General features: G+C 43.3%; 5 protein-coding genes across 5 annotated transcripts; 4 read left to right on the forward strand and 1 right to left on the reverse strand.

Moving 5' to 3' along the window:
- Positions 1 to 50,392: 50,392 nt before the first annotated feature.
- Positions 50,393 to 74,362, forward strand: LOC135879481 (radial spoke head protein 6 homolog A-like). Its single transcript, XM_065405474.1, has 6 exons — positions 50,393 to 51,216; positions 51,768 to 52,002; positions 53,771 to 54,526; positions 57,562 to 57,703; positions 73,448 to 73,565; positions 74,128 to 74,362. Exons 1-6 carry the CDS (start codon positions 50,393 to 50,395, stop codon positions 74,360 to 74,362), a joined length of 2,310 nt encoding a protein of 769 aa, XP_065261546.1.
- A 6,129-nt stretch (positions 74,363 to 80,491) lies between these two features.
- On the forward strand, positions 80,492 to 163,268 carry CENPE (centromere protein E). The gene is made up of 46 exons (XM_065405362.1): positions 80,492 to 80,547; positions 81,945 to 82,039; positions 84,330 to 84,419; positions 84,500 to 84,618; positions 86,405 to 86,524; positions 91,723 to 91,804; positions 91,997 to 92,064; positions 92,153 to 92,221; positions 93,805 to 93,856; positions 95,471 to 95,558; positions 95,838 to 95,964; positions 98,087 to 98,206; positions 106,505 to 106,663; positions 107,318 to 107,462; positions 108,605 to 108,702; positions 109,016 to 109,072; positions 109,155 to 109,322; positions 111,051 to 111,125; positions 111,372 to 111,494; positions 112,842 to 112,976; positions 113,788 to 113,965; positions 114,539 to 114,693; positions 116,738 to 117,052; positions 118,676 to 118,987; positions 119,190 to 119,348; positions 119,841 to 120,053; positions 122,839 to 122,997; positions 124,325 to 124,546; positions 126,230 to 126,388; positions 128,902 to 129,123; positions 130,321 to 130,470; positions 130,749 to 130,970; positions 134,027 to 134,176; positions 134,453 to 134,674; positions 140,259 to 140,459; positions 140,550 to 140,696; positions 151,777 to 151,989; positions 153,399 to 153,608; positions 154,352 to 154,561; positions 156,535 to 156,756; positions 157,607 to 157,810; positions 159,234 to 159,346; positions 159,839 to 159,936; positions 160,913 to 161,075; positions 161,584 to 161,843; positions 163,171 to 163,268. Exons 1-46 carry the CDS (start codon positions 80,492 to 80,494, stop codon positions 163,266 to 163,268), a joined length of 7,023 nt encoding a protein of 2,340 aa, XP_065261434.1.
- A 4,915-nt stretch (positions 163,269 to 168,183) lies between these two features.
- Positions 168,184 to 185,150, forward strand: BDH2 (3-hydroxybutyrate dehydrogenase 2). The gene is made up of 10 exons (XM_065405356.1): positions 168,184 to 168,208; positions 171,103 to 171,182; positions 172,975 to 173,053; positions 175,645 to 175,741; positions 176,653 to 176,761; positions 177,920 to 177,980; positions 179,495 to 179,608; positions 182,513 to 182,571; positions 183,462 to 183,554; positions 184,962 to 185,150. Exons 2-10 carry the CDS (start codon positions 171,111 to 171,113, stop codon positions 185,013 to 185,015), a joined length of 738 nt encoding a protein of 245 aa, XP_065261428.1. The 5' UTR covers positions 168,184 to 168,208; positions 171,103 to 171,110; the 3' UTR covers positions 185,016 to 185,150.
- Positions 185,151 to 192,941: 7,791 nt separating this feature from the next.
- SLC9B2 (solute carrier family 9 member B2) lies at positions 192,942 to 212,310 on the forward strand. Its single transcript, XM_065405411.1, has 11 exons — positions 192,942 to 193,034; positions 193,721 to 193,901; positions 196,709 to 196,879; positions 200,672 to 200,814; positions 202,142 to 202,269; positions 202,986 to 203,161; positions 205,710 to 205,816; positions 207,234 to 207,383; positions 208,487 to 208,595; positions 209,347 to 209,483; positions 212,071 to 212,310. The coding sequence occupies exons 1-11, from the start codon at positions 192,942 to 192,944 to the stop codon at positions 212,308 to 212,310; spliced, it is 1,635 nt and encodes a 544-aa protein (XP_065261483.1).
- Positions 212,311 to 222,416: 10,106 nt separating this feature from the next.
- On the reverse strand, positions 222,417 to 237,205 carry CISD2 (CDGSH iron sulfur domain 2). The gene is made up of 3 exons (XM_065405001.1): positions 236,979 to 237,205; positions 225,421 to 225,635; positions 222,417 to 222,837 (listed from the first exon to the last, which is right to left on the reverse strand). Exons 1-3 carry the CDS (start codon positions 237,079 to 237,081, stop codon positions 222,748 to 222,750), a joined length of 408 nt encoding a protein of 135 aa, XP_065261073.1. The 5' UTR covers positions 237,082 to 237,205; the 3' UTR covers positions 222,417 to 222,747.
- Positions 237,206 to 248,388: the final 11,183 nt, after the last annotated feature.

A 248,388-nucleotide genomic window follows, 5' to 3' on the forward strand; every position in this document is an offset into this window, starting at 1 on the left:
CCCCAGACTTCCAGTCTAGGAAGCTAAACCATTTAAAGGTACAGTTCCCAACACCACAAGCTATGGAGCAGCTCACAGAAGTTAAAGTAATATAGCAAAATCAGTTGTTTACATTACTCTTCTAATTCCCAAAGCATTGGCTATCAGCTGTTTCCCATTTCTCTGAACTTTGCATTTATTGTTTCAGGTTTCTATTCAGTTTTCCATTCTCATCTATATTTGATGCATATATTGCAAATTACACATAATAGTATCAATGCAGTGAAATCTTCAGTTAAGGCCACTCCCACTAGGCAACTCCCTATTGTGTGCAGCCATACGAAAGTATCCCAGGTTTCCCAAGAACATTTTGTTTGCCTTGTAGTTAAAGATCAGCTGTACTCTGGGCAGCCAGTTTTTGCTGGCTCCTTGAGTGGTTGCTTTGACAAGTTTTATTGTAGCATAAAAGCACAAAAGGTAATGCTTATACAAGTTCTGTTTATAGAATAAATCACTACTTCATAAATTTAAGAATAGCAGCAGTGACACAAAACCAAATCATTATCTGTACAGAACCAAACCTGAAAGGAAACCTAGATTGTTGTCCACACACTAGCAAGCATTGCAATTGTATTTCTGGAGATAACATTAACTCAAATTATTCATAAGGTCAAGGGACCCAACTATAATGATATCAATAACAGTTTGTTCAGGATATAGGTTACAGAAAGATCGGCATCAATGCCTTAAAAGCAACTGCTTTTAATGTTACTACCTTTGATTCATGTGCAACGCCTGCTTTAAAGTGTAAGTGATTGAACATATTCGATGGTATCACAGATAAAGCACTTGGTATTAGTTCTGAGCAGTTAGAAATCTCAGAGCTTTGTTCTTTTATATTAAATAAGAATTTGGCCTTAGTAAGGACTGCTGGATCAAGCCCTATGCAGCATGTGGGCATGGGTCACTTGCCAGGATTATCTGGGTATATTTCATTTAATGATTTCCCTGCCATTGTGGGGGCTTTGAGCACTGGTACACTTCAGTCCTCCTGTTCCCTGCCTGTGACACATAATTGTATTCTCCTCTAGACTGTAATACTTTGGTATTTCGGTTGCTGGGATTAGTGTGCAGGTGCTGGATGATGTTGGTATTTGTGATATACAGGAGGTCAGACTAGATGATCGAGTGGTCCCTTCTGGCCTTCAACTCTGAGTCTGTTCCCAAGTTTATTGTCTACTCCTTCTCCCTCTACAAGATACCAGTGGTCTGGGGCTACTGCCATATATAACTGATGTCACATATGGCATGAATGCTTAGCAGCTGAGAATCTTCTCCCATTCGTGCACCAAGGAATTAATATTACTTTGGTACATTTTTTATTCTAAATAGAGGCCAAAACAATTAGAATGATAAACAACCATTCACATAATAATCCATCAGCCACAGTGCTTTATGACTTGCAGCAGAAAAGTATCTCTTACTTGATGCCAAGGAAACTGGCAAGCTCAATGCAACATCTATTTTTGACAGCAAGGGCTGGAATGCTATTGGAAAGTAAATCAGATTTATAGCATAAATTAAACTGTTAGGCTCTTCTATGAAAAGTGAAATACCCACTTAAATTTCACTGATCAGCAAAATACTGCTATTGATTGGCCCACCTGCCCGGACCATCATCTGTGAGTCAAAGGGGAGGTTTTCCTTTTTTTAAAACCTGATTACATGGCAAATCAAAAAAAAGGACATTTGCAGACTACCACAAGGGGATAATGAGATCTGTGGGTGCTTCTGCCTAAAGTCAGGAAACATGACGGGTTTCCTTCAAGGAGATGCATCTACAGCAAATAGCAGTAATGCCTGAATTTGTTTACTGTAACTAAGGCTATGTTTATGTCACAGGTCACAGAAGGGAAGCCGTGACTTCCAGTGACCTCCCTGACATTTTCTGCTTCAGCCCCTGGGTCTGCAGGACTGGAGCTGGCAGCCAGTGGAGGCCCGGCAGGGTTCCAGTGACAGGCGACAGCCTCTTCAGGGTCCCTCCTCAGGGTTCCAGCAACTGGGGACAGTCTTGCGGGGAGGAGGGGAGAACCCTGCAGCTTCCAGCCACCATGGTGGCAGGGGAAACCATGGAGCCACAGCAGCAAAAGTCAGACAGGTCACGGCTTCTGTGAATTTTTGTTTATTGCCCATGACCTGTCCATGACTTTTACTAAAAATAACCATGACAAAATCTTACACAAATGTTATAGTTAAGGCTATCTGTACAGTTGTGTATCTTGTCCGGCTCATGGAATTTGAGACTATTTTGACTGGTGCAAAAATAAATTTTTCTACCAAGTGACACATGAGCACAGTGTAATGAATTTGCGCTGCAGACGAGAGATACCATTACCATATAAATCACTCACAGGGAAAGCCGGGCCAAGAACCTTTCACTTTCAGCTTCAAAAGCATAAACCTCTACTAAGTATGATAAAGGAGAGCGCTTAGCTGGTGGAGGAGCAGGTCTCATTCTTCTGTGGTACAGCGGCTAGAAAGCAACATTCCTCATTCACAAAAGCCAGTTCATTAGAACAGAACTAGTTTTTCATATTGTCCCATAGGTATTGAAAGCCACAATATCACCAGAGCAGCATAAATAGCTGCCATTTTGGATACACATTGCCTAAGGCACAAGTCCCTGCAGCGCCTTCAAAGCTGTGTTTTCACTTTATTTCCAGTGGCATATTTGAATGCTATTTGTGCCCAAATACACTGTAAGCTTAAAAGTTCAGCTGAGCAAGTAACTCATAAGAAATCATTTCTTAATAATTTCACCTCTTGCTGTTGATGAGATGTCCACAAGATAGTGGTTTCTTCAGAACAGTGCATTGTGTTGCGATTTGCAATTCAATGCCATAGCTTTGTCTAGTTGTGATTGATGAAATAAGTCTCACATGTTTCTGTTCCCATATTGGATGAATGTAACTCATCAGATTTCTGATGTGAAAACTTGCAGAATACTATTTTAAAATTCAAATGTGCAAGATTAAAGTTCACTTCCACGAGTAGTCATGTTTGCAAAAGGTAACAAATATACTCGAAGAAAAGAGAGATTAAGTCTGAAATACACTCATTAAAAATTCGAATGAATATTCATGGAAAATCTTTGCATTTTTTGCCCATTTTTTTAACTATGTTTGGGCACTTGCTGCCAATAAGAAGTGAATCCAAGGGAGTGATCAGATTTGCATCTCCAATGAAACCCGTATTTCATCATCAATTTGTTGATTTTTGGGTACGATCCGCAAAGGGACTTAGGCAGTGCAATGCAGAGCATTATGGCATCTAATTTTAGGCACCTAGAAAACCACAGGAACAACACTACAACCCCCAAAGTTGAGTTAGGTGCCTAGGCTCCCTATACAATGAATGGGGAGAGAGATGCCTAAGAATGCAATTGAGTCACAAAAGCCAACACACGTGTGAGATGCCAACCAGAGGGATGGTATGCTAAGCTCTGTCCCTCTCTCAGGGATAGGTACCTAAGTTCAAGCTGCAAGGAGGCAACTAGCACTGCTTAGCAATTCAAAAAGAGAAACCAGCTGCCTGGAGTCAGGTAGCTTTAGGTGCCTACGCCACTTCTTAAGGGAATGAGTTAGGCACCTGCCTTGCTCCATACAAAATGGCCTGTGGCAGTAACTACCTTATAACTTTTAGCCTACTGGTTAGAGCACTCACTTGAGATGTGGGAGACCCAGGTTCAATTCCCTTCTCTCTGCCTGAGGGGAAGAAAGGATTTGCACTAGTAGATCTGACAATCTGTGGAGCTGAAAGCTTCTGGGAAGGAAGGGGAAACTGGGCCATGTTCCCTCTCATCCCCTGCCACCACTTTTTATCCCCAATTGTTTAAGCACAAGCAACATAAAGGTGGCCTTTGCATGATGGTTATTACTGGGCAGGAGATGTTCCTCAGAACTTCCTTCAGTACACTTTACTGTCTCACCAGTATAAATGTTATCAATACATTTACCATTACAAAGTTAAAAGAACAGAGCAGCACATCCCTGCTAATGGATGGTGTGCGTGGGGGCCTGGGATGGACCACACTGATGATGCCACACTCAGGGCAGGCTGTAAGAAATAGGACAGACCATCCCCAAAAACTGGTGGTTTGTTTTATAATTAGATTCACCAAGCCAGTAACAAAAGATCTTCTGTAGTACCACACTGGTTAACCAGAAGCCAAACACAGCCCCCTTTAGGCAGTCCAGCCATTGGCTCCCATCTAGACAACCAAGTTTAAAATAGTGAGAGGTCATTGAAAACCCATTTCACCTTATGTGAGTTTCTTTCTAATCCCAGAGGATCAGACACATATCCCCAGGTCAATGTAAATCTCAGATCTTACCCAAATATCACAGTCAGCCAATCCTTAGTAAACTAGCTAAAGATTTAATAATAAAAGAAAAAAGTTATGGTTAATAGATCATATACATACAAATGATTGCAAAGTCCTTATATCAGGTTTGTAGCAGTGGTGGAACAGACTGCTGGCTTGTAAAGTCTCTCTGGTAACTTCCAAAAGATTGGAAGGTCCTCAGTCCATAGATCAAGTCGTAAATCCACAGTCCAGAGAATTAGAGAAGGAAAGAGGCAAAATGAAGCTATCTCAGGGGTTTTTATATCCTCTGCTATGTTACTATCCCAAACAAAGCCCCTGTTTGTGGAAAGTTACTGGCCCAAGATGGAGTCCAGTGTCACATGAGCATATCACATGTCCTTACTTTTTGCTGAATCACAGGGGGTGGCCATTGGCTTCTTGCAGTCTGAGGCATCCTCCGAAAGACCTACTCGGTGGGATGAGTTTCTTCAATGGCCCATTGCGAAAGCTGTGTCCGATGGGTCATCAACACATAGCTGTATAGCCCTGATGTAAATCCATCTGGTGGGTGTCACCCAGAAATACAACACAGGTTTAAGATACAAGTACATAGTCAATATTCATAACTTCAAATACAAAGATGATGCATGGATTTAACCAGGAGAATCATACTTGATAGATTGTAACTTTTCCATTGATACTTTACATGATACAGTTTGTACAAGATTTATGGTAATTGTATAACAGTGGTAAGATCAACTATATAAATGGTCACCTTTAATCATACAACATCACAGATGGTGCAGAAGATACATCTCCCTCATTGTGTACATTGAACACTGCAGAGCGATACGGTGTCTCCTGTGACACAGTCCTTCCTGGTGGTTTGCTGGGAGTGGTGTGGTTCTGCACAGCCTACACAAGGCTTTGGGCAAAGGGTACAAGCTAGCAGCTAGCCTATTGACTTTCCCCATCAGAGTAAAACTGAATTCTTTAATTACAGCAACCCACTACTATGAGCTTTCTGTCCTTAACTATCCCTCTACCTCTTACCAATCTGTAAATGAGTTGACTAATATTTATCCAAGGTGTAGAGCCAGTCTGCTTAATTGACAAGAGAATCTTATCTACTCTTTCCAGGAATGTAATTATATAATTGTCTGTTAATGAGGCTGACAGATTTTATAATGTCAATGATTCATGATACATTCAGTCAGCTAGCAAGTATACTGTACACAGGAGTATGGCAATGTTAGAATATTTTTTATACGCTGGTAGGTAGATAAAGTGTCAGAGCTTGACATAAAATTAAATAAATGTATCTTTTCCTTTCAGAATGGCCAAGCTGAAAGGACCATGACTACACTTACGCGCTGCACACTTTTTAAATCTGGAATCGGATTTGTCCTTCCAGCCTGAGGATTACTGCTGAAAAGGAAGCTCCTTTTCCTACTAGCAAGTGGATGGGGCTCCCATGTTAGTCAAACACACAGTTAGGCAACATGCATATTCAGGTGCCTTTTTGTGAATAGCCAGGTGCATACACTCAACTCCTCTGCAAGTTTAGCAGTTAAATTGAGGCTGGCTGAAAAATTGGTCTTAAGACAGCACATAAAAAATAGAATTAGTCTGCTATAGATTCTGTAACAAAACAAACATTCTCTGGTGTAACTATTGTCTTGTTACCGTTGTTGCTAGGAACTTATCTAGTGCACATAGGTGCTGGAATGAAGGATGCTGGGGTGTGGCTGCTCCCCCTGGCTTGAGGTGGTTTCCATTATATACAGGGTTTACAGTTTGGTTCAATGGCTCTCAGCACCCCCACTATACAAATTGTTCCAGAACCCCTGCCAGTACATTCAAGGAAAGCTGCACTGCCAGTAGTTTTAAGACAACAAATACCTTGAGGTGGGCTAATCGGGTCTGTGTTGTTTCCATTAACCACGTTTTAGGTTTCTGTGTTTCACCCACTTCTTGTTTAACTTATTTCATGGTTATAAACACAGAAGAAATTATAGGCCATCTTAACAAAGAAGGTGAAATAGGTCTATTGATGCCAATCTTCGATCAACGGAAATGGTATGAAACTTAAAAACTATTATTAGATATTAGGTACCACCTGCTAGCAGGTAAGAAGGCAATAAGAATAACTTGCCATTAAGAAGTATTAGTCCGATGTGTTACTGTGTTCTCCTGCACAGGAGGAGAGAGATTCATATACAGGACATTGCCCCCATACTTAAAGTTATTGGGGACAAGCCAGGCTATTTCTGAATTTATCTTAAATTGACCTATCAAAAGTGTAATGAAAGAGATGGAGAATCCTGCTGTTTGTTTTAATTAGGATTGATTGTTGAATAGATAAATAAGGGACGATGGAGCTGTTAATTGGCCATTAAGTTGGGATACATAAAATAGGTTGTCTGTGAATGGGGTGAAAAGAAGCAGGTGGAGAGTAAATAGTTGTGAGGCTGAAAGATTGGCTGAGCTGAGAGTTCAGTGAGCTGTTTTACAGTCTGTCTGTGCCTCTGAGCTGAATAGCAGGTAGATTACTATCAGAAAGCTAATGCCTTCATTTCATTTTTCCGTGGCATATACCCATTACTTTATTAAACTTAGATTTGAATGTTTGACTAGTATAGCAAATGTATAAATAGATTATTTTCATCAGTACTAAATTACATTGTTTAGTGAGGCGTGGTTATCTTGGCCTACTCTACAATAACCATTTTGACACCACCTAACTTTTAGGTTCTAGCATTTCAGGTCCAATAACACCTGACATTGTAAAGAAGAAAGCAATTCAAAACTGCTGAAGACGTTCAATAGCAAATGTAAGGGGACTGTTGCCCCCTTACTAACATTCAGTGGGGGTGTTTTGATTGGCTTGCTCCCAGTACTAAAAGGGGAAGGGTCGATGGCAAATCAGGAGCCTGAGACTGACAGTCCCCAGGAACAATGGGGAGAGGCCAATGCTCCAGATCAGCCTGATTGACAGGGCAGGCAGGCTAATCAGAGGGTCAGGAGGCGAGGGAGGTCCCGTCCTCCGTGTGAGCTGGAATTGCCTGGGTCAGACTGAGTGGGGCCGAGCTAAGGAGAAAGCAGGGGCCCAAGCTGAGCTGGAGAGCAGAACCGTGCCAGATCCAGAGGGGCCAGAGGCGCAGCCACAGAGCCAGAGACAAAGCCCAGGGAGAGCAGATCCTGAGCTGGGAGCAGAGCTGCAGCCCCAAAGCCAGAGCACAGCCAGGACAGAGAGGGGCCTGAGCTAAGTTGCTGGGAGCAGAGCTGCAGCCCCAAAGCAGAGTTACAGAAGCAGCCTGCAGAGAAGACCTGCCCTGGGAGGAGAGCTGCAGCAACCAGAGCCAGAGGGGCCAGAGAAGCAGCCCAGGGAGCTGGAGGCAGAGCAGCAGCAGCAGCCGTGCTGAGGCAGAGTGGAGCTGGAGCTGGGGCTGGAGCAGTCCGGAGCTGGGTGCGGTGAGCAGCTGGGGAGAGTGAGGGGGACCCTGGCAGTGGGCCCAGCGCAGGGAGATACCTCAACCAAGAGGCCTTGCAGGCCAGACTTGGAGGGGGATCGTAACCCTGACAGGGCGGGGGCGACGCTGGGAAGAAGGGTCCTGCCACCTAGAGCCTGAGAGCGTGTGGCCACCGCCAGAGCAAGTGTCCAACCCACAGCGTCCCTGCAGCACAGCCAGGGCCTGAGAAGGAGGCCCGGGACCTACAAGGAACAGACTGTGAACTGCCCTGACGTTCCAGAGACACTGCTTGTGATATTCCCTGCCTCAGAGCAGGGTGATGTGTTTCCTTTAACCTTTTCCATTTTTCCTTATTCTTTTTTAAAAGTAATTGTTAATTAAATAACTTGTATTTGCTTTAAATTGTATAAAATGATCAGGGGGTCAGGGAGGTGCCCAGTGCAAAGAGAGTACCCCGGAGTGGGGACACCCTAGCCCCTGTCCTAGGTGACCACAGCAGGGTTGGGGGTCAAGCCCCCCAGGAATCCTGGGCCCAGCCTTGTCGGGGTTTACGAGGACTCTGCCAGACAGGAGAGTGGAAGGGGAGTCCTCAAGGGCAGGAAGGCCTCTGGGTAAAGGAAGTGGGAGCGAGGACTCGGATCCTTTCGTTAGCCCACTTCACCGGGGTAGTGCAGAAGCCAGGAAAGTTCCCCACAATAGCGGGACCATTCCCCCGCTTACATAATTGGCGTCACGAACAGGATCCTATCCACAGGGTCCATCCCATTGGTTTTCTGGTTAAGTTCTAGTAGCACGGTCCGGGCCTGGTTGAGCACCCTACCATGGCTGGAATTGAAGAACTACGAACCCAGTTTGCTGAACTTCAGCGCAGATTATCAGACCAAGCGGAGGCATTACAGCAAGCTAGAACTGAACAGAGAGAAGCCTTATCGCTGGCCAAGGCAGTAATAGACCAACAGACAGCAGAAGCTAAGAAACCCCCTACTATTTATGTCCCACGGGAGCGGAAGGTCACGGAGTTTGGTGGCTTCCCGACTAGACCAGGAGACATTACAGTAGAGGAGTGGGTCAAGTCTGTGAAGGCGGCTCTGCGTGTGCTAAGAGTACCTGAAGAAGATCATGTGGACTTCATAGAGGAGCACCTCAAGGGCCAGGCCAAGGCCACAGTAAAGTTCATGGCAGTGGCAGACAAGAAAGATGTGGAAAAGGTATTTGAACTCCTCCTAAAAGTGTATGGAGACAAGGTACCTATTGGAACCCGACTAAAGGAGTTTTTTGAGAAAAAGCAGGAGCCTGGTGAAACTGTCCGGGCATACGCATATGACCTCCAGGAGAGAATGAGCAAAGTGGAGCGGCGAGACCCTCAGCGAGTTCCAGACCCAGATACGGTTCTGAAAGAGCAGTTGGTGCTGGGGCTCCGTGATGACTCCCTCCGACGTGAAATAAAAAGGAGGTTTAAAGAAGAGCCCAGTAAGAAGTTCCATGAACTCATGCAGGCTGCCATTATGTGGTCAGAAGAAGAGGAAGTTCCTGTGGCAGAGGCGGCCAAGCCTAACCCCCACACACGAAGTGGGGGCCTAGTGAATGCAGCTGCTGGGGAAAAGGTCCTGCCTCAAACAGAGCTAACATTGGAAAGCTTAAGTGAAGCTGTCCAAAAACTGGCGGTCCAACAGGGGGAGATGCTGAAAGTGATGACCGAGTTGATGAAAGAAAAAAATCCCATTAGTATGCCAAAGTATCCAAGGGCACCGGGATCCCGAAGAGCCCCACTGAAGGACGAGCTGGGAAGATACATTTGTTACACTTGTGAAAGGCCAGGACATACTAGCCGAGAATGTCCACTGAGAAGGAGAACAGAGTCCCAGGCATTCGAAACCAATGGGGCACCAGGAGCAAATGGTCCATCTACAGTAGAAGGCCAAGCAGTGGCAGAAGGATTCCTAGGCCTGTCCTTCGTGGAAAATCCCTCTGCATACAGTGTTGAGAGGAACGTGGGCAGTGCCAGCATATCTAGCGACTTCTGTAAGCGAGCATTTGGAGACTGTCTAACTGCTGAAGTATGTATAGCAGGGGTGAAGACCAGATGTTTGTTAGATACTGGCTCAGAAGTCACCACCATTACTGAGTCACATTTTCAAAAATATCTGAAGGACAAGGACCTGACCATGCACAGCACACGGTTTGTACGTCTAACAGCTGTTAATGGACTGGCAATCCCAGTGGTGGGGTGCCTTGAAGCAGACATAGAGTATATGGGCCAGACACTGCCAGGAAAATGCATCTTCATCCTGAAAGACAAAGCCTCAAAAGGGAGCCATATAGGAGAAGGAGTCCCAGGGATTCTAGGGATGAACATCATTAGTGAGCTGAAGGAGCTACTCTTACCAGGAAAAGGGACCAGGAGGATGAACTGTCACGAGCACTCTACGAAGAATGCTGTGCTGAGTAAAGTACTGGCTCGAGAGGAGAGGCAGAGTCTTTCCCTGAGCCCCACAAGGCATATGGGAAATGTTAAAGTGGGCAGAGAACGGAAGACCGTTATTCCTCCTTGGAGAGGGAAGCTCCTTGACGAACACCGCTGTGTACCAGGAAATGAGCTGCAGGTGACGAGGGAAAAGGGAGGATGAGTTACCTTTCTTCAAGAAAGATGTGATGGGAGACTGCCAGTTCCAGTTCAAGCGGCACGCCAAGGGCTGATTCCTGCACATGTGGCTAACATAAGGGCGTTGCCAGAGAAGCATCAAGAAATCTTTTCTAAGAATGAGGTGACCAATTATGATGACCAGGTCAAAGGTCACAATGACAGGCTGAAGACAGCCTGGAAAGTTGCTCTCAGTACAACTAAAGACACAGCCCAAAGTAGGAAAAGGACTTATGTTAGCAAGTCCAGTGGGGCTCTCATCAGGCCTGGTGACCGTGTACTAGTTCGTAACCATAGACACCGGGGGCGTAATAAAATACAGGACAAATGGGAGTCAAATCCCCACATTGTAGTCGCTCACAACAATCCCGAGCTACCAGTTTACACCATCCGGCCTGAACGAGGGGGTCCTGAGAGAGTAGTACATAGGGACCAGTTGAAACATTGCACTCTTAGTCCAGATAGGGACCATAGGAGGCGTAGATCAGTACACCCCGAGGAGGCTGAAACCAATTGGGAAATGGTTCTAGTCCCACAAACCGAATACAGAGGGGGACAGAGTGGGGCAAACCCAAACCCTAACGAGAATGGCCAGATCCTTCAAACTGACCCAGTATTACCTGAGGATAGGGAAATAGAAAATATGGGTAACGAACCACCAGTCTTAAGAAGGTCGCAGAGGGCTAATAAGGGTGTACTTCCTGTTAGACTTAGAGATAATTATGTTATTGGTTCTATGTAGTGTTTTAATGAATATTGTTATGTATGGTATTAAGAAGTAGATGTGAAATGTTAAATATGTTAAATGTTCTTTTGATAATTGTTAATGGGCTGTTGATATAAAATGATGTGGGTATATGTTGTTACTATGGGGCCCGGATGTACCGGTGTGAATATTGTGGATGTGGCAGTATTTTAGCAAGGGGGAATGTAAGGGGACTGTTGCCCCCTTACTAACATTCAGTGGGGGTGTTTTGATTGGCTTGCTCCCAGTACTAAAAGGGGAAGGGTCGATGGCAAATCAGGAGCCTGAGACTGACAGTCCCCAGGAACAATGGGGAGAGGCCAATGCTCCAGATCAGCCTGATTGACAGGGCGGGCAGGCTAATCAGAGGGTCAGGAGGCGAGGGAGGTCCCGTCCTCCGTGTGAGCTGGAATTGCCTGGGTCAGACTGAGTGGGGCCGAGCTAAGGAGAAAGCAGGGGCCCAAGCTGAGCTGGAGAGCAGAACCGTGCCAGATCCAGAGGGGCCAGAGGCGCAGCCACAGAGCCAGAGACAAAGCCCAGGGAGAGCAGATCCTGAGCTGGGAGCAGAGCTGCAGCCCCAAAGCCAGAGCACAGCCAGGACAGAGAGGGGCCTGAGCTAAGTTGCTGGGAGCAGAGCTGCAGCCCCAAAGCAGAGTTACAGAAGCAGCCTGCAGAGCAGACCTGCCCTGGGAGGAGAGCTGCAGCAACCAGAGCCAGAGGGGCCAGAGAAGCAGCCCAGGGAGCTGGAGGCAGAGCAGCAGCAGCAGCCGTGCTGAGGCAGAGTGGAGCTGGAGCTGGGGCTGGAGCAGTCCGGAGCCGGGTGCGGTGAGCAGCTGGGGAGAGTGAGGGGGACCCTGGCAGTGGGCCCAGCGCAGGGAAATACCTCAGCCAAGAGGCCTTGCAGGCCAGACTTGGAGGGGGATCGTAACCCAGACAGGACGGGGGCGACGCTGGGAAGAAGGGTCCTGCCACCTAGAGCCTGAGAGCGTGTGGCCACCGCCAGAGCAAGTGTCCAACCCACAGCGTCCCTGCAGCACAGCCAGGGCCTGAGAAGGAGGCCCGGGACCTACAAGGAACAGACTGTGAACTGCCCTGACGTTCCAGAGACACTGCTTGTGATATTCCCTGCCTCAGAGCAGGGTGATGTGTTTCCTTTAACCTTTTCCATTTTTCCTTATTCTTTTTTAAAAGTAATTGTTAATTAAATAACTTGTATTTGCTTTAAATTGTATAAAATGATCAGGGGGTCAGGGAGGTGCCCAGTGCAAAAAGAGTACCCCGGAGTGGGGACACCCTAGCCCCTGTCCTAGGTGACCACAGCAGGGTTGGGGGTCAAGCCCCCCAGGAATCCTGGGCCCAGCCTTGTCGGGGTTTACGAGGACTCTGCCAGACAGGAGAGTGGAAGGGGAGTCCTCAAGGGCAGGAAGGCCTCTGGGTAAAGGAAGTGGGAGCGAGGACTCGGATCCTTTCGTTAGCCCACTTCACCGGGGTAGTGCAGAAGCCAGGAAAGTTCCCCACAATAGCGGGACCATTCCCCCGCTTACACAAATATTGTGTTGCTAGTCCCAGTAGGGCATCATGTGACAGCTTTTTTTTTTTTTTTTTACTTCAATACCTGACCTTCTACTGCAACATATTCATGATTTCAGACTACGAACAGGGCTAAGGGTTTGCATTTCTTTTCTTTTCTTTGTTTTACTGTTAGAACCACAACTCTATTTTAATCAAATAAGTTTGGGGACCAAACAAGAGTCCCGAGTGAACTAAATTTCACAGCACACAAAGCAGCTTACATGATTGCAGACAATTTGGCTGGCAGATTCTTTTTCAGTTAACACCTAGAAGCGAGGTAGCAGAGATGGATTAAAAAAATATATTCATCCCCCAAGATTACTCTTCATTAGTTTAAGGGAAAAGAAAACATTTGCCCCCACCCTGCATTGTATTGGGGTTTTGTGAGAAGTCTGCTACTTTCTAGTTGGCAGAGTTTGTGGTGGTGTTTTTAAAGGACATTCCATTCTACTCGGTGATTCCTCTGCTAAGTAACAAAGGGTCCTGTGGCACCTTTAAGACTAACAGAAGTATTGGGAGCATAAGCTTTCGTGGGTAAGAACCTCACTTCTTCAGATGCAAGTAATGGAAATCTCCAGAGGCAGGTATAAATCAGTATGGAGATAACGAGGTTAGTTCAATCAGGGAGGGTGAGGTGCTCTGCTAGCAGTTGAGGTGTGAACACCAAGGGAGGAGAAACTGCTTCTGTAGTTGGATAGCCATTCACAGTCTTTGTTTAATCCTGATCTGATGGTGTCAAATTTGCAAATGAACTGGAGCTCAGCAGTTTCTCTTTGGAGTCTGGTCCTGAAGTTTTTTTGCTGTAAGATGGTTACCTTTACATCTGCTATTGTGTGGCCAGGGAGGCTGAAGTGTTCTCCTACAGGTTTTTGTATATTGCCATTCCTGATATCTGACTTGTGTCCATTTATCCACTTGTGTAGTGACTGTCCAGTTTGGCCAATGTACATAGCAGAGGGGCATTGCTGGCACATGATGGCATATATAACATTGGTGGACGTGCAGGTGAATGAGCCGGTGATGCTGTAGCTGATCTGGTTAGGTCCTGTGATGGTGTTGCTGGTGTAGATATGTGGGCAGAGTTGGCATCGAGGTTTGTTGCATGGGTTGGTTCCTGAGTTAGAGTTGTTATGGTGCGGTGTGTGACTGCTGGTGAGAATATGCTTAAGGTTGGCGGGTTCTCTGTGGGCGAGGACTGGCCTGCCTCCCAAGGTCTGTGAAAGTGAGGGATCATTATCCAGGATGGGTTGTAGATCATTGATGATGCGTTGGAGAGGTTTAAGCTGAGGACTGTAGGTGATGGCCAGTGGAGTTCTGTTGGTTTCTTTTTTGGGCCTGTCTTGTAGCAGGAGGCTTCTGGGTACACGTTTGGCTCTGTTGATTTGTTTCTTTATTTCCTTGTGTGGGTATCGTAGTTTTGAGAATGCTTGGTGAAGATCTTGTAGGTGTTGGTCTCTGTCTGAGGGGTTGGAGCAGATGCGGTTGTACCTCAGTGCTTGGCTGTAGACGATGGATCGTGTGGTGTGTCCGGGGTGGAAGCTGGAGGCATGAAGGTAGGCATAGCGGTCGGTGGGTTTTCGGTATAGGGTGGTGTTAACGTGGCCATCGCTTATTTGTACTATGGTGTCTAGGAAGTGTACCTCCCGTGTAGATTGGTCCAGGCTGAGGTTGATGGTGGGGTGGAAGCTGTTGAAATCATGGTGGAATTCTTCCAGGGTCTCCTTCCCATGGGTCCAGATGATGAAGATGTCATCCATGTAGCGTAGGTAGAGAAGGGGCGTGAGTGGACGAGAGCTGAGGAAGCGTTGTTCCAGGTCAGCCATAAAAATGTTGGCATATTGTGGGGCCATGCGGGTGCCACTCTCTTTTTGCCCCAGCACCCCCACGAACATGATACAGTTCTGCGGTGATCTGGAAGCCTACTTTCGCCGCCTCCGACTCAAAGAATACTTTCAAGATAACACTGAACAGCGCACTGATACACAGATACCCTCCCACCAACAACACAGGAAGAAGAACTCCACATGGACTCCTCCTGAGGGTCGAAATGACCGTCTAGACCTCTACATAGAATGCTTCCGCCGACGTGCACAGGCAGAAATTGTGGAAAAACAACATCGCTTGCCTCATAACCTAAGTCGTGCAGAACGCAATGCCATCCACAGCCTCAGAAACCACCCTGACATTATCATCAAAGAGGCTGATAAAGGAGGTGCTTTTGTCATCATGAACAGGTCTGACTACCAGAAGGAGGCTGCCAGACAACTCTCCAATACCAAATTCTACAGGCCACTTTCCTCAGATCCCACTGAGGAATACACTAAGAAACTGCACCATCTACTCAGGACACTCCCTACACTAACACAGGAACAAATCAACATACCCTTAGAGCCCCAACCGGGGTTATTCTATCTACTACCCAAGATCCACAAACCTGGAAATCCTGGATGCCCCATCATCTCGGGCATTGGCACTCTCACTGAAGGACTGTCTGGATATGTGGACTCCCTACTCAGACCCTACGCCACCAGCACTCCCAGCTATCTCCGTGACACCACAGATTTCCTGAGAAAACTACAATGCATTGGTGACCTCCCAGAAAACACCATCCTAGCCACCATGGATGTAGAGGCTCTCTACACAAACATCCCACACACAGATGGAATACAAGCTGTCAGGAACAGTATCCCTGATGATGACACAGCACAACTTATTGCTGAGCTCTGTGACTTTATCCTCACGCACAATTATTTCAAATTTGGTGTATATATACCTCCAGACCAGTGGCACCGCTATGGGCACCTGCATGGCCCCACAATATGCCAACATTTTTATGGCTGACCTGGAACAACGCTTCCTCAGCTCTCTAGTCTTAAAGGTGCCACAGGACCCTCTGTTGCTTTTTACAGATTCAGACTAACACGGCTACCCCTCTGATACTCTGCTAAGTATACTCTCAATATCCTGCTAAAGAAATATTAACAAAACCTAGGTTCAAACCAAATCAAAATCAAGGGAGACATCACAAAAATTGTTTCTGTACCAGCCTATGAGAGGATGATCATAGATCTTGAATATTCAGGGTTTATGCAGATGGGGTGAATGTCACCCTAATGATTAGATACTGACAAATTGCTTTAAATGTTTTTAGGGTCCGTTCCACCTTGCATTAAAATCAGTGGAGCAAATAAGACAGAGGGTGGTTGGTTTTCCTTAAGTATTTAGTTTTTTTCTAGTAATTCAGGGGAGAGGATATTCAATTTCTGTAATAATACTTTGTGGTTAACAATTATCACAGTGGACTGTATATTAATCACATCTTGTTTAGGAGGATTGTTAGGTTTTTTATGTCTGAGACTTGAGTTCAAAAAGAGCAAGGAATAAATTGTTTGTTTAATTCTAATGTAATAATCTTATAATACTTAGCTCTTAGCTCTTCTGTCCCCAAAATCTCTTACAAGCATTAATTAATCCTCAATAGTAATTAATGATAACAAGTGAGACAATAATTATTTGCATTTATGTAAGAAGTTGTACCCAAGGAACTCAAGCTGCTTTTAAAAACTACCTATAAATATCCCCATTTTACATATGGTGAAACTGAGGATGTTCAAGGCCAACATTTTAAAACCGGGGGCCCCAATCCACAAAAAGGCTCAGCTGCCTAACTCTCCACTTTAGGTGCCTCTGAGATCCTTGAAACCCCTACTGGGCTGTCACCTAACTCTGTAAGCACCTAAAATCCCTTGGCATCTAAGGGCATGGCTACACTTGCACATATAGAGCACTGTGAGTTAAACCAGCCCTCGGAGAGCGCAGTAGGGAAAGCGCTGTAGTGTGTTCACACTGTCAGATTCAAGCGCACTGGCGTGGCCACATTAGCAGCTCTTGCAACGCCACAGAGAGCAGTGCACTGTGGTAGCTATCCCAGCATGCAAGTAGCTGCAACGTGCTTTTCAAATGGGGGGGAGGGGTTGGAGTGTGACAGGGAGTGTGTTGTGTGTATGTGGGGGGAGAGAGAGTGGGTTTTTGGGGGGTTGAGAGCATGTCAGCATGCTGTCTTGTAAGTTCAGACAGCAGCAGACCCCTCTTCCCCCCGCCTCTCTCTCTCACACACAGCATTCCACAGTAATGGTTGCTTTGTCCTGGAGCAGATAAGCATGCTGCTGTCAGAAACGGAGCTTTGAAAGGGCATATCCGCATTCCTACAGCAGAGTTCAAAACAATGACAAGAGTGACCACTTGACTTAAGGGGATTATGGGACATTTCCGGAGGCCGATCAAAGCGCAGTAATGCAACACCTCGTTCACACTGACGCTGGGGCGTTTCAGCCGAGGCGCAGCAAACGTTATGCTTCTCATGGAGGTGGATTACCAGCTGCAGAATCCAGGTGCTCTAAGTGCCTTGCCAGTGTGGACAGGTTGGGAGTTAGGGCGCCTGGGGCTGCTTTAATGTGCTCTAACTTGCAAGTGTAGCCAAGCCCTAAGCTGTCACTGTAAAGGTCCCTTAAGCACCAGAGTTTTTGCCTTTTGGTGTGCACACTGCTGCCTCAGACAGGAGCCTGGAGACCTATCTCACACCTTTTCCCCAACAGGATCCTCAAACCAGGTGGAGATAGGTGTTCCTCCACCTATCTTGCCTGTGGGGCTAATGCGGTAGGCACAAGCCTACCATAGCGGGATGCATATAAAATCCTGGCAGGAGAGGAGGAGGACAAGGAGGTGCTGGTGGTGGTGCTGCCGCCAGACACCCCCATAATTTTTAGGCCAGTGGTTAAAGCACTCACCTAGGATCTGGGAGACCTGTCTTCCTTTCCCTGCTTTGTCAGATAGGGAGAAAGGAGAGTGCCCTAACCACTGGGCTCTGGTATATTCGAATAAGGTCTCTCAGTGTCACCTGTTTGAAGCTTTAGATAAGACTTAAATAGTCACTGGGCTAGAGAGAGAGAGAGAGAGATGACTCTCTAGTCTGATGGTTAGGGCACCCACTTGGGAGGTAGGAGTCCCAGTGTCCAGTCCCCCTGACAGGGCTGGTGCTTCCAGTAGGCGACCCTAGGTGGTCGCCTAGGGCGGCAGAATGTGGGGGGCGGCATTTCGGCGGCGATTCCTCTGGGCGGGAAGAAAAGTGGCCGCGGAAATGCCACCGAGAACCAGGGCCGCCCAGAGAGGCTTCTTCCGCTCCGGGTCTTGAACGGAAATTCGGCGGCGGGTCCTTCACTCGCTCCGGGACCCGCCACCAAAGTGCCCCGAAGACCCGGAGCAGAAGGACCCCCGCCGCCGAGAATGCAGCTTCAGAGGAGGAGCGCTGCCGCCTAGAGCGGCAAAAACCCTGGCGCCACTCCTGCCCCCTGATCTACCTCCCCCTCTGGCATTTCTTGCAAGGAACAGCTTGGGGAACTAACCCCAGGAGAGGATTTATGGTTGTGGATCTCAAGCAGAACATGGCACCTCCTTCCAGTTGGGATTTAAGAGCCAAAGGCTACATCTACACTGCAATAAAAGACCTGTTAAATTAGAAGCCTGTTATATTATAAGCCTGTTATCCTGACCTCTGTCCCAGGCAAGATAATGGGCAAGTTGATACAGGACTTAATTGATAGTAAATTAAAGGAAGGTAATGTAATTAATGGAAACAACATGTGTTTAGGAAAATAAATGCCCTCAAACTAACTGAATATCTCTTTTTCTTTATGAGATTACAAGTTTGGTTGGTAAAGATAATAGTGTTGATGTGATAGACTAAGATTTCCGTAAGGCATTTAACTTGGTACCGCATGACGTTTTGATTTTAAAAATAACATGACACACATTACATGAATTAAAAACTGTCTGATAGGTCGTATGTAATTGTAAACAGGGAATCGTAATTAAGTGGGTCTGTGTTTCCAGTGTAGCCCTGCAGGGATCAGTTCTTGAGCCATATGCTTATTCAACATTTTTATCAATGACCTAGAAGAAAACATAAAATCATCACCAATAAACTTTGTAGATGACAAAAACTGGAAGAGTGGTAAATAATGAAGAGGATAGGTCAATGATTCAGATTGATCTGGATCACTTGGTAAACTGGCGCAAGCAAACCAGGTGTTTTTTTAATACAGCTAAATGTATACATCTAGGAACAAAAAATGTGGGCCATCCTTACAGAATGGGGGACTCTGTCCTGGGAAGCAGTGACTGAAAAAGATTTGGGGGGTTATGGTAGATAATCAGCTGAACAGGAGGTCCCAACGTGATGCTGTGGCCAAAAGAACTAAATGCTTTCCTGGGATACATAAACAGGGGAATCTCAAGTAGGAGCAGACAGGTTATTTTATCTTTGTATTTGGAACTGCAGTCATTGCTGGAATAGTTGGTCTAGTTCTGGTCTACTATTCAAGAAGGCTGTTGATAAATTGGAGAGGGTTCAGAGAAGGGCCTCGAGAATGAATAAAGGATTAGAAAACATGTCTTATAGTGATAGACTCAGTGCTCAATCTATTTAGTTTAACAAAGAGAAGGTAAAGGCATGACTTAAGTCTATAAATATCTACATGGGGAACAAAGATTTTAATAATTGGCTCTTCCATCTAGCAGAGAAAGGTGTAACACGATCCAATGGCTGAAAGTCAAAGCTAGATACAATTTACCAAGGATCATGACAATTTTTAAATCAAAAGTGGGTGGTTTTTCTAAAAGTAATGCTCTAAGAATTATGTTGGGGAAATTCTATGGCCTGTGTTGTACGGGAGGTCAGACTAGATGGTCATAAGGGTCCCTTTTGGCCTTGGAATCTATGATCAGCATCTGCTATTGCCTAACTTAGGTGGCTTTCCACACAGTATGTTGACTTTTGTTGATCCTGTTCTTGAGTTCCTGTCTTTCTCCAATGTATTGTACAAGGAGCCTGAACACCTAATTCAGGCTTTGTGGATTCCAGATATTTTTCTGGGCACTTATAAATTAGGTGTTACAAGACTGAGCATTGCAGTGCTGAAGTTCCTTTGTGGATCAGGTTAGATACATAACTTTTAGGCAACTAACTCCATTTTAAGGTGCCTGTATGAGCCTGATTGTCAGAGGTGCTGAGCAACTACATCTCCTACTGAAGTCAATATAGACTTAGGTGATTTTGGTCTTGTCAGAACTCTGTGCAGGATTTTCATATCCATGCTTATGGCAAATATGGACAATGTTCAACCTGTACTGAATGCTGTGTGTATATATAGTCACATATCTTTTCTACTATTTCTCCTGTGAAGTTTGGCCACTGAAGAATCCACTTTCTAGCCATTTCTTAATTGGCTGTAACATAGACCATAATTAAGACTAGTATTTTGTGAAAATACATAATCCTCTGTGGTATGCTGCCAATTTTGTGTAGGGGCTTACACAAAAATGTCTCATTTTAGCCTGTGATAAACCTCATGTATCCCAGGCATGGAAAAGAGGCATGAGGAACATGAAATACTCATTTGTTTCCCCCATTTTTACAAAATTGCTTTCTTGTAGCTGTAACAGAGGAAGAAGGCAACATTACTTGGCAAATGAACTCAAGTAAAGGCATTTATGGAAAAGTTTATATATACCTCTAAGATATAGAGTACTGTGTATTGATAGTTTAGCGCAGTGTGCAGCTTGTGCACCTTGAAAAATAAGGAAGAAGGTAATTAAGACCTTGTAGGTGAGGTGTCTGGGACTATCCTCCCTTAAGACCATCTTTAAAAAAAAATCTGACACTTGATTAAACAAAAATTAGAGAAGCACATTTTTTAAGGAACCTCCTGGATAAATCATCTCTTTCTGGAAAGATTGAGCAGTATTCCTAGATCCACCAAAAGCAATGGAAATTACCCCAATCTTCCATTCAATTTAGTGTCATAATTCTAGCAAGGAGCCCCCATCCCTGATTATCCTCATATGAAACTGCAGACATCAGTGACTTCTTGTGGACATTTTGAACATAACATGAAAGAACAGGCACACTGCAAATAAACAAATTACGGCTTTAAATTTGCTGTCAGAGAAACCCCTGAATAAAATAGGAGGTGAAGAAATAAAGCCAAGAGGTTGAAAAATCTTGAAACAGAGAGAATAATACATTCAAATATAATTCATTATTAGCTTGGCTAATCAAATGCCTTTTATTTTTCTTTCATTGAATTTTCCAAAAGCTCAAGAGTTGTGAGTAATATGGATATCAGTTCATAAGTTATTTACTATGTAAAGGAACTATACAGGTGCTACTAGGTAGCTATTAACCTTTTACATGGTTTAACTGAAGAAAACATTCCTGAAGCTTCAGTTTATTACCCCAGACATGTAGAATATATTCACACAGCACCTGTACGTGGGATGCTGACCTAGTCATCTTCTCAACAATACAACAGAGAATACCAGAAAACATTTCATTAAATTATATCAATAATATTGAATTCTAAGGTGTAATGTTTTTAAATCTTTGAATCTTGCATTGCATATTTCAGGAAAAACTGAGATCCTCCTGCAAAATGCTGGACCTTTTTAATATGAAGTTAAAGTAAATGAGAGTTAAAGGCACTCTCAACAATCAGGCAATGCTCAGCACCTTGCCGGGTCACTATCTAAGGTGCCACCTGAAATGTTGGAGGCTAGGAAAAGAGAGAGCTTTAGAAGTTTCAAAGTTTGATCAGAAATAGTATTTTAAGCGTGTGAAGTCAGTCCTGTATAATAATCCCTCTGAAATGGGAAGAAAAATCCAAAGTGAAAAAGAACCATGTACCGATGATATTGTATGGTCTTTAATTTCTCTAAGAGAAATCATGATCACTAACATACACTGACTAAAGATAGGTTCAGTAATCAAGCAAAGCCTGAGAGCCTGAATGATTGCTAGTCCCACTGTGCTCAATCTTTGGGTTGCACATGCACACTGACTTTAAAATGAGACCGCTAGAGACTTAAATTCCTCCTAGAAGAAAGATAAATTAGAAGCATATTATTTAGTATCACAGAAATGCTGTACATTGGTCTCCAAGGCAAATTCTTGCTATCAGAGCCTACATTTATGTTTCCCTAATTTCAACAGGGAAGTTTCATGAAGCAATAGAATCATCCTTTCCCTACTACAAGGAGTACTGGAAGTGGAGTAGTAATTTCTACCCATTAAGCCTGATATAGCTTCAGTCAATGGTCAATTCTCTTTCCCCATCCTTTGCACTACTCAAGTGGTGCAAAGGACTTGGAATCTTGTCATAACTGGCCAGCTGGGGAGGAAGTGGTGGATATTTCTCAGATGGTGTAAAGTCAGAATATCCAGCTCCTGTTGCAACTGCTGCACCCCCTTCCCCTTTAGGAGTGGGCAGGAACAAAGCACAGCCATGCTTTGCCAATTCTTAGCTGGCATCTAATCCTTGAGGGACAATCACCGGTTGATGTAAATTAGAATAGCCTTTAGGCTTCTTTAATTTCTGCCAGACCAAGGGCCAGCACAGAAGGGCCCACAGAACTGGGGAACCCTAACTGTCTCCTGTATGCTTCCCCCATCCCCTCCCATTAATCTCCATACAGAAAATAACTCTTTTATATTTACAAATAAATGTATTAATACATTTAGCAAAATCACACACACTCTAACTCAGTAAGGTAGATAGAGATAATACAGAAAGTACATTTGAACATACATACTCATACCATCCCCTGCAAGACAACCTGAAATGTTGGCCATTATCTTCCTCATCACCATCACCTTCCTCATCTTCACCAGTGGCCATCATTCTGGTCTTTCCCAAGGGCTACATCTCTCTCTCTCTTCCTGCCCACAGGCTGGGATGCCACTTTTATAATATGTTATGCTGACGTTACCATGTCTAATGCATATTCAGTAGGGGTTTCTCCCCTCTCCCTTATTTGTATTTCCTCTCCTTACCAATGTTAAGGTGTCCTTCTTCTATAGGTTAGTGAATTTATGATTTCACCCCATTATCCTATACGTCAGTCCGTTGCCATGGCACTCTTGCAGTTGGATGTTTCATCCAGAACCTTCCAGAAACTGGTTAGTTCATGTTTCTGTGATTGGCTGATGTCATTATGGACAAAATTCCCAGTTCCCCAAAACTTATGGGTTACCTAAATTTATCTAGACCAAAGTTTGTAGGCCTCATACCTCATGCTAACTGCTAAAGCCAATATCTTACAGGATACAAGCCTGTAGGTTCCTTGCATTACTGCTGAATATAATAAAGCAGAATATAATACAAAGCAGATAATTTAAAAGAGGTAAGCTGGCCTACTGGGCTACAAAGGAACTGCTTCAAGACAAATTGGAATGGAGAAGAAAGACTTGAAGAGTGATCCCATATAGGTGGGATTAAGGCTAGAAGAAGGAGGAGGAGGAAGAGACTCCATTCAGTGGTGACCCTGCTCTGCATCTAAAGTGTATCCTCCCTTGGACTATTCATACAATGTGCTGTGCCTGCAGTTTCCTCTCTTTTCTAACACATCAACAGCAAAAACGGCTTGACTTCCCTCAAGTGTTAATCAGACTCTGTCAGGTTAGCAGATGGCCTAACACCTGTTGACATTTTTGGAACCTTTTCTGCTCATCTCAGAATGTTCTTGTTTCCCCAGTTTGAAATCACAAGAAAAAACAAAGAGGAGTGAGGAAGAGGAAGAAAACAGAATAAAGCCTCACTGCTCTTGGGGAGTGAGTAGTGTGAGGTATAAGATAATGAGCCAGTTTCTCAGATGGCATAAATTTGTATAACTCCATTAATTTTCATGGCCTATGCTGATTTATACTTGCTAAGAATCTGGCCTTATAATTAAAAAGAAGATTGTCTCCATTTGGACAAGGGCAGCATTATGAATTTCCCATGAAATGAAACTTTTCTCCCCATATAAAACCTGCCAATAGTATCTAAATAATGGGTTTGGATTAAATGTGGATCTCTCAAGTAGCAATCCTATTGCTCAAAGTGGTACTATTTCTGTGACACAAGCAAGGTAGCAACTTCAGTTCCAATTCTGCTTTAATTCAGGTTCAACTAGCAGAAGAATTTCATTGTTAACATTAGAACACAATGTTCAGTGTTTAAACAGTAAAGTTCTGGGGTTTTATTTTTATTACATCATAAACCAAGACAGAAATTGGTTTGTGATCTGACTAGAGTTTCATGTGGCTACCATGCTGAAAAGATATTTTTTTCAGGAATATAATTCCTGCCAACTGGAGACTCAGATGTTCATTTGAAACAAAAGTTTGTGTAAAATATACTTTACAGTTCATAGATATCAAGAAATGTAACCTTTAGACTACCACACAGAAAAAATAATGTGCAGACGTCATTAAAGGCAAAAAAAATAATAGCCTAGGGCCAATTCTGTCCTCGTGTTCTGATGTCACATAAGAAGCATTTCTTGGTATCTGTGAGCTGTGCAATATATTTGAAATGTAAGCCTATGTTTAAAGTGATCATTTGTCTGAACTTTCTCTCAGTGAGAGCCACATTTCCGAAGAGTAAGGTCACTTGTGGTGCCACAGCACTCTGAAAACCCAGTCTGATTTCTTAAATGTCATTTACAAATTTAGATTTGATTCACTTAGACCATATTTAGAAACAGAACCTAAAAAAATAGCACTGAGTAAAAAATTCACAAACTTTTTCTACCAGGATTTTATTTCTAGCATGGAAGGGCTTGGTTCAAATTACAGAAGAAGGAAGTAGGAGGGGGAAAGGGGAAGATCTTTTTAAGCCTAATTCAGACTCTTCTAAGCAGCCCCAGCTCCACTGAAGTAAGGTATATAAACATCAGTAGAGTTAATGTAGTCCTCTTCAACCAGGAGTCCACACTCCATACTTTCCCCCATCACCTCTGTGCAAGGCATTTCCCGCTCAAGTCACCACTCCCCACTCAAAACCCACCATGGCCAGGCCTACCATTGGGACAGGTGTCTAACCACTGTTGTGCATGTCCTCATAGGTGACAAAGGATATCCCCACCAGCCATGGTTCCTCACACCCATCAAGAATCCCTCAACCCAGACAGAAGAGCACTGCAACTGTGTATATGCCGCCACACAATCAGTGATAGAGAGAACCTTTGGAATCTTAAGGATATGGTGCAGGTGTCTCCATGCCGCTGGTGGCACATTACAGTAGAGCCCCAGAAAGGTGTGTAAGATTCCTGGTGTGCTGCATTTAGTATAATATTGCTATTCCCATGGGAATCCTTTTCCTTGGGGGCTACACACAGAACAGGGCAGGGGGAGGAGGAAGTAGAGAAGGAAGAGGAGGAGCATCAGCAGGCTGTGGCTGCAGAGGAGGGGCGACACAGGCATCCACAATGGGCATGTGCACAGAGCCAAATGTCCTTTGTCAACATAGGAAGGAGAATCTGGGAGCAACTCCTGCAAGAGGTGGTCTAGACCATCACCCGGTACTTGTACATTTATAACAAATCTTAGCAAAAAGGAGAGACAAACTCCAAGGTGTGTGCCACAATGTGCTCTCATGAATGCAATGCAATTTTGTGTTTTGTTTTTGTTTGTGTGCGTGTTACAGAATTACAAAAGGTACATAAAAATCAACAAAGCAGGGTCACAACAATAAACATAATACATACAACAATATAAAAGAGAATTCAAACAATACAAGGTTACAAAAAGCTCTGCATTAGAATGCCAAATGGTCACATAGTCTGAGTAAAAAGCATAGTGCTCCCAAATTAAAAAGGTAAAAGTTGTTTGCATAGAGCTAAAATGCTGCAGTTGATGCTGTTGGATAAAATGGCATAGATTCTCCACTCAGAGGCTAATTGAAAACGATAAAAAAGGGCTCAGATAAAACAGTAAAACAAGGCTTTAATGGTAACTATAAAATAATTCTCATAAAGTTAAAATAATGCTAAGAATAATGGTGAAAGAAAGCTCAGAAAAAGAGTAAAAGCGGAACAATGTTAATGGTGCACGTTTTAAAAATGTTGTACAAATAGATATAGCGGGCAAAGCTATCACAGTGTAACGCTGTGGGAAGTGGAGCTATCAGTGAAGGAGGAGTTAAAACCAGAAACCCACCTGTCAGGGTTCCCTCCCCACTCTGAACTCTGGGTACATGAAAGACCCCCCGCATGAAAGACCCCCTAAGCTTATTTCTACCAGCTTAGGTTAAAAACTTCCCCAAGGCACAAATCTTTTCCTTGTCCTTGGACAGTATTGCTGCCACCACCAAGTGATTTAGACAAAGATTCATGAAAAGGACCACTTGGAGTTCCTAATTCCCCAAAATATCCCCCCAAGCCCCTTCACTCCCTTTCCTGGGGAGGCTTGAGAAGGGAAGGTGGGATGGATGGTGTAGGAGGAGAGTGGAAGGTGGGTGTGCAGGGGCTAATGGGAAATGGAATGATAATGCTGCTTTGTGGCTGTGGTCCCTCTCTGGACAGTGGGACACATGACACCATATTGCATCACTTACATAATATGTCACACACATTCTAGATGTTCTGATTAATGTCTCATGGCTCTTACATAATTTTGCTGAATAATGAACTCCATTTTACAAGACTTACCTATTTCACAGTTCAGGCCACAACACTGCAGAAGCTTTAACAAGAACTTTCCCAATATCTCTATTAAGCATGAAGACTCTTCTTCCATTAATAGCTTTTTTCCGTTTTTATCATATTCAATACTAGACATCAGATAGGTGAAGACAGACCCAATGGCGGTCAGTAGATTCATTACTGGCTTTGCCTGTTCAAGGCTAGTGCTTGGATCACAAAATTACTAACTATACTGATAGGGTTAAAATCTGGCTAAATGTACAAAGCAATAGGAATTAAATTCATTCCTGTAGAGAGGGGCAGCACAAGGCCTATGTACCACCAAAGTCTCTCTTGAGTCCTATATTTTGGGTTTAAGTGGAATTTGAGTGGTGCATAGACCTTGTGCTGGCCCTCTGAATCAGGCTGAATTTCACCCTGTCTGTCTAATGGACACAGGACTTACAAAGTCAGTGGATGCTAATAAAAGTTCCAGGAAGCTTAACATAAAATAGATGTTAACATCACTATAGAAAGAGGAATGTTAACAGGATCTCTTGGGAGTGAGGGGGAAGAAATACGGCTGATCTCCCAAATGGTATATAAGTTAAACCAGATAATTAGCTGGAGATTCCACAGCCAGGGAAACCTTTTAAATACCAATGACATGAATGAATTAAATCATTACACTAATGTTTTCTCTACTCCTTCCTAAGCAGCAGCCATTGCAGCACCACACGGCAATCTTGAGTTGAATGATTTAATATGCTTCCAGTGTCATCCCTCATGATTTATAGAAGCTATTGTTAGTTGCAGGGTTGGGAGATTAGTAATGGTATATAGTTTGGGCATGCTAAGCATGCTGACATCTTTTCCTATTCATGTAGTTAAGTTTCAACCTATAAACATCCTATTTTGGTGGCAATAGATTTTAAGGCATAAGCCCAGATTCTCTATTGCTTTGCATCTTGTGTAATTATTTATGCCTGTGCAAAAGTGGATATGAAACTACCATTCTGGTTTTTGATAGTTACACCCATGTATGGGATATAACTAATATGAGATTGTTTCATGCTGACTGATAAGAACTGAGAATTCTGAGCTAAATCCTCAACTACTCTAAGTTATTGATGCATCATTGACTCCTGCAGAACTTCACTGATTAACATCAGATAAGGAAATGTCAATCAGGAGAAGGCTATGTTAACTTGGTGAGGCATAATGCAATATCTGATCAACTGAAGATACATTGTTTGGACTGAGATTCTTCAAAGATAAATCTCAAAGACATCATCAAATATTAAGGCATTTTGGCTTTTTCCCTCTTAGTGTGCGTCCAGCAATAATTTTGTGTTACAGGTGAGTGATGGCTTTAACTGATTATCTTCATTAGTGCACTGATGCTTAAGAAAGAATGCTTGCACCAACATTCCAGGATCTTCCATCTTCTCACTTATTATTGCTGAAGCTATATCTGAGAAACTGAATTTTGAAATAGGTGTCTCCTATTAATTTGAAAAAACAAATCATGTCATGGGCTAAGCAGCACTGAAAGTTTAAGAGGGGTAGCATTTAATAGATGGCAGTGAGTTACATATGACAGGGGTTCTCAACATTTTTCTTTCTGAGCCCACCCCCCAACATGCTATAAAAACTCAGAGGCCCACCTGTGCCACAACAACTGGTTTTCTGCTTATAAAAGCCAGGGCACACATTAGTGGGTAGCAAGCAGGGAAATTGCCCAGGGCCCCATGCCACAGGGACCCACAAAGCTAAGTTACTTAGGCTTTGGCTTTAGCCCTGGATGGCGGGGTTCGGGGCCCTGGGCTTCAGCCCCATTTGGCTTTCTCCCCTAGGCCCCAGCAAGTGTAATGCTGGCCCTGCTTGGCGGACTCCCTGAAACCTGCTCACAGCCCCCCAGGGGGCCCCGGACCCCTTGTTGAGAACCACTGATATATGATATAGCTCTTATGTATTTGTTGCTGGACAAATCAACTGTACTATCAGAACTATAGTCAATGGGTTCCTACATCTGAGTTGTACCATTGTATTCAGTCTGTTAAAAGATGGGGGAGGAGGTCCAATTCTCCATTACACTGTTTCTATTTTTGATGCAGAAATGGGAGTAGAGAATGGGGCAGGAACACCTTTAAAGCACCTTCTTGACTGACCATATGTTTTTGCTTTTATGGAAAACATAAGAAACTGTTGATAAAGATGGAACTATACAAACACAGAGCTCAGAGTAAATTAAGGTATGAACAGGGCTTCTATTTAAAAAAAAATGAAAAGAAAACTTTGGTATAGATTGAAGAAATGTGAGTGCTCTTTTTCAGAAGGAAGTTGCTTATTGGAGGCCTAGTCTACACATAGAATGGTGTTATATCCATTGGAAGTGAAGACATGAGACATTAAGGAGGAAGATTTTTAAAGGCCCCTATGGGAGTTGGGCACCTTGCTGACTTTCACAGAAATGTAGGGCTAGAAAGGACCTTGAGAGGTCAACTCCAGCCCCCCGTGCCAAGGCAGGACCAAGTATACCAGACCATCCCTGACATGTGTTTGTCTAACCTATTCGTCAAAACCTCCACTGATGGGGATTTCATAACCTCCCTCGGAAGCCTGTTCCAGCACTTAACTATCCTTATAGTTAGAAACATTTTCCTAATATCTAACCTAAGTCTCCCTTGCTACAAATTAAGTAATTACTTCTTGTCCCACCTTCGGTGGACCTGGCGAATAATTGTTCACCACCCCCTGTATAGCAGCCTTTAACATATTTGAAGACTTAGATGGTCTCCACTCCCCCTCCATATTTTTTTATCAAGACTACACGTGCCTACTTTTAAAAAAATCTTTCCTCATAGGTCAGGTTTTCTAAACCTTTTATCATTTGTTACTCTTCTCTGGACTCTTTCTAACTTGTCCATATTTTTCCTAAAGTGTTGCACCCAGAACTGGATATAGTACTCCAGGCCTCACGAGTGCTGAGTAGAGCAGGACAGTTACCTCCCATGTCTTACATATGACACTTCTGTTAATATTGCCCAGAATATCAGCCTTTTTTGCAACTGCATCACATTGTTGTCTCTCATTCTATTGTGATCCACTTTAACCCCCAGATCCTTTTCAGCAGTACTACCGCCTAGCCACTTTCCCCCCCCCCCCATTTTGTAATTGTGCATTTAATTTTTCCTTCCTGAGTATAGTACTTTGCACTTGTCTTTATTTAATTTCATCTTGTCGATTTCAGACCAAGTCTCCAATTTGTCAGGATCATTTTTGAATTCTAATCCTGTCCATATGCTGGATCAGGAAGAAAGCCCTGCATCTGTTTAATATGCAGGCTTTTATCCAAAGTCCCCTCTTTGTCTGTTGGTCTCTAGAGAATCCAGTTTGAACTAGTATTTGCATCTCTCTCCAGGGGCTTCAAAGGCTGATGACAAAGGAAGTACATTAGCATCCCACCTCCCTACTAGAAAATGTACATACAATGTCACAACACCACATACATAATTGCATTTTTAATACAATGTACCCCCAATGTATTAACCCTAATTCAATAAGAGTAAATTTAATTCCATAAGGTTTGTTCAGGATATTATGAATCAGTTACAGCATCCTCCCAGTTTGACAGCAAACTATTGATAATTACTCCTTAAGTATGCATCCGAAGAAGTGGGTTGTAGCCCACGAAAGCTTATGCTCTAATAAATTTGTTAGTCTCTAAGGTGCCACAAGTACTCCTGTTATTTTTGCGGATACAGACTAACACGGCTGCTACTCTGAAACCTGTCCTTAAGTATGGTCTTTCAACCAACTGTGCATCCACCTTATAGTAATTTCATCTAGACCACATTTTCCTAATTTGCTTATGAGAATGCCATGTGTGACTGTGTCAAAAGCCTTACTAAAATGAAGATATTCTAAGTCTACATCTTCCCTCTCCCCATCCACTAGCCAATATCCCTGTCAAAGAAGGAAATTAGGTTGGTTGGCAATTGTTCTTGACAAATTCATGTTCACTATTCCTTATAACCCTATTTGTCAGGCTCTGGGTTCTAGGCAGTCATCCCTGGTGGTTGGAGCAAGCCGTAGAGTCAGGACCAGGCCGAGGTCAGCACTGAATCCAGGGAACAGGCTTTGGGTCAGGACAGAGGTCAGAGTCCATAGACAAGCCAAATCAGGGATCATAGTTGGAATCTGGATGCGGGCTGAAAGTCTAAGCTGGGTGGGAGTCAGTCCATGGGTCAGCAGGCAGATGCAGGGCTGGAGCAAAGTCAGAGTAGGACTCGCACAAGGCTGAAGTGGGCTGGAACAAAGCTCGGGCAGGAACCAGATCAAGGGCAAGCTGGAAACCTAGGGAGTCTAACACTGCAAGACATCAGGGTTCCTGGCCAATTAGTGGTGTTGCACAGACTAACTTGTAGCTCTGGAGGGGGTCAGTGAAATACCTGTGCCTGGGGGTCCTCTAACATAGGGCCTGCCTAGGGATAGGTGCTGCAGCACCTCTGAGGGCTGAATAGGGTGACCATGTTCCCATTTTATAGGGACAGTCCCAATATTCAGGGCTTTTTTTTATATAGGCGCCTATTACCCCCCAACCCATGTCCCAATTTTTCACACTTTCTATCTGGTCACCCTAGGGCTGAGTCAATACAGGCTGTGTTGGAGGGATGAGTCATGGCAATTGAGTTAGCAGCCACAGTCTGGCTCTGGGTATGCCTTGCACTATTATCCTCTAGCTGCTTACAAATTGTTTATTAATTTGTTCCCGTATCTTTCCAGGTATCAGACTGACTGGTTTTATAATTCCATGACTTCTCTCTGTTTCCCTTTTTAAAGATAGGTACAATGTTTGTCCTTTTCCAATCCTCTGGGACCTCACCCATCCTCCAGGAGTTCTCAAAGATAATAACTAATGGTTCCAAGATTGCTTGAGGTAGCTTCCTAAGTACCTTAGGATGTATTTCATCACGCCTTGCTGACATGAATATATCTAAATTATCTAAATACTCTTTAACCTGTTCTTTCCCTATTTTGGCTTGCACTTCTTCCCCCACAATATTGATTGTGTTTAATTATCTGGTCAATATCAACCTTTTTAGTGAAGACTGAAGCAAAATAATCATTGAACACCTCAGCTTTCTTGATGTCATCAGTTATTAGAACAACAAGGAGTCTAGTGGCACCTTAAAGACTAACAGATTTATTTGGGCATAAGCTTTCGTGGGTAAAAACCTCACTTCTTCAGAAGCTATGCATCTGAAGAAATGAGGTTTTTACCCACGAAAGCTTATGCCCAAATAAATCTGTTAGTCTTTAAGGTGCCACCAGACTCCTTGTTGTTTTTGTAGATACAGACTAACACGGCTACCCCCTGATACTTGACATCAGTTATTAGCTCTCCTTCCCTGCTAAGTAGAGGACCTACACTTTCCTTCATCTTTCTCTTGCTCCTAAAGTATTTAAAGAACCTCTTTTTATTGCCTTTTAGGCCCCTTTCTATATGTAACTCATTTTGTGCCTTAGCCTTTCTGATTTTGTTCCTATGTGTTTGTGCTAAGGATCTGCACAAAAGGATAGCAATTTGTTCATGTTTCCACTTTTTGTAGGATTCCTTTTTTAATATCAGTGGGAGTTGGATGCCTGCCTTTTGCCTTTGAAAATCTTCCCCTCAGAAAATGGTTGAACCCCCAAATGCTTCATAAACTAATGGAGATAAAGCTAGATTTCTCTTCTGTTTATTGTTTCCCACTCACACCGTGAGATTCATAAAATGGCTGCTATTCCCATTATGTCCTTCAGTGATTATCTCAAACATTGTGCAATTAAATTATAAATTCTGTAGATGACTCTAGACAGAATATAAATGTACTGCACTCAGAGGCACTTCAAATTCTCACAATAAACAAGGCAACTACTACAAAACAATGACGACATCTTCTCCTTCATATTATAACATAATGGAAATTATATATGTGCCTGGATTTGCCATTTTGATCTCCTAATTACTTTGACAGTGTCTTTCACAGTTAAGGACACATGTCACCATCAGTATCATTGTACACTATTTCAACTCTAAATTCCTATACCTAAATGTTTGTTTTTTTTGGGTTTTTTTTGAAAAAAGTAATGTTTGAAGTAAATTTTCTCATGTATGTTGTTGGCATGAAGGTGAATGTGTATGGAAAGCAAGAAGAAAATTTGGCCATTTTGGAGATATCTAAGCATGAGAAGCAATACTTTTCAACTGTTCAGAAATGTTTCAAAACTCTGTGCTCAGCAAGTGCTTCATCCAAAGCCCACTGAAGTCAACAGAAAAACTCACATTGACTACAATGGATTTTGGACAAGAGCCATAATGCAAAAACGGTACTTTAAAGAAAAATTTATACTTGACGTGATTTTGGACCTAATCTTTCAACACCTCCGTGCATAAAAGCCTGGAGTCATCATGGACCTAATTTAATCATGTGAGTAGGCCCAGTGAAGTCAAAGAGACTATTCACTTGCTTAAAATTGGCATGTTCTTATGTACATTGATGAATTAGTGCCAAAACTCCTAATAATTTCAATAGTCCTCGGTGAGAACAAATACAATCTACATGTCTGAAGGAATTTCATTTTGGAATAACAGTTTATAAATGTTTGTCAGACAGCGTCTTGTGCCTGCCCATTAGGATTTTTTCTTGTAATTTTAAATCATAAATATGTTGGGTTTGATTCTTCACTCCTTACATAGATACTTACCACACTGAAAAGTGGGTGTAAAACACTACCCTCTCAAATGGTAGCATTGCACCCCCGTTTTACACAGGTGTAATTGACTACATGAGATGCATGGGAGTGGAGAATCAGGCCCATTTTGTCTACAAAGATAAGTCTTCAAACAATAAAGACATCTTGAGGATAACAAAAATTGATTGAAATTTATAATAATTTCAAATAGTTGAATTTGCTCAATATATAGTGGGTTTGAGATAATTGCCTGAGCTCTATTATAAAGAATCTATTCAATCAGTGTCAGAACTACTCTCAAAAGACTCATCTCTCTCATTCTTTAATTTTGGAAGCTGAAATGTTTTCCTCCACCTCATAATTTTTTTTAAAAAACAACAACTTGTATTAATCTAAGTTTATCGGAAGAGAACAGAAGCAAACAACCAAGAGCAGAAACACTTCTTTACATTAATCATCTGCAATTTTAGATATACAGAAAGACAATAAACATATATTAAGAGATTAAAAGATAACACCACCCAATCAAGGGAGAGGGGAGTTCATGCCATGGTTCTCTAGCACCACTTTTAGTTGGGATCTAGGGAGTGTTTAATGAGGAAGAGCCCAGAATCCAGCAGCCATTTCTTTTAAATTAACAATGTGTGGAAATCCAATGCTCTGTATATACTTATGTCACAGATATGACTATCTAGAGCATCACACACTGAAATACAAAGTAAACCGGTTCAGTTGGGAAAAGCTATACACAATTAGTCTGTTTCATACAAACACCTCCAGCCATCAATCCTTGATAATCCCTGAGCCTCTTTATGTCATGCACATTTCCTTAACATACTTATTTGGACGTTCAGTCATTAGACCACACATGCACTTCAAATTCTCACACTCTAGATCTGTACACTGCAGAAGGTACTGCTCACTGCACAGCATGCAAAATTTGAAAGTGCTGGGATCTAGCACACGGACTAGCAGACAATACACTTTCCAATGCTATTAAAAGTAATGGGTGGATGAGATTTTTATGATGACATGGGACAGCCCCAGACTATATGAAATTTGAATTGCATGTGTTTTGAATTATGTACAATTGCAGAATCAACTTATGCCATAACCTTTTTTTTTTCATGTTCTCTTTAAAACAACAACAAAACACCACCAGCAGCAAAAGGCAAGAAAATTATATAGAAAAACTTGTTAGTGGAAAATTATAGTATTTCATACTTGCAAAAATTAGAAAACTCTAAGTCATGCTGTCCACAGCAATTATATTAAACACATTATGCACATAATGGCAGAAAACATATAAACTACCTGCAGTAATACAAATGCTATATACTCAATAACCAAGTTCTGGTTGCTATAGGAATAATGAAAGTAATGTCCTTCATTTTGTGTGAAATGTCAACCATAGTATGGTAATACTTTGTTTTGACATACAATTTGAACCAGACCTTTGCACACAATTTGGGTTTTGCCTACATTGTTCTTTAACACAAAAATGATGCAATATTTTTACCAATTAAAATGAAATTGGCCCTGATTTGCCAGTCTATATCAAGTCTCTGTAACAGCACATCTATATTTATTTATCCTGACTGTTTCTCCAAGACACGCAATGACTCTTCTCTATCATGATGCAGCTGGATGCAAATTAAGTTTTTATATACATTTAAACAGAAAGTGATGCTCACCTTAACTATAGCAGAACTGGCACTCCACTTTAATACAGTGCTACATTTGCTTTGTTGCCTAACCTGATATATGGGGGAAACACTGGTGAAATGGTAAAGAGCCTGATACTACTACCACTGAAATATGTGGCAAAACTTCCATTGACTTCAATAAGAACAAAAGCCAGTGTTAGCTCTCTAAAATGTGATTAATAATCTCTTCTCAGCAGCAGATGTGCTTCCTATCAGCCCCCTACAAAGGGAGAGCTCCTCCCAGCTTTCTAATAACACTACTTCATAGGAATGAGGTTTTTGACTGCTAGCAGCAATCTATCTTCCTAAGGCCACTGGAGGACTACTATTTGCCTCAGTCACTTGAGTTAAGTTCATGTAACCTAAAATAGAGAAGAAAGTCAATCCATTTGAAAAGAAGAAGAAATACTGGAACAGTGACACTGATGAGTTGTTAATACCTTTCTGATTAGCTGTGATTAACAAAAAAAAAATTCCATGCCAGGTTTTAAACTGCTCTTGCTCCAGTATCTTCTCTTTATATGATGTACATCTAACATTCACAGAGAAATATTTGCTTCTGTATATACAGCTACTGACCTAGACATGTGAAAGGAAAACATTAATAAGAATTATATAATCAGAGAAAAATTTGAGTCACAGGAAAATCATCCCTCAAAATGACAATGAAACACATTTTGATGCACCAGGCAACATTTTTGAAAAGATGTTACTGGTAAAAGTCACAGCCGTGCACATAATTGGGCATAGAACTTAGATGTACCTGTTAAAGTTTTCATTGGGTGACCCTTAATGAAGGCCAGAAGAAAGAAATCTTACCTGTTTCTGGACAGGGAGAAGAAAGTGAAAAACTAGGTTTCTGTGTACAGCATTCACATTGATTTTGGAAGGTTAGAAAGTGGTAAATGAAAAGAGAGCCTGCATTTCTAAAGCAGCTTTCACCCCAAAGTGCTTTACCAACAGATAGATCAATATCTGTGTACACAGACATGTACTATAAAGGGATTACTTTACCCAGCTCTGAAATACAGCCTCCTCTGGAGTGAAACACAGCAACTATTTTAACAGAGTACAACACCACGACACAGCAGCTTAAAGTTAGACATTAAGAATATTTTTTTTGGTTGAAACTACAGAATAATATAGCTATGCAGACTATAATTAACATAGTAGCTGGCCAGAACTTTAGGGTTAACACCCCCACTCTTACAATGTGTGTCATGGATAAGAACAGATTTAAAAATTTTATTAAGATGATGTTAAAAAAAAATAGTGAACAGAGTTTGAGCATAGAAGTTTCTGGTTATCAGGGAATAACATACAGATTATCGAGGGTGCAAAGTTTGGTTTAAAATCAGGTGGCATGAGGAATACATAATCTGCAATATCCCCGATTGGGGGTAAAAGGTTGATGGGTCAAAGTACAGACATTGAGATATGAGGGTATGAAGTTCATAGAGTGGTTGTGTTCAGGTGTGGAGTATAATGACTGGATATGATGATGAGGATGGATTGACCCTCATTTGGTGAGATTTAATGTTTAGGGAGTTTATGGTTCCAGTTCATATGATCCAACGGAGAAGGTCACTTGGTCCCTTTCTCGTAGTGGGAGAACGATGTCACTCTGGCTCACGCCTCCTGGTACTTTCGGTGGCCAGTGACGTGCTCGATGTAGATGTCCCTGGACCATCGGATGGTGTCTGAGACCATGAGGCGCCGCATGAGACGTGCGTAGCATCGACCGATCCCGCAGGTCCACAGCACACGCTCGTTGCAGCGGTCCCAGGCGCCCAGGGCTCCGACAATCAGGGCGTCCATCTGCACCTCATAGCCCTTCGCTCTCAGGGTGTCAGCCAGGGGGGCGTACTTTTCCAGCTTACGAGCTCGGGCTTCGCAAAATGCCGGAGTCCTGTTCTCAAAGGAGACCGTGACATCGACGAGGATGATCTTTTTCTGGGCCTCGTCGGTGACGACCACGTCAGGTCATAGCTGGCTGTCGGTACCGGCGATGGTGCAGTTCACGGAGATCTCCCCCAGGCGTGGCGCGATGGCTTTCACCAGGCGGTTCTGGATGGCGTTGTGGCGCAGCTGCCAGGCTCTGGAGTGGGGCAGGGTCTCGTTGGGATAGCCGCACTTCCTGCAACGCTTGTCTCGGTTCCCGTGGCGGACGGCTCCGTTGAGCGGGACGCAGTTGAGCCGGGCACGGTGGATGAACCGCCAGTCGGCGAAACGGGTGAAGCCGCCCCCGGCGAGGAAGTGGTTGCTGGCATCCCACTTGCTGGTCTACTCAAAGGCTTTACCCTGGTCCGGTTTACGCTTTAGGGTTTCCACGTACAGCGAGCGGATGGCGGCCTTCAGAGTCCTCTCCAGCAAGCCCCTGGCCGTCAGGGTGACGATGGTGTTGTCGTCGGACCTGATCTGTGGCACCCGGATTCCCAGCTCCTGGCGCTCCTCGCACCACTCCCAGCGGCAGCCGATGAGCTTTCCCAGGCGACGCGTGGCGTTGCGAGTGCAGGACCACAGTGAAGCGATGTCACGCCCATCCCGTCCGAATTCCCCATCCAGGGAGCCGCTCAGGAAGGTGGCGATGTCTTGGTTCGAGGGGGCTCTGCCAATCCGCTTCTCTGTCGCATCACGCAGGGCGTTCACCGCAATGTTCCTCACCGTGGCGTTGGGACATGTTATAATGAGAACCAATTGTCAAGACCTTAGTTTTACATTATCCAAAACGTAAAGAGTAAAATTTTCTAAGGCACATAAACGACATAGGAGCCTAAGTTCCATTTTCAAAAGTGACTTAAGATATGTCCACACTGGAGATGGATGTGTAATTTCCAGCTGGTGTAGACATACCCATGCTAGCTCTGATCAAGCTAATACTAAAAATAGAAGTGTAGCTATGGCAGCATGAGCAGCTGGGAGGACCAGCCACCCCATTTGAACCCTAGATACATACCCTGAGCAGCTAGTCCATCCTTCTAGCCCGCAATTCTATTTCTAGTGCACTAGCTCAACCAGAGCTAGGGCCTGTATGTCTACCCAAGCTGGAAATTATACCTCCAGATCCAGTGTAGATATACCCTTATGCATTTAAACCCACATCCATGCTTTCTGGAATGGCTGACGACTGTGAGTGCCAACCTCAGGGTCAAGAAGCAGGGCAAAAACCCTAAACTGGTTGTATGTCTATAATTAGATTTCACCAACCCAGTAAAAAGTGTGAACTCCTAAAGCACTATAACAGTCTTACGGAGTCACAGACAATCCCCTTGGCATTCCAGTCCATCTTGCCACCCAGGAAAGCTGGATTTTGTGAGAGATCACAACAATATTCAGGGTACTCCCAGACCCAAAGGACCAATCACTTAGTGTAGGTCAATTATATTCAGATCTCAACCAAAGACAACACTTGTAGCCAATCCTGTAGCAAACTAACTAAAGGTTTATTAACTAGGAAAAAGGAATTGGGTTATTTACAAGGTTAAAGCAGGTAAATATACACAGATAAATGAGGTACAGTCTTAAGTTTTAAAAGATGACAGTAGTTGCTATAATATGTATGCTTTATAAGTCCCTCACTTATGCTTAGAAATCCTCACCCCTCAGAGTTCAAGCAGCAGAGGAATAAAGTTTCTTCCGGTCCAGCATTTTTATTCCCTTCCTCCAGAGGGAAAACTGATAGAACAAATGTTGGTGCCTGACTCCTCTTCATGTGAGCAGTGATGGCAATCAACCAAGTTTTTGTCCTTTGATGTTACACAATGGCTCCCTTGGTTTCAGTGGACCCTCTTGTCTGCAGGCCCAGCACTTTACACTAATTAATGGTTCTTTCCTCTTTGTCGAGGAACACAATTATAGAGGTTTACAATAAAAACATTTGTTATCATTCTGTGATATGGGGTACAGATAAGACAGACTAAGGGCAAGTCTACACTTAAAAAAAATAGTTCCACCAGCATACAGCCACTGCAGTAATTAAATTGTGTTTGCGTATCCACACTATGCTCCTTGTGTGGGAAGTGTGCATCCTCACTAGCAGCGTTTGCATCGATGCAGAGAGCAGTGTACCATGGGTAGCTATGCTACTATCTAGTGCAGGGTGTTCTGGGAAGGTTTTGCAATGCCTCATGAGGCCAAAATGAGTCATGCAGGGGTGACTGGGGGCATGATTTCAGTGTCCCATAATGCAGAGTTCTGCATCCCATAATTTAATCAGCATCCCATAATGTTTTGCGCCTCTTCTCAAAATTCCTGTGAACCCACACATCCCTCCTCACTCTCTGTCATCTGTGTCAGAAGGATGGCTCCTACACTATTGTGATGAGTGTTGAGAGCACAGGGCACCTGATCCTGTAGTATTTTCAGAGCTGCCAGAGGAGCTGTGGGGAACATGCCAGGTCCTTGGAGGCTAGGTTGCTGTGGAACATAGAAACAATTCAAAGTTGTTGGCAACATTCACAGAGCAGCTGCAGATGGTGGAGCACCGGTTCTGGGCCTGAGAAATTAGTACTGACTGGTGGGATTGCATTGTCATACAGGTTTGGGATTGTAAGGGGTCGGACTCACCCCGCGGCGCCTCCTGCTGGTCGGCTGGGGAATCAGCTCAATCCAGCCCGGAGCGCCCTCTGCAGGCCAGTGATCCACCTTGTCGTCTGCACTGGCCCCCATGTCCCTCCCAGGACCCCGGTGCCCCTTGCTCTGGGTGCTGCCCCCTCACAGTACCCACACACACTGGGTCTCCCCTCCCAGGGGAACCCCCACCCTCTAACCCCATCTCACCTCAGAATAAGGCTACTGCCAGTCACCATCTAGCCCCACTCCCTGGGGCAGACTGTAGTATCAGCCACTCATCACTGGCAGGGTTGGGTTTGGACCTGCTGCCTTGGCCTACACCTGGGTTGCCCTCTGCAACCCCCAGTACCCCTTAGCCTAATGCTAGGCCGCAGCCTGGGGCTTTCTAGGCTGGAGCTCCCCAGCCTTTCCCCAGCCCTGCTCCACTCAGGTATCCTGTCTCTACTCCCTGCAGCCAGGCCCTTCTCTCTCAGAGTGCAGAGAGAGACTCTGAGCTCCTGGCTCCCAGCCTCTTTATACAGGCCAGCTGGGCTCTGATTGGGGCATGGCCCAGCTGCAGCTACTTCCCCAATCAGCCCAGTAGCTGCTTCTCCCTGCAACATCCTTCTCCCAGGGCTGTTCCAAACCCCTCAGGGTAGGAGCGGGTATCCACCCCGCTACAGGGATGACGAGCAGTGGGGTGGGTGCTGAGCTTTCAGATACACAAGGCCACATTCTTGGATCTGCGTGCAGAACTTGCTCCAGCCCTTCAGTACAGTGAGACCAAAATGAGATCTGCACTAACAGTGGAGAAGTGGGTGGTGATTGCTCCATGGAAACTTGCAACACCGGATTGCTTACCAATCAGTCGGGAATCAATTTGGAGTTGGGAAATCCACCGTAGGGGCTGTTATGATGCAAGTGTCCAGGACCATTAGTCACATCCTGCGACAAAGGACTGTGACTCTGGGCAACATGTAGGAGATACTGGATGGTTTTGCAGCAATGGGATTCCCTAACTGTGGTGCAGCGAGAGATGGCACATACATCCCTATTTTTGCAACAGACCGCCTTGCCACAGAGTATATCAACAGAAAAGGCTACTTTTTATGGTAATACAAACACTGGTGGATCACTGGGGATGCTTTACTGACATCAACGTGGGCTGGTATGGGACGGTGTAGGATGCGTGCATCTTTAAGAACACAGGACTGTTCAAAAAGTTGCAAGAAAGGACTTTCTTTCCACACTGGCGGATTACTATTCGGGATGCTGAAATGCCAAAAGTGATCCTGGGAGACCCAGCTTACCCCTTACTCCCATGGCTCATGAAGCCATATACAGGTGACCTTGACAGCACCAAGGAGCACTTCAACTACAGGCTCAGCAGATGCAGAATGATCGTTGAATGTGCCTTTGGTCATTTGAAAGGTCACTGGCTCTGTCCGCTTATGAGTTTGGACCTCAGTGGAAAAAAAATCCCAATAGTTACAGCTGCCTGCTGTGTCCTGCGTATCTGTGAGGCAAAGGGGGAGAAAGTTTCTGCCGGGCTGTCTGCTGATTTTGAACAGCCAGATACCAAGTCTATAAGAAGAGCTCAATGTGGAGCCCATTTGGCTCAGGGAGGCTTTGAAAGACCATTTCAATTGTGAGCCATAGTAATATATGTTGCTGTAGTATGCTCTACCTGGCATAGCTCTAAGTGTAGACACTTACATAGGTTGACGTAAACTGGCTTGCGTTGATCTAACTCTGCAATGCAGACCAGGCCTTAAAAGAAGGGGAAACAGGAAAATTGAAATGGAGGCTGTAGGGTACACATCTTAATTGGATTAAGATGTACTGATCAGCAGTAGTAAACATCATGAAGTAAGACTTCTCTCTTTACTGTTCCCTCTGCGCTCTCTCTCATGGACTATTCCATGTATTTCAATAAGATCAGTTACATGTATTATGTTAAGTTTCCACTCGCTTGAACATATTCAAATGAGGTTACTCACTGGGATATGTTTAGTCACAAATTTTCATGTCATCTCCATGAGACAAAGATTCTAAAACATTCAAAAAACAACACTGAGGTACAGCTCTGGAGGGGTGATGGAACTGTGAATATCCCACCAACAGAACTGCATCTATGTGACATTGTCATTTTCATGACTGACATGCAAATTTGCATGAGTTTCACAATGAATTGAGAAACTTTGGGTCAAATTCTGACACCAGTTTTACACCAGTATAACCAAGAGCAGAAGTTGGCTTTGAATACGTGCTGCCTCAATAATATTTAAAACCATTTCCATCCATAGATTTTACAACCCTTGCTCACATGGAGTAGTGCTCAATTGTGTGAGTAGTCCTAATGAAGCTAGCATGAGATTGGAGTCCATCGTTTACATGGTAACTTACTAAATAGAGAAAGAATCATAGAACTTTGAAATGGGACAAATCTGTTAAAGTGACTAGTTCATGCCCCTGTCAATGCAGACTTGTTCAAAACTCAGTGATAAAACAGTAGGAAGACCCTGTGGACTTCTGGTTCCAGCCTGTAACATTTCATATCATCCACAGCTGTAAACTGGAAAATAGTAATAAATCAGATTTCAGTGAGAGATCAGCTTGGGTCTAGTGCCAAAGATTAGAGATAGTTACAATCTACTACAGGGCCGTAGCAACAAAGAACGTGGCCCCCTCCGAACGGTGGCCCCCTCAGGACATATGTCCGGGCGGGGCCCCTTACAATGCAGAAACTGGAATGCGGTATTTATTTTGCCACTTTTAGGGGCCCCCTTCCTTGCGGGGCCCCCTCCGGTCGGAGGGTACGGAGGGCGCTTGCTACGCCTCTGATCTACTAACACAGAAATCATCAAAATAATTTATAGATCTCAACCTAGTGGGTATAGCCAGCAGATGTTTTTTAGAAAGGTGGCTCCTCTGGGATGGGAAATGATAACAAAGATTTTATTTACTGATCCACTAACTGACATGTAATATTGCTGAACAGTGTTCATTAGAGCCAGGCCCTGCAGCAACAACTGTAGAGGTTTCCTCAACTCATCTGTACCAGCAAATGAAGCCACTCTAAGTGACCTACATAATTAAAAAGTCAGAAGTGTGGAAAATTTGTAATAATAATATCATGATGAAAATGTATTAAATGACACTAGTTTTCTCTTGCTTTCTTGAACATGATTGAAAAAGTTAAAACAATTGCCCCTCCTTGAACAGCTGCTTCACAGAAAGTAACAAATGGATACAGATAACTAAATTTCATAATTTTTTATAAGTGAAAATGAATTATAAAACAAAAAATCAAGTTCTTCCATCATTTAAGAAACATGGGTATCAAGTGAAAACTTAGCTAACCTACAACAAATCAAAAGTATCACAGTGCCCTCTGCCATTGCTGTATAAATCCTGCAAATATGTCTTTTGCAAAGTAATGACTGCACATTACACTATTCAATGCTTTTTTCTTTGCTATTCACCATATGTGAATGAGATGCAGGTTCAGCATCAATACTAAAACTCCGTAAGGTGAAACTCAGTTTTAAAAAAACAACTCTGAAGAAAATAGGATTCAAGAAAATATTTATGGAAAATTGAATCGAATGAAATGGACCATGAAAGATTCTACGTTCATCAAAGCAGAAAAGTTTTTTTGTGATATAGTAAAATCTGTAGGGATAATGTGAACATGAAGCCAGCATTAAATGTTTAAAATTCTTTTAATAACTGCTTTGGCTAATAAAGGATATGGAAATAGATTATCTTTGTTTCAGTCACAGTGCCTCCCTTCACTCAATGAGTAATTCTCTCACTATAACTTTAAAATTTTACAGCACTTTACAATGCCTAACCTGGGAATGATTCTTGAGTATTTTTTGAAGAATATCCATAAAATAAACTACACTCAATAAAAGTTTCATTCATTCATCCATAGATGATTGAAAAGTTTAATTCCTTATTTTAAAATTCTGGGGCGTGGTTTATTTTTTTATTTATTGAATGTAGTAGACTTACAGGGCATTCTGCAGGCAGACGTCTCCATATATGTACTACTGTTCTTCTCTCCTGAGTGACATGTGACTTTCATTGATGGTAAGAGTAATGGATCAACTAAAATCCCTAGTGAACCACTTTAAAGAGTTATCGCCAAAGTTTGTTCTAGGGATATTCCAAAACTGCAGTTGCTCATGGCACTTTTTTGCCTATGTCACCCTTAGCAGCTAAGGAGATGGGGTTGTTTTCCCTCACCCCCTCCACTTGCTTGTTACATCCACTTACTGTGGCTGTCTTTAGGCCCAAATCCTGCAAATATTAGGCAAACGTAACTTTACTCACATGAGTAGTCCTATTGACATTAATAAGACTACTCACATGAGTAAAGTTATGCACATGCTTAAATGTCCACAAGGTCAGGGCCTTGGATCGTAAGATCACTGGAGCAAGGATAATTTCTTCCGTATGTTTTACAGTACCTAGAACAATGGCCTCTGTCTACTTGGGATTTCTGGATACTACTGTAATATTAATAATACATATAAAATAATGAAAAGGCTATAATTAATTTACAGTACTTTCATTATATGCTATGTCACCTGGTCCCTATTCACTAAATCATTTCAATGCATGCTTAAAGTCAAGCACGTGTTTATGTCCCATTGACTTTAGTGGGATTTGAAAACATGTTAAGTTCTTTGTTGAAATGGGCTCATAATCGGTAAGAGTTTGATCCTGCACCTATGGAAGTCTAAACAAAGCTTTTATTGACTTCCATGGTACAGGATCAAACACTACACAGTCCACAACATATGTAATCACATAAGTCATATATATCTTACCATCTTTAAGTAAATTTTTCATATTTTATAGTTGTAGGAGGGGAAAAGAGCATGGCTAAAAAGAAAGTTGTATATCTTGTCTAGACCCTTTTAGACCATTATCATGACTGACTCTGACTGAGATTCTGTAATGAGGAACTAGCTCATTTTTGCATTATAGTGACATTTACTTGGTACCGAAGAAATTATTTCTGTGACACGAACTCTGCATGCAGTTAGCACTGTATCACACAACACACTAGAGGGCTTCAAAAGCATATTGCACTTATTATTTTCCTATAATAAAAATGATTTTGATTATTAGATTTGCAGAACTAAACAGTCTCTCCCTCTCTATTGTGACAGCATTAGCCTTTTGCCCCTCTGCAGGGAAAGTCTAAAGCTAAGATGCAATTGCTCACACTAAGGCATAATAATAACAGCATGTTGGAGTCATATAAACAAGTCATTTGCATGGGTACACCACCAATCTGGTATAAAGTAGATCAGTTTTTAATTCAGGATCATATAAAGTTTTTATAGCCAGCTGATTCTCAGAAAACAATCTTTTCCTCCTCCAAAAAGAACACACTCAGTTGGTGTCTGATAGCAAGAGTATGATAAATCACCAGTGAAGGATGATTGAATCTGCTTGGAAGATTAAACTGCATTTTCTGCTGTACCTACTGAGAACAATGAGGGAAAATTAATGTCACACATTCCTTATTAAATCAAAGTCAAGCAGTTGATGATTTATTCTTGTGATGTCTTCATCAGAGAGCTAAAATATATTTGTATCATAAACGTTCAAGACACAAAATGTTTTAACACGATCACCGGCATTATGGATCATGATTGATAGGCGATATATAGTGCTTGAAGATCTCACCAGAAAACCAAACAAGTAAGTGAGAACTCTGTTCCTTGGGCAGCTAAACAAAAATAGGTATTCCAGTTAGGTATGTAGCACAGAGTTTTCATACTATCAAATATATTAACATTTTCATACATCCAAAAGTGAAAAATATGTGAAGTGCCTATACGTGGCAGATATTACTGTGGACCAATATACACAAATAATAGCCCAATTTTCAACCATAAAGAATGTCCAAACTGCACATCTAGATGCTCATAACAGCTCCTACAATCATAAATTCCCCTTCTTACTCAACTAAGTGCCCATTCAGCTTGAAAAGGGACAATTTGGGTGTCTTACTACTTGTCCATGTTTAAAAATTCAGCATGGAGTTTTAGAGATACAGTAGCATTTCTAGACTACAGGCTTTGTCTACGATAGGTTTCTTTGCACTACTATAAATCCCTACTGTAAACACTCTCTACTGGAGTAAAAAATAACTTACACCAGTATATCTTACTCCAGTTTGAGTTACACCAATGTAAATGTGGAGAGAATCAGACCTAATGGCATTACTTCCTAATTTAAATCAGTGTGACTGAGAACAGAATTTGGCCACATAAGTGGCAGTGATTCCAATATGAAAAATTGTACTTGTACTTATGTATTTATCACAGAACTTTGAACATTTCATCTGCGTTCTACCCATTAATCCATATCCAGCTGAACTATTTCTAATGTACCAAATCTCTCAACCCCCTCATATTGCTATCTTTGTAAAAGGCAATAAATAAATGAATAAATAAAATCACCTTGCCAGAAAAAATCACCTTCTTTACCTGCAAAATGTTGAATTCCTCCATCACTAATGTGTAAGTCCCTTTGTTTTCAGTTTAAACCGATTTTTATGGCAAAAATCCTGGGTTTTACAAAAAATATTATTCAGTTTTTTCCGATTTTCACCTTATTTTTGTCTCATTCAAATATATTTAAAAAGTACTTACTTTATTAGGAAAATACAATATGTTGCATGAGATATATGTATTATGATAATATATTAGTCTGCATGTATATGCAAAGCTGCCTGTTGAAGTAAGGCTATATGTATTAGTCTAGAAAATACACACAACAAACAAACAGGCATGCACACAAACTCTGAAGTGCATGCACATCTGAATGTACTGATGAATCTCACACCCACCACATACACATTTCAAGCTGTTAGCAGATAACGCTTTAAAGATCTGACATACTAAAATGGGAAGAAAATAAAAATCTGTATCAAAATGTTTCAGAACACAAGGAGGTATTTGAAAGTTAAAAAAAAACAGGAGAAAAGGATGAAGTTGATTGTATGTGCTGCAAATGGTGTGGCACAATTATTAAATGTAAATATTTATAGGCTAATAGTTCTAAGTCTAAACAGTAAACTGTTTATTCAAATGAAAAGTTTTATTTGGTGATTAGCGATATATTGTTTAATTAAACTCAGAGATGGCATTGTGTTTTGAGTTCTGTTTTAGTTTTGCAGCAAACCACATTGAATTCCATTCATCAAAGCATTAATCTACTGAATACTTTTTCCCCATCCTTCCGTCCACCAAAATAACCCCAAATATTTACCCAGAAAAATATTAATAGTTTTTCCACCAATTTTCACCCGTTTTTGTTGTAGAAATAAACACTGATAAATTCCTGGTAAAAATTAAATAAAATAAAAACCAAAAACAAAGGGCTGCTATCCTGGATCAGTAACAAGTATAAGATCAGATAAATCACAATCCCTTCAGGGCTAAATTATTGGAGTAGATCCCCTTAATAAAACATAACATTTTATAATCTCCTACTAATCAGTTAAATATTGTTATTTATTATCATTATTTTAATTCCAGTAAGCCCAGAGTCTCCATCCCAGGTCAGACCTCATTATGCTAGACACTGTACAAAGAGGGTCCCTGCCCCCAAAGAGTTTACTTTTGAATATTTGTTTCTAAATGTTTTGAAGGCCATGTTGGCTTTGGATGGATGGGGTAAGAACAAGTGATGGAAGATTACTTGATAGTGGGAAACTAGCTGGATCCCTTAACTATTCATTTCCAAACATTGCAACACTTGGGCTTTTTAAAAAGGTGTATGCTTTTAAAAAGGAAAGTTTCATATTCCTTTTTGGGTATTAGCTGGACTCAACTGAAAAAGAAATGGTGGGTTTTAGTGGGGAGGCAGATCTCTCTTTTTGGTATTACAAATTTCCCGGGGATTTATTTTAAGTGAACACCCAAATTTTAAATTGGGTCGGTATATAAGGTGTGTAGGACAGCTCTGCTCTGCCAGATCTTACAAGGCCCTCCCAAGCAAGGCTCTCCTCCTACAGATGATAACATCTGTATGTGGTATGTGTAGTGGGAATTTTTACCTGAGTGTGTTATGGGGGTAGTAGTGGACAATGAAAGGCAAAGGAAAATGACACCTGTTCATATATAGCAGGGGTGGGCAAACTATGGCCCACGGGCCACATCCGGCCCGCGGGACCGTCCTGCCCGGCCCCCGAGCTCCTGGCCCAGGAGGCTCGCCCCTGGCCCCTCCCCTGCTGTCTCCCCTCCCCCACAGCCTCAGCTCGCTCGCTCCGCCACCGGCACAATGCTCTGGGCGGCAGGGCTGTGAGGTCCTGGGGCAGCGCAGCTGCAGAGCCCGGCCTGACCCAGTGCTTTGTGCTGTGTGGTGGCAGCAGCAGTGTGGCCTGGCTGCAGCCGGGCGGCGCGACTGTAGCGCCGGGTGCTCCAGGCAGCGCGGTAAGGAGGCACGGAGTAGGGGGAGTTGGATAGAGGGCAGGGGAGTTTGGGATGGTGGTCAGGGGGCAGGGGTGTGGATAGGGGTTGGGGGGGTGTCAAGGCTCCTTCCCCACTCTGAACTTTAGGGTACAGATGTGGGGGCCTGCATGAAAACTTCTAAGCTTAACTACCAGCTTAGATCTGGTCCGCTGCCACCACTCCCAATGGGCTAACTCCCTTCCCTGGGTAACCTTGAGAGACTCTTCCACCAACTCCCTGGTGAACACAGATCCAACCCCTTGGATCTTAAAACAAGGAGAAATTAACCATCCCCCCTCCTTTCTCCCACCAACTCCTGGTGGATCCAGATCCAATCCCCTTGGATCTAAAAACAAGGAAAAATCAATCAGGTTATTAAAAAAGGCTTTTAATGAAAGAAAAAGGTCAAAATCATCTCTGTAAAATCAGGATGGAAAATAACTTTACAGGGTAATCAAACTTAAAGAGCCCAGAGGAACCCCCTCTAGCCTTAGGTTCAAAGTTACAGCAAACAGAGGTAAACACCCTAGCAAAAGGTACATTTACAAGTTGAGAAAACAAAGATAAAACTAACACGCCTTGCCTGGCTGTACTTACAAGTTTGAAATATGAGAGACTTGTTCAGAAAGATTTGGAGAGCATGGATTGATGTCTGGTCCCTCTTAGTCCCAAGAGCGAACTCCCCACAAAACAAAGAGCACAAACAAAAACCTTCCCCCCCACCAAGATTTGAAAGTATCTTGTCCCCTTATTGGTCCTTTGGGTCAGGTGTCAGCCAGGTTACCTGAGCTTCTTAACCCTTTACAGGTAAAAGGATTTTGGAGTCTCTGGCCAGGAGGGATTTTATAGTATTGTACACAGGAGGGCTGTTACCCTTCCCTTTATAGTTATGACAGGGGGGATGGGGCAGGGGTCCTGGGGGGGCAGTCAGGAAGGAAGGGAGGTTGGATGGGGCGGCAGGGGGCAGTCAGGAGCAGGGGTTCCGGAGGCAGTCAGGGGACAGGGAGAACAGGTGGTTTGATGGGGCAGTCAGGAATGAGAGGAGGGGTTGGATGGGGCAGGAGTCCCGGGGGGGGGAGATAGGAGGGGGAGCCGGGCCATGACCCCCGCCCCTAACTGGCCCTCCATACAATTTCCGAAACCTGATGCGGCCCTCAGGCCAAAAAGTTTGCCCACCCCGATATATAGTAAACTGGCAAAGTGCTCCTAGTGTGGACACAGTAATACAGGCAAAACTGTGCTTTTGCTTGTATAATTTATTTCCCTCCCACCCCCATCAGCAAAATAAGTTATACCCAGCAAACATGCAGTTTTGCCAGTATAACTACATCTGCACTAGGTGTGTGAGGCAGGGATCAATCCTCTTCACACCCCTGATCGACATAGCTATGCCTGCAAAAGTTTGTAATATAGACCTGGTCTGCCTCTTTAACCATTCGGGAGCGTTTGCTTGAAACACCCTCCCTGCCACCTCTTTGGGAAATGCTGGTGTAGAACTTCAAAATATTATTCTTCCTGTCCTTTGTACATACATTGATGAGCAGTGAAATAGTTAACAATGTTGACATTTAATGTATCATATTGGTATCTTCATTAGCACTATTAAAATGAATGGTGCAGTTTAAGTCTCTGCTAGAGATTCAGGGCTTTTTACATGAGAATCTTGTACTAGTTTAATTTAAGGTGTGCTTTTAAATCAGTTTACTTACACTGGTGCAGATCCCCTTTGGACACACTTATTTTGGTTTAAACAAGTCTTTTTCCCCCCGGTTTATCTTAAATTCAATTAGGGGTCAATTTAAGATAAACCTAAATAAGCCACTTCAAAAATGAAATATCTGAACAGGCATTTGCATCAGTTTAAATCAATTTAAAACTCAATTTAAGTAAAACTTGTGCAACTTTGTCATGTAGCCCAGGCCTTTTTTTTAAATGAAATTTGAGGCTCTGAGGACAAACTGAGAGGTCATTTCACGTCCTGAGGCTAGTCCTTTGTAACCCTCAGGAGGGCACAACCCACACTTTAGGAACCACTGTGCTAGGCAACTTGACAGGGATCAAGTGTGGAAGGGGTACAGCACAAGAGCAGGGGAGTGGAGTGATCAAAGTGCTGCTTGGCCACAGCTCCACAAACTCAGATTGTATGGACATGTCCCTATATACGCATTATTAGGCTGTAAACTTTTCAGGGCTAGCCCACCCCTTATTTTTGCCTTGTATTATCAAGACCGCCCCTCCCCAAAGATGCTCAGTACATCTCGAAAAACAAAATAGAAACACAAGACCACACCCCCTAGCGAGCCCAGCATGGGTGAAACCCGCAAAGAAGCGTGGGGGACTCGATTTAGCGCTGGGATTCCCCGCCCCTGTCATTACGCTCTCTCTGACAGCCAGCCTACCAGGCTCGCTCTGGAGCCCGGTCTCGTGCCTAGTAGGGTCACGTGCTGCACGTGCGCCCAATCAAGTCAGCCTGGCAACTGAGTCGCGTTTACCTTGGCAACGCCCCGCCCGCGCCTCCTCTCTGGGGCTGGAAGCTGTTGCTTGGAGACAGGAGAAGCCGGGAGTCTAGGAGGCGGCGGCGGGGCTCGGCGGGACCCTGGTGCTGAGGGACCGATAGCCCCAACCGGCAGCCAGTGCCATGGCGGATCCCTCCGGAGAACCCCCGCCTGAGGCTCAGGTGTCCCCCCCCTCAGGGCAGAGCTCCGAGCAGCTAGACCAGGGGCCCGGCCAGGAGTCCCCACCTGTCCAGGGGCCGTACCAGCCCACTCAGCCCGGCCAGGGCCCTCCACCCGGCCAGGGCCTCTACCAGCCCACCCAGCCCGGCCAGGGGACTCCACCTGCCCAAGGGCCGCACCAGCCCACCCAGGGGCCCCCACCTGCCCAAGGGCCCTACCAGCCCACCCAGCCTGGTCAGGCCCCCCCACCTGGCCAAGGCCCCTACCAACCCTCCCAAACAGGACAATCTCCTTATGAACCTCGACAAGCCCCTTATCAACCTCACCAACCAGGCCAGGATACCACACCAGGTCAAGCTCCCTATCAGCCTCACCAACCAGGACAATCTGCCTATGAAGCGCATCAAGTGGGACAAGGGCCTTATCAGCCCTTATCACAAGATCCTAGACAAAGCATATATCAGCCACATGCACCAGGACAAGAACCCTACCAACCACAAGACCCGAGACGAAGCATATATCAGCCACATGCCCCGGGACGAGACCCCTATCAGCCACAGGAACCAAGAGGAAGCCTTTATCAGCAACAAGAACCTATGCTTGGTCCTTATCAGCCTTTTGTACCTGGACATGGCCCTTATCAACCACACGACCCAGGCTATGGGCTCTATCAGCCAGGATACAGCCCATATGAGGATGAAATACCTGATCCTGAACCTAGAGCACTGGCAATCCAGAATGCAAAGGCCTATCTAATGAAGAGCAGCACAAAGTCTGGCTTGAATTTGTGAGTGTGAAAAGAGGGGAATAACATGGGTAGGGGAAGGAGATATGCGTGGAGGGGAAGGTAGCGTGAGTGGAGAGGACAAAGAGGTAAGCAGGTATAGGAGGGAAGGGGAAGCGGAAGCATGCAGGGAGAATCAAGGACATAAGGGTTAATCCTTTTGTAGTAGTTATAGGTTCTGAGCAGCACTCAGGATCAGACCTACCAAAAGGAATTTAGAGGGATTAAAGGGAGTTTTAAATCCAGCTTCAAACTGTGAGTGAGGAAATGGTGGGAAAAGCTATAAATGGAAGATGAACATGTTATTAGACATACTACAAACAAGCTATTCCTTATGAATATTACCAGGTATATATTTCAGGCTTAATTTCCATAACACTCAGCTGACATTTTCAATATTAGAGCTAATTACTGTAGTGACGGCCCTGGAGCTCAGGAGTTATCCCAGGACATATGCCTTTAACTTTGACATGAGAAACCAACTCTGCTGATAATTTGATATAGTAGGGCAGTAATATTCTTCCTTGGGTTTTCATTCTCTTTTGATTTGACAGATATGATCATCTTGCTCAAATGCTGACCCAGATTTTGGATGAACGCCCTATAAATGCAGTAGACATCATTGAGAATATCAGTAAGGATGTGAAATGGGCTCAGTTCCAGAAAAAAATGGACACCCTCCGTGATGAGCATGAAATGCTTCCAACATTTGAGCTGGCAGAGAAATATAAGGCTCTGTTCCTCAAGGGGACAGGAGAGGGAGGAGATCAAGAGCCAGAAGAGGAAATAGTGAGTGACTGTTGTAGAAACAGAGATTAAAGATGGAAAAGGCTTGAGGTTATCTTGCCCATCCCCTGGCAAGTTAGGATTTTTCCCTACAGTATATTCCAATCTTCACTGCTTTGCCCCTCGCAATCTTAAATGATCCCTTCAGTGGGGCTTCCACCTCTTGTCCCTCTAGAAATGAGGGATGAAAAAGAAGAGTTACAGCATTCTCTTTTCCTTACATAAACTAGACTGACTAATTTTTTTGGCCTAAAATGAAATTCATATTGGGATGCATGGGGAACAGGGCTAAGGGCAGTGTGTTCAGCCACTACTGCAGGACAAAGGATGGAGAATTTTTAACTCCCTTTTATTCCAGTTGCAGTTTTGGTCAGTGTCCCAGCTAGAAAAAAGGTATGGTGACATTTGGCTTAAAGAACTGAAGTGTCGAACTGAAAAGGTATTTTTCATATAAAAGCAGCCAGGTACTTTTTGTGTCCCCTTACTTCTAATATGCTGAATGTTAAGTTCTGAAATGGTTTTAAGAGAGCTCTGTGGTGAAAGGTAGAACCACTAGGTGGTGAAAGGTAGAACCACTAGGTGGAGAAAGCAAATACCAGTTGTTTGGAGTTGACCTTCAGATCAAGTCAACATTATATGTACAAGTAAATCATTGCAACTGAACATTAAACATAGAAAGACATTAAGCCATCTTGTCCATGCTGTACCAGTCATCTTCAGGTCAGTGATAGCCAAGAACAAAGTGGTAACATGTCTTTGTAAGAAAAAGTGATGTATTTTGAAGAAGAAATTGCATTTTTCATATCCTCAACCTAATTGGCTGATACTTAAAAGCTTGACAGTGTCAGAGAAATTCCACATAAACCAATAGTCACTCCACCAAACTATTCACCCTATAGTATACAACTTCCAGTCTTACTTTTTTTGCTCCTCTATCTGATGTAAGTGGCTGGGAATGAGTCTCCAAATGGTAAAGGGGTAACGATGGCAAGACATAGGGAGACTTTTGAGAAAGGCTTGTTGTTGCCTAACTGTGTTCCCATTGAAGCCAATGGAAGGTTTACCACTGATTTCAATGTGAGCAGAAGTACTCCAATGCTGAATGATTTTGAAAATACCACATGTAATATAGTCAAGCTTAAATAATGCATGCTTAGAATACCTCTATATCCAGGTATCCAAAAGAGTGACTAATATTTGGGAGGGATTGCTGGCTATATATGGAATTTCTCTGGTTCTTTCAGGTTTTTGAAATCCAACCAAATTAGCTAAGTATGTAAAACGATTATTCTGTTCTTCCAAAATGCACCTGTCATGCACATGAGGAAATGCAGCCTCACTGTCCCTGGTCATCGGTAGCCTCCCAACCAGATAGTGGCATTGATATACTAGTATATGTGTGCCAGCACTGAGATCCCTTATATAGATTGCTCATACTGTCCACCTGTAACTAGTCTGACCCTGAATGTTTTGAAGTAGTTAAGAGAGCACTGGGAGTTTGGAATCTTGGATTCTTTTCCAGACTCTGCTACCTGAAAGCTGCATATTGTTTAAGCTCTCTGCCTTGATTTCTCCTTCTGTAAAATGATATATTATTACCTTCCTCAGGGGATGTTGTGAGGCTTAGTTAATTAATGTTTATAAAGCACTTTGAATGGATAAAAGACAATATATAAATGCTAAGTATTATTTTTAGTGGGTAATATACTTAACCTTTTAAAAATATTTTTTATTTATACCTCAGCTTTAACTTCGGCAATTTCTTCCCTAGACAGATAGCCCTCTACCCAATGTGATGGAGACAGCCTTCTATTTTGAACAGGCTGGAGTCGGCTTGAGCATGGATGAAAACTACCACATATTCCTTGCCCTCAAGCAGCTCGTCAGCATGCAGCCAATCCAGACATGTCGCTTCTGGGGCAAGATCTTGGGCTTGGAGATGAACTATATTGTGGCTGAAGTAGAGTACCGTGAGGGGGAAGAGGAGGAGGAGACAGAGGAGGAAGAAGTGATTGAGGAGGGGGGAAAAGAGGGGAGTGAGGACAAAGATGAAGAAGAAGATGAGGAGAAAGAAGATGAGCCACCAAAGTCCACTTATAAGTCCCCACCAGTGGTCCCAAAAGAAGAAAACCGGACTGGCACCAATAAGTTTATCTATTTTGTCTGTAATGAGCCAGGCAAACCCTGGGTGAAGTTACCTCCAGTGACACCAGTGCAAATTGTGGCTGCCAGGAAAATCAAGAAGTTCTTCACTGGAAGGCTGGATGCTCCTATTGTGAGCTATCCACCTTTCCCAGGGAATGAGGCCAATTACCTGCGTGCTCAGATTGCCCGGATCTCAGCAGGGACCCAGATCAGCCCACTGGGGTTCTACCAGTTTGGAGAGGAGGAAGGAGATGAAGAGGAGGAGGGGGGAGCAGGAAGAGACACATATGAAGAAAATCCTGACTTTGAGACCATTAGTGTGATGGAACTTGTGGATTCCCTTTCCAACTGGGTGCATCATGTACAGAATATTCTAATGCAGGTAATGCTCTATGTAATCAGTATTGATCTTGGATACCAATTACATGGTTACCAATGGTGTCTCAGAAAGTAAATGAAAATCTTCTTCTGCATAGGGTGAACTGTTCACCTCATTTGGGGCTGAGCTAGAATTGTCTGCTATGGCATATTGGCAGCAACTTTCTAGGTTGTTGTTTTTTATTGCGGGGGGAGGCGGCAGTTGCATGCCTTCCTCAGGATAAATGTGCAGGAATAACCTGTTGGGATAAGGGAGTATGTCCCTCAATAATCAATTTCCTGTAATTATATGTGGTTGAGCATTGGTGGACTTTGATCCTTTCTGGCTGGTTTCTGTTTCTCCAAAGGCCAGAGACAGTTTATTTCCTGACTTGGCAATGACTAGGTATGCTTGACTAGCTAGAGTGCTAATACCAATGTAGGCTGTTCATAACTGTACATAAAGGGCACACTTTCCAATATTTTCTCCAGTTGAATTTTTGTTGTTTACACTGTAAGTAATGCCATTACAGAAGCTTGACAATAACACTTAACTCTGTTATTGTGGTCCCTTTGTTTCTTCTGAAGGAAAAGCTGTGTGTGATATGTCATTTATTTCCTTGTTAAAAGTTAGCAGCATTAATGATGTCAACACAGGTCTGGGAAGAGTATTTGTTAACTTGATCTTTCTTTGCTGGGTGACTGACTGCCCTCTAGCAGCACAACAGTAATATTGTAGAGTCACACATTGAGTATTGGGGAATATTTTGTTTTTTTTATTTCTTAGCAACAGTATGATGGCTTTAAATATAAAATCAATAGATATTTAGAATCTAAGGACATTTTGAATTGTTCCTTCTAGCTGTTGGCCAGACGTAACAAGTAACCTATACAAAATGATGGACAGATTCATATATTCCAAGGCCAGAAGGGACTGTTCTGATCATCTAGTCAGACCCCCTGTATAACACAGATCATAGAACTTCCCAAAGTAATTCTTAGAGCATACCTTTTAGAAAAACATCCAATCTTGATTTTAAAAAAATTCCCCGTGATAGAGAATCCACCATGACCTTTGGTAAATTTTTCCAATGGATAATTACCTTCACTGATAATAATTTACACCTTATTTCCAGGCTGAAGTAGTCTAGCTTCAACTTTCCGCCACTGCATTGTGTGATACCATTGCTATATTGAAGAACCCATTATCAAATATTTGTTGCCCATGTAGTACTTATAGACTGATAAAGTCACCCCTTAACTTTCTATTTGTTCAGCTAAATTGAGCTCCTTAAGTCTACCACTATAAGGCATGTTTTCTAATCCTTAATCATTCTTGTGGTTCTTCTTTGAACCCGCTCCAATTTATCAACATCATTCTTGAACTGTGGACACCAGAACTAGACACAGTATTTCAGCAGCGGTCACACCAGTGTCAAATACAGAGGTAAAACAACCTCTCTACTTTTGCTTGAGATTCCTCTGTTTATGCATCCAAGGTTTACATTAGCCCTTTTGGTGACAGTGTCACACTGGGAGCTTTTCTTCATCTGATTATCCACCATGACCCCCAAATCTTTTTCAGAGTTCAGGATAGTTTCTCTCATCCTGTAAGTATATATTCCTTTTTCCTAGATGTATAAATTTACATTTAATCATATTAAAATGGATATTGTTTGCTTGCTCCCAGCTCACCAAGCAATCTGGATTGCTCTTATCAGTGACCTGTCCTCTTCATTATTTGCCATTTCCCCCAATTTTTGTGTCACATGCAAACTTTATCTATGATGATTTTATATTTTCTTCCAGGTCATTGATAAAAATGTTAAATGGTGTAGGGCCAAGAACCAATCCCTGCAGGCCCCTGCTTGATGATGATTCCCTGTTTACAATTACATTTTGTGACCTGTCAGTAAGCCAAAATTTTAATTCATTTAATGTGTGCCATATTCATTTTGTATCATACAACTTTTTAATCAAAATGTCATGCAGTACCAAGCCAAACTCCTTACATTAATGTATTACATCAACACTATTACCTTTATTAACCAAACTTGTAATCTTTTCAAAAAACATATCAAGTTAGTTTGACAGGATCTATTTTTCATAATCCTATGTTGATTGGCATTAATTACATTACCCTCTTGAATTCTTTATTAATCAAGTTCCACTTTATTAATCAATTCTGCCACTTGTATTCACAGTGGAATAGTACCATCACAGTTGTCAGTATCAGCAACAAGGCCAAGGATTCAATGGACCCAGGACAGAACCATCCTCTCATCCATAGAAAGTGATCCCTTCTGGTCAGGACTGAGGCACTCTGGCAAAACAGTATGGAGATACAGACATCATTGCTGCCTATGCTGTCTCTGCTCTGTGAGGCCTGGATTGTAATTTGGACTATGTGCCTGCACAGGGGAGGATGGAGAAGTATGACTTCTCTTTACACACTTGTGCAGGCTACTTGGACCTTAGGTCTAGAAATACAGGAGTAAGTGGGTGCAATGTGCCTGCTTACTTCATGCCCCTATACAGGGAGGGATGGGTAATACAGCACAGGGGTATAGGCCAGCAGCAAATTATTACCCCTTCACTGGAGGAAGAAGCAGGGGGCGAATTGTGCCTCAGAGGTGTGTCTTTGAGGCACGGTGCCTCCTAAAGAAGCCCCTGGGGTGGTGAAGCCCTTGCTGGGCTCTGCCTACCAACACCATCTAGCTATGAATTAATATAGGATTTTAGTCTTTTGGTTTAAGTCCAAAATCTTTCACAAACACTAAGTGCATCTTTTTAAAAAATTGAGAACTCTAAAGCAGATTGAAATCTGATAACTGAGATATAAGGCAATGAATTCTGAAGCAGCTAATTGAATAAGGGATGCCTGGAGAACTCTGCCAAGTATAATTGTATATCATCTATTTATCTATTTTTCTTTTTATATGCCACCCATCACCATAATTTATGGCACCTTAGTTCTTCTGAACTGAATGTTTTAACTCACATCACAGTATTTCAAAGATTGCTGCACCTGCTTTATAACTCTTGGTACGTCGGTTGTAGGGCCGCTGTTCCTGGATTAACCCCTCTCAAAAGTCAGAGGAAGAAGAAGAAGAAGGTGAGGAGGAAGAAAAAGCAGAAGAGCCAGATGAACCACAGCCAGAAGTGGGACCCCCTCTTCTGACTCCACTCTCTGAAGATGCAGGTAAAGCCACTCAGACTTCTTTGAATAATTGATCTTTTTTTACAGTGAACATCCATCTGGAGTTTTTAGCAGCTATCTAATAAACATTCTAGAGTTTTGGGTCCCCAAGGCAGCATGGGAGGTAGCTTGGGATTGTGAGATAATCACATTAACTGTATGTTTCTGCTAACATGATCAACAGGGAAATAGTTAACAATGTTGATATTTAAACTGTCACCTTTAGGTTTCAGAGTTAACAACTCCACTAGAGTCATAGAGTTTAAGGCCGGAAGGGATCACTAGCCTTCCCTCCTTTATATCACAGGGCACCAACCCCACATACTAAACCCAACATCTGAAATGCGACCAACATATTATAACCTACAGGAGACTAGACTATTATGTGCCACAGGCAGACACTAGGAGGGACCAATGGCAGGAAAATAATTAAGTGAGATATATCCAGATAATCCTGGCAAGTGACCCACACACACATGCTGGCAAAAAACTCCCAAGGTCATGGTCAATCCGATCTGGTAGAAAATTTGTTCCTGACCCCACATATGGCAATCAGCTGGACCCTGAGCATGTGAGCAAGAACCCGCCAGCCCAGCACCTGAGAGAGAGAATGCTCAGTGCCACCCTACCCAATGTCACATTTCCAGCTGTGGCCATCCCTGATACTTCAGAGAAAGGAGATAAAAAACCCTCTCAAAATACACTGGGTGGGAGAATCCCTTTTGACTAGGTCTGTCGAGCGATTAAAAAAATTAATTGGAATTAATCGCACTGTTAAACAATAATAGAATACCATTTATTTAAATATTTTTGGATATTTCCTACATTTTCAAATATATTGCTTTCAATTACAACACAGAATGCAAAGTGTACAGTGCTCATATTATTTTATTTTGATTACAAATATTTGCACTGTAAAAATACAAAAGAAATTGTATTTTTCAATTCACCTAATACAAGTACTGCAGTGCAATCTCTTTATCATGAAAGTTGAACTTACCAATGTAGAATTATGTAAAACAATACTGGATTCAAAAATAAAACAATGTAAAATTTTAGAGCCTGCAAGTCCACTCAGTTCTACTTCTTGTTCAGCCAATCGCTCAGACAAACAAGTTTGTTTACATTTCTAGGACATAATGCTGCCCGCTTCATGTTTACAATATCACCTGAAAGTGAGAACAGACTTTTGCATGGCACTGTTGTAGCCGGCATCACAAGATATTTACATGCCAGATGCGATAAAGATTCATATGTCCCTTCATGCTTCAACCACCATTCCAGAGGACATGTGTCCTTGCTGATGATGGGTTCTGCTCGATAACAATCCAAAGCGGTGCAGACTGACGCATGTTCATTTTTATTATCTGAGTCAGATGCCACCAGCAAAAGGTTGATTTTGTTTTTTGGTAGTTCGGGTTCTGTAGTTTCCACATTGGAGTGTTGCTCTTTTAAGACTTCGGAAAGTATGCTCCACACCTCGTCCCTCTCAGATTTTGAAAGGCACTTTAGATTCTTAAACCTTGGGTTGGATGCTGTAGCTCTCAAATCTCACATTGATACCTTCTTTGCATTTTGTGACATCTGCAGTGAAAGAGTTCATTTTAAGAAATGAACAAGAAATGAAATGTTCATTTTAAGAAATGAACAACATGTGCTGGGTTATCATCCAAGACTGCTATAACATGAAATATATGGCAGAATGCAGGTAAAACAGTGCAGGATACATACAATTCTCTCCCAAGGAGTTCAGACACAAATTTAATTAATGCATTATTTTTTTAACAAGCATAATCAGCGTGGAAGCATGTCCTCTGGAATGATGGCCGAAGCATGAAGGGGCATACGAATGTTTAGCATATCTGGCATGTAAATTACCTTGCAATGCCAGCTACAAAAGTGCCATGCAAATGCCTCACTTTCTGGTGACATTGTAAATAAGAGGGCAGCATTATCTCCTGTAAATGTAAACAAACTTGTTTGTCTTAGTGATTGGCTGAACAAGAAATAGGACTGAGTGGACTTGTAGGCTCTGAAATTTTACATGGTTTTGTTTTTGAGTGCAGTTATGTAACAAAAATAATCTACATTTGTCAATTGCACTTTCACGACAAAGAGATTGCACTACAGCACTTGTATGAGGTGAACTGAAAAATACTATTTCTTTTGTTTATCATTTTTACAGTACAAATATTTGTAATAAAAAATAATATAACTTTGATTTCAACTACAACACAGAATACAATATATATGAAAATGTAGAAAAAAGTCCAAAATATTTAATACATTTTAATTGGTATTCTGTTGTTTAACAGTGTGATTTAAAATTGCAATTAATCACAATTTTTTAAATTCTGATTAATTTTTTGAGTTAATCATGTGAGTTAACTGCAATTAATCAACAGCCCTACTTTTGACCTTTATCACCACTTCCTGGTGTGCTCTTTTCAGGGGTCTCTTCTGCTTCTGACTGGCCCCCCTTAGTTTGCCCCCAGTCAGGGCAGTTCTTGGACCCTCACCTCCAACTGAGTCTAGCAGTCTGCTTCAGTCTCTTGGCTGTGTTTGTGGAGGCAGCCTGGTGCAGGGGCATTACCCCTCTGCTGCCCCAGGGCCCTTTTCCTCCTCTTCCTTCTCTGTACTCTCCCCTTTATAGCCATCCTTGTTTCTTCTATGAGCTGCAGCTGTGGGTGCCTGCCTCCATGATTGGCAGCCATGGCATGCTTGCCTGTAAACCTGAGAGGCTCTCCTCCCCCTTCTGTCTATGCTTAGTGTGGGGTTCGTATATCCCATTTCACTCCTGCTTTAGGAACAAAAGACATAAACTGAAAGTGAGTCCCAGGGCTCTGAGCCCTATTCCCTACCATTACATGCAACCCTGTTATACAACTGCATTCATAAATTTGTCCAGCCCTCTCTTAAAGCTAATTAAATTGTTTGCCCCCACAACTCCTATTCAGAAGTTGTTCCAGAATCTCACACCTCTGATGGCTAGAAATCTTATAATTTCCTGCCTGAATTTGTCTATGGCTAGTTTATATCCATTTCTTCTTGTGCCAGCATTGTCCTTTAGCTTAAATGGATCTTCACCCTTCCTGGTATTTACCCCCCCCTAATTTATTTGCAGAGAGCAATCATTATCCCCTCTCAGCCTTGTTTAACCTAGACTTAAAATCCAAGCTCTTCCAGTCTCATAAAATTGGCCCTCAATTCCCCTGATCATTCTAGTAGCTCTTCTCTGCACTTGTTCCAGTTTACATTCGGCTTTCTTGAACATGGGTCATCAGAACTGTAAACAGTTTTCCAAGTGAGGTCTTACCATTGCCTTGTACAATGCCATTAATACTTTTTTATCTATACAGGAAATACCTTGCCTAATATATTCTAGGATCGCATTTGTGTTTCTCACAGCCGCATTAACTCATAGTCATCCTGTGAATGGCCCACACACCCAGGTCTCTCTCCTCCTCTGAGCCCCCAGCTTAAAGCAGAAATCCTTATTATTAGACCATACGTGCATGATCTTACACCTTATATTATTGAATTTCATCCCATTTCTGTTACACTAGTCTTCAAGGTCATCCAGATCTTCCTGTATAATATTCTGATCCTCCTCTGTATTGACAATGCTTCCCAACTTTGTATCATGAGAAAATTTCATTAGCACACTCCTACTTTTTGTGCCAAGATCATTAATAAAAATATTGAATAAGATTGGTCCAAAGACCGATCCTTGAGGAACTCTGCTAGTAACCTCCCTCCAATCCAGTAATTCACTTTGCATCACAACACGTTGCCTTCTTCCCTTTAGCTAATTCCTTATCCAATTTACAATGCTTTACTGATTCCCCCTCTTCCCTAATTTAACCAATAATTTCCCATATGGTACTGTGTCAAATGTTTTACTGAAGTATATTAGATCTACTGCACTTCCCTTATCTAAAAAAATGTTTTTTGTTGTTTTCTGAAAGAAGGAAATCAAGATAGTCTGGAATGATTTACCCTTGGTAAACCCATTGTAAACCCCGGGGGTGCAGCCTGGGACTATAGGACCACTGTACCCCCTTAGCTGTCCCTTCCTTGAGCAATGCAAGTTTATTAATTGGCTCACCACTTCATCAATGGAAAATGGATATACACCAGACTTTGTAAACCTGAGCAGAATTACCAAATACTTCAGGCAAACTCACTGGTAAAGATAAACAGTAAAAAAAGTTTGATTACAAAAGATAGATTTTAAGTTATTATAAGTGATTGGCAAAAAGTCAGAGTTAGTTACCAAAAGAAAAGAAAATATAAGCACGCAGTCTAAACTCTCAACCCTATTAGACTGGGCAACACCTATATTAAGCAGTTTTTCTCACCCCACTGGATATTTCAGTACATCGTACACAGGTTTTACCCTTGAAACCTGGGCCAATCTCCTTTGTTTGAGTTTTCAGTCTTCTGAGCATCCTTGTTGCTTGCAGCACAGGTCGGGGAAGGAGAAAAGGCCAAACATGGGGCCCCTGTGTTCTGTTTTATACCCTTAGTCCATGTGCTTGGAGAAACAAGTCCAGGCATATCTGGTGGGCATTGCTGAGTCACCAGACAAGGTTGAGCAATTCCCCTGGTATGGCCTTAAGCAGGTGAGTCTTTGATTTGTAGCTCCCTTGCTAGACAATGGCTGTTGATGGTTGTTCGACACCCACCCGGGCATTGGTTATCCCCCTGGTTATTGTCTTTGGGGAGCTAGTATCTGGACGCTTCCCAACTTACAGCATGTTTTAGTGACAACCATACAACACAATCTCATAACTTCATATGCACTAATGATATACATATTGTGACAAAGTTCCTCCTCTATCTTGGTGAGTCCTGCGCTTATTGGCGGATTTTCTTGCCTCAGAGATTCACCATGTGGGTTGGGGAACAGCCCAGAGACCTTCCCCTCTGGAAGAACCCACAGTCCAGGTCAATTGGGAGGTTTGGGGGGAACCCGGGCCCGCCCTCTACTCCGGGTTCCAGCCCAGGGCCCTGTGGACTGCAGCTGTCTATAGTGCCTCCTGTAACAGCTGCAGGACAGCTACAACTCCCTGGGCTACTTCCCCATGGCCTCCTCCAAACACCTTCCTTAGTCTCACCACAGGACCTTCCTCCTGGTGTCTGATAAGGCTTGTGCTCCTCAGTCCTCAAGCAGCACACCCTCTCACTCTCAGCTCCTTACGCCTCTTGCTCCCAGCTCCTCACATTCGCACCACAAACTGAAGTGAGCTCCTTTTTAAAACCCAGGTGCCCTGATTAGCCTGCCTTAATTGATTCTAGAAGCTTCTTCTTAATTGGCTCCAGGTGTCCTAATTAGCCTGCCTGCCTTAACTGGTTCTAGCAGGTTCCTGATTACTCTAGTACAGCCCCTGCTTTGGTCACTCAGGGAACAGAAAACTACTCATCCAGTGACCAGTATATTTGCCCTCTACCAGACTCCTGTACCCCACTGGTCTGGGTCTGTCACATATCCCTCCCCCCTGCTCAACGCCAAGGGGTTGGGCAGCTTGGGACGCCAGACAGTGCACACGTGACAAGCCATCGGCATTGCCATGACGGCTCCCTGCTCTGTGTTGCACATGGAACTGGAAAGGGATAAGAACCATCTGGTCACCCTTGTGTTCTTCTCCTTGTTCCGCTGCATCCATTGAAGAGGGGCATGGTCGGTCACGAGGACAAATCTGCGCCCGAGCAGGTAGTAGCGCAATGTTTCCATGGCCCATTTTACAGCGAGGCATTCTCTCTCCACCACTGCATATTTTTGTTCCTTTGGAAGGAGTTTCCGACTGAGGTATAGAATTGGGTGTTCCTCCTCCCCGACTATCTGTGATAGAATGGCCCCCAACCCTACTTCCAATGCATCCGTCTGCAGGATAAACTCCTTGGTGAAATCAGGGGCTATCAGTACGGGGTTATTGCAGAGGGCAGTCCGTAGGTCTGTGAATGCTTCCTCTGCTGCGTCAGACCATCTCACCAGATCAGGTCCACGGGCTTTCACTAGGTCTGTCAGGGGGCTTGCCCTTGTGGCAAAGTGGGGGATAAATCGTCGGTAATACCCCACCACACCTAGGAACGCCCGGACTTGTTTCTTGCGACTTGGTCGGGGCCAATTTTGGATGGCTTCTAACTTGTTCACTTGGGGTTTTACCAGACCTTTTCCCACAACGTAGCCAAGATATTTGGCCTCTGTAAACCCTACTGCGCACTTGGCAGGGTTTGCTGTAAGGCCAGCTCGCCTGAAGGTATCGAGGACTGCCTCCACCTTCTCCAGGTGGGTTTCCCAGTCTGGGGTATGAATGACCACATCGTCCAAGTAGGCAGCAGCATAACTGTTATGCGGGAGTAATAGCTTGTCCATGAGGCGCTGGAAGGTAGCTGGGGCCCCATGTAGTCCAAAAGGGAGGACAGTATATTGAAAAAGACCCTCTGGTGTAGAGAACGCAGTCTTTTCCTTTGCGTCTTCCGCAAGGGGAATCTGCCAGTACCCCTTTGTCAAATCTAGGGTAGTCAAGTACCGGGCATTACCCAGACGGTCCACTAGCTCATCTATGCAAGGTATGGGGTACGCGTCGAACTGGGATACTTCGTTTAGTCGCCGGAAGTCGTTGCAAAATCTTGCGGTGCCATGAGGTTTGGGCACCAGCACGATTGGACTGGACCACTGACTGTGGGATTCTTCGATGATCCCCAACTCCAGCATTTTTTTTACTTCTGCTTTTATTTCCTCCCTTTTTGCCGCTGGCACCCGATAGGGCCTCATTGTTACTCTGGCCCCAGGGTTCGTGACGATGTGGTGATATGTCTCGGTTGTTCGACCCGGTTTTGTCGAGAACACATCTTAGTTCCTGAAGATCTCCTCAGACACCCCATTCTTCTGGTCTGGTGTTAAATCGGGAGACACTCTCACCTTTTTGGAAGGCTTGTTTTCCTGGGTTAGGTCTTTTTGGACCGTTGTGTATGCCTCTCGTGCATGCCAGGGTTTCAGAAGGTTAACGTGATAAATCTGTTCTTGTTTTCTGCGTCCTGGCTGCCGCACCTTGTAGGTTACTTCCCCCACGGGTTCAACCACCTCATAGGGCCCCTGCCATTGGGCCAGAAGCTTGCTTTCTGCCGTGGGTACCAACACCATAACCCGATCCCCTGGTTGGAACTGTCGCACTTTTGCCTGGCTATTGTAATGGGTTCGCTGGGCCTCCTGTGCCTTCTCCAAATGTTCCCGTACAATAGGGGTAACCCGGGCTATCTGATCTCGCATCTGCATTACATGCTCTATTATATTTCTCCCCTCATTGGGTTCCTCTTCCCAGAACATTCTCCAAATGTTCCCGTACAATAGGGGTAACCCGGGCTATCTGGTCTCGCATCTGCATTACATGCTCTATTATATTTCTCCCCTCATTGGGTTCCTCTTCCCAGATCTCTTTGGCAATATCTAGTATGCCACGGGGGTGACGCCCGTATAATAACTCGAAGGGGGAAAACCCAGTTGAGGCCTGTGGTACCTCCCGGATAGCAAACATAAGGTAGGGTAGTAGGGTGTCCCAATCCTTCCCGTCCCGACTTACCACCTTCCTTATCATAGCCTTGAGGGTTCGGTTAAACCTTTCTACCAACCCATCAGTCTGCGGATGGTAGACCGAAGTTCTCAGGGTATGTATATGGAGCAGCGTACAGAGGTGCTTCATTAGCTTCGACATAAATGGGGTTCCTTGGTCGGTTAATATCTCCTTCGGTAGCCCCATTCGGGCAAAGATCCCCACCAGCTCTTTGGCTATAGTTTTAGAGGCCGTGTTCCGCAGGGGGACGGCTTCTGGGTAGCGAGTAGCATAGTCCAAAACAACAAATATATATTGGTGGCCCCGAGCTGTCTTCTCCAGGGGTCCCACTAGGTCCATGGCTATTCGCTCGAAGGGGACCTCTATGATGGGAAGGGGTACTAAAGGTGCCCTCAAGTGGGGATGGGGACTGTGCAGCTGACACTCCGGGCAGGAGGCACAGTACCTCCGCACTTCTTCATGTACTCCGGGCCAGAAGAACCGTTGTAGGACTCGTGCCAGGGTCTTCTCTACCCCCAAATGCCCCCCAAAAAGATGACTATGAGCAAGACTTAATACAGCGTTCTGATGTTTTTGAGGTACTAGGATCTGCTGTACCTTCTGCCCCTGTACTGGTGCAACCCGGTATAAAAGATCCTTCTTCATTATGAAGTAGGGTCCTGGTTCCTGGGTTTTCCCTTCCACGGGGACCCCATCTATTTCAGTCACCTCCTTCCTAATGTTGTCATACCTTGGGTCTTCTGCCTGGTCCCGTCCAAAATTTCCTCTCCCGGGGCTAATCTGCCCAAGATCTAGGGGCCCAGTCTCTGTTGCCTCTACTGGTTCAGAAGCATTAGGGTGGGGGTCAGACTCAGGTGCTTCTCCCTCTTGCGTGGCCTCCTTTTCAGCTGCGCGGGTCCGCCTACCTACAAGAGCGACCCTCTGGCTTTGGGTCAGTATTCGGGTTCCCAAGGCCTTAGCTGCCCTTCTTTCCCTTTTTGTCTTTCTACCCTGTCTGGGCGTGGAGAACAAATCTGGGGATATTTCAGAGAAGATTGGGGGTTGACAGTCTGCTGTGGATGCCTCATCAATTTTAGGGTCCCCATCTTTCTCCAATCCCGCTACTGGGAGTAAGTTTCCAAACCCTGGGAAGTCCCTCCCTATGAGCACCGGGTATGGGAGTTTAGGGACTACACCTGCTGCTACCTCAGTAGTGTTCCCTTGGATCTCGATTTTTACTGGGATGGTGGGATAGTAACTAACTGTCCCATGGACACATGTTATCCCCGTACGTTTAGCCTGCAGCAGCTGACTACGCTTCACGAGCTTCCCTGAGATAAGCGTGATAGCACTCCCCGAATCAACCAGTGCCGTGGTCCCTACCCCATTTAGTTTCACTGGTCTGGTATACATATGTGGGGTTAGTGAGACCCCCACAAGGTGGATTAGGGAGCATGGATCTGCCCAGTTCCCCAGGTTACACTGCATAGGCTCCTCAGCATTGGGACACTGTGCAGCTATGTGTCCCCACTCCCCACAGGCATAACATCTGTATGGAGCCCTAGGTGTTCCCCGGTCTCTTGGTTTGGGCAGTCTAACATCACGATCCTCTTCTCCCTCAGTGCTCCAACTCTTTGTGGCCTCTGATGGGCCTTCAGCCTCTCTCTTTTTCCACCTGGGCCCTCCTGGTGGCCCAGTCACCCGAACTTTAGGGCTTGGTGCTGCTAGTTTAACCCGGGGTGCCTCTTCCTTAACTGGTCGGGTAAGCTCCCTCGCTGTCCTTCACCTCTCTACCAGGGCGACAACCTCGTCATAGGTGGAGGGTTCGTTCTGGCTTACCCAGGCACGAAGGTCTGGTGGTAGTCCCCTCATGTATCGGTCGATGACCAGAACCACTAGTATCTCTTCCGGACTCCGGGACTCTGTTTGCAACCACTTTCGTGCGAGATGGATGAGGTCATACAATTGGGACCGCGGGGTTTTGTCTTCCTGGTACCTCCAACCGTGATACTGCTGGGCCCGCACTGCTGTCGTTACCCCAGATCTGGCCAGGATCTCTGCTTTCAGCTGGTGGTAGTCTGCCGCAGCCTCTTCAGGCAGATCATGGTAGGCCTTCTGGGCCTCCCCACGCAGGAATGGGGCAAGGATGCCAGATCACTGATCTCGAGGCCAGGCCTCCCGTAGGCTGTCCTCTCAAAGGCCAGAAGGTATGCCTCTACATCATCCTCCCATGTCATTTTCTGTAGCCAATGGCTGGCCGTATGAGCCGCGTCCCATCATGGCCGCGATTCAGCTCTGTAAGGGACTTTACCTGGTTTACCAGTTCCCGCAACATAGCTCGGTCTTGAGCAGCCTGGTGCATCAGCAGGCGATTAGTCTCTTGCTGCAGCCGCACTGCCTCCTGTTGGGCGGCTGCCTGGACACGGGTAGCCTCCTGCTGGGCCACCGTAGCATGTATCAGTGCCCGCACTACGTCATCCATTGTGGTGGGGGGAAAAAATAAACCCTCTCCCTTTTTTTTTTTGTTTTGTTTTTTAAATCACCCTCCTTCTTCCGCCACGCTGTGCACCCCAAGATCCCACTCCTGACACCAGTGTGACAAAGTTCCTCCTCTATCTTGGTGGGTCCTGTGCTTATTGGCGGATTTTCTTGCCTCAGAGATTCACCATGTGGGTTGGGGAACAGCCCAGAGACCTTCCCCTCTGGAAGAACCCACAGTCCAGGTCAATTGGGAGGTTTGGGGGGAACCCGGGCCCGCCCTCTACTCCGGGTTCCAGCCCAGGGCCCTGTGGACTGCAGCTGTCTATAGTGCCTCCTGTAACAGCTGCAGGACAGCTACAACTCCCTGGGCTACTTCCCCATGGCCTCCTCCAAACACCTTCCTTATTCTCACCACAGGACCTTCCTCCTGGTGTCTGATAACGCTTGTGCTCCTCAGTCCTCCAGCAGCACACCCTCTCACTCTCAGCTCCTTGCGCCTCTTGCTCCCAGCTCCTCACACTCGCACCACAAACTGAAGTGAGCTCCTTTTTAAAACCCAGGTGCCCTGATTAGCCTGCCTTAATTGATTCTAGAAGCTTCTTCTTAATTGGCTCCAGGTGTCCTAATTAGCCTGCCTGCCTTAACTGGTTCTAGCAGGTTCCTGATTACTCTAGTGCAGCCCCTGCTCTGGTCACTCAGGGAACAGAAACCCTGTCTGATCTGGGACTAATAGATCACTCTCCTGTAGCCCTCTGGCCTGGAGGGAGGGAGGTAGGGGGCTGCTCCTCCTCTTTCTCTGCTACCTGCTTGTTGGCTGGCTGCTAGACCCACCCACACCCTTGGTTGCTGCTGCTCCAGCTACAGCCCCTTGGGGGGGGCCTGCTGGCCCACTCCCCAGAGGAGGGGAGGGAGAGACCCCAGCCATTGCTCCTGCTGCTGGGGATGCCACCACCACCTCCACCTGAGAAGGGTCCTTCCTGCTGGCCACCAGACTGCCACCTGGAGCTGCTGCGTTTGCTGCTGGGGAGCTGCTGGAGCCCTGAGGAGAAGAAGAGGACCATCTGCCAGTGGGGGAGCGCGTAGGAATTCCACAGACCACCGTGGAGGGGGCCCTCCCGGACTGAGTAACTTTTGAACTGTGCTCTTGTGGTGGGGATCTAGACTGTGTTTGTGGGGACACAGGGGATGTGGCGTGGAGCCTGCCCCCTGGTCCATCTGTGTCCCCCCCTGACCCCCACTACCACCATCATCGTTGCCCCCTCCACCACCCCCACTGGCTACTTACCATCTACCTTGAGCTCCTGCCTCTGGGATTTCAGCTGCTCACCTAGGCTTGCTACGCCCTGTTGCCACCATTGGGCCTGATACAGCAGCCAGCTTCCAAAGACTTTCTTTTTGTTACAAGCGCACGTGGGTGCACGTACCCCCCCCCCTTTTGGACTGACCCCCTCCCCCCTGCAGCAAGCCCCCAGCTTTGCCCCTGCTGCCTACCCATTTGCCCCTTGCTGCCTTTTTCCCCTCCCCCTTGCCCCAGCCCCTCGCTAGCTCCAGTTTGTTTGCCTGCCCCGCCCTTTCCCTTTGCAGCCTTTCTTTGTTTGACCCGCCCCAGCCTCTGAAGCTAGCCCCGTGGTTCCCCTGCCCCATTCCCAGCCTGGTTGTTCCCTTCTCCCTGCGTCCCCTTACCCTGATTAGCCCCTCCCCTCGTGTGCCCATGTCCCCTCCCATGCGCTTGTGCCCCTCCCCATTTTAGTTTGATCCTGTTTCACTGCACCCCCCTATGCTGTTATATCCCCTCTTCCTTGGTGCAACTAGAGGAGCCGGAAACCCTCTCCGAATCAGTGACTGACCCCTAGCCCTTGATAGCCCCCCCATCCAGCCCACCCCCTTTTTTTGGCACCCTCCTCCCCTGCCTACAGCCTAGCGGGGAAGAGTGGTTGACCTGCTTCCCCCTTCCCTACCCCCCCTCCAGTGTTTGTTCTCCCCCGTCCTCATTATGGCAGGGGACGAGGCGAGTGGGACCCCTCGGGCAGACCCTGCTGCCCCTCTTCCACCCGCCCCACCATCGTCCCCCCTAGCCTCTACCTCAACCGCCGCTGCCGAGCCACCTGCTACCACCCCTGCTGGAACACCGGCAACAGCGGGTAACAAGGTGACCTCCGCTGCTGCCACGTCCCTCGCCCCCTCTGACTCTGGGGGAGTCCCCCCAGCCAGCAGGAAGGGCCAGGGCACAAAGAAGGGTAAAGGCCCCGCTAAAAAAACCAGGTCCTCCATGGCAGGGGGTGCCCCCACTGCCACGGCACCGCAACCGGCCGTGGCGTCCCTCCCTGTTGTTCCCTCCACCAGCTCTGTGGGTGTCCCTCCCCCGGTCCCCAGGGCATACGCCCAGGTGGCGGCGGCCCCCCCACCTGCCGCTACGTCATCTCCCCCATCCACCGCCTCTGCTACCATCTATAGCGGCCGGGGCCCCTTCCCCACCTTGACTAGGAAGCACGGCATCCGTTGCCTCCTGGTACCCGCCTCGCCCCACGTAGAGACCTACGTGCAGGTGTTGGCGAGGGTGGTGGGGCCCACGGCCATTGTGGTGGCCTCCAAGATGTACGGAAAGGTCGTCTTCTTCCTAGCATCAGAGGCCGCCGCCCAGGAGGCAGTGGAGAAGGGCCTGGCGGTGGGGGGCGTGTACGTCCCCCTGGAGCCGCTAGAAGACCTGGGCGCCCGACTGGTCCTGACTTCTGTCCCTCCCTTTCTTCCAAATGCCGCCCTGTTACCCGCCCTCTCTACCCTGGGAAGGCCGATCTCTGTGGTCAGCCCTCTCCCATTGGGCTGCAAAGACCCCGCCCTCCGTCATGTCCTCTCATTCTGCCGGCAGATACAGTTACAACTGCCGCCGGCGGCACGTGACGGTGAGGCACTCGAGGGGTCCTTCTTGGTCCCCTACCAGGGGGCCCGCTACCGGGTGCATTATTCAACGGGGGAGGCCCGGTGCTACCTCTGCCGGGCGATGGGACACGTCCGGAGGGACTGCCCCTTGGCCCGGCACGGAGGGACATCCGGGAACCCCGAGCCCCGGCAGGGCGCCGGCCCCGTCATCGCCGGCGCCCCTAGCTGCCTGGCACCCGAAGCCGCCCCTCCTCCTTTCCGGCCCACCAATGCTCCCGCTCGGGCCCAAGGGGTATCTCCCCCAGTGCGCCTAGACGAGCGGGAGGGCCCCGCCTCTGCCTCCCGCGATCTGGCGGGGCCTGTGGAGGAGGGTGAGGTAGGGATACCGCCGGGCATAGAAGAGGGCATGCCCCAGGGAGAATCCTCCCTCCTACATGCTACCCCACCATTACCTCCCCGAGTCCCTAAGCCTTCGCCCTTGCTCCCTGACTCAACACCTGTTAGCCAGCCCCCAGATAATGCCATGGAGGGCTGGTCCTTAGTACAGGGGAAGCGGGGCAAGCGGAAGGCTCGAGCGCCGCTCCTCCCATCTGATGCAGTAGCCCCCCCGGAAAACCAGGAAGGGGGGCACTGATGCTGAGCCTTCCGCTTTGCCCCCGGGTGGATTTTGTCCACCATTGCCGGCTGGGGAAGACGTGGCAACATCAGAGGATAGCACTGCCCCTCCTCCAGAGTCCTTTCCTATGAAAGCCCCTGATGGAGCCCCTCTCACCCCCTTACAATCTGAAGCCCCTGCATGCACCAAGGCGAGCGTCGCTTCGGGTGCAGGCGGGGAGAGCCCTGGGGTGGTGGATGGCGATCTCCCCTCCATTTATGAGGAGATCGAGGCCCTGGGTCTGACCGCGGTTACCCAGGGGGAGGACGACCCTCTGCCAGCGGGCCTCGATCTGAGCGACCTCGCCTCGGCCCCCCTTTCCCCATGTTCCGTCCCCTTACCCACTGCTTCCGCTCCCGCCTCCGAGGAGCCCCTGGACTCTTCCACCAACCCGGCTGCAGATGGCACCCCGCTAGCGGCCGCCGAGCCTCTTGAGGCGACGGCCAGTGCCATGCAACCGGGACCCGAGTCGCCAGGGGACTCCCTCATGGCTGAGGGGCAGCCGACCTCCTTTCCGGGTGGGGGCCCCATCGTTGATTCTCCACCTATGGATGCCGTGGCCTTACCATCTGCCTTGGAGCACGAGTCCGGCATCGCCGAGGGCCCACCTCCCTCCCCGCAAATCCCTGAGCCCATTTGTGGGGTGTTACCCCCCACACCCAGTGGCCTGGCTGCTGGGACCCCCGATCCCAATATCGCCCCTTCCCCTGTCCCTATTCCTGATTCCAGCCCTACCCCTGACACCGACCCCGTCCCTGTCCCCTCCACTTCCCGTGATGCTTTTGCCGCCCCTGGGGCTGTCTCCTTCTATATCCCAGAGGATGACCCCCAAGGAGCGGCCTTTGTTTTTCCCTGTCATGACCCACCAGGGGCTGCTATTTTCCCTCCGCCGCCCCCCATTGAGCCAGAATCTGAGGCGGGCCACGTGGCGTCGACCCATCGGATGCCACGTCGAGGGTCTGCCCCCTGCTTGCCCGTCTCGGTGGGCCACAGGGCTGTGACAGGGGCCCCACTGGGGGAAAGCCATAGATCAGTGACCCCACCCCCCCCATACGCTGAGAGAGGAGCTACGGGAGTTCCTTGAGGACGTCCGTGGCTCCCGCAACAAGGTACAGCTTGCACTCCAGCGATGGGGGGATTTTCATCAGATCCTCCGGGCCGCGAGGGCCCTCATGGGGGAGGGTAAGAGAACCGGGAGGCAGGCCGCGGCGCGGGCGAGCGATGTGCTGGCCGTGGCTTCCCGCCGCCCCCATTGGCCCGGGACGGCGAACTGCGGCCAGTGGGGGCCGCGATCGGTCGAACCTGCCGCGTCAGCAGGTAAATAAAACTGGCCCGGCCCGCCAGGGTGCTTACCCTGGCGAGCCGCATGCCAAACGTTGCCGACCCCTGCTCTATAGACTCCCTACTTACTCTTAATAACCTTTTTGAGGTGGTTCTTCATCAAGTTGACTCTGAAGCCTTTCCCTACAAGTTTTTCCCCTTGCTTGGGGTGCAAACTTCAGATAGTTTTTGTAAAGTTAATTTGAAGAAATTCCAAGCTTCCTCCACATTGAGGAAAGGGGGAATTTCACCTCTCAGAGCTACTGTCTCAGGTTCTCTGCAGGTTCAGGAAGACAACACTGTATCAGTTATATTGAGTTGATGTTTTCGTCATTATCTTATGCTCGAAAAAAATTACATAAAAGTTTAGATCCTAGAGAACAATACTTCAGCAAGTCATGGACAATGGTACAATCACTCCATTCTTAGATTAAGGTCATATCTTTGTATTATTGGGATCTGGGTCTCCCAAATTTATCAGTATGTGGTCCACAGTGTTCTTTGCCTGGGGAACTGGTATTTAATTAAGTACCACTGAATTTCAGGAGCTGTGTGTGTAACCTTCTTTTCTCCTGTTCTTCTTACTACACCCTTGAATTAATAACTCTGTGACTATCAACCAGTGACTCCACACCAGACTTTAGATTACAAGGCTTACACAATATTTAAAGTTCTTGCTCCTTGTCTATCAACTCCTTTAACATCCATTTTAAAATCCCTTTTTAGGATACATCAATTGCTTGGGTTTTGAGAACAACTGTATAGAGACAAAATCCTGTCCTGTACCTAACTACCAAATATTTCATAGATGTTTATAAGTCAGATCATTCACGTGTGTGTTGTTGGTTTTTTTGGCAGAAATTCAGAACATCCCTCCTTGGACATCTCAGTTATCCACAAACCTGGTCCCTCAATATGCCATTGCAGTCCTTCAGTCCAACCTGTGGCCTGGAGCATACTCCTATGCTATCGGCAAGTAGGTAGCTCTTACTTATATAGCTAGACTGGTTAACCTTGGTATCTTAAAGTATTCACTCCTATTCCATCTTAAACTGGTTAATCACAGAAACCTATTTAATTCATTCAGTTGAAATGTTTTGTTTTGGTGATTTTTAATCCACTGACTTCACCCACTACTAAAATGTAGCCACCTCGGGAGTTGATCATGGAGGCCATTTAACAGTGCACAGCAATAATAACAATAATTTAGGGCAAGAAGTGAAGAATACCATCTTCACTGACACTGTAGTGGAAATCAGATTTATAGAATGTAATTATCCGATTAGTATTTGGCCAAGACTTCAGGCTTAACACCCCTATTCTTGCAAAAAAGTGCCATGGGATCTTTAATAGCCACATGACACATTCATCATTATTTACATTAGTTAAGTGCAGATGCCATTATTGAATATGCTAGCTATAGAAAATATGTCCCATATTGGGTTTTGTTCAGTGAAGTGGGGAAGCCTAAGAATAGGCAGAGCCCTAAGGGTTTTTTTTTGCCAGGAAGTTGTGTGATCTTGCTTTTTTCCCCTCAGGAAATTTGATAATATCTATCTGGGCTGGGGTCACAAATACAGTCCAGATAACTACACACCCTCGATGCCCCCACCGGTGCAGACAGAGTACCCTAGTGGGCCAGAAATCACTGAAATGAATGACCCTACTGTGGAAGAGGAGCAGGCACTCAAGGCTGCACAGGAAGAAGCTTTGGCTGCAGCTGAGGAAATGGATGAGATGGAGGAAGAAGAAGATGAAGATGAGGATGATTAAAATGCTACAAGAATCAGATTTGTATAAAAGTTTTTCTAAAAAATAATAGCTTTAATACATTTAGTATAATAACCAAGCCAATCTAAAAATAAATGTTTATTTAAAATAGATGCCTTTGTTTTTTCTGCTCTTGTAGACTCTCCTATTTTGAATAAATATGTTGACGTTAGAAAAATGTCTTCACTAATGATATTAAGGCTGGCAGCATGGACTCTGTGGCAGAGCATATAGTTGAGGATTCAAAGGGATTAAATTGCTGCCTTGTTAATAATCCCATGTTTAAAGTGGTAGTGGAAACCTTTGCCATTTTCTGTTAGAAAGCTCTCACCTAGATTGGTATTTTCAATCCACTTCCTAATAGACAATTCTCATCCTCATATTCTACCACCCTGCCAGTCCTGGTAACAGTCCCGTCAGAGGGACTATGGACTGAATGGGCATGGGGATGGAACTGCTCTCACAGGAAGGCAAAGTGCCTCCAGGTCAGAATTAAAGTACTCCTTTTCTAGTACACTAAGCAAACTCAGTCTCCTTCATGTGTCTCCAAGCTAGCCTTCCATCACTACCATCCACCCTGCTCTCATGCCTCTCCTTATAGGCTTTGATGTAGCCTGCACTTAAATACCAATATAAATTATAATATCAAAGTAAAGAAGGGAAAACCCCCCCACAAAAATGGAACTAATAAGACGGGTGCAAACTCAAAAAGCAATCATCCTGGTTTTGGTGCTACATCTAGTTCTTCTCTTACACTTTTATCTAAGTTAGTTTGTAAGCCATTTGGGACAAGTATCTTGTGATATTACATGTGTGAAAAGTACCATGTACACTAATGACATTCTATAAATAACAGCTATTAATATAAAATGGGGGTGGGTTTGGAGGGGAAACCATATAGTTTCCTAGAATAATTAATATAGCAAAGTCTCACTTTTTTGAGAAATTTAGAAATGTCATTGTGAGCTTCTTGCATCCCCATAACTCATAGATCTGTCCCTGTAAAAAATGTGTTGAGTGACGTATATTGAGAAACATTCTAAATATTCCTTTAAAAGTCATATGCGGCAAAAAAGTATGTGTGTGAATCAGTCAAAATGAATCTGACATAAGTATGAGGAGTGAAAAATAAAGGGCCAGATCATCAGCTGGTATATATCAGCATAGCACTGTTGAAGTCAATAGGAGTATACCAATTTACACCATCTGGGGATCTGGCCTAATTAGCCAGAAGACAGCAGCAGAAACACAGGGCCTGATTCACTATTGCCCTGCATTTTATATAATCATTTACACCAGTGCAAAGTGAGTGTAAAACACGACTATTCTGATTTGGTAATGATTTCATTCACTATAATAGAATCAGAAGGGACCTCGAGAGGTCATCTAGTTCAGTCCCCTGCACTCATGGCAGGACTAAGTATTATCTAGACCATTTCTGCAGGGCCGGCTCCAGGCACCAGCTTGGGGCGGCCACTCCGGGGAGGGGCGGCACGTCCAGCTATTCGGCGGCAATTCGGCGGACGGTCCCTCACTCCGGCTCAGAGCAAAGGACCTCCCGCCGAATTGCCGCTGCAGATCGCGATCGCGGCTTTTTTTTTTTTTTTTTTTGGCTGCTTGGGGCGGCCAAAACCCTGGATCCGGCCCTGCATTCCTGACAGGTGTTTGTCTAACCTGCTCTTAAAGATCGCCAGTGATGGAGATTCCACAACCTTCCCATGCAATTTATTCCAGTGCTTAATCACTCTGATAGTTAGGAAGTTTTTCCTAATGTCCAACCTAAACCTTTCTTGCTGCAATTTAAGCTGATTGCTTCTTGTCCTATCCTCAGAGGTTAAGAAAAACAATTTTTCTCCCTCCTTGTAACAATCTTTTACGTACTTGAAAAATGTTATCATGTTCTCTCTTGGTCTTCTCTTTTCCAGACTAAACAAACCCAATTTTTTCAATCTTCCCTCAGAGGTCATGTTTTCTAGACCTTTAATCATTTTTGACAGGTTTCAGAGTGGTAGCCGTGTTAGGCTGTATCAGCAAAAACAATGAGGAGTCCTTGTGGCACCTTAGAGATTAACACATTTATTTGGGCATAAGCTTTCGTGGGTTTTAGCCCACAAAAGCTTATGCCCAAATAAATGTATTAGTCTCTAAGGTGCCACGAGGACTCCTCGTTGTTTTTAATCATTGTTGTCACTCTTCTCTGGACTCTCTCCAATTTGTCCACATCTTTCCTGAAATGTGACATCCAGAACTGGACACAATAGTCCAGTTGAGGCCTAATCAGCGCGGAGTTGAGCGGAAGAATTAACTTCTTGTTTCTTGCTTACAATACTCCTGCTAATACATCCCAGAATGACGTTCGCTTTTTTTTGCAACAGTGTTACACCGTTGACTCATATTTAGCTTATGATCCACTATGACCCCCAGATACCTTTCCACAGTACTCCTTCCTAGGCAGTCATTTCCCATTTTGTATGTGTGCAACTGATTGTTCCTTCCTAAGTGGAGTATTTTGCATTTGTCCTTATTGAATTTCATCCTATTTACTTCAGACCATTTCTCCAGTTTGTCCAGATCATTCCAAAGCACTTGCAACTTCTCCCAGCTTGGCATCGTCTGCAAACTTTATAAGTGTACTTTCTATACCATTATCTAAATCACTGATGAAGATATTGAATAGAACTGGACCCAGAACTGATCCCTGCGGATTGGGTGTCAATCACTACACAAGGTGCAGGCTCACAAAGAGTCCATCTACTCTTGTTCCTAGAGTGCTGAAAATAAAAAAAAAGGTTGTGAAATACTGACTTTGTAAAAACTTTACATTTACTTTGTATTCCCAGATATGTGGGACGGACGGACTGTTGAGAGTCAGCACTGAGAGAAAGAACTCTTTGTTGTTCTTTTCAGTTGGTGGCTGCCGTGGGAATTTTGTCACTGACTTCAGTGGGGGGCAGGATTGGACTTTTGGAGCCAAATATTTCAAGGGGCTGAGCACTCACTGATGGTGTGTTCAGCAACCCAGTGCTTGATCCACATTTGTAATAGCTATTTATCTTGATCTATGCATATACTTACAACAGTTTCAGAAAAGCTCTAATAAATTGCATACATCCCATTTTTATTAACATGTTTCTTTATGAAAAATGGATCATAGAAGCTGATTAGGGTCTCATGTCAAACTCCGGAGAACACTATTCAGAGACAATTTTGCTGATGTATCATGTTTTCTGTTTTTTCACACCACATTTTCATTAGGGACAATATTCTGAAAAATCTTTGTTGTGTGAGATGTACTGGCATTTTCTTGCAGCTTATTCCTCTGTTAAAGGGAACACTGTCAACCTGAATTTTCAAAAGTGACTACGTTCAAAATAAGCAGTTTTAGGGCTGCACCTACATTAGAAACATTAGGACCAGTAATTCACTACCAGATCATCTACATCTGTATATCTACATCTGTAATTCACTACCAGATCATTTACATCTGTATTATACATATGTCATTGAAAGGATACACTTAGAGGCCTGTCCTGCATTAGGACCTGTAAACCAGTAGCAGCAAAAGTATTCTGGTGTTTGTATGCCGGTATCGTCTAGTACTGGAGGTGATAAAAATACCTGAGCTCTGTTGACCTGAATGGCTTTCAGGATCAAATATTAAATCTGTAACATCATAATAACTGGACAGTTAATTACTAAAGGCTTACTGTCTATCACAAAATTACTGCAAAAGAATTTAGGGCTCAATTCTGCTCCTAGTGCAATCAATGGCAAAACTCACATCAAATAAATGTTTAGGGCCCTACCAAATTTGCGGTCCATTTTGGTCAATTTCATGGCCATAGGATTTTTAAAATAGTAAATTTCATGATTTCAGCTATTTAAATCTGAAATTTCATGGTGTTGTAATTGTAGAGGTCCTGACCCAAAAAGGAGTTTGCAGGGGGGGAGGGGTTCAGAAGGTTATTGTAGGGTGGGTTACAGTACTGCTACCCTTACTTCTGTGCTGCTGCTAGCAGCAGGCTGCCTTCAGAGCTGGCAGCTGGAGAGCGGTGGCTGCTAACTGGGAGCCCAACTCTAACGGGAGAGCCACCGCCAGCACCAGCACAGAGTAAGCATGGCATGGTATGGTATTGCTACCCTTACTTCTGTGCTGCTGCTGGCGAGGTGCTGCCTTCAGAGCTGGGCGCCTGGCCAACAGCCACCACTCTCCAGCCATCCAGTTCTGAAGGCAGCACAGAAGTGGCAATACCACAACCCCCATAAAATAACCTTGTGGACTCCTCCCTCCCCCCCCTCCCTCTGCGCAACTCCCTTTTGGGTCAGGACCCCCAATTTGAGAAACACTGGTCTCCCCCATGAAATCTGTATAGTATAGGGTAAAAGCACACAAAAGACCAAATTTCACAGGGGGAGACCAGATTTCACAGTCAGTAGTGCATTTTTCATGGCCATGAATTTGGTAGGGCCCTATAAACGATGTAGGGTCAGTGCCAGGTTTACAATGGCGCCATGGAGCCGGGCCCATGCTCAGAAGGGGCCCCAGCCTGCTCTGCTTGCACTGCGCCCTGATACCCCACCAGCCTGCTGGCTCCCCCCACCCTGTCCACCACTTGCTCCTCTTGCCCTGCCCGCCGAGGGCTCCTCTTCACCCCCTGGCCCCACCCACTGGCTTCTCTCTGCCCCCTGGCCAGACCCCAGTGAACCTCTGGCTCCGGGCAGTCTCTGCTTCCCACTACCTGTGGGGCCCCACCTGTCTCCCTGGAGCTGAGCCGTCTGGGACTGGTGCAGAATCCTGGCCAGTCTCAGCCAGTCAGGGGGAACAGTATGGGGGGCTTGGCTGGGCCCCTCCAGGCAAGTGGGTCCTGAGGGAGGCTGGCTGGGGCAGGCCCTGGCCTGGCTGATCGCACTACTCCCGAGGGGCCAGAGCGATTCCCTGCCTCAGGACCTGCACTGGCAGCTCAGCCGGCAGACACGCCTCCCAGCAGGGCCAGTGAATGCTGCAGGGAGGCAGGGCATAGAGGAGGGTGTGTCTGGAGGGCCTGGGATGGGGGTGCTGGGCTGTGAGGGGGGGATCTGTGTGTGCTGGGGTACTAAGGAGTGGGAGTTCTGTGTGGGGTGCTGTGCAGTTGTGGTGGGGCTGCGGGCGGGGGGCGCTGGGCAGGGATGTTGTTGTGCAGGGCGCTGTGTATTTGTGGCACGGTCGGTGGGAAGGGGCGCTGGGTATAGGGGGTCCAGGGGAGCTATGGCCATAGGGAATCAGAGGGCTGTTCCAGTGTTGGGGGGGGGGGCTCTGTGGCGTAGCATGGGCCCACCCCCGAGGGGAAGGGGCATGCTGGCAGCACAGGACTGGGCAGGCCACTGTGTGTCTGGCTACTGCCGGTTTGTAAATAGTGCCCTCACACTGGGCACTATGCTATGCCCCTGGCCAGCCGCTCACTCCAGGGACTGACCCCCCTGCACCATACTCCACTGCCCCCGGGGGGCCCACAAATATGTTGGGCGCCGGGCCCACAAAAGGTTAATCTGGCTCTGGGGGGCAGACCTTCCATAACCTCTCAGGCGAACCTGTGCTGGTGCCCGTGCAGATAGAGGTGCTGCAGGTGTGTGGTGTCCATGAGACAACAAAGTCTAGGCAAAGACTATTATTTCACTAACTTGAGCTAACAGTGAAATGCAGAGAAATGTCATAAAACACACGCCGCGAGCAGAACCCTATGCAGTCACCGAGTACAATTCAGTAAGTCCCGGCTGTGGGAGGGGTGGGGAGAAAGGATGCGGCTTTGCACGATGAGTAGCTGGAGTTTCTCGAGCTACAGCCTTTCCTGGGCTGTAAGAACATCGCTGTTTCACCCCCATGGAACGTTCCTGCCCTTTAAACCCCACAAAGGGACTGTCTAAACGGGGCTTGTACCAGCCGCCTCCCCGTGAGGTCACTTGACAGTGGTACAGTCCGGATACCGGAAGTGCCTGTCAGGGAAGGACCAATAGGAAACTAGGCCGAGAGGAATTCAAATGCTGGCGGCAGTTGGAGACGTAGGAGGTAGCTGGTGGACACGGTTGGGCTTGTGGAGCCTAGGAGGGCAGCAGTTTGTTCCAACAGCTCTCCACGGCGTGACGCACAGCGGGGCCATGGCGGAGGAGGGAGCCGTGACTGTCTGCGTGCGGATGCGGCCGCTCATCGCCAGGTGACTGCGGGGACCCGGAGCCCTTTCCCCGGGCTCAGTCCTGCCCCGCGACCCCGCCTTGCCCCGCTCTGCAGCTGCCCGGCGTCCGCCCCTCTGGGGACCCTTCGATCCCCCGGGAAGGGGTGTCCGGCCCTGCCCAGAACTGCCCCCGGCGGGGCCCTCCCAGCCTCCGCTCGCCCGCAGCGGCGGAGAAGCTGCGCTCAGCAGGGCCAGGGAGCCGGTGAGGATCGGGCCCTGCGGGCCGCGTACGCCCCGGGCAGGGGGGTTGTGCGCCCGTGTCAAGAGCTCAGTGCCGTGGCAGAGCCGGTGTTAGCGCTGTGGCATTGAGCAAAAGCTCCCGTAAACGAAGGGGGGCGGGGGTAGTTACAGCTGGGGACGGGGTCTGTTGTTCGGGCCTCTCGGCAGATTCAGGCCGTTGCCACTTTGCTGACCTCTGGCTCACGTTTTGAAGAGTAGCTTTTGCAACTAGAAGGGGTGAAGACTTGTCAGCTGAGCTGCTACGAGCCAGACCTTTCCTAGCAGTTTACCTGCTGGTTTAATTGGCGCCTCACTTGGGCATTGCCCCAGATAATAGGGAGCCCTCATTTTAGTTTCGCTCACTGAGAGTCTGGTATACTCTTCAAGCCTTCTGTAAAAAGGAGGTGTGAATAGATCTGGTGCCTCTTATGTGTTGGGGGAAGAAAATGATGAGATAAGGCAGGATTTGGAGACTCACTATGATGCTTGGATGAGAAGTGGGAGAGACAAAACCTAGGTAAAGAGGCAAAGAAAGCAATGTGCCATAAAGCTGGAAAAGGATGTCCGGGTCGGTAGGGAGAGGAGAAAATGAGGAAGCAGACACTGACCGCAAAGCAGGAAGAAGAGATGAAAAGAGGGCAAAGTAGAATAAAGAAGATGAGACCCAAAGTATGGCAGGCATAATAAAACTTCTAACAAAGGTATGAAATAGAAAGTTGATATGGTGAATTACAGAGCATGGCTGTCTTATTCCTTAAGTGGTTAGAACTATTTTTGGCTAGTGGACTGATTGGATAAACTTCACTTTGCTTCACCTCTGAGTTTGGTCTTTTGTTTCATTTATTGAGAGAAGAGTCTGAATTGCAGCAACTTATTCATGGTATAAGCTTGGGTGCTGGCAAACAGGCTCATAGATGCACAATGAGTCAAATGTGGAACTTGTGTGTTCTTGACTGGCTGAAGTAGGTAGGTGGCAATGATTTATGCCTCTAATCTTCTATTGGTGAAAATCTGTTCAGTTAAGCTGAATATTACTTATCTAGCACTAAGGGAATTTCTTCTTTACAAGAGAAAAATATATATATGTACAAAATGAAGTTAACATTATTTCTGTTCTGATCTCTAATAAGATTAATAAAACATCTCTTGTTCCTTTTTAGAGAAAATGAAACATCTGGAGATAAAGTACAGCTTCATTGGAAAAGTGAAAATTGTACAATTTTACAAGTGGATGGTACAAGAACTTTTAACTATGGTAAGACCTTAAGGAACATCTATCTATTTAGGCGCATATATGGCCCTCATCAACTGTAGTATCTGAGCTCCTCACAATCCTTAATTTAATTTTGTCCTCAACACCCCTGTGACTGACTGGACAGGATGTGCAGTATAGCATACTTCTCAAGGTTGCTTGAAGACCGCAAACCATAGAGGAAGTTTGCAGGCCAGTGACTCTCATGTGTTGTATTTACTGTTCATTATGATGTGACTTGACGATGCTCTGTTCTATGAGAATAGTAAAACCCCTGTGTTGGGAAGTATAATTGCCATGTTAGAGATGGAGAACTGTGGCATGGGCTAGAGTAATGTCTGGTCTACTCTATAGAGTCTTGCCAGCATATCTGTGTCTGCTAGCAATGTGTGTGGGGAGGAATCACACCCCTTAGAGCTGACATAGCTGTTCCTGTTGATGCGGCTATACTGACAAGAGTGCTTCTGTCAGCTTAGCTAATGTCATTCAGGGAGGTGGTGTGGCTGTGCCCTAAGATTTGCCCAAGGAAGTCTGGCATAATCAAGAGCTGTATCAGATCTTTAAGTCTGACTTAAATGACTTCCCTTCCTTCCTTGCTTGCTTCAGATCACAGTAGATTGTTCAGGGTTGAATCACAGAAACCTCCCTGAGAGCTGCCACCTGATGTGCCAAGACTACTTCTATCCCTGTTTTCCCTGCCAGCTCAGGACTCCAGCACCCTGTCTTGCTGAGCCAGACACTCCAGTCTGCTCCAACAAAGACCCAGGGTCTGAATTACTCGCCCCAAAGCTGCTTCAGATCACAGTAGATTGTTCAGGGTTGAATCACAGAAACCTCCCTGAGAGCTGCCACCTGATGTGCCAAGACTACTTCTATCCCTGTTTTCCCTGCCAGCTCAGGACTCCAGCACCCTGTCTTGCTGAGCCAGACACTCCAGTCTGCTCCAACAAAGACCCAGGGTCTGAATTACTCGCCCCAAAGCTGCAGGTTTACCTGAAAACATCTCACAGAAGTGTGCTTGTCTTTAGCACTCAGATGCCCAACTCTCAATGGGGTCTAAACCCAAATAAATCCATTTTACCCTATATAAAGCTTATGTAGGGTAAAGTCATAAATTGTTCGCCCTCTATAACACTGATAGAGATATGCATAGTTGTTTGCTTCCCCCAGGTATTAATACATACTCTGAGTTAATTTAATAAGTAAAAAGTGATTTTTTATTAAATACAGAAAGTAGGATTTAAGTGGTTCCAAGCAGTAACAGACAGAACAAAGTAAGTCACAAAGCAAAATAAAATAAAATGCACAAATCTATGTCCAATCAAACTAAATACAGATAAGATCCTCACCAGTTCCAGAATACTCCCTTTTACAGACTAATCTCCTTTTAGCCTGGGTCCAGCAATCACTCACACCCCCTGTAGTTACTGTCCTTTGTTCCAGTTTCCTTCAAGTATCCCAGGGGGTAGAGAGGCTCCTTCTTTAGCCAGCTGAAGACAAAATGGAGGGGTCTCTCTTGGGTTTAAATAGACTTTCTCTTGTGGGTGGAGACCCCCCTCCTCACTCCTATGCAAATCCAGCTCCCAGATGGAGTTCTGGAGTCACCTGGGCAAGTCACATGTCCATGCATGACTCAGTCTTTACAGGCAGAAGCCATTGTCCACATGGTATCTTGTATGTCTCCAGGAAGACTTCTTATGTGGATTGGAGCATTCCAAGATGCATTGTTCCCCAAGTGCTTCCTGATCAGGTACTTAACCTTGCGAATTCCTTCCTAAAGAAGCTGACCAAATGCCTCACAAAGCTTACTTAGAAATCAAGCAAGTCATACAGACAATATTCTTAACCTCAAGTACAAAATGATATATGTGTACAAATAGGATGAATAGATATAGTAGACCATAACCTTTACAGAGATCTGTTACATGGCACAGGCAGCACAAAACATATTCCAGTTATGCCATAGTCCCATAAAACCTTATGGGAGGTACCTCCCATAGATAACCTAGTAATTATCATGGTTATACTATTTAACTGTTTATAGCATATTTTCAACTCTATATCCAAGTTTCCTGCACTTTACCTATTACGTTGTTATATTCTCTTTTGCTTCAGTTTGGTTTTAGGCAATCAGTTAATCTTGCATAAAATATTTTGGCATCCTGCAAAAGAGTTGGTTTTGGGGCATCAAGGTCTCAGTCCTATTGGATGAAAAGCTGCCAAAATTGAGTGTGAGGGAAGTTCATTTTTATCAACTCATTGTGCAGCTTTTAAAAATAAATTTCTTTTTAAGATTGCGTCTTTCATTCGAATGACAGCACCCAACAAGTATATGAAGGTGTAGCTGTTCCAATTATAAAGTCTGCTGTCCAAGGATATAATGGTAAGTTTCATATTGTTTTTACACTTATATTTGTAGAATGTTTTGGGTAGTGGTCAGTTAACATTTGTTCCTCTTTTTAGGCACTGTTTTTGCCTATGGGCAGACTGCCTCAGGAAAAACGTATACAATGATGGGGAGTGACAAGTCTATGGGCATTATACCTAAAGCAGTTCAGGATGTCTTCAAAATTATTTGTGCAGTAAGTAATACAGCTAAATTATTGTCACTTGGATCCTATACAAAAATATTAGGAAGGGGCCTTGGTAACAGGGGACTTCAAACGGAAACAAATTACATGTGATGGCATGTGTGGCAGTACTTTGCTGTGATACATATCCTTGCATGAAATTTGGGAAAGCCCTCCCCTGGCACTAGTAGCAGGGATGCGATCCATGCAGATCCCCAAGCCAGCTCTCTATTTCAATATCTATTTCCCATTGAACCTTGATTAAAACTTTAGATAAAATATCAAGTTCAGTATCTGGTCGTTACGAAGACTGGGTCTCATATGCATTGGATTAGTACACTCTAAACACACCTCTCTAAAGATCTTTTTTTTTTTTCTAAAAGATGAAAAATGAACAGTGGAAGAAATACTTAGCGGAATCACAAACTACAGAGCTTTGCATAAGAAGTTCAGAGACTCATAGATTTGAAGGCATTAGTGTCGTCTGGTCTGACTTGCAGAATACAGGCCACAAGTGTGCTGGAGAGAGGGTTTGTGAGGAGGTGCAATGACTAAATAGTGAAAGCTGGAGGCGTACTTCCTGTGCAGTGCAACAGCAATTAGAATACCTTAGGGTGGGCTTGCATTGGAAAAGCATGCCAAGAAAAAAAAACTTACCACACCGCTTAAAAGTGCCATGTGTGTTTCATGCCCTCAAGCTAATGGGGGATGGCCATGGTTATCAGTAACTCAGATGTGCAACACTGGCAGCCCCCCTTGTACTCAAGAAGCAGTACTGTTTGCTTCATAGGCATGTGCATCCAGACCTATAGCCTGCAGGCCGACAACTGCACCTGTGTGGAGCCCCATTGAAGTCAGTGGGGCCTGGGCACAACAAGCTGTATGGATTGGGCCTCAGTGTAATGCAAGATATTCCCAGTGCCATTTATGGATTGTGGGAGGGGTCATTAATAAATAATGGTTTAGTCTATGAATTTGACAGCATAAGAGCACCCATGTTATGAGAAGTCAGAGGAAGATATAAACTAAAAAACTAGTTCCCAAAACATGATGCTTGCTTGTGGTCTGAAAAGCTAGTAGGTTACATGGTACAGGATGCTACTTCCTCTCTCATTGCAAAGAGCCTTAGAAAAGATAAAACTGATCATGGGTACCAGAGGCACCAGTGGGACTTAATCTGTTAGCCATCAGCTGGAGATGAATGTCTGGGCGGGAGCAGGGAAAAGGGAAGATGGCTGCTGGAAAGTACATTCGGTCAAACAGAGGAAGAAGAGGACAAGATGGCTGGAGAGAAGGCAACCAAATAACAGGGAAGTAGATGTGGAGAAGAGAGCCACTCAACAGGGGATTAGGTTTAGAAGAAAGAGCAGGAGAAGGTAGTCTAGCAGCAGGGAAACATGTACAGAGGGGAGAACTAATACCCAGCTCTTAAATAGTGTTTTTCCTCAGTAGGTCTCAAAGCACTTTACAAAGAAGGCTAGTATCATTATTCCCATCTTACAGATAATGAAGGGCAAAAATAGAGTACCAGATCTTTTTTTCAAAAAGGGGTGAAATACCCATTGCATTAAAGATAGGTAAAACTACACAAATTTCTCTAACTACTTTTCCTTGCAAGTAATTATGGGACTATGTACCAGAAGGGAGATGGTGTGCATTTGCAAAGAGGAAAGGAAAAGTCAAGCTATTTAAAGATGTAGTCCAAGACGATGGAAAAAGCTGAGCATCCTTTCATTAAAGCACTTTTTTGTTCTCCCCTCCAACTTCTGATCTGATGACACTTCTCTTTAATCTTTAGAATCCAGATAGGGAGTTTCTGTTGAGAGTTTCCTATATGGAAATATACAATGAAACCATAACAGACTTACTCTGCGACAGCAGGAAAAACAAACCTCTAGGAATTCGAGAGGATGTTAATGTAAGTAAATCAAGGTGACATAAGATACTTTATTTGGTCTTACTGTTGAATTTGTTTACAAATTGATGCAACAAACCACCTCTGTGGGCATGGATTCAAATCATGAGATGCTGATCTAAATGGAGTCCATGGCTGAATGTCTGCCAGATTGTGTAGTCGTGTAATCTTGACTGAGCTAGATTAGACTAGAAGGATGCTGCAGGGCTGGATTTAGGTGCCCTAGCAGAGGGATGGTTCTTTGAGGTTCCTGTGGATATTCTCATTTGGGTTGCACTGGCTACAGTGCAACTCAGATGGTGGAATCTTCTAACAATGCCTGTTAGAGCGCTCACAGGCCACTTATACTCCACCCCTGAGCCTTCCTGAACATTTTATGTGTGAGTGTTAAGGGAGGTGTGACATCATCTGCTGCCTCAGTTCCTTCCAACTGTAGCAGCAGATACATGTGAACCTCTCTGGATCTGGAACCCTCTAAATAATCTTAGTGCCTTTTTAAGAGATACTTGAAGTTAGTCTTCATTCTGGCTTCCAGTTTAATGGCCAATCCAAAGGTGAAGAGACCTGGTTTTAAATACTCCTGAGGGAATTCTGCACCAAAAAATTAAATTCTGCACACTATATTTTAAAATTCTGCAAATGTTATTTGTCAGTAAATAAATGTGGCTCCAGCATGGCAATGGGGAGCACAGGCCACTGGCTTCATTGAGGTTGGAGAGCACCCTGAAGCCCCCATTCCCCTGGTACAGAGACTCGGCAGTGAGGATGCACCTGATCCTGACACACTGCGAGGGCTGGGCCTGCCCCGGGGCCCTGTCCCTCTGCACCAGGTGTGGGTGGGCAGGATCCAAGTGTGGAGGGACTTAATGTGGGGGGGATCCAGGTGTGGGATGAGAGGTTTCTGTGCGGAGCGATCTGGGTGCGGGTGGCAATGGGACTCTTCGGGGGATCCAGGTGAAAGTGGTTGGGTCTCAGGTGGGGGGAGGGAGGGAGGCTGGAGGAGGACTCAGTGGGTGGGGGTTGGGTGCTGGGGGGAGTAGGAGTTGATGGGGGTGAGGGTCCAGGTGCAGCTGGTTGTGGATCAGTGGGGGGGGGGGGGCACTGGGTGTGGCTACAGTTGTTTGGGGGGTTTTGTGTTTGTTTCTTTTCCCCCGGCATCATTACCCTGATAGCGGAAGTTTGCTGTGCAGATTTTTGCAGTCAGGTCACGTACAGGAACAATGATTCTCTCTAGCTAAAGAGGAAAGCTGCTGCAAATTACCCTTCTCTACTCCCAAGAAGTAGAAAAGCTTGGATGAGCTCTCTCATTTTTGTATAGAGACCTCCTTATGCACCATCAGGTTCAACAGCACTAGATAATAGATGGAATTCAGTTCTAATTTAGCTCATGAAGCCTCCATTTGAACCTATGGCTGACTGTTTACTATTCCATTTATCTATTAAAATTAAGGCTGTCAATTAATTGCAGTTTTAATCACACTGTTAAACAATAATAGAATAACAATTGAAATTTAAATATTTGAAAATGTAGAAAAACATCCAAAAATATATTGACTTCAATTACAACACAGAATACAAAGTGTACAGTGCTCACTTTATATTTATTACAAATATTTGCACTTTAAAAATGATACACAAAGTATTTTGCACTACAGTACTTATGAGGTGAATTGAAATCTCTTTATTGTGAAAGTGTAACTTACAAATGCAGATTTTTGTTGTTGTTACATAACTGCACTCAAAAACAAAATAGTGTAAAACTTTAGAGCCTACAAGTCCACTCAGTCCTACTTATTGTTCAGCCACCCGCTAAGACAAATAACTTATCTCACGGGAGATAATGCTGCCCGCTTCTTATTTACAATGTCACCTGAAAGTGAGAACAGGTGTTCCCATGGCACTTTTGTAGCCAGCATTGTAAGGTATTTATGTGCCAGATATGCTAAACATTCATATGCTAGGACATGCTTCCATACTTATGATGCGCATTAATAAAATAATGCATTAAATACATTTGTGACAAATTTTTTCCCCCTCTCCCCCCCCCCACCCCCCAAGTTCAATGTCTCCTGCTCTGTGTTTTACCCACATTCTGCCATATATTTCATGTTACAGCAGTCTTGGATGATGACCTAGCACACATTGTTCATTTTAAGAATACTTTCACTGCAGATTTGACAAAATGCAAAGATACCAATGTGAGATTTCTAAAGATAGCAACAGCACATGACCCAAGGTTTAAGAATCTTAAAAGAGCAACTCCGATGTGGAAACTACAGAACCCGAACCACCAAAAGAGAAAATCAACCTTCTGCTGGTGGCATCTGACTCATGATGATGAATATGACTCTGTGTCTGTCCAAACTGCTTTGGATTGTTATCGAGTAGAACCCATCATCAGCCTGGACGCATGTCCTCTGGAATGGTAGTCGAAGCATGAAGGGATATATCAATTTTTAGCACACCTGGCATGTAAATATCTTACAACGCAGGCTACAACAGTGCCATGTGAACACCTGTTCTCACTTTCAGGTGACATTGTAAACAAAGAGGCAGCATTATCTCCTGCAAATGTAAACAAACTTGTTTGTCTGAGTGGTTGGCTGAGCAAGAAATGGGACTTGTAGGCCCTAAAGTTTTTATATTTTATTTTTGAGTGCAGTTATTTTTTTTGTACGTAATTCTCCAACTAAGTTTAATTTTCCTGACAAAGAGATTGCGCTACAGTACTTGTATTAGGTAAATTGAAATACTATTTCTTTTGTTTTTTACAGTGCAAATATTTGTAATAAAAAATAAATATGAAGTGAGCACTGTACACTTTATATTCTGTGTTGTAATTGAAATCAATATATTTGAAAATGTAGAAAACATCCACAAATATTTAAATAAATGGTATTCTATTATTACTTAACAGCGCGATTAAGCGCGATTTGTTTTTTTAGTTGCTTGACGGCCCTAATTAAAACTGCTTTCTTAATTGCTATAACATCAACCAGAGGAATGAGTCACGTGCCCTAATGGCAGATTTGCGTTCAGTGTATTTCACAAAGACAAAGTGGAGTTTTTCACCCTAACCCTAGAGTCTTACCCAAAGTAGTAGTAGTAGGTGGTGTGTTGTGTGGTGGTTTTTTTTTTTTTTTTTTTTTCCCACCTTAAGCAAACTATAAAATTGTGCATTATTTTCCCTCGACCACCCATCAATAAGGGTGAATGAAAGTTACACGCTCTCAACACGAAGGGTTTGCTTACACAGAGACTGTCTATGGCGAGCTGGTGCCTAAATCGACAGCACTCTAGCCTGCTGCACGCTAACTGGCCATGAAGACCCTGCTCCTGTACACTAAAAGTCATATGGCGTGCTTTGCTGTGCTGTAACAGCGGTATGTCAAAGCACACTATAGAACTTGTAGTGTACAGAGCAGGGTCTTTATGGCTAGTTAGTGTACAGCAGGCTAGAGTGTTGTAGATTTAAGCACCTCCTGGCTGCACGCTAAGGCTCCCTACAGAGAAGCCCTAAGAGGACCCTAGTGTACTATCTAAACAGGGCTAAGGAATTTCACAGGTCTCCCATCTTCTTTTTTTAGGATCACCTTTATGATTGTTTAATCCACTAAGGTAATGGTTGTGAAGTGATAGGCAGACAATGTATAGAAGAAAGTTATAAACTAGATGTCATTTTGGTCCTTGCTATGATTAAGTCATATTCTACTATGTCTATCTCCATTGCATGCTTTAAACATGTTCCATTCACAGCAACCTGTTAGACTGCCACTTTGAGCTCTGTATATATACTTACAAAACACAATGCTTTAGAATCTTGGGTCCAGAACAAATGCCGTTTGATAGGGCAGTACTTCAACCCTTATTCAAGTAGGACCCTGAGTTCTACCCTCAGCTGATGAAGTATTGCTTGCCAATCTGACCCGTGAGTGGGGAATATGCAGAAGACTCTGAAAGAAGAAATTAAAGTTACTTACTTATAGCAGAGTCCAAGATGGATTCTGCCTATTCACATGCCTCACCTACCTTCTCCTTTTCCTCGGGTTCTTTTGAGCTCATGATTTTGAAGAGGTGGTGGAAGGAACTGAGATGGCATGTAGGGCCATGCCCCCTTTGATATTTGCCCTTGGAAGGCTGAGGGAAAAGTAGGATAGGTATGTGAATGCGGTAACTGGTACTGCTAGAAGAAGGTTCCACCATCTGAGCTGCACTTGCTGGCACAGCCCATGAGTATGAATATACAAAATCCCTTTTGAAGAGGGCAAGTTAGAAGTAAGCAAGCTTCATGTTGTGCCTAGAACTACTGCAAAGCTGTAATCAGTCTTGTTATTTTCTCTTTTCCTAAGCAGCGGAATGCTATGTAGTCTCTTAAACAAAACATATAATCTTGAGCAGTGTGGGAGCTTTTTTGAGGGGGAGGGGGCTTTGAGTGTCTAAAACACTTCTACAAAATCTGACTAACTTCACACCTTAATATATTGTTAAGGTTGCAAAAATGCATCTGCATTCAGCACAAAAAACCTACATAATTTCCTCAGAGTTGCTTTAACACACTTCACTATCATAATACATTCAAAAGGGATACACCATCCACCAGTTTTACATATACATTGCATAACTATCAAATTAGAGTTGTGGCTAATACTGCGTGAGCAGTATTAGCATTAATGTAGACATCCTGTTGCTGTCTTCAATTTCACTATGCTAAAGTTTTGCTCATTCTCCTTGTTAATGAGTACCATTTGTTACATTAACTGCTTTAGCAAAGCTGGTGGAATGGGAGTGGTCTGCTAATCTGTGTGGGGCACAAAATGTAGATCCTTCATGAATAGTGCCTTTGAAATTTTTATTTCTCAAACCTCTAAAAAGTACACATTCCCTTGAAAGATCTAAAATCCAGAGGACCTTTCCCTGACAAATCAAATACATTTTAAAATAAATCATATTTTTGGATCTCAAATGTTTGACAGTGTCTCCTTAAAATTACAGTTGAAATATATCAGCATAAAAATTTGCACTGGCAGTGTTCTGACTTTATTCCCTGTGTGTTTGGAAGACAAATTTGTCTTTCTTCAGACTGCTGTGTGGCTTTCATTAATAAATTCAACTGAAACCAGTGCATAATACAGTACACACATCTATTTCTCATTTATTTTAGAGTTGGGTGAAATTTGTCTTTAATTCTGTTTCTCTTGCAGAGAAACATCTACGTGGAAGATCTGATCGAAGAGGTGGTTGTTAATCCAGAGCAAGTCATGGAATGGCTCAGGAAAGGAGAAAGTAGGATGATTAGCCTCTCCATTGTTGATGCAATTTTAAAACACATGACTACTCCTAAATTTAATATATGGCTAAAACTAGAATCTCATAAAAGCTATTATTTTAGTTTCTCAGTTAGACTACCTTTGCTTACAATCTTAATATTGTCTGACGCATATGGGATTTTGGATAACAAATACTTTATTTTGACAGAAAAACGACACTATGGAGAAACAAAAATGAATGAACACAGCAGCCGTTCTCACACCATTTTCAGAATGGTAGGTGTCTGTATAGTAATTTTTTTTTTTTTTGTTATTTATTAACTGAAAAGATGTGCAATAATCTTATGAGGCTTTCTTCTTTTAGATTATAGAAAGTAGGGAAAATGACCCTGCCAACACGAACTGTGATGGAGCAGTAATGGTATCTCATCTGGTAAGTTATGTTTGAAAAAGGTTGTCCGGTACTAGGTAGGCATTAATGTGGAAAATTACAATTTTAAAAAGAGCTAAAATATTGGACACCACTAAAATGAAATCCTAAAATCAGAGATTCTCTCCCAACATATTGAGAATGAAACGCTCTGAATGGAAAAACTTGTGTGAAGGAGAAATATTGAACTGTTTTAAGACTATATAACAATATATATGTAAAAGTCTACTAGATATTGTGCAGAGGCTGTGATGCAAAGTGTCCCCGAAGGTAGTTTACCCACTGCTTGGGATTTCCTTAGGGGGAGGGAAAAACCCCTAAGGGGCTTAGAACTCCTACATAACCCCTTCTGGCTGCAGGGACAGAAAGAGGTATGACATGGGGAAAAAGGGGAAATCTGGTTGAACACCACAGTTGCCATAATTCTTCATAAGAACCTCTGTCAGTTGGTGCAAGATAGAGCAGCTTTCAGGAGCCAGGTGGCCTCAGGACTAGAGGAACATAATGGTGGCTTGCAGCCACTCTTGCTGACAGATTCAGTAGCTGCTGGCTGTGATCTCTTTTCCTCTTGGTTTGATGGATTGATATTAGCAGTATGGCAGGGATTCAAAGGGGGGAATGAATGTTTGGTCTATAGGTCTGTATTTGGGACTCTGGGAACTAGATTCTGTGCGCAATTCCTATTTAAATCCTCTCTGACATCTTGACAAACTACTGCCTACTCTCTACTTTCTGGTGAACTGGTTAACAGGGAGGTAGTCACTAGTCATTTCTAATTTCTCCAGTATCAAACTTCTTTGACTATTTGCATCTTGATCAGACTAATCTTATCAGTAGTGGGCTATCTTCTTTCAAAGCACTGGGTCTGTCAGCAGCCTTTGATACGTGATGATTATTGGTGGCTGGGTTGTACTCTTTGGAGTTCGGTCAAGTATATCCTCAGTTTTTGAGCTCTCTCCTGAAAGCGGAGGCCTATAAAGGTGATGGCTGGTTGCTAGGCATCAACCAAATCACCATCAAATGATACTGCAAGCTCATAATCCCTGTTACCTACCAGTTGCACCACATACAGGTATAAGGGATTATGAAAAAATATTGGTATTTTGGTACTTGACTTTTTCCATTGACCTCTTAGATTGGATGGGGGGAGAACAGTTGGTGTAGGCTCAATTAGGATGAGGATGATGGTAATGCTTATTTATTAATGGAAGCTGAGGACCTGGCAGATTGTTTATGCACTTCTGTTATTCAGGGTGAAGAGGGGGAGACGACTGCTTGTGAGACAAACTTGTGTTTAATGGGAATTTATATGTATATTGAAGAGTACATACTTTAACAATTGCAATGCAAGTTTACTAATAGTGATCGCAATATTGGTAATGGAGTCTATATTGATATTTTAAAGCCATTTTCGCCATGCAACTTAGAAAAATACTGGCCTCACTGTGTAGTTAGTATATTACTATAGAAATGTCAAAGGCTTAACTGAACTTGGATTGAAATTCTTAGCATAGATTTGCGTTGACAGCATTTTAAACTGACTTACCTGCATACTGTGCCTCATGAAATCTTTAATGAATTTGCAGAACTTGGTAGATCTGGCAGGCAGTGAAAGAGCTAGCCAAACAGGATCAGAAGGTAGGTACAGGGGTGGCATGTTTCTATAATTTTTGGTGGTGCCCAGAATGGATCCAAGTCCTCTCACTCCCCCCTCACCCCCACACAAACCTGCCTAAGCCTCTGGGAGACAGTTTGGGTGCGGAACGGGATTTGGGGTATAGGCTCTGGGAGGAAGTTTGGATGCGGGTTCTGGGATGGAGTTTGGGTGCTAAGTGCAGGCTCTGGGCTGGAGATGCAGACTCTGGGAGAGTGGGTGCAGGCTCTAGGAGGGAGTTGATGGCCGCAAGACCAGCGGGGGGCCGGCCCGCCGCTGGCCTTGCGGGTTTTTTGCCATGTGCAGCAGCCACCTCAGCCTGTTTGGCACCGCTCCCTTGTAGTGGGCAGCAGCCGGCGAGGGAGCGCAGCGCAGAATTGCAGGGGGCAGCTGCCTGTTGCCCAGGGTAGGCAGAGACGCTCCAGCGGAGGTGCGCGGGGGGTGGCAGGCAGGGTCCGGGGATGCTCCAGGGGAGAGACCTGGTCGCGAACATTGGTGGAACTGGGCCCTGAATTCGGTAGGGCCCGGGCACCCCGAGCCTATATAACTCACCGCCCCTGAGTAGATAACTAGTTCTAAATCTGTAATGGAGTTTGCTTTTGTGCCCATCTCCCTAGTATTTAGATGCTGGCTAACATTCTAACAATTGAGCGATATTATACCATTGAAGAAATTATCTGTCTACGAAGTGCTGGGTTCTAAATTTAAATAGATCCATTCAGGAAAAAGAAGCTAAGCGCGTTGTAGACTATTCAGTGTGAAATTCTGCTCACTATGAAGTTGCAATTAAACTAAAATCTTTATAAAGCTTAAGAATGGTATAAAGACTATTATAATTGTTACAGTGCTATAACTAACATAATAGTACTCCTTTCCCTGGAATGTTGGGTGCAATCCTAGCTGGCCAGTTGAATGTAAGAGAAATAGAAGGATTCAGAGGAGCAAATATTTTGGGTTTATTTAATTTAGAGTGGAGATGTGATAAAGGCGTACAAAATAATGAATGGTATAGACAAGGTAAACAGTAGTGCCCCTCTCACAATTCAAGAACAAGGGGTTATTCAAAGAAATTAAAAGGCAAACCCATTTAAAATGTAATACTTCTTTTGTTTTTACGTAACATATAACTAACCTGTGGGATTTATCACTACAACCAAAAGCTCACTCATAATGATTATGCATAATGAGAGTATTCACAGTTTGATTAGGCAGGATTCAAATTTTAGCATGGATACAAACCTTAAGGGCATCAGCCAACCACTACTAGGGTCACAAAGAAATGTTTCCTCCTATGAGAAGCTCATTCCTTAATTGTCCACTCAGGCAGTAGGGTGGGGTGTGGTAGGCTAGTTGGTTGCTTGTTGTGGGTATTTTTGTTGTTTAATTGGGGGGGGGGGTGTATATACACTCCTAAAACATCTAGTACTGACTGCTGTCAGAGAGAATACTGAACTAAATGGACAACTAGTCTGATCTGTTGTAGCAATTCCTAGGTACCTAAGACTGCTTAACCTTCTCTGAATAGTTACTCTGACTATTATATAGGATAAAAGTGGACTTTTGTGAATAAAAGCAAAGTGTTTCTATGTAATATCTAGGTGTTCGACTCAAAGAAGGATGTAACATAAACCGGAGTCTGTTCATCTTGGGTCAAGTAATCAAGAAACTCTGTGATGACCCATCTGGGTAAGCATTTATAGTATCTCTTCTGGAAATGAGTAGATGTAACTCTCTACACAGTTGATTAGTTAGCAAGCCTTGAAATCCATTCGCATTCTTAATGTTGATTTGTCCTTATTTCCTTACATCAGACATGTATAACTTGAAGAGAACTGCCATTTCATACAAGATGTTGTTAGGTCAATCTGTTATCTTTTGCAACTAATATCATTATATTCACCAGTACAAGAACACTAATCTTGGCTTCATGGTTTGTTTGGTGTTTTCTCTTCCCCTCCACAACAGTTTCATAAATTATAGAGACAGCAAGTTGACACGAATTCTCCAGAACTCCTTGGGAGGAAATGCTAAGACAGTTATAATTTGCACAATTACGCCAGTTTCGTTTGATGAAACTCTTAGCACCCTTCAGGTAAAATTATTCTGTTCCTTTATTTTTTCCAAGCGTTAATATGTTTTAGCTAACTGGGTCAGAAACACAAGTTTCTCAGCTTCCATACTTTAACAAAATTGATTGCTTGATCTTTCTTGAGGCCTCCTGTGGACTTGAGAGCCATTGAAGTGCATTGTTTGATACTTTGAGCCTTTACCCAGGCACCTTCTGACATATGTTGTATGGACTTTGCTTCTTTTGACAGGCAGACTTTTCATTTCTCCTTGTTTACTCCATCTGCATAATCTATACAGTCTCCACTTTCTCATAAATTCCCCTTTTCAGAGACTTCATTGTTACTGGCATGCAGTTATAATTTTGTGTGTATAATCACACATTATACACACAACCTATGCTACCAAACATTATTAAGATTGCAAAGCCAAACAGTCAAAAGTTAGGAAATGCCAGATTTAAGGTTGCCTGTAATTTCCCCCCACCCCCATTTGTATAGACCTATCGTATGGTGACAGATCCCATTCCTAGAAAGGTCATGTGACGTAAAGCCACAAGCAGACAAGGGATCAGGCCCAATATATGAAATCTAGTCAACAATTTAAAAAAAAAAAAAAGCTGACAACTTCAAATTGTTGGTGTCCCTTTGAACATTGCTATTGGAATAATTTCCACTTCTGATTTTTTGGGGGGGTTAAATTTAGTCTTTCTTTTTTTTTTTTTTTTTTTTTTTTCCCCCCTTTCATGCCATCTGATTTTTTCCAAAATTAAGGCACACTTGAAAGTTGGGACTACAGAGCAGCAGAAAATAAGTACATGGTTCTGTAGTGAGATAGGAAAACCAAAACTCAACCAAATATGAACTTCTTGCTGTGTATGTACAGTAACTCCTCACTTAACGTTGTAGTTATTTTCCTGAAAAATGCGACTTTAAGTGAAACGATGTTAAGTGAATCCAATTTCCCCATAAGAATTAATGTAAATGGGGGGGGGGGGGGGGGCTAGGTTCCAGGGAAATTTTTTTTTTTTGCCGTACAGTACTATAGTTGGGAGGTGCCCCCGCCTTACCCCACACAGGCACAGCCGACTGGCACTGGAGACAATGAGGCAGGCAAGGAGTTTGAAGGTGCTGTAGGCTAGGAGAAGCACGTTGCGCAGCAGCAGCAGCTTCCCCTACTCTGCAAGCACCAGGGGCGGGGGGCTCAACCCTCGGCCCTACCACTCCACCCCTTCCCCCAAGCCCCTACCCTTAACCTGCCTCTTTATCCCCCCATTTCCCCCTTTACTCCGCATGCCGTGTCCTCGCTCCTCCTCCCTCCCTCCCTCCCCTGCCTCCTGCCCGCGGCATTCAGGAAGCAGGAGGGAGGGGGCGTAGGGAAGCTGATAGAGGGGCTGCCAGCTGTGTACAAAGCAGGCAGCCAAACGACATTATAGCGAAGCATTGCACAACTTTAAATGGAGCATGTTCTGTAATTGAGCAGGGACATAAGATCAAAACAATGTTAAGCGACAGGACGTTAAGTGGGGAGTTATTGTACAAAAGATAATCTAAGATAGCTGAATTTAACGAGCAACTGCTTCAGGAATCATGATATGTAAAGTTCAAACTTAAGGTCAGGCACTCTGAGCTATGTGCAAAATGTTTTGGCTTTTTTTTTTTTTAATTTATTTTTAATTGGAAAAGTGCTTTAGGTCTGAACCTACACCCTTACTTGAATGAGTTGTCCCAGTGAAGTTAATAGAACTACTCAATTTTTATTTATCTGTAGGGTTGGGTTTGTTGTATTTCTTATGCTCTCCAAAATCAAATTTGGCTGGATAACCTCTTTGTTTCATCTTTGGGCTGATACCAGCAATGGAAGCTTTCAGCCCCGCTCCTTCCTTCCCACACATCCATCTCCCCTCCCCCCCCCCGAAAAAAAAAAAAAAAGAACAAGTTATGAGTAAGTGAAAATAACAAGGTGTAATGTTGAATTTCAGCCTTAACTAATTTGGTGCTTGCTACTCAAATAGTAAATATTCATTTTGCCTTCTAGTCATCCTGTTATGACTTTTCACTCTGATAGAGAACTATAAAGATTTATTTACTTATTCTGTAACTTCTGCTAATGGGAAGCTTCACTGTCTTGTATGGTCATTTTTCCAGTTTGCCAATACAGCCAAAAGAATGAGGAATACTCCAAAAGTCAACGAAGTCCTGGATGATGATGCCCTCCTGAAACGATATCGCAAGGAAATAGTGGACTTGAAACGGCAGCTGGAAGAAGTATGTCAGAACATATTAAGCTAATCATATAGCATTTAATATAGGAAGGCCAAAAAATGCCAAATAAAAGGCAACTAAACTTGAAGATAAACTGCACTTGCTTTTAAAATACTTTGGACCATATCTCACTTCTCAACTTCACACACTTCCACTTGTTGTGTAAAGTGGTATAACAACACAGCTCATGGTAGCTATGGGTATGTCATTACTTCCATAGATCCATATGTGAAACTTCACAGATTCAGTGCAATTAACCTAACTAGATCCCATGTGCCCATAGGTGTAGGGATAGATGCATGCAGACCCCACTTCTAGGTTCTGTGTTTTTCTCATTTAGCTACCACACTTCTAGAGGCAATCAAAGGATTTTCTTCCTTTTGCATTTGAAGAATTGCTAACCTAGAATTTCGTAACCTACTATTATAAAAACTCCCAAGATTACTGTAACTGAGATTAGAAATTTTCCTGTGTTTTCAGTGTATGTCATGTATAGTCAGGAGACATGGAACCAAGTGTGCCGGGGGGGGCGGCAGCAGCAGCATGAATGTCTGAAAATTTTCAAATAATAATATCACTTCTCATACTCAGCAAATCCACTAATGCAACCCCATAATCTCTGGCTGATGGATTTCCTGATATGAGAAGGCAGAATAGACATTCCCTTGACAAATTGAGGTTACAGCAAACTTTCTTCAACCGGCTTTACTCCTACAGTGTTTCTGCTGTACAGCAATCAGTCAATTCCCATTCTGTTTTGTACACATAATACAAGACATGAGGACTGTAAGGCCACACTTTTATAGGAAAGCTCAGATATAATTGTAGTACCTAAAACTGTTTATAATGACTATATTTCAAGTTGATAGTGTCACTCTTAAGGATTCAGATCTTATCAGAAGGCCTTGTTCCAGTCTTACCCTGAAAAGCCATATAGAATGGAAGTTTACTCTCAGATCCTGAACATGCCTTGAGAGGTTGAGAAAGAGCACAATAATTAGCTCCACCCTGGTACTTCCTTTTTAAAATAAAGACTCAGCTATGCAAAGAAGTAATCTTAAAGAAAATCATTAGTTATTTTAAGATCCAAAATGTAAATCAAAGCATTAAAAACTATACATGGAATAATAACAACATGCTATGTCTCAAAGCCTATAAAATCTATGCAGAATTTTTAGGGGAAAACAGAAGCTTGTGGTCATGCAGGAAACTTTCTACCTAAGTCATCTGTTTTAAGAGACCCAAATTTTAAATCTCTACCCATAGACCTGTAAAAGCGTACAAACGTCTTGCCCGCTCTCTGATAAGATGGTCAATTACTTTTTATTCTAAAGTTTGAGGAAACAGTCCTATTTTTCTGCATGGCTGTGATAGTTAGAGCAGTCATGGTATTGCCATGACACTAGTTCTCAGAGAAGAATTCTCCTGAAATGCCACTTGAAACTGTACACGCTTATTTTTATCGAGCTGGAGTGATCTGGAACGTTTCTCTGGATATCTGACGTTTTAATCATGAGTATGTCTTTCGGAAACATCTAGTTTAAAGTCTTGTATTTAGTGTCGTGTCATGTCTAGAATTTGGGGGAATTTATGTTTCTTCTCTGAGTGCTGTCCCTGTGGGTGCTCCACTTTAATCGTGATTAATCGTGCGATTAAAAAAATTAATCTCACTGTTTAATACTCGAATACCATTTATTTAAATATTTTTGGATGTTTTCTACATTTTCAAATACATTGATTTCAATTACAACACAGAATATAAAGTGTTCAATGCTCACTTTATAATTATGTTTGATTACAAGTATTTGCATTGTAAAAAAACAAAAGAAAGTCTTTCACCTAATACAAGTACTGTACTGCAATCTCTTTATCATGAAAGTTGAATTTACAAATGTAGAATTATGTACAAGAAACCTGCATTCAAAAATAAAACTATGTAAAATTTTAGAGCCTACAAGTCCACTCTGTCCTACTTCTTGTTCAGCCAAATGCTCAGACAAACAAATTTGTTTACATTTGCAGGGATAATGTTGCCTGCTTCTTGTTTACAATGTCACCTGAAAGTGAGAACAGGCATTCTCATGGCACTGTTGTAGCCAGCGTTGCAAGATATTTATGTGCCAGATGTGCTAAAGCATGAAGGGGCATACAAATGTTTAGCATATCTGGCCCTTTAAATACCTTGCAATGCCAGCTACAAAAGTGCCATGCAAATGCTTGTTCTCACATTCTGGTGACATTGTAAACAAGAAGTGGTCAGCTTCTTGGGGGAGGGATAGCTCAGTGGTTTGAGCATTGGCCTGCTAAACCCAGGGTTGTGAGTTCAATCCTTGAGGGGGCCACCTAGGGGTCTGGGGCAAAATCAGTACTTGTCCTGCTAGTGAAGGCAGGGGGCTGGACTCGATGACCTTTCAAGATCCCTTCCAGTTCTAGGAGATAGGATATCTCCATTAATTTAATTTAAAAGCATTATCTCCAGCATTATCTCCTGCAAATGTAAACAAAGTTGTTTGTCTGAGTGATTGGCTGAACAAGAAGTAGGACTGTGTGGACTTGTGGGCACTGAAGTTTTACATAGTTTTGTTTTTGAGTGCAGTTATGTAACAAACAAAATCTACATTTGTAAATTGCTCTTTCATGACAGAGATTGCACTACAATACTTGTATGAGGTGAACTGAAAAATAGTATTTATTTTGTTTATCATTTTTACAGTGCAAATATTTGTAATAAAAAATACACACTGATTTCAATTACAACACAGAATACAATATATATGAAAATGTAGAAAAACATCCGAAATATTTAATAAATTTCAATTGGTATTGTTTAACAGTGTGATTAAAACTGCGATTAATAGCAATTAATTTTTCTGAGTTAATCGCATGAGCTAACTGCGATTAATCGACAGCCCTAGTTTAAATAACTCTAGTTATAGTTAGCATTACTGTTAATTTTATTTAAAAAAAATAATAATTTTCTTTAGTTACCCTCCATCCTGGGAACGGTTAACCGTTAAGATGCCTGGCTCCTCAAGCTTCAAGCACTGCGGTTCCTGCCGCAAAGCAATGCCCGTTTTGGACGGGCACTCGTGCGTACAATGTCTGGGTGAGCTGCATATTCCCCAAAAATGCACCCACTGCAGCAATTTGAAAGCCAGAGCCCAATGTGACCAGGATCTCAGGCTAAAAATGATTTTGATGGAGAAATCCCTCCAACCTGAATCGGACACGCGGACTGCCTCTCCGGGCGCTCCTCCAACAGAAAAAGGAGATGTACCCTCCAAAAGACAGAGGAAGAGGGCTCAGACGTCTCTGCAGAGAGCACCGCAAAAACAGCGGTGGTCTCCTGCCAGGTCGCAACCCCCATTGCCGACATATGCTCAGGTGAGCACCTATGGCACTCTGGGTACCTCCAGCACCGCCGAGGCCCGAGCGAAGGAGACAGTCAAGGCACAGACAAAGACATGCCTCCTCCACAGCACCGAGTTCACCCGTAAGGCACTCTGCACCAAGTGTCTCCTCAGGCACCATGGCTCCGCCCCCAGCACCGACAGCACAGGCAGCTCCGGTGGAGAAAACCAAGTCGGCACTGACCAAACATGCAACACGGTTGGCACCAGTGCTGGCATGGATGAGAGTGGACCCTGCGGCACCCAAGGTTCCGACATCAGCACCGACACAGTCTCTGCTGCACCAGAGAGACCTGATGATATTGTCAGCACCGACCTCCCCAATACTCGGTACCAAGGCTCCCCCGGGGCAATGGAGGAGATCCCAGCTCTCATGAAATGGCACTTGTCTAGTGAAGATGATGATGAGGTGCAGGAACAAGGCACTTTCTCACCGGACCATTCCTCACCAAAAGAATGCCAACCACCGTGGAGCCATATGGGGCCAAGATACCATTACAACCAGATGGCTCAACCATGGTGCACACCGCTGTGGATGTACGTGCCAGTGGCTTTCCCCATGCAATGGGCACATTGGGAACCCTGGGCAACTTACCGGGGTCCACGCTCCAGGCCACCCATGGTTCATAGAGGCGAACTACGGTCCAACCCAGCATCTCCCACCCTACAGCGGCTCAGGAAGTTGGGGATGACACGGAAACGGGCACAGAACAGGAGACTACATCTCCTGCACACAATTCTTCCACCTCCCTAGGTGAGGCGATTATGCCACCACTGCCTGCTTCGGTAGGCGATTTCAGACAGTTCCAGGAACTGTTTAAATGGGTTGCCCAAAGCCAGGACATCCCATTGGAGGAAGTGCAGACAAACCAGCACAAGCTGGTAAAATATTACAGCCATCATCTGCCTCCAAGATCGCTCTCCCCATCAATGATGCCATCTTGGAATCAGTAGAGACATTCTGGCAGACACTGGTCTCAATTCCGCCAACATGCAAAAGGTTGGATAAAAAGTATTGTGTCCCTGCAAAAGGTGCAGACTTGCACATTGCCCATCCACCTCCAAACTTCTTGGTAGTTGATGCCACTAACCAATGCGGCAAGCAAACCCAGTTTAGATTGACACCACAGGCTCGACCTGTTCGGGTGCAAAGTTTATTCTACAGGCACATTACAATTTAGAGTCGCCAACTATTCCGCCTTGTTGGCAAAATAGGATTATGATAACTATGGGAAATGTAGCTTGTTCACAGCAGAGTTCCCCGAGGAGAAACAGTCACAATTTCAGGCCATTGTAAACGAGGGTCAACTAACTCATAGCCAAAACAGCCCTCCAAGCATCCCTAGACATCGTGGACACGGCAGCCAGTGCCACAGCCTTAGTGATCCTGGTTGCAGGCCTCTGGCATCTGTAGAGAACTACAAACAAAAGTAGAAGACCTACCTTTTGATCGAGAAAAGCTGTTCTCAAATAAAACTGATGAGGTGCTCCACTCAGTGAAGAACTCTCGGGCCACTCTCTGCACTCTGGGGATTTATACCCCACCTGCAAAGAGAAGAAGGTACCAACCTTATCAGAGACCCAGAGACTCCTCCAATAATCGACAGCAACAATGGCCTTACGATAATCAACAGCAACGCTCACAGCATCGGAGAGCACTTCAATCCCAAGCGCCAACTTCCCATTCGGCTCTTCCAAAACCACAATTTTTAAGTTTTGGTCGAAGGTTTGAACGACCTCCCTCACCAGGCAGCACCTATACGCAATCCATTCCCATGTTTTGGTCATCGCCTTTGCCCATTCTGTCACATCTGGGCCTCAATAACATCGGGCCAATGGGTTTTAGAAATAATCCGTTCGGGATATACCATCCCGACCACCTACCCTACCCCCTTCTCCATTCCTCTTCAGGGACCCATCTCATGGCACCTGTTACGACAAGAAGTCGATCATCTTCTACAACGAGATGTCCTGGAACGAGTGCCTTCACAATACAAAGGGAAGGGATTTTACTCCGGGCACGTCTTCACTACCCGCCGGATTGGCGGGTAGCAATCGGTCTATCGGGGATCGACTTATCGCATCTAGTGAAGACGCGATAAAATCGATCCCCGATGGCTCTGCCGTCGACTCCGGAAATCCACCGCGGCAAGAGGCGGTAGTGGAGTCGACGGCGGTGCGGCAGCGGTCGACTTGCCGCCGTCCTCACAGCCAGGTAAGTCGACCTAAAATACGCCACTTCAGCTACGCTATTCACGTAGCTGAAGTTGCGTATCTTAGGTCGACCCCCCGCTGTAGTGTAGACCTAGCCTCCCATTATTTCTTGACCCAGAAGAAGAATGGGGGAGGGAGACCTATCTTGGACCGCAGAAAGCTCAACAAGTTCATACGCTCCCAAAAGTTCAAAATGGTCACACTCGGCACGATACTTCTAGCGCTGCAACAGGGGGACTAGTTTTCAGCCCTTGACCTCAGCGATGCTTATTTCCTTATCACCATTCATCCCGCTCACAGAAAATACCAGTGATTCACAGTAGGACATGAACACTTCCAGTAGAGTACTACCATTCGGCTTATCTACTGCTCTAAGAGTTTTCTCCAAACCCTACCGGTAGTTGCGGCATATTTACACAAACAGGGAATAGTGATCTTCCCTTACCTGGATGATTGCCTTCTCAAAGGACCAACTCAACATGAAACAATGGACACAGTCAAAACCACTATCTCACTATTCAGGGATCTAGGGCTCCAAATAAATGAATGAAAATCCACTCTAATCCCAGTCCAACAACTGGACTTCATTGGGGCACACCTCGACGCCATAGAAGCCAAGGCATCCCTGCTCCAGACCAGATTCACAACTCTGACAAACTTTATCTCAGAGGTCTGAGTCAGCCCTCAAATACCTGCTCATACTGTCCTGCAACTGCTGGAACACATGGCAGCCACAACATTTGTGGTGTGACACGCAAGCCTACATAGACGCTACCTACAGGGCTGGTTAAGAACGATATACATACCCAGCAAGCACAGCCTACACAAACAACTTGCAGTACCACTCAGCGTCCTTGACTCTCTACACTGGTGGACAAGACCAGAAAATGTTTGTATGGGCATCCTGTTCCAACAAGAACCTCCATCAATTGTGATCACCACAAATGCCTAGCTGATAGGATGGGGCGCCCATATGCATCAACACACGGTTCAAGGCAAATGGTCTCCTGCGGAGACTCAGTTACACATCAATCTACTAGAGCTACGTTCAGTCCGCAATGCCTGCAGGCATTTCCTACCTCATATAAAGAACTAATCTATTCGCATTGACAGACAACATTGCATGCATGTTTTACATCAACTGCCAAGGAGGCACTTGTTGATACTCGCTATGCACCGAAGCTATGGAACTGATGCATAGAACACAACATAAACATTTCGGCTTCCTGGCTATTAGAATGCGACGGCGGACACGCTCAGCATGTAATTCTCCCGAGACAACGAATGGGAGATGAATGGGGGAATTTTGAGATCCATTTTCTGCTGGTGGGGCACTCCGCTCATCGACTTGTTTGCATCCCCAACGAACCGCAAATGTGCAATGTTCTGCTCGAGAGCAGGACTTGGACCCCGATCACTGGGGGACACTTTTCTCATCAAATTGGATGCACAACTAATGTATGCGTTCCCACCGATTCCACTGATATCACGTGTGATACACAAGATATGAACAGACAGGGCCATGGTTATCCTCATAGTCTCGACATGGCCTAGACAAGATTGGTACGCTTACCTGATGTGCATGGCGATGTGCCCCTCGAGCTCTCCCTCGTTGTCCGGAACTGCTGTCTCAGCACAACGCTCGCACTCTTCACCCAAATCCAGAGATAGTCCTCCTACATGGTTCCATCATGATGAACTAGCCTGCTCAGAACAAGTTAAACACTATTACCGAGCGCTCAAAAGGAGACGCAATATCCACTCAGAGGTTGTCTAAATGGATCTCCACATGCCTTCAAAATTGCTATCATATTCGGAACACAGATCATCCTGTGCACATCAGAGGGCATTCTACTATCCATTTCAACCTCAATAGTGTTCCTACATAATGTTCCAATACTAGAGATTTGTAAGGTGGGCACTTGGGCCTCCGGCCACACATTTACTGAGTGCTATGCAATCACTCATGACTCCAGGGCTGATGCCATAGTGGGCCTAACCGTATTCACCTCAATGACTCAAACGAACCAGAAGTCCCTCCTGCCTTCTGAGGGGCACTGCTCTAGAGTCACCTAAAGTGGAGCACCCACAGGGACAGCACTTGAAGAAGAGAAGGTTACTCACCTTGTGCAGTAACTGAGGTTCTTCAAGATGATTGTCCCTGTGGGTGCTCCACTACCCACCCTCCTCCCCTCTGCTTTGGAGTTTGCAGTTGGGACTCTGCAGTAGGGAAGGAACTGGAGGGCTCGGGTCATGCGTGCACTAGGCGCAGCACCAACAGCACTGTGAGACGCCTACTGTGCACGCGTGACCCGCATGGACACTGCTATCGTAAATCTCTGATCAGTGCTGGAACGCACTGACACCTAAAGTGGAGCATCCACAGGGACACACATCTCAAAGAACCTCAGTTACTGCACAAGGTGAGTAACCTTCTCTTCTTTGCTAGGAAACACTGGGGTTTCCCTGTTCAACTCTCATAAATATTAGATTTTAAAAAGTTAACTACAAGCTAGATTATTCCATCAAGAAAACTGACAACGTATATGGAAAGCTGCTCCAAGTTAGAGTTTAAAAAAAAAAAAAAAAGGCTTGTATGTTATGTATCTATATAAAAGTAGTTGTTACTTGAAGGAAACAACAAAGCTGACACTTTTTTTTTTTTTTTTAATGGTAGGTTTCTTCAAAGACTCATCTCCACGCGATGGAGAAAGACCAACTAGCCCAGCTGTTAGAAGAAAAAAACTCTCTTCAGAAAATACAAGAAAATAGGATACTCAATCTAACTGAAATGCTTGTCACCTCCTCCTCGTTTACATCCCAGAAAGATCTTAAAGTAAGACTGAGTAATTATTCAGGGTCACACAGGACACCTGGGAAATCTTGACCTATAACTGGAGAAGGTGTTTTGTGCGTTTTTCCTTAGATCTGTGAAATATAATGAAGAGTGGTCCTTTCTGTAAAGCTTATGAAATGACTAATCTTTAGACTTTTGGTTGACACTTCAGTACAGTGTCAGGCTATTTAGCTGGTGTTGCAGTAAACTAGCTATAATAAGATGCACAAGATGGCCTAGTGAGTAAAGCATAGGACTGGGATTCAGAAGAGCTGAGTTCTAGTCTTCACTTGGCGGCCTCTATCATAAGAATTTATCCGAATCTAGGTGAATTACACAATCTCTTCCTGAGTTACCCAGTCTGAAATGAGGATAATTTTTTAAGTAACAGGATTGTTGTGAGGTTCAATCCATTGTCTGTAAAGTTCTTTGATAACTGGTACAAGAAGTAGTTTTGTGGAAAACAAACTGCTTAGCTGAACCTCAATTTTGGAAAAAACTGCAATACAAACAAAATCACCCCTTTAGTTATCTGCTTATACTGTTAGGGGAACAACGAGGGGTAAAATGAAGGAAAAGTTACCTTTATTATTAATGCTTCACTTGACTGTTATTATTCTAACATGACTTCATTTGTGTATTCTCCCCTTTCAGGCCAAAAGAAAAAGAAGAGTTACTTGGGCCCCTGGGAAAATAAATCAAGGGGACATCAGCTATTTCGCAAATTTTGAAAAGCTAAAGCCAACTGATGCCAAAAAAATGAAAACATTGGCAGAGAAGCTTCCAGAGATGGAGGATTGTGAGTACATGTTTGGGGAGAAGACACTAACAAGGAAACTTGATTTAGAAGGTGCTCACTGGTTATCCAAATGAAGACGTTGAGATGGGGAGAGAGCTCTCCAATATAAATGGAGCTTGGAGTAAAAGAATTTACTCTTAGCATAGCAGCTGTACTGGATGATACAGAGCAAATGAATTAAAATAGAGATACTGCACATGAATAATAACGAACTAGAAGACTTGCTTCTAGGTTTCCTGACAAAGGGGTAAAAACAGCACTCCAGTGGGGCAAATAAAAGGTAAAAGTAACCGGTGATGTTCACGTACTTGGCTCAAGGAAATTCCTTAGCCCTGTCTCAGACTTTCAGTTGCTGTCTATTTCAGAAAAAGGGCAAAAGCCTAGACCCATGGTGTCTCCCCAAGAAAATGCACCCAAAAATGGTCCATTTTAAGATTAGCTATATATTTCGGGTACTGACAAATCATTCTTTACAACAAAGGGTCCCTGTCAAAATTGCTGAGTTCTTTTTTTTTTTTTTTTTTTTTTTTTTTTTTTCAAAAAATCTAAACCTCTCAGCAGGAATAGGTGAATCCATTGTCAACATAATCAGAACCACAGTGGTCAAAAACCCACAAGCCTCATTAGAAGGGCAGAGGTTCACCCCTTTCTTCCAGAAGGCCCGAGCTGGGGATAAGGGGTATACAGGAGTACTTGGACAAAGTTGTTGTTCACTGGAACTTGTTCCCTCCTGCTTCCCCACTCCCCCCAAAACCCCTTCTAGGATGAGCACACCATTTTAAAATTATATAATTCTTTTCCCCCTTGGGTTTCCTCTAAAGGCAATATTTTTCCTTACCTATAATTCTTATCACTTCATAACAGAGAATCCATTGGATTTTCCTCTCCTTTTGTTAATATTTGTTAGCTTACAGGATGTTGGGTATTGAAGACTGAACTGTGTGGCATAGTTCCAGGCCATTTATAGAAGGACCACATAGGAGCAAAAAATTCTATCCAGTTAGCAGTATTTGCAGATATGGCTACACAGTATTTGATTATGAACTGATAGAATCCTTTTTGTGAGAAAACAAATTTTACCATCATGGACAAGTTGCTGTGTTTTGTTTTGTTTTTAAATGCACATATCTTTCTTTTTTTAGCTATGTTTTCAGAGTATTCTGAATATGATTATCTGTGTCTGCCTACCCCTGATGCAGTCTCAGAAAGCGAATGGAATTCTGGAGCTAATATGAACTGGGTAACTTTCAAGATTGATAATTTAATACAAGATCATACACAACTGAGGGAATTTATTTTTATAATTTTTTCAGTCTGCAATCTGATCTGGCCAAGCTGATCTCTTTTACAAGATCAATTATGCTTCCTATATCTCTAAACATTATACTAACAAATGTTGTTGTCGTCATAATGTGGTTGTTAAAAATAAATACATCTTAATTTGAGGGTTTATTTTATTTATTTCAACTCTGGCTACTCATACAGTACTAATTTTTTTAAACTAAGTCACTCAATCTTGTAAAATGGCTAACAGAAAGCATTTCTTTTTCTAGAGTCAAAAAGACTTTGCAGATTCTGTCCAACTCTGTGAAACACTAGCACTAGAAAAGGTAGGTCAGCTCAGTGTCCTAATAGAAATCAGCTTAAAATGCAAGTAAACCCTCTTATAACACATCACTCCTCCTTTTTAAGGATATTGCTAGAAATGAGGTGAATGTCCTGCAAGCTAACTTTGACAACCTAGTATTAGAAAATGAACAGCTGAAATTGGAGATACGTGAATTGAAGGAGAAACTGAAGGAAAAGGTAGAAACAGATGAATTTGAGGAACTGGAAAAACAAACCCAAAAAGACCATGAGGTAAGATGTTAAAATCAAAGTTACAGCCTGGTAAGATTTCTCTGAAAAATGAGGTGAAGTCTGTTTTCAGAAGTGTGTAATATAAGACCTTATTCCAAATGACATCATATTGATTACCAAGGATCATGACACAAAATTACAAACTATGTTCAGACTAGTTGAGGGATTGTGGAATTTCAACTCTAGGTCATGGAGAAAAATTTGCTCCAGTTTTCTGACCTCATTATGCAGGCAAGTTCAGGGTTGCACTCCTTAACTGAATTTCAGCTAAATAAGCTGTTTGTAATTTGGATAATGTCGACAGTAAAAATTGAATTTACTAATCTGCACTTCACATTATTTTGGATTTTTGTCAAGAGTGCTGTTGTCATTAAAGTTAGTAAACAGTGCTTTCTAAACGATAATTTAATAAAGTTAAATATTTAACTCAAACATCTTGAACAGAAGATCTTGCTTTAGTGCATTTCTAAATGCACGACTTGTATAGGTCTGACTTATAACTATTCAAGTCTTGTTTTGTGAATTAAATATCACTGTGAGACTCAGCAGTAATATCTGTAGGACATGGAAATGCTTGCTTTTGCTGCATGATACTATGTCAGCAAAGAAACCTAAGACAAATACTTCTATGTACTGGGAAATTATGTAGTATAGAACAGTGTTTCTCAAAGTCGGGCCGCTTGTTCAGGGAAAGCCCCTGGCGGTCCGGGCCGGTTTGTTTACCTGCCGTGAATTAGAAGTCAGCATCTTCTACACCAGTGTTTCTCAAAGCCAGTCCGCCGCTTGTTCAGGGAAAGCCTCTCTCGGCCCGCGCCGCTTCCCGCAGCCCCCATTGGCCTGGAGTGGCAAACTGCGGCCAGTGGGAGCCGCAATCAGCCGAACCTGCAGATGAGGGAGGTAAACAAACCGGCCTGGACCGCCAGGGGCTTTCCCTGAACAAGCGGCGGACTGGCTTTGAGAAACACTGGTGTAGAAGATGCTGACTTCTAATTCACGGCAAATATGAAAATATAAAATCACTTATGTTAAAGGTCAAAAGTAAATCTTGCTTGATTCTTGCCAGCTGACTACAGCTGACTGCTAATAAAAGCATCTTTTGACAGTTGTAAAACGCGCTCTGAGGATTTTATTTCTTGATTTATTGAGGTGCACAATTTGTGGTTGGAAGGAGGGAGTGAAGATTGAGCTGCTCGTTGACAGTAAACTGAGGTTGCTATAAAAACTGCATTTTCCCTAAAAGTTGCTGAAATAGCTTTTACTAAAAGTGTGAACCAATGTTGTAACGATGGGTTTTATTGAGGAGACAGTCTCCATATCTAAACCTTTCCCTGCAGTCTTGGGAACCCAAACTCAATAGCAACTGAGCTTATAAAAAAATTACTTAATCTTAAGGATTGAATTTCACTTCTTAAGTTTTTCCTGCATGAATCACTTATTTTGCATCACACTGCATCCTGTGTTTGGGCTATGGCAGGTTGAGGTATGCTGAAATCCTTGTTAAACTATTGGGAAGCTGAAGTAAAGGGCTGTGACTTCATGCAACTTTTCTTTCTGCCTTAAAGTGGATGTAATGACTTGTTTCATAACTATAGTAAATAACATATTGTCTTGCCAAACCCTGGGGAAAATTTAAGGTAGATCTTGCTTATTTTCATGGTGATGGCAACTAAAATTAATGGATGGGTGCTTTCTAATATCCTCTGCAATTTTGCTTCAATTGCTCCACAGATACAACTAATACATGAAATTACCAACTTACAGAATATAGTTAAAAATGCTGAAGTGTACAATGAAGATCTGGAGGTGAGCTTGGCTGATGGTCTTGCATGTAACACAACTGGATGACTGTATAGAATGAAATACATAATTTTGTATATATCAGATCTTAACCTTCTAACTTTTTTAGTAGATAAAATAATTGGGTTCTGAGCAGTTTTGCTTATGTGTGTTTTATAATTGTTTTTTGTTAGTGAAGTTACCTGTAAAACCAAATTGTATACTTAAATTGTTCACCTGCTTATGCTGCTTTTCTCTAATTCTTTTTTTCAGACTGAATTAAAATCAAAATTGGAACAGCTTAAAGAAAAAGAAAATCAAGTAAAGGATTTGCAGAAATATGTGGAAGAACTACAGAAGGCAGGCATGGGGAAGAAAGATGTGTCTTTTTCAATGGTAAACTTGAGTTCTCCTCTGATTTTTAGAGCTAATTTGGTTATAATAGGAGAGACTGAACTCCTTCCAGAGGGGAAAAATGACAAAAGCTTAGAAATCTACTATACAAGAGCTGATTATTATGCTGACTACTTATTACTCATCAACACATATGAATTTTTGCTGGGCAAAAACAGTAACTCCTCACTTAACGTTGTAGTTATGTTCCTGAAAAATGCGACTTTAAGTGAAACGATGTTAAGCGAATCCAATTTCCCCATAAGAATTAATGTAAATGAGGGGGTTAAGTTCCAGGGAAATTTTTTCTCCAGACAAAAGACTATATTTTTTATAGATAGATATACACACACACACACACACACACACACACACACACACACACACACACTATAAGTTTTAAACAAACAATTTAATACTGGTACACAGTGATGATGATTGTGAAGCTTGGTTGAGGTGGAGGAGTCGGGGGGGAGGGGGGAGGGATATTTCCCTTACTGCTGAATGATGAACTAGCAATTGGCTGAGCCCTCTAGGGTTAACTCTCTCACTCTATAAGGCAGCAGGAATGGAGGGAGATATGCACCTTTCACCTTTAAGTACACTGCCTTGTTAATTAGATCAGCTTGCTGAGACCACAGCTGCTGCAAGCTCCCTCCCTCCTGAGCCCTGGTGTGTGCCCCCTGCTCTATGGAAGATGGGGTAAGTGGGGTGCAGGAGGGAAGGGGACACCCTGATATTAGCCCCCCTCTTCCTTGCCTCCCCCTTGTTCAGAAAGCAGGAGTCTCGGGGAGCAGCTCCAAGGCAGAGGGCAGGAGCAGCACATGGCAGTGGGGGGAGGGACAGCTGCAATTGCTAGCCTGCTGGGCAGCTACTGCACAGGGAACTTAGGGGAGTGGGGAGCTGATAGGGGGGCTGCCGGTCCACCATGGTTCCAAGCCCCCACCAGCTAGCTGCAACGGGCTGCTCTTCCTGCAAGCAATAGACAAAGCAGGCGGCTGCCAAACGACGTTAGAAGGGAGCATTGCACAACTTTAAACGAGCATGTTCCCTAATTGATCAGCAGCGTAACAACGTTAACCGGGATGACTTTAAGTGAGGAGTTACTGTACAATTCATACTGCATATATCAGTAAATGTATCTAAGAAAGATTACTAGATAAACTGCTATGTGTTCTATTTTTCGCAGGAAAAATTTCCTGCTACTATGGCACTTAAACACAACAAGTTCGCTAGGACTCTTAAAACCAGTATGATACTTATTTGGCTACGTGGGAATCCTAACAAGATCATAGTTGCTTTATCATAGTTTCTGGTTATTTGTGTTTAATATCTGTCTCATTCTTACAGGGAGACTCTGATAAACTACTTGATGAAATTCAACAAATGAGTAAGTCTCTCGTTGATACTGAAACTGTAGCCCTGGATGCCAAGAAAGAATCTGCATTTCTCAGGAGTGAAAATCTTGAGCTAAAAGAGAAAATGGCAAGTAACTTATTATTTCAGCATAAGTGACATGCTTCTGGCTGTATAAGAAACTGTTATAGAGGCTCTCCTTGTTTCAGAGAGACTAGTCAAGGAACAAATCTGGAAAGACAAGACTCAGGGGAAGTTACTAGTTAATCTCCCTTGTACTTGTTTTTTATAATTGTGGGGCTCCTGGATAGTAGGACTTCAGGAAGAATTTGACTAAGGAGGGTAGAGGCCTGGCACACTGCGGCTGGATGGGTGTTCCATGCTTGGGAGCAGCATGAAAGAAAGCAAAAGAACAGGAATGGGAGATGGAAGCAAGGGGGGCATTGAGGCTGGTGTTATTGGTGGAGCAAAAGGGGGGGAATATAAGAAGGTGAAGGCAGAGGTGTGAGATTTGAAAGTGAGGATAAGGACAAGATACTATAAGGGGCAGGATAAACAAATGGAGTGACTTTATAGGGGAGTGAAGTGGTCTGGGCCTGAAAGATCAATTTGTTCAGAATGCTACAAATTTGTGGGGACTGACACAGGTATCAAGCTGGAGAGGAGGCTACAGTAATCCAGATGGAAGGCAAGCATTAGTACCTAGTACATAAAGAAAGACCTGATATTTGTTAAGAGTTGATGAAGAAGCAACAAAACTTTAATGACCAGCTAGATATGTGGGGAGAAGTTAAAGATAATACTGGACAATTCTGAGAGATCAGGAAGATGGTAGTATTGTCAACAGCAGTGGCGAAAGGAGCTTTGCTTACTATTTAATGCCTAGTTTAATTTGTCACAGTACTTCTGTGACTAGAATAATCTTTCTCTTTTCATACAGAATGAGCTCTTAAATGGTTACAAGCAAATGGAAAAGGATGTTCAATTGTATCAAAGTCAATTAGAAGCAGGAAAAGTGAACTACAAAAAAATGCAAGTTGACTTACAGAGAGAGCTACAATCTGCCTTTCAAGAAAACACAAAGCTAACCTCGCTCTTGGAGGGTAAAGTTCCAAAAGGTACTGTTACAGAAAGGCTATTCTGAATGACTTAGTAGATCTCCCCACTTCGTAGTGTTTTGACATAGTAACCTATACAAGTGTACATTAATAGTTTGGGGGGGTTTGAGAGGGGAGGGGAAGGTATAGAGCAATAGCTATTGAGCTTTACTTCATTCAAGTATTTAGAAGCTTCATTGTTCACCAGCTTGGGATCACTGTTTTTTCTGATACACATCAACTGCTTAAAACATTCCTATGTTCAGCTTTTCCCACACGCTTCATGTGACAGGATTTTTGTGTTACATACTGCAATAAACAGTGAAGCTAAAGTTTTTTTTATATTTGGAAGAAGTTGTCTTACAATAATCTGGGATTGATCCAAACAACTAGTGATAAAATAACTAATTGGCAGCCTGACCTCCTCCTTCATTGTCAACAAGTCTCATTTTAATCAGTCCAAAAAGTAAATCTGTTTAAAACCTGGTAATGTTCTCTCAACCAATGTGTGCATCTTCTGCCTATTAAACAATCAATGTGGATCTCTTCCCCCTTCTTTGGAGCTTTTTATTAATTAAATCTTTCAAACTCTAGATTTGTTGTCTCTTGTGGAATTGGAAAGAAAGATAGCCGATTTAAAAAATGAATTGGATAAAGTGTTAGAAGAGAACACAGTTTTACGAAAGGAAGTAGATACATCATCAGAATTCAGATCTCTACCTGATAAAGTTGAGATGCTACAGAAACAGGTAAAAATTCAAAACCTCTTGCTCTAATAATATGCTGAGATTATGAAGGCCTTACACTAACTCGACAGTATCTGTCTGTATGTAATCTCCCAGACAGAAAAATGGGGTTGGGGGAATGGGGGCATGCATATAGTCCATGACATGAAGGGAGAATGGGGGACCCAGGTATGGGGGAAAACCAGGGCATACAGACCCACCTGTGGGAGGGGAGCTTTGGGGAAGGAGGGGACATATAGAGCCCATGGTGAGGAGTGGGGGAATGGGAAGAAGTGGAAAAAAGTGTGCACAGACCTGCTGACATCGGGGGGACTCTGGGTATGGGAAGAACGGAGAATGGTGGGGGGGTAACAAAACCCCTGGAAGGAGGAGATTGTGGGGAGTTGCAGAGAGTTCCTGAAATGGAGCGAGATAGAAGGCAGCACACAGGCTTGTGGGGTGGAATTGAGGGATGCAAGGAGGCTCTGTGGTGTGCAACAAGCTCATCCTATGGAAGCTATGAAGTGTGTGACACTATACAGACACACACACCCCTTAAGAACTTAAAGTAACAGGTCATCTGTGCATGCATGCTGCTGCTTAAGTGGTCTGCATATATGTTAAAAATATTAAGGTTGTTCTGACTGCCTTAGTGTATGCATTGGTGACTAGTATATGAAACTTTCTAGGGAGGCTCTTAAGCTTAAGACAAGCCTTCCTTTTTTCAGATGTTTTCTTACTATTTTATACTGAATTTTAGAGGCTTGGTATATTGGTGGAAGGTTACTGGATAGCCATTCATACTGTCAAAAATATCCCAAACCTTGATTAGAACAAAGGTAGATCAACCAAATTGATAACTTTTTGGTTTTGGGGGGGGGATGTTACATTTATTTAATATTTATATTTCAAAACTTAAATGTGAAGTCATCCAGTTTTTTCCAAGTTCTAAAACACATTTTAGTGACTTGTCAGTAATCCATAAAACCATTGGACTGCCCAATCCGACTTAGGTCAGGGTTGAGGTGGGATTTGGAGCTTTGGCTTAGTACCCTAAACTTAGACATGCCATTCATGACCCTGAACAGGATTCCACTGTCTTAGATGGGAATGAAAGGACTTCTTTATCTTCAAACACTTACAAGTCCTTAGAAAAGCCATGTAAAGATAAATTCCTTGAGCTATATTTAAGGGAAGGTTAGGCAATTGAAACCTGCCCAGCGACTTTCATGCCAGGAACTGGATTTATTTTCTCCTGGATGATGTCTTAGAAATGGTTGCACCAAAGACACCACTAACAAGGTTAGACATAGTTATGATATTTGGTTTGGTATTGGTTGAATCATCTAGTTAACTGCTTCTTTGCTGCGTTAGTGAGAAGGTTTTAATCTTTGATGTCAGGCATCTTTTTATCACCTTTTGAATGTTGTGTGCATTTGCATTTCTTTCAGTTTATAAGTAGAGTATACATGCAGCAGCCAAACATGCATGAAAACTGACTACATATATAATTCATTTTGTTTTAAGGTTTTGATATAATATACAACAAATGCCTTGGTTAAGTTTACATGCCAAAATATGCACTTAAAAATATCCAAGGCACATTTCCTCCATAGAATCCTGATCACAAACACCCACCCCATTAAGTCTTCTAACTTTAATAGCACAGTGATTACCAAAAAGTCCTCCAAATTAGAGAATAACAATAGGCTATTGTACCTATAAAATCTCTTTAACAGAATATTTATAGAGGACTCCCTAATTAGGAATATCCACCTAAATTTCTGAGACAGACATGTCTTAAAGATATTTAAAATATATATCTGGGGGCAGCCCAAGGAATTTTTAAGCGGTTAGAGAAGGGAGTTGAAAGAAGCAGGTTTTAGACCCCATTCTTGTATGCATTCTCTTTCTTTTTTTAGTTTTGGCTGTTGCCTGGGCAAAATGTAGTTTCATAACCATTTACTGATCTGATACAGCTTTCATCAGCCTATTTTCATTTCTTGCCTTTGCATATGGGGATGTAGCTACTGTAGTACATGCACTAATATTCCAGTTTCCTTGGCAGATATTTGAAAAATCAGAGGAACTGTGTTTATTAACATCAGAAAGAGAGAAACTGCTCTCTGAAGTGTCTGATAAGGAGGCTAGACTTCAAGGCATGACTGAAGAAATCAGAATATCAAAAGAAGACCTAGCCAGTACCCAACTGAAGTATGTACAGGCTGATCAGGAGTACCTAGAGCTCAAAGGCCACCATGAAGAACTTGAGCAAAAGTGGTTGGCTGCATCTGGAGAAAGTGAGCAAATGAAACACCAAGTAGAACATCTATCTGACGAAGCCCAAAAGCTTAAAACAATTGTGGACAATGTGAGACTAGAGGTTAGTGCCTTCCATCTTTGTATGGAATAGTCACAGAACAACTCACTCATAGTAAAGTCCTCCTTGAGAAACTCTTAAACTGAAGTTGCACAAATATACCTGTAATAGCTTCCATAATCAGTGATGGAAGATTCTATAATAATTGGGTATTTCACAAAGGCCTTTACTGCATCTTACCTGCTGGTACTGGCTATTTTTGAAGGCTAAAATTGGATAAAACAGATGTATTAATCTGAAAAGTATTTTCTTACTAGCTGAAGGCCTACCATATAGTATATTGTGATCAATAGACAGGGTGTTTTGGTTTGAAATATATGGAGTTTTTTCTTTTGTTTACCTAAGAACAACTTAGATTTTTCTCCTAAACACTCTATACAGTTTGGGTTTGTTTTTGTTTTGTAAATGGATCACCAGGCTTGTATACCTTTTCTCCCTTCCCCAAACAAATTCTGCAGATATCAGGGGAATAGGGTAAAACTTTTTGCCTTTCCTCTCCCTCACATTTGGATTTGTACACAGCATGAGAGGCAGCAAATGAACTTGGTAAAGCTTTACTGCTACAGCCTATTACTTTACTAAACTCCTCACCTCTTTATACAAACAATTTTGCAAGGGTTTGATCCACACAGGATTAGCCATTGGAGCCACCTGACTGATAAACCAGCCCATCTAAATAAGGTCATGAAAAGATAAGTGTGCAATAGTGCAGCTTACCAATGCCAGTGCATGGGTGCTCACATGAATGTGTAGTAGCACCATGATTTTAGCACTATGGCAGTATTTCATGATGAATGGATTTTTTTAACTACATATTAAACACTCTGTAAGCCCTCACTACAAAGCAGTCTGTTAGTCAATATTCCGTTGAAGTTAATGGGAAGAACTGTGCCGTAGAACTATGATGTCACACAGATTCTTGAGCGGCAGAGACTAAACATCTGCTTCCTCTTTCATATATCATTCTCTTCTTCCCATCCCATCCCACAGTCCTTCCTTTAAAATATTTTCATCTTTAACCTGGTTGTGTGGACAGGCCATCTTGCAATATGCTGAGCAGTTATCCCCCATCCTCCCTGGCTCCGCCCTGATTCCCACTAAAGTTGATAAGAGTGGAGCCAGCTTAGCGCCTCTAACTGCTACACGGTTGATTTTTTGTTCAGTTAAAAAAAATAGAAACTGAGGTCTCAAACTTGAGAATTAGTACATGCTTTAGTGTCCTCTATGGCTAAAATCCATAATCCTATTATACTGCTAAAAGTATGCAATGATAGAAAGGGGGAATTTGGCCAAAAGAATGGTCAGTGGCATAAAGATATATATAAATGCAATTTCTACGTAGCCTTAAAAAGCTCAACAGATTAATGTATCCATACATCATGCTCTAAATCTTGGACTTCTGGCACTGAAACTGATGCATGAGGTCATATATAGGAATGCACTTTTTTAGATTGGGCAAGAATGTAATCCAGGAAGTAGGATGGACAGGATGCAATTGTCAGTTAATGAAAGCTGTGCTTTCTATTAAAAGGCAAATACATACAGGGTTGGGGAAGAATGTTTGAACACAGTATTTGACTCTCCATTATAACCTTTAATATGCTTGGACTTCCTTACAAACTAAAGCTCTCCAGCAAGATCCAAGAATTGCAAGAAAAGACTGCTGAGCAGGAACAACTTCTTGGTGTGAAAGAAGAGCTCAGTCAAGCTCAGCAGAGGTTGAGTGAAATGGAGCAACTAAAAGAGAAATCAAAAACTAATGAATCTAGAATGGAGGCCGAGAGGATGGAGAAACTGGCAATTGCTCAGAAACTCCATGAAAGTCAAGAAGAGATCAAAATTCTAATCCAGGAAAGAGATGACCTAAAGCAAAAACAAGAAACCCTTCAAAGTGAGACAGACCAGCTCAAGGAGGATATACAGGAGACAATTGCAACGGTAAGAAACTCATGTTAATCAAAATGAATAATTGTGAAGCAGTGGGGAATGCTATAGAAATGCCTAGAAATAGTATTGAAAGATAAGGAATGGTGGAGGATAAGATGGAAAAGGAACCTGTAATAAAACCTCTTCCAACAGAATAGTTACTGATGTGACATGAGTTCATTTTGACATGTATAATTCTCCTCCTGTACTAAAGAACATCCTGGCACAGGAAGAACTGAGAAATGCGCAAAGCTCTCTCAAGCAGTACCAGAAGACTGTTGAGGAGTTGGAGAAAGATATTTCAGAGAAAAGATCTGAGATTCTGAATGTTCAAGATACTCTAGGAGAAACTGTTGGTGAGCTAGAGCTCAAGGTAAGATGTCAAATCAAATTTGAAAATAACACTGTCAATTCACATCTTGGTTTAAAATTTTACATTTGTGAAAATAGGTCGCCAATGCCTATCTTGCACAATCTCCTCATCTTAACCATTGTCCTTGAAACCTTCTAGTCAGTAACTAGGATCAAGAAGGGAACTCCCTCTAGGAGCTGTACCTCTACCATTTGCTCCTCTGGCTCTTCCCATATTCTTCAAATCATCAGGTCTTCAAACAAGATGTTGTTGTTGTTGTAGTTGTAGTAGTAGTAGTAGTAGGACATCTGTTAGCTAAATTGTGGTAAGGCTGTGGAAGGTGATTGAGCAAGTGAGGTGTAAAAGAAGGGTGGTCCGGGTCTTTTTATCATTCGTTGGGGTCAAATTCCTGCCTTGGTATTAAATAGCAGAGTGAATAAATGTCATTCATGTTTAATTTTTTCTCTAAGTCTTTGAATGAATGCTATCCTGTTGGATACCTTGTCTTTTTAGATATTGCAGCTGACTGAAGAGCTAAAACAAGTCACTTTACAGAGAGACCAACTCCTTGAAGAAAAAGTTAATATTAAGCACCCGGAAGAAAGTGATCAACTTCCTTTGCTACAAGAACAAATCTTGTCTCTTACCCAAGAAAAGACTGTATTGCTGCAAAAGTTGGAAAGGCTGCAAGTGGAAAAGAAACAGTGTGAGGAATGCACTTCACCGGTAACTATTGAGAAGTCTGATTTCCTAATAACTATTTTCCAAATTTAGCCAGCATTTGATATTATTTAATCTCTTATTTGAAGAGTAATAACAGCATTCAAAACACAAGACCTTTTTCTCCTTCTAAAGGAGTTAACTGTTCTCCAAGTAATTGTGCACATATACATTCCAGTATAAGTGTACATGTGCTCAATTCCATCAATTTTGCCAGCAGTTTCCACTAGGCAACGGATGTGCCTCTTCTCTGCTCATGTGCTGAGGCAAGGGCATAAAAGGGACATGTCTGCTACCTCCCTCTGTTTTTTCTCACTGCTCATGGTGAGAGTTGGTGCGCCCGGTAACTATTGGCTTTGGTTCACCAGCTTTCAGTTAATCTTGTTTTTTGTGTATAGTTAGTTCAATAGTAAAAGTTAGTTTAGGTAGTCTTGTGGGTTTGGTATGGAAAAAATCCCCAGTCTTTAAGCAGCATGCCCATGCGTGTGGCCTTTGTCACAGATAGGCACAGAAGCTGCTTAATTTGTCTGGGTGAGGAGCATGTGAGGGAGATGGACCTTATTTGTACCTCCTTCCCTATCAGAATTGAAAAACCGAGGGATTTCCACCTCAAAGTTCCTCTTATGAAGTGGGCAACTTATCCCTCTTCAGAACTGGACCCTGATCATGAGAAGACTAACTCAAGAATGCCCCTGCAGCTGCTCTGGATTCAAAGCACAAATCTGGAGACGAGTGCTGCTTTTTGTCCTCTTCAGTGACCTCAAAGTGTCCCAAACATCCTTCCAGCTCTGACAGGCAATTGAAATCCCAGCCTTCACTTCATAAGAAGGCTTCCAGCAAGTCCCTTGGTGCAGTATCAAAGCCTCTCTCTCATAGGCATAGGAACTCACTAGTTCCACCTGGGGCAATACCATACACTTTGCCTCCTTCGGGGGCTGTTGAGACTGGTGTCTTCAGCTTTTACGAGTCCCTCTTAAGCACTCCTGATTGAGATGCTGTCAGCACAGCTGGCAATGTCATTTAACACCTACTTATCTCAGTGCCTCTGACTCCACAGTCCTTACTGAATGCCATGGATCTTCTGTGCCTTACCTTACTGGACTCTCCACTGTTACACCTGCAATGGCAGCTGCAATGCGTTTGGCACTGGCAGCACCGTCAGTGCCCTCAACATTTGTAGGAACAGTTCAGTCCTTTATGCTGGCACTGCCAGCTCCGATCTCCTCTCTGACATTCCAGCCACCTTGTTCATTGGTTTTGTCGGAAGCTTCTAAAGTACATCCACCTTCACAGGCTTCAATGCTCGAGCTACAATTTCAAAGCACTTTTGGCAATATACAACTGAAGATTTTCCCTTTGAAGGTTCTTATCTCAGAAAACAGAAGACACCATGCGCACCTTAAAATCTCCCAAGTGACTCCATCCATTGGGGGTCTGCACCCCAGCAACAAAGAGGAAACAGTTTGGACCTCAACCTTACTTCAGATCTTCCTTTCAGCAGAGGTCACAGGACACTTCCAAGAGACGTCTAGGCCTCCTTGATGTCACCAGTCAGTATCCTCTTCAGCAGGCAATTCTCACTAGACATTTTTTGACTATGAAGCAATAATTTTGACTGCTCAGTTGAGGACAGTACCCTGACCATATCTCTTTTCTCCCTTTAGGGAGCCCCTATCCCTCTTTGAAAGTTCTTGGAAAGATAGTCAGACAGGTGGCTGCTCAGCACAGTAATGGAGGGGCATGTTATCCAATTCACCTCCCTCCACTTTCCCAACCCACCTCTGTGACCCAACTCATAAGAACATATTGCTTCACAAAGTTTGGTCTCTGAAACCAAGAGCAACAGAGGAGGTCCCCAGCCAGCTCATGGGGAAAAGATTGTATTCTGGGTACTTCTTGGATCCCAAAAGACTGGTGGGTTTTTTTGCCCTGTTCTAGACCTTAGAAAACTAAACTGTTTCATCAATAAATCGATTCTTGTCGCTCATCTTCTCTACAGTAAAGTATAAGTGGATGTCAATGAGATGCCATCTATATCATAGCCATCTCTGGGAGATGTAAATGTGGATACAGTATTGCCAGAAATGCAAACCGGCCAACCTGTTTTTAAAAATTGTAATTTTAGATTCTTCCGTTACGAAACAGTTGTCATAATAGAAAAACTTACCTGGTTTATGAATAAATGTCTTGACTCCATTAAGAAAAATAAATGGCAATAAAGATTTAATATCTTTAAGAGATTCAAAATGTTGACTCTGGCATTGTCACATTCAGTGCCATAAATGAAAGTTAAATAGTCCATCCAATATGCAAATATTGTAGTCTTCGACCTCTCCAAATAAGTTGTTAAAGAATTGCTTTGACTTTTCTTTTCGAATTAAAAAAAAATAAAACAAATCCAACAGCTGCAACAAAAGTCTACTCAGCAGGAACAAATAATTGGCTTGAAGGAAGAGTAGAGGCTGCATGAAATGGAGGAATTGAAAACCAATGAATCTAGAAAAGAGTTTTCAGAGCGCTCAAACTTCATGATTGTCAGGAAACAAAAACTGTAGCACAGGAAAGAGATGATCTGAAAACACAAGAGACTCTCCAAATAGAGAGGGACCAGCTCAGAGAGACTATCCAGGAACCAATTACAATAGTAAGAAATGTAGTCCAATTTTAAAATTGTATTAAAAGAATTAAAGTATCTTTATGAACATTGACATAGTACTTTTTTTTTTTTTTTTTAAGAGAACACTTAATGTTCACTTTCAACTAATCTTTTTTTCATGTCTTTTGCTTAAAGAATGCAGAGATTCAGGAAGAACTGAAAAATGCTTATAGCTCTCTCAAACAGCATCAGGAAACTATCGAGGAGTTGAAAGGAAATATTTCAGAGAAGGAAACTCAGCTCTCCAAAGTTCAAGAGACGCTAGGGAAAACAATTAATGATCTTAAGCAGAAGGTAAGATGTAACTTATCATATTAAAAATTTGTTTAACACTGCCTTCTGTGTTCTCTGCAGACTTGTATTTAGCAAATTTATGATCTGTGGAATCCTAATTTCAGTTTGTAACTTCACTAAAATATGTCTTTGCCCAACATGGTACTTTGGGTACTTCTGAAAAATGTAAAGGGCAGTGAAAACCTAATATAGCTAACTTCACAGCTACAAATTGAATAGGAATTGTAGTAAATAAGTGTAACTAACAATTTTGGGGTGAAATTGTGGCTCCATATGAGTCAATGTTAAAACTCCCATGGACTTCGCTAAGGGCCCGGATTTCACCCTTTAATATGTATGACAAGGCTTAGATTTTTTTTTTTCTTAAACTATATGGAGGAAATCTTTTGATGTAGTTCTGGATCAAATGCCTACATATTAGTAAACATTGTTTAAACTATTTTAAAAAGTCCTTTTTGAGCCTCAAACGCTTAGGCTATCATAGAAAATCTCAAGTTTCTAGGAGCTTTTTTAATTCTGATGCATACATCTATTGTGGTAATATGCCTGACAGTAGCGTGTAAAACTATAAACAGGCTTGGATGGATTAGATATTTATCAGTAAATGTCAGTAAACATCTATTTCACACACAAATCAACAAAAAAAGTCAATCAAAATTTACAGCTAAGCAAAGTAAGACGAATGCTGCTTGAGAACTTATTACTTTGATTTAAGGATATTTACTTTGTATATTTTGACGTGATGTTGGCAACTTGTTTTTAATGGTTATAAAGAGTTAGCTTTTTGAATCTCGACGTCTGTCATTAAATAACTGTCTGATCCTCCGCACTATTGTCTGATGCATATCCCACAATTTCCTGAAACTATGAACATTTAAATCAGTAAAAATTGAAAAAATGCTTAAAATAAACTTCTGTCAATATAAAAAATAAAAATTGAATTTTTCTAAGCCTAACTATAAACCACTTTCATTGGCCATAAAATTGAACTGTTGATTTTTCACCCATAAACTACTCAAATAAATCCTATTGAAAACTTTTATTAGGCTGTGATGAAATCTGTCAAATGTTGCTTTGTTTTACTATCAAAGTTTAATAAAGAAATATCTCATTTAATATGGTATAAAAAACACTATTGGTAACAAACCAGTGAACTTATCGGTAAATCATTCCTATGAAGTGTGCACCAAACATGGATTTTTCATAACAAAATCGGTATATTAGGTCGAAAAAAAGCTTTTCTCACTTAAAGTAATCACAGAATTTAATGAAGCTTTTTTGTGTGTTATACCCTTGATGATCATTCCAATTCTTGTTTTCCTTTTAGGTCATTCAGCTATCTGAAAACCTGACTCTTGTTTCCTGTGAACATGACAAACTACTAGCGGAAAAAGAACGTATTGAACAAACAATGAATGAACGTATATGTCCACAGCTGCAGGAGATCTCTTCAGTTACTCAAGAGAGAGATGAGTTTCAGCAAAGTCTAGCATGTGTTAGAGCAGAAAGAGACCAGTTAAAGATGGACATAGAGGAAAACAAAGAGAGGGTACGTATCAAACCTCTCTTTGGGACTTAAATTTACTTGCAAATGTTCAGAGTGGTTTAAACTGCTTTACAGTTGAATTCCTGAAACTGACTCTTGGCCAGGATCACTCCCCCAATTACCATAGGTTGTGTTTTGCAGTCACCAGAGGGCAATCCAGATTTGATTCTGGCACCAGTGTTTAGGCACATTCTTCTACCTGTTAACAAATGTTCTTACAACTGTAGAAGTACACACTTAGTTTCTATAACAGCATATAACAGTGATTCTGCATTTAACTTTGAATACAACTGTGTAGAATAATCCATGTTTAATGGTAACAGGAGATTTGAGCTCCTGGATAATTCAGTCCAGGTTGAGTTGGATTAGGGGAGAGGTTAGTCCCAGGAAGGAAACCAATTGGCAACACATTTTCCCCCCCTCTAATATTAGAAGTAAAACAATGCCATGATCTCTCAAAGCACAGCATATGTACGCAGCAGATACTGAAGTTGATGCTTTGTTTTATCTGTGATTGTGTTGTACCTGGCTTAATCAATCCTACCTTGTCTGGAAGCAGGTATTAGTGAAAGGCTTCACCTTGCAAGTGATGAAAATCAGATTCTGAAGTTAATGGAAGCAAAATAACAAGCTATTTTCTATAAGTTCACTAAACTCTGGTCAGAAATAATAAGTTTTAGGGAAACTTACTGAAGACTGAACTGGAATCACTGATTTTAACAGGATTGGGGAATTGGAGTAGCCCGAATATTTCAGTAGGGTAGCAGAGTAGAACTCCTGATGGATATTAATGGCTTCAAGCTTTAAAGTGCTGAGATACTTTTGTACACACAACAGGTGCAAGCGCACAGACCCGAGTAATCAAATTATTCTTCCATTCAGATGTTGATCTTAATAGAACAGCAACTGTAAGTACATACATACCTGTTCCATGAAGTGTATTGGTGCGAGACTCTTTGCTACTTACCCAGCGTTAGAACATTGAGCTTGAGAAAATTCTTGCTGTGGTCACGGAGCATGGACTCAGCGATCTCTTCTGATTATATTCAGAAAACCATCTGAAAGGCAACCTCCTAGTACCCAAATTTACTAGTTTGTCTTAACTGTACATCCATATTCTTATTTGCCTTTTGAAGTTGGCAATGATTACATTTCCAGAAAGAGAGCCACCGTATCCTTCTGGAATCCTTAGAGGTGGGAGGTATTGATAGAGGATAAACTGAATTTTCATGGCTTTCAGATAGCAGACTTAATGGGTATGTTCTCTTTTAGAACCCTTGAGCAGTTGTGCTTACACCTTTTTTATAGTTCCAATTTGATAGAATACAGCGAAGTCTCTTATTAAGTATCATGTAGTGCAGGGGTCGGCAACCTTTCAGAAGTGGTGTGCCAAGTCTTCATTTATTCACTCTAATTTAAGGTTTCGCGTGCCAGTAATACATTTTAACGTTTTTAGAAGGTCTCTTTCTATAAGTCTATAATATATAACTAAACTATTTTATGTAAAATAAATAAGGTTTTTAAAATGTTTAAGAAGCTTCATTTAAAATTAAATTAAAATGCAGAGCCCTCTGGACTGGTGGCCAGGACCAGGCAGTGTGAGTGCCACTGAAAATCAGCTTGCATGCCACCTTCGGCACGCGTGCCATAGGTTGCCTACCCCTGATGTAATGTCTTGTGTTTCAGTCTTTGAAAATTCAGGCAGAAATGGAAAATCTACAGGAGGAGCTGAAATGTCAGAAAGAGCAGGTTGATGCCCAGAAGAATGTGATGATAGAGAGAGAAAAGGAGTTGTTGAAGACAGAAGAAAAACTAACAGAAGAAACAACACAACTTAAAGAGAAGGTAAGTACTGTAGCAAGACAGCAAGGACTACTGCCTACCTTTCCTTTCCAGGATAAAGAACACTTACACAACGTACTGGACAAGTAGCTTTTTGGTTATCTTTGCTAGTACTAATAACTTCTTATGGGTGAAGTTCAAAAGTCTTTGGCATGTTTTCAGGACAATGGGAGCTGGCTGGATGCTGAGCACTCCTGAATATCTGCCTCACAACTGTCTTCATCCTGATACCTTGGATCCTCTTCCTGCTGCTCCTATAGGAAGATCCAAATCCTGAGCTTGCTGTCAGTCTGTCATGAAAGTGATTGAGATGTCACCCACAGATGACATGAACTATCGGAACTTGGTTAAGAAGCACAAAAATGAAAATTTTCATTTTTATGCTTCTTAGCCCTATATAAAAATATAAATAACTCTGTTGCTTACAAGAAGTTCCAGAGAGAGGACAAAAATTATGTCTAACATTAAACCAGACAAAAGAATGGCCCTAATCCCAGGGAAAATATCTTCCTGGTGTTTAAGGACTCCCATCCTGTGTCATCTAGTAGTTTCTATACTGACTACATCCTCAAAGATAACACTAAGATTGAACAAAAGCATAACAAAACTGTAAATTATAGTGCAGGCAATCAGATGCTGGTGCATCAGTGGTCATGCTCACAAAGATGCATCCATTCCTTCAAACAGGAACTTTTTTTCCAAAGGACCTTGTAGAACAAGAGATAGGAAGTACTTAGTACTCATTCTTTTTAAAGGTAAAAATGTCATGGTACTGTGAGTTAAAAGTGACTGCCTTTTCTCTAAGTAAGGACATTCTATCAGTAGTGAAGTAAACCTACTTGGCAGCTTCCTACGTGGAGTCTGTATCCTTCAGCAAGGGTGATATCTTCTGGTTAGCTCGTCAGTGGCCAGCTGTTGTTAGGACAATGGACAGAAGAGAAACACTCCAAAAGAGATCAGTTCAGTACAAGACAGTTGAACATGAACTTGGGTATCTGACTCTTTTTCTCCTTCCTTTCAATTCTGAAACTTCATTCCTTCAGAATATGCGGTGGTGTTAAATCCTGGAACCAACATGGTTACTAGAGAGAAAAGGTGGGTGAGGTGGTTACCTGAACAATTTTGGGACCCTCCCCTTTTCCCAGGTCCAGTGGCCCTCTGTGAGTTAGTGGGACCTTTTCCCAGTGAAAGCGCCTTCACACAGTAATACCCTTAATCTATATTTATTAGCAATTAATCAACAGAATACACATGCCAAGCATTCCAATGATCACCACTCCATAAAGCAGATTGAGTTCTCCTGATGGCCAGTCAGGATCGAATTGTCTGGGGCTCCGGCTTCTGCACAGTGTGGTGTCATGCAGTGTATCCAAGTTCTAGCAGCTTGTTCTTGAGCTGTCTCCCAGAGTTAAATTCCAACTAGCTTTTCTTCTGGTTCTTGTATATAGTTAAAATGAGTGTTTCTTTTATTTGTAACTTAACCAATTATTTTACTCAAAACGTAGCTATGCAAAAAAAATTAATCAATCATTTTACATAATATGACTATACAGAGGGTCACATGCCTAGGACCTGCCTACTCATATATCTTTTGCATTTTTCAAAGTTTGTTAAAACATCTCAAGGTCTGCTTATTTTTATGACTTGGTGGTGGGATGCACTCTCAGGGTAGGAATGCTTAATCAGCAGTAGATCGTGACTCCCTGCTCTTTCAAAATATTCTCTCTAATTTCTCAAAATAACCCCTAATGGGCTATTTCTCTAGCAACAGCAAAACCTCATAATTTGTACTTATCCTCAAAAGCAACTTCTACCAAGAAACTCTCTCAGACACCAGTAAAAAAAAATTTCTGAAACTCAAGATTTTTTTTTTTTTTTTTTTTTTACTGTATCTATCCCTGTTAGTAATGCTGCAGCTGGCATTTTGTTTTATCTGTCTAAGACAAAGCCACATTTTCCTGACTATAGATTTTTTTTTTTTCTAGTTTATGGTGGCTGAGCATACAAGATGACTCGGGGGTCATGTCAAGTCCTAGTCTGTCCCAACAAAGAAATATCTTTTATTGGACTGACTTCTGAACCTGAAGGACCTGAAGAATAGCTCTGTATAAGCTCAAAAGCTTGTCTGTCTCTGTCTCTCTCTCTCTCTCTCTCTCTCCAACAGAAGTCAGTCCAATAAAAGATTACCTCACCAACCTTGTGTCTCCCTCAGAATATGGCAAAGACATTAAGTCAAAGAAAAATTTCTTGCCCACTGTGTGTAAATGTTTTTGTTGGGCTATCAATTTTAGTTACATTTCAAAAGGTAACCTGCTGTGGCAACTCAGTTATGTGTTTATAAAGAAAAAGAGAGGTAAAATTTTATTTTTAGACTTTTTGACTGAATGCTTACATCTGTTCACCATGCTGTTTCCTGTAACTTTTACCGGAATGGTAAACTTTGGGGGGTACTATTTATATGAACATTTGTAAACCAAACAAAATTACAATATGTATGCCTTGTATGTTTTTAATAGATAGAAAAGTTGAATGAAGAATTAAACCTAGTCTCTGGTGAAAGGAATCAATTGCTGAGTGAACTGAGAGAAAAGACAGAGGGCAAGAATGAACGTATTCAGCAACTGGAGGAACAGAGTTCCTCATTAACAGAGGAAAGAGACAAACTCCAGCACATGCTGGAGACTGTTAGAGCAGAGAAGAACAAACTCGAGGTGGACCTTCACGGAAGCATTGAGAAGGTACAGCAAGTGTCAAGTAAAGTGTAAAAATATTTAAAAGTGTTGTGTTTCATTCTTGCAGCCCTCCCGATAGGCTTAGAGGCATCTAACACCAATACCCATGTTAATAGTAATTGTGCTTTTAAGAACTCAATAGTTAGAGATGCTTTCATCTTTATCTAGGACTCAAAGCCTGAGTGAAAGGATTGGTGGTAACTTAAATGTGTGGTAGGCTTAAGGTATGTAAAATTGTGGAAAATCCATTATAGTGAGACATAGACTGGAAAATACACTGATACACTAAGGTTTGTGTTGAAATGATGTTTATGAACACCTCTGTGGCTGCACAGCTTCTCTCCTTATTCATGACCAACAGGTAATGCTTCTTATCTATGCAATTCACCCAGGGTGAAAACAGGAATGATTCTGCAAATCTTTAACATGATAGTAAAATGTTGACCAAAAAGATACAAGAGTTCCTTACATCAGTTATTTCCTGGTAGTGGACATCCCTAGCCAATTGTCTCTAGCAATTGGGATTGCTGGTTCTGTGCATCAGTGTCCTATGAATGAGACTCATCAGGATGTGTCTCCAGAATCTTCTTTTGAGGACATGCATTCACTTGCCAGATGCAATGCAAAACTGGGTGACACACCCGAATTTTGCATTTAAAAGTGTCTCTGTGGGCAGGTATAAATAACTAACATACTGACAGCCAATCCAATTGTCACTCCATTCCCTTCCAACTTACTATCGAAGCAAGTCTCACAGGATGGGGAGCATGCCTGGAAGACTAACTTACGAAAACTCAAGTACACATCCTTTTAGATCGCTTTAACTGCTCTCAGATGTGTGTATGAACACAAACATATACATGACCATAATTGGATAAGTAACCTCTTACCTATCATCCTTTCTAGTCTACGCATACTCTTTTCCAGTCACTATCCTTGTCCTCACTTGCCTTGCAAAATTGGCTAGGATTGTATTTGCGAGATGAGTCAATGTCCTTTTGGAATTCCTAGAGGAATTTAGCATGGAAAGCGTCAGCTGAGAATAAACTGAATTTTCAGGGTTTCCAAACAGCAGACTTAATGAGTACGCTGACTTTTCTCTTTCAGAACCCCTAAAATAACCAAAATTGTTTCTTTGTGGTTTGATATTGATAGACTACAAGGAAGTCTCTTAAAGATCATCATGTAATTCTTGTGTTTCAGTCTGTAAAAATTCAGGCAGAAATAGAAAATCTACATGAGGAGCTGAAAAAGCAGGTTGATACCCAGAAGAACTTGATGGTAGAGAGAGAAAAGGAGTTGTTGAAGACTGAAGAAAAACTAACAGAAGAAACAACACAACTAAAAGAGAAGGCAAGTGTGATACCAAGAAAGCAAGGACTGCTGCCTAGCTTTCCTTTCCAGGATAAATGTTCTTTATCCAATAAGTTACTTCCTATAATTTACTAGAGATAAAACTCCTGTTCACTCTACCTATTGTTAGATGTTATGACTGAATGCTTGCCTGAATTTGTTCACAGTGCCATTTCCTGTAGCTTATTAGAGTGGTAAATTTGGGGGATACTGTAACTTTGTTTGGTTTTTACAAACTTTCATACAAAGAGTATGTATTCTTTTTTATGTTTTTATAGATAAAAATGTTGAATGAAGAATTAAACCTAGTTTCTGGTGAAAGGAATCAATTGCTGAGTGAACTGAGAGAAAAGACAGAGGGCGAGAATGAACGTATTCAGCAACTGGAGGAACAGAGTTCCTCATTAACAGAGGAAAGAGACAAACTCCAGCACATGCTGGAGACTGTTAGAGCAGAGAAGAACAAACTCGAGGTGGACCTTCACGGAAGCATTGAGAAGGTACAGCAAGTGTCAAGTAAAGTGTAAAAATATTTAAAAGTGTTGTGTTTCATTCTTGCAGCCCTCCCGATAGGCTTAGAGGCATCTGACACCAATACTCATGTTAATAGTAATTGTGCTTTTAAGAACTCAATAGTTAGAGATGCTTTCATTTTAATCTAGGGCTCAAAGCCTGAGTGAAAGGATTGGTGGTAACTTAAATGTGTGGTAGGCTTAAGGTATGTGGAACGTCCATTACAATGAGAAAACTTGAAGTTTATACACTGATACGGTAAGGTTTGTGTTGAAATGATGTTTATGAACACTTCTGCGGCTGCACGGCTTCTCTCCTTATTCATGACTAACAGATAATGCTTCTTATCTATGCAATTCACCCAGGGTGAAAACAGGCATGATTCTGCAAATCTTTAGCATGGTAGTAAAATTTTGACCAAAAAGATCCAATCGTTCATTACATCAGTTATTTCCTGGTAGTAGACTTCCATAGCCAATTGTCTCTAGCAATTGGGATTGCGGGTGCTCTGCATCCATATCCTGTGAGTGGAACTCATCAGGGTGAGTCTCCAGAATGTTCTTTTGAGGATATGCACTCACTTGCCAGATGCAATGCAAAACTAGGTGTCACACCCAAATTTTGCGTCCAAATATTTCTTTGTGGGCAGGTATAAACAACTAACATACTGATAGCCAATCCAATTGTCACTCTATTCCCTTCCAACTTACTATCGAAGCAATTCTCACAGGATGGGGAGCATGCCTGGAAGACTAACTTACAAAAGCTCAAGTACATATCCTTTTAGATCGCTTTAACTGCTCTCAGATGTTTGTATGAACAAAAACATAGACATGACCATATGAGGTCAGACCAATGGCCAGTAGAGGTCAGTATGCCATTTGACAGTGGCCAATACCTACTGCTTCAGAAGAAGCTACAAGAAATGATGATGTAGGGAGCAATTATGGAATAACTTGCCTTTAGGACATGTTTGCTCCTACATCCTGTTGGAGATTAGTTTATCATCTCGAAGCATGAGCAGTTTATCTTCTGTCCAAAATCAGGGTGTAACCACAGTTCAAAGCCTCTTGCTAGAAATGGAAATAATTTACAGGGTAAAGACAAATGTACTGCCTTTCAAGACAGTTCACATAAAGGATACAGAAAAGAGAGCTGAATTCCTCCACTGGCCTAGAAGGCACTTGTTTGGGCTTGATAGATAGTCAAGAAACATCCATTGCACCTGCAAAAAAGATCAGATCTCTAGAAGCAGGGACCCTTTCTTCATCTGGGTCTGTACCACCTAGTGTTAATAAAATGGGAAGTTGAGCACAAGAATTTCGTTAGCCTTGGCTCACTGCTGCTTTGTGCTACCTAGACAGAACTCAATCAGGAAACTTCGTTCATTGAACTGGTCGAATTTTGTTTTTTGGCTAAGGAGAAACAAATCTTTGTTTGTACGGTGCCTAGCTCAGTGGGAGCCTGGCCTGTATATGTTGTTGTTATCAAATAAATAAAGTTCTGGTGATCTCAGCTACACTAGTTTATCTGAGATGGTTGATTGAAGTCCCACAACCAAGAACTATAGAAGGTCGGTAACAGGCCCTAGCAGTGTTCGTTTAGGTAGGCACATCAGACTCCCCGTATGGGTAAAATGTCAAGATGATGGATTAGATAAGTGTATGGCTAGCCTCTCTAGTCACTATTACCTCCTAAAGGTATGGTGTAGAATAAGTTCTATCTGTATCAGAACCACACTGCTGTTGTCGTGAGGAAAAGGTCATAGCTCCAGAAACCTTTTGACCCAAAGTAAATTCTTCTTTCCACAATTCCTATGAAATACTTCTCCCATTCTGTTCCAGTCCTTTGCACCCCTTTGGAAGTTTGTGGCATAAGAGGGCCTTCTTAGAGCTCCAAAAATATATATCAAACCTATTGAGTGCATGTGCCAATTGTAGCACGTTGATCTCATTCTATCCAAAATGCCAGGGCCATGACACTGCTGCAGATGAGAAATTAAAACCCTACACCAGTTGGTATGGATCTGTAAGCATCTGGAAGAACATACCTGGAATCAGGACTCCCTATATGGAGTCCCTAGTGGCATTTTGGAAGTAGGGGGTGTCGGAGCATGGTCCGAGGAAGACTTTGCAAAGTGCACTTCCATTCCTTTGTAGAGGCATCCTTTGGTAGGAAGGGGCTACTGGATTCATTCACAAATTATTTCTAAAATTACAAAGCTTTTGCTATGTATGTGGGGCACTTCTATTTCTACCTGTTACTCTACCATAATGCCTGTTAACCTTCCCACACCATTTCTGGGAATCACTGCTTGCTACTTCCCATTAGTGATGAATAAAGAGAAGTTGTGCAGCAGAATGAGAAATTTCTTATATGATTTTGTTCTGCTAGCAGCTTCTCTCCTTCAACCCAACTGGGTGGTCTGGCAAATGACCGGAGTACAGTTTGTAACAAATTCCTTTTAGAAAAATATTTCAGACTTAAACATATAGATGCCATAAGGTTAGTTAATTTAATTTCAAGGTGTTGCCTTACAAATGCTGGTGAGTGAGTTGAAGGCCAAGGCTTAATCCTAGAGCTTCCAGTAACAATGCTGGACTTCCTTCAAATTCCATGTGTAAGAGGTACTATAGTAATGAATTTAGAGAAGTGACTAACAAAATTATCAAGAATTTTTTTTATCTCTTCTGATACTTACAGAGAACAATTGGATAAGCAACCTCTTACCTATCATCCTTCCTAGTCTACTCATACTCTTTTCCAGTCACTATCCTTGTCCTCACTTGCCTTGCAAAATTGGCTAGGATTGTATTTGCGAGATGAGTCAATGTCCTTTTGGAATTCCTAGAGGAATTTAGCATGGGAAGTGTCAGCTGAGAATAAACTGAATTTTCAGGGTTTCCAAACAGCAGACTTAATGAGTACGCTGACTTTTCTCTTTCAGAACCACTAAAATGACCAAAATTGTTTCTTTGTGGTTTGATATTGATAGACTACAAGGAAGTCTCTTAAAGATTATCATGTAATTCTTGTGTTTCAGTCTGTAAAAATTCAGGCAGAAATAGAAAATCTACATGAGGAGCTGAAAAAGCAGGTTGATACCCAGAAGAACTTGATGGTAGAGAGAGAAAAGGAGTTGTTGAAGACTGAAGAAAAACTAACAGAAGAAACAACACAACTAAAAGAGAAGGCAAGTGTGATACCAAGAAAGCAAGGACTGCTGCCTAGCTTTCCTTTCCAGGATAAAGAACACTTATCCAATAAGTTACTTCTTATAATTTACTAGAGATAAAACTCCTGTTCACTCTACCTATTGTTAGATGTTATGACTGAATGCTTGCCTGAATTTGTTCAGTGCCATTTCCTGTAGCTTATTAGAGTGGTAAATTTGGGGGATACTGTAACTTTGTTTGGTTTTTACAAACTTTCATACAAAGAGTATGTATTCTTTTTTATGTTTTTATAGATAAAAATGTTGAATGAAGAATTAAACCTAGTCTCTGGTGAAAGGAATCAATTGCTGAGCGAACTGAGAGAAAAGACAGAGGGTGAGAATGAACATATTCAGCAACTGGAGGAACAGAGTTCCTTATTAAAAGCGGAAAGAGACAAACTCCAGCACATGCTGGAGACTGTTAGAGCAGAGAAGAACAAACTCGAGGTGGACCTTCACGGAAGCATTGAGAAGGTACAGCAAGTGTTGAGTAAATTGTAAAAATATTTGTAAATGTGTAGTGTTTGATTCTTGTAGCCCTCCTGATAGGCCTAGAGGCATCTGACACCAATACCCATGTTAATAGTAATTGTGCTTTTAAGAACACAATAGTTAGAGATGCTTTCATCTTTATCTAGGGCTCAATGCCTGAGTGAAAGGATTGGTGGTAACTTAAATGTGTGGTAGGCTTGAGGTATGTGGAAATGTCGAGCGTCCATTACAATGAGACATAAACTTGAAGTTTATACACTAATACGGTAAGCTGTGTTGAAATGTGCTTATAAATAATCTTTCGGAAATACTTTGAGGCTGTATTTTCAGGTAGTCACTTAAGTTGCAGAATAGGGCAATATACAGAAGTTAAATTGATTTTAAAACATCCAGTGGGTTTTATATTCACTTCATTTCTTTTCATTAAGTGAGTTTAGTGTTTATAAGTGGCAGATGTGTAGCACTAGGAGCTAAAGCACTCTCTTTCATCTACAAAACACATACTGGCCAGGCAGAAGTTTCCCATCACTGTTGTGGAGAGACCATCCTTTAAGATGAGGCTATTTCAGTTTCCATGGCCAAACATTCATTGCAGGCCCTCTGCTGAGATGGCCAATTAGAATAGTTATAGACTCAAGGAGCCCATCTATTAAGCTTAACAAAGAGGAGATTAAAGGGTGAATCAATTAGTTTATAAGTACCTACATATGGAAAAATATTTAATAATGGCCTCTTCAGTCTAGCAATGAAAGGTGTGACATGATCTAATGGCTGGAAGCTGAAGGTAGACAAAATTTAGATTGGAAATAATGCATTACTTTTTTGACAGTGAGATTGATTGATTTATTGGAACAATTTATGGGTCATGGTGGATTCTCTATCACTCCCAAATTTTAAATCAGGATATTTTTCTAAAATATATACTTGGACTTATTTTGGAAGTTTTGTTATGGGCTGTGCTAGACAGGAGGTCAGACGAAATTATCACAATGGTCCCTTCTGGCCTTAATCTATGAATACAAATTGTGTGGATACTATCTGTTCCGAATTAGGGTCAGACCATGGGATAGGTGTTCAGTAATAACTTCAGCTCATTAATGACATCACCTTGATTTCTGTCAATAATAGCAGGCATGCTGGAATCCTGTTTAGTCTTCTGAGGTGTCCAGTCCTCCTAATGCAGTCTATTTTAAGAGTCAGTTGTGCTGTATTAATGACCCATTATGTAGATACTTATTTGCAATGTGTCGGAGGTTTAATTATAATACTGCATTATAAATTTGGAGAGAACACATGATCAATAGGATTAATATGTGACTCAAATCCAGGAACTTCAGGGTGGTACTGATTTATTGTAGGGCCTTGGGCAACTTGCCTTGTCCTACTGCCATACATTACCCATCTGGAAAATGGTGATTAGTACTTCACCATATCCCTGGGATACAAGTCAGTCTTGTTTGTAGAACATTTAGCACTTGTATAATTCTTTACATTGTCAAAATATTACTTACAACTGTTTTCCATTGGCTTTTTGTTAGTTGAAGATTAAATTAAATCAAAACTAAATTCTTCTTCCACTCTAAAATGGCAGACCAGCCTAGGAAAGCATGCCTGCAGAGAGTCACTGCAGACCCTCAAATCTTATTTGCCAGACTGCTTAGAGTCCCATATTCCAGCACTTCACTGCAAGTAACCTACCTTTCTTTCTTGGTCCAAAATCCCCTCAAAAGTCTGACACACTTTATATACTCTTCACACACTTATATTTAACTCAGTCATACCAAGCAGTACAAGAAATCAGTATTTGTTTATCACCTACAGTGCAAAAGGTAAAGCCATTGGTAAGCTTTGATTGGCAGATGGATTGGGTTTGTATAGCATAAGCCTACAAAGCATCAGGAAACAATGGGCCGCAAAGGCTACTGTACAAAGGACATGTAATTCAGACTTAGTGGAAATGATGCAAGGCCACAGTTTGGTTGTCAGGTGCTACAAGGACAACCTTCAAACATCTGAGGTGCCTCCTCAGGTGCAGGGTTCTCTAATCAGTAAATCCCTCAAGTAAATCCCTCATGGCTCTTGAGGGATCACTTCCTAGGTCTTCTTTATACCTCCTTCCCCTTCTCTCCCCCCCCCAATCACTACACCCCATGCTGGAAGACTAGTGGAGTTAATATGAGTGAAAAATTCTTACTTGCTAACTTCTTGTAAAATGTCTCTACCAATCTGTCCTGTCCAATGCCAGTTAACTGTCTCAATAAAGGCTTCAAGTTAAGCTAATTCCTTTTTTCTCTGCGTGGTGTTGATACGTTGGGGGATGGGGAATCACATTTTGAGACCTGACCTCATACTAGAAACGGACTGAAGTTTCCAACTTTTTTCCTCTGGTTTAAGAATCTTATACAGCTTTGGAATCACTTGTCAGGTTGGTAGGACTAATGTCTCCAGTGTCAACTTTCAAACATTTGAGCTGCACTCAGTAGGTGAGGAGAGGACAATCTATCAGGGAGGAGTAGGGGAGACATTATTAGAAATAAGGATGCTTGCAGGTAAGAACTGTTCTATTCCAAAGCACAAGTATACAGTAACTCCTCGCTTAACGTTGTAGTTATGTTCCTGAAAAATGCTACTTTAAGCGAAATGATGTTAAGTGAATCAAATTTCCCCATAAGAGTTAATGTAAATACGGGGGGTTAGGTTCCGGGGGGGAAATTTCGCCAGACAAAAGACTCTTTCTTTCTTTCTTTCTTTCTTTCTTTCTTTCTTTCTTTCTTTCTACACGCACACACATACATAGTATAAGTTTTAAACAAACAATTTAGTACTGTACACAGCAATGATGATTGGTTGAGGTGGTGGAGTCAGAGGGTGGGATATTTCCCAGGGAATGCCTTACTGCTAAATGATGAACTAGCATTCGGCTGAGCTCTCAAGGGTTAACACGTTGTTAATGTAGCCTCACACTCTACAAGGCAGCACAAATTGAGGGAGGGGAGACAGCATGGCAGAGAGAGACACACTCTGTGTGTGTGTGTGTGTGTGTGTGTGTGTGTGTGTGTGAGAGAGAGAGAGATGCGCATTGCCCCTTTAAGTACGCTGACCCCACTCTAAGTACACTGCCTTTTTAAGTAGATCAGCAAGTTGAGACAGCATCTGCTGCCAGCAAGCTCCCTCCATTCTGAGCCCTGTCGTGTCCCTCCCCTGCTCTGTGGAGATATGGTGTTTCCGCTCTCGTCCCCCCGTTCCTTTACCCCAACATTAGCACCCCTCTTCCCTCTCCCACCCCCCCACCCCCCACTTGCACAGCAAGCAGGAGGCTCCCGTGAGCAGTTCCAAGGCAGAGGGCAGGAGCAGCACGTGGCAGTGGGAGGAGGGACAGCTGAACTGCCCGGCAATTGATAGCCTGCTGGGTGGCTGCTCCAGCCACTTAGGGGAGCTGAGAGCTGATAAGGGGGCTGCTGGTCCACCCTGGTTCCAAGCCCCCACCAGCTACCTCCAACGGGCTGCTCTTTCTGCAAGCGGTGGACAAAGCAGGCGGCTTCAAACAACGTTATAAGGGAGCATTGTGCAACTTTAAATGAGCATGTTCTCCAATTGATCAGCAACATAACGAAACAATGTTAACCGGGATAACTTTAAGTGAGGAGTTACTGTACTTCCTTGTGAAGGCAAAAATATACCAATGTTAATGGCAGGTCAATACATTTTTGTATAGCTCTGTTTTTACCCATTCAAATTTTAGAAGGCAGTGTGAAGAAAATGTGATTTTTGTTTTTCCTGCTTCAGGCATTTCAAAAATCTATTAATCACGTTGTCACAGTGCCTCAGTGGGTCACAGCTGAGAGTGCCAGATTCAGGACAAACTGCTGAGAAATAGGGCAGACTCACCCGAAACTGATGGTTATTTTATCATAAGTTTATTTCAAGCCTGTAACAAAAGTAAACTTCTGTCTCATCACACTGGTTAAGAAGAAGTCAGAAAGGCAGTCTCCTTAGGCATCTCAGCCCTTGTCTTGTTACCCTAACCACTGGATTTTATGATGAGTGGTTACTGAAAGCCAGTTTTATCTAATATAATCTCAAGAGATGAACCACTTGGCCAGGTCAGTATACAACTCAGTTCTTGCCCAATAATCATGCTGCCGCCAATCCTTTAGTAACTAAAATGTAAAGGTTTTATTAATAAAAGAAAATGAGAGTTTAAATAATAGATCATATACATTCAATAATTGCAATATCCTTACATCAGATTTGTAGCAGTGATGTTAGACTGCTGACTTGTAAAGTTTCTCTGGCAACTTCCAAAAGATTGGAAGGTCCTCAGTCCAATGTTGTAAATCCACAGTCCAGAGAATCAGGGCAGGAAAGAGGCAAAATGGAGTTATTCCAGTGGTCATTTATACCCTTTGCCATGTGCCTGGAAACTTTCTGTTTCAAACAAAGCTCACAGCCCAGTCTGTAGAAAGTTACTGGCACAAGGTGGAGTCCAGGGTCACATGAGTATATCACATGTCCTTGCAAAGCTTGATGACTCAGGGGGTAGCCATTGGCCCTTTGGAGGCTGAGCAAAAGTTTCTTCTATGGGCAAAATGAGTTTCTTCTATGGCCCATTGAGAGCAAAGTGTCTTTGATGGGCCATGAAACTTGAATAGTCCATTCACAATGTGCTGACTAGACTGGATATAAACTACCTTGTGGGTGTTACCTCCAGGAAAAAAAGACAGTTATGATACAGGTACATAGCCAATATTCATACTTCAGATACAGTGATAACTGGATTTAAACAGGATCATATTTAGCAAGTCGTAACTTTTCCATTAACACCTTATATGACACACTTTGTACAAGATTTGTTGCAGTTGTCTAACAGTGGTAGCATCAATGATATACATGGTCTCATTTCAATCATATAGCATCACACAGGTACTCTATGGGAGGATGAAAAAGCCAGGAGTCAAAGCAACACTTGTATAGCTTATCCATTCACTTTTTTGCCTCTTCACTTCCATTTTGACCTGTAACATTCAAGCTATTCAACTTGTGCTGTCTCCTCAGGTGACACAAAACTCACAGAATAGTTTTAAATTTGTAGTGACTTCATTCAATGGAATATCTGGTGTAGATAGGCCAATAAAACCAACTATAAACATCGATACCATCACCTATCCCTCCTTCTCCTTTCTTATTTCCTTTCATTATTTGTTCTGAGTTTGCAGTAGATGAAGATCCACTACACTGAAGGTTGGTTGGTTTTTTAACCTCCTCTTCACTGGTGACCCAAGTCAAGATTTAAGTCTAGGTCTCCAAAGGGGAAATGCTAACCCACAAAATTGATATAATTACTTTAGCTCCAATTCTTAAAACACTTTGAGAAGGAGAAGGTTTAATTCTGAAATGTCTTTTGTTTCTAATTATCTTTAAATCCTACCTGGAAAGGAGCAACTTAAAAGGTGGTGTTGGATGGGTGTTTGTATGCGGTATTTGACAAAATTGAGTGAATACTCTAATACTGAAAGTATACATAATTGTACCAATTCATAGTAATGTTGTTTAACTGTTTCTGTAGGTCAACCAGTTAACTGAGGCATTAAACAGTGTTTCACATGAAAGACACCAGTTAGTGGCTGAAAGAACTAATCACTATCTCCAACTTCAAGAACAGATTTCATCAATTAATCAAGAGAAAGATGAGCTCCAACAAATACTTGAGAGTGTAAAGTCTGAGAGAGACCTGCTCAAGACTGAACTGCAAAAAAATATTGACATGGTTTGTGTCCCAAATACTATTAGATACTAATAGAAGTCATATTATTGTAAAATTAGAGTTTTACTTAATACTTGTGCATGTATTTTTCAGTGCACTGAAACAAATGCAAAACTTAAATGTGCTCTAGATGAATTGAAACAGAAGAATCTGAATGATGTGACAGTTCAGGCAAACCAACCAGATGACACAAAACTGAGACATGCAGATAACATGAATGCAAAAGCCTTGGAAGTAAAGGTAAATATTAGCTACATAGGTAACTGATGTGTGAAACTGTAGAACTGTTCATTCCCTGGTACAATTCTAGAGCAGTATCTTTGTCTGTCTACAACATAATTAAGGTTAAAATTTTGTCACTTTTATTTTTAGTGAAAGTCACAGACAGGTCATGGACAATAAACAGAAATTCACAGGAGCCCATGACCTGTCTGACTTTACTAAAAATAACCAGAGGGTAGGGATCGGAGGGGCAATATGGCCACAGAGGGGGAAAAGGTATACGTGGCCCTGACTGCAGCCAGGGACAGTTGAAGCCAGAAGTCACAGAGGTCCAGTAAAGTTACTGAATCTGCGACTAAATTGTGTCCTTAAACCTAATGTATAATTCTTCAAGTGTTTGCACATGTCCATTCCAATGTAAGTATGTGCATGCCTGAGTACAGTTGCTGGAATTATTTCCCCTAGTGATATCTGTCGGGTAAGCGCCAGTGCCGTCTGGTGCTGCACGCTCATAGCGCCGATATAAAGGGCCCTGCCGATCTACTCCCATCCGTTCCTTCTTACTGCCAGTGATAGTTGCTGGAACTCCTCATTGCTCAGGAAATTTTCTCCTAGTGACTCTTCTGTTTCTTTAGTGTAAATAGTTATCGTAGTTTAGTTTTGGATGCCCCCATGCTTAGTGGCGTCATCCACATCCCAGTGCCGGGGCATGCCTTGGTCACCGGGTTGCAAGTTCTGTGCTTCCTGTGGTAAGTCTGTGCCTTTTAGTGACCCGCACTCGAGTTGTCTCAAGTGCTTGGGGGAATCTCAGAGGAAAGACTGTTGCCAAATCTGCAGGAACTTCAAACTCCGCACCTAAAAGGACCAAGAAGCAAAACTGAAGGTCCTCCTCATGGGGGCAACCTTAAGACCTTCCTCAGAGCCATACTCTGACTTGGCGTGGGTCAGGAATCACTGCACAGATCTTCTTCGGTGCCTAAGAAGCAGCACTGTAAACGCCAAGAGAAGAGCCGATTGCTGGTTCCGAAGGTGAGCAGATGGGGACCAGGAGAGAGCCAGACTTCCTCCATGGCACTGCAACATCAGATGCCTTCAGCTCCAGTGCCACTGCAAGCCCCACTGACACCAGCACAGGAGCCGCCTCCTCCAGGCAGACAGCATTCTGGCCAGTTTGCAGTACCTTTGACTCCAGAAGCATTTGCAGCAGCCAGGGACCTACTTTCCCTACTGGTACCAGCATCCCCAGATTGTCAGGATTTGGCACCACTGGTGACACTGAGTGGCAAAGAGTTGTCGCCAGGATTTCACCCGGTACTGCGACTGCCATCTAGAGGAAAACTCCTGTTGGCAGCCTCATCAGGATCTTCCCTTCAACATTAACTGCCAGCACTAAAGGGAATGGCACCTCCTTGGTCTCTACACCGCAGTTCATCCTCTTCATCAGACTCTGAAGTGGGATCTTACCTCCCTCCCCTCCCCTCCCCCCGTCACCACAGCTGCCCGTGATGCTCCCTAGGCCATTCCTATGGGACCACAGCCCCAAGTACAGCGGTGGCTCCAAACATTTGGCCACCGGGTCATGGGGACTAGCACCTACGTAATGGCTGTTTTGGAACCATTGGTGGTTCACCTGCCACAGGGCACCAACCCCGGCCTCGTCCTACGTTCTCTTATTAGACCTCCATTTGAACCAACGGCAACATGCTCCTATGTTCACTTAGCTATAAAATAGCACTTCTTATTGCATCTCTGCCCAACAGATCAGAGAAATTGGAGCCCTTATGGCATACCCTCCATACATAATTTTTCATAAAGACAAGTTACGCCATGCCCACATCCCAAAGTACCATCCTCTTGCCATCTTAATCAACCCGTTCACCTTCTTTGCTTCTTTCCAAAGCCTCACAGCAACCAACAGGAGGCAGCATTGCACACCTGGACCTCAGATGAGCATTAGCTTTATACCTGAACAGAACACATGCCATCACCCAGCAGGCTAGAGAAGAAGCCGGCTCTGGCCGTGCAGTATTGCAGTCAGCTTGTCCTTGAACTCCAAACTCACCTCCTGTACAACTGCTTGGGAGTCACCTACATTGGAATGGATATGTGCAAGCACTTGGAAAAAAACAACCCTTTTAATAACCTTTCTGTAACTGATTGTTTGAGATGTGTTGCACACGTCCATTCCAAAATGACCCTCCATCCCCTCTTATCGGAGGCGGTCCATAAGAAGAAATTGAAGGGGAGCAGGTTGGCAGGGCCTTTTATACCAGCACTATGTGTGCACGGCACCAGAAGGTGCTGGAGCCAACGGATACCACTAAGGGGAAATATTTTGGCAACTGTGATCGGGGTGCGCACACAGCTATGTTGGAGTGGACATATGCTACACATTTTGAACCATTACAGAAAGGTTAGTAACCAGTTTATCCTAAGTGATTTTAAATTGTCCTTTTTAGCAGGGTTTTTAGCCATATAAAAATATTGAGGTGGGGTATGTGTGTCCTAAAATGAAGTGGTTAAAAGCTCACAAATCATTTGGGGACACGGTGGTAACAGCTTGTCTGCGGTTAATGTGAGACACTCTTGAATTGAACTTTGCAATTAAAATGTCTGATCTTAATTATGGGAACAAAACTGTTTCATCATGTTTTTTATTGAAAAGTTGATATACAAGCACTCTTACTTTGATGTTTTGTAAAACTCATAGCTTTATTTAAAAAGCTGTATTTAATGAAGCCTTTCTCCTTTCAAAACAGAATAATCTTCTAATCTCTGTAAAACCTTGCTAGTGAGAGGAGCATTTGTACAAAACCTTGGACAGATTCTGGGGTGTTGCTGATCTGCATAGATCAGGGGTGCGAAGATGCATGGCTTATGTGGCTTACAGCTTACCTTTGTACTTCCCTGATTCTGCTGCAACTGTGCGCAGGGTTAATCTGAACTACGTTAGAGAGACGTAAAGGGCTTCTCCAATTTACACCATGTTTCAAACACCCACATGCTATTGGTACCTGACCTTGCTTGAAACAGTCGAGTTCTAGTGAAGATGCTGTCATGTTGCTGATTGCTGTTCCTTCCAGTACCATTCTTAATGCAGCTCAACAATCCCACCTGCTGGCCAGCCATGTGTCAGATGGTTTGGTTTTAGCAGTAGCACTCATATGGTTCCTTAAACTACCGTAGAACTGGCTTATGTAAAACATGTATCTGACATAGATAATGTTCAAAAACTTGAATGTGTACATGCAAGATGGTGCACATTGGAAGGAATAATTTGAACTACTCATGCACTCGTGATGTTTTTCCTCAGATGTCAGTTAATTTACACCTGGGCAAAATTGTAGACAGCTCAATGAAGACCTCTCCTTTTTTGGCTGTTGCTGCACGTTAACATAATTTTAGGTTCTGTAAGGAACAGAATGATATATACTGAAAATTTTAGAACACATCACATAAATCAGTGGTACGAACTCTCATTGGAATACTTCATGTTCATTCTTCTTCGAGTGATTGCTCCTGTGTATTCCACAGTAGGTGTGCGTGCTCACCACGTGCACTGGTGCCGGAAGTTTTTCCCTTAGCAGTACCCGTACTGGGGGAGCACCGCGGCGACCCCTGGAGTGGCGCCTGTATATCGTGCTAGAAGGGGAGCTACGGGCTCCCCCCACCCTCAGTTCCTTCTTGCTGACAGTAAAGGTAGTCGGAATTTTTGTGCTCCAGCTCTGCTGCAGCCCTTCTTCTCGACCTTAGTGGTACCGTTGTAGATTGTTCTTCAGTGAATAGAGCAGGCTCGGGGCATGCCCTGTGCCCCAGGCTTCAAGTCGTGCGACTCCTGTCGCTGTTCTATGCCCAGGAGCGACCCTCACGCTGAGTGTCTTTGCTGCCTGGGTGAGACTCACATCAGCGACTGTTGCAAGATCTGCAGGTCGTTCAAGCCAAGAACCAAAAAGGAGAGAGACTTCAGACTTCGAGCTCTCCTGATGGAGTTGGCGTTGACGCCGGTGCGCAGATCGGACTCGGCGCTGGCCTCCATGTCGTCGCCACGTAGCAAGGCCCCTTCGACCAGTCGGCTCCGCTCTCCTGCCAAAAAGCGAGGGAAGAGCTCGGCCTCGCAACGCCGCCGCAATAAGGACAAGGGGGAGGCCGGTCCCGCGCTGGGCAGCCCTCGATCCCCCCCGGGCTCTAAGGCTCCAACTCGTGTGGAGCGGAGCAGCCCGGTACCGTCGACCCAGGCATCCCCACCGGTACGGATGCCGTCGACGCCGGAGGCGGTGCAGGCTGCGAAGGACATTATGTCCCTGCCCGTCCCGAGCTCGCAATCGGGCACGGGCCCTAGGTCACGAGGCAAGCCCCCTTTGGGTGCCCACCAGACCTCTCTGAGCAGCCGCAGTTCCCGCTCTGAAGATCGCTCCCTGCACCGCTCAGCGTGCAGCGGCCGCTCTTCCGACAGCTCCCGGCCACCCTTGATGCCGGCCAGACCATCCGGACCACCAGCGGGACGGGAGTCATGGGGACTCTCCACGCTGCCTGCCACCGAGAGAGGCACCAGGAACGCTCACCTGCTAGACATGGGTACCGGAGCCACTCTCGACAGGACAGACATCGTCGCTCCCGTTCCAGCTCCCGCTTGTCTAGGCGCCACGCCAGAGGCTCCCCTCTGGGTACCTCGGCGTCAGGGCACCGAGCGTTGCGTCGCCATCACGCGTACCGAAGCAGTTTGTCGCGTGGATACCGTTCGTCGTCGAGATCCCGGTCCCAAGGGAGATGCTGCCACAGACTCCGCTCCTGCCACTCCCGTGGCACCGAGCGTTCTTTGGCAACCTCGGCCTTGGCACACGTCCACCCACCCTCAGCACGCGCAGTTCCATCGGGGCACATATTGCCATCCCGTGCTCAGCCGAACCAATGGCAAGGGACTCTGTGGCAAGGACAGTGGTGTCATTAGGCACTGTGGCCATCGGTGCCAGCCCAAGCGGAGACCCATTCGGTCACCGGAGCGTCCTGGGCTCCATCGGCCTCCTCTGGCCGCCCACAAGACAAGTCAGCGGGTCACGAGTCGGCGGACCTGCGCCAGGACTCTGACCTCAGTATCGACGCCCCAGCACCGACCGAGGCGCCCGGCTCCGTACAGGCCCTTTCTCCGGTACCGGATGACACCATAGCGGCGCCTCCGCCATCGGTCCCGCAGGAGGACTTCAAGGTGCACCAGGACCTGCTAAAGCGGGTGGCTTCCACCCTCCAGCTGCAGGCCGAGGAGATGGAGGGTCCGTCTGATTACCTCTTTAACGTCCTGTCTCCCTCAGCACCGGGCCACGTGGCCTTGCCTCTGCACCAGGGTATTGCCAACATTTCAAACTCCTTGTGGCAAACTCCCGTCTCCTTGACCCCAATCTCTAAAAAGGCCGAGAGGAAATACTTTGTGCTGGCAAAGGACCATGAATACCTGTATTCACACCCAGCACCCAACTCGCTCGTTGTGGAATCGGTAAACCACAGAGAGCGTCAGGGCCAGCCTGCGCCCACCCCAAAAAACAAAGACGCCAGGAGACTGGACTCCTTTGGCAGATAATTTTATTCGTCGGCTAGCTTCCAACTTCGCGTAGCCAACCACCAGGCCTTACTGAACAGGTACGACTTCAACCTGTGGGAGTCCCTGCCTAAATTTGAGCCCCTCCTCCCGGACCGGGACAATAAGGACTTCAAGGCCCTGGTGGAAGAGGGGTCAGCGGCAGCAAAAGCGGCCCTGCAAGCGGCGTCCGATGCGGCGGACACGGCGGCCCACTCGATGGCTTCCGCAATCACCATGCGCAGGGTGTCGTGGCTCTTGTTGTCCAGGCTCTCGACGGAGGCACAATCACTGATGCAGGACCTCCCGTTCGATGGCAAGGCGCTCTTCGCGGACCAGACGGACGTCAGGCTGCATGGGATGAAAGATTCCCACACCACCTTGCAGACCTTGGTCCTCTATGTCCCTCTGGCTAAGGACAAGGCCAAATCGCTTCCGGCGGCTCAGCCTGCGAGGAGCAGATATGAGCCCCCGTACAAAAGGCCCAGAGACCAGAAGCGTCGGTCTCAGAGGCAGTCCCGCTCTGCCCCGCAGCCTGGTCCCTCTAAGGGCAAGAGGCAGGGGAAGAGGCAGTTTTGAGTATCTGCAGGGGGGCACCGGGCCTGTTGCCAGTGAGACCCCCTGATTAAAAAAGTTTGTGTTCTGCAACCGATTGTTTGCCTTCCTCAGGGTGTGGTCCCGCATAACTTCGGACCAATGTGTCCTCAGTACTATCTCCAAGGGCTACGTGTTGCAGTTCACCTCACCCCCGTCAAATCACCTGCCATCCACGATGGCCCCCGGGGGACTCCTGCGTCAGGAGGTGGACCGGTTGCTCCACCTAGGGGCGGTGGAAAGGGTACCGGTTCCGTTCCAGGGCAAAGGGTTCTACTCCCGGTACTTCCTGATCCCGAAGGCGAAAGGGGGTCTCAGGCCTATTCTGGACCTGCGCAACCTGAACAGGTTTCTAACCCGTTCCAAGTTCCGCATGGTGTCCCTGGCCTCTATTACCCCTCCCTGGACCCGGGGGACTGGTACGCTGGATCTCCAGGATGCGTACTTTCATGTCCATATTTTCGAGGGACACAGACGCTATCCACGGCTCCTAGGGTTTTCACGAAATGTATGTCTGTGGTGGCGACCTACCTCAGGCGGGAGGGCGTACAAATCTTCCCTTACCTGGACGACTGGCTCCTCAAGGGGGAGTCCCGTTTTGAAGTGGAGTCCCACGTAGAGCTGCTCCTCTTGACATGCGCCGATCTAGGCCTGGTCATGAACGAGACCAAATCAACGTTAGTGCCCGTTCAGCGCATAGAGTTCATTGGGGCCCTGCTGGACTCCTCCAGGGCCACAGCCTCTCTCCCCCTGGACAGGTTCAAGACCCTAAGGGATCTCATTGCCTCGGTCACTGCCTTCCCGGTGACCACGACGAGGGCGTGTCTTCGGATTCTGGGACACATGGCGGCGTGCACTTATGTGGTCCGCCATGCCAGGCTTTGTATGAGGCCCCTCCAATTATGGCTGGCCTCCCAGTTCTCCCAAGCTCGGGACGGTCTGGACAAGGTTCTCACGGTCCCGTCCCCGATACTCGCTTCCCTCCTATGGTGGTCCTGCCCGAGCAATATGTTGCAAGGGGTTCCCTTCACGGAGGCCAACCTGTCCATAGACCTGATGTCTGATGCTTCGGACCTGGGCTGGGGAGCCCGCATGGGGGACATGCAAACCCAGGGAACGTGGTCAGCCCCGGACTTGCCCCTTCACATGAACGTCAAGGAGCTCAAGGCAGTTCGGTTGGCGTGCGTGGCGTTCCTCACGCACCTCTGCGGCAAGGTGGTCAGAGTCCTCACGGACAACACCGCCGCCATGTACTATATCAACAGGCAAGGCGGGACTCGCTCCCTAGCCCTCTGCCGGGAAGCCCTAAACCTATGGGAGTTCTGTATAGCCCACGATATCTCCCTGAGGGCGGCTCACCTTCCGGGTGTCCGCAATACACAAGCGGACCACCTCAGCAGGGTCTTCTCCCCCCAGTACGAGTGGTCACTCCACTCGGAGGTCGCTCACTGGCTCTTCCAAGAGTGGGGAGCTCCCCAGATCGACCTGTTTGAAACTCGTCAGAACTGGCGTTGCCCCCGGTTCTGCTCCAGGGGAGGGGTAACGGAAGGCGCACTCTCTGACGCGTTCCTCCTGAGCTGGTCGGGCCAGCTCCTCTATGCCTTTCCCCCATTCCCCCTCATCGCCAAGGTCCTTCAGAAGGTGAAAGTGGACAAGGCGAGAGTCATTCTCATAGCCCCGGCGTGGGCCTGCCAGCACTGGTATGGGCCCCTCCTACGCCGCTTAGCGCCCCCCCCCCCCCCCCCGAGGGCGCTGCCGCTCCGCCCGGACCTCCTCTCCCAGGACGGGGGGCGCCTCCTCTATCCCAGTCTGGCAGCGCTTCACCTGACAGCGTGGCTGCTCCATGGCTGAATGATGAGGAGAATCGGTGTTTGGAGCAGGTAAGGCGAGTCCTCCTGGAAAGCAGGAAGCCGTCCACGCGTCAGATGTACGTGGCGAAGTGGTCCAGGTTCTCCAGGTGGGCGAGTGAGTGGGGAGTGTCCCCTTCCACTGCATCTCTCCAGTTTATCCTGGACTACCTCTTATCCCTTAGGGCCTAGGGACTGGCACCTGCCTCAGTCAGGGTGCACCTGGCGGCCATATCGGCCTTTCACCCGCTGGTGCAAGGCCACTCGGTCTTCTCCCACTCGATGACCTCCCGTTTCCTGAAGGGCCTTGACCGTTCGTTCCCGTACGCTAGGCCCCCCGTGCCGCAATGGGACCTCAACCTGGTCTTGTCCCGTCTCATGGGACCCCCCTTTGAACCCCTGGCCACGTGTTCCTGGATGCACCTCTCGTGGATGGTGGCCTTCCTAGTGGCGATCATGTCGACCCTACGTGTCTCGGAGCTCAGGGCCTTAACCTCAGAACCCCCCTATACAGTTTTCCACAGGGATAAAGTCCAGCTCCGCCCACACCCGACATTCCTCCCGAAGGTGGTCTCCGCCTTCCATATGGAGCAGAGCATCTTCCTCCCCGTGCTCTGTCCTAAGCCCCACTCCTCTAACGAGGAACGCTGCCTCCACACGCTCGATGTGCGTAGGGCGTTGGCTTTTTATCTGGATCGGACTAAGCCGTTCCGGAAATCCTCTCAACTCTTTATTGCCTCGGCCGAGTGGGCTAAGGGGCAACCCATCTCCACCCAGCGGCTTTCCCACTGGATCACCTCGTGCATACGCACGTGTTATGATTTGGCAGGGATTCCCCCGCCACCAATTGTAAGGGCACACTCTACGAGGGCTCAGGCCTCATCAGCTGCCTACGTCGCCATCCAGGACATTTGTAGGGCGGCCACGTGGGCCTCATTTCACACATTTACTTCGCATTACGCGATCGTCTCCCAGTCTAGGGATGACGCCGGGTTCGGCAGGGCGGTACTTCGTCCCGAACCATCATGAACTCCTATCCACCTCCAACAGATATGGCTTGGAATCACCTACTGTGGAATACACAGGAGCAATCCCTCGAAGAAGAAAGGACAGTTACCTGTTCCGTAACTGGCGTTCTTCGAGATGTGTTGCTTCTGTCTATTCCACACCCTGCCCTCCTTCCCCTCTGTTGGAGTTGTTCGGCAAGAAGGAACCGAGGGTGGGGGGAGCCCGTAGCTCCCTTTATAGCGCAATATACAGGTGCCACTCCAGGGGTCACCGCGGTGCTCCCCCAGTACGGGTACTGCTAAAGGGAAAACTTCCGGCACCAGTGCACGTGGCGAGCACGCTCACCTACTGTGGAATAGACAGGAGCAACACAACTCGAAGAACGCCAGTTACAGAACAGGTAACTGTCCTTTTTTGGTCACCCCATCTCTCAAAAAGATAAAATAGAAACAAGAGCCTAAACAGGTGATGAGAATGAGGAATGGAAAAGGTTCCATATGATTTAGCTGGGGATTGGTCCTGCTTTGAACAGGGGGTTGGACTAGATGACCTCCTGAGGTCCCTTCCAATCCTGATATTCTATGATTCCAAGAGAGTGAGAATGAAAGACTGATGAATAAGATGGTCCAGAGAGAGAGAGAATAACAAATTATATAAATTAAGTAAACTTGGGTACTTCTATTCATCCTTTTTCATAATACAAGAACAAGGGAACATTCAATGAAACTGAAATACAATCAATTTATAACTGATGAGGAAAATAGGAATTGCCATACTGGGTTAGACCATTGGTCTAGCTCAGGGGTTGCGAGGTTATTACATGGGAGTCGCGAGCTATCAGCCTCCACTCCAAATCCCGCTTTGCCTTCAGCATTTATAATGGTGTTAAATATATTAAAAGTGTTTTTAATTTATAAGGGGGGTCGCACTCAGAGGCTTGCTGTGTGAAACGGGTCACCGGTACAAAAGTTTGAGAACCACTGGTCTAGCTAGTCCAGGACCCTGACTGACAGTCTCCAACTGTTTTGAGAAAAGGATAAGAAAGCTTGCGGTAGGTCGTTATTGAATAACCTAACCAATGGGAGAAGCTTCTTCCTAGCACCCATGTCCTGAAGACTTTTTGTACACTTTCTTGAATGTTGGTAATTTTTCAACTATTACAACACTGGATATCTGATATCAGTATTGGTATACATACAATCCCTCTTTTGGTAAAATTAACACTACACATAATTAGCTTGTGCAATTCATTTCCACAAAATGTCATTGGGGCCAGGAGTTCATTAGTAGTCAAAGGGTTGGATGTTCGTATGGTTAGTGCAAACATCTAGTGTTAAGATTTTTGTTTTAAAGATTTGAAAGGGAAATATCCTTCATGCTTTATGACATAACACAACATCTAATAGGGATTAGGAAGAAACTTCCCTATGGGCAAGTTATTTCATAAGTGCCTGCTTTAGGGTTTCTTGCACATACCTCTGGAGTGTCTGGCACTAGCCATGTTAGACACAGGGTAATGGTCTAATATGGCAATTCCTGTGTTTTCTCTGGGGGATTGAAGTATTGGGGAATCTAACCTCTTGTTTAAATGTAACTTATTGTAACCAGAGACAAGGAAGGAGACAATACCAGTTAGCAAACTTTGATTCAGTGCACTTTCTTGAAATGTTCACTGTGTCCTGAAAAATACATTGAACATATTTGATAGTTCAGCGTGTGGGGAGGAGTGGGCACCAGCAGAGGTATGAAGTTCCTTGAGTCTAAGTCATGGAAACAACTTGACCTCATTTGAAAGCATATAATTGAGTCTGGGGCTCTGGCTCTTTTGAAGAGTTACCAAACTCTCTGCCTTTGTACTGTCTGATCTAATTTGCATCCCATTTCCTTCTGTGGTGAGTAGTGATTGGAATCTTACTCCATAGTTATTTCTCTTAACATTATAAGACCAATAAATTCCCTAGAGAACACCTGGAGTCTGATGGGCTGTTAAAGCTTTATCCAATCATTGATCACTTTGTAAAATATTCTTCAAGGATGCTTTATTCTTTATTGTGGCTGATTCCATTTCTCCTTATCTCAGGGGCTTCTGGAGAAATTCCTAATGATGGAAAAGAAATATGAGTGTCTCACTACAGTGTCTCTAAATCTGAAAAGTGAACTCAGCAGTCAGCAAGCACTAATAGCTGGGATGCTGACACACCTTTCACCTGAACAGACTAAACAAGTCAAAAGGCTTCAAACTGAAAATGAGAAAATAAGCAATCATCTCCAGAGCTTGTTGAACAAACTTAAGGTACAAGTTTCAAACAGTGGTTGTGTGGAGGGCTTCATGTAGCTCTGCTTTTACATTATAGCCAGCATACTAACACAAGTGCTCATGGAGCACTCTGGTTGTGAAGAAATCCCTAACTAATATGTAGTATTGCTGTTGAGCTTCATTCCTGAACCTGTCCTGCTGTATGCAGTTATTGCAGAACATATATAGGGTGTGCAATGTAAACTGATATGTAATTGCTGCCCTATATAATGGGGCTAATTAAGGACTATAGAATTGGCCTTAAACTCTGAATATAGTTCAGCTACTTTGAATAGTCTAATACCCTTAACGTTTCTTTAAAAAGTTATAACTGGTCAAAGAAAACTTGATCTGTATGCTAGATGCTCCAGAAGTAGAATTGTGGATCATTATGTAAACCTCTTCAAAATACAGGTTGCTTTCATAGCATAGCCTTGTCCCATGGCAGGTGTTGATTTGAGACCTTTATTGGGTAGCTTTAACGTTTCTGGATACTTGCAACCCTCACCCATCTTGCAGTTGAGTGATTGACTGCATTCATTCTTAATCACTTAAAATGAAAAGGAATGGGGGAAGGAGAGGAGGTCTACCATCTGAGTAGATCAGGCTCTATCATGTAAATAGGTACAGTAAATGTAGTTTAACATGTTAATTCTCTTCTGGGTCTTTATAGTAGTGATTCCAGGCAATTTTCTGTTACTGGTGACAGTAATTCGAAGAAAACAAAACCTTCACTAGGCCTGAGACTGTACAGCTGTCACTTTTTGTAAATGTTTGTTAGCTAAGAAATTAAACAAATGTTCCATAGAGTCTGATCTCATAACTTCACATCAGCATTTGCATTTTTGGAGTCGTATGTTTAAGTTCTTGTTAACTGTTCATAATAATTGTTGGTCCTTTTTTCCTTTTATAGTCTTCCTTCGTTTATTTGCTTTGGGGGCACTTTTGTGTGTATGTAATAGTTTCAGCCATTTAAAAAATAAACTTTAAACCTGGCAGATTATGGCCATACTAGATGTCATAAAATGAATACATCAGATTTTCACTTGATTACATTGGTGTGAATCTAGAGTAACTCCTCTGAAATCAAGGTATTTTAATTTGCCTGGGTCCAAACTCTGCTCTTGGTTTGATTGCAAGCTATGTAGTATATGTTCCCACCACTAGTTTAGTATCTTAGTCATTCTAGTCCAAATGCCCTTAACCCTTTGAGATTTTCGAGAGCTATGAAAAATATATTCTTTACAAACATAATGTGGAAATAATTGAGATGAGGGTTTTTTACTAGGCCTCTTACTATACATTGCTTTTAAAATTTTTGCATATGCATGAAGTGCTACACAGCTGTCTAGAATCTTATCTAGATGCAAGGTATCCTTTAATGATGACCTTTTCATATTCAACAGTTTCTGTTCAGCCGTGTTTGCCGGAAGAAGGCAGAACACTATACTACCATTAACAACCATGAAATGGATTTGCTTGATGAGAAGAGAAAACAGAATGAGCTACTGTCTCAGATTCGGTGTCTCAAGAAAACTTGTTTGAAACAGGATGAAACAGCTTACCAAGAGTTAAACATCCATGAACTGCAGCAGAAGTTGGACCTTCACATCGAGGTAGCACTCAGTATATTTTTTGACTGAAATAAACGTCAATATTTATATTTTGGGAAATATCACAACATGGATGTGCTACTTCACTGTGGAGTTGCTTTTATTTGCAGGTGACTCGTACTTTAGTAAGCTATAGGAAAATAATTGACACTAACCTTCACTTTTAAATATAATTAATCTCTTTTATCTTAATTTTCTGATCTGATCAGAATTAAATTTGCAATTTATTTATGAAGTGACACACTAAGTGAGCTTATATGCAAGATATTCAGCCTGGGGATCTCTCTATGTTGGTCTTGTAAAGCACCTACAACTCCATTTGTAAAAATCTCTTGCTTGATTATTTTAAATTATATATATATATATATATATATATATATATATATATATATATATATATATATATATATATATATATATATATATATATATATACACCGTTTAACTGCACAAGTGTGCCATTAAGTTAAGGATTTTTTTTTATGCTATTAACAAAGGGGGTTGAATGTAAAATAAACTTTGAATCTATACTTCAAATATAGGGTAACTAGAAGCTAAGAAATATTCCATATACAACATTATAGTGTAAGATATAGCAAATACAGTGTTTACTAACAATTTTTTAAAAAATTACTATAATAATATTGCAAGTAAAGTTATTTGAACCATTCAGTTGCTGAAAACTAGTGTAGTGCAATCAAATTGGTAAATCGCTTGTTTTCATTTTTTTTTTTTTTTTAATGCAGCACATTCTCAGAGACATGTCAGAAATAGAAACTGAGCTTCTCAGTATAGAGGCTGAGTTACAACAGGAAGAGAGTGCTAGAAAAGAAGCAATGCAGTTTTTGGAAACATGTTCAGGAAATTATTGTGATGTAGAAAAAATTAAAGATGGAATAAAGCAAGACAATGAGAGGCTTTTACGAATGATTAAATTCTGGACACCTAAAGTCAAGGTAAAAGTTCCTGCTATAACAGTACATCATTCAACTTGTCTTTTAACATAGCTCTGAAATCTATAAACCGACCAGATATTTTTTTTCTGTGAGTATTCTTGTGTTAACAAGTATTTGTATATTGTGTATAGGCAAAGCATCTAATTTCTGGTAGTATCTTCATATTGTACTAAGCTGTAAAGTGAAGCTCTACTTAGAAGTTTTACAGGGTTTTTGTTTCTTCCTTTCGGCTTTTCTCACACATCTAAAAGTGGTGCCCTCTGCAAGTTCTTGGTCCATACTGACCTTCAGGCCAGATGGAGCCCTAAAGATTTTTCATTCAGAAAAAAAATTTCTCCCCTGCCTCCCATGAACTTTCTTCTCTCAGTTTCTGTGCTTTTTACTCTGTAATTGGGGTGGGGAAGGGTATTTTTTAAAAAAAGTCTGTAATAGTCAGTGCTCAGAGCACGTGTTGTTCCTTAAGCCCAGGCACCTCTACATACCAGAGATGTTTCCATAGCTATGCACTATAACTCCTAAATGGGGCTTACAGCAGCGATACTACCAATTCTCTGTTGGAGCTAGTCTGCTGAAGACTTTTGTCAGACCATGATGACTTCTATCTGAAACTGTAACTGACTTTGTGTCTTAAACAGCATGAAAAGATGTTCTATAACGGGGTGGCCAACCTGTGGCTCCGGAGCCACGTGCGGCTATTCAGAAGTTTAATATGCAGCTCCCTGTATAGGCAACAACTCCGGGGCTGAAGCTACAGGTGCCAACTTTCCAATGTGCCAGGGGGTGCTCACTGCTCAACCGCTGGCTCTGCCAAGGCCCTGCCCCCACTCCACCCCTTCCTGCCCCCTTTCCTGAACCTGCCGTGCCCTTGCTCCTCCCCCAAGCCTTCTGCACGCCACGAAACAGCTGATCAGGAGGTGCAGGGCAGGAGGGGGAGGCGCAGATCGGCGGGGCTGCTGGTGGGCTGGGGGCTGGGGGGAGCTGATGGGGGGGCTGCTGATGTATTACTGTGGCTCTTTGGCAATGTACATTGGTAAATTCTGGCTCCTTCTCAGGTTCAGGTTGGCCACCCCTGTTCTATAAGTTGCGGTCCAGTGTAACACTATACTCTATATAGGAGCCAAACGAAAATGAACTTACACGTAAAGCTATTCCATCTAAGTGACAGTTGCATTTAGAAATATGCATTCTGTATTAAATGTCATGGTTTAATATGGCTGAGACTTAAAATCTCCAGAGATTTAAGACAGTTTAGCTACATGTAATAATTCATATGCATTTTACAGGAATAAGTATAGTTTACAGGTCATATGATTAGGGGGAGGCAAAATCTTGGCTCATTTAAGGGCCTGACCCAAAGCCCTTTGGAAATTCAGGGAAAAGTCGCCTATTGAAGTCGTGCATGACCAGTGTGCATACATGTGACTTTGCTTGCACAGCTTTAGGGCTTGATCCAGTCACTTCTGTTTCTTCAAACTCTTCACCTAGGATACTATTTTCTTGTTTCTCCAACACTACTTCAAGACTTGATACAATAATCTGGTAAAACTTTGTTAATTTTTTTCTCTTTTCCATACCTTTCCTACCCTAAAAAACTCAAACTATGTTAGTGGGAGTAAAAGTTTAAGGACAGGAAGTTCTGGGTTCTTCCCCGCCACCCCAAATTTTTAAGGTTCTTGAAGAGAATCACCCGAATCTGGAAGTCCAATTTGTACCTCAGGAAGGTCTTCAGAACTGGCTCCCATCTTGTATATTAGAAATTAATATATTCTAAATGCATACATTTAACTGCTTTTCAAAGAGTCCGTTTCCTGCATAATTATTTTGCTATTTCCATACAACTGGATGTACGTACTCTGACAAGTTAAATATTTGGGTTGGTTTCTTAGCATACATCTTTATGGTATTTTATTTGTGGCTGGATTCTAAAAGCTAATAGCTTTACAATTACATTCATGGCCTATTTAATTTTGCAGACACTCCTTCAAACTTCATCAGAGATGGATACCAGAACTGCCAACTATTGCAAGGACTCAGAAATTGAACTGAAACAAAGAAAAGGGAAAACTGAGGAGTTACTTGAACAACTGAAGACAATTAAGGAACAGCTGGCACCTTGTGGTGTTGCTAATCTTGCACTAGAAGAAGAAAACTATAGACTTTGTAACCAATTAAAAGCCACAGAACAAGATATAAAGGTATATAATCTGATATGTTAATCAATTTAAATCAACAGACATGCAAAACTACCTGTAAACGAAGCAGAGAAATTTCACAGGATACTTTAAACTGAGTTTAAAAAAAAAACCTAAGAAAATAAGAGACTAGATAATTAATATAAAACTGTGCTATACACGCCACTGGCCCAGACTACACTTAACTTTTTTGTAGCTGTTTCATTATCCAAAAATAAATTAAAGCAGTCTTATTTAGAATGTGAAGAGTTGACACTGTGGCTACAGGTTAGATTTACAATAGTGTATATGAATATGAACCAACTGAGAGCATTTCAAATGTGTTTAAATATTTTTAAAATATTGTGCCTAATTGTGCGAAGGCTGTAAGGCTACATGTGGTCATACAGTCTTTATGTGTGTTAGACTAGGGATTGGCACAGAACTCAGAACCAAAATTAAAGAATTAAATGTCCTTTATTTCAAAGAATAATTCAGAAAGGTCCTATTGGATCAGGACTGAACTGGGAAACTAGATAATCACATGGGTGATCCATCAGTTCATAAACTTTTAGTAGAAATGACTAGGTATTTGACTATAGTGAAGAAATGAAGATATCTGGTACATCTGCAAGAATCTTAAATGAGTGTGGGACAATTGGGTAGCTGATAGGTTATAATCAGTTGTCAGATGCACTTGTTTTCTAAAGTTTTGAGCACGCCGGAATATCTGGGAAAATGTCATGCTGACAGCCCTGGAGACTGCAGAATGAGACGACATTTTATTTCCTTGGCCTCTAATACAGCTGACAAGCCTGTCAAATGTAGTTGTAATTGCTAGGATAACTTCTAATAACTGGATATTTTTCTCAAGATTATGAAAACAACAATCCAAACGCTGAAAAATGCAGTAGATGAAGCAGGAAAAAATGTCAAGGAGAAGGAAGAAAGAATAGCCATGTTACAAACAGAGATTAAAATGAAAGCTGCTGCAAGTGAACTTAACCAACTTCAGGCTAAATTAAATGAGACGGAGAAGTGTCTTAGAAATGCATTAACAGAGAAACAGACTTTCAAGGTATGTTTCATTGTAAAATTTCAGTTGTTTAAGCGAAATGTCACTCCTATTTTCCACTTGAGAGCTGGGAGGAAATCTGAGAAGGTTCTTGAAGGCCAACATGTGGAAGCCAATCTGTTGCACTATATGGTATTGAAGTGATGCATTCTTTTCCTATGGTTTAGCCTGTATCTTCAGACATTTTTGGTGCAGCAGCGAGTGACCAAGCTTGGAACCCAAGTTATACTCCATGGGGAATTTTGCGCCACTGCGCATGTGCAGTATTTATGTCCCCCACAGATTTATTTGCTTCCCCACAGAAAATGACTTTCTGATGGGAAGCAAATGGAGGCCACGAGCAGTCATGCAACCCTCCCCAGTAGTATGTTTCAGGTGTCCAGGGCAGCCGGCAAAGAGGTAAATCACTGTGGGGCAGGAGGCGGACTGGGGAAGACCCAGCTGGTGGCTCCTACCCTGCGCCGGGCTCAGCAGCTAGGCTGTGCTGGGGAGGATGGGACTTCCCCTGCACGGCACCCCCAGATTTCTTCCCTGGCTGCAGGAAGCTCTGCAAACTCTCTCTCCACCCCCGCTTCCTGCACTCATTCCTGTACAGGGAGCTGCTCCCCCATCCCCTGTCCAGACCCCCTCATACCTAGACCCTCCCGCGGAGCCTTCCCCTCCCCCTCGCACTCAAAACCTCTCCTGAGGAGCCCCACTCCCTCTGCACCTGGACCATCCCGACAAGCCACCCACACTCAGATCCCCCTACTGAGCTCTATCCCCCTCACACCCAGACACTCCCCCTCCTCCCCCCCGCTGAGCCCTAACCACCTTCACCTGGACCCCCTTGAAAAGTCCCATTACCATTGCACTCAGAACCCCCCAACAAGCCCCTGTGCATCCAGATCCTTTCCACACCCAGAACCCCACTGAGCCACCTGCACCCAGATTGCCCTACACAGAACCCTCTTAACCCATATCTGGATCCCCCCCACACTAAGCCCCTCCACACTTGGATCCTGTCTTGCTGAGCCTGCCTGCCCACACCTGATGCACTTGGCACGGAGGGGCAGGGCCCCGGGGTGTTTCTGGGGCAGGCCCGGTCCTTGCACTGTCAGGGTTGGGTGTACACTCACTGCTGAGTCCATGTCCCCGGGGAGGGGAGGGAGCTGCACAGTGATCTCCCACCTCTGTGCAGACAGTGGCCTGTGCTCCCCAATGCCATGCTGGAGCCTCCACATTTATTTGACAAAATTTGCAGAATTTTAAAATATTGTGCGCTGAATTTTAATTTTTTGGCACAGAATGCCCTCAGGAGTAAAGTTATATCATTAGAATAAGAGTATTGCCTCTGCAAGATGGTATTCAAATATCCCTAATTAACTTTAAGAGATCTAACTTTCTTATCACTAGATCTCCTCTTTTCTCCCACCCAACATATTAGGCGAAATTAGATAAAGGTGCCACATTATATAAAGAAGAAATTGATCATCTCAAAACTCAGTTGGTGAAAGCTGACATGGAAAGAATGAAGCAATCCAGAATTTTTGAACAGGAGTAAGTTTAAGTTTTTTACTGTACTATGCATCCTGTAATTTCCAAGTTATTTTTTTGGAAAGCATAAGATCTGATGTTTAAAAGTAGTTTTTTATACAGGTTGTTTCAAACATCCTACCTAGACACTTCAGATATCTCCCAGGAATAGGTAGAAACTGCACTGAAAATACAAACCTTATTGGATATTTGGTGCTCAAGCATGGTTTTGAAGAGAGCTCTGAGTGTCTTTAATCTACCCAGAAACTATAGAGCCATTTTGTCATAAGGGGTGGGGGGTGAGGGGCTGTGTAAATTAAATATTTTGTGTTTCCTTGGTGAAGAGTTCAAGTTTCTTAGCTCTGATATGTTTTGCTATTTTATCAGTATATTTGGATCCTGTTGCTGTTTGATTTCTCATTTGGAGAAGAACAGACAAATTAAAACTGCAGAATGTTGCAGAATTACACAATGGCAAACTGCTAAAATAGTGGCTTCCTCTTTTTCCTTATGCAGAATTGCTACTACAAAAGCTCTTGCAGAACACAAAGAGGAACAGTTAAGAAAATTAAAAGAAGAACTGAGAAGAGCACAGCAAGAACAAGATGTTACTGGTAAATAAAAAATACATACATAGAATTGAGGCTGTGGGTTGTACATAAAGCACTAGATAGAAAAATGTTAGTCTTTGGTCCACAGTTGGTTAAAGGAGGGATAGGACTTTCTTTGGGACATATGGTAGGTGAGGTGTAATGAGAGAGCTCTTCACACCCCACTCGTTAACTCTGGAAATCACAGTAATTTAGTGCTTAGAGTTCTTCCGTATGTGACTGCAGCAGTGACGAGGTATGAAAGTGCAGACCTTTAATTTTTTTTTTTTTTTGCTTGTCATATCTGAAGGACGTGTCTGGCTATTTCTATAATTGGCCCTACACTTTCATCAAACACTCCTGGACAGAGTGGTACACAGTTCGTGGCAAGTTTGTATAGCTTTTGCAAAACTAGAGGCAAAAGGGAATCCTCACTATATCAAGATGTGAGACAGTGGGGCCTAGTAGATAGAGCACTGGGCTGTGACTTGAAAGACCTGGGTTCTGTTTCTGGCTTTGTTCACTGGGTTACTTTGAGCAAATCACTTGCTCTCTCTAGGCCTCAACTTACCCACCTGTAAAAGGGGAATAACAATTCTTTCCTCTTTTTGTAAAGTGCTTTAAGAGCTATTACTGAATAATTCTATGAACTAGGTATTATGGTTATCTCTTCTAACCATAACTGATATAATATTACTGTATTTTGGATTTGTCAGTTAAATTTATTAGATCATCTGATTTACTAGAGAACCATTTGAATTTTATACTAGGTAACTGGCAGTCTGTGTGAATTCCTGTATAGAAAGGTTGAAGCTGTTGTAACCGTATTTGTAACCTGTACAGTGAACACTTAATCCCAAAAGGGAATTTTAATATAATTTTCTAGTCATAGAACACTACTTTATTTACTTTATGAAGGTCAACTTTACTTGATTTTTGTATTGTCCAAGATATAGCAAATAATAGCTTCTAATATATATTCAAATAATTTTTTCCCCAGTAATATCAGGAAAAGATGTTCCTCAGGAATCACATATACCCCTGACTTGTGGTGGTGGAAGTGGGATTGTGCAGAGCACACAAATGCTCATTTTAAAATCTGAACAAGCTAAATTACAGAAAGAAAACCTGCAGTTGAAGAAAAACAATGACCTTCTAGTAAGGTAAGTTTAAAAAGCTGATCATCAGAGTCTAGAATGTCGTTTCTGATTTAACTGCATACATTACTATACTTGCTGTTTGATTTATAACCAAATGCGGTAAGAGTTCATATTTCTGGGGAGAATCCTAGAAATGAGAAATTTTGAAAGATCCATTTGTTTGATGAACTTTCTTCTCTTTGTGGCCGGGGACTTGTGCCTTTCACACCTCAGCGGTTTGAATCCGGATACCACCAGTGGTGACATTTTATCATTCAGTCTCTTCCTTACACCTTAGGAAAGGAGCTGGCTTCCCTTCTTAATATAAACTTGCTCACATGAGTTGGCAGTAATTGGTTATCTGTTCAGCAGTTTTGCAGCAGAAAGTTGAATGGGTATGGAGAGTTAACTGCTTTGATTCTAGAGATTGTCCCTTGAAGTCAGGCTCAGGACACATTGATATGGCAGTGTGAGGGAACTTGTATTGTCATGCTTCCAGTAGTTTACACTTTTATCATTTTCTCCTTTTAAGCAATGAGCTTCAGCTAAAAGAAGAACTAACCAAATGGAAAGAGAGAGCACTAAAAATGAGAGCAGAATCCTGTAGAGACACCACTCGGGAAAAGATACAGAGGTCTCCAAGGAAGACCACACCTCGTTCAGTTAAAGAGCAAATGCCTTCTCCCTCCAAGGAAGTTTCTTCACGAGAAATCCTGCCTCTGGATTCACCAAACACACTGCCTCTGACTTGTCCAAATTTCTTCGATAATTCAAGCTTAGGCACACTTACAGGTGCGTAATGCAATACTGTTTCTGTTAGGAACACCTATTCAGTAGAACGTTAAAGGGTTGGCTAGCCAGACCTGTGAAAGGTCTAGTGTAGGTACACGCTACAGTTAATTCATATGTACTGGGGGACTTGAATACCTCAACTGGGTAAGTATTGGAAAGATTGGGCTAGCTTTTATTGCAGTATAAACTGAATTTAGTGATTAGCAGAAAGGCTGGACAAATGAAATATTGTGCAATTGTACAGTGGATATATTGGGTTCTGAGTGGGGGGGGGTGTTGTATTTTTTTATTTACATTATTTCATTTATGTAGTTTTAGTTCAGAAAGGTTTGGAAGGGGTGAATTCTAGACCTGGTTGGGATTTTTTTGGATTAAACAGTTCTTTGTTGTAAACTGCTAGTTTGTTGAAATAGAAGAACCTCAATTTCCCATATCATAAGTAGTTCCCTAACAACTGGAATATTGGCTACTCTGGGGTAGGTGACTCTTGTTTTTAGCCAGATGTTTCAAAAGATCTGTATTTTATCCCAATCTAGAACAAAACCAGATGCCAAAACCTCAAAACTTTGCACAAAATGGCATTCTTGTCTTCTGGCCAGCCCAAGTGAATTCTCCAGCATTGGCCCTCCACCAATGCAGAGAGCTATGAGCTAGTTTCACCCACATGACTCTAGAGGCAGCATTTAAGCAAATTTCTGTCTCCAAGGCCTAACCTTTAGTTTCAAGAGCAAGTTTTGCACCCAAGCCACTAGTCTCTCCATCTCCAGTTGCAAAGATGGCAGCCTGGGCAATGTCTCCTTTCCCATTCCCCCTACCCTGGTTTGCTCTGCTCCTTTTCTTTCCTGCCTGTCTCCACAAACCTTGGCCTGCAAATAATGGCTTCTCTGCTCTTCTCCACCCAGCCACCTTTTGTGGGGGAAGCCTTTACTGGTGGCCTGCATTACATCTTAACAGCACCATTGCAGCCACTATTAGCTGTTTGAAAAACCATCAATACTCCCCAGCAGTGTGGTGAAGTACTAGGTCGCTGGAGCAAGTTTTGACATTGTCACCACTGTTCAGTGAGTGTGATCTAACTTGTTGCTGCCGCTTCTGCCAGCAAATCTCCCAATGTCTGAGGTCCCCACACAATTCCATGTCCCAGCCCAACTGCTAAGATCAAAGAAGCGCCTTGTCTAGACTAGGATTTAAAGGTAGTGGTTGGATCATGTAGTCTAGCTCAATCTTTTGAACACTTTCTAAAAGTCTAGACAAGACAAAGCAATTGTACTCTAGCATGTGCTAAACTGGGAAAGTTGCAAGTCTTTCTATTTTCTCTCTTACTTAGACATGCGACCTGCAGGAACAGAGCGTATAGAAGATCGCTTTAAGCACTTGTTTGGAGCGTCAGAAAAAGATAAAGCACCTGACTGCACAACCCAGTAAAGGTGCCCGTTATTGTTCACTGTCCTTGCTAGTGGATAAAGTCAGAGATTGCATATAGAGAAGACGTGCTACAGAAGTAGCTGGTATGTTATAACTCTAGCCAGTGGGAAGAAGCTTTCTTGGAGCAGGAACTAAGCAAGTAACTGGAAAAGCTGGAATACAAAAATGTGACAATAGTGTTGCCTGCATTCAGCTGATGGTCTCACTGTAGCAGTTCTGCATTGCTCCTCTTGTGATGGCAAAGATAACAAAGCCAGCCAGCTGAAGAGGAAATGAAAACTGGAATGGATCACAAATCAGAGAATCTCTACTGTGAAACTTATCAATGTTAAACTTTCCCCTCTCACTCCTAAGACAACCCTCCCAAGGGCAATCAGTTTAATCTTGGAAGTCCATAAGGAAAGTGGAGAGAACTTTTTCTGCTACTCTTTTTCTAGTGTTCAGTGTTATTTCAAGTTTTATATGTTGACTTTTCTAGGATGGGGAATAGCATTCTCATTCAACTTCATTTAACCAGTTTATATATAATATTCTATTTATGAGCTCACAATCAAGGCTGTGTTTTTAAAAAGTCTCTAATTCATATCTGCAGTGCACAGTTGATTCTGGTCTGAGTAATTTTACTTTTGTCAATAAAGATTGTTATATGCATATAGGCAGTCAAACTAGAATTGGTCATTGTACTATTGCCATTTCTTGTTGTGTCATTGGGGGACATGGCAGGAGGCTCCTGCCTACTGGTCATAGCTGTGATGGGGGGGTCTCGCCTAGCAGCAAGTAAGGGGTTCATATACTCTATCACATACCCTCCCCCTTAGGTTCTGCTGTGGGGCTTTATCAGGCAAATCCTCCCTCTCCCTCCCCGAAAAGAAATTGGTCTTAATGTTTTTCCCAGCCCCGTGAAGGATTTCAAAGCTATAGGGCGGTAGCAAGACATACCATCTCATTAGCCTAGGGTTGGTGTCTTTCATGGTGTACAGCCAACGTACTAGGGCATGGTCACCAGTTTGAAGGAGTTCCCCCACAGATAATAGCTCAGCGCATCCACAGCCCATTTCACCAGGAGGACTTCCTTTTTTATGACTGAGTAGGATGTCTCTCGTGGAAACAATTTCTTGCTGAGGTATACTGTGGGGTGCTTCTCCCCGTCAATGTTCTGGGACAACACTGCACTCAGGACCACTTCTGAGGCATCCATCTGAAGAGTGAACTCAGGGGTGAAGTCCAGATGGGTGAGTACGGGTTCCTGGCTCAGCCTCTCCTTCACTTCCCAGAAGACCATTTCACAGGCTGCTGACCACGGGACCTTCTAGCGCTGTTCTTCACCAGGTCAGTTAGGGGCATTGCGATCATGGCAAACGCCGGGAAGAATCGTCAATAGTACTCTGTGAGGCCAAACCTGGTGCACTTGCTGCTTGGTTGTAGAAACAACGCACTTTGCCTGGGCTTGTCCTTTATCTACCAGGGGTCTTTGTTTTCCTCCTCCCACGCGGTAGCCCAGAGATGTCACCTCCTGCTGCCCCGGATGGCATTTGGCTGGGTTCACCATCAACCCTGCCACCTTCAACGTCTACAATACGGCCATGACATGTTTAAGATGGTCTTCCCAGTCCTGGCTGTAAATGATGTAGTCTATGTATGTTGCAGCGTACACCCCGTGTGGCTGTAGTACCCAGTCCATTAGACGCTGGAAAGTCGCACCGCTCCATGTAGGCTGAAGGGCATCATTATAAATTGGTACAGCCTCCAGGGTGTGAAGAACGTAGTTTTCTTCCGTGCTTTGTTTGTTGGGGGGACCTGCCAGTAGCCCTTGGTTTGCTCTAGGATGGAGAGGTAATTGGCAGAGCCCCGCCGGTCAAGCAGCTCATTGACCCATGTTTTTGCCCATTTAAAAAAAATACAGGCAACCTTTTATTTTGAGAAACTCCAGCATCCCCATGCTTTGGAGCAAGGAGTTGAAATTTGGTAGGGGTGGCCTATGTATCAGGGATGTGCCTTTTGCCATCCATATGATGATCTGCCCAAATTTGGCCAAGTTAAGAGTCTGAAAAACTGCAATTTGCACATGTTCCGTAGAGACTTGCTAGGGCTTCACAACTTAATTTTCCCAAAGATTTCATGTACTGTGTATGTTGTAGTCTGGGGCTGAGCAAGACTCCCCCTGCATTTGGAGTTCTGGGCCATGCTGGGTCCAGAACTGAGCAGGGAGCCTCTCTCTCCTGTGCTTTCAGTACTCCCACTTCTGGGCTCAGGCAGAATGGAGGAGAAAGCCACCTGAATCGAATGCAGAGGGAGCAAGGGTGGAATCTGCATGGGCAGGGTGAGGAGAGTGTGACGAGCCTGGAGAGGAACAGACTGAGATAGGCAGTGGGTGACTGGGACAGGCTGGGCAAGTTGACTGGGGATTAGGGAGCCAGGAGATAGGGGAAACATCTGATCAGGAGCCAGAGTGCAGGAGGAAGAGAACTGGAATTGGATGTGCAGAGTGGGACATGGAGTTAGGCTGGGGGGGCATACTGAAATTGGACATGGACCCCAAAAGAGATCCAGGAGTTAGTGGGGATGTGAGTTGAGGGAATCAAGAGGGCAGGGAGAAAAGAAACAAGCTTGGCTCAGGAGCAGGGAATAGTTGGGCAAGGATACTGTCAGGGAGTACAGGGGATGAGATTTGGATTGGCTGGCAAGGACGCTAGGGACAAGGAGCTGGGGAGTAAGGTTGGAAACAACAGAGTGAGATGAAGGGGGGAAGACAATGCAAGGAGTCTGGGACTGAGATGAGAAGTCTGAAGAATGGAGACTCGGACTGGATAAGTGAGGAGAATGAGACTGGGACAAGGAGCCAGGACAGGGAAGAGAAAGACAGGGGCAAAAGAATCTGTACACACTATTACTCCCTTCCAGAGTCTGGAATGGAACCCACATGCTTGAGTCTTGCTGTTCCTCTGCTTCCATAAATGGCTGTGAAACCCTCTGGTAAAGTGTCTCATCCCCTCCAGTGCTGGTCCACGTAGAGGATGGCAACTTACTACTGTTATCAGTTACTCCATTAGCTCCCGTAGCAGGTTCCAATCCTGCGGATGAATCACAGCTCAATGTGATGCCACATGCTGGAATTTGTTTTTTCAATTTGCTTTTTTTTAAAAAACCTAGGACATTACACATACAAAGCTACATTAAAAGGCCATTATTGAGGTTGCAGACTGAAGTAATAACTTAGGAAATGCCAGTATGAGCACCCATGTGAGGGCTCAACCAGGAGTATGATGCCCAAGGAGGAGAGAACCCCTCATAATCTGCTATGGGATATGTTTTTTGCAAACTCGGGAGGCTCTGCATTCCCCCCCCCCCCAAAAAAAAAACCTGGCTGCTGAATCAATAAACCCCATCTCTGGTCTTCAGCTCACCCTTCCAGGAATTGTTTTTCTCCCTTAGTGCTCCCCATCACCCCAGTCCAACCACAATATTCCCTCAGTCCACATTCCATATACGGGCAACCCTGCTTACTGTGGCCTTTCCCCGGTGCTGATAGTAGGTTGTATCCCTGCCAGCCAAAGTAGCCTTCCTCTTCTGCTTCACGCTCCTGGGTCTTACTGCTTGAGGATCTCCTCTTTTCTTCTTCGAGTGATTGCTCCTGTGTATTCCACAGTAGGTGTGCGTGCTCGCCACGTGCACCGGTGCTGGAAGTTTTTCCCTTAGCAGCATCCATAGTGGGGGAGCACCGCTGCGACCCCTGGAGTGGCACCGACATATGCTATAAAGGGGGCTGCATCTCGAAGAACGCCAGTTATGGAACAGGTAACTGTCCTTTTTCCTTTTTACCCCACTTGTCAGACCAGCCACTTTCCTTGGAAAATCCACTTCAACATATCCCTCCGCCAGTTTTATCACTGCCTCCATTGTCTCTGATTGGTGTGTCCTCACCCAGGCCTTAGTGGTATCCAGGAGATTCTGCATAAACTGCTCTAATATCACAGTTTCCAGGACCGCTTCCACATTTTGTTCTCTCAGCCTTAGCCATCAGTTGGCCCAATCATTCCACTTCTGCACAAACTCTCTCAGCCTTACCCCATCAGTCCACCTGCCTGTCCTAAATTTCTGCTGGTATCTTTCAGTTGCCAAGCCTACATGGTCCAATATGGCAGCCTTTAACACATTGTAGTTCTTGGCCTGCTTCTCACTCATTGACATATAAGCAGCTTGGGCTTCTGCCACCAGATAAGGGGCTAAGCATAGGGCCCATAATCCTTTAACCCAGCCCACACCAGTCACAATTCTTTTGAAAGTCAATAGGAACATGTCAGGATCATCCCCAGAGCCCATTCCACAGAGTCCCAGCACCCCCGCTCCCAGCTTCTCTTTCCCCGAGGCAGGACTTGTCACATTCTGTATTAACTGCTGCAGTACTTGGATCCGTTCCTTCACAAACTCCTGAAACACCCGCTGTTGTGCCTCCTGCCATCCCAACGGGGCTCGTCATTCTGTTTGCTGCCTCTCCTGGAATCCATGCAGCATCCTCTGCATCTCGTGCTGTTGCTCTATCAGCAAAATTTTATTACATATGTATTGTGTATTCTTTTCTCTTTGGGATTCTGATGACTGATATACAGCCAATACAAATTACTGGGGGAAAGCATACTCATTCACTGTTTGCTTTTGGTTGGTTGGGGAGTTTTTTTGGTTTGTTTTTGTTGTTGTTGTTATTTAGAGTAATTGCCAGGTAAAGCTGACAATCTTCACTTCTTCTCTTGAGCTACAATAACTGTTTTTATATCCCAAGCCTCACTAGATGGCAGCATCTCAACTTTTCAACAGGGAACGGTATTGTCTTGAACAGCAATTCACCAGCAGAACTACAGCACCCAGCATACACTCTGAAACCTTGTACTTTTCTCCGGTACAAGGGTCGGTAAACGCTGAAAGCTGGCTGTGGAGATCCTGAGGTGGGTGGCTTTATTCAGCCTCGTATGTTTCATCCTGTTAGTTTCACCTGGAATAACAGTCAGGAAAGCTGTGACTACGAGGTTGAGAAACTGATTTGTACGTTTATGTACTTACATGCTCTCGTTTCTCTAGTGGTGGGAAATGGGCAGTATCCTAGTGCATTAAGCCTTGATAGCTGGAGACATGGTGTAAAATCTGGCCTAAATCTAAAGCAAAATTACCGGATATTATCAGTTTAGTTCCTAATGAGCATATAGGCTGCCAAGCTACCACATTATTGGTAGGGCCGCACGCTTCATTGCTTATGTTGGCTGAGCTCTGTGCATTATCCAACTTATTTTTAGTGCAATTGGGAAGTAAGGTGGGGGCTGGCCGGAGTGGGAGGAAGCCAGAGGCAGTGCTTGAGTCATTCTGGTACATTTTTGGAGGTGCTGGGACAGTGTTCCAATACTTCTAATTCCTGAGCCACCATCTCTCCTTCTGGAACATAGAGCCAGGGCTGGACCTCAGCTTCCTGCTCTGGAAGGAGAGATGATGGTCCATACTGTGTGGCAGAGGCACCATCTCCTTATGCTGCCTCCTCTGCCTCTTCTGCGTCTGGGCCCATTCCAGAAGGAGTAATGGCAGGCAGCTTGGTTACCCAGCGGCCATCTCCTTCCAGAGCAGGGAGCCTGGGCCAAAGGGGACCCTCCAGAGTCTGGACCTGGCTCAGCCACCATCTCTCCATCTGCTCATACCCCTCAACCCGGCATCTTCACCTCCAGATACAGGAAGCCCTGACTGGGCGAAGGGTAGGGGCTGTACTGCACATCCTGGAGAAGCATCCCACAGCCGAGCTCTCTGGGGCCAGCAGTTGGGAGCAGCCCAGAGCTACCCCCACACAAGCCACTTAGCTCCCTGCAAGGGAGCAGGGACCCTCCAGTCTCCCCACACAGAGCACACAGGCCCACTGGCTAGGCTCCCGCTCTTCTGGCTGATCACGACTCCCTGATCACTCTCTCCCCACCAATTACAAGCCACTTATTCTCCCCTGACAACCAATATCCCCCTGCCCTCAGTCCCAATATCCTCATTCCCCAGACCCCAATATCTCCCCTTTCCTGCCCCCAGCTCTCTGCCCAAATACTGTATACCCCTTCTCTGCCCCCTACTGCGAACCTGCAATATATCCTCTGCCCTCTCCTTGCCTAACCCTCAGTCCCCCTTGGCATCCTCCCCTCCCCCTCATAGCTCTCACCACCTTCTATCCAGTGTTGCCAGTTTAGCCATTTTGTCGCTAGATGTAGCAACGTCACCAGGATGTCACCAGATTTGATTAAAGGTCACAGTTTAGCGACTTGTTGAGGCAAAACTCAAAAAATCTCAAGCAGACCTAAAACGCTGCTGGACTGAGCGACAAAATCACTGAACTGGCAACGCTGAAATGAGAGGAGATTTTGCCCCGCCTCGTGGTGTGCATGGCCAGCACCTCCATGAATTCTGGGACTTCTCTTTTGAGGACCCCAGCACTGCCCAGGGGCCTGGCTGGGTATACAGCTCTGTAGTGCCTAGGAAGCTGCTGTCTGTGATCTGTATGGGCAGTACAGAGGGCACCAGAGAGCTTTGCCTATCTGTGAAATCAGTGGAAATCAGGCTTTTCTGGTTTTTGGATTCTCACCAAAATTAATAGTGTTCTTCCCATTGATACCTAGAACATTCCCTGAAATTTTCAAATTGATCAGTTGGGGTTTTCAAAAGCTATCACATTACACCTCTGTAGACAGACTTGCTTCACTCAGCCTATGAGCTAGGAATTATTCTGGGGAAGTTCTATGGCCTGTGTTATGCAGGAGGTCAGGCTACATGATCACAATGGTCCCTTCTGGCCTTGGAAGCTTGGACTTTATGAAAGCCACCAACTTGGTATAACTGGTAGCTGGTAAGCCTTCCCAGAACTGCAGAGAGTCCCAGAACATCAGGGAGCTTGCACGCACACATCCTACCCACACTGGCTGGTCATAAGTACACTTACTACTTGTAATAGGCATTAAAATTCACTTTTAACTTCTGATAGATTTATTTCAATTAAAATAATCCTACAATTTCCTACAGAAGTGCTGAAAAGTCTGCATTTCAGGATAGTATCAAATTAATCTGAAGTCCAGGGGTGCAGACTCACTTCATCTCGCTTCTCAAAAGTATATATATTATTCATATCAATTTAAGGTTGAGACTTTCAAACCTGCCAAGGGGATTTGGACACCTAATTCCTATTAAATTCTAATGGACATGGGGCATCCAAATCTCTTAGGCATCTTTGAAAATCCCACCCTGAATTTGTTCTGCTGATGTTATTAACTAATGACAAAATGCCTGTGACTTATCGTAGCTTCCCTTTATTGAAGGGACACCTCTAAAATAAAGCCATGGCTGAGATAACCAGGAGGTCTGGCATGATAATTCTCCCTCAGTTTTCAACTCTGATCTCAGATCCTTGGTCTCTTGAGAAACAGTCCACAGCTCAGACTGATTGCACATCCAATGTGATGATGCCAATATTTGTTGTACAGTGTTCAACTGCTCAGTGTGGTAGCCCATCAGGCATTTTGCTGATGACGTCACACTCTGCTAAAGGGCACTGGAGACTCCGATCTGCCTACAGGGATCAGGCAAGTCCTGTTTTAAAGCTTTTTGCTTTAAAAGTTCTCATTTTATAATCCAATGTATGAAATAGGCATACTGAAAACTTTTCTTATCTTGTGGGAAGAACAAGGCACTCTCCAGTTCTCTCTAGTCGTAGATGCTCTGAGTCACCTGTTCAGTTATAGAATTCATCTGGTTTTGAGTCCCTGGAGCTGGTGTTAACTCCTTTTCCTTTTGAGAGATGTCACAGAACATGTTTAAATACCTACAGGGGGCAGCATGGGTCGGCTGGATGGAAAGGTAATATTGCTGTCTGCAGCCGCACAAGGGATTGGACGAGCAGCTGCTATAGTAAGTCTGGAAAGCTTCATTCTTCTTTTTCCCCCTCTTAGTTCCTTGCTAGCTTTGCTATTTTGATTAGCCCAATGAGACCTGTACTGAACTGTCTTATCATTATCAAACTGGAAATTAAATCAAAAGCCAAGTCCTTCAACTTTTCCGTGAAAAGCACATGGGGAAAAAAATGTTACTGCTACACCATGAGAGCCTTGCTTCCATTCTGGAAAAATTCACTCAAGAGTCACATTGTCAAAATTCCCTGCTGCTCTATAAATAGCCTTCCCCAAGATCTTCTCGGCTGGGTTGGCTGGGCATACTGGTGTTCTGCTATTTTTCTCTACTTTTGACCAGCTCTACTCTCCAAAGATGGCTTGCCTGTGGTGAATTATAGAGAGGGACTAGCAAAGCTAGCATGAGACATGCAATGAAAGATACCTAGTTGTCACAAACTTTGATTTTCACAGGCTTTGCCAGGGGACTGCTAATCCTGTCACTTGCATTAAAACACCCTTTCACTGGGAATAGCTTATTTGTAAAACACATTCCTTTTCCTAATGAATTTGCTTTGTAAATTTGCAATAAGCTACAGATGGAAGTGGCATACCTGACCTCCTAGAGATGCACCACAGTTATAGATAGGTACTCTCAGAAACTGCATTACTGCCACTTACTGGGGGTAGTGTGTCTCTGAGAGCTTCTTGCTTCTGTGATCAGCAGATGAGTCTGTTGTTTAGCAGTCACTTGTCAACAACTCACTCTGAGGAGCAGAGCAAGTAGTTTTCTCTCAATAGACACAGGTGCTTATGAGGGTTCCCTTGTATTAAAGGGTATCTCTCAGGAATAGCTACCTGATTCTGTTGAATGTAGTGAACAGAACCATTAATAAGTTGTTTCTCTAAGTAGTGCATTCTTCAATGATTTGGATGTGAAGCACTATACAAAAGCACTCATTTTCTATAAACTGTGGGTCAGATCCTCAGCTGTTGCAAATTGGCACAGCTCCACTCAAGTCTTTAGTGCTGCATTGATTTTCAGCAGCTTAGGATCAGCCCCTACACCAATGGTCCCCAACCTTTCTGTTGCAATAGCATATTCATGTTCCCAGAAGAGTGTGGCGGGCACCAGACGACCAGCCGCCGAAATGCCGCCGAGAAGCGGCGTAATCGAGAAGGGTCACCGCAGAAATGCCGCCGAGAACCGACGTCATCAAGAAGTGCCGCTGCCAAAATGCCGCCGAGAAGCAGCGGCATTTCGGCGGCGACGTTTCTTGGCATTGCCGCTTCTCAGCGGCATTTCGGAGGCTGGTTGTCCGGCGGCCGCACTCCTCGGCGGCGGGTTGTCTGGCGGAAGCGCTCTCTTGTCAGTAGGCGGGCGCCATGGCGCCCGTGGGCACCACGTTGGGGACTACTGCCCTACACATTTGTAACCTACTGTCTAGTACAGGTGCTGCCCTTACTAGAGACAGTGTATCAAGCACACTCTGGTGTATATCTGTTCCTTCAACTGGGTCAAGTAACAGGACCCGCTGCTTTAATTACAGATTCCTGGTTTGGGGGATAAACATCATAAGTTCTGTTCCCCTCTCTCCTGTGTACACTCAGCTGAAACCAGGGTGTTTGGCTATGTAGCCAAGTATAGATACAGATAATTTTGTTATACACGCACACAAAAAGCAAGCGATTCGCTGCCTTCAGCCAGCTCCTTTTTCAGTCCAAGATGGAAGTGAAAGGAGAAGGCAGCCTCTATTACTGGTAAACCCTAAAATATCTAAATGTTAATGGTTCCTTTTGCTTGTGTTGTTCAGGCTTTTGCAAAAGAGGGAGCAAAGGTCATTGCTACAGACATCAGTGAGTCCAAGCTGCAAGAACTGGAGGAGTATTCAGGTAAATGCTTTACAACAGACTTAAGTCCAACTCTTTTGTGTATTTTGTAAGCTGCTTGTACAAATTTCATCTCAGGACAATACAGAATTCTAAAGGCAGTAGAAACTGTAATAATGCAAGTTACTCCTTCGTGCTGGCATCTGGTCTTTTCTCTGCTGTAGCAGAATGTGGAGGCTTGGTGTTTGAGTGCAAGTTTTCCACTGAAACTTCAGCATTTCAAAAAGGATATACTGGGTACATGGAGTAACCCCATCCATCTGATTTTACGAGGCACTAGTGAAGCTGTTAACTGGTGCCACTTCTCACAATAGTATCCATTTCACTGACTTGTCCTGGCCATTGGGCTGGCTGACAAGTCTAACTACCTCTTGTTTCAGTCATGGGACTTGAGCTTTGGGCTGTTAGTGCTAAAATCATGAAATTCTCTCATTTGAGCTATAGAACTCACTTCATTAGCTACATAAGAATCCGATTTACTGCTCTGCATTTCAGTTTGACCAACTAATGGCATTAATGGCAACGTAGTTGTTCACTAGTGTGAATTGGTGTATCTTTTAAATGTGAATTACACTGTCACTAAATCACCCCCTATTACATTTGTATAAATTCTCAGGACTAAGAGCTCTCTCCCTGCTGATACTATACTAGTATGTATCGACTACTCATGGGCACAAACTCACATCATTGTTCCTTAGTTAGACACAAGGCAGGGAAATCGTAACACAAGTTTATTTTTATGTCTAACATAAAAAGTATGGGTGAAATCTATCCTATATACACAATGAAACAGCATGAAAATACTTCCAAATTAACTTAGTGAATAAAAGTGATCACTGGTCCTTACATACATTCCTGACATTGAGAAGGCCGAATAACAATCTCTTAGCCAGACTTACTGCGAACAGCCTCTGGGTGACTCATGGCATTCTGGGGAATTTCCAATTCATCCTCTCAGAATTTCATGAATTCTCAAACTGAGTAGGGTTATTTACTTCCTGACACATCAGGCCAGTTGTGCTGGCAGGAACACCAGGAAGTGGAATCAGAGTTCTGCACAGTCCCTACCCCTCTAAGTCTTGGGAAAAGGAACTTCAGACATATGATTTGTTTAATCCCAACTCTTCCTTTGAGGACTGGAATTAGAATATGTCGGACTTTCAACTTAATACAGAAGAGAAGACACCACTGTTAGTCAGCCTGCCAGGGAGAAGTTAGCTTTCTTGCTAACATAATTCCTAGAGAAATTTCCAGAGGGGTGTTAGAACATGTACCTGAATTTGTCAGTTTGGCTTCAGGACGTGCAGGTTTTTCCAGTGGAGAATGATTTATTAGTTTCCATCGGCATTTTTCCACTCAACCAGGCTAGCATCACAGTAGCTATTAAACTCTGTGTAAATAGGTGTGGATGATAAAACCACAAAATAATGTATTTTCAGCAGTGCACAGGAAATGAATCATGGTGATTTAATGGGTGTTGTTTGCATGAAGGCGCTGGAATAGTGGCATGCCTTTCTGGAGATCAGCTGTGAATTTAGGGTGTTTCATTTTTTTGCTGTTTGCATTTCTGCCTGCAGATGGCATTCTGTGCTTTCTACCTTAAGGTAACAATGTTACAGTGGGGCTGGCTCTACTGTAAAGTGTTTAGAAGAGAGTCACAGCAATCTCCATTTTGGAATCAACTGTGTTTGCCTGTGCGTGTGAAAGGTAAATTTAAATCACACAGGAAAGGGCCCCAAGCAACCTCTTTAAACAGCTCGGAAGGTGGATTAATATTTTTTCCAAAATAAACAGTTTTTGTTTATAAATATTGATAGGTTAATTCCGAAGACATCGACATCACATTGTGTACATTTTAAAACTAGCCAACATTTCCCACACTATGTGCACGCCCTGAGGGCTTTGACAATCAAACATATGTACTTCCCCCTGTCCCATTTAGCATAGTTATGACTCACCCCGTCCAGGTAACAAGATGACTAATAACTTACACAAGTCACTTATTCCTCATTAATGAGTTGTACAAGCCTGGCTCATAGTCCTCTTGGTTCCAAATAAAATATTGCATGTGCCATGATCTGTAGTCTATGTGACACCCATAATGATTACAGTACTAGGTAACAGGGACCTGAGCTGTGGCTACAATTGGCCAGTGAGTTTGTTGTGGTCGTGTAATGATTGTAATTCACGGTGATGAGTGCTTTGGTGGGCTGAGTTTCTGTGAAATGGAAGTGTATTGGAATTAGCTCCACTTTTCAGAAGACACCAGCTCACCTGCTCGTGTGGTTGTTCTTCTCTTACAATAACATCAGTGGTCTTTTCTAACTCCCCTCTTGGCTCTTGACTAGCACTCCATGATCTTATTATTATAGCAATTCAGTATTGGGACAATTTAACAAAACAGTGTGGCTTTTGGGTGGTGGGGGTAAAAGGCCATAGTACCCAAGGGTACCCATGTTATGGTCTGATATTCAGAACTGCTCAGCACCTGTAAACTCCCACTGACGTCGGTGGGAACTGCAGGCGCTCAGCTCCTCTGAAAATCAGGCTATTAATTTTTAACAAAGCAAAATAAAACCATTTTGTTTTTATAGGCATTCAAACACGGTTGCTGGATGTCACCAGCAGAGAACAAATAGAAAATCTGGCCAAGGAGATTGAAAGGATTGATGTCCTCTGTAATGTTGCAGGGTAACTAGAGCCTATTGTTTTAAACTCCCTTCTCCTTCCAGTGTTTATTCCCCAAAGGTATTTCGTTTGATTTTTTGTATATCCGTTTCACAAAGGTGTTTCTGGTGTCTGCATACTCATTGGCTCTGGAGACTGAATTACATTCTCACCACTAGTGGCAGACCAGTGGGGGGAGAGTGTAACACTGTCTATGCTCTTCCTGTTCTGCAGAGAGAGGCCTTCGGCTTCAAGGGCTTTCTTTCAGGCACCCTTCATCACCACCTCATTGGATATGTTGGTGATAAAGCCATTATCTTCTCCAGAACTGGAGAGCTCACATCATACATTGTTTTTTAACTTGGAAAAGATAAATCAAAATAAAAATATCTTTATACAGTACTAGCGGTCACTGAGCTTTTTCAAATGTCAATTTTTGACCAATAATTTTGATGGATGATTTCAGGGACACCCTTTTTTTATGACTAGTTCTGCCTATTACCAAATCTTTATCTATGTGTAACACCAACAGACCCCCGTTGTCAGCGGGCGGGATTGAACCTGGGACCTCTGGAGCTTGGTGCATGGGCCTCTACCGCATGAGCTAAAAGCCAACTGGCTGTTAGCTAAGGCTGTAGAGCAGACTCATTTTATCTCTCTCCAAGTGGTCTGTGTCACTAGATGGGACAGAACACCACACCCTGGAGGTGTGTGGGTTACATATGCATATGGTGGCTTATTGTGACTGTCTTGAACTACATATACTAGTTATAGGAAACTTGTGCAAGCTGAATGTTGCATTATAACCTCTGAAGAGTCTTGTCCAACCTTGCTTGATTGGAGGGGTAGTTATTCCAGAGGAGCAGGAGAAAAAATATAAATTATACAGAAAAGGCACAGGAAATAATCCATTGCTTTTTGTGCACTTAATCCAGTTTTGTCCATCACGGAACCATTCTGGAATGTGAGGAGACAGACTGGAACTTCACAATGAACCTCAACGTCCGCAGCATGTATCTAATGATCAAGACGTTCCTTCCAAAGGTAAGGCTCTGTCTACAATGCTCCTTAGTGTAAAAGACATTGCGGTGTGTTTCAAGATGGGCAGAATTAAGTCATAGGCACTATCAGAGCGTGACGGTGGGTGAAAATGTGGGGATGTGGCCACGCAGGGCCCTCATATCATATTGTGCTGAGGACTGCTTTAATGCAGTCCTGGTTTAGAGCCTAACCTTTCAGACTAGTGTATAGAGAGGGTTAATTCAGGTTTTTTACACTGTACAATTTGTATTTAGAATCATTTTCAAATGCAGCGCAGTAACAGAGAGCATGGGAAAGCAATACCCTACAACACGCACCCAGACAATAAGGCTACACCGTCTCTACAAAAATATTTGTAAACATTCAGATGTAATTGTGTGACTTCTCTCCCATACCCACAACAGGAAGCTATCTTGCAGAGCTGTTCAATACCATCGACAACACGCTACTTCAATAGGGGAGTACTCATCCCATTAGATAAACAACTCACCTGTATGATTATACCATAGCTTGAGGATACTTCCTGTTTGTGACATAACCACCACATTCTGGGCCAAACTCATGGGCCACAGGCTGAGGTGTTTACAGGAAACATACTGGAAGGCCAAAATAGCCCAAGGATGGCTGTCACCAAAGTGAACAGGATGCACCCTGCAGTGATTATGATACAATCCCAATCCCTGCTATCCTGAAACCCTCGGTTCCAGCGAGTATTAATTGTGTTAATTGTGAATCGGGGAAAGGGGTTTTGTTTCTAGCTCTGGCACAGATTTTGTATATGACTTTTGCAGTCACTGATCCTTTGCTTCTCCATCTCTAAAATACCTACCTAGCTCAAAGGAGGGTTCTGAGGTTTAATTCATTGTTTATAGGTAGGTTCTACATGAGTACATAGTAAAAAAGTGGGTATTACTATTGAGGAAAATGAGATCTCAAAATGTGACATACTTAAGACTGACCTGACTGGGTTACTAATTCAAAGCTGTGAAGCAGGAGCCAAATGCTGCCCTTTGGGGTACTATTTTGGCCTGCAAATCTGAGAAATTACTTGTGGAATAAAATACCACTTAATGGGAGGAAGGCTGGTAGAACAAGTCCCCATACGGCAGAATAGCTTTTGTTTGAATGGCTTGATGGTGGCTGTGGGTTTTTTTTTTGCAGATGCTTGCACAGAAATCTGGAAACATTATCAACATGTCTTCTGTGGCATCCAGCATTAAAGGTAATAGACTTGCTAGAGGATTGTTTTGTCATATACGTGCCTGCGATATTCCTAGGTCGTGTCCAAGGTTGACATTCTGGACCTGTAGAATAATATTTCGTGAGTCCAAATTTGAAAGTGCCTATTTTAGGAGAGATGGGACTGAATACACAAATGCAACCTTCTTTTGGCCCCTTTGTGCATAAGCATTATGATGTAGTCTTTAATTACATGATCACATGCAGTTTTTCTCACAGGACTCCCACCTCATTCGGTGAACAGGGTGGACAGTGCTCTGGGGATGAAACGAAGGTGTGCCGCAAAGGAGGCTGTTGTCTGTAAGGCCCCTGCCTCATTTGCTGCAGAAGTTGAAGGGTGCAGTGAATGAGGGAGAGCATTCCTCTGTGGTTTAGGAAGCTGAGAGCTACCCCGGAGAACTGGATTCTACCCGGTCTCTGCCACAGAATTCCTATATGATGCTGGGCACAGGTAGCCACTGTGGGTTGCTCATTTTATGGGTACCCAACTTGACACCTGATTTGCAGAAGTGCTGAGCACTCACGACTGCAACTGAGGTCAGGCAGAGCTATGCTCTGAACAGAGGATGTGCTATAAAATGCCAAGTACTCTGAAAAACCAGGCCCTAGGCACCTCCAATTGGGCACCCAACATTTAAGTGACACTTTAGACAGTTTGGCTTTAATCTCTGTGCCTTAGTTCCTCATATGTAAAATGGAGATGATGATACAACCTCACTGGGGTTTTGTGCAAAGAAACATTGATTAATCTTTGTAAAGAACTAAGTTGCTACAATGACCGTACCATAGAAAAGCCAATGAGTAAATTAAAAATTCTCTGTTCAGGGCAAGTTTGCATGGTATGCAGTAAATAAGGCATGGAGCCACAGGTTTGAATGATCAGGATGAAAGAAATTGTGAATAGCTGCCCACCCAGTGAGCACTATCCACTGTGCCGTGAATGAGGTAGGGGTACTGTGGAAAAAACAGTATATGGTCATGTAATTAAAGACCATATAATAATGAATATGCACAAGACCAGGGGGTGGGGTGGGAGGAAGGGGAGATTGAAGGTTACCCAAGCAACCTTGACTTATATCATTTATTGCCTCATTTAGTGGTACCATGCCACATATATCATTTTTCTTGTTTTTCACTGCTTCCTTAGTACCAACTGCATAAGGGTTACCCGACAAGAGCTGTGTGTGTGAGGGGCAGATCGTTCCCTTTCCTTTATAAATCTTTATGCAATTTTTAAAATAAACTTCCTAGGCTACTTCCTCAGATATTTTCATTCTGTGCTGTTGGTCAGTACATTGCTGTATCCTGGTTCTTGAACGGCACTCTACTCATGCGGATTCCTTTGTCTAGCAATCAGCACTCTAGCCAGCCTGTCATTCAGCCTCTGCTCAAGAAGATGCCATCCAGAAAATTCTAGAGCCCAAAAGCAGATCCATATGGGAATGTGACCATTTTCTTTGGTCTTCGTGTTACCCTAATACTAACCTCTTCTTTCAGGAGTTGTAAACCGATGTGTCTATAGCACTTCAAAGGCAGCAATTATTGGTCTAACCAAGTCTGTAGCTGCTGATTTCATTGAAAAAGGCATCAGATGCAACTGCATATGTCCGGGTAAGTAAGTCCTTGCAGCATTTTGTAAACTTGGAGCTGACACTGAAAAAACACAGGTTTGTCTTTAGCGTTAGCTCAAAGCTACACGCCACCTGGCCTACTTAATGCTCCAGATTTAGTTTGAGGTTGTTGATAGAAAATGAAACTTGAAAACAGCCCAACCACCTGCAAACAGCCGCTGAAGGCATCAGCAGTCAAGGGAGAAACCACATTTAAGACTTTCTTCTGGCATTTCCTGAAATGTAAAATTAAGAATTGCTATTTTTATAGCATTCCAATCTCTGTGGCCTATAAAAGCACACCTACATATGCTCAGAGTATCTTGATGGTGTATTATACCAGTTATTATCTGGACGTGAAAGTTGCAACTTAGAGAAGCAGATTGGGGGACGAAGGGGGAAATGGTGCTTTTGGTTGCTGATTAGGAATGCTGAAAGTACAATTGCCTCATTCCTGATGTCTTGCTGTTGTGAGACAAAATTGGATGTGACTAGATCTGGGTGATGTAAAAGCCAGTGAGGTGGGCTGGCATGCCTGGTGAGAGTGTAGTGAAGTTAGTATGGCAGCGGCAACCACAAGGACACATACCACAGGCGTGTCCGTGCACACCTACCAAATCTAACCTGCTTTTTATTTTTAAGCATCCAAACTAGAGCTGTGAATATATATTTTAATAGTAATTTGCGGTGGGGTTTCATTAAACCCCAAACTGGCGAAATCGGACAAAAGGCCTGATTTTCATAGGTGATGAGCATCAGCTGTTTCCTCTCATTTCACTTGGAGTTCTAGGTACTCGGGGCCTGTGTAAGTAAGTCCCCCAAACCATATGTAAAACACTGGTACTGTTCTGAGTGACGTTAAGCCAGTTTGGGGTTTCCGCTGCAGCCATGCAAAACTCAATGTCTTTTCAACTTGAAAACAGGCATAAACTTTGTGGTTTCATCTGAGTTTCCTGTTGAGCTTTGGGGGTTTCTTCATATAGGACTTGGGGTGAAACTCTGGGTGAGAAATCGGAAAACTTGCAGACCTCTTTGCACATCATGAATTGTGCATGGTTCTTCACATCCCACCAGCATCACCTTTTAATAATTAACAAACAGATAACCCATTTACTGGAGCCCGGGAGAAGCAGCATGTTCAGTCCATGGTGTGGAAGGAGCACCTTACATTGGTCTAAAGTGCCTCTATAGCCAACTGAAGAAACCAACACAGATTCAAGAAGGTGCTTCATCCTTCCTCCTTGACACAGGGAATAGATCTGCATAATGGGAGGGGAGTGGTACTTTGGGAAAGAGGGGCAACAGAAAGGAGGAATGAGGCAATCTTGGAGGACTGCTTCCCCCTTAAAATAACTTTTAATTGACCAAATCAAGCACTGGTAATTTTGTGGAATGCTTTCCTCTCTATGCATGAGTGCTCAAAGCTGAGCAACAAACCCACATCAAAGAACACCTGAATTATGTAAGTGTGAGTGTAACCCACACACCTCCTGGGTGTGGTGTTCTGTCCCATCTAGTGGAACCGAGACCACTTAGAGAGAGAGAGAGAGAGAAAATGAGTCTGCTCTACAGCCGTAGCTAATAGCCAGTTGGCTTTTAGCCCATGCAGTAGAGGCTCATGCACTAAGCTCCAGAGGCCCCAGGTTAGATCCCGCCCACCGACGACCGGGGTCTGTTGGTGTTACGTGAGCAGCCAAGCAAAAGCTAATTTCTTTGCTAATGCCAAGGGAGAAAGCTAGTCCTGCTGCTGTAGAAGATCTTAATAGAGAGTTTTTGTAACCTGGCAGAATTAAGAATTTCTATCTGTGCAAGCCGAAGATCATCTCAGACCAGAGATGAAACACATGCCTGGAATATAAAGGTTGAAGCTATTCCCAGAGAGTTCTCAAGTATTGGCTACTTCATCACAATACTGATTTCCCACTTAATTCCATTCCTCCCCACTCACAACAACATTGGAGAGAAATAAAATACTACACAAATCAAGGACCATTTCCGAAACTCTCTGCAATTAAAAGCTAATCTCAAACTAGTGGTAATCTCTACGCCCCCTCAGTTCAAATGAAACCCCATCTCTTGTACTGATCTTTCTCCACATAGGTGCCTAGTCACTGCAATGGAATGGGAGGATATCCTGGGATAGGTAACTAGAAGTCCACGTTGTATGACTATAGTATCTCTCTAAGCCAAGAGAGTGCCACAATCTATTTTTGAACTATTGATTTGTATTCTAATTTGTGAACGTTCAGTGGCATCAAACAAAGCTGCATCACCTCTCCCTGGTGATGATCAGCACAGTAAAATTGCTTAAGGAAGTGAGCTGCCATAAAAATACTTTATGATAATAAATCATCTTGTGTCCTCTTGCGTAGATTACTATCAGTATAAAGATTCTCTTTGTCACTATCCAGAATAGTGAAAATAACAGGAGTACTTGTGGCACCTTAGTCTCTAAGGTGCCACAAGTACTCCTGTTATTTTTGCGGATACAGACTAACACGGCTGCTACTCTGAAACCTGTCAGAATAGTGAGGCAGTTTTAACATTTTGCTATTTCCATTCATAGTTTTAGACTGTAAACACTGGGGAAGGGATGTTGCTCGTTTTTTTTGTTAGCTGTGGGTAACATTTTTTCAAAAGCACTTCTATGACTTAGGCTACTAAGTTCCATTTTCAGAAACGACTCTCAGCCACGTAAGAGTCTGTACTTCATTGAAAGTCCGTGGGATTTAGAGTCCTAAATCTTTTAGACCCTTTTGAAAACATTATCCCAATCTTGTAATGAAGTGCTATGCAGCCAGGGCAGTGTATAAATAACCGGATTAATGGTGATGAAGTCCTTTGTCATGACTGCTCACGTTCAGTACGGGGGAGTATTTGTTTTAAATTTTGAACATTTGCATAGGAACTGTTGACACTCCATCTCTACGGGAGAGGATCCAAGCCAGGCCCAACCCAGAACAGGTAAGCAGGCTACTTAGCTGTGTGCATGCACAAATTTAAATTATGTTAAAAGAATTTGGGTAAAACTGAACAGCATTTCTGCCTAAATCTCAGTATTCAAGACTAGCAACAGCAGTGATTGTGCTTTGGCTGCTTGGTCACCTGGTGCTCAGAGTGGCATCAGCAGGTCCTTCCATGACACTATGCTAAAGAAAACCACAGTGCATTTCATCCTGCCGCCTTCCCAAATATTTTACAATCATATACTATGTCTACAGCACCAATACAATACAGCCACTTCTTGGACATATGGCAGCAACAAACTGATGTGCAGTAAACTACACAACAGTGAAGGAGAGGAAAATTTTGGCAAACACTCAGCTGAGGTCTTAGGTTCTCATCTGCAGGACCTCTGCACAGAATTCTGTCTGCTGCAAAAGGAGAAATGGCTGAGTCGACCTTACTGGAATTTAAACCGCTGGTTCCAGGGTACTGAAGTGTTTTGCAACTCTGAAGCTTAGACCACTAATGGTATTATCTGCATAGGGATAAAAGACCCACAGCATGGCCGTGACTGGCCCAGGTCAGACGACGGGCTCGCAGTGTCCTCTAGAGCTGAGGCTCTAGCCGAAGCCCAAAAGTCTGCACAGCAGTTTTTCAGCCCGGGAGCCCAAGCCCTGTGAATCTCTGTCAGCTGACGTAGGCTAGCCACGATTTTTTATCCCTGTGAAGATGTACCCTAAGTCACCCAGCCAGTGTTTTCTTTGGGCATCATATGTACTATCTGCACAGTAATCATATTATGAGCTTGTGGCCATCTGACCACATAGCTTTTTAATGTAGCACAAAGTCATCATGGCTACATATTTCAGTGTGTAGCGGTGATGCATGGAATGTTCTGGTATCTCTAGGCCCTGAAAGACTTTCTGGCTAGACAGAAGACTGGTAGGATGGCTACTGCTGAAGAAGTGGCCCACCTCTTTGTGTATCTGGCCTCTGACGAAGTAAGTACTGTACAACAAAATCTGTTGTGAACCACAGAATCCCACCCCATCTTGTGGCTTCTCAGTAGAGGGAAGCTATTTTGCAGACGCTTACACAGTCTTGGAGACAGATTACTGCAGTAATAGAAGACTGACATACTTTGAGTCTAGCCCAAGATACAAACAGTGAACTACTTCCAGGCAGTGAAAGTGAAGGTTAAGTTATTATTTACTGAGGACCATATTCTGGACATTGCATGCATTCTGAACAAACTGGCTGTGCATGGCACAGTTCTATGGGGGGCTGGGTGGTATGGAGTCCTTTCCCATTGCCCCCACAAAGTTGCTTTGCTTCCACCACAGGTGACACCACCTTCAGTACAGTAGGGTCAGTGGATCTGTAACCTGAATACAGTATGCACCAACAAAATGTTTGGGTGAGACAGTTAGATCTCTCAGGGAAGGATAAATAATAATTATAGCTTTGGGGCCATAATCATCCTCAAAATAATCAGTCACCCTCAAGTGATGATGTAAAATGAAGATGCAGGAACATATCATTCTGCTACAAATGTCTGAACTACAAACCCGCCCCGTCTAGAGAGGCTACATCCAGAGGATATAGTAAGGGCACAGGGCACATAGTAGACCCAAACCTGGCCACAAATAGCACCAACAGTAGTTTAACAGCACACGTAATAGGACTAGATGCCATGGAAACTGCCCAGTAGTCAGGACAATCTTTCTGAGCCCCGCAGAATCGCTTGAGGAAAGTGTTTGGGTCCCAATATTTCTATCAATTGTCACTTTCTCAAAGTTCATGTTGGCCACACACAGACTAATCCTATCAGTCTGATATTATTGGTAGAGCTTATTATTAATTGGATCTTTGCCCATATGTGGTCAGGACTTCAGTATTAGCTCTGAACTCAATATGGTTTGGTATTGATCCAGAGGAAAGAGCGCCCCCTACTCAATCAACAACACCACTTCCTCCACCATCTGGGTTTTTCTTGTAGATTGCTCCTTTAACTTACTAACCAGGTCAGACCCTGCTTAGCCTATGAGAATTAATGATTTCTCAGTGCCAAGTGATATGGCTGCAGGCCAGATGTCATAACTCCACCTTCTGAGCATTCATTTGGTCCCTCCGTGACACATTTGTGCCTACCATCTGTAAGAGTCAGAAGTCCTAAAGCCGTGTGATGATTTGTCACTTTGCAACCGCCCAATGTGGTAGCTAAAAGGTTTTAGTTTTTAAGGTTCTTAATCCTTTGAAATTTTCAGAGCCACTGTTGTATTTGTGGAGATTAAAGGACTGTTTGTAGATAGAGGAAATGTTTTTGTTAAATTGACTTCAATAATTGTTAGCTTTTTCCTCTGTTTATTAGTAATAAATGATGGTTACTCTTCCTCTTATGATTTCAGTCTGCCTACATGACTGGCAATGAGCTCATCATTGATGGAGGCTGGAGCTTGTGACTTATGAAACTTTCAGCTGAAGTTTTCAATGGAAATTCACAGTACGAAAGGCAAATAATGAAGTGATTATCACATTTCTCTATTAATATAGTCTGCACCATTTTAATGACTAAAATGGTTGACCTTCAAATAAAAGTCAGTGTATTTGCACAGACATGCGATACCTCTTTTTTCTAAAATTACTTTGTCTGATTTTCTTTTGCATACTTTACACGGTAGTGTGGCTTGCGATAAAGCACACGTCATTCAACTTTGTTTTTTGTTGAAGCTCAGCTGAACGAAGAACAGCAATTGGACTTTTAAGGTGTGCCAGCAATATTATATGTAGAACACTTGCTCTTGGCATCTGTCTCATTTGGAAGTTAAACATTCTTATTTGGATTTCCTAGTAGCCTTGGGCAATGGAGGAAATGGAAAAAGGCTGCACTGGGGCCTGCTGAACTGGACCTGAACTGTGCAACAGCAGCCCAAAGCAGAATCAGTGGGAACGTGCAGACTTAAAAGTCTGAACTACATGAAATGCTGACCAAAGTGTTTCTGGAGGCAGTGGGCTCTTATTTCTTGCAATGGCATATTAATTCTTGCAAATCAAATGCTGGAACCCACCGCTCATTTTCCAAAGATTTCAATCTGTTCCCTTTTCCTGGTCACCGTCATTAATAACATGTTGTAGAGCTGCTAGAAAGCAGCTCATAGTTCCTGAGACATTAGAGAGGAAAAGTTTAAATGTATTCCAAATACCTAAAAGGCCGTGGGACAAACTTTACATGTAGTGGAAATTATGGGAATGAACCTGAAGCAGTGTTAGGGTGACCAGATAGAAAGTGTGATAAATCCGGACAGGGGGTGAGGGGTAATAGGCACCTACATAAGAAAAAGCCCTGAATATCGGGACTGTCCCTATAAAATTGGGACATCTGGTCACCCTAAGCAGTGTTAAAAGACAAGGGTCCTGTAGTATGTTGATATACAGACTCATGATATGATTTTGCCATCAGTAAAACATTTTCTCCACTAATTACATCAAATATGTGTACTGTTACTGGAACCCAAGTGAGCTAGTTGATGTTAGCAGCAGAGAAAAGAACTGTTTCATTACGGACATGGCTTAGCTTCCAAAAAACAGGCTTGGCCACGTTACTACCCACGGTAGGGCATTCTATACCGTCCCTGTATCCTATCCCTGCTGTCCCTCAACAAAACAGCCATATTACTATGCAATGGCAGAGCTTTGTGTTAATATATTTAGAAAGAAAAACAACAAAACACTCAGTGCGGTAAATTTGCTTGTACAATTCAGTGAACACACTGAGTTAGTTGTACAAGGACTAAAGGTTGGATTAACGGATTCTGCCACTGATCATGGAGATATTGTCAAGGGCAAAGAACGGATGTGTTATGCCAAAATTAGGTTTTCTAGTGCTTGAACCTACTGGCATGAAACTTCCTTGATCATAAAAGGCAAGTGGAATGCATGGTAAAACACTACTAAAAACAACCAGTTCAGTCACACTGCAAAAACGACACTCATTCTATTGTAACTGAATTTATTAGTTATTAGTTATTATTTATTATGATTTGCATGGGGGGAGCACTAGTTCTGGACCAGGACCCCACTGTGCTAGGTGCTGTACAAACACAGAACAAAAAGATAATCTCTGCCCCAAAGCGCTTACAATCTAAGTAAAAAAAAAAAAAAATCTACCATGCTATTACACTACAGCTAAGAATGCCAATGAATGCCTATAAATGTGGCTGCTTAAGAAATAATTGCTCTATAACTATTAAAGAAAAATTGCTGCTGCAAATTTTTGAACCGTCATCTCCAGAAAGCATGGTCATGCATAGACACACATCTATCGGGGGCGAAGGTATGGGAGGGTGTGGGTATGTGTATGTGGTGATTGCCTAAATCGCCTTTGAATCTTTACTCATGCGCCAAAATAAGAGACCTGATTTTTGAAAGGTGCTGAGCAATGTGCAGGTCTAATTAAAGTCAGAGGAATTTTAATTTTAAGGTTAGATTCCTCAAAGTCATTAAGACTCTGATAGTTCCCCTGCACGCTGCCGGCTGGCAGGGTGTAAAGATCGCTGTCTCAAAAAACTGGTATTTTGACTGGGAATTTGACAGAGGAGGTTTGTACTTTCTATAATCATGGTTGATCCTCTGCACAGAAGCTATTTGAAATATTTGACACAAAACAACCCTATTGGCTTGTGTGTGTATATAGGGTACAGATGATGTGGGGTTTTTCCCTCCAATTAAAGGGACCTCTTAAGGGGGTAAAATTAGGGCAAAAAACCAACCTAGACCAAAGTGGCTGGGTTAGACTTCACTCTGAACCCAAATGTTGCAAATTCAGCATGGCAAAATAGTGTTTCCACCTTTTATGAATTTATCATCAAGGCCAAAGTCCTTGTGCTGTGATAGCTTCTCATGGCATATTGTGTGAGAAGAGGAGAGAGCTTCCTGTTTTAGCTCGGCATTGTGGAAGCTCGTTGTCCAATCTGAAAATAAAAATTTTAAGTTTGGTGTTGGGGTTTTTTCTGGTGACAAATCCAGAGGTTATCGAACTCTTCTAGTTATCAGTCAATGTCCTTAGGCCACCTGATGATGTAGTAGCTGAAACCAGCTGCATATTAATGAATTTATCCTGGCAGCACTCCTGTGAGGTAGAGAAGTAGTAGTATCCCCATTTGACCAATGATGAACTGAGGTAGAGAGAGTGGTCACATGAGAACCTGGCAGCAGAGCTTGGAATTGTATCCAGATAGTCCCAGTCCCTTGTCTTTGCTAGAAGTATCTTTCACAGATAAGTTATTCACTTATGTATTCACATAATGTATTCTGAAATTTGGAATTTTCTAATAGGCTTACATGAGAGCACTCCTGTTCCAAAGTTCATCACTTAAACCTGAGCTATGTTTATATTTTTATGGAGCTATGCAGAAATTTTTCCTCCAGGGAAAATTTTGACTTTTCATCAAAAAAGAAAACCAAGACGTTTGGATCCCAAATTGACTAGTCGGAATGTTCCATGTTTAACAGACGCTTTCCATGGAAAACTTTGTTTAAGCAAAAGTCAATGGTGACAGAAAATGTGTGACCTGCCTTAATTTTTTCATGAGGATGACTAACAGCACTGTGATAACCTATTTTCTTTTTTAAACCTAGCTCTGAGATTCCCAGCTAGTTGATGCCTACTTTGCTGTGTGATTTTGAGAAAGTCACAGAACTCCTGTGTCTCATTCTTTCATCTGCACAGCACCCAGAGAGGAGGTGGGGTTCTGTTAGCCAGTCTTTGTAAAGTGTTTTGAGATCCTTTGCTGGGAAGCACAACAAAAGTGCAGTTATTTCATTCTCATGCATTCATACTGTGACTGTGCCACTGACACCCAGCAGGGTTCAACTAAAACTCCATCTCTTCTCCCCCCTGCTTCTGTCTAGGATGATCAGATGTCCCGATTTTATAGGGACAGTCCTGATTTTTGGGTCTTTTTCTTATATAGGCTCCTATAACCCCCCACCCCCGTCCCCATATTTCACATTTGCTGTCTGGTCACCTTACTTCTGTCCCTTTCTTTGGACTTAGCACACCACCCCCAAGAATGCTGTACTGTAAGCATGTGGGTTACATGTGCATTTCCCGTGCATCCCCTCCTCTAGACCTGACTCCCATTCCCGCAGCCACAGGGCGAGACAACCTGCTGAACTGGTTACCTGGGTGAGAGAAAACCACAGCCTCCCCACCAGCTGCTTGTCCCAGTGGGATGCTGCGGGGGCTCCAGCAAACCTGACACGCCTAGCAGCTGTCATCCAGCCTCACCTCTCCGCTCTTCTGCTGCCTTGTCTCCTCCTCTTCCGGGCGGGGCTGGGCAGGGCCCGTTATCCGACCGGCCCTGCCTCCCTGCAGCGGGAGGGGGCTCCAGGCATCCAAGGCTGAAGCCCTGGGTCTCCTCCTCCCTCTCCACCCCCCACTTGTCCTGCTGGCTGGTGCACCGCAGCTGGGAGGGACCGGCACAGAGAGGAGGAGGATCCGCGGCCGGTGGGGAGCATCGTGCGCCCGGCCCCTCGCTGTGCAGCTAGTCCTCCCCGCGTGGGCTGCCCCGGGATCAGTGCGCGGCAGGACCTGCTGCGGGGCCCCAGGTAGGTGTTTGCAGCTGGGTGCCCCTAGGGCTGACTGGGGGGGGGCGTGTACCCGGGTCAGCACACGTGCAGAGCTGCTGGGGATGGTGCCTTTGCCTGGCTGCCTTCTCCGGGGTTTGAACGAGGCTGGTTCATGGCTGTTAGTTGTCTGGTCCTTTCTCTGTGTTGACAGCGGCCAGGGGAGGGAGGTGGGCAGTCACCAGGGCAGCGGAGCTGGGAGAACACGCCCCGGCTGCCCGCGGCCACCATCCCTCCGTCTCTTCCCCCTTCCCGACTGAAATGCTGGGATTGTACGACTCTCACCAGGGGGGATGTATATTCCAGAGGGGGACTGGCTCAGAGCGGTGCTGCTGCCCAAGATTCAGGACCAGACTGTGTGCATGGATCCTGCTTCTGTGATTTCTGACAATGGCTCGTTCATTCGGCTTGCCTGGGGCTGAATTGAAGCCTAGTTTGGTTTTGAAATTGTGCCTCCATACTAGGGAATGGCTTATTCTTAATTTAACTGGATACTGGATTGAGAGCCAGGGAGCCTGAGGACTTCTATCCATTGAGCCTCAGTTCCGGTTTGGAGGGATCACCTCTAAGTAGTAATTCAGTCTCCTTGTCCCATCAGTCCTTGGCTTCTCTCCTGAGACCACTGTCAGCATGGCATGTTCTAACAGAGTCCTCAGGTGGACTCTTGTCTTTTGGAAACTGACCTGGGGTCATCCGTTAATGTTAGTTAGGGCACCTACCTGTTGTCCAACAGTAACTTAAGTCCTGCTCCTGCAAAGAGCACAGGGCTGCCTTGGAGTCAGGAGCCCGTGCATACAACCCACCTGGCTGGGTTGAAGCCTTAATCACAGTACCAATGTCTTCTTTTCTCTTTGAATTCAGAGCCTTTAAGCAGCCTTAGGGGAAAACAGCAATATTAGTCAATTCCATCACTGAAGAGATATGGTGCAAATTATCAAAGAGGAGGAGAGGGGAGGAATTAGTAAAGGTTACCTATTTCCAAAAATGCTATTACTTAATAGTCTGTAATCTAACATTAAAGATAGTGGATCAAATCCTAGGACCATTTAAATCAATGGAAGTTTTGCCATTGACTTCAGTGGGGCTAATATTTCACCCAATATATCCAGGGCCGACGAGGGGGGTGGGAAGCCAGTACAAATTACCGGGGCCTGGTGGTCCGGAAGGGGGCCCGGGGCCCGGCTTCCCTGCCCTCTCGTCGGCCCTGTTTATCCGGTCTGCCCTTGCTGGGGGGCCCAAAAAAATTCTGGGCCCGGCTCCCCCTCCCCCCTTCGTCGGCCCTGTTTAGCCGGTCCGCTGTTGCTGGGGGGTCTGAAAAAAATTTTTCACCGGGGCCCGAACCCACTCTCGGCGGCCCTGAATATATCTTCAGAATAAAAACAGAAACATCAATTATGCAAAGAGTCCACAACAACTCAGGTCTACAAACAGAGACCAAAGAAAGTGGCACAAAGGCTGACGCTGGAGGAAGCTGGCCTCCTAAACTAAAAAAAGATGGCTTGCTGGGGTTAATATGGAAAAAAAGAAAACAGAGGTGCAGCAAAAATATTATTTTATTTTAAGACATATAAAATTGCGTATATTTTCAGATATGTCTTTGCTGCCTTTAAAGTAGGTTTCCTATTTGACTAGTTCAACACAAACACCCAGTTTTCTAATAAAGCAATGGAACAATCTGTCTTTGTTCACCAAGTCAGTCTTCCCACTGGGAAGTTCCCAGGTTTGTCAACATTACAAATGAGATTTGATGGATAATTCTGGGAGTCACAAACTCATGTCTAGCATTGTAGCATGAGGAAAGCCGATTCTTGGCTCAAAGGTCTGCGTTCCAACCCAGTCTGAGTTTTGAGTTGTGTGGCACTTCTACTGAGACAGAAATTCAGCCAAAATGATTGAATAGGTTTCCGGAAGCTGCCATTCACGCCCAAAGGGCTGAAGTGCAGAAAGTAGCCATTAACAGAGAGTGTGTACAGTTTCAGTGGGCTGGAGAGCAATGTTAGCAAACAATTTGATTCAAACCTTATCTTCAGATGTGTGTGGAACGCCCATTGGTTTAGATAACTGAAAATAGGGTAAATGTGCATTAGAGCCTGATTTTGCTTCCAGTGAATGCCCTGACGTTGCTCATTCCAGTGAATGCTCTCACTAACTTCAGTGGGATCAGGATTGGGCTTTAATTATTTAATTATTACATCCGTGTTTAAGGGCTAAGTAGAAAGAGACTTCAGCCCACAGAACCTCGCCAGGGAGTGGGGTGTAAAAGAGGGGATCGGCGCTCCGTGATAGGTCTCCCACTTCACTGGAAAAGATCCTCTGGCAGGACTTGGGCTTCACATGGGGTGCGATGGGAGAGCCATGCTCCATCACGCTCCCACCTTTACCCTAAAACACAGTGCAAACCAGCACACATTTATGCTGACCTGAGTTTGTCTTCTCCTTCTCTGGGATTGCAGGGGATCAAACGACCCTGGAGGCAAGTGTCTTCAGCCTCTGAGAAGGGAGGGAGTGTGCTGCTTAGCTGAACTGGAATTCCTCCCAAGTGATTAAGGAGCAGCCCTGACAGACTGGCTGTAAGGAGATGTGGGACATTGATGGTTGGAATGACGTGATGATATACACTGCATTCCATCAGTGATGCAGAGACATCCTCCTACCCACTCCTTCTTGGGTTGAGGCGGGGGGGAAAGTATCAAGATACCAGCAGAGACTCAGAGAGCGGACAAGATTATTTTGAACCGTCCGTTTTTGTTGAAAGCACTGGGAGAATTCTCGTTGCGCCTATCAGAGTCAGTGTCCTCTTTTTGTTGTTTGTTTTGAAGGAGAGAACATTCTAATGGAATGTTCCACCCCCCACAAAAGCTAACTGTGCCAGCCTGTTGACTGGTGGCTGTTCGGAGAGGTGCATGAGATCACATGCTTAATAAAATGAGTGCTGCTGAAAATTAAGGAATCCTGCAGGCTGGTTTGTTGGTAATTAGGTAACTACTGTACCAAGATGCTCAGATGCCACATTTGATGAGGGCAGTATAAAAACCCAGACAGATCAATAGATATTTGAGATCTTAATTCAAACTCTTAAGGACTTTTTTGTTAAATAGCTCTGACATGGTTTGGGGTAGGAACTTAGCAGTTGGCAGAAATTCCTTTCACTACCCCCTTGAAATACAACCTAAATTTGGCCAAGTTTTAGGCTGTGGAAAAACACCATTTGTATCTGCGCATTATTAAAAATTGTTTGCTCGATTTTAACTTTTTGAAAGCTCCAGTGCACTGCACGTGTTTGCAGGACCCATTGAGCCTCCTGCATCAGATGCTCATGATTCATGCAGAACTAGAAGTCCAGATAGGACACAGGAAAATCTGATTCTCTTCCTCCTATTGCTCCTGTGAGGGGGGAAAAATTACTTATCGGAATCATACACACAAGGGGGATGATTTAAGGTTGCACAGACAAACATAGTTATGACCTTTTCCATTTCTGAGTTATTGACTTTGCAACTTCAACAATGTTCTTCTAACATAGTTTTTTTTAACAGAATAAATAGATATAAACTAATATATAGATATGCACACAAAAGCTTCATTACATACTTTCTAATATGTAATATACAGTTGGTGTCTATGAGGCTTTCTCTTTTGTATGGGGAAAGAAAGAAATATGACTTTAAAAACGTCTTGAAACAGGCAAATATACATGTCTGATTTGCTTCTGCTTATTCTTCAAAACTTCTGTTTATTTTTTTTATTGTAGGTTTGTCAACATGGAGAAGGAGGATATTGTGGAGGAGAGTGAAGATCCAGAGCTGTCTATAGAGGTGGGAAATGGCACTGTTCCCATGAATCAGAAAACTCAGGTAATTGCATTTGTATCTGTATTCAGGCCTCTCCTAGTACAGGGTTACCGAGGGCAGCTCTCCTTTCTCCAGCTTCATTAAAATATTGAAGGAAATTAGTTTTACAAAGGGAACTTGTACCCCCTCAATTTGGGCCTTTCTTACATTTACCATATATTCTATAAAGTGTTTCCTTTGTGGGTTTAGCTGCCTGAAATCAGTGGTCCTGACTTCAGTTGAAGTGTCGGTTGAATTAGTTTAAATATTACAAAGACCCATCACCCACACAAAAATCTTTCAGGTGGAGTTAAGATTACTGCAGTAATTCTCAAACAGTGAACCACAGGCAGTTCACTGGGCAGCACCTGCTGTCTCTGACTTGTTTTCAGCTGCTAAATTGCATTAAAAAACAACTTGAAAATATGACACACGCTCCCAATGAGGTTTTCCATGTAGTAAGTTGCTGTAGTTGCCACAGAGATGTTATGCGAATATGACTGGGACTGGCAGGTGCCCTGTGCAGTCGTGAACGGAAGGGCAGCTGGTCCACAAGCAAATCTCTCTTAAACTGGGCTCCACACTATGTAAAAATATATTGAGAAGCCCTGACCTACAGTTAGCTATGTTATAGTAAACATAGCCCTCGGGTAGCTTATTGCAAATGTACACAAGGCTGCTTCAGAGAAAGCTTATTGTTTTTAACTCAGGAGGTAACTGTCTTGGACTGCAAAGGTACAGATGGAAATGCACAAACGGAAGAAACTGCTCTGTTGCACAATTGTGCAAGGCAACTTCAGAAACCGCTGACAGAGTCAAAGCCTCCAAGGAAACTGAGGCAAATATTTGCTTGTCCTCCTCAAGGCCTTCTTGCCCGAACAGTGACAAACGGTATGTATGGGACAGGCGATGCAAAATGTTTAATTATTTGACATATGAGTATACACACCAACGTTTCATTTTCTAGATGTGATAGCTGATAGCTTTTCTGTAAACAGTAAAGAAACATGAAGGGACTGTTACTTTTGACCTGTCAGGCAAATCTTTAGGTGCACTGATGGGAGAATTTTGATGTAGAACAAGGACTTGAATTTTTAGTGCCTTTCCCGCCCCACTCCCACCCCCATCCCCAGCTCCTTCAGTCTTATTAGCTGGCTTATCTTCATATTAGAAATTGTTTTGATCAGAAGCGTGAGTTCTTCAGCCTGTTTGAATGTTCTCACCCGCAAATGAACTGTAAAGAAGATTATAAATCATTACTTTTCTGGCAAAATAAATGGCTTGTGTTGAAATTAGGTCATGAATACACTAGTTTCAGAAGAACCTTCTTCTGTTACTTAGGACTCAGTCCAGCGCTACATACCTAAAATTTTGCAAGCCTAGGATCCTGGCCCCAAGGCAGATCGACCCATTCAATAGAAAGGTTGGCCTGTTATGGAAGTCCAAGATAAAAACTCAGGGCTGGCCAAGGATTGCAGAGCTTCCCAAGTGAAGGCACTCATATGTATGTGAGAGCCTTCTATCCTATGCTCTGCCCCTCTGGATTCACAGGCTAGTACATTTGTTACCCCACTGCCTCCCTCTCCTGGCTGCCTGGGCCTTGTCACAAGAAGAAGAAACTCCAACTCTAAAATGCAGGAACTCCCCTGTATGCATGTGGGGAGATGGTGCAAGAGGGCAGAGATGGATCATTCTGGGATTTTTTTTTCTCTTCTTCCATCTTCTGTTTGTGTCCGTCCTTGCTTGCTCTCCCTGGCTCATTGCAGGACCAGAGCTGCGAGCCTGGAAGAACAAGATACCTTCAGGTTATGAAATATCTGCATTTTCCCTGCTTGTATCAGGGGAAACTCTCTGCCCTGCGTTAGGTTGTGTGGAGACCCCCTGTGCATGCCCCTTTGCTAGGGATTGTTTTCATAGTGGAAGAATCCAGTGCATAAATCTACCCAGCTGCAATTTTCTTTTATTCTTTCAAAATGAAACTTTGAAAACTAATAGCAATAAGCCAGGCTAGAGTGTACAGTAGATTACTGGTGCATTCCTCAAGCAGCTGAAGACTTCACAATACAGGCAAGACGTGTTAATAGAATTACTCACCTGCTTACATTTAAGCACATGCTCAAGTGCTTCTCTGTATCGGGGACAGATGCTCGCTCAGCAATACAGTTAAGCCCCTTCGTTTTCAGTTTAAACTGATTTTTACCAAAAAATTCCCAAATTTTACAAAAAGTATTATTCAGTTGTTTCCAATTTTTACCCTACTTTTGTATAATTTAAATATATACAAAATAACTTGTTTTATTAGGAAAATACAATACACTGCATGAGATATATGTATTATGATAATACATTAGTCTGTGTGTATATGCAAAGTTGCCTGTTGAAGTAAGTTTATGTATTAGTTTAGACCAGTGTTTCCCAAACTTGGGACGCCACTTGTGTAGGGAAAGCCCCTGGCGGGCCAGGCTCGGCCGGTTTATTTACCTGCCCCATCCACAGGTCCGGCCAATCGTGGCTCCCACTGGCCATGGTTTGATGCTCCAGGCCAATGGGAGCTTCTGGAAGCGGCAGCCAGTACGTCCCTCTGCCCACGCCGCTTCCAGCAGCCCCCATTGGCCTGGAGCAGCAAACTGCTGCCAGTGGGAGCCGCGATTGGCCGGACCTGTGGATGGGGCAGGTAAACAAACCTGCCCCAGAAGATACACACCATAAACAAACAGGCACACACGCAAGCTCCGAAGTGCGTGCACATCTGAACTTACTGATGAATCTCATGCTCACCACGTACACATTTCAAGTTGTTAGCAGATCATAGGGTGACCAGATTTTATAGGGACAGTCCCGATATTTGGGGCTTTTTCTTATATAGGCTCCTATTACCCCCCACTCCCTGTCCCGATTTTTCACACTTGCTATCTGGTCAGCCTAGCAGATCACAATCTAAAGATTTGACATACTAAAATGGGAAGAAAATGAAAAATCTGTATCAGAATATGTTTCAGAACACAAGGAAGTATTTGAAAGTTTTAAAAAAACAAAAAGGAGAAATGGATGAAGTTGAGTGTATGTGCTGCAAATGGAGTGGCTCAATTATTAAATGTAAATATTTATAGGCTTATAGTTCTAAGTCTACAACAGTAAACTGTTTATTCAAATGAAAAGTTTTATTTGGGGATTAGAGATATATTGTTTTCTTAAACTCAGAGATGGCATTGTGTTTTGAGTTCTGTTTTAATTCTGCAGCAAACCACACTGATGGACGGAATTCAAAGCATTAATCTACTGAATACTTTTTTCCCCTGTCTTTCCACCCACCAAAATAAACCCCGATATTTACCCAGAAAAATTATTAATTTTGCACTGATTTTCACCTGTTTTTTTGTTGTTGTGGTAATAAACACTGATAAATTCCCAGGAAAAAATAAATAAAATAAAAACTGAAAACGAAGGGCCCTAAGTACAGTGCATACACTATTGTGACTTACTGTCCTATTTTAGCACCAACAAAATCAGAGCTTCAGCTCAAAGAACATCAAAGATTGTTGTAACTAAACTGACATTAAAAGTAAATGTTTTATTTCTAAAATTAAGCAGATAATACTTCCCCCCCCCCCAAAAAAAATCATTTACAAATGTAAATCTGAAGTGAACTAAGCCATTCCTTAGAGATGATTAAATATATTTTTCCTGTCTTCTTCTAGTTGCAACAGTAATACTTGTCTGGGCTGTGGTCTGGTCCATCACAGGCAGTGAGTGTCTTCCGGGTGGGAACATATTTGGAATTCTGTTTCTCTTTTTTTTTGCTGTCATTGGAGGTAAAATTTTTGGGCTCATTAGAATACCAACACTGCCTCCTTTACCTCCTCTCCTCGGTAAGTATTGTGTGATATATTCTCTCTCTTTTTATTCTTGCATAGTTTTGCTTAGGAACATAGGAACTGAAATACAGGCTCAGACCCAATGTCCATTTAGTCCAGTGTCCTGCTTCTGACAGTAGCCAATACCAAATACTTCAGAGGAAGATGTAAGAACCCCACAATAGGCAAGTGTGGGATAATCTGCCCCCACACAGGTCTCATCTTGATCTCTAATAAAGATTGGCTTTAAGCCCTATAATGCACAAGATTTAATATCCCTTCTATAACGTTAATTCCTGCCACAGTGGCTACCCTGGAATTTGAATGTAGGATTTCTGGCACTGTAAGTGAGATCCGTGCCCCTAGGCCACCTGGTTACAGGGTAATAATGAATTCATAATGCAAGGAGTGTTACTCTTGACTGTCTTGTGTGTATCTCAAAAGGAAGTTTCTAGCACTTTAAGAATCTCTGTCCCCCACCTTCCCCCAAGCAGTCTGTTTCTTCCCCCTTTGTCAGTCTTGACTCAAGCTTGTCACCGTGGTTGCTGACCTGGGCTCAGATTTCCCCCCCTATGACTCAACAATCCCCTGTCACAAATGATTTCAAAATGTGTCTTAGTTTCGAATTATAATGAAACCCAAACCTTTCAAAATTCTCCAGGATGAAAAATTCCCCCCCAAATTCCTTTTTGGGTTGATCAAAATGTCTTCTTTCTATTATGACTTTTTTTCCTTTATATAATACAGAATAACAAAAACTTCAAAACAAAATGTGGTTTCAAAACAAAAAAATGAAATGTTTCATTCCAAATGTAAAAATGAGATGTTGTGAAATGGGATGTTTTGTCTGAATTATTTTGTTTTGTTTTTTTTCTAAATGTCGGTGAAATCAACACAATTTCATGAAGTGTTTCAGTTTTGCTAGAACTGCATTTTCCACTGGAAAATGGTGCCGTCAATGTTTTTCTGATCAGCTCTCTTGCCACGCTTACATGAAGAAAATGGGAGTGCTTGCAGAGCACCATGAAGAAGCAGGTCAGAATCTGGTCCACTGAGATTATGAAAATAATGTGTAAACCCATTGGATCTGACCATGATTTGGAATTTGCACATGGATTACTGAGTGCAATGCTGTATGAAGTGGCATATAGCATTAGGTATCGCAGCCTTTAGACAGTGAACTTGCAAAGTCAAAACCTTTTTATTTTTAAAGCAAGTTTGAGCTACTGTTTCTGACCATATCGATTCTTCTTACTTTTTGTAAACTACTCCTTTGCTCAAAAGTTATGACTTGGGCACAAAACTTCTTGTCAGGTGGGTAATGCTGAAGAACAGAAGCATTAGCAGGATAGCACATGCCTGATGAGATGCTTTTGACAATCTTCATGCCTAAGGTTCCTAGTATTTGAGAAAAATCTAGGAATCAAGGAGGTAGAAGGGAATATTAAATGTTCTTTGTTTTCACATGAAAAATGGTGATAAAAATACAAGGACCTATATTCAGTCATGGACATCCTTGCCTTTGATTTATCCCTTTTAGAAGGAATTCAGTCCAATGCAGATGGCTTCCTACTACTTAACCCTTACAGTGAGGCTGGGTGGTGCAATTGCCAGCAGATCACCTACATGGGGGCATATTGCAGAGCCTCTCTTTGGTGTGAAGGGAGTCTTTATGCCAGCCCCGCATAGATTAAAGGAGAGTATAGCAACAGAGATGGTCTTAAGAAGGGGCTATGAACCCCATTGTTATGCAGGTCCTATGACCCTAACATGGCAAAAAAACACAGAGAAACTGTGATCAGTGTTCCAACCCATAGGCTCCTGTAATTGTCACAGTGAAGCACATGATGCTGCCTTTGTTTCTCCTAGAGGCCGTGGGAAGAAGAACAAATAGTAGCTATCAGGTAGAAGTGTTCCAGGTCAAATAAAAGCCATAGCCAAGGCCTGTCGGCACACAGCAGGCAGTCTGTGAGCAACATGAGCACAGTATTGACCAAAAAAAAAAAAAATCTTATTATGGATTTATATTTCATAAGATAAATATTAAGCTCCGCTACTAAATTAAATGTTTGCAGGTTCAGGCCCTAAGATAGGGCATTGCAGGCCTGTGTTTAAAAATACCTTTTTCACAAAGCACTTCTTGTAGCAAAACCATCTAACTGGAGACTGCAAAACAAGCATTTGCAAAAGGCTGAATTTTCCTTGTGGCTCAAACAGAAGATGGGAGCAAACAACTGAAGTTCCTCCTATGTGAATGTTGCATTCATAAGAATTTTAAAAATCTGTGATTTAATTTTTGCACATATTATATATTTCATGCCAGATTTTCAAAGGACCTCAATCAGCACCCAGTCACTCCCCTTTAGGCACGTGGATAGATAATGGGTCAGATTTTCAGACGAGCTCCATTTAGGTTGAGAACAATGGAAGCTGCTGGCTGTTGAGTACTTGTCAAAGGCTATGTCTACACTAGAGACCTTACAGGAGCATTGCGGGGGCGGGGGGAGGGGGGTGGGGGAAGACAATTGATGCAGCTGCAACACTGTAAGCTCTCTTGTGTAGCTGCTTTATACCAAGGGGAGAGAGCTCTCCCATTGACATAATTAAACCACCCCCAATGAGCAGCAGAAGCTTCCTTTCTTCTGTGAAAAAAAAAAAGCATCACTTAAAAGACCTAAAGCTGCCTGCGTTCATGGTGGGCTGTGTAGTCTGGAATGGGCTACACTTGGATGGCAGATCTTAATTCTGATGTCTGTCGCCAGTACCATGTGTGCTCAGTGGGTTTGCTTGTTTAAGAAAAACAGGGTTTTAAATCAGGCCTCAGTATGTTTCTTCCTGCTGACCATCTGATTGTTTTGTGTATCTCATTTCTTAATTTCATCTTCTGCATGACTTTAGATTTCTTTGCTTTTATTAATCCTATTTCTCAGCACATGATTGCAGGATATAAGATACGGTTATAAAACTCATACTGACAGGGCAGCGGTATGATCCATTGGATAGGGCACTGGACTGAGAATCAGGAGATGGGGCTTCCAATCCTAGGCTGCGCTGTGGAATGGTCCATGACCAGCTGGTTGTGGAGTGTCCACATTTTCATTTTTAGTGATGTTAGCCAACTTGAGTTACTTAACAATCAAATGAATTACAGCACAACAAAAATCTTTAGTGAAAATAGGGCCTATACGTTTGTACAGCACCTGGTACACTGGGGGCTCATTGTTGGTTGAGGCTTCTAGGCACTACGGTAATGCAAGTAATAACAGTAATGTAAAAAAGTAAAGTCTAGATGAGGCTCACTGCTGATCAGTGGATCTGCTAATTCCCATGGAAATTAGAAAAATTAGAAAAAAACATTTTTGCAAGAGCCATTAAATTACATAGCTATGACCACCTCAGACAGAACTTCTTAAATTTATGTGCTGACTAAAATTTCACTTAGTTTACTGTCGATGACAAATTTACATTTAATATAGGACATATCAGCCAACATTTCACCAGTAGCACTATATCCATCACCTGTTTGGTATGGGTCAGTCAAACCACATCACTTCCAATAACCTTTACCTCTTATTTTCCTACTCAGTTTCTTCTTTGCTTCCTGTCCTCTAATTTTTCAATTTTAATCTCTCAGGTTATAGAGTAACATCTGTCAAGTACACAACTAACTCTTAAGAGGTCCTGTCCCAGCATAGCAGATCCTAATTTTCTCATTGAAGTTTTCCACAAAAGATTCTGGTTTCACTCTAGACGCTACTGAAATACAATAATAACAACTCAGTCAAGAAATGCTTGCTTGTTTTTTAGGGATGTTGCTTGCAGGTTTTCTCATCCGAAATACCCCATTCATCAGTGACATAGTCCAGATAAATCCGAAGTGGTCTGCAGCGCTGAGAAATATTGCCCTTTCCATTATCTTGGTCCGAGCTGGGCTTGGCCTTGATCCAAAGGTACAGTATCTAATGTTTCTGGTGTAAAAACATACAAACAAACAAGCCACTAACAGTATCAAAATATTTGATCAGCTGTTTGCTTGAAATCAATACTATATCAAATTATTAAATCTCATAAGTTTTGCATTTTATAGCCTTGTTTCTATTGGAAGTGGTTTAAAATACAATACAATATTGTTCTTATATTAGTGAAGGTTAAGAAATATCTATACCCTATCAGCCGGATACATAGGATTGGTGAGCATTCCATTTTGTGATTTTTTTCACTAAATAAATAAATAAAATTATTTCTGTTTTGTGAGTTGGACATCTCAGTTAAATGCACTTTATCTTGATTTGTCAAGTTGTGTAAATTGTTCCATTTGTTTTGTAAGTTTTCCTATAAAGTCTATTGTCCTGCTAAGAGATCATTCAAAGGGAGAAAAAGGTAAAATAAACAATGCAGGGATCCAGGACACTGAAGAGAAGAGAATCTCCTTTATGATAAGACACTCTGGTGAAAGGAAGCCCTATAAGTAATATTTTTTATTGTTTTATGTGAGGATATTAATTGTAAAGAAGAGTCCAACTGCCCTAGATGAAAAGACAGCTGATATCGGTCCTGATAAATAATAGATCCCATGATATTTCTATGATCCCTTCCCCAGTCACTACGAAATTTGATATCTCCAATGCTAATAAAAGAGGGGGGGAAAGAAGGGGGGCTCCTGCCTAGTTTATAACTTGACCAGCTAAAATCAAGCTATAAGGTGTTGCCCTGTTCCTACACTTGAATGGAAGTAGAGGGTATGTCAGGCGTAACTAGCACATGTTAGCTAAGCCTACCTAAACTCAGATACTTTTCCTAGTCAAGGTAAAGGCTGGATAGGAAGTGTCCATCATGACATGACATGAGATTTTTCTTGAGGATACTCACTTATAGTAAGTCCCAGAAAATCTCAGGTTGCAACATTTCTATTGTTACTCTCTAAAATGTCTGTTTTCCAATGTAGCATCCTATTCTTTACCAAGACATTCAAGAGGGCTTTTAAACCTTGTGTTCGGGCACAGTGTTACACACAGTTGGGCTGCCAAGTTCAGTATTTGAATTCTTTTCCCTCTGTGATATGGCCATTTTCAGACCAAAGGAGACCAAAGCTAGGACCAGATCAAAGATGGGCTCAACCCACTAAATGCCCTAAGTCCTAGCTTTTACAATAAACTGTACTGTATGATGCCATGTCACTGGGACTTCAGTAATAAACCAGAGCAGATCTTTAGCTGCGTTTCTCTTTATGAAATTGAAGGGATATGTTGTTAATGTGTAAATATGGTTCTATTTCAGGCTCTGAAGAAGTTAAAGGCAGTCTGTTTAAGGCTTTCTTTCGGGCCCTGCCTCACTGAGACATGCGCAGCTGCTGTTCTTGCCCACTTTCTGATGCATTTGCCATGGCAATGGGGATTTATATTAGGGTAATTTACTCTGTTTTCTCCTATGTAAAAATTCAAAATGGCTTAATTCTAGCTGATGCTGCCAATCTCCCTGCTAGGGATCTTCCCTTGAACTAAAGAATGCCACGGCTAGCCCAGTGCATCCTTTGTGCACTGCCAGGCAGAAGACATGGATTCAGTACTAGTTGCCTGTGTGTCTCACAATGGTGAAATGCTGTGAAAGCTATGCCGTGCCCTGTGGCTGGTTTGAGGGGGAGGCGTTCATAGGCAAGGAAGGGAATCTAGCCTCACTGCACGAGACTGGCAGGGATGCTGGTTGTGATGTGGGCCCTTGAGAGTGAAGAGTTAGCATAAACAAAAGAACAATGGGGTGATAGAATCCTGGGGGGCTTTGTCTGGAATGCAGAGGGCCTTTAGGAGCAAAAAGAAATGTTGTTGCAGGCGTCCTGTTAGGACGTGGAAATACTGAGTTCAGAATTTCCCTTAAAGAGCCACCTATAGTGTAGCCATTCCATTAAAATCAAGAGATAGAATCTGATATGTCCTCTACTCTTTGGGGGGACGGGGAGTGTATTCATCTTGTTCCATCAAACCCCTTATTTTAATGTCACCCATTTGGGCACGTGACAAAAGTGGACTGTAGGTTTACACAGATGTGTAGTTAAAAGGGCCATGGTGGATTTTCCAGTTGAATATTTTATTTTTAAGAAGGGATGAATGAAATTCTGTGTGTTTAGTTTTGTTCTAGGCGCTGTCTCTCCTGCTGTTGTGGTCCCCTCTATGCTGATCTTGCAAGCAGGCGGGTATGGTGTTGAAAAGGGTGTCCCGACCTTGCTAATGGCTGCTGGCAGCATTGATGACATTCTGGCCATCACCGGCTTCAACACATGCTTGGGCATGGCCTTCTCTTCAGGTACACTACCTAATCCATAGATGGCAAAATCTAGGGAAAATATGAAAATATGATAAGGAATCTGTAATCTGTTATGGTCAATTAGTGATAAATCGATAGGGGCTCGGTTTATATACTGGAGACTCAGATGATAATTATGTGTGAAATTACCCATGTGCAGAGCAAGTGGCTGATGCTAATCAGATATGCAGTAAAGCATATTAGTATGTGCTGGGACCTGGGAAACCTGAGTTCTGTTCCGAGCTCCTCCACTGACTCGCTGTGTGACCTTCAGGAAGTTATTAAGACTCTCTGTCTCCATTATTTTTATTAAATTATTATTCTGAACAAGTAGGTCTGACAAGCAATTCCATCAGCATTTTCCCTCACTCTTGCTGCCCATGTAAAGTTAGAGAGTCATCTGGGTGGATCATCTTCTTCTTCCCAGATATTAGACAAAATGGTGATATTTACGAAAAAAGTCAAATCTGTGTTTTTTAAAAAATCAAATAACTGATTTTCACTAAAACAAATATTGGTGGGGAAAATGTCTCAGTTGATTAAAACAATAGAAAACTTCCCAGATATTATTGCAAACTTTGTGCCCCGAAAGCCTCTCTCTGACTGTCTCAAGGGAAGAGTTTCCGAGTGGTGTGTTGGAAGTGGATAGCTCTTATTGTTGTCACTGAGAATTCTGTCACTAATTTGCTGCACACTGTGTTAAATTTCCTGCCATCATTTGCAGCTACTGAATGTTGATGATGGGGTAAGGATTGCCTGTATGGCCATCTCATCCCTAGAAGGATTGTGTACGTTTCCCTCTCTCCCTGTTGCTCATCCCATGAGAAATCCTGTTAACCAGGCCACTGTCATAAACCAGGTTGTCTCTTAAGGTTTATCTTCACTAGAAAATAAGGCAGAGTTAGAGCACAAACTTGAAGTCGTGTTTTAGGGCTATGAATTAGGGGTGGGATTTTCCGAGCACTCAGCATTAGCCTAATTCTGCTCCAATCAAAGTCAGTGGTAGAACTCTCACTTCAATGGGAGCAGAGTTAAGTCAGCACTAAGTGCTTCTGATTAATCCAATTTGGGTGCTTTGTACACTGAACTAATTTTTGAATGTATCTCTAAGTGGCAGCCTGTTTAAGAGGCAACAAGAATAGTGACTTGTTCATGTGAGGAGGGATAGCGGTGAAGGGGAAATGTAGGCCAACATTGAGGTCTGGTCTACACTACAGAGTTAGATCGATGTAAGTAGCTTACATCCACCTAACTATGCCTACACTTAGATTTTGCTCCCGCTGACATAAGTGCCATGCTACGCCAACTTAATAACTCCACCTTCATGAGCGGCATAGAGTCAAAGTCGAGGTAGATAGGTCAATATAGTGGCCTTGTAGACACTGTGTTAGTTATGTCGACTTACTGGCTTTCAGGAGCCGTCCCACAATGCCATTGAAAGTACAATTGATACAAGTGCTCCTGGTGAGGGCGTGCACCACTGACACAAGGAGCAAAGTGTAGAGACGCACAAGTGATGTAATTACTGTGGCGGCTGTATGCCGACGTAAGTTAAGTTGACTTAATTTTGTAGTGTAGACATGGCCTAAGAAATACTGTGTCATCAATATTTGTAGCTAGAAATCAACAAATGGCTGATCTGGTGAAAGTGTTTGCAAATTAAATATTTTAGTAATTTTGTATTTCACAAAGTAACTAAACTTTCTTAGGACATGCATGTGACTCCCCTACTGTGTAAGCGAAATTCTTCCCTGCCTAAAAACCCCCCACAAGGCAAAAAAGTCTCTACATCTTCCCAGGATGAACTCAGAGCTCCAGATACCATCCCATCATGGGGAAGGGTTTGCAGCCACACATAGGAGGCAGAATATGTCATATAGAAATCATATGGTATCCAAGGATTTATGGGGACATCATGTCAGATTGTGGGGCATCTGTGTGAGGACCTTGCGTGTCAGTGCTGCTCCTCCTCTGTGCCTTCCCCTGACAGCACCGCTCACTCAGAAGCCATGCTGTCAGTGATTCTCTCCATTCAGATTGCACATTAATCTCTTTCTTAGAAACCAGAAGGGAAAATCAATGCTGTCGTGAGCAGTGTTAATTCCCACACTGATTTCCACCTAGGGGCCTGAGGGAGGCCTCCCATGTACATCTCCTGCTCCTCAGCTCTGCCCCTTCCTTGGGGTTGATCTACCCTCACAGAAAAGACTAAAGTCTCAACCATACTTTGTGCAGATGAATATCTGCAATCTTGCAGAGAGAGCATGTGATTCAGCATACTTCCATCCCCATGCATAGCATCTGGGCCCTTGAATTCTTGTTCCTTTCCTCGCCTCGTGCAGAAGAGCAGAAGCTCTCACCATATAGTATAAAACTACATGATCATGAATCTGGGGGCTACGCTAATCCCCTTATTTCTTGTCCAACATTTGGGTTGCTTCTTTCTGTATTTTCTCTTGCAGAAGGGATGGTGACTAGTGGGTGGTATAAGAGGGGTTGTGCGTAAATACTTATGTCTAAGCCCTCTTCTCTTACTGTTCACAAACAGGTTCCACGCTTTACAATATCCTCCGAGGGGTCCTGGAGGTTGCAGTTGGCATAGTAGCTGGTGGGCTTCTAGGAGTTTTTATTCAATATTTCCCAAGTAATGATCAGGTAAAAAAACCCCAAAATTTTTCTGAAAATATACCACCTAAGGTATCTTGCTAAGAGTAGAGACGGTTAGCAGGAGAACTAGACAATCCATTTCCTAACTCAGAATGGGTGTGGAGATGACTTTATAGAGAATGGTATGTGTCTAGCACCAACGGTTGTGAATCCTGTGAAATTTTATTATTTGTTAAAATGGATTACTTGTTTGCTGTTATGGTAATGATGTGCAATTTCATAATTCTCCAATGTGCTGGGAGTTTAGACCCTTAGCCCCCAATCCTACTCCCTCTGAAGTCACTGGGAGTTTTCATGCTCAGCGGGAACAGAATCTGGCCCCAATTTCAGCCAATAATGTGAACATCAATTAGATTGATGTGCTTCACATATGTGCATGAGAACATTCCTTGTTATGTGAGTTGCCTGCGATGGGTACAATATGCTGAACTAAGAGCAAAGTGACAATGATAGTGCTGAGTTTCCTGGGTTTAGCTGGTTTGTAATGCTCTTAATAATATTTTAACATGCAAGAGTATTGTGTATTTGTTGCCTTCAATAAAAATTAAGATTACATTATTTTAAATCACATAAGACCTCTGTAGTTGGCTCTAAGCTTGAGGCCGTGGCTACACTCGAAACTTCAAAGCACTGCCGCAGGAGCGCTTTGAAGTGCGAGTGTGGTCGGCGTCGCGCTGCCGGCGCTGGGAGAGAGCTCTCCCAGCGCTGCAGGTACTCCACCTCCATGAGGGGATTAGTTTACAGCGCTGGGGCACTGTTTACACTGACGCTTTACAGCGCTGTAACTTGCTGTGCTCAGTGGGGTGTTTTTTCACACCCCTGAGCGAGAAAGTTGCAGCGCTGTAAAGCGCCAATGTAGCCAAGCCCTAACTGGACAGAAATTTGTTTACAGTTTGCATAATGCCTTTGGACTAGAGGAATATGAGATTATAAAATATCCCAAAAGATTTTGGGGAACATCCTTGCCCCATTGAAGTCAATGGCAAAACGCCCATTGACTTGACTGGGGCCAGGATTTCATCCTTTGTCTCTTGATTATCAACGTGAAGAACACATTACAGAAACAACCAGATGATTAAATGCTGCTAACTCAATGGTTGCCATTAAGTAAGATTGTTTGTATAGAACTTCATGTTTAGAATTCCTATGGTACAAAAGCCCTTTGCGCACACGATTTCTGATGGATAGAACAAAGGAAATATTGAACATCTGAAATTAAAGTTCCATAGGAATAGAAGTAAAAAAGAAAATAAACAAACAAAACATCCTGGTAGCTGACGTCATTCGTGGAAGCTCTGGTTCCTCCATCTTGGTGCAGTTTCTTATTGGTGTTTTAATAATTAAGCTTTTTTCCATTTTTTTTAAATAAAAATGTACTTTTGTTTATTCCTTTCACTGGTTCTAGGCATCTCTTGTATGGAAGAGAGCATACTTTGTGTTGGGCCTGTCCATGTTTGCTGTGTTTGGCAGCCTGTACTTTGGTTTCCCAGGATCAGGAGGACTCTGCACACTGGTCTTGGCCTTCATTGCAGGCATGGGATGGTCAAGTGAAAAGGTGAATGTTTAGATACCCATGCCTCATAGCTAACTGAAGTCACTTTAAATACACAGGGTCAGATTGTGATCTTGGATGTCTGGAGGGTGTTGACCAGAACCTCTTAAGGGCAGGAGTAGGGTCACCTGGCTATAAGGCAATTCCCATCCTCATGTGAGAGAAGCTAGAATCAACTTCTTAGTGCGTGGTGGATATATTTCTTAAAGAGTGCTTCCCTTTATTTCGATCATTTAAAAAGAGTTTTAGTTAATAAAGTATTTCTGCAGATTGGTGCCTAACAAATATAGTTGCTTTTGCCCCTAGTCAGTATGCATGGGATAGTAATGGAGAACACCTGTAGAACCCTTCAGCTATAACTCTGCCAGTGTGTCCATTCAGGCATTCCAAAGACATTAGGCGTAAACACTGATCTGCCTTAATAGTGATCCCATCTGGCAGTTTTTATCTTCAGCATCTCAGGAATATGTAGTTTGAAAGTGATTGTATATATGTGCATGTAAGTTTAGATGCAGTTATACGAGACATATACACACGGAGAAAAGCTCGCTGAGACACAAGATCTTCTCTGGCTGTGTTGAAGAAATAAGTCTCTGGAAATGTAAACATATAAGGAAATGGGGACTTGGTATTTCTTCCTGCAGATGTACAATGTCCTGCTAATGGTACAATATGTACTGTCATGAGTGAAACATCAAATTCCTTTCCAATACGGAGTCTTTTCCCTGTTCTTTTAGCTTCAAAACCCTTCTTTGTGTAAGAAAGCACATGACAAAGGGCTGAGCAGTACAAACACACTTTCACTCCCTCTGATTAGTAAAAGGAAGGTAATTGCTATGAATTATGACTTGTACAGGCATAGTGCAATATTGCTTCACCAAAATAATTTTGCCTTAAAATCATAATGGGCTGTGTCTGCATCTTGGCAACCCCATTGCATCACTTTTTTCTCTTTTTTAAAATATTAATTTTGCACTATAACACAGACAGAAATGGACACAGAACAATCTCTCAGTCAGTCTCATTTTATTTTGTGGTGAAATCAAATGTTGAGGCCACAAGGTCCAATTTTTTTAACTTTACAGATTGCACCCCTTTCCTTCTAGGTGGCTGTGGAAAAAATTGTTGCAGTCGCATGGGACATCTTTCAACCCTTTCTCTTTGGTTTAATTGGAGCAGAAATATCCGTTTTGTCTCTCAGGCCTGAAACTGTTGGTAAGCCTACTTGGAAAACCAATACTGTAGTTTTGACTAGAGTTTTTGCTAGCTATCCTGCCAAAAGAATCACTACAAAACAGCTTGTAATGACTATTGGCCTATAGGTTATGCCATAGCTATACAAGTTCGTTTCCTTTGTTTTACCTGCCCTAGACATACTGGAGCAAATGCTCTTGTGAGCATCTTACCTATATAGCAGGTAGGGTTTGGCGGTGGTGGGTTGTAGGTAGGAATTGAGCATCTCCTCAAGTTCTGAATAAAGTCTGAGTTTTCCAGTCAATACTGCAGAGTTAATTCTAAGCAAAGTACTACATTATGGGGCAATCTGAAGCTCCTTATCCCAGCAAAACACTTGACTTCCATAGGAGTTTTGCCTGTGTGAGGAGTGCTAGATTGAGGCCAGTATGCTGAAAACATCATTTGCACAAATGCACAGTTGCATCGCAAGTGGTTTTAAGTGACAATGGCTCTATCAAGATAATGTCTTGCATTATCTGCTGCATTGGTCCTTGTTGTCTGAAGTATATCCTCCACATCTCAAGACACCACATTATTACTGATTCACTAAACTAGCATTATAAAATACTTCCAAACACATGGTATTGGGTTATTTCTAATAGTCTGTACCTCATTTTTCTAATTTTAAAAAAATTGTCGCAAAAATGTTGTTAATCGGCAATTTTAAAAGCTCGTTTTCCTCAAATATGCCCCCCGCCATTTTAAGAAGTTGTTTTTCTCTCTGCTCTAGGGCTTTGTGTTGCCACACTGGGTATTGCCTTAATAGTACGAATCATTGCCACATTCCTGATGGTGTCTTTTGCTGGCTTTAACTTCAAGGAGAAAATATTTGTCTCATTGGCATGGATCCCCAAAGCCACTGTCCAGGTAGAGTATGGCAAGAGGGGGAATGACAGGATCATAGAAGACACCGTGTCTGATTCTTCTCTCACACCAGTTTTATACCAGTCTAAATTCACTGACCTCAGTAGAATTATTAGTCATTTATCTGGGTGTAAGTGAGAGACGGGTTAGGACCATTGACTGATCTGGGTGGGACTTTGAAATAATGAATTCTGGGTTTCCATATTGAAATGGGCAGGGGAGTTGCAGCACAACACTTGGGTGCATGCTGCTGTTCATGCCCCTATGGTCCAAGCTCCAGGGCAGTGTAGACATAGCTTAAGTTTCCTCTCCAGTGTCCTGTAGGGAATCTAAGTTTAGAACTCTGCTTGTGCCTCCCTTCCCAGGCTGGCAACAGAGGTTTCAGTCTCTCTACATACTGTTAAAGACAGAACATCACTTTCTTGTCAATAGGCCACTAGTTGGCTCAGAAATTCCACTTGTGTTCTTCAGCTTCATTTTGGAGAAGTAGCATGAGCAAGTGGTAAGAACTGGGGATTACTGGCAGTCAAGCTTTGCCACGGTCTTACTCTGTGACCTTGGGCAAATCACTAAACCTCTCTGGGCCTCACTTTCCCCATCTGTAAAATACTTACCTGCATCACAACGATAGTGGGCAAAACCTAAGAAAGGTAAATACCTCCTGCAAGATGCCATAACTCCCATTGAAATCAATTGAGGGTCCTCAGGTCCTGCTGAAGTCTTGCATCTTGTGATGTTCTGCAAGATCAAGTTCAGTCGGAGGCTATCCTCATTAAGTGCTTTCAGGCCTATCAAAGAAATGGCTAAATAGGAAGTGATTTATTATTTGTATTTTGTGTTTGGAAAGTGCTTATGTGATCCTCCACAGCAGACACCTATATAAGTATAACAAATTAAATAAAAGTACATTTCACAGTTTAGACACAATGGCAAGGGCTTTTTGCTACTTGAAAGTTCAAGTGCATGGACTTATGGCCGCTGCTGTATGTCTTTGTAAAATGCATGAGCAGCCCTATTATCCATTGGGGAATCTCGTGTAGGAGCAGAGGGGTTATTTTAACTTGATATTTGACACTTGTGTGACCACTGCTGGTCCTTTGCAAACAGAAATGAATAAACAGAACAGCACACACAAAAAAAAGATATTGGCAGACTAGATAGGTGGACATTTAAAAAAAGAAACGACTAGAAGTCCCCTCTGACAATCTAGGAGCGGGAGAGAGATGGCAAAGTAAGGTGAATGGTTGTTCTTTAGGTTGTTTGGACCCTTTCTGTCTCCTTCATCCTCTAGGCATTTTCTGTGTCTTTCATTCTGCCACCCTATAGCTGGTTTCCTAGTTGAACAGAGACACATGATACCTCAGCAGTCAGGACTAGATTCCTCTGAGTGCTGCCTTTCCAACCCTTGCTTTCCTTCATCTGCCCTTTAAAAGTGAAAGTACATAGTGACAGCATTTGAGCAGCAGAACAGCTAGGCTAAATATGCATCTGGCCCTGAACTTGGACTTCACTGCAGCTTTCTAGGCAGCCAGGAAGCAAACTATCAAATAAGGGAATGCACCTCTCCCTCCATCCCCTCCCAGAGAGGTTTGGTTGTCATGAGGAAAGTCTGACCATCTACAAAGCCTACTGTGGATGGTAAAACAAACTGTTTTACATCAGTGGCCCTAGGCTGAAAAGCATATAACTATAAAAATCATGTGGGTCAAATGTCAGTTTGGACCCAAAAAAAATCAGGAGCCTCAATTTCAGTTCAAGTGTAATAGGCCTATCTTGCATAATGTGGTTAATTAGTTGGGGTTAAAGTGTTTTCCAGGTGCTTTGCACAGAGGCTGCACCTGTTTAAAACCTACTCTGTGACAATCCACCATTGAAGTTGGCAGCTGTGATCCTCAAGAGATGCCATGGCTGACAGTCTCCAGGTGAAGCTTCCAGGGGCTGACGGCAAAGCTGTCTCTTTGGAAGGCCCTGGCCTCTGGGACCTGCAGTCCCCAGAGATGAGACGAGCCTGAGTTTTGTACCTTTTAAGGCCTAGTCCAAGATTCATGGCTGAAAATCTCAAAAATTACTAGTGATTTTGGGTGCCCAAGTTAAAGTACAAATCAGGCCCCTTAAAAGGGTTGAATTGGGCATCAAAAATGGTAGCATCCAAAAGTCACAAGTCATTTTTGAAAATGTAGGCTTAATTAGGCCTTCCCTCATACTGGAGTAACATGACAGCTCAGCAATGTTTCTCATGGAAGACTATCACCAAGGGCAAACCCACTTGAAAAGGCAGCTTATAGTGGAACAAAGAATGAAGGCCATTCTTAGACAAATATGAAGTAACCCTTAACCTTGTATATGGTTCTTAAATCTTATGGTGTTGGGAGTGTTAGAAATGTAAATAGATGACAGCCATTTTGGGTAAGAAGCAGACATCCCCCTGGCCACAAGAATGTATGCAGGCTAACAATGGAATGGACGTGCGCACATGCACCCACACACAACTCCAAGTGTAGGATTAGACCCTTCATTTACATCTTTAAATGCAAATGGTTAGTTGTTCCGTTTCATTGTTTTCTTTAACAACGTTTTTCTTTCTCTGTAGGCGGCGATAGGTTCCCTTGCCTTAGATACAGCCAGAGGGCAGCAGGATGAACAGCTGGAAAAGTATGGAATGGATGTTCTAACAGTGGCATTCTTGGCAATCCTGATCACAGCTCCGATTGGAGCGCTGGTTATTGGCCTGGCAGGGCCCAGACTTCTGCAGAAGGCTCAAATAAGCAGTGGTGAAGAGGAGGAAGGTGTTGGAGGAGGAGGAGAAGCAGAGATCGCTGGGCCCGCATAAGAAAGAAACAGTGGATAGTATATTGGTCTCACAACTGCTGCTACTAGTTACTTAGTAAACACAATGTCTGTACTGTTCGGAAGGAAACTGAAATAGGTAACAATCAGTTACTGGTCCTAAAACAGCAGCCCCCATGTTTTGCAAAATATTTTTAACTGTTGCTAGAGCCTTATGAGGAAAGATGAAAAGAAATAAATGTACAGTATGTAGGCTGCCTAGATGATAACTGATGGGCTAGGATAATGGTCTATGGTTAGTTGACGAGCGTGGGTGTAAACACCATGGAAGAAGTAGTGTTCAGGGTGTATAACTTGAAGAAATGAGATGAAATTTGAACAGAAGAAAATTTAGAGTGAACATCAGGAATAACTTTCTCATGTTGAGATTAGAGATTGGGGAATAGGAGGTAAGACCCCCATCCCTGGAGCCACTTAAAGTTAGACAGGAACATGCATCTGACAACTGGTGGACAGTATATGGAACAATCCTGCACCTAAGACGGTGATTCTGAACCTTGTCCCATCTGGGACCCCAAAACCTGTGTTTTCATGCTGTGATCCACCCAAGTCTCTTGCAGTCCTTTGTAGTTGCAGAGGATTGTGTGATTCAGTCATAGCAAGAAACTGCAGGAGGGTTTGGGTAGTGAGTGGGTGCACTGGGGAGTGGGGTAGTGCTTGTGGGAGTTGCTTGCTGGAAGGCTGAGTTTGGAGCTGGTAGGGGGAATGGCTGGGGGGTTGACTGAGGGGTTGTTTATGGTTGGGATGGCTACTACTAGGGATGTTTCATTTTCTGCTCCCTCCTGCACACACACAACTCAGTCCTGGGACACCAGCAAACTTGGCCAGAGAGGTGGCTCAGCAGGGGAGGATGCTTAGGGGATGGAGCAGCCCCACACTCCCTGGGGGCAGGACCCAGGGCGGGGGTTGGGGGGTGAAGAGGGTGCTAAGCCCCTGCCTGGGTGGCGGTGAGGAGGAGGGCGGGGGGAAGGTGTCTGCTGTGGAGCCTGCAGGGCCGGGGCGTGAACAGGCTGGAAATCGCTTCCCCCACACCACTCCAGAGCTTAGCTGAGAGGTGGAGAGGCTTCTCTGTGCCAGTTCTGTGCGGGGCTTTGGCACATGCAGGGCTTGGCTCCTCCTGGCCAGCGCCCTGGGCTGGAGGGTTTTGGGCTTTCCATGACTGCCATGGCAAGTACCATGGAAAGAAAGAAAGAGAGTGACCTAGAGAAACATTGTATGGAGCAATAGAGAGAGGAGCCAGATCCATCAGCGTGGCACTCAGAAGCCTGAACAGACCAGCACAATACCAAAATGAATGGTGGAAACTGGTGGATGCCCTGCACACCTGAGGATAAAGGAGAAGAAAGAAATATTTGAATATATCTCTCCCTCCCACCCAGTTTTTACAAGGGAGGTATGTACTTATCAAGGTTTGTTAGCATGGAGTGATATGGATCTTTCTAGAAAGGCAGGTTCCATATGGATTGGAAGTGCAGTAATACCTGGAAATGTACGTCTTGATTGATTTTCCTTCCGAAATATCTCACCAGGGGGAGCAAAAGGCTCAGACATGTGGGTTTTTTTTCTTAATACAGGTTTCAGAGTAGCAGCCGTGTTAGTCTGTATCCGCAAAAAGAACAGGAGTACTTGTGGCACCTTAGAGACTAACAAATTTATTTGAGCATAAGCTTTCATGGGCTACAGCCCACTTCATCGGATGCATAGAATGGAACACACAGAAAGAAGATATTTATACATACAGAGAACATGAAAGGTGGGAATAGCCATACCAACTGTAAGAGGCCAATCAATTGAGATGAGCTGTCATCAGCAGGAGAGAGGAAAAAAACCTTTGAAGTGATAATCGAGATGACCCATAGAAGGTGTGAGGATATTTTAACATGGGGAAATAGATTCAATTAGTGTAATGACCCAACCATTCCCAGTCTCTGTTCAAACCTAAGTTAATTGTATCTAATTTGCATATTAATTCAAGTTCATCAGTCTCTCTTTGGAGTCTGTTTTTGAAGTTTTTTTGTTGCAAAATTGCCACCTTCAAGTCTGTCACTGAGTGGTTAGAGAGATTGAAGTGTTCTCCCACTGGTTTTTGAATGTTATGATTCCTGATGTCAGATTTGTGTCCATTTTATTCTTTTGTGTAGAGACTGTCCGGTTTGGCCAATGTATATGTATAATACAAACACTAGTCTTTTTACTGTTGCATCAGTCTTTCCCACACATTCAATACAATCTAATTCAGATCTGATTTCCAAAATAACCTGTTACAAATTGTATCTTCCCTCCCCACCTCTCAAGTTGGAAGCAAGCCTCCAACAACCAGTCCTTTCTAATCAAGGTCAAAATCTGCTCCTTCCATTGGACCTGCCACCAGCCTTAAGCCCTCAATCAGGTGTGTGGTATTGCCTGCTGCAGTGCAAAAGCGCCTGATGATCTGTTCTCAGCGCCCCTTTTTCCAGCGGAACCTTGGAGTGGCAGACAAGCTCGCTCTCTGGGGAGCTGCTTCCCCTACTCCAATCAGAGGTATGGAGTCATTAAAACATCTTTCAGGAAGAGAGCATCCTATATTATTGGGGGGAGGGATAGCTCAGTGGTTTGAGCATTGGCCTGCTAAACTCAGGGTTGTGAGTTTAATCCTTGAGGGGGCCACCAAGGGATCTGGGGCAAAATCAGTACTTGGTCCTGCTAGTGAAGGCAGGGGGCTGGACTCGATGACCTTTTAAGGTCCCTTCCAGTTCTAGGAGATAGGATATCTCCATTAATTTAAAAAAAATTAAATTTTTTTTAGGAGGGAGCACTGCATTTGAACTCCATACTGGTGTTCAGCTGCCTGCTTTTACTAACAATACTGAATTGTTTTTATAGTACTGTATACGCTTGATGTACCCAGAGACTTTGGGCTCCCCTTAATATTGGCAGGGGGTTAATCAATTTTATGTCCAGTGCTTACATTGTTAACACTAAGTTTAAAAAGGAAAAAAAAACATATTTTCTTAAAAAAAAAAAAGATATTGTGCAATTCTGAAATGGCATTGTGTGTGTACGTGTGTGTGTGTGTGTGTATCATACATACATACAAACACAACAAAAAACTTCAGTAAAACCCTGTTAAGATTGATTGAGTACTCATAATATATATACAATCATAAAAAAGCCAGAAAAAGTAGTAAAGTTTTCATTTAAACTATGTAGTCTACAGTCTCAATTCACCTTCTCCATATTACCTCATAACAATTTCCTCTTCTCTTCTGCACAAAATGTGTGACCTTTAACTCTGACCACATTTGAAATTATTAGAAATTGATGTTTTCTAAGTGTTTGGAAAGATGAATTGGTGCTGTGCTTTTTAGTAGATGGGTAGCGTCTATGCTGTGGATTTGTAGTTGATGTCTACGGTTGTGTTTGTTATTGGAGGGACTGGACTGTTTTTTAAATAGCAGTAGTTTTAATCATTGTTTATCACATTTAGAAGTTGTTTGTAGGTATTATTTAGTGATGAAATGAGGAAATGTGGTGGTTTTTCCAGTAGTTCACATCTGTGCTCAAGAGTTACGGATGTATGTCTTACATGGAAGTGGAGAGAGAAAAATCAACTTAATATTTTACTTTAAAAGATATGTAGGAAATAGAATTGTTCTTACTCAGAACAATGGTTACTGTGCCAAATTTTGAGAGTTAATTTAATTAAGAAATAGTCCTTTAGCTTTAAGTGCAAATCTTAACACAACTATGGAATCACTACTGAAGTTTCTAATATGTACACATCACCTATGTGGAGATGTCTATGTGATAAACTGCAGAGCCATCTGATAAATTGCATTTATCTTCTGCACCTTTGACATACCTCACTGCACTTTCATAATTTATCTATCTCTAGGGGGACCCACTTCCAACCTTCTGAATATCTGAGTAGCTACATTCAGCCCCAATATTGTCTATTTAAAAAAGTAAACAAATAAATAAACTGCCAGCTAAATGTTTCCTCTTCCTCCTTTCCCTTCCTCCTCCTCAAAGAAAAAAAGTGAAAGTTTTTTCTAAAACTAAACTGATCCATGATGGCTGTATTAAATCCCGGACCAGTGACAGGTATAAAAATATCTAATGACCTTGCAAAACTAGAGTTTAAAATGTTGGCCGGGGGGGGGGAGGGGGAGAGATTCCCTGCTTTCCAAAGGGGATATAAATTTTGTTTCTAGCCCTAGTAAGATTTCAGATATTGGAACTCAAAGTCATGATTTTTTTTTTTAAATATGGCGAAAGGCTATTTAAGATATTTCTTTAGACAGTTGGTAAATGTAGGAATTATAATTTAACTTTCCCTCTTCTTTAGGATGTGTCACAATCTAGCTTGTTTAGCCATCTAACTGATGCATCATTGAGGGCAACAAGGTGTTGCAGTCAGTCCATTTTCCAGTCTTCTGATTGTGCACTCCACCATGTGTCTGATCATCTGCATTGCTGTCCCGCACTCACCCTGTGAAGAGTGAGCTAAGCCAAATTTCTGAACTATGTCAGCCCCTTGGCCATTCCAGTCAGCAGCCCATTAAGACTAGTCCAGGATCTGCATCTGTGGCTGAAAACAGGTAGATTACTCATAGACTCATAGACTTTAAGGTCAGAAGGGACCATTATGATCATCTAGTCTGACCTCCCGCATGATGCAGGCCACAAAAGCTGACCCACCCACTCCTGGAATAATTCTCTCCCTTGACTCAGCTGTTGAAGTCCCCAAATCATGATTTAAAGACTTCAAGTCGCAGAGAATCCTCCAGCAAGCGACCGCTGCCCCATGCTGCGGAGGAAGGCGAAAAACCTCCAGGGCCTCTGCCAATCTACCCTGGAGGAAAATTCCTTCCTGACCCCAAATATGGCGATCAGTAGAACCCCGAGCATGCGGGCAAGATTCTCCAGCCAGACCCACATTGACCATTGATACTAATTACCAGCAATGGCATGTTATTGACCTATTGACTAAAATCACGTTATCCCATCAAACCATCCCCTCCATAAACTTATCAAGCTTAATCTTAAAGCCAGAGAGGTCTTTCGCCCCCACTGTTTCCCTCGGAAGGCTGTTCCAGAACTTCACCCCTCTGACGGTTAGAAACCGTCGTCTAATTTCAAGCCTAAACTTCCCGACGGCCAGTTTATATCCATTTGTTCTCGTGTCCACATTAGTACTGAGCTGAAATAATTCCTCTCCCTCCCTGATATTTATCCCTCTGATATATTTAAAGAGAGCAATCATATCCCCCCTCAGCCTTCTTTTGGTTAGGGTAAACAAACCGAGCTCCTCGAGTCTCCTTTCATACAACAGGTTTTCCATTCCTCGGATCATCCTAGTGGCCCTTCTCAAACGCTTTACTGAAATCGAGGTATATTAGATCCACCGCATTTCCTTTATCTAAAAAATCTGTTACTTTCTCAAAGAAGGAGATCAGGTTGCTTTGGCACGATCTGCCTTTCGTAAAACCATGTTGTAATTTGTCCCAATTGCCATTGACCTCAAGGTCCTTAACTACTTTCTCCTTCAAAAGTTTTTCCAAGACCTTGCATATTACAGATGTTAAACTAACAGGCCTGTAGTTACCCGGGTCACTTTTTTTTCCCCTTCTTGAAAATAGGAACCACATTAGCTATTCTCCAGGTAGATGTTTGTTAGGGCTTCGGTCAGCATGCCTGACTCTCTATCTCAGAGTTGCTGCCACTCTGCAAGGACATAGCTGTTGGCCCTGATATGCTGCTGGTCATCTGAGATTGGCATTGGGCTGTCAGAAGTGGACATGAGTGTATGAACAGCTGCTGCAAAACCATGTCATGAAGTCAGTCATGGCGAGTTGTGGAGGGACATGTCTCTGCCTTCTTGTGGCATCCCCCAGTAGTGTCAAGTAAAATGAAAGGAGATAAAAGGTGGAACATAGGCTCATGTTCTAAGCCTGCACTTTCCCTCTGAGTCCTGTTTAGCTGGACTCACGGTAACTAATGCCCCCATTCAGCAAAGCACTTAAGCACATACTTAATTTTAGTATGTGCTTAAGTGCTTTGCTGAATAGAATTGGCCTCAAGCACAGGCCTAAAACTAGGTTTTACCAACAAAGGGATTAATGACATAATCCCAATAATAGTTTTAAAAATCCTTTCAATATTTCTACAATAGTTATTTATAGTATGTCACGTTTACAGAGTACATAATGCTGATATGTGGTATCAAGGTTTTATTGAGGTTGCTGGGGTTATTTGCATAACTCACTCATTGCTCTGCCACTTGTATGCAGGCAAGCTTAGGTCAGTAAAGCCTTTTACAGCATACCATGCCATCTTGTGTTCCCCGCAAATAAAATGAATGTGCAATTAAAATAAAATACAATGGAGTTTTATGATGCAAACTTACTATATGAAAGTGTAAAAGCAATGTATGCAGGTGAAATTATAGAAGCCAAATAAGAAAACGCCTAAACCTGATGTTTGACAGCGTGGTGTGCTCTTGATATTCTGCAGTAGGTTGATATGTGTTCAGGGCTACATTAGGACAGAATACAGGAAAACAGCAATCAGCTATGTGAACTGCTGGCATTTACAGAGCTCTGTAATTGTGGCAGTGATATCAATATAGGGAATTACTTGTCTTTTTTTTCTGTCAGACTGATAGCTTTTGGTGGTGACTGATTTAAGATTACAAAGCATATTTATAACTTTATAAGATATTTATAACTTTATAAAAGGTTTTAATATTTTTACCAAAGAAGCACGAGTCATTTTTATAACCTTTTTGTATTTTGTTTTTTAAAATATTTAAAGATATGTACTATGCCACTACATTAAGGTTTAGAATTAAAAGCATTTTACTAGTAATAACCAATTTTAATTTTACTATGAGGATTATTTGTTTTGTTTAGTCTATTTGTAAGGCATCTAAGTTCAGTAGAAGAGAACACAAACAATGTTCAAATATGACGACTGTAATAATGGACAGAGCTAACCACCTAATATTCTAGTAGGAAATTGGAAAGGTGGCTTTTCCTATCTTTGCAGTAAGGTGTCAGATTTGATCCTCATCCCGCTCCCATTGACTTCAGGGGTCCAAGATCAGTTCCCTTGTGCATCGTAGACTTAAAGAATGTATAATTCATAATGCTTGTAGTTACTCATGCTAAAATAAGAGCATCCCAGTCTCATGCTTGGGGATGGAAACTGTTTGTCAAAGGGTCAAGAAGGATTTTTCCTCCAACCCACATCTGCCCAGAAACAGCATTTTAACTAGGTACTTTATGGTCTGCATTGCCTGCAGCTGAAGAACCCAGTCCTGGTCTCTGCAATAGGAAGGATTAGGTACAGGAACAGATGGATCTGGGTAGATGGTATGGCAACACTAATGGTTCTAATTGATAAAATGTCTTGAAGAAATAGGACAAAGCTGGAGTTGTAGAGATCTAGCTGCAACAAACTAAAAAGCACAAGAGGTGTAATGTGTGGCAGTGCTACTGTTGTCCCCTTCAATACAGGCTTCCTGAGCCTGCTGATGCATTTGATACCATTAGCCTTCATGTTGCACTGGTGCATTTATATTTCAACCTCCAGGTGGTAGTAGGTTGAAACAGAAAGCCCTCTGTTAAACTTGATGCACTAACGTGAAATCATTCCTGGTTCAGGTTTTTCAACAGTGAAGCTTTCACACCAAAACTGTCTAAAGACTATCTTCAAATATTGTGAACTTTCTTTATTTGAGATTTGTAGTTGTCTGGTTGGCTATACATTTGCAGAACCAAAATGACATGTTTGCAAGTTCAGGAATACATGCAAGCATGTATACTTTTGATTTGAAGGTCTCTTCTCTAACAAGCTTGATCCAAAACCCACTGAAGCCTTCCCATTGATTTCAATGGGATTTGAACCAGGACAATTTATGGATTTGAAATGTCTCCTCAGAGCTTAACTTTATTAGTATCTTGCTGAATTAAAATGGCAATAGAAGCAGCCAGAAAAGGAAGTGGAAAAGAAATGAGATGGCCTGCTGCTTTCACATGCACTGCCTGCATATGGTACAGGTGCAATACTCAGAATAAAGCTTTGTGCTGCGCTATTTTTAAAAAGAAAAATCAAGAAAAACAGTCCATACGTGTTCGGGGGCCAGATTTCTAACTGGTTTAGAGATTAAAGATACTTCAGCAACCTCATCTGACAGCCAAGAGGCAAAAGTATTTTGTCATGTATTTAAGTTATTTTAATGTGCAATTGCATTAAGTGCATGTTGTTTGCTACTGCTGTTCTCCTTCAGGTGAGCCTTTTGAGGAAAAACCCAACAGATTTTTGGCAAATAACTAACTTTGTGCTTCTTGTACTCTACCTCAATCTTCATTACAAAGAGTGGACTGATGCATACGGTGTACTTCTCACAAATGAGTAAATCAAATTACTTGGATGCAAAAGTTTTGAGTTACTAGATAAAAGCTGGAAGTGCAAATGGACTTGTATAATGTAACCAGCCTCTTTTGATAGCTTGTGGATTTTAAGGGTGGAAAACACCATTTAAACAATACAGGCCATGAATTTCACCCAGTAATTCTTCCATCAAGCCCAATAACTTAGATGTCTCTCTAAAAGCTATAGTCTAGTTCAAGCCCAATCTTGATTTGATTTAAAGATTTCAGTTCAAATTATTTTATTACTTTTATATAATAATTCTCCACTATTGACTCAATAGTAATTCTTTTACCTAAAGTAGACAAGCAATATACATAATAATCAAGGTTCCTCTACACTAGAAATATCACCATGTTCTAACTCCACAGTACTCTGTGACACAATTTGGCCTTGCCTTTATCAGGACAAGTCCAAACTATGTTATGTAACAGTATTAAAACCTTACAGTGGGTATGTACTCCAGTTCCATTATATGGTTTGGTAGACCAAGTATGTTAAAACCATAGTGTCCCAACATTTTATAAACACTGTCCTATAAAATGCCATATGTTCTACTACAGCCAGGCCCTTTTAGCACCTCACACTAAATCTAGAAATGCAACACCTGTTATAGACAGGGCCTAAGTTTACATTAGAAAATTTTCCCCCCACCATTAGAGAAGCTGTAGTGTAGATAAGCTGCTGTCTGAATGCAGTATTTCTCTGACATGAGGTTGAGGATGGTATTGGCAGTCATCAGGCTGCCTGCACTTGGGCTTCCAAGTTTACTAGCACTGGTTCAGGTAAATTGGTGTCAATGGTGAAAAAAAATCACTAGTATGAAGGGGGCCTTAATGTCTAACTCTATAGAATGCAGATTGTGGCACTGTCATCTGTTAAGTTTTTCTTTAGGCTTTGAACAACTGACCTGTAGTGCATTTCATTGAAGGATCAAAGCTTTTGATAAGCATTGTGGGCTAGGTAAGAATTATTTATTGAAGCCTGATAGATGAAACGGTGACACAGGGAGGTTGTGACTTATCCTGGGTGATGTAGTAGTAAAGACAGGAATAAAGATCACACCTTGAATCCAGTTCTGTGATTTAAACAGTGGATCCTGCTCCGTCCCTGGGACTTTCATATTGGGTAAAAGTGCATCATGAGTGTAAGAATTATCTGCAAGGGGCAAACTGCTAAGTTTGGAGTCCTGAAATAAGGGTGTACTGTAAGTATCACTGGCTAACCTCAACTGTGACTTAATTTGAAGACAGTCTAGGATTACTGCACAAATCAACTGATGTGGGCATCTGCACTCCCTCTGGCCATCAGAATACAGACGACCTGTTTCTATAATGTTGGCTATTAGTTTTCTTTTTCCATACTCTTTGGAACAATTTTTTGTTCCTCTGACATGGCTACATCTTACAATATATTTTGTGCAGCAGGTCAGGGTGGAAGGATTGGTATGGCAAAAAGAAGAGTTAGTCAATTACACACATTAGGCCAAATCCTCAGCTGGTATAAACTAAAATAGCTCAATTGAAGTCCATGGAGCTGTGTTATACCAGCTGAAGATCTGGCCCACTAAGTAGGACAAAAAGAGGACCCCCCCCCCCCGAAAAGCAGTCTTTATTCTTCCTTAAAAGCATCACCGCCTATAATAAAAGCAATGGAAAGATATACATCTGGCCCTTTACGAGTAGTATGGTTTTTATTACATCACGTTCATACTGAAAAGATTTAATTGTAAGATTGGGAGTGGTCATTGTGTTCAGATAAAAAGGCCTATTTACAAAGATGTTTACTTTACAGTTTTACACAAGACATGATTCTTCAGAACATACAAAGTATCAAATCACAGACCTAGGTCTAGCACTTGCCTGTAACTATAGGTTAAACCAAAAGGAAATCTACAGCAACCATTAGACTAAAAATGCCACAACGTACATAAAACATTGTGTCCTGCAATTACAAGTGTATAAATGACTTCACATCAGTCGTGATTTAATGGATTAGAGATTCTCTATACTTCTTTCTTCTTGAGTATTAGTGGACCCACATTATCGCCTGTCAATTCATTGTGTTTGTTGTGAGAGCCATCACAGACAGGGAACTGGAAAAGACAAGAATGATTAGTGTATTAACCACAAAAGCTGTACAGTAAGTAAGAGCTCTGCAAGCAACTAAAACAAGTGGTGGTCGTTTGTGTAGAGGATAATCCATATTGTTGGAATGAGATCAAGACTCCAACTCAAATGACAACAAAAAAGCCTATAGGTCAGAAATGCTCAGAGTGTAACTTAAGAACAGTGGTTCCCAAACTGGGGTTCGTGAAATGTTACAGGGGGTTCTTGGGGAAAAAATTCTCTAAAGGAGGACAGAGCTGTCCCTAGGAACCCTGGGCAGCAGCCCGGAGCCCCTGGACTTCCAAGAGCTAAGCAGATCAAAGCAAGCATATCTATCACACTGAGGAGGTTTCAAGACTCCTTATAAGAAATGGAAAGGGAAGTGGATATTTTTTTGCTGTTTTTAAAATTAAATAGGCAGCTAGTATTTGTTTTAAAAATTATTATGAAGAACAAGTTTAAGCTTTGTTGTAATGTGTGTTTGCCTGGACTGCTCAAGACCTGAATGCTTATGTAGGAGGAACTCCTAAGCTACGAAAGTGAGATCTTGGAAGAGTGTTGCTGTTTTCATAATGTAATAAAAATACTGTAATGATAAATAAATTAATAATGTGTAATAAGCATGTCATAAAAACAAATTTTATATTTCCAAGATCAGTGCTTTTATAATTTATACTCAGGTAAAGGAGAAAATCCCTGGAAATATTCATTTTTAGGAGGGGGTTCGCGAGACTTGACATTTTAGTGAAAGGGGTTCACAGGTTGTTAAAGTTTGGGAACCACTGCTTAAGAACCAAATGCAACACATCATCCCCTAAATGAGAGCTGTTGCCACTCCTTCCATGAAGCTAAAGGATAAGGGACAATGTGACCCAGCTGCAGATTTGATTCTGACAAATAAGTAGCAATTAATCTTAATTTCTCAGAGGAGATAGGGATACAAGATTATGACTGTGTTGTATATTTAATAGACAAGTTAAAAGTCCTTTCACTTCCAGCCAGTTAACAAAGTAGCTCTCACTATTAAAGTCTGGGCAGCTTTAGACTAGATACCCTTTTTCTGCACAGTACAGGAACTCCTCACTTAATGTTGTAGTTATGTTCCTGAAAAATGCAACTTTAAGTGAAACAATGTTAAACGAATCCAATTGTCCCATAAGATTTAATGTAAATGCGGGAGGTTAGGTTCCAAGGAAATTTTTGGGGGGCAGACAAAAGGCATTATACTGGATACTGTACAGTACTGTACTGTGGTTGGGAAGTGCCCCTGGCTTATCCCACACAGACACAGCCCGCTGCAGGCAAAGACGCTAGAAAGCACCTTTGCAGCGGCAGCTTCCCCGGAGAACAGGCTCGGATTTTGCCGGGAATGCTCCAGGCCCACCTCTTCCTGTCCCCGCTCCACTCCAGGCCCCCCCTCTTCCCACCCCCGCCCCCCCTCTTCCCACCCTCACTCCACCTCCTCTCTGGAGCACACCACATCCCTCCTCCCACAAAGTCCTAAGCGCCGCCAAATAGCCTTAGGATTTTCTGGGAGGGAGGGGAAGGAGTGGAGAAGTGGGGCTTCCCTGCTCCTCCCCCTCCCTCCCAGCACTTCGCGCTTAGGACTTTCTGGGAGGGAGGGGCAGAGCTCTGCTCCTCCCCCTCCCTCCCAGAAAGTCCTAAGCGCCGCCAAACATTTGGCGGTGGGGGAAGCGGAGGAGGCAGAGAAGCGGAACTTGTGCAATGCTCCCTTGTAAAGTTGCTGCTCTTCCACAGAATCTTACAAGTAGGCAGCCAAACGACGTTATAAGGGAGCATTGCACAACTTTAAACGAGCATGTTCCCTAATTGAGCAGGGACCTAACATTGAAATGTTAAGTGGGACAACGTTAAATGAGGAGTTACTGTATACATACCCATTTAGATGTGCCAAAGACAGCATGTTGCATCAGGGTGGAGTTTAAGAGCATTTTACAAAGAATCTTTTTTTTTAAGTTTGCTGCTATTGTTCTTTTCCAACATCCTAGCAATCCCTATCTTCCCTATATGGCACTGGTCAGTCAGAAGACTGCTGCTGCTGAGGAATTAAACTCCATACAGAAGCATAAAGCATTAAGAACATCTGCTCCTAGCTACAAAGTGTATTTAAAAAAAAAATAAAGCTTTCTCCATGACAAAATAGCCCAATGGAGGAGCAGCTAAATCCAGAGGCACCCAATGTATTTTAAGATTCATTCCAGAGCTGGTCAAGTTTTGATGAAACCTTTTCCCCTGCCCCCCCCCCCCCCATTGGAAAATGCTGTTTCATCTAAACGTTTTGTATAAAAGGATCTGTTTTAACAAAACATTTCATTGGGAAAGTTTCATAGGTCCAGGATTGTGCACAGTACAGACCATCATGTGGCTTGTAGGTTTCTAAGCTCTCCTGCATAGGTTTAGAGTGGAGATAAAGAACTGCACAACTCTTAGAGAACCCATGAACCTGTCCAGCCTCAGGGTGGGAGTAATGTGCTCCAATTCACAGAAACCAGAACTGACAATAATAAGTTAATTCCATAGCCCTATGGCGTTGCTATAAAGCACCTTACCGTCTTAGAACGCCAACACCTACAGTAAGCTGCTTTAGTGAGGCACAGATCTTCAATGTTTATTTCATTTACTACTTTGGGATTTTCCTTCTGGATCTTGAGGTTAATCAAGCTATCCTTCTGCTGTTTCTTCTTGGGGAGGAACGGACGAAGAGCCAGGTATCCAAGTAGTGCCAGGACACCCAGGAACGGCAATAACCGCAGCCATTCTGAAACTAAAAAACACACTAGACTTATATAGAGCACTAGGGTTGTGAACTGATTTCAGCATCAGTTACACTCAAATAGCACAGAAGCAGCTCTTCCTATTTGATTTAGAATGAGTAGGGCATGGAGGCTAACAGATGGAGTGGACTAGTGAAGAGAGACTGGAAAATAGAGAAAGAGCACATAGGTTTCTGGAGACAGAACAAAGGGTAAACTCCTGGCTCCAGAGAAGTCCAGAGCAAAACTCCCATTGATCTCAATGGGGCCAGATTCTCACTCATAGTTTAAGATTGATGCAGTAGAGGAAGGGGAAATCAGTGGAGAGATCCAAACCATGATTCACACTAAACAAAGGCTCCCTAATGCTATACCTGCTCACTCAAATTAGCTTTGGATCATTTTCTAACAAATATAAGAGGAACTGCTAACAATATGTGTTGTGTTTGTTAGAAAATGGCCAGAGGCTAATTTGAGTGAGCATTCTTAAGGGTTCTTCTTTGAGTGTGAATCCTATTTTGGATCTCTCCATTGATTCCTCTTCTACACTGCATCAGGCTTAAACTTCTTCTACATACATGTGCATGTATAGGTTAAGGTTGCCTAAGATTTCCTATCACCCTGTGTTTTCAATTACTTATAACTTCAGCAAATTTTAACCATTGGGTCTGAAGTTTTTCCATGGCTGGTGTTGTCTTCAGGTTGAAATCTTAAAAGAAAAAAAAAATCAGTGGAAATGGTACAACCATTTCTAAGACGGAAGTTAGTGGGGAAAAAAGTCATTTTGCCAATGTTTATTTATTTTTATTTTTTTAAGAGCTCTAGTGCCTCAAGACTTTGGAGCAGGATATTACCATTTGGCAGACAGAGGCTCTTGAAACCAGACAGGTCTCTTTTGCTGTCCCCACAAAAACCCATCTGGATTTGGCCAAGTAAACATATATAAGCCACAGAAAATTGCCACTTGAGCATACACTGAAGAACTTGTTTTAAGTTTCCTCCTGAATTTCCTCAATATTCTATTTGCGCTAAGTATGCTCTCAAGACTCACTCACCCTTTTGCATCATTCTAAAGCATCCACATATACCAGTAAAATGGGGGTATATATAAACCTTTACAAGACATATACAGGAGCAGAGCCTCAAGTGGTGTAAATTGTCATTGCTCCATTGACTTCAATAGAACCTGCTAAGGTGCTTCCCCTCAGACTCTGATGAAATGAGCTACGCGGAAGCAGAATATTAATTCTTGGTTATTATTTGGATTTACACTTTAATCCTCAAAGAGGGAAGTACGCTTAAAATATTTTTTTAAATAAAGAGAATTTTTGAATAGGCTGGTCATGGAGCCCAAACTATTACATAAGCTCCTTGTAAAAGAACACAGTACCCAATTATCTTGCTGTTTGCATTCAAACCAAGTTCCTCTTCAAATGGGCTTAGGGCCAAAATATAGCTAGATGTGTTCTACAGTTTGTGTTTCAAGATTAAAAGAAGGGAAATGTAATACAGCAAACCAAAGATGAGAAGTATTTTTTGTCCTAAAAGCTTCAAGTAACCCAAAAAGATGCAGTAGGTTTTTTTATTCTGTACAACAGGGCTGCATTTGTGGTAAACAGATTATTAAAAGAAAAGAACACACATATGTACTTTCACAACTCCGAATGCCATGCCTCTTTTGAAATGAATTCTGTTTGGGAAAGTATGTAACATAATGAAAGTGCTGCATGGTGATATTTATTCACTCTTTATTCATTCCTTAGCCTTTGAAGTAAAAGCCCTCCTTAACGTACGTTACCTGGGAGAATGACAATGAGCATTTAAAGCACCATGGCTTGTGTGAAAGAGGCATATAAACTGCCAAAGGGAGAAGTACCCAACTTCAGTATAGAAATTTGACTGGAAGCACAGTCTTTCTGCAACTCCAACTGCAAGAGTCACTCTTAGTTTGCTTTCTCATAGAATTTGCTAACATCAGCCCCTGCAATACTACATAGAAATTTCTGTTACCTCTGACTTTTCCCATTGTCTCACACTCAAGAAAACTTTTGAGTTCTCCACAGTACTAAATTCTGAAGTATTCACGGTAATATCTGTAAATGTTGTAGAGTATTTATACGTGCTAGACACCAGTTGCTGATAGCTTGTCTGTTCTTGTCATTAGCATCAGTGACAGCTATGTGAAGTCTTGAGTACCCTCATTTTGCAAGGAAATCGGCAGAAGAACTGAGTGAATCTTTGGAACCTCAAAGGACTGGGCTCAGAGTATGTATGGCAAGAACCAATGACCTAGCTGGAGAAGCAAACCTCTCAAGTGTATCTGATTAAAGTAGGGTGACCAGATGTCCCAATTTTATAGGGACAGTCCTGATTTTTCGAGGCTTTTTCTTATATAGGCACCTATTACCCCCATCCCGATTTTTCACACTTGCTATCTGGTCACCCTAGATTAAAGTAAGTAGTGGTACCTTGTGGACTCAACCACTGTTCCAGGATAATCTGGCATAACCTCCCCTATTCTTTCAATCGCCAATAGCAGAAACAATGCATCCTGAAAATAAGGTCTTAGGAAGTAAGTGATCCTGTGGTCAGGTTTTGCAGATAGGAATTATGCCTTAACCATGTTGTGTGCTGACACAGCAGGTGTTACGCATACGACAAAATGCTGTATGGAAAGCTTTTGTTCCAGCACATGAAGATTCGGAAATCAAACCACCACTTAAAGGATTTTAATACATTTTTTAACTTGTGAAGGTACATTTAGTGAGAATGCAATTAACATAAGAAAAGATTCTCTCCCCTGAAATAATTTTTCAAATCACATATTCAGTAGACCCACTAGCAGAGAAGGTGAGTTACCTGGCCTCCCCAAATCTGTAAGATCTTCTCAGAGCTCCAAGACAGATAAGATGCACACTTGGGAGCACTACAGACCAAAGTAGGGCACTTACAAAACATGTAGCACACTTAATAAGACTAAACACACAGGGAGAAGAAGGGCCTCATCTAAAAATACCATTAGAATCAAATGGCATTAAATAGATTTTTGAATAGTGATTGGCATCTTAACATAGCACGGAGAACCTCAAGCCAAGCTCAAAGACATAATAGCTGATCTGGTAGGCATGACTGAGGAACAAAGTCTCAGCCCACATGGGTACAAACCCACAGAGAGGAAACACAGAGAGAAGACAAGTAACAACCAGAATAGGAAGCTGTTATTTATTATTTGTACTGTGGTAGCAAAATGCACAGGGTTTTTAGCTTCACTAGCCAATGACTTATGCAGTATATTTATATGGGACCTGGAGGCTTTCCAGAGAATCAAAACAAAGTTGACATGATACAAAATATTGCCACAGAACTTCCACGGGGATACCCTTTAATATGGCTTGAAAAATTAACATTTCAAATTTGAGCTCATGCAATAATGTCTTTCTGAGCCTACAAACAGCTCCCCTGCCTCTGTTGCTACACCTAGCTTTCTGAAGCAGATCCAATAAAATTAACAAGATTCTGCTCACTGATGCTATGCGGAATTCTGTGGACAACACAAACATAAGAATCAAGCCAATTTCACAGTGCTATTGCTTGGGAATGCTGAGCATCAGAGCGAATCACTGGAGCTATTTCTGAGGGCACCCAAAAATAGAGGGTGGGAAAGGGGTAGAGTAACAAAGACAAATCTCGGTACCTCCAAAGAACACAAGAGAAGGGAAGGAAAAAGAGACCAGACTTTCCTTCTCCCTCTACAATCAGAAAGGGGTGAGTCTTCAAACTTACACTTCTGCTAACCAATGACCAATCCAAAAAGTGGAGTCCCTGGAGAGTGTCTGGGAGTAACTCTCGCCCAAGAAGCTGGGGCATAGGCCTCTTACCAGGGTGTTGCCCCTCTCCCTATTTTTCCCCTTGCCAGTTTCTGGGAAGTAGATGTCCACTCATTTTTTTCATACTCACACTTTAAGTTCCCTGACAGTAACAAGACCTTTATTAGATGTGAACGGAAAGGGAACCCTGACAGTGACAGCCTAACTAAAGTGAATGGCCACAGCGTACATTGAAGCTTCCTGCAGCTGATATTCTGTCCTCTCCCTCTCATTTGGAAAAGAAAAAAAATCAGGTGGAAGGAGTGTGTCACCCAGAGTGGTTCTTTAATACAAAACAGGGTGTTCATAGAAAAACTGAGCAGTAGAGGTAGCTTTGTTGCATTTTTTAATTACTTTCTAATATCAGCGACAAAGAGTCCTGTGGCACCTTATAGACTAACAGAAGTATTGGAGCATAAACTTTCGTGGGTGAATACGTCTGATGAAGTGGGTATTCACCCACGAAAGCTTATGCTCCAATACTTCTGTTAGTCTATAAGGCGCCACAGGACTCTGTCGCTTTTTACAGATCCAGACTAACATGGCTACCCCTCTGATACTTTCTAATATCAGTTTCAAAAATAAATTATGTATGCACTATTAGGTGCTTACTTACTACTGTAATTATTACACCACTTTCTATTCCAACTGGCTACAGAGCAGCTCATCAGTAAGTTAAAACACTAAATGTGTATGAACTATCCACCATTCAGCATGCAATGTGCTATTGCATTAGGATTTTCAGTGACTCCAGGCTCTATGCAAATTCAGAAGTTACTTCCTGAATTACATTCTCCTCAAAGTTAACTAGCAGGGGGCTTTTTCTAACAGATGATTGTACTGCTTCCTGTTTTTACAGATTCAGTCAAGGAGTTCTCACTTCCACGCACTCTAAACACAAAAAACCTCTAATTTCAGATTCCCACTAGATAACTCAGCAAGTTAGGTGGAGCAGGAAGAACAGATAGTCCTGTCAGTGTTGGATCACAGTTTAATAAATTAAGAAACCCCAAATCCCCTATTAGATCCACATGCAGCTTGTCACACTACTATGTAAGATGACAAGGTCAGAGATTCACTCAAGTGGTCTGTGGAGGCTACTTCTCAATGTGCCCCTGCCTTCTCTATTCCCTCCCCTTCACCCCACACACTCTTTCACAGCAACTACAGGAGCATATATTCTGAACAGACGTGGCTCAAACATTTGTAAGAGAGGCTTCATAAAAGTGGCCTCTTCCTGTATGGGATTCTGCTTAGGTTACCAACATTGTGCCTGTGGCCCTCCACTGAAAAATTAAAATATAATCAGCATGTAATTCCTACAGGGAATTTGATGCTTATCTTACCTCACTCATGAACATGTCATTTTGATGTACAGATAAAGGTTGTCTATATATTGTATATATTTATACTGCCAGCATAAAAAGCATGATCATCATGAGACAGTACTGTACATTTCAGCATGACTGATGTGAACAAACACACGGGAAGGGGGGGAAGAGGCAGCCATGGCAAGAAAGTAAGAGGTAGAGACTTTTGAACATTAAGGGTGTGACAACACTAGAAGATAGTGTCTGAAACCCAATTCCAAACATTGTTCCCTTCCTCCCTGCTAACCCTTGATGCTTGTACTTTCGGTGAATTGTGGTTCTGTATATTGTATTGAGTATAGTTTGTCCTGTCAACATAAGCCGTCAGAGAGAGGCCATGACTGACATCAGATCTCAAAAAATGGTTCAGTTTCTAGCGTAGAGGGGGCCCAGGATTTTTATCAACCAGTATGATAAAATGAGAGCAGCATCTTGGTTGATTTTATCAACCAAGATGCTGCTCTCCACCCTGTGTTTTCCCCCTCTTTCTCTGTGATTGATAAGGTAAGAGCTTTTACTTAGAAACAGTTTTTCCTAATTAAACTTAGGGATGCAAAAGAAGAAAAGTTCTAATGGCCAAATATTATTTTAGGGCCAACCCTGATTCTGGGGTCAGGCTTGCTTTTGCTTGAGACTACAAGATCGACACTCAAACAAATGTGTGCTTAGTGAGTATGGTGCATAGCACAGGTCCCTGATCCTTGATTGATGGCCAAGTAGATGCTCACTCAGTACAAATAATATTTTTAAATTACTTCCCTTCTTTCACAGCCAGGAAACAAACTAAATCAAAGTTTGTAAATTTTCATTTGAGGCTGCCAAAGAACATTCATTCTCTTTCATTTATAGTAGTAAATATTAGTAATAAATAAAATTTTAACTCTACACTTCTGTGCTGTATAGTCATCTTTCATTGACCATAATTCATTTGATATGTTCTATAATATCTCCTTCCTTGTCTTGAATTTGAGCTGTTATTGTGTGAATACTTTGAGTTACACTGCATAATATTCAAGGCAGTGATCTTGTCTACACATGTTTTGTAAAATGGTAAACACACCTACAACAATTATATAAATGTTGTGATGATTTTATTATTGTAGTACCTACAATGCTAACAACTAATCACTAGTGCCTACTAGCTACCAGTGCTAGCCACTTCCCAGACATTCAAGATGGGACAAACCCTTCTCCTAGGTGCTCACGACCTAAGGACAGACAGAAAAGTAGGCAGGTTAGGGACAGGAGAACAACAAACAGGGGCTGTAATACAATACAAAGAGTAGCAAATGTCCTAGAAAATGCTTGTATATTTAATCTGCTTTGTACAAAATATGGTTGTATTAGTATACTGTAATCTTTTAGTTCTTAATCAGTAACTTATTGAATTACAGCTGCCACAGTGCTTCGAGCAGGCACCGTCCAGAACATATAGTTTCCTGGATTGTAGAATTTAACTATTCTGGTTTGCTGTTGGATTGTAAAGTGGTACAACTTCCTAGTGCAGACAAGTCCTTAGTCTCCAACTGCAGCCCTTCGGGAGGAAAAATTCAACAATAGAAGAAATATTTCAAGAAGTAACCAGATGTCTGTTTCAAACTTCAAGGGGTTATTTTTTCAAGAGTTAGGGAAACACTTTGAAGGTGTCTTTTTAAATGAGCTCTGCTAAAAATTAAGTGAAAATTCCTGCCGATTACTCAGTTCAAGAGCAGTTTTGGCACCATATAACCCCTGATTTGGCTGTATTCTTGTTGAGCGACTTTTTGGAAGAAGCAGGCAAACATGTCCCATCATTAAATGATTCCATAAAGCAATGTAGTAGAGTGCGTTGCTGTATAAATTTAGTACTTCAAAACTTATTATTCAACATGCCCACATTACAGCTGCTGTTTGAATAACTTAAGGTTCTTGCCATTTGATCTGGGCGGGCAGATCCTTTTGCCCATGTGCAGCGCCACTGAAGTGAATGTAACTCTACAAGGTTAAAAGGATTTGTCAGCACAGATCAGAGCCAAAGACTTTAAAAGCATGTCAGGAAACCAAGGGTATGTCTTCACTACCAGCTGGATTGGCGGGCAGCGATCAATCCAGCGGGGATCGATTTATCGCATCTAGTCTAGCAATGTCATACTATCAATCATGTGCTGTTATGTCAAGCTGCTGCTGCTAAGAAAAAAAAGGGGCTGTGAGCCAAGAGAATATTATTTCAAGGAGGATGCTCTTGAAAAAGACTCATTAAGTTTGCTGTGTGCCATAACACTGAAATACTTCAATCTTGCACCCATAGCATTCTTGGCTGTTTTTCTCAATTTAGTGCTATCAACATGATGCATACATTACATCTTAGAGAAAAGACATTTAAGTGTGACAATGGACACCAGTCTATTAAATACTGCAGAAATGAATCTTGTGTCCAGATTTGGAATGTTAGCCATGTAGCCATGTATTTCTGACTGCATTTTGTATCTGCATCCATACTTTCACTATGCTTGATTGTTCAAGTGTTCATTAAATCAGTAAGTACCAGAGCCAGTGAACGTACAGGACTTCTGGAATTTTTCAGCTAAGAAATTGTCACCAAATTCCTATAGCAATCACAAAGCAGTTTCCATTCTAATCCCCTCTTCTACCTATGTTCATTTGTTTCTGAAACATTCACCTTTGGGACTGAAATGTCACATGACTGGCCCCTCCCAGAGGTGATAATTTATTTTATTCCAAGTTTCAAATCAATTAGCTGAAAGGATTTTGTTTAGGGTAAACAGCTCCCCTCCGCACCTCACTCTTAAAAAAAAGTTTTGATTATCTTTTTCAGAATAACTCACATGACTGAAGCTTGAAACTTCAAAGCTGGTATGCTAACTGGCCTTAGTGACCAGTAAGTACTTTGCTAAATTTTTAAAAGCTCGTGTTTAATAGTTATAATGTTTGAAACTGCAGGATTGAGCACTAAAAGTAGTGTATTCCCTTATGCTGTCAGTTGTGCACTTAAAGATAGATGTGGTGTGTATGAATATACAGGTAGACTTCATACCTCCTCAGTTACATAAATGTATGAGCTCAGATGGCTGAAGCAAGAAGAGACTACGGCCATGTTTACACTAGTGAGCTTACAGCAGCACAGCTGTATCGCTGCAGCTGTGCCACAGTAAGATCGCTGGTGTAGCCGCTCTATCCTGACGGGCGAGAGCTCTCCCATCGGCATAATTAAACCACCTCCAACAAGCGGACCTTTTAAAGGACCTTTTACCCTGCCAGAGCAATGATTCTTATCTTTAATTTTTTTTATGTCCCCAAACAAACCATGCTAGCTAAAACAATGATACTTGAGGTCCTATCCACACTACAACTGCATCTAGAAACCGGTTCAAATAGTTCTAATTTGTAACATAGTTGGGATCTTAAGGGGACACAAACCTGAAAAATCACAATTCTGTTGGAAAACATAATTGTAGCAGGTACAAAATTAGGAGGGGAAAAATCTCTCTTTTTTCAGTTAGTTCACTTTGTGCAATTGGCAGCACTTTGTATGGTTATTTTCCCTATTTCCCTTGCTAAGGAGACACTTATAAAAAAAAAAAAAGTCACCAGGGGAGCAGAAAATCCTTTCCATAACATTTTAAAGAAATACTTTAAATAGTATGTTACTTTTTTTTTTTAAAAGGGTGCTCTGTCAAACAGTTGTTTGTAAGAATTTTTTAAAAAACAACAAAAAAACCCAAAGTTTTCTGTGTTTGGCAACTGCGTTAGGCTAGTTACAGAACCAAGTTAACCAGGTCCCCTAACTTGGCTGTAAATGAACTACAGATGGAGCCTTAAAAACAGCCTGATATTCATTTAGTCTAAGGCTCATGGTAAGTAAATGAGAATCAGTCAAAATATAAAGGGCCTCAGTGTAAATGAAAATCAGGCACAAAGTCTGTTAGTTGATATTGCTAAAGTAGGTTCAGTTTAACACTGGTTTAAGAATCTTTGCCTGGTAATTATAGAACAGATAAAAACTTGTTAAGCCTGTTTTTGACATTTTTTTTAACCTAATGTGTGTGGTTGTTGTTTTTTTTAAAGGTTAAAAGTGCAAGTCTTATATTTAACAATTATAAAGTGATTAATTAGTCCAGGCTGAGCTGTGATTATAATCTGAACTGAGGGAGAGCTGCTAAAGTGATGTGTAAGATTTTAAAGTATGGTTACAGTTGGAAAAGACCTGTAAAACAACATCCAGCCCCTTCTTACTCAAAACAACTGCTCCCTGCAGGTCTTCAAGTCATGGCTCATGATAAAACTTGCTTTCTGTCCTATGAGCCAGGCAGAGCCCATGTAGCTATAGAGAAGCAAGCTGGAGTCTATTCTGCCACAGGTATCATCAGATTTATTAGCCACTTTCAGACTGCAAAATCTTGTTGCTGGAGGTAATATTAGAGGCATAAAGAACACAACTTGATCCAGGGAAGAGGCTGCAGCGCTGGGCTGGCAGTCAACAGAGTCATTCTTAAGACTTGTAGGAACAACTCGCACTAGATCTGGGGGAAGTAATATTTTGCAAGAGTAAATATTTTACCGCTGGCAGTTATTTTAGCCACAGACTTGCTTCTCTGTCTGCCACTGTGAAGCAAACAAGGCAGAAGTGCAGGCACCCCCTTAGGTCAAGGGAAACTAAGGCACACAAAGCCAAATTTGCACCCACCAGCAGGAGAGGGCACTGAAATCAGCAACTCTCTTGCCAGTTATGTTAGCTGCCTCACTTCCTCCTTCCGGACACCCATCAGGGGCAAGAAAGGGGAGCTCTAGGGGAAAGCAATGGGATGGGGAGGAAGCAGGGAGGAAGTGAATGGGATGGAGGGGCCAGGGGGAAGGCTGGGGACTCAGCGGGGAGTGGCAAGGAATAGGATGGGGGCACTGGGCGGGGAAGGGATTTAAAATAAAATCTATATGGAGATATACCTATCTCATAGAACTGGAAGGGACCTTGAAAGGTCATTGAGTCCAGCCCCATGCCTTCACTAGCAAGACCAAGTACTGATTTTTGCCCCAGATCCCTAAGTGGCCCCCTCAAGGATTGAACTCACAACCCTGGATTTAGCAGGCCAATGCTCAAACCACTAAGCTATCCCTCCCCCCCAATGAGGTGGGGGATGCCGGGGAAGTGTGTGTGTGTGGGGGGGACGAATAGGCTAAAGGGCTAGGGGAAGGCCGAGAGGTGGGGGCACAGGAATTGGATGGGGCGCTGGGAGGGGAAGGGATGAGGTGGGGGACGCCGGGGAAGGCCGAGAGGTGGGGGCACAGGAATTGGATGGGGCGCTGGGAGGGGAAGGGATGAGGTGGGGAAGGCCGAGAGGTGGGGGCACAGGAATTGGATGGGGCGCTGGGAGGGGAAGGGATGAGGTGGGGAAGGCCGAGAGGTGGGGGCACAGGAATTGGATGGGGCGCTGGGAGGGGAAGGGATGAGGTGGGGAAGGCCGAGAGGTGGGGGCACAGGAATTGGATGGGGCGCTGGGAGGGGAAGGGATGAGGTGGGGGACGCCGGGGAAGGCCGAGAAGTGGGGGCACAGGAATTGGATGGGGCGCTGGGAGGGGAAGGGATGAGGTGGGGAAGGCCGGGGAAGGCCGAGAGGTGGGGGCACAGGAATTGGATGGGGCGCTGGGAGGGGAAGGGATGAGGTGGGGAAGGCCGAGAGGTGGGGGCACAGGAATTGGATGGGGCGCTGGGAGGGGAAGGGATGAGGTGGGGAAGGCCGAGAGGTGGGGGCACAGGAATTGGATGGGGCGCTGGGAGGGGAAGGGATGAGGTGGGGAAGGCCGAGAGGTGGGGGCACAGGAATTGGATGGGGCGCTGGGAGGGGAAGGGATGAGGTGGGGAAGGCCGAGAGGTGGGGGCACAGGAATTGGATGGGGCGCTGGGAGGGGAAGGGATGAGGTGGGGAAGGCCGAGAGGTGGGGGCACAGGAATTGGATGGGGCGCTGGGAGGGGAAGGGATGAGGTGGGGGACGCCGGGGAAGTGGGGGAGAGGAAGGAATAGGCTGAGGGGAAGGCCGAGAGGTGAGGGGGCGGGAAGAGGGGAGGGAATAGGGGACGGCTGGATCCTGGCGGGGCTAGCAGAGGGGGCCCAGCCCGCGGTACCTGTCAGCCTGATGAAGCCGCTGATGCTCTCGGGCAAGGGCAGGCGCTTGAGGTAGGCAGGCAGCTGCACTTTGATGATGCGAGCTAAGCTTTCCAGCGGCATGGCGACGGGGGGAGGGGGGCGCTACTCGGCGGCCTCCCCGCCCTCTCCCTTGTCATGCCACAACGGTGCCCTTCCTCCAAGAAGGGGGGGAAGCGGGCTTTCTGCTACTGAGCATGTGCGGATGGCGGGGGCCATTGCGCGTGCGCACTGGGCCAGTGAAGCGCCTGCCCTTAGCGGTCAGGGCTGCGCGTGCTTATCTTGTTCCAGCGTGTCGGGGGCTCGGGCTGGCGCCGGGCCTGGGGCTTGGTTCTGAGCCCCGCGAGCTGTAGGGTCCTGCAGTGACGTAGCGGGTCGGGACCCGCCGAGCGTTAAGCGCACGAGCGAGGCTGTGCTTGCGAGCTACCCGCCTGCATACAGCGGGGCCTCCCGGGAAGCGTTTGCAGCCGGACTGCGGCCCGACGTGGGGCTGGGATGGGCGCGGGTGTGAGCTCCCCGAGAGCGCGAGCTCCGGGCGCCGCCCCGGGGAAGGCCTCGCAGAGGACAGCGGGCTTTCGCCGCGGGGCGGGGCGGGGCAGGAGGCGTTCAAGGAGGGCAGCAATGCCACCCCAATTCCCCAAATCACGGAACTGGATCGACAAAATTGTGCAGAGTATTGCAGGGGGTTAAACTGTAACATAAGCAAAGGTCAGGAAGGTGAATGAAGCAGATTCTGTTAGTAAAGTGGGGGTTAAAATGCGAAAAGAGGCCAAAGTAGAAAGGGAATAGGCATGGTGAGGTAATAACATTATTTTATAAAATTACAAAACAGGTGAATGTAAAGACATAGTTAAGGGCAGTGATATAGTAAGATAAAAACCGAACATACGGAGAAAATGGAATTAAGACAAACCTGCCATCACCCTGATCTCACTGCTTCTATGTGCCAGACCTTCCTCCCACCCTTTGTCTGTTTTTCTTTTTTTCCCTTCTATGTTTCACTGTAGAAACAATGTCTTCCTGTGGGGTTGTATAGAGCTTAGCACAACTCCAGTTCTGATTAGGGCTTTAGGTTTATTCTGACAGAGAAAATTGCCCCTACATAGCTAGTGAAAAAAAATTCAAGCATGCAGCCCTTTAGGACCAATCCATCTTATCCTTTATGTGACCCTCTTTGTCTTGGGGACCCACCCTATTAGGGACAAGATGAAACTCTTGTGTATGTAAACGCCTCATGGGCCAGTGCCACATGGCATGGAGTGTGACATCTTCATAAGGACTGAGAGCTTTGCTGTGATAATTTGATATCCCTGGGGAGAATTAGGATGTCCTTCCTACTTGTCCCTTAACACGGCTACTCCCTGATACTTGACTTCCCTCCTGCTGTTTAACAGAAAACCTCCTCCATCCACTATTCCACTAACTCTCTTACCACAAACACACACACCAGTTCTGAACAAATTACTTGTGTTTCATACCTCCACATCCCAAGAACTGGCAAAGCAAAGCAGGTTGGGGTGAGGGAGGGGAGTGCAATGAAACTGGGGCCTTGAATTGGGAGACCCAGATTTGGTTGAACTGATCCTAGTCATTTAGTCCTTGTCTTGAGTAGGATTTAAAAGTGTGATGTTGATCTAACTAACACACTTCAAAAACTCCAGTCAAGACAAGGCATGTTGTACTTTCCAGTACATATTAGGCTATGTCTTCACTAGCAACGTTAAAGTGCTGTAAAAAATCCACCTCCATGAGGGGAGTAGCTCCCAGCGCTGGTGCACTGTCTACACTGCCACTTTACAGCGCTGAAACTTGCAGCGCTCAGGAGCGTGTTTTTTCACACCCCTGAGCGAGAAAGTTGCAGTTCTGTGAAGAGCCAGTGTAGACATGGGTGTGAAAAAACACCCCCGAGCGCTGCAAGTTTCAGTGCTGTAACGTGCCAGTGTAGACAGTGTACCAACGCTGGGAGCCGTGCTCCCATCACTGGGACCTACACCCCTTGTGGAGTTGTTTTTTTGTATAGCACTGGGAGAGCTCTCTCCCAGCACTGTGCTATGACTACACAAGCCACGTTAAAGCAGCAGCGCTGTAACATTGCCAGTGTAGACAAGCCCTTAGACTATTCAAGTTAAATCCTAGGCACCTCCTTGCGATTTAACTTGATTAGGTTAGCAGGTACTAAAGTACAATCTATCTTGTCTTGCCTAGGGTTTTACTAGGGCTAATATTATCTAACATCGCACCTTTAAATCCTATTCAAGATAAACCTTTAGATCACTTTGAAATTTCTTCAAATTTCATCCAAGAGTCATTTTCACCTTTAATCTTCACAGTGTCTATTTCCAATAACAAGTGACCATCAAACAGTATTTTAAAATAACCCATGAGATAGATCTAAAGAAGACTAAAAGCAAAGTCAAGCATGGACAGCCTGTGTTAAACAAGCAAAACCTATTTTGTTTGTATTCTTTGGCCTCCTGTTACTCCTTCCTAAGCTCCCATCTTTGGCCACCATTAACACCTTCCACCACATCCCCATCATTTTTTTTTTCTTCAGGTGATTAGTTTATTCCTGTGCTCTGAGTGTATTCTTGAGTTCACTACCTGCCCTGAGGCTCTCACTTTGATGGCTATGTCTAGGTCCTAAAATGATTCCTCTGGTTTTGGATAAGAGCCTGTTATGCAGATAATGAAAGAGCTAAAGGCTCGAACAGCCTGAAAAAGGTTAAAAATCAGATGTGTTGTGGTATAACCTTCCTATTGCAACTTTTTGATGAAGGAACTTTCTGAGGGCCTGCACTTGCAGCTCTGAATCAAGCAAAACCCTCACTGAAGTCAGTACTGGGCTGTCATGCTGTATCTGTACTCCCCTCCCCCCTTCTCCACTCTCTGTCTCCTCTTGATGCTGACTGTGATCAACAGAGAGCACTGTAACGTTTCTCTGAAACTCCTGCATCCTGTTGTACTCTGCACTCTGCTCACTGCAAAGATAGACATACTGCACTTTTTGCTTCTCACCTGTCTGTATACACATCACATACACAAATTAGTGTTGAGTGGTTTTGCTATTTTAAAGCATGGAGTCATGCGCTTATTATGGAAAAATTTATAAAGAAAATAAAGTCTGAGTGGGATTCTGTATTCAGTTGGAAGGTTAGGGATTGTCTTGTGAATGAAGTAGTGAACTGGGACTCAGGATATCTGGGTTCAATCCTCAGCTGAGGCTCTGCCAAAGACTTCCTGTGTGACTTTAGGGGGGGGGCAGATTTAGGCCCAGAGCCTGGTGTAAGTGAATGGGGCTCCATGCAGGAGTCTACCTACATGGAGCTCTTTGTAGGATCAGTACAGTATTAAGGCTTGCATACAAAGTAAAATTTACCGGTAGAACTGTACCACTGTAATTATACAGCTATAGGTATACTGGTATAACTTACTGTGTGAATGCTTTTCAAGAATTAGAGTGCTTCTTTCTGGTTTAGATTATACTGCTTTCAAGGTGACATAAGATAAACCAGAAAGAGGCACTCTTATTCTGGAATTAGAGCATCCACACAGGAAATGATACCAGTATAACTATAGCTGTATAATTATACCAGAATAATTATGCTGGTAAATTTCCCCATGTAGACAAACCCTTAATCTGTCTATGTCTCCATTTCCAATCTTCTGCTTGTATGTTTTAACTCTTTTTGCTATCTTTTGTCTGTCTTGCCTATGACATTGTAAGCTCTTTGGAGTAAAGACTCTTCTTTTACTATGGGTTTGTACAGCACCTAGCACAATGGAGCTCTGATGTTGGATAGGATCTCTAGGTTCTACTGTAGTAGAAATAATAATATGCATATTCCAAATACTTAGCTTAGTAGACCAGAACCAGGATAATCAATACTAAAATATGCATATTGTTGTAAATAGTAATGTCCTTTAATTTACTAACATATCATGTTATTAGAATCAGTGTTGTTATTTAGCCCATAACATTTGAGAACGTGCCCTGATAAATTCGGTGTTAGTTCAAGAGACACAGAGTATTTATAACTAAATAAGCTTACTTTATTTTAAAAAATACTTTGGATACTTAATTGCTGTTTGGCAGTTTGTTCCAACAGTCGTGTTTTAATGACATGAATAATAACGTAAGTCAGAAAACAAGTAAGACTCACACCTCCAAAAGATAATTATAAAATCATAGAAATGTAGGGATGGGCGGGACCTCAAAATGTCATCTAGTTCATCTCCCCCATGCTGAGGCAGGACCACATATACCTAGACCAGGGGTCGGCAACGTTTGGCACGCGGCTCGCCAGGGTAAGCACCCTGGCGGGCCGGGCCAGTTTATTTACCTGCTGACGTGGCAGGTTCGGCTCATCGCGGCCCCCACTGGCCGCGGTTCGCCGTCCCGGGCCAATGGGAGCTGCAGGAAGTGGCGCGGGCGAGGGATGTGCTGGCCGCGGGATGGCGAATCGCGGCCAGTGGGGGCCGCAATCGGCCGAACCTGCCGCGTCAGCAGGTAAATAAACTGACCTGGCCCGCCAGGGTGCTTACCCTGGCGAGCCGCTTGCCAAACGTTGCCGACCCCTGACCTAGACCATCCCTGACAGGTGTTTGTCTAATCTGTTCTTAACCTCCAGTGACAAGGATTCCACAACCTCCCTTGGTAACCCATTCCAGTATTTAACTATCCTTATAGTTAGAAAGTTTTTTCCTTATATTTAACATAAATCTCCCTTGCTGCAGATTAAACCAATTTCTTCTTGCCCGATCTTCAGTGGAAATGGAGAACACTTGATCACTGTCCTCTTTATAACAGCCCTTAACATACTTGAAGACTGCTATGAGGACCACTCTCAGTGTTCTTTTCTCAAGACTAAACATACCTAGTTGTTGTTTTTTAACCTTTCCCCATAGGACAGGTTTCTAAATCTTTTGTCATTTAAGTTGTTGTCCTCTGGACATTCTCCAGTTCCTCCACATCTGTCTTAAAGTATGGTGCCTAGAACTGGGCACAGTATTCTAATCGAGGCTTCTCAAATAACATATTGAACTGCACTTCGCTGGAAACATTTATACTGAGTAGTGTAATGACTTTATTATTCATTTATTGTGTGATGTTATGATTAACTAACATGTCATGTCGTATGTTAAAGAGAGTTCAGTTGTAGGATTATAGAAGTATAAGATTGATCAGTTGTTAGAAGGGATAATTATTAGGCTTGTCAAGCCTAAAAATGAATCGTGCTTTTAAACAATAATAGAATACCATTTATTTAAATATTTTTTATATTTTCTACATTTTCAAATATATTGATTTCAATTATAGCACAGAATAAAAAGTGTACAGTGCTCACTTTATTTTTTATTACAAATATTTGCACTGTAAAAGACAAAATAAATAGTATTGTTCAATTAACCTAATACAAGTACTGTAGTGCAATCGCTTTATTATGAAAGTTGAACTTACAAATGTAGAATTATGTCCAAAAAAACCCTGCATTCAAAAGTAAAACAATGTAAAACTTTAGAGCCTGTAAGTCCAATCAGTCCTACTTCTTGTTCAGCCAATCGCTCAAATAAGTTTGCTTACATTTGCAGAAGATAATGCTGCCTGCTTCTTGCTTACAATGTCACCTGAAAGTGAGAACAGGTGTTTGCATGGCACTGTTACACTTCGCTACACTTCGCTGTAGCTTCCTGTTTTCTATGCTAACCTAAGGGCTTTCTATGCTGTGTTCCGTATATCTTAAGAAAACAAACAAAACTTTCTGTTTTTACAATGCTGGCTGAGAGTCACTCCAGACTATGTTGGGGGGGCATTGCTTCCTTTGTGTGTAACTCTACCCTATGAGTAAAATTTTTAAGAGAAGCACAAACACCAATTCAGGTGGACTTGCTGAGGGGATCTCACGGTGTGAAGGAAGGGTGCTGAAGGCTCCAAGGTTCAGTCCCCAGAGCCAGTGAAGCCACGGGGCTTACCACAGAGAAAGAGTGCAACCCTCGAGGAGTGACCTGAAGGGGGTCCTCCTGGGGGCTGTTCCAGAGCTGTTTGAGGGAACCTGGCCTGTGGGATCCATGACACCTGGTAAGAAACATTTGAATAAACTACCAGTGAAATTGTCCTCACACTCTAAAGCAAATTGCAACAAACCTAGATTATGGCAGAACAAGATACTAAAGATTACAAACGTCTCATTAAAACTGAATCAAGTACCAAGCTGATGAATGCTGATTTGGAACCGGTGGATATAAAGGCAAAGGGCCTGATTCTGATCTCTCATTGGTTTTACATTTGTATAACTCCCTTCACTTCAATGGGTTTATTCTGGATTTACACAAGTATGAATGCAAGGTCAAATTCTGATTTCTGTTGCACTAGTGTAAACCTTCAGTAACTCCACTGAAATAATTGGATTTATTCCAGTTTTATGTTGGTGTAGCTGAGAGAATATTCTGGCCTGAAAGCTCTATGGAACTCTTTACACATGTTGGGCCTGGTTCTTAAATCAGGAATAACTCAACTGAAGTCAGTGGCTTTATAGTGGAATAAAATCAGTGTAAATGCAATTAGAATAAAATCCTGAAATTCTCTGACCAAAAAACACTCAAGGAGCCAATTTTGCAATGCACTTGAGTACTACCTCAGGGGAACAGGGTTTATAAAACCTGATATGAATACAAATATTTCATGATAGTTTTATTTCAGTGAAAACATGGTAGTTTTTTAATTTAAATATTCTCCTAAAGCATTGGAAACAAAAACTGAAAGCACTGTTCTAAGTGCAAGAGGATCAGAGAATGAAACTAACTAGAAAAAAGTGACATTCACCAATCCAAGTTTAAAGACTAATTCTCATGTACACTAAGGGTATGTCTACACTACGAAATTAGGTAGATTTAATAGAAGTGATTTTTTTAGAAATTGATTTGATACAATCGATTGTGTGTGTCCTCACTAAGCGCATTAAGTCGGCGGTGTGCGTCCACACTACCGAGGCTAGCATCGACTTTTGGAGCGTTGCACTGTGGTAGCTATCCCACAGTTCCCGCAGTCTCGGCCACCCATTGGAATTCTGGGTTGAGTTCCCAATGCTTGATGGGGCAAAAACATTGTTGTGGGTGGTTCTGGGTACATGTCGTCAGGCCCCCCTCCTTCCCTCCGTGAAAGCAACGGCAAAAAATCATTTCTCACCTTTTTTCCTGGGTTACCCGTGCAGACGACATACCACGGCAAGCACGGAGCCCGCTCAACACACTGTCACCGTATGTCTTCTGGGTGCTGCTAGCAGACGCGGTACTGCAGTGCTACACAGCAGCATCCCCTTGCCTTCCCTTGGCAGACGGTACAATACGACTGCTAGCTGTCGTCGTTGTCCCGTGGGTGCTCCTGGCCGACCTCGGTTAGGTTGGTTGGGGGCGCCTGGACAAAAATGGGAATGACTCCAGGTCATTCTCTTATTTAAGTTTCGTCTAATGGAGGTTCAGTCCTGCCTGGAATATCATGCCAGCTCGAGGCTTCTGCCTCAGGCTTCTCTCCCAGTCGGCAGCACTGTGCGGTCGCACCTACCCCAGCCTACCCCTTGCTCCCATGGTTCATGAAGCCTGGACAGTAGTAAGGAGCAAGTGCATAATGGTGGTAGAATGTGCCTTTGGACGTTTAAAAGCTCGCTGGCACAGTTTACTGACTTGGTTAGACCTCAGCGAAACCAATATTCCCATCATTATTACGCTTGCTATGTGCGCCACAATATCTGTGAGACTAAGGGGGAGACGTTTATGGTGGGGTGAGAGGTTGAGGCAAATCGCCTGGCTGCTGATTACACGCAGCCAGACACCAGAGCAGTTAGAAGAGCACAGCAGGGCGCGCTGTGCATCAGAGAAGCTTTGAAAACCAGTTTCATGACTGGCCAGGCTATGGTGTGAAAGTTCTGTTTGTTTCTCATTGATGAAAACCCGCCCCCTTGGTTCATTCTACTTCCCTGTAAGCCAACCGCCCTCCCCTCCTCCCTTTGATCTCCGCTTGCAGAGGCAATAAAGTCATTGTTGTTTCAAATTCATGTAGGGTGACCAGACAGCAAGTGTGAAAAATCGGGACAGGGGGTGGGGGGTAATAGGAGCCTATAGGAAAAAAAGACCCAAAAATCGGGACTGTCCCTATAAAATCGGGACATCTGGTCACCCTAAATTCATGCACTCTTTATTAATTCGTCACACAAATAGGGGGATAACTGCCAAGGTAGCCCGGGAGGGGTGGGGGAGGAGGGAAGCACAGGGGTGGGGTAGTTGTAGTGGCACCCCCTAGAATGGCATGCAGCTCATCATAGAAGTGGCATGTCTGGGGCTCTGACCCAGAGCAGCCATTTGCCTCTCTGGTTCTTTGGTAGGCTTCACACAGCACTGCTGTGGGTCCCTGTTATAACCTCTGTTCTTCATGCCCTTGAAGATTTTTTCAAATATTTTGGCATTTCGTCTTTTGGAACGGAGTTCTGATAGCACGGATTTGTCTCCCCATAGAGCAATCAGATCCAGTACCTCCCGTTTGGTCCATGCTGGAGCTCTTTTGTGATTCTGGGACTCCATGGTCACCTCTGCTGATGAGCTCTGCATGGTCACCTGTGCTGATCAGCTTGCCACACTGGCCAAACAGGAAATAAAATTCAAAAGTTCGCGGGGCTTTGCCTGTCTACCTGGCCAGTGCATCTGAGTTGAGAGTGCCGTCCAGAGCAGTCACAATGGAGCACTCTGGGATAGCTCCTGGAGGCCAATACCGTTGAATTGCATCCACACTACCCCAAATTCGACCCAGCACGGTCGATTTCAGCGCTAATCCCCTCGTCGGGGAGGAGTACAGAAATCAATTTTAAGAGCCCTTTAAGTCGACAAAAATGGCTTCGTCGTGTGGACGGGTGCAGGATTAAATCGATCTAACGCTGCTAAATTTGACCTAAACTCATAGTGTAGACCAGGGCTAAGAGTGTAAAGGCCCCTTTATGCTGCCAGAGAGGTAAAAGGTAGCCTTAGTGTAAATGAGAACCATGCCAAATGTGTCCAAATGAAATGAAATGGAAATATTTAAACAATAACAAACGGTGAAAATTACAGTTTTTAAATAATGTCAGGTTTATAGTGTGAGATGTTATAATATTGTTAAAGACATTTAAAATATCTTTAGAGGGCCTGATTCACCACAATGTTGTTTGTTTTCTACCAGTGTAACTCCATTGAATTAATTTATTACTGCAGTTTTAGTCCAGCACATCCTCGTGAATTGGACTGTGATATCTATTTTGGTAGTGCCAAAGCAACCTGAAGTATATTCCCAAAGTAGAGCATTTTCCCCCTCCCCCATTCTGTGTTCTATTCCTGGTTTTGTAACAGACTTCCTGTTTGACCTTGGGCAAGTCACATAACCTCTCTGTAATTCCAGTCTCTTTCTCAAAATGGGGATAACAAGACTTGGAGTATCTACCTCATTAAAGTTAGTAAAGTACTTTGAAATCATCAAATGGAAGATGCTATATAAGGCATCTATTCAGAAAAGCATGTAACCATTTCCATGGGACTATTTGTGTGCTTAAAGTTAAGCATGTGCTTTGCTAAATCTGGGTCTAAGTGTCAAGTAACATTATACACCTCTACCCCGATATAATGCTGTCCTCGGGAGCCAAAAAATCTTACTGCGTTATAGGTGAAACCGCATTATATCGAACTTGCTTTGATCCGCCGGAGTGCGCAGCCCCGCCCCTCTCCCCCGAGCGCTGCTTCACTGCGTTATATCCGAATTCATGTTATATCGGGGTCGCGTTATATTGGGGTAGAGGTGTACTACCAAGATTTTAAACTTCCTGAATCACAAAAATCTTTGCTAATCTAATTTCTCTCTCTAGTGCCACATATAATAGAAGAATAGTATTTCTGTCTACAAAGAACTAAATTATCCACTTTACTTCACGGGTATATATTTTTTCCCCCAAGATGTCTCCTGCTGATTTAAATGGTCTTTGGATCAAGTGCAGATGCATTGTCCTCAGATTATAGATTCTACTGTGGGATCTAACAGTAATATCAGTTTTTGCCTATTTGAAAACAAAACAAAGACCAGACATTATAGGGAGAACTGAGGTCCAATGAGCAGTTGGGTGGTGTAATCTATCTGAATGTGGAGTCGCAGCTACTCCCATAACACTGACTACCCCATCTGACTCACACCTCACTGCATTTTACAGCATTTTTTATCCCCACATTGCACATACTGAACAGTCTTACATAAGTTTTTGAATATTTGAACTGAGAGTACCCCAACCAACTCCACTGTAAATCTGTTCTACTGTTCTAGGCTTGTACTTTTAAGATTCCCCCCTAAGTCTAGTTTAAACTTTTCCTTTCTTAGCTTTAGGCCATTGCTTCTAGTTTTATTGTAGCAATGCTCCAGATATGGCTGTAGTCATGGTTGAGAAGGTATTCTTGAAATTGAATTGTTCTTTTTTTTGTGTCTATAGACATTTTGAAGAAAATCTCTTCCATAATTTTTAAGTTACTAGTGTATAAAAACTTGATGGGTTTTCCCACTTCAAGAAAATTGTTCAAATGCCCTTCCATGACTCAAAAACTGTTTGGATTTAAAACTTCAAACTTGTCATGTAATTAGACTTTTGCTGGAGTAAGAATTTCAGAATTTGGCTCTTAGTGTGACTCTGTAGAAGATGATAAAGTAGCAAAATGTAGACAATGGCTACTGTATCACTACATAAATATTTCCTATACATGTAATTCAACTTGCACAATATTTAATACAGGTTTGACAGTGGTAAAGTATTCCAGCATGTTTGAGATGTTATGAAGATACCTGATGAGAGATGTATGGTTTTTTATTGTTGTTTATAAATTGTTTTTAAAACAGTACTGCAATATATAGTTTAGTACTCAACTATTTAACAAGCAAGTCATATCTCACAGCTATGATGTTGGAGGCCTCTCATTCACAAATATGACATTGTGGCCAGGAACTCAGTATTTCAATGTCTGAGGAAAAAAACCTACTACTTCTTTTGCAACTTTTAAATAAATATCATGGTGGTACATAAATGAACAAATCATAGCTGTGTAGGGATTGGCTAAATTACATATGTGACAATCCCACCACCATTTTTTTAGGATTGATTTTAAAAGTCAAAATAAAATGAACCAAATTCAGAATATTAATATTTACAGGCAAATACATTAAGGTTGAAATGCTAAATGTATATACATCAGGAAATCCATGTTCATTGTTCCTACAGCAATCATAACTTGTCTCACTAGTATTTTCCATTACTTCATATGGTGTTATCTTCATTACTTTATGTCAGCATTGCAAAGCTCTGCAAAGGCTTTCATAATAGGGCCTGAACCTGCAACCTG

This window comes from Emys orbicularis, chromosome 5 (genome assembly GCF_028017835.1).
Source record: "Emys orbicularis isolate rEmyOrb1 chromosome 5, rEmyOrb1.hap1, whole genome shotgun sequence".
Taxonomy (NCBI): Eukaryota; Metazoa; Chordata; order Testudines; family Emydidae; genus Emys; species Emys orbicularis.

What these genes read in the sequence shown, in the direction of transcription:
- LOC135879481 (XM_065405474.1), top strand. Translation starts at nt 50,393, where the DNA reads ATGGCGGATCCCTCCGGAGAACCCCCGCCTGAGGCTCAGGTGTCCCCC. An exon ending in ACAAAGTCTGGCTTGAATTT is followed by an intron (nt 51,217 to 51,767) that starts GTGAGTGTGAAA and finishes TTGATTTGACAG; the next exon opens with ATATGATCATCTTGCTCAAA. An exon ending in TACAGAATATTCTAATGCAG is followed by an intron (nt 54,527 to 57,561) that starts GTAATGCTCTAT and finishes CGTCGGTTGTAG; the next exon opens with GGCCGCTGTTCCTGGATTAA.
- CENPE (XM_065405362.1), top strand. Translation starts at nt 80,492, where the DNA reads ATGGCGGAGGAGGGAGCCGTGACTGTCTGCGTGCGGATGCGGCCGCTC. An exon ending in TGGACAATGTGAGACTAGAG is followed by an intron (nt 117,053 to 118,675) that starts GTTAGTGCCTTC and finishes TACAAACTAAAG; the next exon opens with CTCTCCAGCAAGATCCAAGA. An exon ending in TTCACGGAAGCATTGAGAAG is followed by an intron (nt 129,124 to 130,320) that starts GTACAGCAAGTG and finishes CTTGTGTTTCAG; the next exon opens with TCTGTAAAAATTCAGGCAGA.
- SLC9B2 (XM_065405411.1), top strand. Translation starts at nt 192,942, where the DNA reads ATGGAGAAGGAGGATATTGTGGAGGAGAGTGAAGATCCAGAGCTGTCT. An exon ending in TGCCCGAACAGTGACAAACG is followed by an intron (nt 193,902 to 196,708) that starts GTATGTATGGGA and finishes GTCTTCTTCTAG; the next exon opens with TTGCAACAGTAATACTTGTC. An exon ending in TCCCCAAAGCCACTGTCCAG is followed by an intron (nt 209,484 to 212,070) that starts GTAGAGTATGGC and finishes CTTTCTCTGTAG; the next exon opens with GCGGCGATAGGTTCCCTTGC.
- BDH2 (XM_065405356.1), top strand. Translation starts at nt 171,111, where the DNA reads ATGGGTCGGCTGGATGGAAAGGTAATATTGCTGTCTGCAGCCGCACAA. An exon ending in TTGGACGAGCAGCTGCTATA is followed by an intron (nt 171,183 to 172,974) that starts GTAAGTCTGGAA and finishes TGTGTTGTTCAG; the next exon opens with GCTTTTGCAAAAGAGGGAGC. An exon ending in CCAGGCCCAACCCAGAACAG is followed by an intron (nt 182,572 to 183,461) that starts GTAAGCAGGCTA and finishes TGGTATCTCTAG; the next exon opens with GCCCTGAAAGACTTTCTGGC.
- CISD2 (XM_065405001.1), bottom strand. Translation starts at nt 237,081, where the DNA reads ATGCCGCTGGAAAGCTTAGCTCGCATCATCAAAGTGCAGCTGCCTGCC. An exon ending in CGGCTTCATCAGGCTGACAG is followed by an intron (nt 225,636 to 236,978) that starts GTACCGCGGGCT and finishes TGTGTTTTTTAG; the next exon opens with TTTCAGAATGGCTGCGGTTA. An exon ending in GGTGTTGGCGTTCTAAGACG is followed by an intron (nt 222,838 to 225,420) that starts GTAAGGTGCTTT and finishes TGTCTTTTCCAG; the next exon opens with TTCCCTGTCTGTGATGGCTC.